The 210,313-nt window shown below is 38.9% G+C and overlaps 1 protein-coding gene and 1 pseudogene across 7 annotated transcripts; both read right to left on the reverse strand.

Moving 5' to 3' along the window:
- Window positions 1-3,513: 3,513 nt before the first annotated feature.
- ATP2C1 (ATPase secretory pathway Ca2+ transporting 1) lies at window positions 3,514-128,287 on the reverse strand. Of its 7 annotated transcripts, none has more exons than XM_037143908.2 (29): window positions 107,610-107,699; window positions 107,169-107,350; window positions 72,693-72,746; window positions 72,413-72,523; window positions 70,217-70,333; window positions 67,709-67,798; window positions 65,700-65,735; window positions 62,038-62,099; window positions 61,511-61,619; window positions 47,496-47,651; window positions 46,237-46,305; window positions 45,189-45,264; window positions 42,685-42,751; window positions 35,519-35,643; window positions 34,564-34,661; window positions 31,979-32,074; window positions 31,800-31,889; window positions 29,164-29,268; window positions 24,627-24,783; window positions 20,938-21,108; window positions 19,811-19,908; window positions 12,295-12,345; window positions 11,225-11,391; window positions 9,840-9,908; window positions 9,099-9,215; window positions 8,163-8,310; window positions 7,310-7,405; window positions 6,643-6,784; window positions 3,514-5,458 (listed from the first exon to the last, which is right to left on the reverse strand). In XM_037143908.2, the coding sequence occupies exons 3-29, from the start codon at window positions 72,693-72,695 to the stop codon at window positions 5,328-5,330; spliced, it is 2,757 nt and encodes a 918-aa protein (XP_036999803.1). In that variant the 5' UTR covers window positions 72,696-72,746; window positions 107,169-107,350; window positions 107,610-107,699; the 3' UTR covers window positions 3,514-5,327. The 7 variants fall into 7 exon arrangements, with proteins under 7 accessions (XP_036999803.1, XP_036999804.1, XP_036999800.1 ...); XM_037143909.2 differs by having other exon boundaries at window positions 107,169-107,235; window positions 107,610-107,692; XM_037143905.2 differs by lacking the exon at window positions 72,693-72,746.
- On the reverse strand, window positions 46,802-46,899 carry LOC119048429 (uncharacterized; annotated as a pseudogene).
- Window positions 128,288-210,313: the final 82,026 nt, after the last annotated feature.

Below are 210,313 nucleotides of genomic sequence, written 5' to 3' on the forward strand. Positions count from 1 at the left end.
CCTGACTTAGATATGAAAAGCAGCCCTGCCACGCCCATTGGCAATGGAGCCACCACAGCAATGAGGGCCTTTGCCAGGGTATTTGTCGATTTGGCTAGACTTGAGCAACAAGAGCCAGGAATGGCAAAGTCAGCTGCACACAGTGATCTGCACGCGGACACTAATACCTGGAGCACCTGTGCAAATACAGGGAGCTACACTCATGCGCACACAGAAACATCGGCATGATTAGATCAGAAAGGAATTTCTAAAGATCAAAACTAAATGGCTCAACACAACATAACATACAGTTGATATAGAATCGTTCACCCGAAACTTATATAATCTTATTAACCAGTGTCACCCCAATAAATTTAATTAAAATTAAAAAATTAGAAAACAACAATGACCACAAAAACTTAATGGTTCAAATATTTTTCACTTCCCTCACCAAATTTCACCAAATTTATTTTGAATCAAAAAAAGATCCAATTCCTAGATTTATCAATGAAGTGGCTTTGGACTTAAATTTTTAATACTTTCTAAAAAATCTACAATTTTATACCCAGACTTCTAGCTGCATTTATTCTAAATAGCATTTACAAGAAAGTATATAACACACACACACACACACACACACACACACACATATATATATCCTTACAGCAATCGGGTTAGGCCGCCCTGGTTGCCTCTTCAGCTGGTCTTTGAAAAACAAGTAAAAATTCTGATTCTGAAAACTGAGGCAGAAGAAAAAGGATTTCATGTTAAAGGAATAGTTTCCAAAAAGATTAGTAAGTGGATTGTGTTGGCATTTTGTGTGGATTATGAGGCTAAAAAGATCCAAGGAAGAATTATGAGTAAAACAGGAAAAAAAATCAAGTTTTCTACTCTCCTGCCATAACTTAATTGCTTGGAGCAAAGAACTATTTTCTAATGTTAATGCTATTCACTGTTGGGCTTCCACTGACAGCAAACTTCACTCCGAGCTATGCCATTCTTTGCTACATACATTCTCTCACCTTTAAGGAAGTGTCTTACTGCAAACATTGAAAGGCTGTATCACCAATTACTCTGATCAGTGTTCTCTCATCAGTGGCCTTAATAACAAATACAGCCTGAGAGCTCTGTAACAAAGGGGGATGAAATGTTCTTACCTATGTAATTGTTTGCTGATTCTTAAGTCAACTCTTCAAAGAAACAACTTTCAAAAAGTATCTTATTCTGTCAAAGCTGAGTTTGCATTCATTTATTGCTTTACTTGAACAAAGGGAGGGAGGCAGGGAGGGAGGGAGGGAGGGAGAAGGGAAGGAAAGAAGGAAGGCTTATAACACGAAATTACTTTCCTGCTACATTATAATTAGTCACTCATGGCTTAATTCATTCTGTTCTAGAAACCTATCCTATCTAACATGTCCCTCAACAAATCTCAAGGACACCACAGAATTCACATTTCCGATTCACCTGTGTCCCACTAAAGGCTGCTACACTTTGTTAACTCTAACAGCTCTGCTGTCCAAGCCAGAGAGCCAAACACTGGGCTATCATCCACGTTTTCCTTTACTGTCTCATCATGACAATGTTATTTCTTAGTAGATATTTATACCTTTCTCTCCATAGTGACTGCCACAGCTGAATTAGTCCCTCTACCCTTTAAGCTTCTAAATTCTCTGGTCAGTCTCCCTGTGTTTTATTTTGTTTTTTACTATCTAGTCTCTGTGCTTCCATCAGACAAATATCCAAACTCACATCTTGACATCCTGGACCATGCTACAAGTCAAGTGTCTTTCCCACTAGACCCCTATCTGTCCAACCCCTCACATTACAAATTTGCTGCCTTAACAGCCCCAGGCTTCTTGTGCTTTTTACCTGATCCATCCGGCCCTCACCAACACCTCTGCAGAGGCTTTGCCATTTGGTTGCCTCGTCCTGCTGCTTCTTGGCTAGAGTCCCAACTTGAGGCTTGATTCAGATGCCACTAGTTCTGGGAAATTTCTTTGACAACTTCCTCCAGTGAAGTTATTTCTCTCCTTTGGCTACTGTGGCATTTTGGGCAGCATTTAGCACTGTATTAGATGTATTTCACTTTGGTCTCCAGGGTTAGATTAAAGGCTTCCCAAAGACAAGAAATTACCTCTTGTTTCTTTATAAACCTAACCCCCTAGAATATTTGCAGACTATTATATCTACATTAACACTAAGGACTGATTAACCAATATCCAGTTTTTAACGATAACCAAGCCTAAAAATCAAAACTCCAAATGAAGTTGTCCAACAAGAGAGTCAAGGACACTTAACTGTCAGGATGGTATGTTTGTCCAGTCACAGACCAGTCAGTTAGGATTAACGTTTAGGCACAGCATGTTTTAGTATGCAAATCAGCTACTGTTCGGATTGCAGCTCAGTCTAAAAACACACTCAAACAGTTCTAAATGCCAGTGTCAAGGTAAACTGACAGTAAAATGCGTGCTGGATTCCCTTTAATGTTATGTGTATTTTTAAAATAAACGTGCACTCCCACCATTCATGAAGCAGCCTGGTAACAGTTACATCCCCCGCTGACCCTGCCTGTGAGCTCCTCAAGGGCAGCAGTGCCACCACCTCCCTGTCCCTAGCACACTCCAGCTACAGAAGAAATGACAACAATTCACACTTCTAAGCTTTTGGGTGAGTCACATGTGCAAGCAAAATGTTCATGAACTGCCAAGTGAAAAAGGCAGAAAGTAAGGTAAACTTAATTAAGGTTCTTAGATATTTGTTTGCTACCAATTCACTTCACTGAGAAACTATTGGAAGGATGGCCAACACTCACTCTATTTATGTCCTACATGAAAGAGATCAAAATTTAAAGAAAGACTACCAATGCAAAATAAGTATGAATGGCAAAAAAAATGCATTTTATCCTTGTGAGTGTGGTCACAGCTATTAAATAAAGCCTGTACTGGGGGGCGGGACCACGCAGGGAGGTTTTCTTAGGCTGCCTGGTTTCATACTGTTTCCTCTCTGGATCATGAAGCACTCAGTACAAGTGTGAGAGAACACACTCAGCCTTATTTCCTTGCAGCCGATTTTAATCATCTGTCTACCCAACTGGTGAATTATTTCAAGTGCCTTTACTTCCCTGATGTTCAATCATTTTGGAGCCAAATAACTTCATGAGGTAGTCTAACAGAAAAAAAAAAATCACGTTAATATTGTTAAGAACTCTAGCAAGTTCCAGGGCTAGCAAAGAGGTTAAAAAAAATAAAAATTTAGATACTAAAGCATTTAAATTTTTCATGCTAATGTGGATAATATACTATTGGAGATATATATACAAATATTCTGGTTTGCTGTTGTACTACGGAAAACTGAAACCTGGATATATGGTAGTCTATCTGTCTTGTGCATCTCCATTCTCTAAATTACTGATTCTATGTTCTGAATACCACTTAATTTCCATTATGTTCAACATCCTTATTATTTTAATGTTAACAAATCCTGCATGGAAGGTTATTAACTTATGAAATCATTTGGGGGGGGTCAAAAACCAAATGAACAAACAGGCATATTTATTTCATTTAAGGCATACTCTGAACCTACAATGCAAAAAGTAAAAGACTAACGTGCACTTATATGTATTTCACATCTTTGTAACAAAAAGAAAAATCATTACAGAGTTTAGGAGCACGACATCCTGTCACCACAGATAAAGCTGAGTAGACAATGGCCTCCATGTTCTAGCTCGTGAGATCTGACTATTGAGTCTTTTTTTTTGTTTTGACTATTGAGTCTTAAAGGGTAAAGTAGAATAAGTTGCAAACATATCATCTCCTTATACTCAACAGTTTCACTAACAAAGACTCCAAGTATAGATACTCTCCCTATCATTGATAGCATTTCAGTACTAACACTGGCAGTTCAATAATGGTAATAAAAACTACACAATGATTTATCCTGACAGTTTAAAAAATAGAGAATAATTATAAAATACAAAACTAGCTCACTTCAGGTGGAATTAAACATCAAATTTAAGACCCATTTCTGTTTCAGAAAGTTAACAGGAAAATGGATTTGCAATTTTGAATTTCTGGCCCAAATCTGCCATACCTTCTAAATAAATTACCTATACCTCATCAAATACCATAAAAACTGACAGCAATACAAGAGCGAAGCCATCTATCTCTCTAGTGTGCCCAGTGAAAAGAAAGAAGGCAAGGAACAAGCAGTGTAAGTAGGAGAAGCGACAGGCTCGGGGCTGGGCTGCGATGTAGGCCAGAGAGGCCGCAGATACACGGAGAGCAAGGCCAGCACAGCGTCTTCCACCCGTACCCTGGTTCTGACACGGCCTGTTTGGTCTCGGGGCTTTTTTACTCTCTAAGTATAGCACTCTATACTTCCTTAAAAAATGCTTAAAAAGATATTTAAAATAATAACATTCAGTTATTCAGGAGAGGTACTTGGATTTATATTTAGGGGATGACAAAATGATATCTGACAAAGTGTATATTTATATTTAACTCTGAAAGAAGGCATAGCATGTTAATAAAAGTTTTTATAACTTTCAGCCCAGTCTTAAATATTTCTGACTCTCTGACTGAGTGTGAATTGCAGACATGACTACCTAACTAGAAAGCCACTGGACAGCGCTGCACGAATTTTGCTAGACCAAAGATTCATAGCTGGGGGAGGAAAAAAGCAACCATTTATACTTACTAAGAAAAGCAAACATTTACTTCAAATTGCAGTATAGGCTTTTCAGTCACAAAAAGAAAGAAAAGAACAGTGATTTGACAGTGGTCACATCCTGTGCAAAAAACTTGAGATACAAAAATGGTAACACAACGTGTCTGAGCTGCTTACACTGCAGGAAAAAGGAAATACAGTAGCTGAATATGGCACCCCTGGGAAACATTTTCTAAATTGAACAGAATGCCTTTGAAATGATTAAATTTATTTGTGTATTAGTAAGAAAGCCCCATCACCATAAATAGTACAATATTTAAAAATTAAAAAAAATATTTATATCTATCTAAGATAGACAGTGTGTTTGTATTGTTAGACCTCTTTAAGTGGTTTAGGTTTTGCCTGTTTTTTTTTTAATTAAATAAATGCCCATATGCTTTTATAAAGTTCCCCTCAATCTCAAAAGCCAATTTAAATCAAGAAATTTGTTATCAAAGTTGCATAATTTCATTTGGGACTATCAGCACGTTAAAGTCTCCAATCAAGTCTTTAACATTAATGCTCATGTTTAGTCAATGAAAAGTTAAAAAGTTCTCAAATCTTCATTATCTTCTTGAATTTGCCCTTGTAAATGATCCTCAAACTGCAATTCCTAGTTTGCAAATAAAAGAATGCAATATGCATCATACTTCAAGAAAAGACGACGATGTTGAACTAACATGCTTCTGAATCTTTTCCCTGCTCCTTTCGACCTTCTTTATAATTTCTGCCACTATGCAGACTGACGAGGTGAGAGCCAAAAGAAAGAGCAGATCTGCAAGAGAAAACAAATTGGGTTTTATAGTTCTTTGAAACATATAGCTGCAAAGCTTAACAGCTTACATCTAACATTTTACCACAGCTTTTAAAAGACATTGCTTTACAACCATTCCATAAGGTAGATAATCAGCCCCAGTATAAAAGCAAGGAAGTCAGGCTCAGAGTGATGAAGTGACTTATCCACAGTCACACAGCTATGAACAGAACCCAAGTCCGCTGACCACTGTTCCCTGAACCACAGATAACCTGATAACTATAACTTTTAACAGCAATAAAAGCAAAAGCTTCCTACAGATCATACAACCTTTTAAAAAAAGGCTGTTCAGGCAGTGGTTAACTAATTATCCAGAAGAACATCATCTTTAAAGGCCGTGTCTTCACAACGGTGTTCATACTAACTCATTCTTTACTGCTTGAAAAACTAGTTAAAACTCCTCTTTTTTTAAAGAGTAAGAGATGTGAATGTGAAATTAAAATATTAACTTTAAACTAGTTCACTTTTAAGGTAGATTTATAACAAAAAATCCACTGAGGCTGCATCACTCATTTCATAAATATCTAAATTAGCTTAAAAAAATAATTTAAAGTAGCATTACCACAAAATACACCAGTCCTCACACTTACATAGAAAAATTAAATTTTAGATGTACAATACTATAATATTTAATGCACAATATGCACAAGAATAATGCCTATCTTCTACATAATCATAATAAAATATCCTACTTTTAGGATCAAGCTATTATTTGATTAAAATAAGAATTACAAATTGGCAAGTAACAACAGTAAAATATTAAGTTATTTAAATTATAACTTTATAGAAAAGCAATTTGGTTTCCAGTGAGCTTAAAACTAGTTTTTTCTCCACAGAAGACTGAAAAACTATAAACTATATTAACTCTGTAACAAGTTTTGATTTGCTCTATTTCAAAGTAACCAAATGTGATTTTGATCATTAATAACCTATAAAAATTAGAAAAGAAATAATAAACCCAGAGTCAGGACAGTGACTCCCCTAAACTTCTCCCAGTGAAAAAACAGAGCACACTCCTTTTTCAGATCAAGTCAGCAACTCTTCTTGTTTCAATTTCTAAAAGGAAATTTTTATCAGAACCAACACACTAGAAAATACTTACAATTCATCTAAAATATATAAATTATAAAGAACATTTGCTTTACCCAGTATACTGAGGCTCTCAGTCTGAAACACCTTCTGAAGTGGAGGAAAATAAATGACTAATAACTGTCCCATGATGGATCCGAGAACTGCGTAGCAAAACATTTTGTTACTGCAGAGTCCAATCTCAAACACAGATTTGGTCTGTTGGCAGAGGAGAATTCAATTATTACTCCCTCGTCACAGAAACAACTGCCTTATTATTACAGTCACCTCTAATTTTTAATAAGCTGGATGGAATTCTACAATGGCAGTTAAAATGTCCTAAGCTTTGACATGCTGACAGAAGTAACAAGAAAAGATTAATACACAAAACAAATTGTTCTTCTACTTCTAATAAGAGACTAATACCTCCTTAACAGAACCAATGAGGTCTGCCCTATGCTTGGATAATGTTAACCTGAAAATATCCAGATAACAAGAGGACTGAAAGAATAAAGATCAGGTAATAACACCTGTGATTTACAGTGATTTTCTGGTCAAAGTTAAGGCTTTTCTTTCCAAATGCTCCATCCCTATTATGACATGTGTCTGTAGGCACATATCTGTAGGAAAGCTGTATCTGAGGCTGTAGTCTATGGCTACCAAACCAAGGAAAGCTACAAACCCATAATCCTCGCCTGCTTCCAATTAGAAAGTGCTCTAACCTGAGTGAACCAATCAGCATACCTGGGATCTGGAACTCAGTGCATTGAACATGTCGAAAAACACAAAGCATGTGAAGGTCATTGTTGTGTCTCGGGGTGTTATCACATTGTCTCGCAGCTGACAAGAGGAAAAATGAATGTCAGTGACTGAATTTAATGGGCAAATACAGCATGCTTTTAAATGGCTAATATTTCCTTTCCATTCAGATAAACTGCCTTTAGTCTTGTGACATAAAGACGTAAGCTGCCTAAATCCCCTGTATGACATTTAAATAAGTCTCCTAATGAAGAGCTGCAGTCACCACAAAGTAGTCTTCTCACCAGCCGTGTAACAGACACCAAAACAACTTACACTGTGATGACGATAAAGTATCTACATTAAAGACTTAGATTTTCTAACATCTCCCCAAATCTTCATATATTTTTATTGTATCTGATAATCTTTGCAGATTTAAATTTGTCTAAAAAATGAGTCTGAAATTCCAATAATCCACAAAGACTAAAATCAAACTACGTTTAAAAGGTTTTATTATCACCCTGACTGGTGTGGCTCACTGGGCATCATTCCACAAAGCAAAGGGTCACCAGTTCAATTCCCAGTCGGGGCACATGCCAGGACTATGGGCCAAGTCCCTGGTTTGGGGTGAGCAAAACACAACCGATCAATGTTTCTCTCCCCCAAACTGATGTTTCTCTCCCTCCCTTCCCCTCACTCTAAAAATAAATAAATCATTTTAAAGAAATAAAAATGTTTTTGCTATCAAATTTTTCAAAGAGCTCTCCTAACTTTCCAGCCTTCCATGTAACACACGAAAAGAACTGAGTCCTATCATACAAAATACATGTTAAGAAAACAACTTATCCAGAGACTATACCTCCCTCCAGAAGACAAACAAAGTCCCACAAACAATGATTATTGATGAAACAAGTATTTTAAGTATAAGGTTTTTAGTCAAAATGCTGTCCTTCCAGTTGCGTGGAGGTTTACGAATGACATCTTTATCCACTGGTTCTACTCCAAGGCTTCAAAACAAAAAGAAAAGTGAATTACTTTAAAGTTTTAAGGTTTTAGATTTGTTACTTTCAAGTCTGATTAACCTCAGTTATCCAGAAAAACTAAATGCTTTCTTATAAAGACAAAGAGTTGAATTACAAAAGAAACCTTGGCTATGGTTACTCAAAAATAATCACAAATTTTACCACTTTCTTCCTTTACCCTTATCTATTTAGCATAGTTTAATAGATTAAGAGTCCAATTTCAAAAAGTTGTCCAATCTCATTTACTTATATGGCCTGAAATACACAACCTACCAACTGGGCTTTGAAATATCTTTCATGCAAGCAGGTTTCAACTTGGAGGATTTGTTGTAATGGTCACTGACAAGTATTACTCAACTACTCTTTATACTGGGAAGTGGTATCTATGGCCCCATTATTACAAAAGAAAAAACCTAGACGCTTAGGTCCTTTAATACTTTCCCTAAGTCTCTAAAATTGATAGCAAAGTCTAGTTAATAGCACTAAACGCACAGATTCCCCCACTACCCCCCATTATTAGAAACCGAAAGATGACTTCCTCAGGGCAGGGACTGCCCTCATCTGTTCTCAGAGGAAGGCCTGGCACTGAACACAGAGTGAAGGCTCAGATCCACAAGGGATGGGTGAGCACCCAAGAAAATAAATGACATGCACACATCACACAAGTTGATGCAAAAATTTCTAATGCTACCTATGAATCAAGTTTTAAAACTCAATAATCAGGATATCGTAACATCCTTATCTTTCTAGTTCATGCATCAAAAAACTCTTACCTTTGAGCTGGAGGCCCATCCATGATGATATTGATCCACAAAATCTGCATAGCATTGAGAGGATTGGGAAAGTTCATTAACGTAGCCAATGAGATTAAAGTTAATGCTGCTATACTCCTGTTGAAAAAAGCCATTAAAAAAAATCTGTCAGCTTAGTACAATTCTACTAATTTAAGGTATCACTTTTTTAGCATTTAAAAATCTCATGTTACTACCATGCTCTTAAAGGAACCCTGTATTTCCAATAACATTGTTAAACCAGGGGCTAACTCTTCCAATCCACAGCATTTTAATAAAGAATCTTCAAGATGTTTACATAACAATAATAAACAGAGGAAGAGTCTTTCAATTGAGTTCAAGTAGCTGTTGCTATATAATAATTAACAATTTCGACAATATTTTGGTCACTTTGACTACAGAAAAGCCCTTTTACTTTTGGAAAAATATACCATGAGGAAACACCAAGAAAAAATAACTGACACGCCTCAGTTATTTCAGGAGCCATTAAACCACAAAGGCTTCTATATTTGGATGGTAATACAGATACCTAAGATTCACATTATGAACCTATTAACCACACCATTACACCATTGTTAATTTTTGAATTGATTTTCATTTTGGAAAATATATGGAACAACCCACAGAAAGAGAATCCAGAAGCTTCTAGGCATTCTGCATGAATTATAATATTCATGTAATTTATCTATAAGACTCATGGTGACAAACTTCTTACAGACTTACGTGCTCAGCTGGAATCTAACAAAATTTTTAATGTTATTATAAATTCCTTTACCCTCTTCAATTGCAGACCTGAAATTTTTAAAAAGTGGACAAATATTATTACACAAAAATGAAGATAGCTGTACTAAAACACTAATTTTGAAAACAAATTTCCAATTGATGTAATACATACATGGCTAAAAGAATCTATTATTTTCTTCACATAATTAATATCACAAAAAATATGGAAACATTATTCCAGCAAGAATTAAAGTCTGATAATAAGCCCCACCTCAACTAATTTCACTTATAGTATTAACAATTATTATTCATAAAAAGATATTTCAACATTAAAATCACATATGGTCTTTCTATATAAGATACAATACTACACACTTATAATACTAAAATAATAATCTTCATTAACCCTAGTTTATTTTTCTTAAACACTCAAGATCCATGCACGGGGATTAAATTAATGTATGTCAGGAAATAAATGGCAATGAGATATATAAGAATTACAGAACTTAAACTATTTTTGCTCCTATACACAATTAGATGTAGTAAAATCATATTGTAGTAAATTATCTCATTCATGTGGTTGAATCTAGGAAAATAGGTGTTTTTAAAACAACTTCCCCTTTCTTCCAAGATTTTTATACAATTCTGAGAATGGAAGGAAAATATCTTACATCCTTACAAGAGCTTAGCAATTCTGAGTCCTGCGTCCCCACATGCTTCACTCCCGGCCACAGTGGGTTAAAGCAGCACCATGGGCATATGAATGGCATGCGTCACTGAAACGACTAAGACTCAGGTTGGCAGATAGGCGATTATCAAAAAACCAGGATTCAGGGGACTCCCACTGAACACTGTGGGAAAACTGACACCACCGTGTATTACATAAGAATCTTAAATCAATGAGAAACTGCGGATGAACAAAGTTACAATAACTTAGTAAGTTATGCCACTGACGACATGAACAATTACTGACATAAGGAAATAGGTACGATGAGAACTTGATTCTTTTTAGTATTTATTATATGGACATGCACATGCTATTTCTGATGGCCTGAATTTAACTAGAATAAAGATCCCACAAAGGCTCACTGCTGCACCACCACACTTAAGGCCAGAAAAATGTGACTCCTGACTGGCACTCTGTGAATATTTCTTAATGAACGGCCCTGCCATTTAGTATGTCCTTTCCATTCCACACAGAGTAATTTTCTCTAAAACTACAGGCTACCCCATGAAATAAGATTAACTGACCTAGTAAAATAGTTTAATTCATCCAATGCTTAAATATCATTTACTCTTTCCCACCCGAATTGCCTGGGGATGAGGTGGAAGAAAGACTGGGAGACGGTTCTCTGATACACAGTGAATACTGAAATAAAACTTACATTATTGTTTGGAAATCATCATCCACCAGGATCATGTCGGCTGCCTCTTTGCAAACATCTGTGCCAGTCTGACCCATCGCGACTCCGATGTCTGCAGCCTTCAGAGCAACGGCATCATTTACTCCATCTCCAGTCATGGCTACAACTGATCCATTCTTCTGTAAAGACTACAGGGGAGCAGGGAAGAAGAGGGCTTAGGGAGAAATTCTGATGAAAATGTTGTTTCGACAGAGATAAAGTGATAAACAAACCCTCTAATCTATAATTAAGATTAGAAATGATATAGACCATCAAGTTTTCAGTAAATTTCAGTATACTGAGGTCTTAGGACAAAGCTTTAAAAAGTGTCTTTTAATATTCCCAGTGTTTGAGAAGTGGATGTCTGAAGTCGACATCCAGTTATGCAGTGCCCCTCAGGGGCAGTCTTGCCTTCTAGAGGACATCTCGCAATGTCTGCCGACCTTTCTGACCGCCATGACTTGAGGGATGCTACTGACATCTAGAGGGTAGAGGTCAGGGAGGTTCCTAAGCATCCTACAATACACAGTACAGCCCCTCATGACAAAGAATTATTCAGTCCAAAATGTCAACAGTGCTAAGGTTAAGACACCCTGAACTAATACAACACGAGGCTATGGTGATTAATAATTTTAGTCCATTAATTAATGGATACTATGTCGGTTGTGTTGTGTGTGTGTATATATGTCTAATATATAAAAATATATACATATTCATATATATTACTCTGGCCTTTTAACTACTGTTTACATTATAACATTTTTTTCTTGATGTATTTGTTCAGTTTCTAAGTAACCATTGCTGCTCACACTGGGATGATCTGATGATGGACCCCTGTCAGAACAGACTTGTACACTGTTCACGTGTTTCCAGTGGGTGGTATTTGTAGGCATCTCATTCAAGTTTTCTTTTACACCTTCCTCATGTGACTGCCCCACAGTACTTCTGACTTTAATGCTCTATCTAATATCCCTAGTAAGGCAAACATAATGAAAGACAAGAAGGAGCACTTTGGATATAAAGATTAAACAGTCTGATTCTTAGAGACCCACCTTAATAATTTTCATCTTGTGCCTTGGACTAGCTCTGTAAAATACTGCCACCTGTTAAAATAAAAGACACATCAAAAATCTTCAACTTTAAGAAATACTGGAATAACCCATATGCTTACAGCTAATAATCTTTTTAAATTATGAATTTAAATTATATGTCATTTGCCACAGAGATCAAGCTTAAGCAATATGTCATGTTTGTTGAGACACTCCTCTGACACAGTTATTTCAAACTTTACCAAAGGTACCACAGAAAATACACAATCTCTGAAGAGGAAACAGCCTTACTCTTGAAATGCTGCGGACACAGAGAAAGGGAAAAAACTCTTGCATCCGTTTCCTCACGACAGACAACTGAAATGGCCACTTCCCTTTGTTCTGTCTCAGCAGAGAGAAAGAACAGCGGCTTCTCTGTACCTACAAAGCACCCCCATCTTTTCCTTAAGTGTCAAGTGTCTGATCATACTTTTATTTAGGCTAATTCATTAGGATCTCTTCCACTATATCTCCAACTGCTTATATGATCTTATCTCTCCAAACCAAGCATTCGATCCCTTTTTCTGCCCCCATCTCCTGTCTTCTGAAACATTTTCCCTGTGCCCCAAAGTCAGTCATCAGTAACCAACAAATATCTCCTATGTCCTCCCTGTTTCCACATTGCTTTAACCTGGTTTTTCTGCAAAACATGGGCCATCCCTAGAGTCCTCTCCAGCAGTACAACCAGGAGAGCCTAGAGGGAGACAGGTGCCCGCCATCCTCCCTTCTTTTTCATCAAACCTCAGTTCTGAACACCACAGGAGACTACCCCTCCCTGTAACTGCAAGCATCCACTGCTCCAGAGAGGTCACTCCCCAGTGTTTCAGAGACCTGAACATCTGCCTACTGTCCCTCTCTCCAACAACACTTCTAAGCCATGGCGATTTGAATAGCCACATAGTACACCATTCTCTTTCCTACTCTCCTAGAGGGTTCATCCATACTACTTTTCTCTCCTTGCACTTTCAACTGATCCTTTTCTCCAACCTCACTCTCAGCTGAAAACCTTGTTTCCCATTTCAAAGAAAAAATCAGACGAGAACTGTCATAATTCCCACCATGCGGTATCTGTCTCCAGGCACCATCCTTTCTTTCTCTCCTTTTACTAATGCAAAGCTGAACGCTCACTTACGTGTTCTGCACGTGGTACATAATGTAACAGGGTGCAGCCAGGGAACCCCTAAATAGGGATTTATAATGGGGTACAGAACTCGGGGTGTCTAGGAAATAATAAAAAATATATAGGATGTCTTTGCCCCAACAAGTCTGAACTTGGGGATGGGATGCATAGAGCAAGGCCATTAAGAGTTGTTTGGCTTTGGAAAGAAGGGGGACCCACGTGGTTTGGGGGCTCCCTTTGCCACACAGCTTAGGAAGCTGGAAAGCAAGATGTAGCAGTGATGCAGAGCTCTATCTTAGCAGTTCAGAGGAGTGCAGGAGAGATGCTGCGGGAAGGGAAGGGTGAAAGGACTCTTGCTGGTGGCCATGAGAAGGTGCCGACCCATGGCACCTTCCCCTAGTGTTTCAGAGTCCTGAAACACTAGGGGAATGTTTCCACATAACTAGTTGGGGAAATTTAATCCAAAACTAACTGGATTATGAACTGGAGATCCTGGCGGCAACACAGCTGATGGTGCTGGGAACTGAAGAAGGCCTGCCAGCCAAGCGTGGATTACTGGGAAGAACTGGGGGTTACCTGAGACACAGACTTCTGTTTCCTTTCCCAAGATATGGTAGCCTGGACTGGGCAAAGGTGGGGAGGAAGGACTGTGTGTGTTTATGGGTGTTTTAAGGGACTTTGGGGCAAAGACATCCTATATATTTTTTATTATTTCCTAGACACCCCGAGTTCTGTACCCCATTACAAATCTGGGATTTTAATGAAGACATTAAGTCATTACTCTTAAGTCTGTATTACTTTTGAATAAATAATTCCTTTCCTTTTCACCAATCTCTGACACTGAGAGCTGTAATTCCCTGGAGGCAGGCAAGGCGACCTGGTAAAGAGGTACCCGGGGAGAAAAGGAGGATCATTTGGTAATAGTATATCGTCCCCTTGGTAACAATAACATATCGGTATATGGGTCCACTCGGTAACAATAACACTACACAAAAATCTCTGGTTAAAGCATGAGGATGAACAGGTTAATCCTTTTAGTTGAGTAAAAATACTGAAACTTAATACATAAAATTATGACCTAAAGAAATTAGGTATTTAAAAAACGCTAGAGCCCTGGCTGTTGTAGCTCAGTGGATTGAGCGCAAGGCGAACCAAACAACTGTGGTTCGGTTCCCAGTCAGGGCACATGCCTGGATTGCAGGCCAGTTCCCAGCAGGGGACACACGAGAGGCAACCATACATTGACATTTCTCTCCCTCTCTCCTTCCCTTCCCCCCTAAAGATAAATAAAATCTTTAAAAAAACACACTAGAAATGAGTAAAAACTAAACTGCATTACTATGTCACAGAGCTAGGATTAAACTTGAAGGTAACTGAATTTCACCTACTAATGATCATTTCACACTTACATCTGTTTCTTTACCCAGAAAAAGGGAATACACTGGTTAGAGGGAAGCACTGAGTAAAATCTCTACAGTTTGGGAGCACACGGCAGGAAGGTAGTATATGGTAAAAGGACAGCGGGAAAGAAGTAGAACTTTGTCAGAAAAGGAGAGAGTTTAGGGAATAACATGGGAGGAAAAGATAAAAATCATTAAAGGAAGAGGGAAAAGGCTATGCATTTTCAGAAGTGACTTGTAAAAGGATTCTCTCTTCCCGCGAGTACTTATTTTTCAGTGTCATATTTGTGGTCAGTACTCAACAGCTCTTTTGATCAACATTAACAGACAAGTTGCACTGGGAAAGAAAATTTTAAAACAGAAAGGAGGAAAATATTAGACAGCTTAATTTTAAGAAGCATTCCCAGCATTAAAATAAACCTGCCAAAGGTCCCCAAATCTTCCAGGACCTGTAAAAAGTTACCTGATGCATTGAAGAAAAAATAGGTGACTAAAGTAAGTATTTACAACCTACCAGAAATTAAACAGCACACAAACTGGGATTATATTACAGGGACTTGGTTAGTAGGTTTGACAGAAATACAAATGCAGGTACTGCTATAAAAAACAAACAAAAAAAGAGGATGTTCCCAAATGTGGAAACTGTCGAACAAACTGCAAGAAATCATAAACAAAAACAATGAGAACTCCCAGACTGAGCTTATAAAAAATTAAGCAAAATTCAGTTTTTATAATACTTTTTAACTGGCTCCAGGTCAAAAGGACACGGCAATGTTAAGAGATTTGAAATGTGTGGTTAAACTATGGAAAGGAAAAACTGAAAAGAATTTTAATAAGGAACAGAAATTAATAGGATTGAGTACATGTGGAAATACCTCAGTGAGCTGACAATTTAGAAGAAAGGTTTTGTCCTTAACACTAATAAATGAAAAGCTATTTTTCAAACCAACCTGAAATAAAAGCATATAAGACCAAGAACACATGTTGGCTTTAAGAGAGTTACATAAACGCCAGTGGGAGGGGGGAGGAGTTAGGGTGAGGGGTGAGAACATGGGGGAGGGAGAGGCAGGGAGCCCAGCTAAGCTCAAAGGACTAAAAAAATTAATTAACAGTATTTCAAGAAAAAAAAGACTTAGGTATTCAGAAGGCATGAAATACCTGAAAGAAAGCCCTGGTATTTATGAAATTTCTCTTTGGAATGGGACAACAGGAAGCAATTCAATGAATGAATTTCCCACTAGGCTTATGATTTTTATTTTAATTTTTTTTAGTTTCTTGGGAACAGTGTCACGGAATCTACCATAATTCATTAATGCACAAAAACTCTTTCAAAAAGACCAATGATTCGATCTGTCCAGGCTAATGATGTAAACTGTAATTTGCTTCTTCCTTGTCTACCTATCTTTAGGTCGGTTTTCAGATCATTAGTATTTGTTACCAGAGCCAGAGAGTGAACTGAAGAAAGCAAATTAAAATTAGAATTAAAATAACAAAATAAAATAATAAAATAAAATAAAATTTTAATCTGTTAGTGTCACTACTTGTTAATATTTCTGGGAAAAGATCTAGAAGAAGGGCTGAACAAAGGTCAAATGAGAAAAATGTTTAACTGACTGCAGATTTCACATATATTTATTAATGTATACTCTGTCCCAGTACTCCCAGGGAACCTAATACAAGATTTATTCTTTCAGAAACAAATGTCAAAAGAAACCATCAGGATAAGACACAAAAAAGTCCCGTTCAGATACAAAAACACTACTCCACTAACCCTAAAAGCAAACACCCAAGCTTACTCCCATAGGCTCTGAAAACACAATTCATGAGTGTCTAGAGCTTTAAAAAGAAAGCATGGAACAGCAAATAGTGCATTTCTAATAGTGACTGTAACCAAAATCTAACTGCAGGTGAGGCTGGAGGTGTAGGGACTTAATGCTACTGTATGAAATGCAGTTTGTGGAAATAGAAACTAAAACCTTTTCAGAGGGCAATTCATCAAAACGTGTTAAGACCTTTACAAATGTGTTGCACATTGGTCTTATCACTTCACACACAGGAATTTACAGAAATAATCAGAGTCGGACGTAAAGTCTTACACACAATGTTTATGACCCAGTAAGCAACAGAGGATGAACTCTAGATTCACACTGGACTGGATTCACACTCAGGACTGGACTGGATTCACACTCAGGACTGGACCTGAGCTCCAGTCCCAACGCCAAAACCACCCCAACACCAATACCAGCCCCTCATCAGCCCTGAGACTTCAGTTAAGTCTCCCAAGTTCTCTGTGCCTCAATTTCCTCATCAGCAAAAACAAAGCTGCCTGTCTTTTATAAGGTGGCTATAAGGAGTAAATAGATAATGTATGTAATACGTGAACTGCCTGACACAGGGTAAATGGTTGCTACTATTATTATCCTTAAAAGGTATTATTTACAGTAACAAAATAGAAATTGAAGCTCAAATTTAAAAAAAAAATGATTATATAACCATCTATTTCCCATGTGTTTGCACACACACAGTATACCCAAGCAGAACACTGTGCAGCCATTAAGAAACATGTTTTATAATAATACCTAAGATTTCAGGAATGGGAAAGTTCTCACATTTTGTTTAACAATGTTCAGGCTTATAACACTATAAAATACCAACCAGACTTCGTTAAACTCACAAACAACAGAGGTTTTGTTAAACATCTGACAGAGAAATATGGGTTAATTCATTTATTATCTTGGGTGCTCTGTGGGTTCATAACTTCTGAGTATCTGAATTGTATTATAGGTAGTTTGCTCTGTAACTCTTACTTTTCTAGGCCTTTCAGTTTTTCCACAATGAACATATAACTACTAATGAATAAATTTTCTAATCAGAAAATAGTATTATCAAAAGACAAGCTTTAAGTTAAGATGTGGAAATAATTTAAGAAAACAGTGTTCTAAATATATAGCTTGCAGTTGTGAGTGTAAAAGAGAAGGTAGCACATTTTAGTACTGTCAGTGGGTAGCTATGTAATGTCTAATAAAATAAATATGAGATAATAAGACCTTATTTTAAAGGACATACACATATATATGCATAAACAAAAAAGTAACAATGAGGATGAGAAATTCAAACTTTCAACAACCTGGATGCAAAAACGCTCCCTACATCTTATGGGGCCTGTCCTGTGGGACCTGTGTACCCACAAACCAGGCTTTGTAAAGCCCCCACAAAACAGCCCAACATAATAAGTTAATCTCACACCAGGGAACCTGGTTCTAAAGAAACTACTGTGCTATAAATAATTTGTTAGAAAAGCATCACAATGAAAGGTAAAAAGACAGTTCAATGGAGAATTTACCTTTTCAACAAACAGTGATGGAATAAATAAGCATCCCTATGCAAAAAAAAAAAAAGAAAAAAGAAAGAAAAAAAGGACCATAACTAATTTCTCACAGTATGAGAGAAATTAATTGAAAATGCATCACAGACCTTAATGTAAGAACTAAAAGTATAAGACTTCTAGAAGAAAACACAGAAAAAAAAAATGTGTGATTTGGAATTAGGCAGAGTTTTTGATAAGGCATTAAAAAATGACCCATAAGAGAAAACAGTGATAAACTGGACTACATCAAAACTTAAAACTTCTGCTCTTTGAAATACAGCATTAAGAGAAGCCACAGACCAGGAAAAAATACTTGAAATCAAGTGTTCTCACAAAGGACACTCGAAATTCAGTAAGAACATAAACACAATTTTTAAATAATAGGCAGGGCAGACACTTCACTAAAGACGATATATAATGGCAAAAAGGAAAACAAGCACATGAAAAGATACTCAACATCACTACTTATAAGGAAAATGCAAATTAAACCCACAATAAGATATCACTATATACCTAACAGAATGAGTGGGAGAATTGACATCCTATGTGTTGGTGAAGATGCAGAGCAATGAGGATTTTCAAACATTACTGATAGAGTTGCAAAACAATAAAGCAACACTGTAATCAACTTGGTAGTTTCTTACAAAGATAAACATACATTAACCATATTGCCCAGTAGCAGCAACTCTTAGGTATTTTTACTCAAAATAAATAAAAATTTATATTTGCACAAAAACTTACACACACGTTTACAGTAGCTTACTCATAATCTGCAAAAATGGGAAATAATTCAAATATCCTTGAAGTGGTGAAAAAGTAACAATACCCATACAGTGAATACTACTCAGCAAACAGAAAAAGAACTGCTAATACACATACACACAACCAACACAGCTAAATCTGAAATGCAAGTGCTAATAAGTGAAAGAAACAGATTCAAGGCTTCTTACTACACAGTTCCATTTTTAGTGCATTCTGAAAACAACAAAACTATAGGAACAGAAAACCATCCAGTAGGTGCCTCATTCTGGGAGTAGAGGGAGGAGCTGCTTACAAAAAGGCACAAGAGAATCTGGGGTCTAATGAAACTGTTCTATATCTTGATTTTGGTGGCAATTACAAGATCAAACATCAAAACTTAGAATAGTACATTAAAAAGGACGAATTTTACTGTATGTAAATGGTATTTCAATTTTTTTTTAAAGTATTACATATTCATCTACAATTAAAATAGAACAAAAGGTTAAGAAGTATAAAGTAATGGTCTTTCTCTCCATTCTGTAATTGATAAATACAATACAACCAACAACCATTGCTAATCTATAGTGCTCTCCTCTGGTGAAATCTGGTTCTTGCTAACATTAATAAACTTGCAATGACAGTCATAATGATCACATCACAAATACTCACAACAATAAGTCCAGTTGCAATGATAAGATTTCATTTTATGATTTGGACCAACAAATTTTGGTCCAAAATTGTGGTCATGTCCTAACTGCTCTCAAATAAATAGTTTCATTTTCATAGCAGCAGAAATGGTAACACTTAGTATGAGGCCTTTCATCTAAAAGGCTTTCGTTTATGAGTGAGTACCTTCGGGAGTATTTGTGAAAGCTGCTGGACATCCATTGCATCTAGTTCTTCTCCTGAGACTGACTGAGAAGTTTTTGAATACAATCCCAGGCGACTAGCTAAAGTGAAATGGAAGAAAAAACATAATTTAAAAAATTGGTTTTGTTTGACAGGATAGTCAACATAATGCTCAGTTGATAAAACTTGTCATCCACTCATTTTTAAGTATAAAATACCTCTATATCAAGGGACTGCAAGACAAACTACTAGTAAGACAAACCTATCTGAATTTCAAACATATAGGGTTTTCTGTTTCACTCTTTTATTTTGTTTAAACTGAAGAGTAAATAAAGAGTTTTCACAACTTAATCCCTCATTAAACCTAAACACTGGAACAGGACCAATGAGGTTCTGTGCAGCGGCTCAACTGCAGTGAAGAGCAAAGAGCATTTTAAGTATCCAAAGTCAAATAAAATGATAGCTGATGTGGTAATCGTGTAGTTCCATGTACATGAAAATAAACGTTGCAAGTTTTTCAAAGTATAATCTTCCCAACCATGTTAACTTTTCTAGTAACATTCTTCTTTAATAACATAAAGTGTGAAACTCCCATCCCAACCTCTCTCCATATTAATAAAATCAGAAATAATGAACTTTTAGCAAACTGCTTAAATTTATCAGTATGAAGTATAGTGTACAGGCTCTGAGAGATTAACTTTCATGTTCATTTTTAACCCTTTTACTTTTTAAGGTAATTATAAATGGCATTCAAACTACTCAGACATACATACGGTGAGAAAAATAAACATAGCTATTTTCTTTCAAAATAGGTACAACTCTGCTTTGAAAATATAAAGTTAAAAGGAAAAAAGTAATTTTCATGTTTCTTTTCACACTCATGATCTAGTGCTTTTTATTCATCAGGATAGTGGATTATGAGGTTAAAAAACAGTATTACTTTTTAAACTAAACTAAGTTTTGTCTCACAATTTTATACAGAGCATGAGTACACAAAATAATCAATTTCAATTATATTCATAATCTCAGTATTATGTAAACTCATTTCATGTCTAATGGCTCACTAAACCATGCACTGCAGCAATTAAAAAAACAAAAACTATCAAAAACAAAAGGAAGCAGCCTAATACCGATTGCAACTGCAGTCTCCTGTGAGTCTCCAGTAATCATTTTTATCGAAACTCCTGACGCAATGAGTGTTGTAACAGCTTCTTTCACACCAGTTCTAGGAGGATCAATGATTCCGACCAGGCCAAGAAATGTCAGTTGTCCCAGTTCAGGACCAGAAGCCAACGCAAGAACTTAGGAAATAATAATAAAAACCAAAAGAGAAAATGTGAATCACAAAAACTTTAAAATTTACTTGACAAAAGCTAAAGACAGTAACACTTCTCAAATAAATCACTTAAAATTATGTCATTGTGGTTATTACATAATCTTTAAAAACCAAAATTATTATGTGGTAAGACATCATAGTTGAATGGTTATAGATACAGGGTTGCTTTAAAATATTAAAAATTTAAAGGAATAAGACATAACCATTAAGAGAAGGCAAATGAGAAATGAATAAAGAATGTTTTCATATAGTAACTATATGCAGCTCCTTTCAACATAAACTACTGGCTCTTTAGAAAATACAATTAATTATTTGGAAAAACTATAGGTGTATTGAGCTTTAAAGTCAATTTTAAACAAGACACCGTTGAAAGTGGCTTTTACTAATGTTATCTTCAGCTTTCCAGTTTATAGGTCTGTTTAACAAGCCAATAGCTTGAAGAGAAGGCTATATCAATTAATTAGATACAGCATGTAACAATTTCATATACCAAGGAGGTAAAGTTAACTTTAAAGTGATTACAAAACCACTAACATACACAATAGTCTGCACTTCTTCATCCTTTCCATAACACTAACAAGTATTTATTTGCAACTCTGGTAATGTAAGAGTATAAATGACACCACCCTACCATTATTTTTTTTAACTTTTCATTTTGTTGGGTGTATATATATATATTTTTTTCATTGTTGTCCCAAACCTTACCATTATTTACAGTTAGCTTTTGTCATCCTTGGGCACTTAAGAGATAGTACAAAGTACTATTCATTGCCAAATATCACTTAGTTTGCTCTCAGAATTCTGGAACCTCTTGTAACTAACTACCTTATTAGCCAAAGGGATGTGTCTCTACCTAGCATACTATTAGACTGAAGAACTTATCAAAGAAAACACACACACACAAAAAAAAACACACCAACTAAACATACGCATCCCTTGGAGAAACTAAAAAGTCCCAGTGAGGTCACAGGAAATATCCATTCTAATTCAAGCAGAATACATGGATGATTAGATATATTTGGAAAACCTAGGTTAGAATCAAAAACTTCCCTTTTTCCAGTGTTGAGAGTCATATATGCAGTCCTTCCAGAAAGTACCCAGCCACGTACTATGAAGAGAGACATTTATTGAAGAGGATACAAGATACAAGAAACCATCTATAGGACAAGGACATCTCAGTCCCCTTCAAATTAGGCACCTTGGGACCTCACACAGTTCTCTCCCAAATGCAGCCTGATACCAGAAGCTGTGGAGCACATTTTGCCACGACATACTCCATGCCAAGATCCTGTGTGAAAATCTCAGACACAGCAGTTTTTGGAATCTCCAGATCAGCTTCTGGTTCTCACACTGTCAGTCATCGATCTTTGTTGATTGCAGCCCATACACGTTCAACATTCTCAGCTGTTCTGCTTGTTGCAGGCCTTCCAGAATGTGGATCACTTTCCACAGATTCTCGATCATCTTTGAAGTGTTTGTGCCACACTTTTATTTGCACTGAACTCATTGCATCATCCCCGAAATCCTTCTGAATCATCCAAATAGTTTCCGTGGAGAAATGTTCAAGCTTAATTCAAACTTTAATGCAGATTTGTTGTTATACTCACTCACTTTGAATGTGATGGCCACAGTACACACACTCACTCAATGGCATCTATCACCCCCACTGAGTAGTGCAGTGACGTCATCACTGTTCACGCATACACATCTCAGTCCACTGTCCTTGGCTGCCAGGTTACACTGATGTGGCACAAACCATTCTTGTTACATTAACAATGGCTGGACTTTTGCCAGACGGACCTTGTACCTAACTATTATGTACAGTAGATGGGCCACACATCTACATCAACAGTTAGGTATATGACTTCACCTTGACAGTCCCTGCTGTTTTGGGATAGAGGCAGATAGTAACAGAAAAGGACAATACCAGTTTGTGTCAGCAAATCCTAACAAACGGTGATCAGCACTTGAACTCTCAATGGAGGGGTGGTATTAGCCTAGAGGTTACTATCCTATATTTATTTGCTTGCTTCTTTAGAACAAATGCAGATCTACTGCTACTGTTTGGGACATGGTTAAGAACTGTTTATACTTTTTTCATGCGGAGGGTCTCTAACTAAAACATAAAGACAAACATATTGTTTTTCAAGTAATTTCAAAATTTCAAACCATATGTACTTTAAAAATCTTTTTATAAGATGCAACACTAAGTACATATCAAATTAAATTTAGAGTCTTTCTCTTCTTCATTACAGTAATTTCAGAGGGAAAAGGAAAATGGAGCACAAGCAGAGGAAGTAGGAATCATAAGAAGAGACAAATGACCAGAACGTTTTCCAAAGCCCTGTGAAACAAAGACTCTCCTCTACCAACTCTGGTCTATTGCACAATATTCTAACGCCAAACCACACATACGCAAACCTCCACATTCCTCTAGATGAAAAGAGAATTTTTAAAAATATATCATGAAATCCCTACTCTAGAAATTAAGGAAAACAAGAAGCACATGCTAGACCTTTAGGATTTCTTCAAGGTCTCTATATCCAAGCCAACTCTGAAACCCTCTTGCTGTGTGTGAGCTAAGAATAACAAAACTGTGCCCTCAAGTAAAGCCACAAAATACCTCTCTAAACCTGTTAATCAGAAAGTCTATAAATCTATACAAATGTTTTATACAGAGAGAAAGCCCTTGCTTAAGTGAACCATGAGTAGGAAGCTTTTTTACATAACTTGCTCCCCATCCCAGGAATTGTAGTGCTTGGCTTCCATTTTGTAAAAAGTTATAAAATTAAGCCAACTCTTCCAGTTTCCTTGAGAGAGACCACATAAGAGAGAGAGAGAGTGTGTGTGCACGTGTGTGTATCCCATAAGCCAGATGACTATTCAGAAGGTAAAAACCAAGTACGGCCCCAAACCCGGACTCTTGGATCCTACACATGACGCCCCTAAGAGAAGCGGCCTGATGTGTGTGCACAGCAGACCCTCTCGCTCTGTCAGTCACGTTTGGTCAGGAACAGAAACAGCAGCAGGATCTGGGCATTCCTTTACCTCTGGTAAATGCCAAGGGAAGGAAACAGATGAGGAATAAGTAAGCAATCACCTGAGCTTAAATGCCAAGTTAGAGGCTTAAGACTTGAATATTTTAGAAAGTATTTTAGATCTATTAACAAATAAGACAAAGTAATGAAATAAGGAAGGAAGGAGTGGCATCATTTGACCTCCATCTCCCTTCTTGTAAGATAAACAATTTGTCATCTTCACAGAGATCACCGCAGGTCTCTAAGAACTAGAGATTGCATATACTGCTATATTCCAATTTTTCCAGGTTTTAGGTGCCAGTTAAAACATAACACTTCAGAAATAGTGGGGTTCTACAAAGCCTGGACCAAAGCTGGACAGCTCAGATGTGAAGCATGAATTCATCTGCAGTTAACGGACAGCATTACCTTTCCAACCTTGGGGACTAGGCTGAAGCAACCTTACCTCTGAGCCCTGCTGAGCCCATTTGTGCCTTCTCTTGTTGGTACAGATCTCTCTGCTGCTGGGTGAGTGTCAAAGTCTGCCCTTTGCTGTGGTACGTAGTACAATACTTAATCACCTGTTCATAAGCACCCTTCATAAAACAAATCTCTGGTCCATCCTAAGAAAAAGCATAGCAAATAAGTTCAAATTAATTTCAACTTGTACATATCTGCCATTGGAATCCAAAAGCCAGTGGCATTCATTTCTCATAATCCTCAGGGAAGTTACTCAAGACTAATGCTTGGAGTGGCACTTGAACTCTGAAGATTAAAAGCTCCTATCTGGGGATTTTCTGCATCCTGCATCAAAAAAGGCATCTACTCTCTACCCTCACACCCACACACTGAAGACAGTGCTACACTACACCCCAGATGGAGCACTCTGAGATTTGAAGAGAAGCTCACAACTTAATAGGAAAGAGATCTAATTACATCAGCCCAAGCAATGGTTCAGGCCTTCTATTGGCTGTTATTATATGTATGTATGTATGTGTATGTGTGTGTGTGTGTGTGTATGATTCCATTTAATTCTCACAACCACCTTATAATTGATTCTTATCAGATTTCCTATTTTTTATCATAGTAAAGTAATATACAAAATATTACAATGAAAAACCACAGTCCCCTGCCCAAACCTTCTCACCTCTAGTCATACCCCCAAAAGGCAAGCCAATTTTAAACTTTATATACGTACACATGTTTCCCTTGGTATTTATCTCCATGTTTTTAAATATGTTGTACTGTTACTCTTTTGCTTATCAATTTTATACACTGTCTGTTGTGAAAGGTGACAGTCTGACCACCCCACTACCTATTCCTCCTCTCCATACCATTATAATATAATTAAAGCAAAATTTGTCAGTACTCTGTCTACTTTACGACTCCTCACTGTTGGATGAAGTGCTAGTCACTAGAACAGTTCATACACATCCCAGTTCTCCATGTGGCCCATAGTAGGAATGTGTTTCCTTGTCCCCAACCTCCCACTTGGAAGTCAGGTGTGACTTTTTTGCCCAATAAATATGGGCAGTACTTGTGTCATTTCCAAATGGAAATTTAGGAACCAGAGCATAACATGTTCTTCCTCTACCTCTTATTACAGTGTATGATCACACTGAGACGGAGCTCCCATCTGCCTGAGTCCCCAGATAACTAGTGAGCAGATATTAGAGGGTAGGGAGGCAGCAGGAAGGCATGATGATGTTTTCATGGTGTATATAAATCAAATATATTTATTTTCCTGTTTAAGCTTCATCTTTTAGAAAATTAGTAACTGCCCCCTTTTTTATTTGCTTGGTTTTCTTTATCCTTATTATTCTGGAATTCTTCCACATAATTATAAGCCCTGCTAAATGACACTTTTCACCTGATCGAGTGAGCAGGTAAACTATTACTCCCAAAGTATTACTGAAGATCCTCCTTGGGTCGCATTCTCTGCCCTTCTCTAACCTGGTTGCTAGGCCTGCTGCACGACTGGCATACTTGAACTTCCCCTCCCCTCTATCCTGGAGATTCTTTCCACCCCTGTCCTGGTTAGAACTCACTGTGTGCTATGTCTTCCTTTTCTTTAGTTTATTGTCTCACCCTGGGCTCACATATCCATCAATAACTTTCCAAGAAAAGATGTGTGGCATATCCATTTTATTCCATCCCCACATTTTTTATTCATTTAGGAACAAATTTCCTCTCAATTTGAATGCTTTCTTCATCTTCCAGCCTCCACTATCCAATGTTGTCATTTGAAGTCCAAAGAAGCAACTTAAATTCCTAAACCTTTATATATGTGATCTCCCCCTCGCCTGGCCTCCCACCCACCCCAAAACCTCTGGAAGCATTTAGAATTCACACTAAGAACCTCAAATTTGATTGATTTTTTTTTCCCCCCAGAATCAGGAGGAGAGGCTTCCAAGATGTGATTTTTTGCCTGACCCATGAGGTGGACCTGGGCCAGAAAGGGGAGATTGCTTTCTCCAAACCCCACTTAGAGACATACTGACCATAACCAATGTTCGTTCTGACATAAACCAGGAACCTTCCCTCCACCTCCCACTGCGTGCTAGTTGCTGTAACAACGGGCTGTTGCGCTGGCCTGGGCAAGCACGCAAAATAATTTCTTGTACCTGGAGGCACTCACATGCTAGTACCCACAACTATCCTCTCCTTTACCCTATATAATTCTTTGGCACCTGTCATTTTGTCTTCCAGCTGCCCAAGACATTCCTATGTAAGATTCCCTTTAAAAACTCCATTAATTATGAGACTGTAATGACCAGTCTCCTTCTTAGGTCTTTCACAGCCCTCAGCCTACGAAGGGAAGATTTTCAGCCTCAGGATGTTCTCCTGCGTGTACAATCTCCTCCCTAACTGACGGACAATTTTATTCAAAGCCCTTCCTTTGAAAAATTTTCTTGTGCTATTTGTTAAAATCTTTCCATTTTCTGTACTTTCTTCCTGTTACCACTATCAGATGAATGTTGGATCTCCTATATTTATATTCTAATTTTTGTACCTTATCCTTTATTTTGTTCACCTCTTTGACTTTTTGTTCTATTTTCTGATAGATTCCTTGACTTTATTTGAAAGACTTTCTATTTAAAGCATTTTGTTGTCATTTTTATGGTCTTGGGAAATTTACTTAAGCATCTGGCATTATCTTTGATTCTCTAAGACCTCTTTCTCTGCTGGTTTGGTCTGTGTCTTTTAAAATGAAGACTTTCCCCAAAAATCTAGCAGTCCCAGACCGCCCACTTACATTTATGACTGAATTGATGAAAGGTCTAAAAACTCTGAGGGCACTGAATGGCAGTTTACCAACCTGAGGCTGTAGGCTGACTAGATAAAGCCCAAGATTAGATAAATTCCACCAATGAACAGAGTTTAGTTAGGATTACTCTGCAGTGTTGGAATCCCACCTCCCGATTTAGAATGGAGATGCCTGCAGGCATTCTAGGGAAGTACAGTTGGGGCCTGGGGGCTTGCCCTTCAGGACAATCAATGGCTACCCCTTAATCTCTCCTTTTCCACAATCTTAAACCAATTTCATTCTACCGCCTAGTCTTGTCCCCTAGATGAGATTTCTGATATTCTACTGGGTTAAAGGTATAACCTCAAAATATAGAAATGGTACCTGGAGGAGTTCTACTGGTTCCTTACTCAGAATTTCAATCTGATCTCATTTTTAGCCTTACACCTTAGTCTCTGCCTTCAAAGATACCTGGTCACCCTGAGTCTTTCCTATACTTCCTCATTTTACATTTGTATCTTTTATCCATTGGTTGTTGTTTATGCAGATTCCAGAAAAAGAATAGAGAGAAATGTATATTGTCAAGTTCAAATGAAAGTCCTCTAAAGACAAACTATTTGAGAGCCACTAAGGTTGTTTTTAAAGTGATAACTTTCCCTTATCTGTGCCAGGCTGACCTCGTGTAGATCCTGAGTCAAATCAGTGGGTTTGGGTTTTATTAGTTACCCTGGTTGATTCTGTTTTGTAAAAAAAACTTTGTATGGGAAGAATGACCACACAGATTCATATCCTGCCACTTTCACAACTGGGATGATTTAAAGTACAACTTTCAGTGTATAACTTGGATGAGGCTAGATTAAAAACCACTGAAGTCAAATCATTACACTGCATGAGCCACAGCATCTTGAAGTACAGTGTGACAGTCTGCAAAATGTTAAAAAAGAGATCTTCCAAATAAACTCACATATGTATTCTTGCTATATAACTGATGGCCAAGGGACATCATCTGAAAATTTTATTATTCAGATGCAATTTTTGAAAGTTTCATGTTACAAGGTGTAATTGGTTTCAAAATATTTGCTTACAGGTGAAAATACTAACTAACTATTAATTCCTAAAAAAGAAATGTAAAAATAACAAATACATATTTTTTGAGGGCAAAGTAAGTTTAAGCATCAAGTTGTAAAAAGCAACTATGAATGATGTGACTGTACATTGGAGATAACTAAGAACTCTTATTACACTTTGTAAAAATTGTAAAAATTTCTAAAGCACCCAAACACAAAGTAGTAGTGGCCTGAAATATCAGTGCATGTCATTTTACCACTTTGCAAGCTGGATCAACTAATATGAAATATACACATGTAATACACAAAGCAATGTGATTTTGTTGGTTTTGAAGATAAGACATTCTTTCAGTGAAAAGAACACAGACAATAGTCAGCAGAAACCTGTAATAATCTGTCATCAAGGACGAAATACAGGTTGAAAGAATCTGTCACAAACTCCAAGAAACTGAGATCAGGCTCCACCTCATTTAAGTTGTTTGCTCACACAGCATAATTGGATATATCTATGCATGAAGTCAAAGAGAATGTGAGAATAACAAGGGATGAATCTACTATGAATTATGCACACTTTAAAGCAATAGATCTTTGTTATGCTCAATGACTGTATAACTCCAAAGGTGGACAGACAATAAATGAAAATAGTCACCTATGTTAACACGATTAGTATTCTTTAAATGGAAGGATACCTGCTGTGTTCGGTGTACACACTTAACAGCCATCCACTTTTGCTCAGAGCTAAAAGGATATTCAGCTTTTCTGATATAGTCCTGTTGAAGTCCATCAAGACCCATCTATATGGCACAAAAAGAGAGTTAACTCACCAACATGTGACTATTTCTTCCTTTAACAAAAAACAAGGGTCAGAACTTACAGCTAGGCTAGGTCAAGATACCCTGGATTATTTTTCAAATAACAGCAACAGAACAGCCATACCCTATCTATATATACCACCTATCTCTGAATAGCAGCATACATATTCACCATGAAAGTCTGGGTGTTTAGATACACTCTGAGGCGTGCTACCTGGGCTACGTACACACTAAGTTTTCAACTCAGATTATATTAAAACCTCTCCTGACTCAAATTCTGAACAGAAGCAGGATACAACTAGACAAAGCTACCCAACACGTACTGAGTATTTACTTTTATAGTGAATAGAAATTTAAATTCAATTCGTTTCTTAGGGATTCAGCTTTAACTTGGCTGTTGCTACCATTCTACTCCCTCACACTCTCACCCTACCACTAGATACTCTGATTACCACAAATGTCATGTAGCTATTCACCCTCCCAATATACCCTGTTGCATTTTCCTCCGAATATTCAAAAACTTTTTTTCCTTTTTTTAAAAAGATTTTATTTATTTATCTTTAGAGGGGAAGGTAAGGAGAGAGGGAGAGAAATATCAATGCATGGTTGCCTCTCGTGTGTCCCCTGCTGGGAACTGGCCTGCAGCCCAGGCATGTGCCCTGACTGGGAATCAAACTGTGATCCTCTGGTTTGCTGGTTTGCACTCAATCCACTGAGCTACACCAGCCAGGGTTCAAAAATACTTTTTATACTACTCAAAAATCTAGTTCATTACTTTTGTTGACTTCTTGTTGTTGACTGAAACATGTTGAGACTCTTCTTCCTTGTTTTCAAAGGTCCTCCAGAAACTAACCACACAGTCTATTTAGCAGTCCTCTGGGCTATGCAAACTCCTTCCACTTTATCCACGTTGATCAATTCAAAAGCCACTATCCATTCTAGGCTTATGTATTCCCTTATGTTCTTATTACTACTCTTTCCCTGGTTTGCCTACTATCAAAACCCTTCCTATCACCCTGACTGGTGTGACTCAGCTGTGTGTGTGTCACCCGCAAAGCAAAAGGTCGCCTATTCAATCTCAGGTAAGGGCACATGCCTGGGTTGCGGGCCTGATGCCCTGTTGGGACATGTGCAAGAGGCAGCCAGCTGGTGTTTCTCTCTCACATAGATGTTTCTCTTCCTCTTTCTCCCTCCCTTTCCCTCTGTCTAAAAATAAATAAAGTCTTTTAAAAAATAAAAATAAAATAATAAACCCTTTATATCCTTCAAAGCCCAGATCCCAACTCTGAATTTGCACTCTTCTTATGTGTAGCTCAGTGTTTAAGACTTAACTCTCTACTACCTTGGTCTGCCTTGTTAGAGTCCTACCTAAAATGTGAAGCCCCCACACATAAAAAAATGGGTTTCACATTCCTTATCTCTCAAAGAGATTAAGTTAAATTTAACAGAGTAAATCCTGTCAACATATTCAACTTTTGAATATCCTGTTATATATAATACAGTAATACTTATGAACAAATTCAACTTTTGAATAACTTTTAAAAAGCTGCACTATGTATGCTATTTTAGCTAAACAAAGAATAAATGATAAAATGTCCCTGTCTGTTAAGAAAACATATTCTAAAAATATCCATTTTATTTTTTAAATTAAGTGTTATAATAACCAACACTTCTATATTGGATCTCAATGCAAGCAACTTCATTTAGAGGCACGTTCTGTTTCACAAAAGTCTAAAAGTTTTCTAAGACTTCTAAGAGAAGTAAGAATTTTAGCTTTGCCTGGTGTGGCTCAGCAGATTGAGCGCTGGCCTAAGAACTAAAAGGTCACCAGTTCGATTCCCAGACAGGGCACAAGCCTGGGTTGCCGGCCAGGGGGCAAGTGAGAGGCAACCCATAAATATTATTATCTACCTCTCTTTCTTTCTCCCTTCCACTCCCTCTAAAAGGTAGGAGTTTTATTTTTGTTTGGGAGTGACAGATCAGACTTTCAGGTTTCTTATCTAATCAAATGTAGGACTTAGGAGAATGGATCAGCTGAAACACATAAAGGGGTTACTGAGAAGAGCACTCCACCTCCCTAACACAAATCCTAACTCTAGACTCATTTTAATAAATTGATAATGAAGAAAAATAGAAGACTGAAAAAAGAAAAGCTGGTTTCTCAGGATGTCCTTAATATCTTCACATGGAAATAATAGAATGTTGCCTTTTACTCATTTGAAAGTATTTATCAGCAATAACACACATAACATTTTTCATACAAGACTCTAATGATTATGGAAGACAGAAACATTTGTTCTTTCATTACTGGTCATCACTTTGTTTCTTGCATATAAGAGATAAAGTGACACTGAAAAAGCTTTGTGCTCTATATTTCCAGGAAGACTAAAACTGATTCCCAAAAGGCAGCAAAAACAACATACCGAAAACCAGTAAAACTGAAACTGATGGACTCACACTCTCTTGTTAAGGGTGATGTTGTGTATGCTGAAGAAGAAAGATTAGGCACATACCTTCATTGCCAGAGCAATTAAGGCTCCTTCTGTTGGCTTTCCCATTAGAGTGTTGTTTCTAATCACAGCGTCATTGCACACACAGCCCGCCTAAGAGAAATACACATAAACTGTGAACTCCTCACTGTGTCCTAAGTCATTATGAAGAATGGTACCTTCTCAGATAATAAAGCACTTACCTCAACAATCCTGCTAACAGCTGAGTTATAAAATCCATGAACGACATCACCATCAACAATTACTTCTCCAAATGGATTGTAGCCAACTCCAGTAACCTAAGAAATAAAGTAGGGCTAATAACATAACCAATAAATAGTGACAATACTTATGAAAACCAAAATCTATGATGAGTTGTATTCATTTCATTTTATGTATCATGACACTGCTAGCATGAATATGTAGGCAGTGAAATTTGTGTAAGAGAATATTTAATAGTTAAAGAAATATAAATTCTAATTTTTACCATAGTGATAAAACTTTAATTATACTGGTAATTAATTATAGTTAATAATTACAATAGTGTATAGTATATCACAAGTAGAAATAATATAATTATTAACATAATATAATCTTTTGTTTTCTACCTACTATATAATATACTGTATAATATACCTACTATATATAATATACCTACTTTATAATATACTATAGAATACCTATAAACCATGAAAATTTCTATACATAAGTGAGCTTAAATTTATAAAACATTATGTTAATATAATACAATATGCAAAAAGTCCAAATCCACTGCCACGTCTAACATTCATGACAAGCCTGTAATACAGACAAAAGCAGAATTGTTTTTGCAAATATGCAGGCTCGGAGACAGTAAGTGATTTATCCCAGCAATTACAAGCTACTTTAACAGCATATTGCAAACCAGTCTTAATAATCAGAGGTTGAGACAAGCCAGATACTTATCCCATATGGCTAGAACAAACCAAGCCAAACAAAAATTAAATTTACAATAAAAATAAGACAATTAAGAGAGAAATTAACAAATGGTTAATGCCTTACATTTACAAGGTCTGTCCAGAAAGTATCCATCCATGGAATGTGAAAAATAGAGACATTTACTGAAGAAGATCCAAGATAAAAGAAACACTGTATAGAGGACAATGACACCTCAGTCCCCTTCAAAGCAGGAATCTTGGAATCTCATACAGTTCTCCCAGTGTCTCTTCCACTGTTCAAAACATTCTGCAAAATCGTTTTTTGGCATTGCCATGAACTGCCTCATCATGTATTTTCCTGAATCTCATCTATGGTCTGAAATCTCTTCCCTTTCAAAGGTGATTTTAGTTTTGGGAAAAGCCAAACGTCACAGGGTGCCAAATATGATTTTTGGGGGGCTGAGTCACCTGGGCAATTTGATGTTTCGCCAAAATCCTCTGCATAAGACGCGATGCCTGAAAGGGCATGTTGTCGTGACAAAGCTGCCGATCACCAGCTGCACATGGTTGCAGCCTTTCGCCTCCTATTACATCTCTCAACCAATGAAGAACATTGAGGTAGTGCTCCTTATTGTTTAGCCTAGAGGGGCGTACTTGCGTCAGATAACACCTTCCCAATCAAAAACACAGTCAACACGGTCTTGATCTTTTTCTGACTTTACCACACCTTCTTTGGGTGTGGAGATCCAGGCAATTTCCATTGAGACAACTGGGTCTTCGTTTCCAGGTCATAGCCATAGACCCGTGATTCATCTCCTGTTATGACCCAGAGGAAATCTGGTTCATTGGCAACAGTTTGATTCAAATTATTAGCAATGGTAGCACGATGTTTCTTCTGCTCTGGTAGCAGAAGCTGGGGAACAAATGTTACCGCAACAGGTTTCATGCCAAGATCCCGTGTCAAAATCTCAGACAGGGTAGTTTTTGGAATTCCCAGATTGGCTTCTAGTTCTCACACTGTCAGCTGTGGATCTTTGCTGATTGTAGCCCAGACACACTGAACATTCTCAGAATGTGGATCACTTTCAACAGATTCTTGACCATCTGTGAAGCATTTGTGCCATGTTTTTATTCATGCTGCCCTCATTGCATTGTCCCCAAAAGCTTTTTAAATCATCCAAATAGTTCCCCCAGAGGAATGTTCAGGTTTAATGCAAATTTTGATGCAGTTTCATTGCTCTGCTCACTCACTTTGAACGCAACAGCCACAGAGTATACGTGCTCCCTCTGTGGTGTCTACTACCCCCACTGACTGGTAGGTGAACGGCATTGTTCATGCACGCACATTCCAGTTCACTCTCCTTGGCTGCAAGGTTACACCAATCTCACACAAACCAATCTCGTTATATTACCAATGGCTGGACTTTTTCCAGACAGACCTTCGTAAAATTATGGGCTTGCCTTGCCCTGGCTCAGTTGGTTGGAATGCTGTCCCATGCACCAAAAGGCTAAGGGTCTGGATCAGGGCACCTACTCAGGTTGCAGGTAAAATTCCCTGACATGGGAGGCACCTCACAGATCCATATTTTTCTCTCTCACATTGATGTTTCTCCCTCTCCTTTCCCCTTACTTTTCTCTCTCTAAAAATAAATAAAATCTTAGAAAAAGAAAAAAGTATCAAGCAGAATTCAAAGTTAGGACTGTATAACTGGAGTAAAACAAGACTTGGTAGAATCACTGTGGAAAGAGAAAGCTCTGCTGCTAACTAATGTTATAGTCATTTTAAAGGTAAGTCTCGGGAATAGTTAATAATGTTAAACACCAAGTGTCTTAACAAAGAAATACTGCTGTTAAATCAATCTATAGAGTACCTCAGCATGCAAACCATCTGAAGTAAATATGTGAGTAACAGTCATTTCATTCTTCGTCAGCGTTCCAGTTTTATCTGAGCAAATGACATTACAGCAGCCTAAAGAATAAATCATTATATGTCACTAAAAGTCAGTGAAAAATACAAGTTCACACTGAAAACAAATCAGATTGTCCTGTAGAAGCCTGCCTTGCTTCTCTAAATTTTATACAAATCAAGCTCACTGATAATTTTAAATTGCTGACTCTCATAATGTTTGCTTTATCATAAGGTAGTTTATGCAATTAAAATTAAAAATTAGATATGCATACATGCTGGCTTTTTCTTACTTATTTACAATTGATCTCTTCAAAGCAACTTGATATTAGCTTTATATAATACATTTCTAGAAAGTTTTAAGGGTGCCTAAGTATAAATCCATATAAATTTTTTAATCAGTATTTTAAGGTATTTTACTTTCTCAATAATAAAATGCAAATGAAAAACTAAATCCAACAATTTTGGATTCCTAAATTTAAAAAAATTAAGTTTCATAGCATACATAGTTAACGTAATTTTTGTATCACATATGAAGTTTTATTATAGCAATGTAACTATTGTATATTTATCATTCTTATCAGCAAATTCTACTTACGTATGACATTTCAGGATCTATAATTATCAATTATCTTTCTTGAGTTGTCAAAAGAATTCTATTAAAGTTTCATTTGTTATATAGACTTTTTAAACATTTTAAGAATTAGAACACTCCGTGATACAAAAAGAGTTCTCTGAGTCCCCTGTCCAGAATGGTATGCATTTTTAATTACCTTTTTTGGTTGTTAAAATCAGAGTCACATTGCCACAAGCCAAACATCACTAAGCAAAATTATTAAGACAAAAATTATAAGATTCAAAGATAATTCACTATTAGCGTAACACATCTTTGTATAAGTAGGCTCTTTCCACAGGCTTACCCAGAGTTTCAACTATAGGCAGTTTTTTCACAATGGCCCTTTTCTTCACCATTCGCATAACACCAAGGGCCAGAGTCACTGTGACCACAATGGGAAGACCTTCAGGAATTGCTGCTACAGCCAAACTGCAACCAATGTATTGAAGTTTAAGTTACATGGTAACCACAGCAATAATTTCAACTGTTACTTAAAATAGCAGTTAAAAATAACTGCAAAATTAATACCATCAACACCAAAAGTGGCGTGACAAGGAAGGGGAAGTTAACATGCACTGGACATCTACTAACTTTCAGGTTAAGCAGTAAATAATATAGGTTCTGACATCAAAGTGCTTAGTTGTACTGCTAGCTCCACTGATTTTTACCTGTGTGACCCTGAACTATTATTACTCCATCTCTGCAGTTTAAGTTTCCTCATCTACAGAGACAGATGACAGTAACAGATGTTCAGACAAAACCTGTACATGAATGCTCACAGCAGCACTATACACAACAGCCAGAAAGCTTGGAAACAGGCCAAACACCCATCAACTGATAAATGGGAAATTGTGGTATAGCCATACAATGAAATATTGCTCATCCACACAATGAAGTATTATGCAGTCATAAAAAGGAATGAAGTACTGATATATACTCAAAATGGATGAACCCTGAAAACCTTTAGAATTGATTTCTTCAAAGCTACTCAGTATTAGCTTTATATAATAAATTTACATAATACATTTTCTAGAATATTTTAAGGGTATCTAAATATCAACCCATATAGCTGTTAATCAGTATTTTACTTCCTCAATAATAAAATGCAAATGAGAAATTCAACAAATTGGATTCATAAATTTATAAAAGTTTCATAGCATACATAAGGGGTACTGGATGGAAGGTGAAGGGATTAGCCAAAGAACAAATATGCATAAACCACAGACACGGACATTAGTGTGATGATGGCCATGGAGCGTGGAGGGGGAGAAGGGTTGGTGGAGCTGGCCAAAGGGAGGAAAATGAGAATGTCTGTAATAGTGCCAACAATATTAAAAAAAACAAAAACATGACATTAAATCAAAGAATGCAGACACACAAAAGGACACGACTCTATTTATATGAAATATCAAGAAATCAGCAAACCACAGAGCCACAGACGAGTTCAGTGGTTGCCAAGAACTAGAGAGACAGAAGAAGGAGGACTGATTGCTCAATGAACGCAGGCTTTTCTTTGGGTGTGATGAAAAAGTTCTGACACTAGACAGTGGTGATGGTTATAAATCTGAATATAGTTAACTGCATTGTATGTAATTTTTAAATAGTACATTTTAGGGTATGTGTATTTTATCATAAAAAACGGATTATTTCATTGTTTCCCTTGTGACATAAAAGAGAATTAAATTTATATTCTTATCCCATTTCAAGTATTATCTCTTGACTCCACTATAGATAAGGGCATAAACATTTCTATTCTTCATTCTAACAATGTTCCCCTCATGTTTCTACTTCCCAATTTCTATACATACTTTTTTTGCATGATCTAACTTCATATTATTAGCATTCTGTTCTATGATATATTTAACTTTTTCAGGTTTATTTATAGGTTGATTCTAAAATTGAAAGCCAATACATAACATTTATGATATTACTGCCTAAACAGAGTTCATTAAAGAGTCAAGAAATATGTGCTATCATTAATACTTCCTTCTCACTTCTGAACTACTCTAAGTTCAAAGACAACCTTATGCTTTCATTAACCCTCACTGTATCAGGAACACCAGGCATCATCGTTTACAATCTAGATCCAATGGACCTTGTCATGCTTTTATAGTTAAGCCATTTTATAGTTGATTGCAGAGGAATAAAGTGAACTTAAAATTTTCACTTGTATTTTAACTATGCCCCTCAATTTCAAAGTATATATGTATCTGAAGTGAGAAATCTCCTTTGGATGCCACTAATTGCTCATTAGCTGTCATGAATGACCCTGGAAAGTATCCTTATAAGTAGTGATTTCAAAATCAAAAATATTTCTAACAGGTGATAGGCTTATCAATCAACTGTTTCCTCTGTTTGCATTTATTTCTTCAAATGCAACACTTCTGAAAATGCCGATGGTTCATAACTTTGTTGAAGAGAGGTAGTCATCTTCTTTGTAACATTAACTGCTAAACATTTTCATTTTTACATTTATAAACACTAACTACAATGGTGAATCAAATGAAGTATTTTATTTCTATTTCTTTTTTATTGCCTTTACATTCATACCAGCCTTGAACATTCCTCCCAAATGTTGGTAAATAAATATAAAAGATGAAAGGATACTGTCATACATCCTTATCCTTTTAGCAAAAAGGGGTGGTCCGGGTTCTTGCTGGAAAACACTGCATGATGAATTCCTTGTTGTATAATGACTAACAGGAAGAGAATAGCTGTCCTTACTTTTTTTCTTAAAAATAAACTATTCACTCATTAGTTCAGAAGTTTGAGAAGATCTAGATTAGCTACACCTAAGGACTCAGTGTTGAAATTTCACTTTATATGGTTCAATTTCAACCTCATCATTAGAGCCTACAGTTGTTGTCTCCATGCATTTATCTTCTGGTTTATTTAATAATTGTGAAAATAATCCTGTCAATTATGCTTTGCAATTATGGTAAGAAAATAAAATATGCTGAATTCTTAACTTTGTTTAATAAATGGGGAAAAAAGTACAAAAGACTGTATCTTTGGGCTCCTTTTATACTGTCTTACAGATGATGTAATACTTTGGACATCATAATAAGCAAATCAAAGGATAACAGACTATCCTTTATTTATTATTACATCAACTTATAAGCAATCCCATCATTATTCTGCTTGCTTATTAATGTTTCACTCATTTTTAGCACAGCTGGAAATAACTTAAAATAATTGCTAGGATAAAGAAATAACAGAATGTTTTAAGACATAGGTAAAATATGGCCACTAAAATCCTATATATATAACACATCTCAGATGTATGAACCTATATGGTAATTGCAAAATAGACTTTTATTCAATTAAAATTTTTTAAAATGTTTGTGTTTTGGAAGAACTGGAGTAAAAATAGCAATCACTATTTGCCAACTCACAAATATTTAAAACTGCTCAAAAAATACATCCAGGAAGTTCCAAATGAGTCAAGTAGATAATATGCCAACAGTTAATATTTCAAATTCATGCCCTATTTTAAATTTAATTTGTATTTACACCAAGGCTTTTTTAATACAGACTTAAGCCAAGATTTTCAAATTCAATTTCTGCCACTTTGGAAAAAAAAGGACTCCTTCACCATATCACAATTATCTTTTAACTTCTTATTCATCCTATGTATTCCTTGTAATCCATTCATTTTTGCTGCTCCACTGACTTTTGTTCTAATTCTTGAATTATTACTTCCTACATTTATTTTCCTTAGAGGCCAAGGTGAGCTCCACTCTTACTTGCATCATTATTTCCATTTCTTCCACCCTTGTTTTGCTTGAATTCATGCAAGGATAAGCATGGGATAAATTTTCTAATTACCTATCTGTTTGTAAAGAACTGTACTGATACTTTAGCCAGGCTTTGGTTTATGGACTTAAAATCATCTGCTCCCATACTAACATAGTACTGCCCCTAAATCTTCTAATATAATCCAATGTTGCTATGGATGAAGGATTAATAAAATCCTTTTCCTCTTCTGTAGTTGACTAAATCTCTAACTCTGTTCCCCCAGTAATCCAATAAAGGTCGAATGTCAATTATAATGCTAGAGCAACACTGCTTATGATAAAGGGATCTCCTGATTGATGAACTGTCTATAGACTCGAAGAACTATAACTATTTTACAGGAAGCCATAGCTTTGGGATTCCTGAGTGTAGTGACACATGACTAATAAGACATGTTTCTTGCAGGCACCCTAGAAAGTGTAAGTTTCCAGAGATGCTGGCTCCTGCAGAAAATGAAGCATTTTAGCCCTAGGTAGTTCACTGCACTCACAGGTCATCTCAACTCCCTGTACTGAAGATGAACTGCTGCATAAACTGTTGCAAGGGCTCTCTCAGCAGAGGGATGCCTGAGGCTGCCCTGCTGCATTCAGGGCACAGGTACCAGATGAGACCTATGACAGTCTGTGAGTTGAAATGTTTAGCTGAACCTGAAAACACCTCATGATGGGAACTGCAGTTGCTAATTAGAAGTCCAATACTCATCTAGTTAGCCTTCCTTTGTAGATGACTTTATTTTTCTTTAGTTTCACAAGGATGTATCTAGGTTGGAGTTTTCTTAATCCTGCTTGGCGATCGGAGAACCCATTCAAAGTGTAAAGATTCATGTCTCACTTCAGATTGAGAAAATATTAATGTATTATTTCTTATATAATTTCTTCTTACCCCTTTTTGAAACTCCTATTAGATATGATAGTTGCTGAATTATTCTCTTTGACACTTGTATCATTCTCTGTTTTGAACTTTTTACTCTATTTTTTAGGAGACCTCGTCAACTGTACATTATAGCCCTTAAATTAAAATTTTAATTTCAGCAATCGTAATCTTAATTTCTAAAACCCCTTTTCTTTTGTTCTATATTGTTTTCTACAGCAATCTATCACGAATGCAGTTTCTACATAAATCTGTGAAAATAAAAATGCTGTTTACTTTTTATTGTTTTCTTGAATTTTTTCATTTTTTTCCTACTAAAATTGATTATTCAGTTTCTATATTGTGGTCTTTCTCTTTGCATGCTGCTAGCTTTTGGTTTCACTGATCCTGAAACTATTTACATAGAAAAATGCTGTAATGGAGGACTTCTGGCCAAGATGGAGGCATAGGTATAGATACTAGGCCTCCTCACACAACCAAAAGGACAACAACAAATGTAAGAACAAAAACCAACCAGAACTGCCAGAAAATCAAACTGTATGGAAGTCTGACAACCAGAGAGTTAAAGAAGAAACATTCATCCAGACTAGTAGAAGGGATAGAGATGGACAGCCAGGCTGGGAGGACTCAGCAAGGGAGCAGCTAGAGAACCTGGGTGGGCAAGGCAGCAGCTTGCAGACTGGGCATCCCATATTTGGTGTGGATAAACCAGAAGGAACAACCAGGGAGCGAGAGAGACTGCACACAACGCAGGGTGCCAGCGAGGGGAAATAGAGCCTCAAAACCTCTAACTGAAAATACCTGTGGGGGTTGATGCCGCAGCAGGAGAAACTCCCAGCCTCACAGGATGGTTTATTGGAGAAACCCGCAGGGTCCTAGAACGTAGACAAGCCTACCCACCACGGAATCAGCACCAGAAGGGCCCAATTTGATTGTGGATAGTGGGGGAAGTGACTGAAAACCAGCCTACAGCCAAGGAAATGGCAGTGCTCCCTCTTGAGCCCCTCCCCCACATACAGCATCACAAGCCAGCAATGTGGGTTGCCCCAACCTGGTGAACACCTAAGGCTCTACTCCTTATTACATAACAGGCATGCTAAGACAAAAAAAAAAAAAAAAATTGCCCAAATGAAAAAACAGATCAGAGTTCCAGAAAAAATACAACTAAGCAATGAGGAGATAGCCAGACTATCAGATCACAGTTCAAAACACTGGCTATCAGGATGCTCCAAGGATTCACTGGGTACTTCAACAGCATAAAAAAGACCCAGGCAGCAATGAAGGTTGCATCATGTGAAATAAAGAAAAATCTATAGGGAACCAACAAAAATGGGAAAGAAACCAGGACTCAAATTTAACAGTTTGGAGCAGAAGGAAGAAAGAAACATTCTACCACAACAAAATGAAGAAACAAGAATTCAAAAACAAAAAAATGAGGAGAGGCTTAGAAACCTCCAGGACATCTTTAAATGTTCCAACATCCAAATCATAGGGGTGCCAGTAGGAGAAGAGGAAGAACAAGAAATTGAAAACTTATTTGAGAAAATAATGAAGGACAACTTCCCCAATCTGGCAGAAAAAAAAAAAAGATACACTTCCAGGAAGCTCAGAGACTCCCAAAGAAGTTGGACCCAAGGAAGAACACACCAAGGCACATCAGAATTACCTTACCTAAGATTAAAGATAAGGAGAGAATCTTAAAAACAGCAAGAGAAAAGGAGAGAGTTACCTACAAAGGAGTTCCCACTAGACTATCAGCTGATTTCTCAAAAGAAACCTTACAGGTAAGAAGAGGCTGGAAAGAAGTATTCCAAGTCATGAAAGGCAAAGACCTACAACCAAGACTGCTCTATTCAGCAAAGCTATCATTTAGAAAAGAAGGGCAGATAAAGTGCTTCCCAGATAAGATCAAGTTAAAGGAGTTCACCATCACCAAACCCTTATTATATGAAATGTTAAAGGGACTTATCTAAGAAAATGATAACAGTAAAATGACAACAAACTCACAGCTATTAACAACTGAACTCCTACCCACTCCCCCCGCCAAAAAAAGCAAACAAGTGGAATAGGAACAGAATCACAGAAATGGAGATCACATGGAAGGTTATCAGTGGGGGAGTGGGACACAGAGGGGTGAGAGGTACAGAGAATAAGTAACGTAAATGGTAGATAGAAAACAGACAGGGGGAGGTGAGAGGGGAGGGGATTTCGGGGGAAAAGGGAAAGAGTTTACAAGAAAAGTATAAAGGACACATGGACAAAAACTAAGGCGGGTGGAAATGGGAGGGAGGTGGGGATCACTATGGGGGTGGGCTGGGATGGGAGTAAAAGACAGAAATCTGTACTTGAACAACCATTAAAATAAATACATTTTTTAAAAAGAAAAAGAAAGAAAAGAATAGTATAGGAAATGTAAAGTCAAAGAACTTATATGTATGACACATGGACATGAAGTAAAGGGAGGAAATGCGGGTGGGAGTAGGTGGTATGCAGGGCAGAGGGGAATAAAGAGGGGAGAAACGGGACGACTGTAATAGCATAATCAAGAAAATATATTTTCAAAAGTGCAGTAATGGGTTGATAATACCAGATACCTAGTATGGGTTTTCTCCACTGTCATATATGTTGGTTTTAATTTTCATAGAGTTCATTTCAATATATGAATTCTGAACTATTTTAGTAGAGATATTATACCCTATGTACTCATATAAAACCTTAACAATGGAATATAAACTATGCCTATCAGAGAATTGAACACATCAAGAGACTTCCATTTATTTTTTTTAAAAAAGCATTAGAACTCACCTCACACTAATAGTAAACATTTCCAGGATATCTTTTCCTAGTAGCCAGCCAACCAGCATGATGATACCTGGAACAGAATCAAACAGTTATTTTTATTTTTTACATAAAATGACTTAGGCATAGTAGTGATAGAATAACCAGCTGAGGGGCAGCAAAATATTCCTTAATTTTGAAGAAAAAGTGTACCAGGAAATGACTACCAGATTTTGGAAAAAACCATTACACAAGAGAGAGTCAAGTTAATGCTGCGATGCGCACATGTGCACACACACACACACACACACACACACACACACATTTTACCTTCTGTTGCCACTGCTGCTACCCATCCCTTCAAACAGTATCTGAGAGCTCCCACATGAGAAAACAACACCAGTACTTTCATACAATAGGGAGAAAAAAGGCCACGTAAGACATGTAAGTCTTACATTTATTATCAGCTTTACAAAAATAAACCCTGGAACTTTACTTCTCATAACTCAATATCCAGACATTACACATTTTGTACTACAAAGAATTACTTAGGGCTTGGCTCAAAGAGGGATCGATCTTACCTAAGACATCTAAAACTGCATTAATATTTAAAAATTACTACTTTTATAGCATTTAAAAATAAAAAAGCCAACTAACATAAATGAAACAACTGATTCTATATTCTCTGCTTTAACCTTTGTCTTTGAAAAACAAGGGTGCACAGGGTACACTACTGGTTTTATGAGGAAAAAACAATATAATCAGTTTTAATAAAGTGACTTCAAGATTGGACTCTAGATCAATATAAACATTTAAACAAGTTGCTTCATCTTTCTGTAACTACAAAACAATGATATAGGTCATGACCTTCTAAGATCCTATCCCAAATACTTTCCTAACAAAAGAAATTATATTCCATGTATTAATACCATGGGTCAGCAAACTACAATCTATGGGACTCCTGCATGTTTTTTATAAGTAAAGTTTATTGGCATAGCTACATCCATTTGTTTTGTATCGGCTATGGTTGCTTTTGTGCTGATGGCAGAGCTGAGTATTCCCAACACAGACTCGATGGACCTAAGCCTATGGACCTAAAAAATATTTACTATCTGCCACTCTTCCAAGAGAAGTCTACTTACTAATCCCTGATTTTGATCTTGACTCTTACCCTAATTCCATATACTATCTTAAAAAGAAAAATGTCTAATGTTATTATATTAAAACCAAGTAATCATAAAGTTAAAAAGACTTTTCTCCCTAAGTGTGAAGTTGCTTCACGATACCACATTAATATAAACTGGAAGATTTAATTCGCTAAATGCTTTTCAATTATCAAATTTACTATAAATCTTCTCAGTAGCAGTAATCAAATGAAGGAATCTTTGAGAACATAAGCAGTTAAACAAGAGGAACAAAATACCTTCCTACTCTCTATGTTTATGATGAAGGCAGATGGAGTAATACTAATATTTAAGAAACTCACTGAATACATACAGTAGAAATGCTGCTTTAAAAATTCATTATTAATTTAAAACATTAAGCTAGCAAGAATGATTAAAATAATTATCATGTAAGAATTAAAGGAGAAATTTCAAAACTAATACAATTGTTTAATAGATTAGCAGGTAACAAAACTGCACCAAAACACATTTAACAAAGTGTTCGGTTACTCTAATAATGAATTCTGAAATAAAATAAAGAGAAGTCTTTTATTCACCTGGTAAGTTAATGATAACACTATAAATACCAGGGGAACATTTTGTAAAGTATATGATTGTCTAACCACTATGATATAAACCCAAAACTAATATAAAATATTATTAAATGTAAACTGTAATTTTAAAATGTTAAAAAATAAACATCTAAAAAAAAGTTAATGATAACCAAGATGGCAAGGATGCTAAGAAAGAGACACTTTTTCCCTGCTGATGAAGGGTAATATTTGGCAATACAAAACAAAAGCCTTTAAAAACATGACAAAAATTTTAGAATTACATGGATACTATCTGACCCAATAATTTTACTTTTAAGAATTTATCCTAACAAAATGAGAGGTGTTTACAATAAATATCTGCACTACAGAATCAGACATTATTAAAACTCAAAAAACCTAGAGAAATATCTAATAGAAGTCTGATGTATGTTTTAGATGAGCATCTACTTAATGGCAAGATGTTTATGATAGGATATGCGAAATAAAAAAGAAAAGCAGTCCATAAAACAATATAATCACATTTTGTTGCAGATAAAAAATAACATGTCTATAGATAGGCCCTTTTATTATACGAATTAAACAGAGTTCTGATTTATCTTTGTAGAAAAGAACAGCTGAAGATTAGTTTTCTAACTTTAAAAAAAGCAGTAATAAAGCCAAAATTGAGTTCATTAATTAAATAAATGTATGTATGTATGTATGTATGTATGTATGTATATATGCATGTAAATTCCCTCCTTTATACTTAAAACCAACCAAACAAAAAAACAATCTAAGTAAATATATGAGATATACATACTCACTCTTCTCTTACCTATTATACCGAAGGAGTAAAAGGAAAGTTGTTTTCCTAAGAGGTCCATGCTCTTCTGCAGAGGGGTTTTTGGCGCCTTGACAAATTAGAGAAGACTGTCACCATGATTAACTAAATTTAGTAAGATATACTAGGTGCCAGGGACTATGCTAAGTGCTTGACAGACCCATGCCGGTGCTTAACACATCCATGGCACACACAACTCTCTGTTAAGGTACATATTAGCCCCTTCACTGAGGAAACTGAGGCTTACACTTTAAAAAATCTGTTTATCTGAAAAGGTCCATGCTTTCTATGCCTCACTTTGAGAAAAAAACCTGTTCTGATCAGTTTCTCCAGGACTTCATTACCATCAGCTGCCCCTCACTTTTCCCATCTTTCTCCTTTCAGTATCCACAAACAGGTATATAACCCAAGTCCTTTTATCCTGTTGGCTCTCTGGTCTGCTAACACCCTTCCCTAAGGTCTCTTCACAGGCAGACTTCTTAGAATGGTTTATACACTGCATGATGTATACTGAGTTCAGCAGGTCATCTGAGAATCTAGGAGATTTAGGGGAAATAATGATATTTATAGGATGCAACTTCTTCTTTATATATAAGAAAATAAATGAGAAAATAATCTTCAAAAATCCTTAAATAAGAGTATCTTCTAGATTATTTTACTTTGTAATCTTTTTCCCCATTACTTAGAATTATACAAAGTTGGGAATTTTGGTAGAAAACATGTTCTGAGGAACAAATATACTATTTAATAATCTTTAAAATTAACAAAATAAATCTAATATTTCTAAAAGAATTAGCCCTATAAATAAGCTATAAGTATTTGTATCCCATAAAAAATCAGTATCAAAATGTTTTAGAATATTAACAATGCCAATTCAAGCCCTTCCAATTAGACTTTCCAATGCTTTTAAGCATAAACAACTGAGTGATATTCTGAATAAAATTTTTTTGTCAGTAGCACATAATCTACCAATATTCTCTTTTACTCTACTGCAAGAAAGAATGTCAGATTTGAAATTAATGCAAATTAACAAAGTACTCACTTCTTCTGCTTGCATCATTTTAAAAACCTCTCCAAATTCAGAATTTTCTCCTGTTCCAATGACAATACCCTAAAAGGAAAAACAGGAAAATATATTTATATTCAGATGGGATCAACCTTCTCCATTTAAAAAAACACAAAACTCTGCCCTGGCTGGTGTAGCTCTGTGGATTGAGTGCCAGTCTGCAAACTAAAAGGTCACTAATTTAATTCCTTGTCAGGGCACATGCTTGGCTTGCAGGCCAGGTCCCCAGCTGGGGGTGAGGAAGAGGCAACCAATTGATGTTTCTCTCATACACAGATACTCCCCCCAGCTGGGGGTGAGGAAGAGGCAACCAATTGATGTTTCTCTCATACACAGATACTCCTCTCCCTCTTTCTGCCTCCCCTCTCTCTAAAAATAAATAAATAAAATCTTTTTTTAAAAAAGAAAATAAAATGCTATCAAAAAAAGGGGGGGAAAAAAAAACCTCTTCATTCCATTTCTCCAAAGCCTTGCCTATAATTAAGTTATCTGACATACTTTTATCAAGTTTCACTTAGTAAAGTTACACTTTTTTCCCTTTCAAAATATGGAACGCTTCATAAATTTCATGTTATCCTCCCACAGGGTCCATGCTAATCTTCTCTGTATAATTTTAATTTCTATTATACAAGTATGTGCTGTCAAAGCAAGCACAAGTTTATTTACACTTTGTTGTTACTAAAGATCATTAGTACTTAGATCTTGTGATACAAACCTTAAAAACAAACATTTCATTAAATTCACTTTTGACTCAATTCGGAAGTCCAGTTTTTGTTTATATTAGTATTTCTGAAAAATGAATCTTATACTCATTAGAGACATTTAATGTAGAGTATCTTTGTCCCCAAAATACTACTTATTGCTGTCTTTTATATATGTGAAATATTAGAATGCAGAAACAAAATATTTGTATCAATCACATATGAATGATATGTAGTCAGAATATTACAGCCAGAACCATATGACTAATTTCAAACTTAGTAATGAACATATTCATAAGCCACTATTTCTATAAAAAAAAATGAAAGAAAACAGGTATTGAGAATTATGCCTTTAAAGGATACATTATCCGGTAAATGGCAGAACTGCAGACAAATATACAGTAGAGAAATAGCTTCTTCTCAGCTTTACCAATACTTGCCAAGGATTAAGTCTCCATAAAATTAGCAAAAAAGAACTGAGAAAAATGGCTGAAAACAAAGGATCTGCTATTTTCAGAACAACAGACAAAATACCTTTGCTTTGCCACATCTGACCAGTGTTCCCATGAAGGCAATGTTACTTCTTGATGCAAGGTCTCCATTAGTTGCAGCCAGTTGAGGGGCTGTCACCTTGGAACAAGGTGTTGTTTCTCCTGTCAAGCTGGACTCATCAATGGAAAGGTCCACAGCCTTGGGGAATGTAAAGCATTTCATTACATTCAAATATGAAGACTCTCTGTGCTACATTTAACATCAACCGAGTTTTGTAACCATCATTTCTTCCTTAAACATCCCCTTGCTATTAATTAACAAAATCTTTTACTCTAAAACAGAAGACCAGAGCAAGCACAACCATATTTAAAAATGAAGTTAAGTCAACAAAATGTGACATGCAAAGTAGAATGCTGTGCCATGAGACGAGACTACCCTAAATCTGAAAATACGACTAGAGAAAAGGAGACCCTAATTGAAACTTAATCTTTCTCTACAGAAAACTTGACTCTCATGATAAAATATTATTTCCTAATTTTGCCATGCCCTAAAATTCTAAAAATGTGTATAGCAAATTAAAACCAACCATAATGGAAAGGGAAATATGAATAAAAGGTATACAAGGTACTGAGAAAGATATCATTACATCATTTGGGGCTCAATTTTCATAAAGTTCTTCCTGTTATACATCCCTATATTGATCTCAAATGTACATTAGCAAGAATCCAAAATGTATATAAACGTAGAAAATTGAACTGTACGGAAGTCCGACAACCATTCAATCAGACCGATAAGAGGAGCGAGTCAGCAACCTACAGAGAAGGATCACCACAGGAAAAGGCAGTGGCTGCCAGAGCCGGGAGCCCAGGCGGTACAGGGCTGACTGCAGTCACACATTCGAACACAGATAAACTAGGCAAAAAACAGGCAGTGAGATAGACTGCGCAACCCAGGGCTCCAGCACCTGGAAATAAAGCCTAAAAGCACCAACTAGAAAGGTGCTGGGAGAAACTCCTAGTCTCAAAGGATAATTCGCAGGAGAGACCCACAGGGCCCTAGAATGTACAGAAGCCCACCCACCTGGGAACCAGCATCAGAAGGGCCCAATTTGCTTGCGGGAAGCAGCAGAGACCGAAATCCGAGCAAGAGCAAGCGCCATTGCTCCCTCTCTGACCCTGCCCCCATATACAGCGTCACAACCCAGCCACTGGGTTGTACCTCCCTGGTGAACACCTAAGGCTCTGCCACTCACCTATAACACCTGACCAAAAAATTATGGCTCAAACAGAAGAACAGATCAAAGCCTCAGAGCCAATACTTTTAAGCGACCAAGAGATAGCCAACCTATGAGATGCACAGTTCAAAACACTGGTGATCAAGATGATCACAGAACTGGTTGAGTTTGGTCACAAATCAGAGGAAAAAATGAAATTACACTAAGTGAAAAGAAGCAAAATGCACAGGGAAACAATAGTGATGGAAAGAAAATTGGGACTCAAATCAATGGAGTGGACCAGGAAGAAGAAAGAAACAACCAAACAGGAAAGAATGAAGAAACAAGAATTCAAAAAAATGAGGAGAGGCCTAGGAACCTCCAGGACATCTTTAAACACTCCAATATCCGAATTATAGGGGTACCAGAAGGAGAAGAGGAACAGCAACAAGTGAAAAACTTACGCGAACAAATAATAAAGGAGAACTTCCCCAATCTGGCAAAGGAAATAGACTTCCAGGAAGTCCAGGAAGCTCAGAGAGTCCCAAAGAAGGTGGACCCAAAGAGGAACACACCAAGGCACATCATCATTACATTAGCCAAGATTCAAATGAAGGAGAGAATTCTAGAAGCAGCAAGAGCTAAGGGGACAGTCGCCTCCAAAGGAGTTCCCATCAGACTGTCAGCTGATTTCTCAAAAGACACCTTCCAAGCAAGAAGGGGCTGGAAAGAAGTATTCCAAGTCAGGAAAGGCAAGGACCTACATCCAAGATTGCTCTATCCAGCAAAGCTTTCATTTAGAATGGAAGGACAGATAAAGTGCTTCTCAGATAAGATTAAATTCAAGGAGTTTATCATCACCAAGCCCTTATTATATGAAATGGTAAAGGGACTTATCTAAGAAAAAGAAGATAAAAAGGCTGAACAGTGAAAGGACAGCTAACTCAGTTATTAAGAACCACACCTAAAACGAAAGCAAACTAAGCAGACACCTAAAACAGGAAGGGAGCCACAAAAACGGAGATCACATGGAGGGTTAGCAACAGGGCAGGGGTGGGAGAAGGTACAGAGAATAAGCAGTATAAATAGTGGGGAGGAAATAGGGGGAGGGCAAGAGTAGTGTGGGAAATGTAGAAGCTAAAGAACTATGACACATAGATATGAACTAAAGGTGGGGAACATGGGCGGGGAGGGGGTGTGCAAGTTGGAGGGGAATAATGGGGGGGAAATGGGACAACTGTAATGGCATAATCAATAAAATATATTATAAAATGCATATGTTACAAATTTTAAATACATAAATGTATATAAGCGATTCCATGTAGACCATGAATATCATATTATCTTCCAACTCTGCACAGAGTTGAATTCTGATAGTTTCACCCCTAATACAACTAAGTATTCACCTACCCAAGCAGGCAAAGAAAAAAATCACCATTTTATGTGGAAAACAATGCAGATGTGGCCTGGCCCTGTTTCTCAAAGTGTGGCCCAGAGAACAAGAGATTCAAGTATGTTAATAGGCATGTGCAATATGATGCATTATTGACAGACAGGGTATTTACAGGCCCTCTAGCTAATTCTGATGCACATTCCAGTTTGCAAATCAATTCAGTAGTGTCTTTCAAATGTCTTTGATCCATTTTACTCCAGAATCTCTTATTCAAGGGTCCTTGGGACACTCTTTGGGAAACTAAGACCTAGCTCACGAGTTTACTCATTTCACAGGTTCACTCACTCACCCAACAAACATTTACTGACTACCCTAACTGTGGACGAAGTACTGGGCCAGATCATGGAAAGGAAAGAAGGAAATGAACCTAGAGCAATTAAATGATTGTGCAGTCTTACCAGGATTATAAGTTAACCTGGTGTTCTCAATCAGGCCTCTTGACTGACGACAGTTCATACTACATACAAAGTACTCTCAACTTTAAATCACATTTTTCTTTTTCTTTGTTGGTGGAGTAGAGGAAAGAGAATCTCATCTTTTTAAATGGGTCATTTTTTATTAGCATAAATACCTTAAACTCTCATGGAAAATAATTATTTAAATTGGTTCATGGATTCCTTCTCTCCATCTATACAATAAAAATATGTTTTAATTCAATCAATGCTAATGATTTCACGTAACAAATATTTATTAATGCTTACAATGAGCCAGGCCCCTGTACTCTCATCTCACACAGTGGCAAACAGCAGTGAAGAAAACAAAGTTCCTGCTCTCTCCTATTATTCTAATGGGAAAAATGACTTGAAAAATAAACAAACAAGAGTTTATAATACAATGCCTGGCAGTGGGGTAAAACAACAAGATAAGGATGAAGAGTGTGACATTCTAGACAGAAGAGACAACATCTTTCAAAAGTACATATCCCTTTTGCAGAGCCCTGATTTAGCTTAGCGCCCCAAGGCTGGGCCATAATTAAGGAAAAAGGATTCTAGACAAAGGGAGCAAAGAAGGTGGGGGCAGGAACACGCTTGGTGTGTTCTTGTGCTAGGTAGATATATAACTTTGCAAATATAATAATTTATATTAGATCACAAAATGTTTAAATGTTGAGAGTGAAAATAAATTATATAACTCCAAAGAGAGCCAACTGTACTAACATTTCCTTTAAATTCAGTGCCATGCAAATGTGATGGATTTTAGTATTAAAACAGGCTTATAAAAAGTATACCTTAAATCATACATCGACAGTCGTTTATTTTAAAAGGTTTCCCATTTTATATAATAGGTATGCGAAAATGAGCCAGGTACACTGGGTTCATTACACAGCTACAGATTAAACAGAAAAATAGCTGCCATGTTCAAAGGCAATGAAATTTTTCTTTACTAAAGGAACATATTTATTTGACTTTTCTTTCCAAATTAATTTTAGGACTGTGTAACTTTACACACTGACACATTTATTAACAAAATAAGGGGGAAAGTCAGGTCTTTCTTAAAAGATGATTCTAGTACTGAAACAGTCATCTGATGGCTCACTGCTTACCACCTGGTAAGTATCATGCTACATACCTATGCTAAGTTATCTGCTAACAATTATTTAGCTACTAACAACTCCAATAAGGCAAGTACTATCATTATTATCCCTATTTTATACACACTTTAAAAGGTTAAGTAACTCAACATCATATAGATAGTAAACTTTGGAGATGAAACTCAAATGTTGACAAATTAGGTCCAGTTCATCTCAATTACTTAGCAGATTAATTTGCAAATTATTTCTCCTCCCCAGTTGTATAATTACTTGTAAGAGAAGTTGTTAAGCAAAGATACATTTTTTGTCAATTACAAAAGTCAACAAAGCTTATTTAATCAGTAATCTCCTCTTTAATGCTCTTTATAAAAATCAGAACTGTATGTTAATATTCTAAGCTCATAATTAGAAAAGTGACCTGCTAATATTTAAAAGCAAACAAAACTTGTATACATCTACAGAACTCCTTCTCTGAGAAGGGTAAAATTTATCCTTTCCCACTGAATACTTTCTACTTTAAATGTAAATCTTTTTTTTAAAGATTTTATTTATTTATCTTTGGAGGGGAAGGGAAGGAGAGAGAGAGAGAGAGACAGAGAGGTTGCCTCTCATGCATCCCCTGCTGGGAACTGGCCTGCAACCCAGGTATGTGCCCTGGCTGGGAATCGAACTGTGGCTGTTTGGTTCACAGGCCAGCGCTCAATCCACTGAGCTACACCAGCCAGAGCTAAATTTAAATCTTAAATATGAATAAATACTAACATTAGGTGGTTGTCTAAAGGGACAAGGAGTATAAAAATACTACGACTTGTTAAAAAGAGGAAATGCATGCCTTCTTTGGCTCTGTCAGTCACCCAGCTCACCCATCTCAGCCTTGCAGTGTGAGAACCATTTAAGACAGTAAAAATTTTTGTTCAGATCAGGTTTTTCTGCAGAAAAAAGGTATATTTTTAGCAAAAAAGCAATCAATCTTGTATAGTGTACAAATTGACAGGGAGGAAAAAGAGGCTTTGGACCCTTACCATTTTTCTATACAATTATAAATTCATAAAACTGAAATTATCAAGATTATCAAAACAATTTGTCTAAATCATACAATCAACATAGCAAACTGCACAGATCTTAACCACCTTCTGAACGAGAATATTATTCTAAGTTATAAGTTATTCTCTTATGATGACTGCAAGAATTTTCACAGGAAGCAGGTTTGAGGAAGTGAGGGAAAGGAAGACATTTCAAAGAAGAGTAGTATTTAATAAGTTAGGCAGCCTATTACAGTTTAACAAGTTCACAATTTAATCTGAGAAGGTATTACAGTCATTCATTCACTGCATTCCTGAGAGAAAGGTAGGATAAAATGAAATCAAAGAACCAGCCAGCTTCATGCCCTCCAGCCAAAAGTTTAAACATTAAACCTTCAGAAGAGCTGTTAATGAATAGGAAAACTGATAATGTTTCACTTTCTCTTCATTTTTCCTTTAGTACCCCTTGTGTGAATAAGATACTGAGATGGCCAAAAAGTTCCCTTGGTTTTTTTCCATAAGATGGCGCTGGTATTGCTTAGTTCCCTTCATTAGAAACAATTTTGGTGGATTGTATTGTGACAGCTGTCATATCAGCACGCACTTAAAAAACAATAAAAACTGGTGAACTTTTATGTAGCCATTTAAATACTGAAGATGGAAGAAAATACAGAACATTTTCAGCATATTATGCTTTATTATTTCAAGAAAGGTAAATACATAACTGAGATGCAAAAAAAGATTTGTGCCCTGTATGCAGAAGGTGCTGTAAACAATGACATGTGTCAAAAGTGGTTTGCAAAGTTTCATACTGGAGATTTCTCGCTGGACAATGCATTCTCCACAGTCCAGTAGATCAGCTGAATTTGTCAGAAATCAAATCGAGTCATAAATTGAGAGCAATCAAGGTTACACTGTGTGGGAGAGAGCTGAGATACTTAAAATATCCAAATCAATGAAGTTATTGGTGGAAATAAAAATGTATCTTTTATGTTACGGAAAAAACTAAACAAACTTTTTGACCAACACAATACAGTGCACTTTAAAGGTCAGAATATAAATAAGAATGTAGATGTACATATAATCCACAACCTGAATATTTAACACATACAGAATAAAAACGGTTGACAAAATTCAGAGGATTATTCCTATGAAAATTAGACAGAAAGTAAAGATCAAAGTCACAAATGTTTCCTAAAAAACCAAAGTGATTGATTTTAACTGTAGTTAACATGGAACAATTCACAGCTACAAATAAGCTCTCAAACTAAAGAACACCTTGGCATACCGTATGCTGCAAGTCATCACCTCTCTACTCTAGAATTAAATATAAATCCAAAAAATTTCCCCCCAAAAAACACCTTCCAAAATATTTATCTCTGGCTGACTGATTATGATAAAATTTCCTACTTCTGCCCTCAAAAATAAGATCCCTCATATTATTTATTTAAGTGAACAAATAGGTAATTAAAAATTATTCATGAGCTCTAGCTTATTAACAATCAAAGTCAACCAAATGCTACAAACTACTGAAAAGGCTACATGAAATGAATTTCACCCCATGATAAACGCTTGCATAAATTACTAACTTTCTGACTTAAGTACACAGATTCAACCTAATCAGGCCACCAGTAATTCAAAGGCCAGAACTCAATTATCAATGATTTCTAAGATATTTCACTAAGACTATTAAAAGAAACCAAATTTCAAAACAGGATTTATTTTTGTGACAGTTCTTTTCTACCAACATGAAATGAGACTCTCAAAACAAAGGCACTAATTAAGTCTTACTTCTAACCCACCGGTAGTCTTTTTAAATTCAAGTGACTTAATGAGAAAAAAGTTCTTTTTCTTCAGCATTTTAAACATGAATAGCATTCCTCATCTCACACTGCTTTTAACCACTGAAACATAAAAATCAGACAACAAAACACTAAGTACAGCTCAAGATCATACTATGTAAGAGAACAAGTACACCCAGTGCTTTGAGATTGGAATGGCTGTCTGGGCTGTGCAATAGTAACACTGTTACAGTAACATGCATCAAGTGCAAGCAATTACATCGAACAGCTTTAGTGAACAAGAATGTTCCTAAATTCCACAAATATACGATACATCCTCAACATTCTGCTCAATTTCTTTCAGCAGCTAATTTAAAATCTCTACTTTCTAAGTTGTTCTTTTTTACAAGTCTGTGCATAAGTTTAATAATTCAGAAGCTTTTAAAAGCAAAGTTTCAGTGATAAATCACAGTAAGAGGAGGAGCAACATACTCTAAATCAATTTATTAAATTTACCTACCAAAAGAATATGTTGCCGTTCATACAAAACTTACAACTCAGGAAAAACATCAAAGAAAACAGTGGAGTAGAGCACTCGAAGAATCGGTCCTTCCACTAAAACTATCAAAAACTGGCAAGAACTGACAGAATCAACTCTCAAGTCTAAAACATAAAGTTACTGCCCTGGCTGGGTGACTTGGTTGGAATATTGTCCTGTACACTAGGAGCAAAGTTTTGGTATTCTATTGAAGTAATGTTAGTATCAATTCGAAATGCACTGTTCTAAATTTAGGATGTTACCTACAATCCCTATCGTAACCACTAAGAAAATAAGTAAACAATAGACAGACAAGGGAAATGAGTAGGTAATCAAAGTACACTTAAAAAAAAAACTCAAAAATGAGGAAAAGTGGAAGAAGTGAGCATAAAAACATAACACAAAAGATAACAGCAAAATGGCAGAAAAAAGTCTTTCACTATCAGTAATGACTTTAAATGTAAATGAATTCATAATTGTGTGACACAGCCATACAATGGAATATTGCCTAGCAATAAAAAGCAATATATACTGATACATGCTACACCATGAAGGAACCTTAAAACATATTAATTGAAAGAAGCCAGACACGAAGATTCCTAAAAGGCAGGCGTTTTCTTTCAGGAGTGATGAGAACGTTCTACAGTTAGACTGTGGTTAGGGCTACACAACTCTATACATACTGAAAACCACTGAATGGCACATTTTCAATGTTTGAACTGTTTGGAATACGATTATTTCAATAAAGCTTTTCTAAAAAAGTTATTTTTATATGCAGTGGATGGACTAGCACTATGGCATGAACTAAGAGCTAATTAAAAACACAAAATCTCAGCCCCACCCAAGACTTACCCCAATAAAACCCAGATGACTTCTATGTACATTATAAGTTAGCATGCACTGCCCTAGGGTAATTCTATCACATTAAGAAAACTGACACCTCAAAATATTCAGTGACTTGTTACACTCACATGGTCAATTCACTTCATAAGCACACGTTTTATACTTTGAATCACATGTATTTGCAAATTGGTGTCTCCCAGCAGAAAGAGCACAAACTGTCTTTTTCTTTTTCACTTGCTACTCCTAATGTGTTATACACAGTACTCAAATTATTTATTAATGGCTAAAATGACTTCATAACAGACCAAATTCTGAAGACAGATAATATATTTTGCCTACTTAGCTTCATTACCAAAATAAGTACATTTAAAATATTACAATATGCTTATATTCTAGCAATGTTTGAAGACTCTTTTTTGAAAAATGTTAACAAACCAAATCACAATCTAAGTTTGCCAGAATATTACGTTTTTCACTGAGGGAATGGAAAATGTATTTTGTAACTAATGTATAAATGTATTATGTAACTAAGTGGTTACATAATACTCTGACATTGCTCCACTAATGGAGTTAACCCACTTAGAGGAAGTTTCTTGCTAGTGGTTCTTTAATAGGAGTTTGCAAGAATGCGAGCCTTACAGAAAAGGACATGGTGGCTAAGCGCAGTTGTATTTCTCCAGTTTGTAGGCAGCCAGAGTAGACCTGTGTTCATTCGACTCATTACCTTTGATTTTTACTTGTCCTGGGAGCTAAGAAACAGGAAGGAGCGAGCCTAAAGACACCGAAAGCACTGAGAGTCATACTACCGTCCCTAACGAAGTAGAGAGATGCATGAGATAAGAGAACTCACTATTCTAAGTCCAGACTTCTGAGTTGCCCCAGTAGAACTTAACTCCTAGAAGTGTTATCTTTCTGCCCAGACTTCAATGGTCTGATAATCTAGTGCCATAACAATAATTAATGCAGTTGGGGCAAAAGTAGATTTATAGTTGTTTATATGAAAAATAATATCAATAAATACTAACACAAGAATAAACTGTGTTTCACATATTCACAATTATAAGCCTACATCTGCCCCACCCTTTATGTGGCTCTCAGCCACATAAGTGGTAGTTCTCTAAAAAAAAGTCTGATACATTCAGAAAATCATATAAAATTATTTTTTTAAAAGAAGGCAATTGTACCCAGTGTCTAGATATTAAAGACAGTTTCAAAGAATGATATGGGCTAACAACACAAAGCACATGAGCCACAGAAAGAAATGTCAATGGAATTAATCATTCAGAATTTCAAGTGAAAGAAATTCTTGCTACATTTCAAACAATGTTTTGAGCTTAGAAAGTTACAACTCAGAAAGTTACAGACAAAAGAAACCTCCTTTTCCTCTCTTACATTGTTTTCTCTTATAAAGAATTCTTTGTTCAAATATTAGTATAGACTTTAGCCAGAACAATATAGAAAATACACTGTTTCCAAAAAGGCAAAATGTAGAGTTATAGAGATATGCATAGTCCATAATACTGCCTCATCTAAAGTCACTGTCTGACCAATCCACTGGCTACCACCAATTAATGGACCAGGGGTGCCTTTTCTCAAATACTGTTAAACATTAAACTTAAAACCCTCAGGAAAAAAGTGAGAAACATGCTCATAGCTCAAAATCCCTAAGTTTCATTCTCCCAACTCTAAGGCTTCTAAGCTGTTAAGATCACTTCTACCAACACATTATGGGCACATTCTCTGGCTCTGAAAATGTGACTCGGGCAAAAAATTAAAACAAAAACCAGAATTCCTCAAGTTACCAACATTAGTATTTTTTAAATGTCTACAAATGACAGTCTCAGCCTGTTATGTGCCCCCCTAAAGTTCATGTTGAAGTCCTACTCTACAAAGGGAAGGTAATTGGAGAAGAGGCTTTGGGAAGTAATTAGGGTTAGATGAAGTCATGTGGGTGAGGCCCTCATAATGCAATGAGTGGCCTTATAAGAAAAGGGAGAGATCACTCTCTGTGCGGTATAAAGACACAGCAAGAAGGCTGCAAGGCTGTTGGGAACCACTCTGCCTGGTTTCAGGAGTTGTAACTGCCCCCCCATGGCTAAGGCTGAGTGAGCGACCTCCAGAATATGAGCCACTAAGGAGACAAAGCTTGTCTCTGCTTCATCCCCAGCCTCTAATGCTTGGTTGGTTAGTCTATGACAGGTACGACCCCTCAGAGGGGGGCAACCTAAGCCAGACACAGTCACTTGGGAGGCCATCATGGAAGGACTTGGGGGGCTGCAAAAAAGAGGGAGTGATGGACCCTCACCCCCCAGCTATTCTGACAGAGCCCAAGTCCCCATTTCCGTCTGGGAGAAGTGCTTCCTGGTTCTAATCCACTTAAGCCTAAAACCTATGATGGGGGAGGCAGTGCAGCCCCTTGCCAGCTAGAGCAGGATCCAGGGTGATCGGGCATAAGAAAGAATTCCTAAAGTCCTGTGAAGCCCGCTTTGCTAAGAGTGCTTTCATTCATATGATAAGGGTCCGAGCAGGAAATGAGTATGTCTCCCAAAGTTTTCACAACCCCCTTACCTGACAGACACTGACTCAGACTAAGCCCTCAGATTTCTTTGAAATGTTATCTACTGTTTGATCCTTGCCGCCCTGTACTCCTGTGTATTACAACCCAATAAAAGCTGTTGAGGAAGGGGCTCTTGGCTTTTCTCCTCTGAGAGACTGGCCACCTCTCCTCCCTAGACAGATCATGTCTTGGTAATTTCACTTTTATCCATGGAGGACGGGGGCACTTTGCAGACAAAGTTGCCCCACACAAGCCAATAAGAGAGTCCTCACCAGAAACTGAATTCTGTCAGTCCCTGACTGTGGACTTCCCAGCCTCAGAACTACAGGAAATAAATGCCCGTTGTTTAAGCCACCCAGTGTATGCTACTTTATTATAGCAGCCTGTGCTGACTTAAGTCACAACCTATTAAAAGATAATGCGTTCAAGTCACCGAATATGGTGACAAAATGCTACTGAAGGCCCAGGCAAGATTTATAGTCAATATCTGAACCACTGAAATTAATGACAGGAACCCTAGAATTGCAACATGACAATGCTAAAATAGCAACCGTGGCCTTGGGTCAAGTGCACAAGATAAGAACTATATATACACTTTGTGAGGGATTAACACATCCCTGGGATTATACAATCCCAAGATGAATTGAGGAGTTTTGTTGTTTCCTTTAAATCCTAATACTTTGTTTCATGCAGGAACTTCAAATGACCAGCTGGCCTTACAAAACTGTCCAAAGATCACACCTCAGCCAAATTCAGCAAACAACACTCCAATAAGCCAATTTAATTCCAAAAAAAATCTGTGTATAGTAGAGAAATTGACTTTATAAGCCTTATTATGTGTTAAGTCAGTACATCTAAATCTAGAAGAAGCAGGAGATTTTCTCTAATCTTTTAGTAAAGTTATCTCCATCTACTGGGAAAGTAGTTACAACAGCCTGCTTGTGGTACCAGGTAGAAGGTAAAATAAATGGGGCCAAAAAGGGATAGAGGGAATCAAAGATGTTCAACTATATATGTATAAGTGGAAAAATCCAAATAGCACTGCCAAGCCAAACATAAGTTGATGAAGTGTCTGAAAAGTTAATACAGAGGGAAAAACAATCAAAACTAATAAATTATTTCATATGCTAACAAAACATATGCTTTAATATTTTTAGCATCAAACTTTAAAAGGTCAAAATTCCCTGTTACTGAATTTATGGTAAATCTTTAATACATAATTGCTCAGTGGATAAAATACATATTAATCTGAAAAGTTTTCTCCCATTTGCACATGAACTTGGAGATAATTAGTTCACAGATCAATTAACCCTTATTTAAATGAAAACTCTGAAATACTTTACCATTCCAAATGGTGCTTTTAAGTTTCTATGTCATTATACTGTTCAAATTGTTCGAATAATGAGAAACACCCACTGAGGAGGTCTGTTTCTGAACTGGAGGAGAAGCATTCCTGCGTAAAGGATGACGTGAGCTCCATGAATTTAAGTTAGGGAAGGGAAGGTGATCTGTACTAAGTGACAATCCCTATCAAGTCTAAGGAAGAACAATCCAAGGTCTTGTCATGAACTAAATATTAAGATGGAGGCAGGGAGGGGAAAAATGAATGAAAGATACAATAGAAAGACCTACCAAGGGGAGAAAAAAAGTAAAATAAAATTAATAACATTCCCTGCCTGACATCTAAGGATAAATTTTAAGTATTTGTAAAAAAGACCATTATTTCAAGGTTAAATGAAGTTTATTATACTTCAAAAGGTTCTTCAGGTTTCCCATAACCTCTGTATAAAACACTCATATTTTGGGATATAGTAAGTTTTCACAGACTGATAGCTCTATAGGTGTTAAGAAACAGCCGATTAATTCCTATAATAGATGGTACTGGCATGCTAATGGGCTGTGAGGGCCTCCTAAACTAGCTTTCCAACTCCATTTTCCATCCCTTTAATCTATTCTACATGCTGTGGCCACATTAAGGGTAATATCATTTGCCAGCTGCCTATGATCCTCAAAGCTAATTCCTAGCCAATAAAATCTGAAATGGAGTTCTGTATCCATGGCCCTCCTGAATCTGATTCCACCATATATTTTCTATCCTGAACATATTCCAAGACCAGCCCCGTATTATACACTGGAACACATTACAGTGATCTGAATAATGTTCCTTCCTTGTCTTCTCCATCTCTGTCCAGTCCCACCCTTCAATTATTGCCATTAAAGCCATGTTTCTGAGGCATTCTCTGATTCTGCTCAAATCACAAGTAACCACTCCATTTTCTAAATTTTTATAGTGCATTCTTAGTACTTTTCTTACTCAACAAGTTCTATCTAATTTTATGGTGAGAGATTTGTGTACACAAATAGTATACTCACTGATTATAAAAATTCTATATATGTCACCTTTTAAATCAGAAAACCAAATGTTCAGATTAGCTATGTGTTAATCCTTAAAACTGCTAATGGTCTATTATTTAATCTCCATCCAAGTATATTCACTTCTCACGAATCATAAAATCTATGGTCTAAGTATCTGTGTCTCCCCCTCCCTCGTATGCTGAAATCCTAACTCTGAACATGAAGGTATTAGGAAGTGAGATCTGTCCTGGCTGGTGTGGCTCAGTGGATTGAGTGCCAGCCTGTGAACCAAGGGTTGTCAGTTCGATTCCCAGTCAGGGCATATGCCTGGGTTGAGGGCTAGGTCCCCAACAGCAGGTGCGTGAAAGGCAACCACACACTGACAATGCTCTCCTTCTCTTCTCCCTCCCTACCCCTCTCTCCAAAAATAAATAAATAAAATCTTTTTAAAAAAAGGAAGTGAGACCTTCTAGAGGTACTTAGCCATAATAGACATAAGGTTAGTCACAAGGGTGGTACTCTCGTCAATAGGATTAGCATTCTTATAAAAGAGACCCACAGAGTTCCTTAGCTGCTTCCACCAGGTGAGGACCCAGTGAGAAGGATTCATCTGTGAATGAGGAAGAGGGCCCTCAATAGACTTCAACCACAGTGTGACCGTAATCTTGAACTTTCCAGCTTCCAGAACTGTGAGAAACTGATGATAAGCAATCCAGTCTGTGGAATTTTGGAGCAGCACAAACAGACTAAGACAACGAACTTACCTCAAACAAGCGCAAGTCAGCAGGAACTCTGTCCCCAACGGAAAGGCAAACTGTATCACCTGGAACCAAGTCTCGTGCAAGTGTATGTTCCAATTTCCCTTCACGCACACTGTGACGTGAAACAGAAACAACCAGGGCTCAAAAAAGAAAGTCATGCCACTATTTAAAAAAACGATTTCCAGTGGGTGCGCCTAAGGAGATAAACCACCTGGTCTATTTGTGCAGCACTGTCCCCACAACAGTGCTCAACACATGGTTACACACACACACACACACACACACACACACACACACACACACACAAATACATCTGTTGAACAAGCCCATGCCTTAACAATATAAAAATCAGAACTTTAAAGTATTCGTAGTACAACTTGCTACACCGAACAGGGCATGAAGTTGTTTAATGTCAGACTGATGACTTCCACCTTATGTCTAACAAGTTTGAGGCCACCATGTACCCGCCCACTAGCACATTCGGTTTCTATTGTTAAGAGCAGACATCCCTATCAGAGACAGGAACATACCAATGGCATTCTGGTGGCATAAGTTTATTCAGTTCTTCAAGAGACTTTTCTGAACGATATTCCTATGCAAAAAAAGCAGAACAAAATATTAAAATCAACATTTATAAAGAAATGTAAATATATTCCTAAGAACATATTCCGTATCAAACTTAGTTAAATACTGATCTCAATCATTATTTTAAAATTTCCCAATTCTAGACCTGACCAATGTGGCTCAGTGGGTTGGGATTCCCACAAACCACAAGGTCTCCCATTTAATTTCCAATCAGGGCACATGCCTGGGTTGCAGGCCAGGTCCCCGGTTGGGGGCACAAAAGAGGCAGCTGTTCCATGTCTCTCACACATTAATGTTTCTCTCCCTCTCTTTCTCCCTCCCTTCCCATCTCTAAAAAATGAGCAAATAAAATCTTTTTTTTAATTTCCTAATTTTTATCTTTTCCTTTATGTGCAATTACATTCTGTATATGCAAGCTTGCCCCTTATAAAATGTTACAGTGACCAAACAATTTTGTTTATTAAATAGTCCCCATTTTATATTTTAATATTCAGTGTGCAAACCCAAAGTCAAGTTATTTATCAGAAAATGAAAACTGATTAGTGTGTCCAAAGAGTATACAATTTTCAGTTATTATAAATTAAGTTCACTGAGACTTAATTTTTCTTCTAGTGTTCAATGATCAAAGTTGTCAAAGACATTTAACCACAAGCAACATCTGATTTGAGGATTTAAATCCTTGCTAACTGAAGAGGTTTATGGAGTAAGTTTGCCTGAAAAGAACATACCTTAAAGAAGGAGTAAGATGTGGCCTGCCCTACCTTGACAGACGCCTCTCGTATCACCCTGAATTATGCGTAAGTGGAAATTCGCAGAAGCCCCAACTGGAATACTATTTAGTACATATTTCCATGGGTAGTCTTGCTTCATACAGCAACACTATTTCTGTCTCATGACTGCACTAAGCACACCAATTTTGTTTGTTTTTTTTTAAGATTTTAGTTTTTTTTTTTAAATTTTTAGAGAAAGGGGGGGATGGGGATGGAAGGGAGAAAGCAAAGGAGAAAAACATTGATTGATTGCCTCCTGTTATGTGCCCCAACAGGGGACGGAATCCAGGACATGTGCCCTGACGGGGAATTGAACCAGTGACCTTCTATTTTGTGGGACGACATCCAACCAACTGAGCCATACCAGTCAGTGTCAATCAGATGAAAAGGGAAAAGGAGCAGAGGGAGTGAAAGGTGGGGGGTGTTTTAAAATGACTGCAGTGTTAGTACTAATCAGAATTTCATATCCATCACAAACTTTTTCAAATAAAAAATGCAAAGTTGTATAAGAATAACTTAGAACTAAATCAGTCTTCACCTGGGCAAGAGGAACAAATGTAACAGTGAGGTAAATCTATAAATATAAAAATTACAAGACATCCCGCCCCAAGGATGTTAAAGAATTTGGAAGTATTACCTAAAAATTCCACAAAAGGCTAGAAAACACTCACCAATCTTAGATCCTAGAAATAAATGACATAAAAGCTGCCCAATCTTTACCTCCCTCTTCAGATTTCTTAGCCTTTATTTCCTAAAACTATAAAGATACCTCCATTATCAAAATGACCATTTAACATAACACACCACCAAAAACCTGATAACCATCTTTAATAGAATGCCTAAAAGTTATCATTTTAAATTTATTGTAAGGTGGTATCAGTATATGACTATATAAAAACAATTAGCTATTTTATGGCTATGAGGGTGCATAATGGGATGGGGAATTACATTAAAAAGAGATAGGGAAAAAAGGATAGATATAAATGTAAAGTAAATATAAAAAGTACTTCCCCCCTAAAACACAGGTAAAACACAAATACTAAATAATGATAAAGCATTACAAATTTCTGGTTTTTATAGTTTTTTGACAAAGCACTATGATAAATTCAAGTGACGATACATAGGATCTTTTTTAGAAAGTGTTTTTAATTGCTGTCTACAGAATTTTTGTTGGTTTCATAGGTACCCTAGGAGAAAGACTCACATCTGTACAAGAAACCAGATCAATCTGAAACTGGAGTCTTCATAAATGTGTTGATTCTTTGTGTTTTCCATCAACTGACCTATCATAAAGATATTGAGTAGATGGTTTCAGCTGCTGCATTTAAAGTGAAAGTAAAGGTACTTTTACACTACCTTTGTGTAAACTTCCACATCAACTATGTTAAAATGCAATTTTAGCCCTAGCTGGACTGAAATACCAGTGGGAACAAAAGGGTCACCAGTTCAATGCCCGGTGGGGGAACAATCCTGCGTTGCAGGCCAGGTCCCCAGTAGGTGTGTGCAAGAGGCAACTACACAATGGGTTTCTCTCCCTCTCTCTCCCACCCTTCCCCCTCTCTAAAAATAAATAAATAAAATTTCATTGTAATTGTACGTTTGTTTGGTTTATTTTGAGGGTAGGAGCTCTCTATTTACCAAAACAACAAGCTACTAAGGTATTCCATACACAGTGATAATGTTGCAAGGATCCTTTAATGAAGAAAGTCACTCCATATATCTACAGCATTATTAAAAATACGAAAGGGTTCCAGTTACTGATCCAGTGGGTCTTACCACCCACATGGCTGAATAAACAGCTGCCTTGAGTGACAGCCTGGACACACTCTGCCAGCCTAACAAGGCCCACCAGCCCCAGGGCAAGTTTTTTCTATTTTAAGCAAGAAGATTCCCTAGAAACAGGATCCCTGACAGCACTGAGGGAGCTCACGACCTTGCTACAGGCAATCTGATTCTAACTGGTTTCTCTACTCTGGGTTTCTATAAAGCTAATAAACGTATTAAATTAGATATTACTATAGAATATCTAATATAAATATTAGATATCTAATATTTGGGTATCTAACATAAATACCCAAGAAATAAGTCATGTGAAAACAACCAAAATTACTTAAAGTACAGTCTTAAGACTCAAAACAACTTCAGGATCATATATATATATTACATTTTTCCCTCAACTAGAATAATCCTCGCTTATATTCTTATTAACCATGCTTTAGAACATTGAGTTAATAAAATGAAACTTGTTAACACTGTTCTCAGAAGAAATCATATTTAAATAAACATAAAACTAAGCCTATGTTTTTATTCCTGTCTATAACAGTCAATAAAAATCCTGACATTATCTCCACATTATCCAAATTAATTTTTAAAAAGAGTTTCTTTTCACATGTTTATTTCACTGTTCCAATGTCTATGCTACGTAAGGAGTTTGATCCAGATCAGAACATCCTGTCTATGGAAGAATGAGAAATTTAAACTCTGGCTGAATTTTTTAATTGGAAAAAAATGTTTAAATCCTACTGATAGATATATACATATATATCTATTACTGTGCTTTTTGTTTCCATCTTCTTCAGTTATCTGTAACACCATCAAATAAGAAACTAGATTTTCTTTCAAGCTACTACCTAAATCAAAGCAGTCAAGTTAGTCCCACAAACTTTTCCCTGGGGAGTTGTTTGTTTCTGAAATTATTTCATAAATAAATAATAAATTGTTCTGACCAACATTATCATCCCCTAGTAACTACAGATTCTGCCATAAGTTACCTTAGTTTTTTTAAGCAATTAATTAAAACATCAATTTCATGTTGGAAAAACAGGCTACCTACTTACCTGAACAAAGGCAACTGTAACAACGATAAGTATTGCCTAAACAAAACAAAAAAAATCCTTTTAAATCACACATTATAACTTCAGAAATAACTGTTAGTTGTATTTTATTTTCCCACCTCTATCTGCAGTCCAAAGACATGTGACGCTAAGTACTGAGATCATCTGGGGAAGAAATCACAACTTTGCCCTGCTCTGTGGAGAAGACACCGCCTCCCCCAAGTCAGGCTTCTCAAACTTTTTGATCTCAGGGTCCCTTAATGCTCTAAAAAACTGAGAACTAGCTTTCATTTATGTAGGTAATATCTCTTGAAACCTGCCATATTAAATACTTTTTCAATTACTGTTTTCATTTCTACTTATTAATTCATCTAAAAATAATAAACCCTTTACATGTTAACACATAACATTTTTAATGAAAAAATATATTCCCCCTCAAAAATAAAAACTGTGAGAAAAGTAAGTTTTCAACTTTTCTATCTTTAATGCCCATCTTAAGAGAAAGCTATATTCTCATATCTGCTTCCGCATTTAATCTACGGTGCTATGTTGATTAGGCCAAAGTATATAAAGGAAATCCAGCTTCGCACAGATATTATTGGAAAAAAGAAAAAGGCTTAAAAGCCTTTCCAGAGGATCGTGGATAGTATTCTTTGCTACTACACCAAAATTGGATAAGTGTTAGCAACTTAAAAGTACTGCGCAGTGTAGAATATAAAACTTTATCAATGAACTTTTCATATACTGTTATATTAAAAATTGTGTCTCATGCTCTGGCCATTTACAAAACACTGATTCACCTGGTTATTCAAATCTTCCAAATGCTAACACATTTCGTAATAGTAAAAAAAAAAAAATCACATTCATTGAACTCACTACTGATCTCATTAGAATAAAGTCTTAAATACTGGGAAGCTATCTAACATAAAGTAATGCATAAAAATTTTGCAAAATTCTATCACTTGAAAGCTTGAATTTTATCACTGGCAATAAATTTTTAACAGTTGTTTTTCTTGAAGTGAAAGGCTCATTTTACTCACTTTTTCAAAAAAAGTACTTGTTCGTCTAGTCTTAATAACTAGTTTGTTAGTCATTCTTTCAAATGAAAGGCTGGTTCATCTCACCGCAATCACCCTTCCTCAAGACAACCACTATACTTGAGTACATAAAAGTTCTTTATGCATACTTTCCATTTACACAGAATACTAAAAAGGTATCAAGATTTAATAAAATCCCTCCTGTTTTATCAAAACATTTCTAAGAGAAGTAAGAAAAGAAAACCATAAGTAAGTACTAATACAGTTTGTTGGTCTTGAGTCAAGCCAAGGCTCTGTTTTACCCGCTGTTGCTTTTGTACCACTGATGCAAGTATCTACAGTGAAAAGACTGAGATCACCTGGGGAAGGTGATTTCAAATGATGTTTTAGCATCATGAAAATAGTTTGACCTCACATGTTCCCTGAAAGGGTCTCAGAGACTACTGGGAGTCCACAGGCAAGGGTTCAAAAATTGCACCTCTACATTAATTTCAACTGTGTTCTCAAGCACAACATACTTGCTTTAATCAATGGTTGTACTTGCTATAAATTTTTATACTACAATGAAACAAGGGGCAAGGGAAAAAAAAAGAGGAGAAAACTTTCAATGAAAGAATAACCTAGCTGGAAAGAGTAAAATCTTACATAGTAAATGTAATATGCACTGTTAAATAATACTTTTACTTTCACAAACATGAGGCTTTAGTTCACAGTTAGTCAAAATGTAGTCTCAATTGGAAAGTAAAACAAATAGAAAATTATTATATTACCAAATTGTTAAATAATTCTCACATGTGCCAATCACTGACCCTTGAACACTCTGAGATTACAACTAAAAGCAAGTTGGATATTAACCCCAAAAAAAGACCTAAAAAAACATTAAGGCATTTCTTAATTCATTTTCCAAAATAAAAGCCAATCCTAATGTATATTGTTAACCCACAGTGTGAAATATGAATATATATATTTCCTTACCACAGTGATACTGACAGCATCATCAAATTGATGCATTAAAACACTGATGACTGCAGAAGCCAGAAGCAGCATAATAAGGGGATTTTTAAACTGAAAGTGAAAACAAACAGCAATTCAACAGTTTTGTATGAATGACAGTTGGGTTCCATCACTGCAAAAGCTTGAAAAAAGAAAAACAATTGTGGCATGATTAGAAATTACAAGTCTATATGTAGCTTATTTACCTCTCCAATTAACAAAAAATTTACACTTAACTACATTTAAATTACCACTTTATAACATCACCCTTGCAGATAAAAAGAAAATTAAATATCAATACTTAAACTAAGAAGTTATCAATTTCTTATAGTGCACATGTATTTCAGTATATTAATAATATATATAACTGTTTTAGATTTCCACTGAAGCTAGAATAAGTGGGAAATAATGTTTAAGCTAAAGATTTACGTGAAACACTGGGTCGAACACCTAAATTATTAGCTTAAAACATTCCTATACTAAGGAAAAATTAGTGCAGATTACAACTCGGTGGTAGACCCACAGACCACAGGAATAACCACCTGGGGCAGCAAAGAACAGAAAGATCCCCTCCACAGAAGCAGCCTTTTCCTAAGGCTGCTTTTCCTAATATTCACTCAGGCAGGACCAATAGTATATAAAGAACAGTCCTACATACCCAACTCAATCAAGCAGCATTTAAATGACTAAGCACCAAAGCCACTCCACTTTTTTTTTTTTTAGTGGGACATCCTATTCCTTAAACATCAGAACTCTGTTGCCAGAAGAATCTCTTCCTCTGATGCAGTGGTGCCAATTGCAGTCAAAGCTGCCAAGTACTAGGCTATGAAGAACCCATCCCAGCAGAGAGCCCCAGCCCCGGGATACCACCACTCTGAGGTGAGATGTCACAATCTCCCACTCGCTTTAGGGTTCCATTCCCTAGTACAGTGGTTCAAACCTTGCTTCGTATCAGAATCACTTCTAACCAAATGCGCAGGTTCACACCAGAGCAATTAAATCAGAATCTCTGGGCATAGGGCCCAGGCTTCAGCATTTTTAGAGCACTCCCCAAGTTACTTTAGTGCAAAGAGGACTACAAATCACTGCTCCTGCAAAATAAAACTACAACTGAAACGTGGTGCAGAGCTGACAAACCACACATTTGACTGAATCAGAGTCCCAGTTTGAATCCAGCTCTTGCCATGTGTGTGTGATTTTTAATCTCATTAAGCCCCACAGGTTCTTCATCCAGTAAAATATTACCTTACACCAAAGACTGTGGTAGGATCAACTAAGAATGTATATTAAAACACTGTGTAAACCATAAAACCCTCTTCAGGGTTAGATGTTATCACCACACATTGAGGACAAGGCCCATGGTGTTTTTCCATTTCTCCCTAAAAAAGCTGTGCCATAGTACTAAGGACACAACTTGCGGGCCCCAGACAAATGTTTGCAAAATAAACCGTGTTATCTGTAGAGAAGCAGATCAACCAATGCTTTATGATTCACAAGTAATATTTACTATCAATTGTTGATTGTACTTAACTACATTATAGGCACAGTTTCATTTCATTCTCACAGCAATCCCACGATGCAAGTACTCTAGCTTTGAAAGAGCATCAAGAAAGTAAAACACTAACTCATACTGCCTAGGGTTAAGTTGAATCATTGTAGTTTATAAATCCGGAGTAAACTTCCTGAAGCTCTAGGTAATGTTGAAATGTCAGAATACAAATATGCACATAAAAATATTCCATAAAAACAAAACAAACACACACAAGGTTCTTTTAATGTCTAAAACTTCAGTACTTCTACTTTGAACAAATCCTTTGCATAGATAATACCGGAAAATTTGGGCTCATTAACAGACAAGGCCCTTTAGAAAAGTTAAGCACAGATCCTTGTTAAAATGAATGAATGAATGAATGAATGAATGAATGAATGAAAAAGAACCTGCAGGTTAAAAGGCATCAGAAATTTTCTTTACGAAAAAGAAATCTGTCTGGCAAAACAACCCTACAATTTGAAAATTGGCAATAGGATTTAGAACTTTTTACACTAACATAACTTCTTGTCAAGATAAGAAAAAATCCTATAGTCTTGCTGAAAAGATTAAGCTACTGAGAAAATGTTATTAAAAATAATTATCATCTATTGATAATTATTATACTATCTCCTATGATTATTATCCCCATTTATAAACAAGGCTCAGAGGATAATAAAATCATACAGATACTACAAATAAAGGAGAAATATGTACCCAGGTGCTCTGGATTCAACTACTATTAACAGTATGACCTCTGTGTGATATGTCTATAAATCCTGAAAGACTTGTGTACTAAAAGTTATAGAAATTTCAACCTAAGAGTATACTGTAACAAATGAAAAAATTTAGGTAAAAAACATTTTTAAAGATTATTTCCTTTCACAAATAACTTAACAAAAGTAACTACACTGACAAAAATACATGTGGATTACACAACAGAGGAAGAAGTAATATCTCACCTGAGAAATGTATTTCTTCCATAGTGGCTCATCTTCACTGATGTCAAACTCGTTCCAGCCGTGGAAGGCTCGCCTATGACTTACTTCACATTTGTTTAGACCATTCTGAAGATCCGCCTATTAGAATTTACATATAAAAGTTACTGAAAAGGCTGGCAGAGAACGAAAGAAGAAAAACACAAACGAGTACTTACTATATGATCACATTTATAGGAACTTCTACAACAATGAGAGCTAATATGAGGACAGAAAGCACATCAATGGTTGCCTGGGGCCAAAAGGATTAACTGCAAAGGATTAACATAAGGGAGTTTTGGGGAATGATGAAAATTTTCTATATCTTAATTGCAGTGGTGGTTACATTTGTCAAAATGCAAACTGTACACAAAATATGGATATGGTCTACCTTACATAAACTATACTTGGTTAAAATCGGTTTTTTTAAATGTAAGCAATAAGAGTCTAATTAACAAAACAAAACAAAAATGGTTTCCTGTTGGGGGAAAAAGGAAGAATAGAAACCAGCCACTCTCACAGAAAGAAAAACATCAGTATATTCTAACTATCTTTTCTTTGTTTTTATTGTTGTTTTGTTTTCTAAAATTAGTTTCTCCAAAAGAACATTAAATGGGCTAGAACAACCTTCCTTGTTCTCTAAAGCCTATCAAAACTTTTAAGATGGTATTTATTACCTTTTCCTCTTGGACAGTATTATACGGGGCAGTATTTTGCCCTGTATAATGGACTCCCATGTATAATGAGCACCCATGTTTTCAGCCCAAACTTTCAGGGGAAAAAATCTTTCTTTTTAATTTTTTAATTCAAGTATTTATTTATTTATTTATTTGTTTAATTTATATTCAGATACGTATTTTTTGTATTATAAACAAAATTTAGCATTTATTTTTGAACATGTTATGGTACAAGAAATTTTATTTAACAAATAATTACAAAACACAAAAACAGATACAAGGTATTTCAGGTACTACCCATTTATAATGTGTACCCTTACTTCTCAAAAATCTGGGCAAAAGACTGCATTACACATGACAAAATACTGTACATAATTAACACAGGCAGAAAAATCTCTGGTTCCTAAATTACTCAAAATGATGAAGTTAAGAAGAACTGGTTATCAGGATATTTTATGTTCTAAGAATACCACCTACATTCTTTAGCCACTCTCTCTCATAATTCATTATTATAACTATCATTAAAGAATGAAGTTAGCCTTCATCAGTGTAACTTGGTTGCGCACTGCTCCACACAGCAAAAGGCCACTGGTTTAATTTCCAGTCGGGGCACCTGTCTGTCGGTTTGTGGGTTTGGTCCCCGCTCGAGATGCTCAAGGGGACAGCCAACTGATCTCTCACATCCCTGTTTCTCTCCTTCGTTCTCCCTCCCTCTCCCTCTCTCTAAAAGTAAATAAAATCTTTAAAAAAAAAAAGAATGAAATTACCCACACCCCTAAAATAATTAGTTTCTCTGGCCAAAGTTTTATAATACACTCTGATAATGAAGTCTTGCAACACTTAAATAGATTTAAAATAAGTGGTTTTAAAAGTATAAATAGAACAATCAAAAAAGAAAACACCTCAAATAAAGGATAGGCAATATTTTTAATGTCATCATTAAAGTATGTGAATTGCTAAGGAAAAACAAAAAATATTTTCTTCATGTTTCATTAGATTGTGCTTTTCAAAATTAGAAAAAGATTAAAGGTTTTTGCAGTCCTGAACTTGTACTTAACTTTTACTTTAGAAAACACATTAAAGATAAACTCCTAATTCTTATTTATGTTAAAGGCGAAAGATTTATGCAATCTGAAGAGAAACCAGAGTATCTATTTATGTTAATAGTTAATTATTTTCTTAATTCAACTAACCCTTACATAGCACTAAGAGTCCTGGTAATGCTGATGATCTAGAGTGGTATGTTCAATCAGATAGTGATTAGCCACATGCAGCTAAATCTCAGTAAATAAAAATTAAGTAAAATTAAATTCAGTCCCTCCCCTAAACAAGCCACACTTCAATTATTCAATAATCATGTCTAACTAGTGACGACTATAATGGAGAGCACAGAAGAGAGTAGTACTTCTGTCCTCAAAGAAATTCTATTGGACAGCACTTATCTAGGGTCAAAGCGACTGACCTTGCTTACTATCTACTCCTTCCTTTCCCCTCAAGCACTTACTTGGAGAATGCTTACAACTTCGCTGACTGGTAGTTCACTTGCTTTCTTTGATGTCAATACAGGAATCATTGTCTCATTTTCACCGTTAGGAATTTTTTGAAAACGTGCAACCTAAAAAATTAAACCAAAGGAAAATATTTGCATATACCAAACATTTTTATGCAGTCTAGAATCAATAAAAATTCAAACATCCACAGCAACTTATTTTCCACAATTAGAAAACAAGTATTTTCAGACTAAAAATGAGTATCTAGTACTAATAAGATAATTTTATACTAACCATGTGCTGATTTTTCCAGAAAGCACATTTCAAAAATTAGGCCACCAGTACCAGCTAGAACACAAAATAATTTTCACATTAAATTAAAAAGATGCTATTTCTACACCAGTGTCATGAGTAAAAAGTAAAACAGATGTCCTGTCTGGCAGACCCTAATGATTGCATATAGTCATAATTCTCTAAACTTATTATGTTTAACACAAAGGACAAGGAACAGCTAAACTTTTGCCACTTTATCACCCCTGTTGGTCAGCTTATTTCTTAACTGTCCAGAAAAGATACCTAGCTACTCTAATGAAGCACCAAAAGAGCAAGTCAGATTTAAAGACCCAAACAAGAGGAAATGCAAACAGCAAAAGAGACCAAACAAGCAGAGGATGCACAGGTTAGTGAAGGGACTGTGAACAAGCAGAGCAAGTCACAGAGATGATGGTAACCACAGTACCTACATATGCAGCTTCCTAAGTACATAGCTAGCAAAAATTTGTTTAACACACTTCTAGAAATAAATGCCAAACCCACACTTGTCTTGGATCCTGAGTTGAGTTCTTTACCAATAAAAAAAAAAAGTTTTGAGTAAGTAGGAGAAAGAAAGACAAAAAGTTCACCACTGAAACTTCCAAAGAAGAAAACACCAGTTGTCACACATCCACTGATTAAAATAGTACTGCAACTGAAGTGACCATCTCACTGCAGAGACACAAGTCTTCAAGTTTTCAGGTGAAACGTTTTCAATCTTGGATAATCAACATGTTAAAGATAAAATAGTCCCCTAAAATTTTTTAAGGCAACATTTCTTTAAGACAACAAATGAGATCAAAGAAGAATAACTTTTAAAGTTTCTATTATTAAAATGTCATTTTGGAGGCCTGTGTCCATGAAAAATTTTTTGCACCTATTCCATAAAATGATAAAGAGCTGTGGAAAAAAGGATCTTCACAGTGTGACCAAGTTCAGAAGCAATTAAATACTACATTTTTAATCTCATTTATTAAAAAGGCATTGTTACATGTAAGAAGCACCTTAAAAGAAAAGAGCAGAATATTTTTCCATTCTTAATGGCAAGATATTAGTGACTACAAATTCTGAGGAAACTACAAACAGGCTGAAATCTTGAAATTATTTTATAATAATTTAGAAATTTAAAACCTCTTTTAAGAGAAACATTGGAAATTTCATTAAAAGCTGTAAAGATGTTTTAGAGTCACTGAATGCCCTTTTTTCAATCCCATCAAACCGAGTAGGACAGCAGAAAGCTACATGAACCATCCCTCAATTAAACATTGGAGAAAATTTCCCCCAAATGACTCGACTCTTAAAGCAATGACATGGTTATCTTATCTTGTGAGATCAGAAACAAAAGTAAGAAGGATCAATATGTTGACTTTGCCAGCAGTGGCAATGTAACTAAAAAAAAAATCTCTTGAAAATCTTTTATTTCTAAGATTCCTGTACCTCAAGTTTCTTCATATTATAAAATGGGAACAAAAAGAACCTTAAATTAGTATCAGGATTACATCCATTAATATAGCATTTGAACCACTAGTAATAAGCTCTCAAATAGCTATTTTTTACCCAAACTATTTAATATTTATACGTACATTTCAATAGTACAAGGATCTCAACACAAACTAAATTACTAATCAGAGATTAGTGAAGCTTGCCCTGGCTGGGTGGCACAGTTGGTTAGAGTGTGATCCAGATATACCAAGGTTGTGGGCTAGATCCCCAGTCAGGGAACATAAAGAATCAACCAATGTATTCATTTTTTAAAAAATCAGTATTTCTCTACCTCCCTCCCTCCTTCTCTGAAATCAGTTTAAAAAAGATTAGTAAAGCTACAGGTGCAAGAATTTTTCTATTAAAGTATACTTCTCTTTTCACTAATAGTTAGAAATTGCCATGTCTAGTATCCAAGTCACAAAACAAGAGCCTTATTCATAAAACCTTTTGGAAGTAATCCTCCAGTAGTTGGTGCATAGATAGGGTCTATGTTGGAGCATATTTTATATAAAGTCCCTCAGGAACAGTTTATGGGCTTAAAAACAGCTGAAAAAAAATTCAAGAGAATTAGATTACTTCATTTAATAAAAAATAAGATACCGAAGGGGCATGATGATAACTCTCTAAATACAGAAAGAGCTGCCATATGAAGGAAGGCAACACCAAAACCAAAAGGTGAACTTGTAAGAGACCATCTTCTGAAGTTAGAATGAAGAGTGCTGCATGTGTCTGGCAAAAGCACGTATTTCAAGGAGAATATATGTTACTAAACATATATCTGGGATAAATGTTACTAAAAAGTTAAGATGAAGACTGAGACCTGACCACTGGACTCTGGAATGAAACAGAGTCAAGAGCTGAGGGGGGTCTTTTTGTGTTTGTTTTTTAAGATGGAAGAAATAACAGCATGTTTGTAAATTGATCAGAATGATTAGAATGTAGAGGAAAAACTGATAATGCAGATGGGAAATGGAACAACTGATCGAGTGACATTTTTGACTCAATGAAAAGGAATGAAACCTGGAGAATTTGTAGAAGGGCTAGCCTTAGATAAGGGAATGGAAAATTCATACAAAATTACAGGTAGGAAGGCAGAGTAACACAGGATGCAGGCAGGCTGGTAGCTGTGGTGAAGGGAGAAATGGAAATACTGTTCTGAGAATTATTTGGATTGAAGAAATCAAGAGGGCATAAAAACCAAAACTAGGCCAAGTAAGTATGTGCGCCTCCTACCAGGCCCTACAGATCATACTACAGAATTTTGTCTTAATCCTAAGAGCAAAAGAAAGACCTTGAACTGTGGTCATGTAAAAAAGAAAAGAAAGAAAAGAAAAGAAAAGAAAAGAAAAGAAAAGAAAAGAAAAGAAAAGAAAAGAAAAGAAAAGAAAAGAAAAGAAAAGAAAAGAAAAAAGAAAAGAAAGGAAAAGGAGAAAAGAAAGGAAAAGAAAGGAAGGAAAAGACAAAACAGGCAGAAGTTGGAAAATAACAAACATGAAGGGTAAGACTGGTGAGACTACACCAGTTTGGACACTATCATGTGAGTCTAAACAAAAGATCAATGTAGTTTGTACAAGGGTGGTAGGGAACAGGAATATAAGCAGGGGTAAAAATGGCAGGACATGATAATAAACTAGATGCATATATCAAGAATTACACTAGATTTCTAGCTTTCTTATATGCTAAATAATAATTCTATTCACCATGGTAAAAAATATTGGAAGACGCTTTTCAATAAATGGTGCTGGGATAACTGGATGCCACACAAAAAGAATAAAGCTGGACCCTTCCCTCACACTATATATAAAAATTGATTCAAATCTAACTATAAGAGCTTACGCTATATAAAACTCGTAGAAGAAAACACTGAGCTTAATTAAATCTTCTTGACCACCATTCCCTAAACATGGCACTAAAAGTGTAAGAAACAAACAAAAAAAGTCTGAACATTGTCAAAATTTAAAATTCTTGTGCTACAAAGGACACCAGAAAGTGAAAAAGACAACCCACAGAATGGGAGAAAATATTTGCAAGTCATTTACCTGATAAAGGGCTTGTATCTATAAACCCTTACAATCCAATAATAAAAAGACAAATAACCCAATGAAAAATGAGTAAAATTTCTGAATATATATTTTTACAAATATACACAAATAACCAATAAGCACACTAGAAGATGCCCCAAATCATTAGCCATAGGGAATACCACTTCACTTCTGGGACACCAGTTCAATGGGATACCACTTCACTAGCACTAGGATGGCCAAACTTAGAAAGACAGACAGTAACAAGTTACCCAGCATGTAGAGAAACAAACACTGTTACACTGCCGAAGGAACTATCAAAAGGCACAGCTGATAATGGGAAAATTTGGCAACTAGTTTATATTATTATTATTATGCTTTCATGCAAACATTTAATTTTCTCTGATTAAATGAGTGTTTTCAGATGAAAAACAATCTTTGAATGACTTAGTAATGCTTCAATTTTGAGAATTATAAAAGATCACATAAGTTTAGTTGAAAGCAGTCATCTTAATCATCTGAAAGTAAACCATCTAAAGATATGCTATGTCTTTCTCATGTTATTACCAAAGTCCATTGTCTATGGTCCCAGGTTTCAAGCACTAGGTATATTTGCTAATCTCCTACCTAAACTTAAAAAAACCCTGGGGTTAACCGTATCTTCTTTTCTTCATAGTTGCTTTACGTTTATTTCAAATAATGGCATTTATTACATGTAATTCATACAACCAATTAGCAACTATTAAAGAATAGACCATACATACAACCACCAAGTTCATAGGTCTATATACAATAGACCTGCAGAGATAAACAATTCAGTTTGGAGAGCCAAGTCATACCAAAACCACACATACTAAAAGTTGCTGCAACACAAATTACCAACAATAATAATTAAGTCTGAAAACTCAGAGTTTGAAAAGACTGTTCAAACCTTCAGTATTCTGGGAAAACTCTCCTGAGCTAAGCCATGAAGAATTGCTGGCAGAGAATGGCTAAGACACACCCAAGAAGTACTCCAAACACGGCAATGGGAATCTAATGTGTGTGTGACTAGGCCAATCTAGTTAGAATGAAATAACTGTTTCATTATGCATCTGACCTCTACTAAATGACCCAGACCTAACCAAATAAGACAAGCTTAGAATTTTTCATTGGATGCATTTAAAACTAATTAGAAACAAGTGTAAAAAAAAAAAAAAAAGAAAAGAAAAGAAGTGGTTTATCCAGCCCTCCACAGTATGGGACTACCTGGAAAAGCTAGAGTTGAGCCTCCAAATTCATGCCATGTCCTTTGAGCCAGTGTATTTGTACCTGGAAAGTGAGACTTCCAGGTTCTTTTATCCTATGCCTCTGAATAAACACAGAAGACTTACTAGAATAAACATGGACAAACTTAAACTGAGGCTACTGAGCAGACTGGCTTCTTGCAGTCCTGAGGAATCGGTCACACCCATCAACTAGACTAGACTCACCTACTTATCAAGAACAAGCAATAGATAAGTTGCTCTGAGCCTCAGAGGATTTCTGAGGCGAATCAAGACTTAATCATTTGTGTTTTCCAAAGTCTGAGCAGCTGACTTATCAAACCTTAGCTGTGAAAAACATGGTTCTCGCTTCTTGAGGATGACTGGTGTTGAGCATGGGCTAAAGCAAGACATATTTCCTCTACATTTTTCCACTTCTTCTAATTCCCACTCTTTGAGATATCCTCATATACAGTAACTCTAAGAGGCATAGATGTACTCATTTATTCAGAGTATATACCTTAAATAACAAGTGTGCATCAACCAAGATTTCAAATTTTTTAAATTCTGTATTTGTAAGGCAGTCCTCCTCTAATGCAAAAGTGGGTTAGGAGATGAATGGTTGGGCATTCTATGGGTATTTTAGTGAAGCCTTAAGGGTGCCCTAATAACCGGACTCTGAAGCTTCAGACAATGGGATGCTGGCAACAAAAGACCATGTCCTTCTCTGCAAGTGGTTAAGTATGTGTATGACCTGGTGCTTTTTGCAGAGGAGCATGAACTAAAGTCATAATTAGTTTTGCCATATCAACTAGGAACAATAATACCAGAAACAAATGTTACTAAACTACAGGTTTACAAGTCTTTACGAAAATATACATATGTATATTTATTTATTTAGTTACACTTACAAATATAAAAATGCACATAAATATAAAATACAGATTTATATAAATTTATACTTATATTTATATGAATATAAAATATATATTTATAGAAATATACACACATATATATATATAGCTCTTTCAGTAAATTCGTTGAATATTGAACACTTAAAATTTTTTAAAAATTGCAGAAACTTTCAGCTCTTTAAGATATACAAATAATTCAGTTAAAAATGGGTCCTATATACATCAGGTCTCATCGCAGACCTACTAAATCCAAATTTGGGTTTTACCAAGATTCCCAGGTGATTCACTGACATTTTCTTGTCTAAGCACTGTTACACATTAGTTTCCAATTCTTGTACAAATTAAAATTACTACGAGGCTGCTGTGAATTAAATGGTATTTCCCCTTCCCCAAATTCATGTTGAAGCCCTAAACACTAATGTAACAGTATTCAGATATGAGGCCTTTGTGAAGGATTTACTATCCTTTAAGAGACACCAGAGACCCTGCACACTCTCTCCATCATGTGAGAGCACAGCAAAAAGATGAGCCTCTGCAAGCCAGGAAGACAGCCCTCACCAGGAACCAAATTGGCCAGTACCTTGATCTTGAAGACTCCCCAGGCCTTCAAAATTGTGAGAAAAAGATGTCTGTTGTTTAAGCCACCCAGTCTACTATATTCTGTTATAGCAGCAAAAGCAAACTAAGACAAGGATCTTTTTTGTTTCAATCCAAGTGTCCAAGCACCATCCCTAGAGAGTGTGAATCATTAGGTCTGAGGTAGAACAAAAAATGTATTTTTAGTGGCTCCTAGGGTAGGTCAAATGTGCAGCAAAAGTTCATAATCACTGACCTAGAAAATGGGGCTAAAAGGTATGGTTAGAGTAAATGCAAACTAGAGTATTTTACTTTTAAAAGGTAAATACTTTCTAAAAGGAGCTACTGTCATAGGTTTATAAACTATCCCTAGGGAAAAATCAGTTTTGCAAATTCTGTCACTTCATGAAGCACATGGACAGAAATTTGATTTTAAAACACCAATCAGCAAAGGTAGCCCAAATTACCCACCAGAAGTCAAGCCATAAGAAAAAAATAAAATACTTCATCTCTGCAGAGTTCAGGAGTGTTAGATAAGGGTTATTAAAAGTTTTCAGGTCAACTCAACAATAAATGTTCTCCAAGTTTCACTTGCAAGTAATCAGAAGGACACCTAATGTCCCCCCAAATTTGGCAATGATAGGTGTTAAACTCGAAAAACCCAGGCACCTCTCCGCAGTTGTTTTAATAGCTAAAGCATGTGAAAGTTGGGTTATCCTGGGAGCTCTGAAAACCCAGCCATACAATGCCATTACATAAATGTGAGGAGGCACTTACAGGCAGAAGAAAATAGTAATAACAGTGACACAGTAGTTTCGATGAGACAATACTGATGACAGCAGTTCCAAATGAGAATGGATCATAATGACTTACAGAAATCAAACAAACCCACTCAATTTAAGAAACAACTGCTTGTTGATTAAAGCCAAAAGTAAATGACACAAAATAAATCCACCTAAATGTGATTGTAATTACCAACACAGAGAAGCTTACATGCATAAAAACACACTCTAGGTAGAAGGGAGAATGTGCACTTTGGGCACCTATCTTCAAGCCATATTTTGTAGAACGGACCATGACGCTACTATTAGGAGAAGTGAATTTCTGTCCCAAAGATGACCAAATGACTCCATGTTCCTTTAATTAATCTGGCTGAGAACAAGACGACCAGGGTTTTTCTGTAGTGCTCTCTAAGTGCATTTACATCTATCTACACTGTCCGGGTTCAGCTGGGAGAGGTAACAGTACAGTAGTGCAGCAGCCCTCTCACCCAACATCCCCTTCAGAGCGGAGAAGACAAGACCAGGTCCCAGGTCCCGCTCCAACTCCAAATACAACAGCTCTGCCTTTTAAATGTATTTTATGTTTTGGCTTCAGGAAAACACACACACACACAACTGGTATTTAAACAAAGAATTTTACATCTTTAAAAGGGAGGAGAAGATAGAAAATCCTCCAGTACAGTGGTTCTCAAACTTACTAGTGAGCATCAGAATCACCTGAAGGGTTTGTTAAAACACAGGTTACTAGGCCCCTAGTAAATCAGCATGTCTGGGGTGGGTTCTAGAAAGTGCATTTCTAACCAGTTCTCAAGAACTAGTTAGAACTTATTGATGCTGCTCTTCCAGGGACCACACTTTGAGAATCACTGCTCTAGTCAAGGTCAGACCGGACTAAATCCCAATTTATAATCCCAATTCTATGTCTTGCCATCTGTATAACCTGGAACAAGTTACTTAACTTCTCTGAGTCTAGTTCCTCAGCAGAAAACTGAAATAATACCTACTTAGATTTCAACAAGAACTACAAAAACACCACTTATAAGTGTGTGGCACAGTGCCCAGCATATGGTGGGTTTTCAAATACCGGCTCTCTTCCCCTGAGGTAACACTAATTGTATAACACTTATGCATTTGCCTCACCCTGACTCTACATCTTCACAAGGGTATGACCTGGTTTTTGTCATCTTGATACCCTCTGCAAAGTTCCTAATAATATTCAGCATCGAAAGTACTATTAGTCTATCTTGTACAAGGGCTAGGCAAGTCCGTGTCTTTCACCTTTGAAAAAACTACGATCAAGGTTTCCAATCACCTGACACTGTATTTTACTGGCAAATGTAGTGGCCATGCAAGAAGGTCTATCTGTCCCTCATGAAGCTCTCCAAGGATCAGACTGCTGACACAGAACACAGCAGAAGCTGGCAAGTGTGCCAAAGTCAGCAGGTCTCATCAGTTTAGGATCACTGTTCAGTCAGACCAATGAAAAAATGGTGGCATGGGAAGGAAAGGCCCTGTAAAAACATTCTTATGAAATACTGTATTACCCAAGGACTAGGTTTACAATCAATAAAGTCCAAATTGAAGCACCAAACATACTAGGGTGACATAAGTAACTAAGTATTCAGAAACATCCACAAACGTCTCCTCCCCTACAGTGTGCACGTCCCTAGTCCCTATTTTTTCTACCAGCTAAATCAGAAAAACACATCAACACAAAAATTCAGTCTGATCATCTCAAACTTTGTCTTCACAATCAGCTGAGACTGAGGTGATTAAAAATAGAGTTGTTATTAGGTATGCTTGGCAAAAAAAAGTTGAAGCTGAATCTCACCAGTGGTGACTTGGTCTAGAGCAACAGTCCTCAACTTTTAAATGTTCTCACAGCCAGAAATCCAGACCAATTGCATCAGAATCCCAAGGATAAGGCCTTTGAAATCTCCTAAAGTGATAATGTACAGCCAACACTCTTAACCTACCCATCAATTTATAAGAAATAGAGAAGCCCATTAAATTGCTTCAAAAGAATACATTCGGCAATTTCCAGGCTGTGGGGAATTCTACAGGACAACCAACCTGATTTTGTCAACAAATAAAACTACAAGAAAAAGAAAGAGGAGACATTTTTCAACTAAGAGCTATTTAAAAAATAAGTCAATGAGGAGGAAGAACAATGTTGTCTGTCCCACTACTGGTGATGTTAATTTTGATCACAGTGACCTAAGTGGTATTGAAGATTTTTCCCACTATCAAGTTACTAGTTTTCCCTTTATATGTAATAAGTATCTTGTAAGAAAATATTTTGAGGCTATGTAAAATATCATATACCTTACACTTTTGCTCACTTTATTTTAAACACCTGACTGAAACAATAACTACAGTAGTTGCCAAATGATGATTTTTTTCTAATACCGTCTATTCCACCTACATTTATTCATTTGAATCCTCTTATTTATTTTGTTGCTGAAATTGTCCCAGTTTTAGCCAGTGGAGAGAGAGCCTTGAATGGGCTGCTTGCTACGTCCTTTTAACATGTTCTCATCGATTTTTGAGCAATTCCTTAATTCCTGGCACCACAAGCTGTTCCAAGCCTATCTTCTTCTCTTCCCCACCCCGGGATTCAAATTAGCTGTTTCTCCAGAGAACCTTGGTTCCTTTTATTGACAAATACTATTCAGAAGTGTCATGGCTTCAAGGCCTTCACAACAGACTATATATACATACACACAAACACCTATCTACCTATATTTTTATCTATACATATGCTAAAAATATTGAGCGCATACTGAAGCTGCCAATTCAGACCTAACTCTTCAGGACAGTCCTTTCCCTTTCCCTATCTTTAACTCTTTCTTCTTACAGTCAAAAACCTGGCTTTCATTATCACCATTATATACACTTATTTGCTCAAATCTAGAATACAGAGTAGTTTTGGAGTTCTAACCATACCAATCTGGGGAAAAAATTACTAACACAATATTTGTGTAGGGGTGTGTTTTGGGGGTTTTTTGCCTTCAGTATTAGGCTTATTTATAGTTCTTTTTGTCAACAGCCTTAGATTACATAGTCAAAATCCTGTATTCCAACCTTACTTCAGTTAGTTCTCCCCAGGCCTACCCTTCATTTCCCATGCTTACCTGCTTAATAAATTCATGCTTACCAGAATACTATATACTTTCTTACAATAAAATAAAAGTAAATAAGTAAAGAATATTACAAGAATCCTACCAACCTTTCCTTTCTACCTATCTCATTCATTATACATTCAATAATGTTTTACATGGTGGTAAGTGGACCTTTTTCCTCAGCCATTCAGTCAGTGTAACTCTGGTGTTCATGTTGGCAGGTCTCTGCCACCCTTCTGGCAATTTCTTTATCCCACTGGATAGAATTCTTGGTTCTTCCCCTCAACCCTTTCTTTGGCAAATATAGTTCATTTCTAATCCTATTATGATACACAGAAGTAAAGGACGAATCACTGACATTTTTCAACTTTACTTGCCATATTACCTCCAACTTCAAAGAATTCTAATTCCACGCTTCAAGAACAAAGCCCTTCTTCAAGTACTCTGTAAGGTAAATGTATACTTTCTTCTCCAACAGCACAATTTAAAAAAATCAATCACACATTCTCTTGTCAAATTTCATTCATCTGATCCCAAGTTTTAGAGTATTTAAAATGTCCAGGTCAAATAAAAGTGGAAGTGTTTCATTCAAATGTTCAGCACAGAATACTCTTTAAGTAAGATTCAGAAACAGACTCTGGCATTCATTACCAGCTGCTGTCTTTTGAATGCAATTGTAAAGCATCTGTAATCCAACTGAGATACAAGTCTTACATGAAATGAACAAATCAATTCAAAGGAGCTCACATTTAAAATCTACTGTCAAAAAAAAATGGCCCCTTTACTCAATGGTCAGATTTATTTTTTGTAGAATCCACTGCTCAATACTTTTTTTTTCTGTTAACCAATGACCTAAGTTGCTTCCAAGAACACAATCAGGGAAATGAATTTTTGATCAGTAACCACTAACAAAGACCATGTTTAGAAAAATCAACCCCCAACAGGAATAAGAAGCACAGGCAAGAAAACACCACTTTTGTATATGGACAATAAAAAGATAAAGAGAACTGAGGAGTCAAGTTACACAGAAAGCTAAGACATCAGAAATTCAGACAGTCCCCCACTTCACCAGTCAGGCAACTTGAATTCTGCCTGCACTGGTACCAGCTGTTTCCCTTCCAGGCCAAAAGAAACTGGTACTGCAGTACCATACAGCTAGTTTTGATAAACAGTAACAATGGTTTTGACAAACAACAACAAAATAAAAATAGAAATCTAAGCTTTAATTAGGCGTTAACTCTATTAAACAATCACATTCTGATTCTGCCCCCCCAAGGAAGCCATGTGTCCTACCTCACTTGAAATACTCACAACATATGAATATCTCTAAAAGGAAATATTATTGGAGTCCATAAGATTCTATTACATATAGTTTACTTGACACAAACAAGTTTGCTTTAGATGCCCTAATAATGTTGCCTTTGCAAAAAAAGGACGATCTATCCTCTATTACTAATTAGTAAGATATATAACCAATCTATTTGTTCAGGTAGATAACTAAATAAAAAGTCCTAAAATAAACCGCTGTAAGTGGCCTATGTGGGCGAAGAAGTCTCTCTCTCTCAGTCCGATTACCTGCAATGACTACAGCCCATCTCTACAGACAAGAGGAAGCAGGTCCAGCCTTGCACGCTCCGCTCCGTATTCTACAAAGTTTTCAGGCCTCATTCATTCTGAGTCTTTTTGTAACATCTCTCTCACAACTCTGAACTACTCACCCCCTAGAACCCCACTTAGCTACCACAGCTCCTCCAAATATGTCTTCTTCTCTCCACTACACTGTAAATTCAATGGCTCCAAGAACTGTAAGTTACACAAACCTGCACTGGCCATGCCTGGCACACATTTGGTTCTCAAAAACTATTAAAAGGAAAAATGAATACATTAAGACTTCTTCCATAACGGTTTCAACTAAAACTATATGCCTAAACAAAACTGTACATTCCTATAATTAAGAATTAATTAACCCCAAGAAGTTCATACTTTTAAACCTTTTCTTTCTTCATTTATACTGGGGGCGAGTGGGATGGGGGGGCAAATGTTGTTATACAAAGTGGCTAACGAAGTCAAAGAGATTCAGTGATCCAACTGCTTTCACTTAAATGCTAATGCTCTATTTGCTCTGCATTACAAATAACTGCAGAATAGTTGGACAGTTCTTGTATTTGTTTAGGAATAACTGGGCTTCTTTCTATAAAAATACATGTTCCCATGCGAAAAATATGCCCTGAGAGAAGTGAGAAGTGAAAGGGCAATCAAAAGTCTCTTAGGCAACTTCCCCATTCCTCAGCACCTATTTATATAACAAATAATTTATATAATGTCATCAGTAGCTCACATGTATATTTTTTTAGTTTATTTTAATTGCTGTTCAAGTACAGTTTTGTCTGTTATTCCCATCTCAGCCCACCCCCCTAGCCCTCCCCACCTCCCTCCCACTTCCACCCTGCCCCTAGTTTTTGTCCATGTGTCCTTCATACCTGTTCCTATAAACCCTTCCCCTTTTCCCTTGAAATTCACTCCCCTCTCCCCTCTGGTCACTGTGAGCCCGTTCTCTATTTCAGTGTCTTTAGTTATATTCTACTTGTTTGTTTGTTTTGTTGTTTAGGTTCCTGTCAAAGGTATTTGTCTTTCACTGCCTGGTTTGTTTCACTTTGCATAATGCTTTCCAGTTCCATTCATGCTGTCACAAAGGGTATGACCTCCTCCTTTCTTTCTGTTGCATAGAATTCCAGTGTATAAATGTAGTATAAAACTATGAATAGATCATAATTTTTTTATCTATTCATTTACTGATAGGCACCTAAGTTGCTCTCAACACTGGGGTGAATAGGTTCTTTTGAATTTGTTTCAGGGTAGCAGTGGAATTGCTGGGTCAAAAGGCAGATCCATTTTTAGTTTTCTGAGAAAATTCCATACTGTTTTCCATAGTGGTTTTACCAGTCTGCAATCCACCAACAGTGCACAAGGGTTCCCTTTTCTCCACAACCTCTCCAGCACTTGTTGTTTGTTGCTTTGTTTATGATGGCCATTCTCACCAGTGTAAAGTGGTATCTCATTGTGGTTTTAATTTGCATCTCTCTGATAGCTAGCGATATTGAGCATTTTTTCATGTGTCTCTGGATCCTCTGTATGTCCTCCTTGGAAAAGTGTCTCTTCAAGTCCTTTGGCCATTTTTTAATGGGGTCTTTTGTCTTCTTAGACTGGAGTCATGTAAGTTCTTTATATATTTTGGAGATCAAACCCTTGTCTGAGGTATCATTGGCAAATATGTTTTCCTATACAGTTGGTTCTCTTTTTATTTTAATATTGTTTTCTTTAGATGTACTGAAGCTTTTTATTTTGATGAGATCCCATTTGTTTATTCTTTCCTTTATGTCCCTTGTTCTAGGGGACATATCAGTAAAAATGTTGCTGCGTGAAATATCTGCGATTTTCCTGCCTATGTTCTCCTCCAGGATTTTAATGGTATCACAGCTTATACTTAAATCTTTTATCTACCTTGAATTTATTTTTGTGTATGGTATAAGTTGGTGCTTGAGTTTCTTTTTTTTTTTTTGCATGTATCTGTCCAGTTCTCCCAACACCATTTGTTGAAGAGACTATCTTTACTCCATTTTATGTTGCTGTCCCCTTTGTCAAATATTAATTGATTGCAGAGACTTGGGTTTAATTCTGGGCTCTCTGTTCTGTTCCACTGGTCCATCACATGTATATTTTTAATTCCTTGCTTCAACCTTCAATTCTTTTATTAAGGTATAATCAAAGACACTGCAAAAGAATACTGCTGAACCCAAAGTGTCCACAAGCAATATGGCATGAATTGGTAATCTGAATGAATTTTTAATTGTTAACTATAGGGTTTTAACCCTGAAGTGTAAAGAACAAAAATTTCTAGCTATGTAACTTTCACATGATGCCCTCCTTTAAAAAAATGAATTATTTGCCTTAAAGGATATGCAAGAAGTATAATGTTTTTTGTAATTCTGAAGCTTTGAGTTTCAAAAAAATGTCTAAAACTCCTGATTCAGTATACTGTACTTCAATAATAACTAGTAATAGTAAGAAGAAGAGATTTACACTTTTCACCTTGTTAACTGCCAGTGGTGATGCTAAGGGCTTTACTTCCATTACTTCATTCAATCTTTGAAAAACTCCTTGAAAGGACATTATTATTTTCCTATTTTATAGATGAGGAAATTAAATGCTGAAGAAGTAATTTGTCCAAGGTAAAAAGAAACCAACAAAATTAGTAAGTGGTATAACCAGAAACTGAACCAATGTCTAATTCTAAAGCCCTCTTTCTTAATGATTATACTATATTTAAATTGATCAGCTAATCTACAATTTTTAAAGTAAATCAAGTTTAGCCCCAGCTCAGTGGATTGAGCGCCTGCTGCAAACCAAAGGGTGGCTGGTTCAATTCCCAAACAGGTAATATGCCTGGGTTGGAAGGTCCCCAGCAGGGGGCATGCAAGAGGCAACCACACACTGTTATTTCTCTCCCTCTCTTTCTCCTTCCCTTCCCCTCTCTAAAAATAAATTTTAAAAATCTTTAAAAGAAAATAAAGTAAATGAAGTTCAGAGGACTAATTTTACTATGATGACACTAGATTTAAAAACCTAAGAACAGGGTTCTAGGAAAATGCTGGCATAGGAAACACCAGGAATCTATCTCCCAATATAGATAGACAACATCTACACTGGCAGAATCTCTCTATTTTGCATCTCTGGAGTCTATGAAAGGCTTGCAGCTTCCAGGAGAAGGATTAGGGGATCAACTGCAATTAATTTCAGTCAATTTCAGCTCTTAGCATAAGAGCACCTATTCCCCACCCCCGCCCTGACACCCACCCCTCACACACACCCTCGCCCTCCAACCATCTCCCATGGCAGGCAACTGTACACATGTTCCTGGAGCAGCTGGCACACAGCATATGGAAGTCAAGAGGGGCAAGCAAAAAGCACCGCATCCTCCAAATATAGGGATCACTGAATGCTGCTTCTGATCATAGAGGTACATATAAAAAACAGGGCATCCATTGTTGCTACATCTCCCCCAACTGCTACAAACTCCTCCCCCTCCAGATGTAGTGACTTCCAGAAGATTTAAAAAGCCAACAACCATTTTTCCCCCTATTCATTTTTTTGTTTCCCCTTTTGAGAACCAGACACTAAAGATAAGAACATTTAAAAGCGATCAAACATATGGGGAAATTAAAAAGTCACTATGCATGCCAGGAAACCACAGTCTCAGAAATGATCTAAGACCTTAAGTTGACAGCTCAAGCTGATGCCATGTGCAGAAATAGTCTACAATAATTTTTTTTTAAAAAGGCAAATACCAACAAAGGGGTAGAATCTGATTTCCAGAGTTACTATATTATGAGATTCAAATGTCCACTTTTCAACAACAGCAACAAAAAAAGTCACAGGGCACACAACAAAGGAGGAAAATATGGCCCTTTCAAAGGAAAAAAGTAAACCCCTTAAAAAGACATGATGGTAGATCCATTAGACAAAGACTTTAAAATAATGGCCTTAAAGAACTAAAGGAAGATGTGGAGAAAGTAAAATAAAAAAAAAGACATATGAACAAAATGGATATTATCAATCAAAAAATACAAAATCTAAAAAGAAACCCCCCAAAAATATGGAGCTGAAAAGCACAATAACTGAAATAAAAAATTCAGTAAGGGGATTCAAAGGATGATTCAAGTGGGCAGAAGGAGAATCAGCAATCTTCCAGGTATGACAGTGGATACTTAGAATCTGAGAAACAGAAAAAAAAAGACTGAAGAAAAGTGAACAGAACAAAGGGACTTGCTGGGCACCAACAACCTGTACGACATACACATTATGGGTGTCCCAGAAAAAGATAAGAGAAAGAAAGAGGCAGAGAGAATATCTAAAGACACAATGACCAAAAAATCCCCAAATTTGATGAAACGCAAATATAAACACCAAAAATGTCAAACAAATGCCAACAGAATGAACTCAGAGAGACATACACTACAATGCCTAATAATCAAAAGGCAAATCCAAAGAGAGATTTTGAAACCACCAAGACAGAAGTGACTTAACTGCATACTGAGGATCAACAACAAAGACAACTGTCACATTTCTCACTAGAAACTGTAAAGGCCAGAGGGCAATGGATTGATACATTTGCAGTACTTAAAGAAAAATAAATCAACCAAAAATCCTATGTCTAGAAGAAAACTGTCTTTCAAAAGTGAGAGAAATTAAGACACTCCCATATAAACAACACCTGAGAAAGTTCATTACCACTATACCTGTTCTGCAAGAAATGCTGAAGAAAGCCCTTCAGACTGAAATAAAACAACACTAGACAATGACCTGAAGCCATATGGAGAAGAAAACATTTCAGTAAAGGGAATTATAAAAGCTAGTAACTTTTATTGTAACTTATTATTGTTAACTCTAGTTTGCAATTCCATTTTTTGTTTTCTATATGATTTAAGAGACTAATACATCTTTTCAAAGCAACTGAGCCTACAAGTTGTATTACTGTAACTTTGGTTTGTAACTCTATGTTTTGCTTTCTAGATGATTTAAGAGACTAACGTATTTTTAATATGTTTTTGGATACACAATGTACAAAAATGTAATTTTGGGACATCAGAAACTGAAAGGGGTAAGAGTAGACAGGTAAAGGAGCAGTTTATGTATGTTACTGAAGTCAAACTGGTATAAATCCAAATTTAGGATGTTGTAACTTTAGGATGTTAAATGCATTCTTCATGATAACCACAAAGAAAATAGCTATGAAATACACACAAAAGGCAATTAAATGCTCACTATAAAAAATAATAAACCGAAAAAAAAACAGGCAGTAATGCAGGAAATCAGAAACAAAAAAAGCTATACGATATATAGAAACCAAATAGAAAAATAAAAGAAGTCCCTCGGTCAAAATGGAAGGAAATTTTGAAATATACTATAATAGGGATGAACTTAGAGGACATTATATAAGTGAAATAAACCAGTCACAAAAAACACTGTATGATTCCACTTACATGTACCTAGACTAGGCAAATCCATAGAGACAGAAAGTCTACTAGAGGTTTCCAGGGGCTGGAAGGAGGGGGAATGGAAAGTTAAGTGCTTAATGGGTACAAAATTTCAGTGTGGAGAGATGCGAATGTTTTGGAAATAGACAGTGGTGATGGTTCACAAAACTTGAATGTACTTAATGTCACTGTATACTTTAAAAAGATTAAAACAGCCATCTTGTTAAATATATTTTACAACTTCTAAAAATAATGTAATGTAATAACGTATATTACATTACATATTAATAATGTAATATACCAAAAGTCATTAAATCGTACACTTTAAATGGGTGAATTATATAATATCTGATTTATAGCTCAGTAAAGCTGTTTTTTTTTAAAGAAATCTAAGAACAAACTTTCTTAACCAAAAGCAACGGTGGTGCAAAGAATGTTCTCACTTTCCTCACTCACCATACACACCCAAAAAAACTTGGATACAGCAGGTGTTTTTTTGAAAATTGTGAAAAAAAGAAAACAGTGTGTCTAAGAATTTCTCACAAGGTTAGAATACTAAGACTGGTCAATCTTCTAAGGTCAACAAACAGTTTATAAATTCTGTCACATTAAATGAAGACACATGGGCTAAAATTAGTATATTTCTTGCTAGGCGAACCAACATTATTAATAACTCAGTACAACTAACTATGTGTGCTACTAAGCTCTACCCTGTTTCATATTTTATGTACAACTCTACCTAAACAGCATACTCATCCAAGATGACACCCACTCAGAGTTGGAGGGGAGCAGCCACCTTCCATCCTAACTCAATTAAGCTTATCAGGCTGAATCAGTAAGTAGAGGCAACACAGCACCCACCACCTTTGCATTTACAAAAGCATACAGTACACACTTAATAGAGATAAACACAAAAACCAAAACTCAAGAACCAACTACAAAAATACGAAATGTTACAACTCTAGAATAACACCCATGTGTAAGCTGAACTCATAAACCATTTAAAGAGCTGTAAAATTATTTCCAGCATAACCATCCTGCATTATGAGAAGTAAAGCTTTTAGACCAAGGACTAATGACTCCACAGTACTACACAATCCAATCATACCTTGAGGGTTCTATATTCAGTTTAAAGCACCATCAGGATCTATGGCAAAGTGGTGACATTTCTGGAAATGAGGTCTTAAGAGGACTGGTAGAATAAATTAGGAATATTTGGCCTACAGAATTACAAAGGATAGTGCATGATCACTAATTGGACTTCAATAAAAAGTTTCTAGATAAATAAAGGACATGACAGGTACCTTCAAGTATTTTAAGGACTATTATATGAAACACGACATTCTGCCAAGATTAAGACCAGAACTAATGTCAACAGGCACAAGTATAAAGTCTCGAATTACCAAAACTTTTCAGCAGATAATACTGGTGATTTTTATATAGGTTAGGAATTTGGTCCCCTCAAACTCTTAAGATCACAGGAATGGTTTCATAAAGTGCAGGGAGAAACCAGGAGCTCCTATCTAAAACAGAGATTTTCAACCTTTCTCATCATCTATGACACACACAAACTAATTACTAAAATTCTGCAGCACACCAAAAACATATATTTTTTGCCAATCCTGACAAAGAAAATAAGTATAATTTTGATTAATTCACACCAGACAGCTACTTTTGTGCAGGCTGTTGTGTTTTTCTTATTTGACAATCTAAGGCAAGAGGTCAGTGCCCCAGACTAAATAGTCAGGTATTGCATATTTTTAAATTCTTGTGGTATACCCATTGAAAATTGCTGGCCTATGTTATTAAGGTTTCTAACAATGAATTAGTAACTTGTGTTAAGGGAGATATTGTGAAAAGGTTAACCTTCCACACTGAAACTCTAAGTTATAATACATGGACAAAAAAAACAGTGGCCCAATCAAGCTCCAAAGTAGACCAGCATTTAAATAGTCCTCATTTGAAAAATTAAAAACTATCTCAATCACAAATCATGTTCACAATCACAATCAAAAATCTTATTTTTCTCCCATACTTATAATACCTGGGGATGAAACAAGATTTTAAATGCTATTAAATATTTGTATCCAAGAGCTAATTCTAATCTATTTTCAGCAGAGCAATACAACAACAAAAATGCATTTACATCTGGAGACCAACAGGAATCAAACATAAAATAATCAACCTAACAAAAATAAAAATAAAATCTCTTAAAGAACAGTGTAATTTTTAAAATTACTAAGTCATTTAATAACTTTGTTTTTGAAAAATAAAAATCTGTCCACTGTTTTTAAACAGCAAGTATCAAGAAAGGGTTTAGTGTAATAAGTCATCCCCTCAACCCTACTGCCCAGAAGCAACCTCTGCTAACTGATTTCTGTGTATCCTTCCAGTCAGAATGGCTGGTATATGCAGGTATGTTAGAAGTTTTTTTTCTTTTAAACTACATAGGTAACCACATGGCTACAACTTGCTTTTTTCACTCAATATGTCTTGGATCTCCTACTATGTCACTACACATACTGATCTGCCTCCTTTTTTTAATAGCCCACTGAACATTTCATTATATGGCAGTACTTATATTTAACTAATCATCTCAATGAGAGATGCTTGGGTTATTATCTTTTGCGATTATAAATGCTGCTGTAGTGAACACCCTTGAACAAATCTTTTTGTAGGCTTGTACAAGTACAGGTATAAGATATATTCTAGGATGCAGAACTGTTGGGTATTTGTATTTTTTTACTCACAGCTATTACTAAATTGTTCTCCAAAGGGATTATATCAAATAAACTCCCCAAAACTGCCAGGAGCTACTATTTTCCCTGCAACACAGCCCAAGCTAAGCATCACCATTTTTTAAACCCTTGCCAGTTTGTTAAGTGTGAAATGGTCATTTTAATTTACATTTTTTTCACTACTGAGGTTGAGCACATTTTCATCTTTTGCCCATCTTTTGCCCATCTACAACTATGTGCAATGAACACCACTGTACAAACTTCTCTGTACACTTGTGCAAATAAAGGTATAGGATACATTCCCATCAAGTATCCAGAATATAGAAACAATCTTACAACTAAATAAAAAGTAACTAAATTACAAAAAAGGGAAAAAGCTTTTAAATAAAAATCTCTCCAAACACATGCAAATATCCAATAAGCATATAAAAAGGTGCTTGATGTCATTAGCCATTAGAGAAATACAAATCAAAACCCAACATATCATGTCATATCCCCAAGAGAACAATTTCTAAAAGCCCTGGAAAATAACAAGTGTTGGAGAAGGTGTGGAGAAATTAATTGGAACTCTCAAACACTGCTGATGGAAATGAAAAACAGTGCAACCTCTGTGGGGGGAACATATAACCCAGCACCTCCGCTCCTCAGTGTACACCTAAAAAAACTGAAAACACACATTCACACAAAAACCGGTACATGAATGTTCACACCAGTATTATCCATACAGCCAAAAAGTAGAAACCAAACATGCATCAAATGATGATGGGTAAACAAAATGTGGTATATTAATACAATGGAATATTATTTAACCAAAAAAAAGATACATGCCATCATGTGGCTGACCATTGAAAACAAGCTAAAGTGAAAGAAGTCAGACACAAAAGGTCACATATTGTATGATTCCATTTACATGAAATAGTCAGAGTAGGCAAAACCACAGAGACAAACAATAGTTGCCAAGAGCTGGAGAAAGGAAAGAACGGGAAGTGATTGCTAACTGGTAAAGGGTTTCTTTTGTAGGTATAGACATGTTATGGAATCATTAGATCAATGCACGTAACCTTGTGAAATAGTAAACAGTACAGTAAAAACAACTTAATTGTGCACTTTAAAAGGCAAATTTTATGATATGTAAATTATATCTAAAGTAAAGATTAAAATCTGCAAAACTATTTAACTCATGATTTACCTCAGCAATAAGGGAATTAGTATTCAGTCTGTAAGTGACTTTGAGTCTAAAACGATGCAACCATTACAAAGAATATTTAGTCAGAGATTGATTTCAAGCACTTATACGTATAGGACCACAGACGGAATCAATTCCCAAGTGTAGAAGATATAGAATGAGAGCTGTAACCAAGGAACCAAGGAAGTTAAACCCAAGGGAATGCCAGAGCACAGCTCCTTTCAAATGAACTATCAGCCAAAGCAATTCCATCTGTACCTAACTTACAGCAAATCCAATCCTCTCAAAAAACAGATCTTCATTACAGATAAATACGGGAGGAAAAAATTTACTATTTACCTCAATAAGGGTTTAAGAAGTTAAAATTAAACAGGATGTGGAAAGAACCTAAATTAGAATACAAACAGCTAATAAATGAACCTAATTTTTTTACAAATAAGTAACAACCATATAGAAGTAGGAGGAAAATATTACCTAAGTAACTTTGGAAAACAGATTATGACTGTACTTCAAAGCTCAAAATAAATATTGTACTCTAGTTTTAAAAAAGTGTTTCTCACAGGGGAATAGGTTAGCAATTCTGAAACTACTTTTGTGTGTGTTCTAGGATTGAACAAGTAAGTAAACATCTTGTGAATGAGAACAAGGTTTCTCATCTTTGGAGCAGGAAGTAACAAGGAAAGGAAAAAGGATAAGGGAGAAAAAAAGACTGGAATAAACCCCGAGGTGTGGGACTGAAACTGGCAACATCAGTATGAACTCATGGTTTTTTATTTATAATATACAGATGGATGGATAAGAAATTTTAAATATATGTATATGCATGTTACAGCATGTTAACTTAGTCAGTTATTTAGTAACAAAGGAAGGGAACAAATGGAATCAAACAGTAAGCCTGATTAACCTTGAAGCAACAGCTTCACAGACTCTCCAGGGGAACAGCTGCATTTTTGGTCAAAGGGACGTTAATCCCCAAATAGGAAAGACTGTCTTTCCAATCTCCTCAAGGTGCAACCGGCCATTCCCCCAGATTAAAAGGGTAGGGATAAATAGTGAGGGGAAAATTCCTTTGATGGGCACATACACAGCAGAAGCCAAGATGGCGCAGGGAAAATCCTTCTACTAAACTCATGTGCAGTGGAAGCCAGATGAAAAAGCAAACTATGAGGCATGAACAGTAGGAGCCAAAATGGTTACCATAAAGGAGAGGAGTCTAAACTAGGAAAAAGACCAGATAGAATAAGGGCCTGAAACCCCAGGAGATCCAGGAAAGGAATTGGATAGGGGAAGGCACCAGCACAGCCCCAGGAATATTCAGGAGAGAGACTGCATAGTATGAAACCAAGCTTACCCCTTCCCAAACCCAAGGAAATACAAAGTTTAACAAAGGCCAGAGGCAGATGCCTTCTCTCGCTTCAGCAGCCGCACAGGTGGAAGCGCAGCACCTATCACAAGCTGGATGAGAACTAAGACTATGTTGGACTACTGGAGCCTCAGATGCCAGGCTAATGGCATGGCAGCTCTGAGCTTTGGCCCTCCTCCTAGGCTTGGTGGAGCAACTGTGACCCTGAAGCTCCAGAGCCTGGGTTTCTTCTCCAGTGAAACAAAACCGAGCCACCCGGTCATGGGTGAGACACCACCTAAGCCCTTCCTTTGCTGTCGCTCCAATAAATCTTGCCACTATACCTCAAACACTCCTATGCATGTATCCCTGAAATGCATTTGCTGTGATAGCATAGAAGAATCCTATTTCCTCCAGCAACATTTTTATTACTATACATACATTTGCTAGCTCTAGCTACTGAGAGGACCTAGAAACAATGACATCCCGACAGTACTGAGCACACCTGTCATACAGATCTTGGTTTCTAGGTACCATTCTCCAATAAAATGAACCAGCCTCTTTTTGAGAAATGGTTGGTTCTATGTCTGATGCAAACATGAAAAATACAACAAGCTTCTGAAACATCTTGTGGTAATAGAAAGTAAATTAGTATTCACAAAATGATAGGAACATTGTAGAAAGGACACAAGAACAAATTTGAAAGCATTCTCAATAACCAAAGTGGAAAAAGTCTGAGCAACAAAGTATTACGATTTTAACCCATACAGTAAAATACCCACAAATCCATGTAAATAAATAATTGAACAATTAATGAACAGAGGGAAAAGGGCAGTTCTTCCTTAACAGTAGAACTCCAATTAATAAATACAGAAGGAATATCAGAAACAAAATCATCATTAAGCTAAAGCCACAGTAGTTCTTGCTGTCAGCCAGAACCAGTAGAGGCAAAAACTGGCTTGTGAGGAGACACAGGATGTTTGTAATTTCAGAGTACCACCCCACAAGAGGAATGTATCAATTACAAAAGAATTATTATATTACAAAAGACAGTTTATGTTTATTATTAATTACAAAGGAAAAAACAGGCAGACACCACCTTAACCAGTGATTACAGTTAACATAACCAGTTATAAGACATACTAATAATGGGTAAATAAATATCAGGCAAATCCAATTGACAGACATTCTAGAAAAATAACTGACCAGTACTCTTCAAAAGTTTCAAGATTTTAAAAAAGGCCTGGGGAACTTAACAGATGGGAAGAGAATAAAAAGATATGATAACTAAATACAAAGTGGAATGTCACACTGGATCCTAGACCAGAAAAAAGACAGATTATAAATGTGAATTTCTTGGTTCTATTTACACTATGGCTGTAAGATTTTAACACTGGGGAAGTCTTTATACTAACTTTGCACCTTGATATAAATCTAAAATTATTTAAATTAAAAAGTTTAAAAGATTTTAGAATAACCTCTAAAAGTACACCATTTTTCTATAATTCAAAGGAAGTTAAACAATTAATTGTTAAACACTTTAAGAACTGTTAAACAATTACACCTAAAAAGAATTTGACGTTTTTGATCAAGTTAAAAGGTGGACATAATACTCCATTTACTGATAGATCAATTTGTATAAATTTTTCCAAGTGCTGACAACAATGTGGTACAAGAATGAAGGGAGAAGGTATCATATGATATACATATTTTTTAAATTTGTCCATTTTATCATAAATTAAACATGCAGCTACTGTTTTTTAAAGACTTCAGCTAGCAACCACTATTTTACTAGAGTAAAAAAACATTAATTAGAATAAAAAAATGTTAAGACTGTGGTCCTCCTTTGTTAACGATATGATACTTTCCCTGAAATTATGGACTAGCCAGTGATTCAACTGTAGAAACAGATGATAGATTTCTTTATTCCTTCTCCTGGTTCCTCTACCATATGCCAATAGCATTCATTTCATAAAGCAGTTAGTAATTAAGTGCTTAATTTTACTGGCTACAGCAAACAAAATCCATATGAAATTAAAGACGTGGCTGTGGCATCCTTCACAACCTACTTAACTGACCTTTAGGTATAAAGGTATAAACCCTTAAAAGTAATATGTAGTTGGATATTATAAGCCACCAACTTTGAATCCTACAGGTTTAGTTGAATGAGAACCTCTTTGCTATCACAAAATATATTGTATTATCACATATATTACTTCCATTTTAAGTGGTTCTCCTCAAAAGTTACTTAATTTTTCTAACCAACTATTTTATTACACCTAAATAATCTTAGTTTAATGTGGACAATAGGAAGTTACTTCTAAATTCCAAGCTATTAATAAAAGAAATACTAGTAAGGGTCCAATAGAAATAGTTCACTAAACTCAGGCACCTTTACCCTATTAATTGCATGTTATAGACGGAGAAATTAAAGTATAGGGAGACTGAACTGTTTTTTTCCCCCCTAAAAGGAAAAAGACAGCAGAAAAGGACTCCTTAAAAATAATAATGCGACTTCCGCCAAGATGGAGGCATAGGTGGATGTGCCGTGCCTTCTCACACAACCAAGTTTAGAGACAACTAAATATTAACAATAGAAAACACAGCCAGAACACAGAAAATTGAACTTTTCGGAAGTCTGTTAACAACAAATTCTTCAGCCTGACCGATAAGGGGCGAAACCAGCAGGTGGTGGAGCGGGGTTGCACAGGAAAACTCGGTTGGACGGACTCAGGCACGCGGAATCCAGGCGCAGGGTTGGACCTAGTGAGCGACCAAGCTAGCGACCAAGCGAGCGACCAAGCAAGCAACCGCGGGGGAAACAGCGAGAGAGCAGGGCTGCGGGTTGACTGTGGTCGCGCATTTGTGCGCGGATAGACAAGCGAGGGAGTGGGCAATTGGACCGGAACCCAGCGGGTTCCCACAGCAAGGGGCAGGGAGGGCGCCGTCATTTCCCTACTCTGACCCCACCTCCACATACAGCGTCATAACCCAGCGACTCTGAGTGGCCCGGCCCAGGTGAACCACCTAAGGCGCTGCTCCTCACCCAGCGGCACCAAACAGCAGAAGGGGTCGCCATTTCCCCACTCTGACCACACCCCCACATACAGTGTCACAACCCAGCGACCTGGGAGTCCAAGGCGCCTCTCCTCGTACTTAACGGGCGCGAACAAACCAAAAATGGCTCAAGATCTCAAAGCCCCAGAGCCTATAAATCTAAGTGATGAAGAAATAGCAAAACCCTCAGACACACAGTTTAAAACACTGGTGATCAGGATCCTCACAGAACTGGTTGATTATACCCACAAATTAGACAAATATATGAAGGCAAAACTAATTGAAATGAATGGAATTGTACAGGACACCAATAGCAATGAAAAGGAAACTGGGACTCGAATCAATGGAGTGGACCAGAAGGAGAAAAAAAATGACCAAACAGAAAAGAGTCAAGAAGCAAGAATTCAAAAAAATGAGGAGAGGCTTAGGAACCTCCAGGACATCTTTAAACGCACCAATATCCGAATTATAGGGGTACCAGAGGGGGGAAAGGCACAGCCACCAGGGGAAAACTTCTTTGAACAAATAATAAAGGAGAACTTCCCCAATCTGGCAAAGGAAATAGACTTCCAGGAAATCCAGGAAGCTCAGAGAGTACCAAAGAAGTTGGACCCAAGAAGGAACACACCAAGGCACATCATCATTACATTAGCCAAAATTAAAATGAAGGAGAGAATCCTAGAAGCAGCAAGAGCTAAGGGGACAGTCACCTACAAAGGAGTCCCCATCAGACTGTCAGCGGATTTCTCAAAAGAGACCTTACAGGCAAGAAGGGGCTGGAAAGACGTATTCCAAGTCATGAAGTCCAAAGACCTACAACCAAGACTGCTCTATCCAGCAAAACTTTCATTTAGAATGGAAAGACAGATAAAGTGCTTCTCAGATAAGATCAAATTCAAGGAGTTCATCATCACCAAGCCCTTATTATATGAAATGTTAAAGGGACTTACCTAAGAAAAAGAAGATAAAAAAGTTGAACAGTGAAAGGACAACAAACTCACAGTTATTAACAACCACACCTAAAACAAAAGCAAACTAAGAGGACAGCTAGATCAGGAGCAGAACCATAGAAATGAAGATCACATGGAGGGTTAGAAACAGGGGAGTGGGAGAAGGAGAAGGGGGGAGAAGGTACAGAAAATAAGTAGCATAGACAGCAGATAGAAAATAGAAGGGGGGGGCAAGAATAGCATGGGAAATATAGAATCTAAAGGTTCTTGAGACACATGGTCATAAACTAAAGGGGGGGTAATGGTGGGGATGGGGGGGTAGGGTGGAGGGGAATGAAGGGGGGAATAGAACAACTATAACAGCATAATCAATAAAAAAATTTTAAAAAATAATAATAATAATGCCACACAACTATGTACATATAAGTAGACATTAAACACAGTAAGGTTATGACTAGAATGCATTTCCAAGAGAATGGTCCCTAGTATTAGCATTGAAAATACATGTGTCCTGTCCCTAACATAAATGAGAGAGCTAGTGGTATGTCCACACTTTACAAAGGCAAGTAAAAATAGACTAGACATGCAAAAGAAAGCCACTTAATGAAAAGCCTAATCAATAACTCTGATGAAGAGTGCTGGCTTCAGACAGGAGTCTACTTGAAATTTTGTAAATGAATAAGGGCATTACATTCGAGAGGTCTGGAATTTTCAAAAACAACTCAGAACACTTTAGGTCTTAATTTCAAAAACAGTAAAATTGCGTTCAAAAATTTTGAGAGCAAGTAATATTTTGAGTTTATCCTCACTGATTAGTAGGTAAAACTTTTAATCCAGATTTCAACATTTTTTCCCAACTGCTGTTTATAAATCATGAAATACTCAAAACCTAAACCAAAGTACAGTCAAAATCAAAATTTGATCAAACCACCAGACAAGCATTAAGATTATAAAACCTAAACTATTATAGGTTTCCTGGGCATCCCATATGGGCATCTCATGTCTCAGAAAAATATGTAAAGCCCTGAAATTAGAACTTAAGAGACCAATGGCAAAAATAATTTTCCCAACGTAAGGAGAATTAGCATTTCCTGAGCAGCTCTTTCATGTCAGCTCTTTCATCTTCCCAATTTAATCCTGACCAAGCCTGAAGTAGAGTCATCATCATCCCTTAACAGTGAGGAAAACAGACTTAAAGGAGTTAACTTCCTTGCCTTTGATTAGACCAGTGCTTCTTAATCTCCCAACACCGACATTTGGGGCCAGATAATTCTTTGTTGGGGGGAGGGGGCACTGTCTTGTGTATTACAGGATATTTACCAACATTCCTGGCTTCTCCCCACTGGATGGCAGCAGCATCTGCCCTAGTTGTGTAGAATCGAAACATCTCTAGACACTGCCAATGTCCCCTGGAAGGCAAAATCGCCCCCAGCTGAGAACCACTGAGTTAAAGTGAGAAGCCAGCATTTTCACTCAATAGACCAGCTACATGCCAGACTCTATTCAAGCTGAACTAGGGACAAATGAGGGTCTTCACCATGACAAGCATTAAGACAGGCACGCCCGGAGAGTCTGACCTTCAATACACTTCCCTTAGCCAGCCCCAACATCAGCTAACTCCTCCACCAGGTCAGTGGCACCTTCACTCATCCCCTTATGCTGGTTTAATAGTATGTAGTCATTTCAGACTCAACCTTCCCCCCTCCACTCTGCTTCACTCCCTGTATCTAGTTACTGCCCAAGTTCTGCTGGTTTTTCCTAGGAGTAAAATGTCTCTCTAATCCATCCCTACTCTCCATTCTCTTCATTCTAATATCAATGTAAACCCAATTCTCCTTTTTTCTACCAACAGAAGAAACTAATCTCACATGGCCCCTAAAATGAATTAAGAGTACATACATCAAGATATACTAACTGAACTACCAACCTCTAGGGTTGGGGGCTGGCAGACCTCAAAGAGTGGTCTGTAAAAACCACATCCTTCTTATGGAGTGGGAAGGAAACTGCAACTTCCTATCTGATTTCAGACACTTTCACAGCCAGATGTTAACTCTCAGTAAATAATAGCCCTGACAAGCATCAAGAAAAGGACGTAGCAGAGATTAGTTTAAAGTGGTTTGTATGCCCTTTCTGGCACCAGTACCATGAACCACTTTCGCCATGACAAGGGAATGCAAAATGGATTGAAGTGAGGTAAGATTCCCACAGAAAGCTTGAACCAACTAGTATTTCCACCCCACCTGTGAACAAACCAAGATGAAGGCAAATAAAGCAAACATTCCACTAGGGAAAACTCTAGAAGAGATGGTCAAACAAAATCTAGTCACAAAAGCACATATCTCAAACTTTCAATACATATAAGTATACAGTACCAAAGGCTTATTAGTATTGAAAAACAAAGGATGATTTAGGTGAGAGGAAATCCAAGTTCTGTTTTAAAGTTGATCTCTCCCTTAAGCACAGAATAGAACTTGTATTAATGGTAATTACCATTTATACACTTAAATTAATTACGCTTTCTTAGGAAATGCCTTATCTTTTTTGACTCTAAGATGCCAGGAAAAGTAACTTTAAATCCAGTATTTCAAATTCACGACCTAGTCAAATGTTTTAATTTATACAGTTTTCAAAAACAATGTTCAAGGAAAGTATAATGAGTGATATCCTAAATATTTCTGCTTTGGTTATTATTTGAGTTTTCCTGTAAAGGGCTGAGCATCAAACAAAAGTACTGAGTGGCAAATACGTTTAGTCTCAGGGCCCTACCGCTACTCCGAGTTTATTGGGTTATTCCTTTTAAGCATATAAATAAATAAATTAGAATAATTTCTACAAAGATGCATTAATGTCTCCAAGTTTTCTAAAATAATAAAACATATGTCATGCTAAATTGCTGTATCTCCTCTTCGGAGGCACAAGTTTAGGTCAGCACTTCCATGCAATGATCAAAAGCCAAGTCAAAAGGCTTTACTTAAGCAAAGAATTATGATTACCTAATTCCAGTTCACACAATTCCAATTCGCACATTCTTTAACATCTGATAGATTAAGGTATTAAATAATTCCATTATATTAAATAACTGCAACTCACATATTCTAATATCTGAAGCAGAAATATACCTTGAATTTGATGCCCAATTACAGCAATTTAAAGGTGATGCTTTTGACCCCTGTTATTACTGTCCTTCTCTGTTTACAACTTAAGGAAGCCTTGTAACATTTCACTCAATTTTTTTCTAAATACATATATCAAATAAGCCTAGCCTAAATGAATCTAATTCAACACAATCTGAGTAATTTCCTTGTAATTCTACAATGTATGCCCTTGTCAACAGTCACATAAAGAAAGCCCTGAAGATGGAAGACATGAACAAATACACATAAATATCAGCCATATAAATTCAAAAGGAAATGCATCAATTTAGCCTGACATATATTTTTCCCAAGAAATAATTTCCTGTAGGAAATAACAGCACTAATCTAAACTCACCCAACCAAATTTTACTTTATTGCCTTTCACCAACAGTTGTCTGTATGAAAATGGTAAAGATTATGTTGTCAAAACTGATGTCTGAAATCTTCATTAAGAAAATTTGCCTTTTAACAAAGTAAATACAAGTGGACCCCCTAAACCAACCCTTAAAAGATCTACAAGCTGTTATATGTAACCACAGTGTAATTTAAAATTCACCTGAAATAATTTTACCATAAAACTATGCTGTTCTTTCAAGTTTTAAGGCAAAATTTAACCTTGTCAAACAGATTGTAGTTAACCAAGATCTCAAAAGAAAATCAGCCTTGAGCCCCAAGGGGTGTGTTCCCTAAGAGACCATTTTGATTGATACTGCTTCAGTTAATAGAATGGAATTTTGCTGACATTAAATGGAGGATAAAAACATTAAGGCAGACCAAGTATTTTGAATTCAATAGTCAGAAGGCTACTGCACACAAATAATCTCTGCAGCATCCTTCCTTTGTGTTTAATTACTACATTTATACAATGCTGCCACATACAATCTTTTGATTTCAACTTTCCTAGAACGTGATTAAGAATACTATTTTGCTGACAAACGGCAAATAAATACAATTACATTTTTCCATACCTAAAAATATAAAATACTGTCATAACCTGGTTTCCTATTCCTACTTGAAGAAATACAATTAAGATGGTTTCTCATCCAGTTTTTTCCTTATACTTCTTCCAACTACCCTAACACATTCCTGAGACATTCCTAAATTATTAATAATTTTAATTTGAATTCAGTAACTATTTTAAAAAGTAAAGTATAAATAAACATACTATCATTTTTAAATGCTGGCCAAAGAAATTGGGGGAATTTATTCTAGACCTATTAGCTCTGCCTATAACCTTAAATCAAGCATGTCCTGAAATCTTGAAGATCATTACATATTTACCCATTAGTAAGAGAAACATTAATGGCTATTATTAGTTGCATGTATATTAATTTTATACTGGTCTTTCTATGGGAGAGACCAATTTATTCCAACAGAAAAGTCCATTACCAGAAGAGAGAAACTATTTGCAAAATTATCCAGCTAAAAATATTTTTTCTAATAAGCCATCCTTTTACACACAACTTTTTTATCAGGAAAAAAAATGGCCTTTGCTTGAATACCTCAGATTCCTAAGTGGTATCTGTTTATATTCATGATAAACATGCAAAAAGGAGTTCCAAAGGATGTGGATAAAATCCTAACCCACAAAGGGATGTCTAGGACCAGTCCCAGAATTCCAGGAAATTAACACTTCAAATGCTTCCAGGGACTGGCAGGAAGTACTATATTCATGAAGCATCCTGGAGGCTAAGGCTAAAAATCTGTCAACCTTTGCTGATCAAGTCATGGGAAAGAGGTCCAGAAGATCCAAAACGGAAGTGCCAGAGAAAATTTATGTGAAAAAAGGATCCACATAAATGCCATTCCCTCCAGCAACACAGACATGGCAAATTACCTAAGAACTTTCATGCTCCTGGGAGCCACTATCAATTCTACCTAACCAGAGTGTGACTTACCTACAAACCTACTGGAGGATTCTGCTTCTGAGGAACAACAGCACTCACTCACGCACGCGTTCTGTGTGCCAACCATGTTTTGGGCACCTCGAATACCAGGCTTCATTTATTACTCACACCAACCCTCCCAGAGGGCAGTATTCCCTTTACAGACGGAAAACCAATAGAAGCTGAGAAAGCTCAGAAGCTTGGTAACTCATCACATTTTTAGGATAGAAAAAAATAACTTGTCAGGAATCAAATCTAAGCCTGTCTCTTTCTACATCGGCCCCCTTGGTAGACCTCCAGCTTTCTCTATGGGCTTTAAGCCACTGCACTATAGAAAATTCTGTACTTAATTACACCCAGTTCCTAACTAACAGTGACAACTTCATGGAGAGCATTTTGGCCACTACTGTTTCCCTACTAGCATTCAGCTGTCATAACAGCAACATTAATGACTGGTGGTGTATTAGTATGCAAACAGTGGGCTAGGCTATTTACAGTTAACATTTATTGAGGCCTTAATATATGCCCCACACTAATAGATGCTTACAAAAACCTCAAAAAGTAGGTTTGATCAATATCCTGATCTTATAGATGAAGAAACTGAAGCACAAAAAGCTTTAATAATTTACAAAAGGCTAAATTATGTTAAGTGGGGATCCAGCATCCATATCAGGATGCCTGACTCCACAGCACATGTTCTTTAACACTAGCCTCCTTCTCCTCCAAAGGAAATTTATAGTTTCTCATTTAACCCTCTTAACTATGTAAGCCAAGTATTATAATTCCCAATTTATAGATAAGAAAACAGCCCTGGCCACTGTGCCTCAGTTGGTTGGAGTTTCATCCCATAGTCTGAAAGGTCGTGGATTCGATTCCTGGCCAGGGCACATATGCAGGTTGCAGGTTCAATATCAGGTCAGGGCTCGTACAATCACTGTACAAGCCAATCACTATACAGCCAATCACTGTTTCTCTCTCAGATCAATGTCTGTTCTCTCTGCTCGAGCTCACTCTCTCTCAAAGCAATGAAAAAAATGTCCCCAGGTGAGGCTAAAAAAAAACTAGATAAGAAAACAGATTCAGAAAGGTGAAGTCACACAACTTCTGGTGGTAAAGGCATGATTTGAATCTATTTTTGTTTCACATCCCTAAGATGCTAATATACCATGTCAAATGAGGACACTAACTATATAAAAAGGTAAGTGATAGTAATACTTACCTTTCAAAATGGTCAATTGCTTTTGAAAATTTCTACACTACATAGTTCTTCTTTAAAATGTTTAAGTGTGAAGAGAAAAATGTTATGGTAATGAGACTGACAAAAATGGCCAAAAAATAATCAAGAGATTATTAGACAGAAAACTCCCACAAGTGTTTGAAAATCTTATAATCTTTATTATGAGGCCAAATCACTCTTACTTGGCCAGAAAGTAGAGGCCCAGTCAGCCACACGGATACACCACGCTCCCATTCACAGCCACTCCCTCCCACCTCAATAGACATATAATATGAGAGTCAGCTTTATTAGTCACGCTCCTTTTCCTAAGAGATCAAGCAATAAATGCAACATCTAAGAATCCACCTACTTTAGGCCACTCTCTTCAATCTGTACCATTTTGAAAGCAGCTTAAGTTTTAGATATTAAGATGTAATTACTAGGAAACAGTCATATGAAAGAATGCACTTAATATTCTTTGTCTCCTGTGCAGAAAGGACTTGCCTTTCTTAAATCTAGAAACTAAAAGAGAAAGAGGAAAAGACCTCAGAAAAGTGATTCTTCCATACCACCAGACAATCTCACTGCTTTCAAATGCCATTTCTAAAGACCGGATTAGACAGTGTAATTCCTCTGCAGTCACACACACTAGTATCTCAGAAAACGTCTTCCACCAATTATCCATCCAAAGTAGAACTCAGCAATTTCCCATATAACCCAGGGGTCTCAGACGGGAAAACAGATTACTACATATAAGAAACATCTATTTTAAAATCACTAGTCCTACTTAGGACAATCAGCCTTACATTCTTGTCAAGGAAAAGACAAATTAGAAAGCAGCTCGTGAGCTCTACTGCAGCACTTTTTACCAGATACTGTATAGATTTTTAAAACCAAAAGATACAAGAAGACAAATTGTAATTTGTAATTATCTTTTATAGCATCTTGCAGACCTGAAGGAAGAAAAAACAGTAACAACACACACAAGTCAGAAGTCAGTCCAAAGAACAACTGTGGTTGTTTCAGGAAGGTAAAAAAAATCATTTCTTCAGAGTCTTCAACGCTTTTAAAAAATAATCAGTGCTGTGTATGAAAAGCGCTAAACGTTTAAATGAGGCCGAAGTAATTAAGTAACACGTGAATGATAATCCACTGTGTCCAAAGTGTACAGTGAACAAACAGGTTCCACTGTCAACCTCCTAAATGATGTTTCAAAATGGGGAGGAACTTCAAAAGGAAATTACCTCATAGTATTTCGTTAATTCATAATTTCTTGCGTGTGTATGTACTGAAAAAAGTTTAGTTTTTCCTAAAAGCTACATTTCATTTTTTTTAAAAAAAAGACCTTTTCTTTCTTATAAACGAACCCAGTCACATACCGTATCAAGGCTTGATATGCAAATATACAGAGATGCAGCCTTTCTCTTCCCTCCCCATTTCCACTGTCTTTCTAGTAATTACTTTCAAATAGCGGCTAAGATAAGCATAGGTGCAATCTGAAATGAAAACTTCCCTGCCGTTCTCTAAACTAAAAGGTTTGTCAGGTTAGCAGAATCAAGCTCAGTCATCTCACAGAACCTTATTTTCCGAAATACCCTATGTTACCAAAATAAAATCTAGAGATCCTAAGAAAGCAATTATATGGACACTTCACAATTAAACGAAAAAAATTAAGTCAGGAAAATAAAAAGGAAAGGAAAGAAAGACAACTTAAGAGCAAACCACCACACCCTCAACTCCGCGTTGCAACCCGTCTGCCAGGGGCCTTTACCTTCATTTTCCATTGAAACTGCACTTGGTTGGTGGCTACAAAGTCTTTAGTGTCAGCCTCGGCCACACTGGGAATAGAGAGAGGAGGAAGACAAGGAAGAGAAGCCCCCGGAATCCCAGGCTGTCACCCCCGCTCCCGGCCACGCGTCCCACGGCTGCTCCCACCACCCCAAGCAGCAGCATCTGCAAGAGAAACCAGGAGAAGCGGCGCTGACGAGTGAGAGGGCGAGGAGGGAGCCCCAGACCCCGCGCCCGACCCCGCGCCCACCCGCTCGGTCGCCCGCATCACCGCCAACTCTAGCTGGCAGGGCGGCGCCCAAAGACACCCCACCCAACCAAGGTATCCCCGGACGCCCCGTCCCTCAGGATCTGGAAGTTTCTGGAAATGGGTAATAGTGGTTCACTCAAAAGCCCCAGATCCTCCGGGCAGCGGGAGACTCACCCGCGGGGCTCGCCGGGGCGCCCCGCGCGCCTCCGGCAAAGAGGAACGGCTCGCCGATCGGAGGCGCAAGGCGAGAGCCCGATCCCGGCGTGAGGAAATAACGACGGGAGGGAGAGAGAGCGGGCGGACGGGGAGGGGAAGGAAAGAGGAGGTGAGGGGCCCGTCACGGTCGGCCCAGCCCGCTCAGCCCGGCGGAGCTGATCTGCTCCCGCCTCCGCCTCCTGCGCTCTGCCCCTCCCCGCCGCCAGCCGCCCGGCACCCCGGCGCGCCCCGCACTCCCGGGCCCACAGCGGACCGAGCTTTGTCGCTACTACTTCCGCTGCGAGAGGCGCGCGCGCACGCGCACTCGCCGGCCTTGGCGGAGACGGCGGAAGTGAAGACCTGGACACCATCCCTGAGTGGGCTCTGGTTGGGTGCCCAGTGGTCTGGTGGAAGTGCACGCGGTCCCTGTGGCAGCTGCTCGCGGGCCCGCGGGGATGGTCTGCCCGTTTCTACGTACCCACCGGGCACTAGGGTCGGAGACCCGCCCGCTCCTCCGCTCCAGCCGCGCACTCATAGGAGGCAACCGCGGGGTCGGGACCGGCGGGCAGGCACAGCCATGGTCGCTGTCCTCGAGGTGTTTGCCCTCCACAAGGCGACTGGGGAAATCCCTCCCTTTGGGGTAGCGGTTACCGTCTCAGTAGGTGACTCGGGGACGGCCTAGGGAAGGGGCGAGTGGTCAGAAGCACTAGTGCTGTTTACTGGGACCTCGCACCCTCACTTTGCAGAACCCTGTTAGGGCTGCTTCGCTCTAACTGCGGGAGCAGGTCGTCGCGGGGCGACTTCCCAAACTTCTATCCTGATTTGAGGTCTGCTTCGTTGTCTCTGTAATAGAGGGCAGAGTTCAGCCTCAAAGAGCTTACGGGAGGATTCAGTCTTTTTCATTGACTTAAAATGTGAGGAACCCCAGAGATTGGAACAATTTATAAACCCAGCGTCCAGAGATAGAAGCTGAACAATGGGCATTGCCTGCAACCACTGGCTATTTCTTTTGCCGCTTGAATCTTTTACGTACTCAGCACCTGACCCAGACTCCCAATAAGTGATTTTTGGAGAACGTTGATTTTTAATAAACCTTGGGAAGCCTGACACAGGAAACGTAGAACCGAAGTCCTCTCGTATCCACAGCCACTAGAGGGCAGGGTTTGCCGCGCCCTCCTAAGAACTTAAGAGACCACTGAAGACAAAGCTCTCCCTTACGTGCTAGAAGTAGTTTTCTCCGTCAACCCTTAAAACCCATTAAAAATTTTGGCTTTTATCTCAATCCCTGTAACACATTCCAGTGTGCATGCTGACCATATGTTCAACAACCCAAATAAACAGGTGGCCTAGGTTGCCTCTTGTCCTATGTTCTGTCCCAAGTAAGTGGTACTAGTCTAGGATAAATTCTGACCCTGGCTGGTATAGCTCGGTGAATTGAGCGTCAGCTTGCGAGCCGAAAAATTCTGGACAACTTTCTAAATTTATTTTAGGAGGCATTGAGATTTTATTCAGCGAGGTCACTTTTAAATTTTCAAAAGTGAAACTAAAAATTACAATGCAGTAGATTTCTAGTCTTATTGGGTAAAACAGATAGTAAATCAAGGCAGGGAGGGGGAGGAAGATATGTCTCACCCATTAACTCAGCAAACCTAAACCTGGTCCAATAAGATTGCCAAGTGTTCCTAACATCACAAGCAAAACTATGATAGCACAGGAGGAGAGGAGTCTTTGAAGTTCTATACGTATCTTTACACTAGTTGGGAAAGACAGCCTTTGAAACTATTAATCCCGAGGTTCTGGAAGGGAGAGGAGGAGGGGTACCTAGAAACCGGCTAAAGCATAAAAACTCTTAACCCCTGATGTTCAAAGCACTCAGATTAGCTAGGTGTCCACTTGCAGCTTTGGGCTCAAACTTATTAACAACTTTATGTCCTTGACACCTGGGCCATTTGGACTACTGGGTGCCTGCCTGTGGTTTTGTGCTTAAGTGTATTTCATATATAAACACCTCATTTCCATTATACATGCTGCCTTACACCTGACTTCTTTTGGGAGCAAGGTGAGAACTGAGGTGTGTGAGACCCCTGACTCTGCCTCTCTAGTCAGTCTAAAGGATTACTCTCTGACTCACCTTGGCCTTGCAAAATTTTTGTCTACTTGGTGCTATTATAAGCCTATGATTTTGTACAGTGAATGTACTATTACTTGCTCAATATTGTAATCAATTTTTAATTATTAGTTACTATACTCATTGAACGGCATCATATTAAAGACAAAGCATCTAAAGTAGGAATTGTACATAATATAGATATTACTTGATATTAGCATGATCTTACAAAATAGAGGGTAATTTCACTGTACAGAATTTGCTTCTGGATTGCTTTAGTTAGCTCAAACATTGTATATAAGACAACTCATCAGAATTATCTGTTCCACCCTGCAACACACCAGCATTAACACTGAATTCATAATTAACTGCCCCAAAGCGATAGATTATCACTCTACCACTGATACCTAAAATACCTTACCCTGGAATTTTACTTTTTGATTGCCTAACTTGTGAAAGCCATTGTTCCTATGGCTAAGCCAAAAAAAAAAAAAAGAAACAATAAAACCAGCTTTATGCAAGAGAACGGTTACATACTTTATTCTTAATTCCCTGTCAATCACCTCTCAAATTGCTAGGCCTGGGAGCTGTGAAAACCTTAAAAGATAGCTGATTCAACCACCTAGCTGATCCTTGAGCCTTATCAACGTATCTCTAAAGACTGATCCTCTATTCTATGCCTGTAAATCTCCTCCACCAAGCTAACCAACATCAGCAGCACCAACTTTGAATTCCTATGTATATAAAAAATAGAGTGTCCTAACGTTATTCAAACCAGAGCAATGGGGAATGCTTGGTCCACAAGCCAGAAATTCTCTCCTTTCATCATTGCCTCCTCTTACCAGCTAACCTACGAGACTTCCGTGTAGCAATTTCCACCTTCTCATCTCATGGAGAAACATTCGTGTACTATATTACACGTACATACAAATGTGTATGTACATACATGTGAGATTTTTATTTTTAGATACAGACATAATTACCCTTCTTTTCCTCCAAAGATTGTTGTAAGGCTCTGATAGTGAATACATTATATATTGAAAGCACTATTAAAGTATAAGATTATCATATAGGGAAACAAGCAAAGGCATGGCCTGCTTTTGAGCATAGCTAGAATGAGATTGATGGCAATGAAATATATTTGTTCAAGATGCATCTTAATTCTTTATAAATCGGTGCTTTAAAAAATCTCTTCTACTCTCATCCTGAATATTTAGCCTACAAAAGTAAATGTATTTGATGCCAAAAAAAAGGTCATATATGAGCAAAAGGGGCAATTTGTCAAGCATCTCTGCTTGGGGGAAATATTACAAATAGGGAAGATTGAAGAAGAAAGAAAATGATATTCTAATTTTATACTGTGCCTTACACAAAGGATATGAAGCATCTTGTCTTTATATCAAATTTGATAGCCACAATTTTTTATAAATGGATGATACAGGAATATGTGGCCCTTTAGGATTTGAATATTAACTTGGAAAAGATTAGCTTTATATCTTTTCACAGTGTCTTATTTTAAAGCTATTTTAACATTGTTTTAAGAATTAAAGGTTAATAGTTAAGGAATTTTGCCTCGCTGCTGGAAAAGAAGTCATTTTTTAAAGCCAGATACTTTAAAAGCATGTAAAGACATAACACTTTACTTTTATAAGCTAACCTATACCAACAGAACAAAAGAAGTATTTTTCTTATAAAAGACATGCTAAGAGTCAAGTTTTGGGAGATACAGTCTTATTGAAAGAAGTGTCATGTGAAATGAATGTCTAACAACCAGCTGTCAGAATTGCTGTAAATTTGCTTGGTTCTATGTCTTAACAGTGTTGGTGGACTAAAAATTGGAAGCAAAAAAAAAAAAAAAAAAAACCACCTGGGCTGAAAAATGAGATACCCGTGTTTTGTTGGTTTTAACACACATTAATACCCAAATACTTGACAAATATTTATCAGCCCACAAAATTCCATGCCTTCAACACCTGCTAGCATTCTAAACATTAAATATTTGATGAAATGAAGGAGAAAAAATTAGAGAATTTGAAGTGTACTCTTTTAATATTTATTTTTAAAGAAGTTCATTTCAAGTATGACTCGGTTCCCCCATTCAGTGGGTTCTCGGCCTGTAATGATATTTGGGATCTCTGGTGTGGAGTCCCAGACCAGTCCCAGAGTGGAGATGAGGGTATGTGGGGGTGCTGATGAGGCTAAGAAAGGGAAGGAAGAAGAGCAAAGTGAATGTGAGTCTCATGTCCAAGAGTCAACTCTGGACTTCATTATTTCCATGGAAAATAGACATAGTATATTCTATATTACATTCCAAGATTTGTTTTGAGATAAGCATATTTCTGTTTAAAAGATATTGTCTAGTTTTAAAGCTAGCATAATTCATCTCTGGCTCCAAAACATTTTGTCTGTACTAAAGATGTAATATAAACCTATGAAATAAATTAATAATCTGGAAAATGGCCATCATAAATATGTATCTGGTGTTGAATGAATACACATAATCCCACCTTTGACTTTGCTACTTGCTTCCTATGGTAAAACTAAAACATGAGCTTCTACTTTCCTGTAAAGCAAAGGAAAATTGAGAAAATTTCAAAGGTTTAAAGTTAATTCACATCTCCAAACCACAAAGGAGTTAGTTAGCTAGGACAACTTGATCTGAACAGGAATAAGCACTAATCATTTCAAGAAGTGTTAAATATTGAACACTGCCCAGAGCAGACGAAATTTCACACCCAGATTATAAACCCAGGTAACCATTTGAAATTAAAAGGTAATGTTGAGGTGGCTGCTTCCATGCACGTAGGAAATTTTTGCTAAGCTTATGCTTTGGATTTTAATGGCATATGTATTAATGCCTGACAAAATCAAAAGCACTGTCATTGTCAGCACAGTTATCAGTTATTACCTTAGGGACCAAAGAATCTACTCTTCTTGGACAAGACAGCTGGGAGACTAGGTAGAAGCAACAGGATTTAGAATAGCCAAGTAAATTAAACTGCCATTGGCCAGTGTCTTCTACTAACTTTGAAATCCTTGCTGATGGATTAGTTGATAGTAGTTGAAACTATTGAATAGATTCCATATCGTGTTTCCAGCCCCCCTGCTGTGTTTGCAGTAATAGCCCAGGCCTCCTCCCTCCATGTAAATGTTTTCTCAATATCACATCAGAAATATTTTCCTTCTCTCTTTACTCGGCTGCAGACTGGGGTCTAATAGAGTTTTGGAAATGGTTGCATTTCTTCAGACCTCCAAAATAGTACATTTTTCATTGGTTTCTACCCCACCATCTTCTAGAAGTCAAATATTTTTTGCAAAGCTTTCATGGTTGCCTGCATTGTCCCATGTCCGTCCTTCCAGGCCCCCCTGTGGACATCATCTCTCTCTACCCTGCTTCCTACTGTGAGAACAAATGAGAAAAGAAAAAGTACAAAAAATATTACTGTGGTAATAAATTGGAGATTCCCAGCACAGAAATTGCTTTACAAGGGTCCTGAAGCTTCCCCCTGGACAGTCATGCAAACAGACCACACTCCATTGGGCATACTACCATAAATGGGGGACCCACACCAAAGACGGTTTAGGTGACAGAGAGAGGGGAATCACAATTTGGCAAGACAGTTTGCCAGACAAATGATTGAGAAGAGGAATTACAAACTCGTAGGAAAGAGTTTTCGCAACACAAGCAAGTTGTTAAAACTTTAAGTTAGACCTTCATCGCTACGAATATAGATCAGGTGGAAAATTAAATTAGCATTTACAGTATTCCTTCAGGCAACTTTATTTTTGCTTTCTTGCTTTCAAAAGTCATTGTTTAGATAGTCTAGTTCATAAGACATAAGAAGTAATTTAATGTGCAAAATATATTTGGGGGATTAGGAAATGAGGATTCTGGAAAGAAAGAAAGATAGCTTTCCATAGACCAGAAACAAATAAACTGAAATGCAAATTTGGGGCTTGAACTGACCCAACCATTCCCCAGCTGAATGCAAAACTGTTCTCTAAGAAACTGCTACATCAACTACCAGGAATATTGATGTTCTAAGTGAACAGTGTCTCACTCTACAATGTTTAACAGGAAGCTGACTTATTTTCCTAAGAGGAAAATAAGAACTGTTATATTCCAAACGATAAAGTACATTCAGTAGTGAACATTACCAATGATCTTCAAATATTCATTCTGCTCCAGAATCATTAGTTTAAGTTAGTGTTTCTCAAAGTGTGGCCCTCACTACTAGCCGCATCATCATCACTTGAGAATGTACTAGAAATGCAGATTCTTAGATTCCCACCCAGACCTACCAAGTCAAATTCTAAGGGCTGCACTCAGCAACCTGTGATTTAATAAGACTTCCCCATAATTCTGAATGCTTGAAAGCGCTGCAGCCACCTTATTACCTTCTGCTCCCTTCCTCCTCCGGGACCAGCCAATACTGAGTGACAAAGGAGTGATCGGGAGAGGAAGCCACGCCCTTCAATACATAATTACGTTAACAGTTCAACCAGTCCTGGAGCCTGTCCTATCACATTACTTGCAGATAAAGGCATCCTAATTGATAGAGTTTTTAATTCAAAAAAATACTTTAGATAAATAGATGAAAGTGTTGTTTGATACTTGGCTGCTCCTATAAAACTTAAAATAATTCACTGTAATATGACATTCAAATGATAAAACATTAAATAAGATACCTAAAATGCTAAAGGCAATGTTAATTAATGGGAAGTTACAGAGTTAAAATGTGTCAAAAAGACTGAACACAAGGGAGTCTTTTTTAAAGTGATTCCTTATTAGCATCTAAAGTAAAAAAAAAAAACTGGCTGTTTTCAGATGCTACTTTGACAAGTTTTTCTTAATACCAATTAATAGTATTTTTAAATTATGTAACTGCAATCTGTTCTTGAAAACTAGTAAGATTTTAGAATTTTTCCTCTCTTAGGTAGTTGTGTGCTCTCGAACCAAGTTTTTTCTTGTTTAATACTTCAACTAATGACTACTTGGTGATATATTCTACCATGAAATTGCTAAAACAAAATTCAGTTTACATTTTCCTAAAATATGACATGTTCATTTTTCTCAACAAACTTGATGAAAATATTTATTGTTTTGAGATTTGCACATCAACTTCTATTTGCTGAGAGCAGTTAAAAATCTATGGCACTGAAAACTTCTACGTGTATTCTTACATGGTTTAAATGATTAAATTGCTCATTTTAACCTTAGAAATGTAAAGATGCCAACACTGCACATTTGATTCGAGACTTTAAATTACTTTTAGGAAAATGAGAATCAATTTTCACTAAACAGCCACCAAAACTACACATTTGTTTTGGGCTTTTTAGTTGACAAAACACTTCCATCTACATAATTAAATTTAATCCTCACAATCCAATGAGATGAGCCGAGTAGATCTTGTTAATTGCTTTTTATAGCTGGCAAAGCTGAGACACCAGTGAAGCTCCTTGCCCAACAATTTCTCACTATCCCATGTCAAAGTCAGGAGTCAAATATCCATACTGGCTTTTAATGCCTTAAATGCTTCCAGAATGACTCGAGTAAAAATATGTAAGAAGCTGCCCTGTTTATTAAATTACCTTTTATAGTTTATCATTTTGTTTTATTACATTCTTGCATCTTTCAACTCAGTGGGAGCACCCGGTAACCTTGGTAGGCACTAATTACTAAGCCTGGGATATTGGCCCAATCATCACTCATCTGATGTCATTCAAGAATGTATTAATAAGGACTTGATTGTTAAACATCTTTGGTCATTGTCTACATCTATTCACTGGTTCTTATTTAACCTTTGGACACCATCACCAGGGAAATCACGTTCCAAGCAAAAGCTTTTTCAGAAGCTTTTGAAACCCAAGGGATTTATCTTCTCAGAATTGAAAATTATCGCTAAAATGGGAGTGTAATCTTATGAGTAAATAACCACAGGCAGGCATTTTTGAAGAGATTATTCAATAGGTAATTGAGATAAGCTCATTAACATGTGTTATTGAAAAATCAACAGAATACATTTTAAACATGTGTTCTAGGGAACTAGAAGCCACTAAACAGTATTAGGAATACTGATTTCATCATTCCAAGTGGTAAATTTATTTTTTGTTGTGAGTCTTTAAAATTACATTTACATATTAACCAGAGTATGGACAAGGAAAAGATTGAGTTTTGTTTTTAATGCTAAGAATTTAAAATACCTTTATAGTATGGAAAGCATAACAACCTTTACAACTTTTTTATATTTCATAATTTAAATCAATAATTAAATTTTTCTGTTGTCATATCGGTTTAATTGATTAAAAAATTACAAAAGAAGGAACTAGAGACATAAGAAACTATTTTAGATTATATTCTTATAGCAAAGGCATTGTTTAACAATTTCTTGCGTTGCTAAGCATTGTGTAATGCTACCAGGCATGGGGCGTTGTGATTGAACATGATCACCTATTTCACTCATACATGGGATATAGTGCTGAAAGCAACAAATGAACAGACAAGGCAAATCAACAAACACAGATCCAGACAACAGCATGGTAGTTACCAGAGGGAAAGTGAGGTGAGGGGGATACAAGGTGGGGGGAGGGAGTCAAATATGTAGTGATGGAAGGAGACGTAGCTTTGGGTGGTGAGAACACAATGCAATATAGAGGTGATGTGGTACAGAATTGTTCACTTGACACATATGATTTTATTAACCAACATCACCGCAACAAATTTAATCATTTTTAAAAAGGAACATGTAAAGCTGTGAATTTTTATCACTATCCATCCCCTAGCTTTACCAGAGACTCTCCATCTTGTGAATGGCATGACTGCTGTTCTTGAGAGGGAATGGCACTCCCTCTCAGTCTTGAACTTGTCAGCTCTGAATTTGAAACTATGCTTCGTCAAATGATCTACATCAGTGAATCTCACACTGGTCCCTACCGCCAGGGAACTTTTTTTAAATGGCAGGTCTGGGGCTGCACTTCAAATCTATTAAACTAGCTACTCTGGGAATAGGGCCCTGTATTCTGTACAGACGTACGTCAATTCATTGCGCTTTACTTTAGTGTGCTTCATAGATATTTTGTGTGATCGAAGGCAAGACCTTCCCCCAACAAAAGAGGATTACAACTTGCTTTATTGCGGTCTGGAAACAAACCCACAATTATCTCCAAGGTATACTGGTAGTTTAGCCCTTTCAGGCGATTCCAGTGCATGTTGTAATTTGAGCACCACTTTACAAGAAACATAAAACTTTGATCTAAAAATATTTCTAATAGTCCTTAATTCTGAAGAACAGAATGAGAGTGTATATAGTGAGGGACAAAAATGGCTTTACAGTTGTTCATGTGGAAAATAATATAATAATTAATAAATAATACAAGAATAAACTCTGTTTCTAATACTCACAACTGTAAACTTACTTTCGCCCCACCCTCTATTAGCATTTGAAATCTCCGGCATTCTTAAATCAAATAGGGCTTTGAACTTCTTTGAGTAAATACCTGTTGGCCTAAAACCAGTTATTTCAAAAGACCAGGGAAAAGAGCATTAGAACCATAAAGAGATCTTATTTCTCCCCTCCTAAGTAACTCCAAGCATCACATCGGCACAGCCATGGCACGGAAGAGAACAAACGTTAGAGGGCAAAGCAGTGGCCATGGCGTTTTACAGTTGTGTTCCCAGCTATGAAGTCAGTCTTTGTTTTCTTATTCCAGGTCAGGACCTTGGAACAATGCTTCTTTGAGCAGGTGTATCAGGCTTTTGCAGCACCAGGTAGATGAAAGAAGGGGGAGAGCTTCATAAATACAAAATGCCATTCTCCTGAAACAGTGTGTTCTTAAGAGAAATAATTTCATCTCTAAAAAACAACTCCCCCCCCCAAAAAAAGGCTGTGTGAAATTTCATAAGCTACAAAAAAATTTAAGTGTATTATATAGAAATTATATGTTGGGGACAGAGCAAAAGGTAGTTTGCCAACACTCGTGAAATGGGGTTTAACACTATTCGATCACTTTAAACAATTTGATTATAAACTATGCACTCACTACATAAGACCAAAATGCTTCTATAATTTGCTTTATTTGTCTGATGTATTTACAGACCATAGTCAAGTTTAGTGGCAAATATTATAATAGGATTAATGATATAGGACACAATTGTAAGAACTGTTTATAAGGACAGTTATGTGTAAAAACAGGAAGAGGAATAAGAAGAGTGAAGACATTCTAAGAAGAGTGCATACATGAGAAAGCTAACTATTTGAATGCATTAGTAAAGTTCAACAAAGAAATGCAACACAAAGGTGATTTTATCCAGAGACAATTTACAGTAACTATGTTATAATTGCAAATAACAGATGAGTTTGCAAAAGCTTGATTGCATCTTAATGAATTCATAAAGACATGCCTTAGTGCTGCTATAATTTTTCTACTGTGTAGCTTTTAACAGCAATAATAGACTCCTTCTCTGTGAGCTAACTGGCTTGCTTGGAAGGACAGTAAATGATGTATTTAATATTAATTAGAGTCATTCAGGAGTTTTGAGAACTGTTGTATTAGCAAGTAATCCCACTGCAAATAGTAAGTCTTTTGCAAATATGAAGGGGGGTGGGGCACCTTTCCATTTGGCGGTACTAGAACCTCTTCATCTCCATAGTGCTATTTCCTAGTGAATGAAATGCACAGAAAGAACACTCTCTACTTCCTTCAATGAGGTCCTATTCTGAGCTCAAGTTGCTCAGGACCTCATACACTATTACTTCGGAAGCCACTCAGTGGCGTGGGCTCTCACATAATACAGTGTAACACCATTTTATTGTCATTGTTATACCTTTTCTCCAGAGCTGGATTTTCTTGGAAACCAATAAAGTTTCAGTTTCAGGGCCCCTCATTCACAGAGGCCCTTGTTAAGGTCCTGAAAGAGACTCCAATGCTCTCCCAGTCTTCACTTTGGTAAAATTTGCAAAATATATTTGAACAATTGATTTTAGAGTACTCATTTTGCTGACTTTTCCTCCTTTTACATCTCTCCTATCAGGTAGCATCGGAGCAACCACAGGCAAATTTTGGATCTGGCTTAAAAAAAGTGGAGATGTGGATACATTTAGAATTTTGTTTAGATTTAGTGGGGGTTATAAATGTAGCTTGTAGTCGTGTGTGTGTGGTTAAGTTATCGCTAGCAGTCCTAGTAGAGAAGGACGTCCAGGAATACTCCTACTGTGTAGTGTACTGAATCACAGGGCCTGAAATCTTTAAATAAATGTGTCCACTGATGCCTAGTATCTGAAGTATGTGGGTGGTAAAGGAAGAAGAGAGCCAGAAGCTAGTCTATGAAACTTCTTGACTCTAAAAAACATATACACATATAAACTAACTTACGCTGGAAGAGTGTCTGAGTTATCTTTCAGTTACCTCTTTAGAGGATATTAACAAATCACTGTCCTGTGATAGTGATTAGAGGCTGTAATACAAAAATGTAGAAACAAAACACCTTAGGGTACATCAGTTAACTAGTAAAAACACTTGTTTTTCTAGATTTTGTGATATTTGTTGTATTTGTCACCCCAATTTGTAACTTGTGATTTCTTATATCATTGTGAATGAATATTCACGTTGTATCTAATTTAATATTTACAATTTCATCTTCTTTTTCTTACAAGAAGTTCCCCAAAATCGAATAACCATGAAAGCTCTCAGAAAGATTCATCTCCACCTAAAAGGATTTAAGGTGTCTTTCTTGCACAGTAGCTATGGTGATTTTATTTCTAACCCTTTTATTTTCAATAAATGAAAGAAAATCTAATATGGAGGAAGGAAGGAAGAAAAGAAATGAGGGAAAGAAGGGAAGAAAAGTATTCTGTTTACGGGAGGTGTCTCAGCATGAGGCAGTGAATCAGGCCTTGGAGTGGGACAGGCAAGCCTGGAGTTAAACTCTACTGCCATCAGTTCTGAGCTACATGCCAAGTTCTCTGACCTCTTTAAACTCAGCTCTTTCATCCACAAAGTGGGGGATAATACCACCAATTTCGTAAGGCTATTAGGAAGATTAAATGACAACACGTGTAAAGGACCTTGCCAAGTGCCTAGCGCAGATAAGGCATTTAATAAAAATGTAAAATCCCTTATTCTTGAATGCATAATCCAAATTGTGTTTCTTGAAATAGTCTCACTAATACGCTGCCTTTAGGATGAAGAAGAAAGAAGTAATTCCAGCCTTTTCCTGTGCTCTTCACAGTAAATTATGAGCAGTGCAGCAGATGTGGAAAGTTCACTTCTTTTTCTGTTAAGGCATGGAATTAGCTGTACCAGATGAGAAAATATGTCATCTTCCATTCTGAACAAAAGTTGGCAAAGAAAATATTGCCAACAGACTAAGAAGTGGAATAGGATGGGAATTGGGAATCTGCATAAAAAGCCACACTGCAGTTCAACAAAAAAAGGGGTTCTGTATTTGAGTTAATAGGCTGATTTAAGAGCAAAGGTTTAGGTGTTCATCCACTTACTGGCTCTTAGGTTTCCAAGGCATCCGAGTACAGTAGATTAGGAAAGTTTAGAAGCAGATAACAGGATTAGAAATAGCTCAGAAATCAACTCAGGGTTCAGGTGTCTCCCAGGCATATCGAACACTTATTTCACAGCTGTGATAATATGGACAAGAAGGCTGGAACGCCTTCTGAATGGACCATGATAAGCAGCAAATTGTCCACATTAAATGCAGGAAAAAAAGAGTCAAAGGCAAAAGAGGGTGGATGGATTTTTTAATGTAGTTAAAATGCCACAAAATAACCTGAAATTTCTCAGCATCCTACTCATCAGTGACTGCATAGGTACACTCAGTTGTTTATCCTTATGTGTACCAGCAGTTCAGTGTCGGATCAGGCTCTGGAAAGTTGGTTACTGGTGCGTAAGCTTCTCACCCGAGGTGTTCTCAGGATGTAGCTTTATTTCCTGAATCTACAAAGACATTTGAATCTGTCTTCTCTGGCATTAGATTCCAGAACAACATGCTCAGATTGTGGAGTATTTACCACTAGCCAAATAAATCAAATGAATTCTAACTGATGCACCTGAGCCCTCTCTTTGTTCCTAAGGTGTCTTAATTGCCCAGCTTTGAATTGCCTGCTGCACTAGAATCTTGGGGTTGGAAGGAGCCAGACAATTCACTCAGTCTTCTCTCCCATGATGCAGAAACCACTGCTGCAAAAACCCCCCAACAGGGGGTCCCGTGCTCTGCCCTCTGCAGAAGGTGGCCCATTCCTTTTCCTCTCATTTGTAGAGAGTCCCTCCTTGTTGTTGTATCACTGCCTCTCTCTGTGTTCTGCCTATTAATTATAGTTATTTCCTCTGGAACATTCCAAATGCACTTCCATGTCTCTCCTACAGATTAGCCCCATGGGTTTTATGAAACACCTACACACAACACTTACACAGAGACAATCATGTCTTAAGTCTCTTCCTCACTGAGCCTAACATCCAGGATCCTTTCGAGCCCTGCTGTCTCTGGGTTGCATTCATTAGCTCCCTAGTCCCCCCAATACACACACTCCCTTCTCCCACTTCTCCTGGTTTCCCTGGTGATTTCTGGCCAAGACCTTCGTTTTGACTGTCCCCTCACTATCCTCCTTGAGTTAATATCTATGCTTCCTTCAATCTTAAGTCAATACTAAGTCCCTTAGGGCAGCCTTTTCTGACTTTCCCACCTTAGTCCTGTCTCCCATCATACACTTTGAAGGCACCTTGTGACTCTCCTGTGCTATACCTACCTGAGTAGCAATTTTGCATCTATATATGGGGCTGTTAGAGTCCCAGTCTGTCCGACATGGCTACCCAAGCACTGTTGGATGGGAAGCACCGACTTTGTGCAAGTTTGTGGGACTGGTTCTCATGGGGTTGGGCCGGGGGAAGAGTAGCCCCCTGTGAGCCAATTTCATGTGGCTTTTTTTAGAGACTTTATAAAATGGATAAATTTGGTATACTCTCAAGATACAACCACTCACTTACTTTAAAGAGCTAAAAACACTTAGCATTTCTTAAGACAAGCTAGAATGAAATTTTAATCATTTTACCTAGAGAGAAAAGCCTAATTCAGCAATTCAAACCCTTATGTAATGTTCTAAATATCAACATAGTTTTTTTTTGGAGGGGGGACTAGTGTAGGGGAAGTCCTTAATTTTTACATTTTCATTCACAGAAGGTGTATAAGAGCCAAAATGAAAAACTAAGTTTCTAAGCTTCAAATTAAATTCAAAGATTCATTTAACAACCCAACTTTGAGGTTAGCATTCCATTAAGAAACAAAGCAAAAAACCAAAAATTTAATGATTCTGCCCTGGCAGGTACGGTTCAGTTGGTTGGACATCATTCCACAAACCAAAAGGTCAGGGGTTCAATTTCTGGTCAGGGCACATGCCTAGGCTGTGGTTCCGTCACCACTTGGGGAGTGTACAAAAGGCACCCCATCAATGTTTCTCTCTCATAGCGATGTTCCTCACCCTCTCTTCCTCCCTCCCTTCCCCTCTCTCTAAAATCAATAAACATGTCCTCAGATGAGGACTAAAGAAAAATCCAGTGATCCTGCTTGAACTAGAAAGCTTTTTCTAAACCATTGAAGAGAAATTTTAGAAGAGCCTCCAAAACAAAATTTAAATCTAATCCTTAATTAAAATATAGCTACTGTATGGGCTCCCTGCCCCCCCAAAACACTCTCCTCATTTTAAGCAAATTAAACAGAGCAAGCCTGGAGCCAGAAATACCCACTAAGACAGCCGTGTGTGGGGTTTCGCCTCATATTATAAACACTTGAATATGGTGCCTTGTGCTCATTGAGACTGTAAGCATCTCAGAGTGGCTACACTACATCTAACTCATTTTTACATCCTTGCTACCTGTAAAAATACTCCACACACAATATCTAGGGGGAAAAGTCCTTAATAATCGATGAAATTAAGAAATTTCACAAAACGAGATGGCAGGTGACAGACTCTTTTCTGTACGTTCAGTTTGTCCAGGCCAATATTTGTGCCCATTTTTATGTAAGGACATCAATGGTAGCATGATTGCATATTCAGACAATAAGAATACAGAAAGATAGTAAAAAAATTATGTAGATAAATTTTGTTGGAAGTATTACACCAGTTCAATGGTCTAACGCGAAAAGTATACATAAAGCTATTGTAAATGCTTCCTGTCACCAAAGATTACTCTCCTCATTTTAAGCAGATTCACTGTTAAACCGGCAAGACATGCCAGGTCAGCTCTTAGCCGCCTTTCTATTCAGGACAGCAAGGCATCACCAGCACAGCTCATCCCACATTCTCGTCCATTAAATTAGTCCCTCTTCAGAGGAGATTCAAATTGATGAGGCTACCGCAGAGCAGTAGAAGCTGAAGGACAAGAGCTCCAAATAGCAGGCTCTTCTCCACCTCAGTCTTTCATCAAGGAGGTTTGCTGAAACTCCCTGTTCATTACTGACAAGTCGATCTTCGGGCATCACCTACCCTACCCCCTGGACTCAGCCTGGAGAGGCCTTTTCTCTTTGCCTGGCAGTTGTACTGCTAAGACTCACAACACACATGGGAAAGAACATTGAACTGGGAGTCCAGCAGGCCAAATTCTAAACCCAGTGCTGATACAAATGAGGTGTGTGACCTTGGCAAATCCCTTAACTCCTAACAGTAGTTCTACACCCACAGAATAAAGGACTCCATACAGTTTCCCCTAGATCTCACCAACCTCTGCTTATTAAAGACGACAACCCAATTTTCACCATCTCTCGCCCTCACCTACATAACAGCATCTCAGCCCCTGGGCTCTCTAACCCCCATATTCACTCATTCAGTCATATGAATTTGTCACCTAGTTTGTGCCTTATTTATGTTTGGCACTGGGGCTAAATTGGAAAAGGAAAATAATCATGTTCCCTGAATTGGGGTAAAATAAGATTTTTATGTAAAGAAGAAAATTCTGGCTGCTATGAGGAACTTGGATTGTAGCGTAAGAAGAGTGAACACAAATGTGAATGCTACTAAAATGGTCCCAGCAAGAAAGGGTGGTGTAGCAGTGTTGATAGATGAAGATGGAGGATTCAGTAACTATTTTAAAAGTAGAATTGCCTAGGCTTGTTAAGAGATTGCAAAAGGGAGGCGAGAGAGAAAAGGGTGGTGCTAAGGAGGCTGGCTCCAGAGGGTAGGTTAGGCGATGCCTGAAAATCATCTTGCCAACAAATCAACAAATAAACTCCCAGGTTTCCTGTTTGAGCTTGTGTGTCAATCCGTGGACCTGAAGAGGAGAGGTCTGGAGGTCAGAGTCCTCTTTGAACACGTTCAGTCTACCACGTCCACAAGACATTCAGGTGGAGATGTCAAATAGACGATGGATATATAAGGCTAATGTGCACTGTGGGTAAATATTAGGGAGTTGTCAGCAAATGGGTGGTGTTCGACTGAGGGAAAGAGAGCAGGTTGTCCTGTATGAGCTCACATACTGTCTGCTCTTACCCTTGGGCACTGGCAGTCACGAGTGATGTCTACATCAACAATGCTGACCCCTAAGATTAGCATTCCTCGGGGGTCGGTAGTGTACTCATTCTCTGTAGGCCACATTGGGCTAACACCAGGCTACAGTCTGCCCAGAAGTGCCCACCCACACTCAGTGTCCTACTTGGTCACCTGAGCCACAGGGAAGGCTGTTGGGACTCTGGTATACAAGAGAACATTGCCTGCAAGTCCCGTTTGTTCCCCACAAGGTCATACATCAACATCTGATCAAAAGAAAATAGCTACAATCATAAACCCTTATGAAAGTGTTCAGAGCACCTGCCCAAACTCATCTGAGAACCCATGTAGGTTTGGCTCCCCCCAACCACCACCACCACCAAAACCCCATTTGAATAATACTGTTCAAACCTGTTCACCATCAAATTGCCCCAACCTTCAGCATCTTCATGTAATTAATGACCTTCATCTTCTTCTATATAATTAGAGACTTGGCTTTGTGAAAATCCTGCTATAATAGGGTATAGGGATGCAAAGGAGAAATGTGTTCTCATTCTGACAAATAGCCTGCCCACCTATTGATTAACACCTTACAATAAGAACGACAACAAAAACTACCAAACCCACCAACTCCCAGGTCAAACCTTCATGTCTGTATGACATCAAGTGCAAGGGGGAAGAACATTAAGGAGAAACTTTAAACAAAAAGGCATCTGCGGACAAGCTTAGTATAATAATGACCTTGACTGAGAAGTGTGGGAACCCTTCAGGTCCAGGCAAGAAATGGATAGAGATGAAAAACAAGGTGCTCCGTAAGCAAACTGCCTGTGGTATAGGCAGTCTCTCCTGTACCAGCCTGTGTCCCAAGGTGGGCCTGAGGGGACAAAGAACAAGATGTATCACCCAACATCATGTCTCTATAGTTTGCATTTTTGTGAATATGTAACCCAATGGCTTACTGGGTGCCATAAGCAAGGGGCCTTATTAGAAGCAGACAGTATCTTAGAAAGGAGGGGCTATGCTTCACTCTTCCCAGCAGAACTGGAGAAAGATTTTTCATGAGCCCACTGAACCTGAGACTTGAAGGATGTGTAGGAGGTCTCCAGGTGGGCAAGATGTAAGTATAGAAAGGAAATCTAGGCTAGAGGGAGGAGTGTATCTAAATGCACACAGGTGGAGAAGCAGGTGGTGTGTCTGGGATCATATTCTCTGAGTGTGTGGGACACATCGTGGTGGGAGTGAAAGGTGCTAGATGAATTGGGGGAAGATTTTAAGTGACATGCAGACACTACACTAAATAACAATGAGTTCCTTGGAACTGAGAAAAGTTGTCTACCTTTTAATTCCCTTCTGTTCTTGCCCAGGAGAATTTCTCAGTTGGCTACTAGGATGCTAATCTCTTAATAGCTTCCCTCTTAACAATATAGAGCAGGTTTCAGACTTAAAGCTTTCACAGCTAATGGTATCTACTGATAATTTAACATCAGTGTGCTTTTATTATATTTATGCTCCTCTTCTATGTATGGCAAATGGCAGTGGTGTCCCATTTAGAGTGGCGATACGAAATTTTCTTTCTAAATAAATTGAAGTTTTAAAAGTGAGTGATTTAAATGCAAATATAGAAAAATATTAAGGAATACATAAACACATGTAGGTAGTAAACCCTTATGAGAAGAATTATGACAGCAGTATGTGACCACTGAAGTGTTGGAAACACTCTGTACAAAAGAAAAGTTAGCAGTTTGCTGTGTTGCTCCCACCGGATTATTCAGAGACCAAGTGTGGATACATCACATTGAAAGCCAGGCCAACAGGATTTCCCATCTTCTTTCAGTACTTTCTAGCTCAGTGGCCTTGAGCAAGAGCTCTAAGTCTCACTTCCCTCATCTTCATAATGAGGATCCATCTTACAGGATGGTAAGAACTAGAGACAACCAATATACAGGTCCTGAAATTATAGGCAGTATTAACCTCCTTGATAACTTTCCAACCAGCTTTCCAAGGTTAGCCATGATTGACTATGACCTAATTTCTCTAATTTTGTGAGACATTATGTCTGCAGAGCTGTAATTGGTTTCAGAAAAGAATATGTCACTTTTCTTTATTTCCCCATTAGCTTAGGAAGTTAAGAAATGAGTGCAATGCTCATAGCTATTTCTAGGTCACCTCAAATGATTGACTCAGTCCAAGTCAGAGGACCCCTGTTCAATTCAAATGTTCTGAATGCATTTTGCAACATTTAAAAAATAAACTTTAAAAAGTAAACTGTATGAGCAGTGTAGCCACATCTCCACAAACTTACAATACTGACAAAAGGCTGGGGGGAATCACTTAATCCACAACCCACAGTTGAAGCCCCATTCTTTCAGCTACCTCCCCCCATTACTCACTCCCCTCCTCTCCCCATAATGAGTCCTGCAGAAGTCTGTGGGTGTGGACTTCATGAGTGTGGCAGACAACTCATGGCACCACTACCTGGTCCTCTGGCTTTCCACTTCAAACTCAAGCACATGCCGAGACTCGGAAACCAAGACATTTCCATGTAATCATGACGCCTTGACTAAGAAAGACAGAAAATGGCTACTACACGTAGCCCCCTTAGTGAGCACAGTCTGAATTACTAGCTCAAGCAACATTATTAAAGCACAGAAGGAGGGCAGTTTCCTCTCGAACGGTACTAATGGTTTTGATTTTCCAAATTATGCATCTACTTTTGGGGGAAACCTGTCATTAGAGGATTTTCTATCTGCTGCCTTTTGCTTTCACTTCTGGAAGTGTTTTAATAAGTAGGTCATCTCATCCAAATACAGGACACTGCTTAAATCTCCCACACAGTTGGGCAGTTCTAGTGACAAGCACAATGCCCAAGCAATTTGTGACTCTTGTCTTCGGTGTGGCTACACATTTGTCCTCTGCCATTGCCATGTTTCTTTCTGAATGAAACCACCAGGTTTAATGAATCAGATATAGCGATTCTTCTGATAATTCGTGATAATTCAGAAAAGCAATCATTAGAAATGCCTTTTTCATGATTGTAAGTGATAAACTGATATAAACTCAAAACAATTAAATGCATGATTTTAAACAAGAAGCAAAATTTAAAAATAAACAAAAAGTGATCATTTTAACAGGTTTTTAAAATATTTATACTCCCACATGCTAGAGCCTACTAATAGAAACTCTAACTTTTGATTGGTTAAAAAGACTGAAATCAGCAGGCAGTGCCCCATCCCCTACCCTACACACACACACACATGCACACACACACGCACACAAAGAGTAATTACTTCTGAATGACCTTCTCAGCTCATAAGTGATCTGCTTAAAGCTATCATACTTACAGTCTACACAATGATTTTGTTTTTCAAGTCCTGGTGATAGTAACATAGCCATAAATATATACAAGACAACGTATTTCTAGGGCCTGATAACTTCCCCTCGTAGAGACAATAATAGTTTTCAAAATTGCATTTGAGGTCCTAGAAAAATTATCGAGGAATCCACAATTTAACTGATACAGTAGTTTACTCTAGCTAGCTATTCAATAATCCAAATGTTCCAAGTTCAAATAAATCCTCACAGCCTGCTTGCTCCCAATTGCCAAGTCTGAACAGCCCCAAGAAGAAGCCGACCTGTGCCTATAAACTGGTAAACTAGCAGAAACTCAACCACCAAGTGATGTAAAAGCAACACCCAAGAGCAAACAACCGTTAACTTTAAAGATAATATAAACAAAAGGATACCTGTTCTTCTGTTTTTTGGTTTCTCAGCATCGACATATATTTTCTAATTGCATGGAGAGGATATTTTTTGAAATAAGATAATCTAGACTGAGACAACAGATTATCCATGGTGAAGAAGGCAAAAAGGTCCTTGTGTGCCCCTCCCTATCAGCCACCATATGAAATCCAGAAGCTTCACAATTTCTCAGATGCCTAAAGATTTGCTTGTAGCACAGCCACTTTCCCTGCAAACAAAACAGATGTTGTTGCTGCTTCTTTTTGCTAGAGCTCGGGGTGAAACCAGACAGCCAAGTGTGAACTCCATCTAAAAGCGTCCAGAAATGCAATGCCCAAAGGGCGTAGGAGCCAGAAGGAATTTAGGGGCTGGTCCACAGAATGCAAATTGCTTAGTGGTAGTGATGCAACTGCCCTATTTCTAGCAACAGCGTTTGGTTGCAAGCTATGTTAATATTAGCTAGCTGGTGACTTTCCACACCCACGGACTCACAGGAGGTTTAATCTTAATTCTCCTGACAGCTTTTCCAGCTCTTAAAGAGAACGTGGCATGTGGTTTTCCCTGTTTCCTTCTAGATTTCCTATCATCGTGAGCACACAGACAACCCTCAGCTGCGTCTCAGCTCTAAAGTGTTGATTCATTCAGTCTTGAGAAGCCTTTTTTTTTTTTAACGGGACTTCTAAAAAAATTAACAATTACCTCACCCTTCATTGTTATCAAGGAGTTCAGTGTCAGCACTTGAAACGTTTGGTTTACAGTGTCATGCATTATGCAACAAGCCCAGTAACACAATACTTCGTGTTAATTGAACAATACTGCAAGCAGATTCTGTCCTGAGTTAAAAGCCTTCTCTCCCTGAATCCTTATCTCAAATCCACAGGCTGATTCCAGGAACATTAAGTTTCCCCTGGCTTTAGTCTGAGTGTAGGGAGGGAAAAAATGTTCTACATTTACTTTCTGACTATTTTAAAAGGATTCATGCTTTAAGAATAAAAGAACATGATGAGAGGTCTGTGGTCTTAGAGGACATGAAATCATACAATTCGAAAGTTTAATAGTTTTTCAATGCTCTATAGATGTCACAGTGTTTCTGAACAAAGTCCTCATGTAGGTTTTGCCGTTTTATTATCCTTTTTAACTCTGCAGCAGCTGATTCATTTGGTGGAAACGTCGGGCCATTTCCTAGAGGGGCTGTCCCGTAGAGTCGTGGCCGGATATCAGCTGAAAATCATGAGACTCAGAGATGTGCTTTTAAGAGGAAAGAGAGAGCTGTTCCTTCCCCTTTCCAAGAGCACACTGCAGGCTGGAGTTAAGGGGGTAGGCAGAGCTGGGAACGCATGTTGCAGCCCAAGCCATGCCCCTGGGTGACCTCCCTGACACTCCTGGCTGGGCCAGCTCCCTTCAGGGAACACACACTTGATGGCCCTAATGTGGGCTGTGCGGCCAGCAGCCCAGGCCATCTGTCAGGCTGGCATCGGGCCCACTTGCAAGGTGATCTCACCAGGGTGAGGCTGGCAATTCCAAGAAGTCATTTACATGCTGCTGCTGGGACAGGCTCCTTGAAGGAGGAAGCCCTGCCCTCCTGTCCCCTCTCCAGATGCACCAATTCTTGCCTACGGAGCCTCTTGCAGCCCTCAGCATGCTAGAGACAGCACACTCTAACGAGGGCCAGAGAGAAGCACCGGCTTGTGAGTGACCAGAATGCTAAGGCCACAGTGTTACGAGCTCCCTGCCAGCTCACAGCCTAGAAAAACAAGGAGCTTAGAAATCTGGACTCTGGCCAGCTAGGGGCCCTGGAAAGCGGGATGCCTCTCAGGGTATCGGGAGCAGGCAAAGGTGTCATCGTACACAGCCTCGAGGAATCCACCAGCTGCCCTCTTGCTTCTCTTGACTAAAAATACCTAAACCTTCCTACATGCCTCCCACTGTAGCCAGGAGCCAGCAGCCTGCCAAATACCCCCAGCATGGCCGGCGATCAAAGCCTTTCCCCAAAGGACAAACACAAAGCAGACTTGATTTCAAATGGCTGCCTCATGATCACCCTGTCCTGGATTGAGGAGTGTGATGAAAAGACATGGGAGGGAGACAAAACAAAAACCCAAACCCCAAGACTCTGTCCCGACTGGGAAGAACATGGGAAGAAAAGTCGGTGAAACAAATGCAACGAAAGTTCCCTTAGACTTTTAATTGATAAGAAATAATCATCATGTCTAGTATTTATTGGGCTCTGGGCCAGGCATTGTGCTAAATTCTTCATAGGTATTTTCTCATGTTATCCCACGACACCCTATGGGAAGACTCAGACTCAGAGAGGGTAAACCACCTGCCACAGTCACACAGTTACCAGGCAGAAGAGAAGGGATTTCAACCAGACACAGGCTGACCCACATCTCAGTTCCCACTTAGTCTCTTAGCCCACAGCCAGAAATGGATTCCTGAGCAACTCTCAACAGGTTAGCCTGAGGAAGGAAAAGCACACAGTTGCCTTGGTAAAGAGAAGTACAAATGTAGACTGCTAGGAATTTACAGAGTAACGTGATTGAACAGAAGTCAAGCGCATCCTTGTAAAAAATCATACGACTTCCTATCCTGGGTTCTTTCTAAATAAGGCTAATATTCACTACTTACCTCCTAAAATTTTCTTTATGAAAGTATTCTAGTGAAAACAGGTTATAATCATAGATACAGGTTTTCTGTTTCCCAAACTTCAAAAATTACTATCATCTCAGTTTCTGTTTGATACAGGTTTACAGTGGTTCATTTCTCTCAATAGTCAATACAAACACGATGCGAGTTTTTACCCACCCTGTTTCTCAGGTGTGAGCACAGGCCCTTTGTGTCCAACAGTATGGGCTTCTCTGCCGTCTCAGTCTGAAGGAGTGCCGGTTTGATGGCTACTTTGACTCAGTTGCCTTGGTGAAAGACAGCTGACCAGACTCCTGGTGGCTACGAAGTATGTCTGCAAGGACCAGAAGAGCCCAAAGTATCTGCTTCTTGTGATAAGAGTTCTACCCTGCAAAGTAGCAATAAAGAGTGGAAGTGATTACCTTTGTACAATACACTCCTACCCCTTGTCCTCTATTCAACAGAAAAATAAGGAACAGAAACCACAAAACCAATAAAGTCACAGATGGAGGCTGCAGTCTCTCTGGGAAAGGATATTTGTGCATTCTCTTTGATTTCTGAAAATTACCTCCTCTCTCACAAACAGCTGCAAATATGAGGAATCCCAATTTCTTCACCCAAAGAACAACATAAAGAGGTCAAACCAAAGCTGGAAAAAATAGTGATAAGGGGATGAAAGGAGAGATATTTTACAGCCTTCTCCTTTTGAAATGTTGGGCAAGATGGGGTGAAAATGTGGGTTTTTGAAGCCATCTAGCACTGTATATGGCACATAGCATCTCATGAATGCATGCCAAAACACACTTGTTAAACAAGAATGGCAAAGAGATAAAAACGGAGCCCAGATTCAGGAAACAAAAAACAGAATGACTCTCCAGAATCCCTTTGAGTTGACGGGGGTTTCTAAGCGGCATCAGGACAGAACTAAAACCCCACTAACCCCCCATTCTTTCTCCTTCCAGTCAGTGCTCAGAGTTTCCATCAGGAAAATGACTCCATTCTCTGGGAATTAATCCAGCCCAGCTATAAAGTGAAGGGCAGGCAGTTAGAATGATGGAGAAGCAGCGCCCAGAAAACAAAAACCATTTTTTATTATGAATTCCACTGAGAAATCACTCATCCCACTAGGTCTGTGGATACTGGCCCAGTCTCTTGCTACCCCGAAGGGCAGTTTTAAATGAGATCAAAAGAGGGGGGAAGGGAGGGCTTCGCCATTGCTCTTAAGGACAAGTTCACACAGCACCGACACTGCACATTTTTGCGTGATTAAAGCACTTGTTTACTTCATAAGACAACATTTTCTAGGTGCCCCCACCATGTAGGTAGTAATTATCTCACATCTGCATATGGTGCAATTTTCCTTCCCAAAAATCCATGTTCAAAATCCTCCTAGGTTCCCATTACAGCCATAATTCAACAACTTTGATGTTTCAAATTGCTCTATGAGCTATGCAACCTTTATGCCTTCTGCTCTCTGGTTTCAAGCACTGACTTCCCAAATTTAACAGTAACTCTGCACCCACGGGACACTCATCCTCCACTTAGGAAAAAATGTTTTGCATTTTTTTAATGCAAAACATTTTTTTGCATAATTTAGGCCAACCTTGAACATGTGTCAGAATCACCTGGAAGGCTTGCTAAAGTGCAGCTTGCTGGCCCCAGCCTCCGAATTTCTGATTCAGTAGGTCTGGGGTGAGAAGCGAGATTTCAGTTGTGCAACAACTTTCCTGGTGGTGCTGGGGCTGCTGAGCTGGGGACCTCACTTTGTGGATCACTGGTTTGGGCGCTGTCAGGCAGGAGTTGGACTGTAGAGGATTTCTCAGATAGCATTTGGGATACAGGAGCATATGGAGAGCTTCCAGGCGACCCACATCTAAAGTGCTTTCCCCCAAAACTTCTGTTGTTCTCTGTCAACCTATTTTCTTGCAGCCACTCTTCCAGGAGGGAGTTCCTGCCGCTATCAAGCTTCAAACGGGCCTCCCCCCAGGTTCTGACTTAGTGATATCTGGCCAAGATATCAGATTGCTCTCAAGCTCTGTGTGGCTCAGGGCCTCTTATTAAGTTGCAGGCACTATCGGTGTCCTTACTTCAAAGGGAAATCAACCCTTTCTTTAAGCCCAAAGCCAGAAACCATAGCCAGCTCTACCCAACCATCCCTCCCTCCCTCTTCTGCCTCTAGCTCCTTGTTCCTTTCCCAACGGGGAAGGAGGAATCTCAAGCCTGGAACAGGGAGCCCCCTCAGGGAACACCAAGAATCTCCAAAATCACAGCCTTCCCCAAACTTATCTTGAAGCACAGTCTGCCTGTCTGTGCCTTGACTGCAACTGTGGGATTGATTGCCCATTCGATCTCTCTCCTTCACCCAGTCTTGCATGTCCACTCCGGATTTAACTGCAAACTATTCCTTTAATGGAAACATAAGACGCCCCTGGGAAAACTTGCTGTTTCTGGGGGGTTTGGGGACGAGTCTGTGGAGCTGTGTTGCCTTCTCCTCAGGACCGGATTTCCTCCCTCTTAGCAGCCATATCTTGCTCTTTCTGAGAGGACTAACACTAGCCCCCCAAAAGAAAGGGGTATTTTCTTTTTAAAGATTTTACTTCTTTTCAGAGAGAGGGGAAGGGAGGAAAAAAGAACGGGAGAGAAAGATTAATGTGCGAGAGAAACCCCTATCTGTTGCCTCTTGAATGTCCCCAACGAGGACCTGCCCCGCAACCCAGCCACATGCCCTGACTGGGAATTGAACCAGCGACCTCCTGCTTTGTGGCACCATGCCCAGCCCACTGAGCCACACCAGCGAGGGTAAGAGGTATTTTCTTTTAAGGAGAGGAGAGCAGTGGTTTAGCCTCAAGGGAACTTGCAAATTGGTGGTCGTGCTACCTGTAATTCTGTATGAAAACTAATAAGATGGTTTTAGAAAGAAGGAGGATATATTTTTTCTTAAGTAAAATAGCTTGTCCTAACTAGGAAGATGGAGGGTGGGGGAGGGTGGAGCGAGTTGGTATGCTTCTCTCTAACACCTGGTGCTTTGAAAATTAAGGCTCTATCTGAAAGCAGACGTATGAATGGCTAGACCTCTCTTGACAGGGATACGGGTAAACCCTATCCCTGCCCTGGGGATAAAGAAGTGACCCAACCTCCCTTTCCATTTCTCTGACTCCACTGCCTGGGTGAAAGTTAAGTGGCCAGGGGCCATGGTACCACGGAGGATCCTCAAATACTTGTCTTGGGTTCTGGTGAAAAGGCCCGGGACCGAGTCAGTTATCTGAGTAACACCCAATTCTCACTCCCACATGCGATGAAAACTACTGTTGGGAGTGAGGGTGGGCGAACCTGGTAGGGGCAGCTGCTAAAGTTCTCTGAAAGGATGTTGCTGTGCATGCAACATGGCATAGACAGACAGCTTGTCACGGTGAGATTTAGAAGGTCACGTTCTTCCATACTATCATCCCTGACTTTTTAAAATACCAAGTGCGATTACTCTATACATCAAAACCATCGATGTCTTCCCTCAGTTGGATCACCAAAGAGCATCGGTGTAGGACTTGTAGGTGTAACCTAGACTATGCATCATTATTAATAGGTGGCGAGTTTGTCTTTATTGGTAACGTGTTAGTATCAAAGTAGGAAGTGTATGGGGTTGTTTGTTTGTTTGTTTGTTTGTTTTTGCAAGACGGGTTAGGTGTTTGGAGCCTTGCTAGTCCTGTGGTCCCCAGGCCAGCAGCATTAGCATCACCCAGTTCTGGGTACTCATTAGAAATACAGAATCTCAGGCCCCACCCTAGATCTCTTGAATCAGAATTTGCATTTTGACAAGATCTCCAGATGATTTATATGCACATAAAAGTTTGAGAGCCACCTCCTAGGAATAAACGCGGGACTCCTATAAACTCTCACTGCACCCCTAACACAGCTTACCACTTTCCCTTACAAGAGTGGCTGTTTCTTGTCTGTGGACCCTTGGCTGGAAACATCTTCACTACCCTTTTCAGGGCAGTAATGAATGAATGGTAATGAACGGTAATGAATGAATGACTGGTTATACATGTAGTATAGCATTTGAGCATGCGCTACCTTGAGTTTTCCCAGATCTTGTTGGCCTCTCAGCCCAGACTGCTTATAATACCAGTACCAGCTCCCATGTCGCTGGTTCATGTCCTCACCTGTCCATGTAGGACAGCCTCCTGCTGCGAACTGCCTCCCAGCTATCTCTAAGAGCTTTTGCCTGCATCGCTCATGTAGCTTCAAGCCAATCCTGGCCAGCTGCCAGGAAGTGTCCACTCTCCCCTTCCCTGTACCTGTTCTGGTTCCCTGCCCCTGTTCATCTGTCACTGCTATTGTCACCTAGTATATCACTGTGTTATTACAAGTGAGGCTTTGTGGTTCTTGAGGTCCGAAGCATCTTCCAGGCTCGTAGCTCATTTAACTTGCTGTTCTCTGCCCCTTCACATTTTGGTCACGAGCTACCCTCCCTGGGGCACTTTTCATATGTTCTTGGGAGGCTCTGGAACTGCCACTTCTGGGACCCCCTTTCCATCGTGCCCTGCCCTGCTGTCTTCAGTACAACAGAGCCCTTACCTACGATGGGTCCCTTGCCTTACCTACTGTCCTTCTGGGCAGGTCCCTTTTACAGTGACCCCAGGACAGTATTCCTGTCTTAGTTTCCATGCCTGGGCCCTGGAATCAAATACATTTGATATGCCAGGGGGAAAAGGAACAAAATTACTCACTAGACACAGCCCTTAACTTTGCTGCCATGGATTGCTTCTTTTCTCAGGTGTAAATCATATTGACCTTTCCAAGTGCTTCCATAGAAGTCTGAAGTGGGGTTCACACTCCACGCCGTTCTCCCACATTGGGGCACGGGACCATCAGCACCTTCGGTTTCACCCCAACAAAACACTTTCCGTAAAGTCATTGCCTTGTTTTTCCACTTGCTTGATTTTTGTTTTCGATTGACAAGGACTCTCTCCTTGACCAAACTTGAGTCAACTCCTCTGAATCTTCTCTTTGACTCCGTGTAGCCCCAGCCTTGCCCGTTTTGTCCAGTTTTAGTCAGAATCCTGCTGGGTCAGTTTAGCTTAAATCTGCTACTCTTGATACCTCATCACCCTGTCCTGGCTTCAGCAAGAATCCTGTTGAGTTGGTCTAGCAAGAATTCCCTGGCCTCGATGTTTCCTCGCAGTCACTTCCCATCCACTGACCCAGTCTTGCTCCTCGACCATAAATCTCCATTGTCCTTGGTGTATTTGGAGTTGAGCCCAATCTCTCTCCCCTCCCCCACTGCAAAATCTCCATTGCAGTCATTCCTCTTGAATAAAGTCTTCTTTACAGTGTCTTTAACAAGTCACATGTGGGCAAGAGGTTCAAGAGAGTTGTAAAAATGTTTTGGGGTAAAGCCTTTGAAACTTTTTGTATGATTCTAGTATCGTGCTTCTTGATCTTTCATGTGTATATAAATCACTTGGTCTATTGGGAATAGAGCCCAAAATTCTGCATTTCTGACCAGTTCACGGGGATGTTGATGTTTCATGTGCCCCCTACCATGTAGATTAGCAAGAGTCCAGCACCTCTTGTGGAATATATCTGAGCCTCAGTTAAAACTTCGGTTTTTAATGTCCTGATGTGTGTTTCGTCCACAACATTCATCATAGTTTGCTATTGTTCTTCTCATTTGTTTTATTCTTTTTTGTTTCCTCCATTGAAACATGAGTTCTGTGAGGACAGGAACTACATCTTTCTTGGTCATCGTTTTATTTCTAACACATGGCACAAATAGTAACAAAATTTGGAAGCCAGGGCACAGAAAAACAAGTGATACCTGACTTAGCAGAACAAACGAGCTGAAGCCTAAAGCTGAGAAAAAAAACCAGTTTACACTGCAGAATTCCCCAAAGGCTCAGGAATTGGCAGGCCAAGTCCCTCTGGGAGTCGGGGGCGGGGGGTGGTGGTGGGTAGAAACAGGAAGGATGGTTGAAAATCTATTAAGAAGCATTTGGACCAGGTCCCTCCCCATTCCACTGAGGAGTGGACTGAAGTTTCTTGCACAAGAAGCTTGAAGTTTACCTTCACTCCTGTTCATTTGGTTCTTTGGCTGAGTGCCCCTCCTTTAAATAATTAACTGTTATTTGAAAGGACACATCAATGAAGCCCATTCCTCCCTGTGTGTGGCTGCCTCGATTTTCATTCTTTAGGCCTCAGCTTAAATAATAACCTCTGTAGAGAAGGTTCCGTACTACTCTATCTAGAATAGGTCCCCCCTCTTATTCTTCGCACTAGCCGAGTTCTCTCTGGTGCAACTGGTTTGTTGAACCCAGGGAACTCCTAGGGCGATGTAAAAGGAAGCATTATTTTTGACCCCTACCGTTTCGAAGTGTGCCCCGTGCAATATGTGTCTATGTGTTTCTGCCTGTGTTTGTCCCGTGCACCCTCCTCTAGACAGGAGTAAACTTTGGGGCAGTTCCAATGACACTTTTAGTTGTTCAAAGGGATTAGAAAATTCTACAGAAACCTGAAGTCCTAAATACAGACTCGGAAAATAAAGGTAGTCATCCTGCCATACCCGGAAGTCTTCTCCCTTCCCTCCGGCTGAGCCTTGCCCTCTGGCAGGAGAAGAGAGGGGAGGGGTCCTCTTATTCTCTCCATCGGTCCAGCATTCCTCCTCCTCCCTAGCTTGCTAACTTGAGGTTTCCAAACCTGCCATGGTAAAGGCAGGGGTAGGGAGAGAGGGAATAAGGATAGAAAGTTCTTCCTTGGATGGTGCTGCTGTAGGATGGTCTCGTTCTCTCTGGACTTGGCAGTTGTTTAGAGCATCCTCTTTCCCTTGGAAGTTCGTTCATCTCTGGCTTAGATTTACCCTCTCCACTCCAGGCTTCCTGCCACCCTGTAATGCACTTAAAGTCTGTCAGTGTTTTGGCTTCTGGGTTTTCTGACTTGCTTAGGAAGACTTCACTCACACTGAAGTTATAAGAATCTTTCTACAGCTAATGCACTTTATTTTTACATTTAGACATTTAATACCATTTAAATTTTATTTTTATGTATGGTATGTGGTAGAAACCTACTGTATTTTCTCACAAATGAGTAGGCAACTTTCCTGACCCCATTTATTCTTTCTCCACAGAATTATAATTTCACATTTATCATACATCCAGTACTAGTATATGTTTGTGTCCTAGTTTGCTAAATAGGACACAAACACTAATAATAAAATATCACAGACTGGGTGTCTTAAACAACAGAAATGCATTTCCTCACAGTCCTGGAGGCTAGAATCCAGGACCTGGGTGTCAATGGCATTGGTTTATTTTGAAGCCTCTCTCTTCGGCTGGTAGATGGCCATCTTTGGCCTGGTCTTGATATGGTCTTTTTCCAGGATGCCAGTGCTATTGCATCAGGGCCTGCCCTAATGATCTCATTACAGCTTCACTACCGATTTAAAGACCTCATCTCCAAATACATTCTGAAGGATGGGGTTAGGGCTTCAATATATGAATTTGGAGGAGGGGCACAAATATAACCCATAACAACTTGGATCTGTTTTAAGAATTTTTCCATTCCTGTGTTATCACAGCTACAAACTTAGAAGTACTTAGAAGAGAGTCTATTATTTAGAAATTAACTTTTCTTACTAGTTCAGGTGTTACATTCTTTGGAAAACTTTTCCCCAACCTCTTCTTTCTCCCAGAAACAAATACCTCCCATGTATTTTATTTGAACCTCTATTATAACAATATCCCCTTTATAAAGGGGTGTCAACATCAAGCTTCAAATTAGATCACAAGCCCATAGGGCTCAAATAATTAATTTTTTAAAGTTATTAATTATTCATATTTGGCATTATTAACAGCGGTTTGCTAATGACTTCATTACACACTGTTCAGCAAGTTTCACTCCCAGCAAATAGGAGTGAGGCTCAAATGCAGTTAAGTCACCTGCCTGAGGGCACAGAGCATGTTGATTGGTGACTTACAATTTCACCCCAGCTCTTTTTAACTCTGAATCTCATACTTTTAACCAGTAGAAAGTACTGCCTCTTTAGATATTTTGTATTCCCCTCCAACTCCAAGCAGAAGGCCTGATGCACAGTAGGTACCTAATACATGTGCTTACAAAGTGAACTAAGCTGAAAGGCATACCAATCAGCTTTTATGTTGCCAGCCTTTCTATTTAAAGCCCTGTGACTGGAGAGCTATTTTAGGTCTGCATTATTGTGGCTGAAGTAACAGATATGTGTTCCCCGCCTGGGATACATAGCGCCCGTGTTTCCAAGTGATGACTGTCACCTTTTCCTTCCTACGCTCTCCTGGTCTTCGACATAATTCGTGGGCTCCAATCAAGCTCCACTGTAGCTGTCTACTTGATGCTACCATTTCTCAGCATGTCTGTATAATGCCATGAAAAACTTCATTTAGAGAGCATAAATAAAACTGTGTAAAAGAGAGTAGCACATAGACTGTTAACAAATGCTACTTCTCGATTGTCGCTGGAGACTTTATGCAGTGGTTTGCTTACGAACAGTGTACTGTATCATCATGTGTATGATTTGGTGGGTATCTTAGTCTGCTTGGGTACTGTAACAAAATACCACATACTCATATTTTTTGGGACTATAAAATGCACTTTCCCCAAAATTTGGGAGGAAATGGGGTGCATCTTATAGTCTGAATGTAGCTTGCCTGGCTCACTGTGGGGAGGAGGTGGTGGTGGAGTGAGGTCACAGGTTATTAAATATTTTACCACATTTTTTTGCTTCAATTTTTTTTCTATTTTCTTCCTCTAAAAACCTAGCTGCATCTTATGATCCAATTCATCTTATAGTCCTAAAAATATGGTACTAGGTGGCTTAAACAACATAAATTTATTTTCTCATAGTTCTGGAGGCTGAGAAATCCAAGGTCAAGGTGCCGGGAAAATTGGCTCTTCCTGGCTTGCAGACAGCCACCTTCTCACTACATCCTCGTATGGCCTTTCCTTGGTGGATAGGTGCAAAGACAGAAATTAGAAATGCTCTGATGTCTCTTCTTAAGGGGACAGTAGTCCTATTGGATTAGTGCCCTACTCTTAGGACCTCATTGAACCCCAGTACTTCCTTAGAGGTCCTTTCCTGAGCTTAGGGTTTCAGCATATGAATTTTGGGGGACACAAACATTCGGCCCATAACAGTGGGTCAAGTTGACTCAAGATGGAAATAGAGGATAGGCCTTTGAAGATCTTAGCACATTTGGGGGCTCAATAATTATAACTAGAATAATACTTCTTTGTAACTAAATTGTTTCATCTTTCCTGTACATGAAGATTCACATCTCTATAAAAATTTGAGCAATATAGCCTACTCAGAATGTGTTTATAAATGCTTGAGTTTCCTAGATGAAAGATCTCTGTTATTTAATGATGTAAAACATTTCATCGGAATAATAAAGTCTCCATTACATTCTATCTTCAATAACAAAATGTAATTTTCACCCTAATCCACAGTTTCTTTATTTAAGATTTATATGCATTTTTTAAATTATTTCCTTCACCTATACCAAACAATCTCTTTTCTTCCTTAATATTACTTTTCAGACACATATAACTCTATCTCCCCAGTGGTCTTTGTTTAGAGTTATAAATTTTTTACTGCTACAGATTTCCTTTTAGCTCTTTATGATTTCTCTCACTTCAAGGTCCTATCTAGATCCGACGCCCTATGATTCTGAGACGCTCCATGATGAAAGCAATGTTTTAAAAATCTGGGCTTGTCAAGTTCAAAAAAATGTAAGGTCTCAGAGGCAGGCAGAGCAACCGAAGTGCTGTTATTGAGAATGTTCTGTAGAATCACAAACACAGCTCCACATGGTAGTGTGTGTTGAGTCCCCTTACTTCATGTTGCCGTAAATTCATAAATAAATGGTTTTCTAAGAGCGTGTCAAGGTTTTTCTCCTTCCTAAGAATTTTCCCTCAAGTTTCTTTGATGCCTGTTCCTCTCCCTCAGTGGCAGGTGCTCAACTCTCAACTTCCATCTGCGTTGTTTCTTACAATGTGGTCCGCATCAGAAGCTTACCAATTCTGTTTTCCAAAGAGGCAGCCTTGTAACAGCTGCCTGCACTTGGCGACTTAGTACTGTCATGGCTGCTATATCTCTCCAGTCTGTGGCTGGGTTTCTGATTATTGGTGAAGGCAGAGGTAATTCCTAAGACTGCCATTTGAAATTTAATATGTACCAAACTGGCTATAACATCTGAATGAAGAATTTCATTTTACTAATCTCAAGCATGTAAGAGATAAAATAACCCACACATTAAAAAAAATTTTATAGGACAATAGCTTCCAGAATTGTCTGCTCAAATGAAATCCCATGACCTAGCCCTAGTCTGTACCTAGTCCATGACCTAGCACAGCCAGCCTGTGCCCACTCCTCAGAGATCTGGGTCCCAGGCTCTTTCCCCACTTAGCACTAAGAATCTTTGGTGGGGCCAGACTTTTTGCATTTGCATGCATGTGATTAAAATTCAGGTCATTTTATTTGGATATTAAAGGTAAGAATGTGACAAGAAGGCTGGAGGACTTGGGGATATAATTCAGATTATGTGTTCATGACCCCCAAACCTCTATCTGTATACCAGACATCTTTCCCAGGTTTAAATGGTGAGCCTGTATGTACCTCAAACTCAGAATGTCTAAAATTAAATTACTGTCTTCCTTCTTTGCTCCATGAATTTTGACACTATCTACCAGTTTCCTGCAAGAACTATATTTTACCTTCACAAACAGTCTTCAAGCACTGTCAATTTACTTCCTAAGTGTCTCCTATTTTTCATCTCTACTTCACAACCCTATTGCAAATCCACCAAATTCACTGGATTACTGTAAAACCCTCCTAACTTGTCTCTTTGCTTCCTGGCTCTTTCCCTTGTAATTGAATTTTTCTACAGTGTGCATAGCTTTAAAAAGATAATAAAAATTATGATTTTCAGAGCACAGTCCCAGATCTGTCCAGCGAGGCTGAAAACACTCTCCTACCACTCCGAATGATTTAAGGCTCCTCTTCTTATCACTGGTTGTGAGGAACTAGATGATGTGTCTTGGTGGTGGTGTTTATTTCACGTTTCTCGTGCTTACTGCTCATTCCGTCTGGATCTGTGGGTTTATAGTTTCTGTAGTTTAGAAATTTGGGGGCCATTATTTTTTTAAACATGTCTTCTCCCCCTGGCCCCTTCCAGAGGCTTCAATTACATGTACATTAGGCTGCGTAAAGCTGTCTCGCGGCACATTGATTCTTTTTTTTTCTTTCTTTTTTTCTTCCTGGGCTTTACTTTGTGTATCTTCTCCTGCTTTGCCTTTGATTCTCTATGCTCTTCTTTTTCCATGGCTAATCTGTTAACCCCAACCAGTGTATTTTTCATCTCAGTCATTATAGTTTTTTTTTGCTAGGAGTTCTAGTTGGATTTTTATACTTTCCAAATCTCTACTTAACATTTTGAACCTACAGAATGCTGTTCTGATAGCTGTGTTAATGTTCTCAGCTTCTAAATTTAGCAATCTATGTCAATTCTCAGTTAGTTTCAATTCATTGATTATTCTCCTAATTATGCATTATGTTTTCCTACTTCTTTGTCTGCCAATCTGTGTTTGAATGCCAGACATTGTAAAATTTACCTCGATGGATACTGGATATTTTTGTATTCCCATAAATATTTTGGAGCTTTATTCCAGAATGTTAAGGTACTTGGGTGTAGTCTGACCTTTTGGGGGTCTTGCTTTTATGACTTATTAAGCAAGCACATAGCAGTGTTCATCTAGAACTATTTATTTCCTGCTACTGAGGCAAGAGCTTCCTGAGTTTTCTATGCATTGCCCTGAGACTTGTGAGTTTTTCTCATTTAGCTTGTGAACAAATACTACTTCTGGCCCTGTATGCACACAGGGGACTGTTCTCTAATTATTTTTAGATACTTTTTCCCCAGCCTCTAATAGTTTGCAGATCATGCACGGACAGATCAATACTCAGCTGAATGCTCAAAATAGACCTTAAAGATTTCTGGGATCTTTTCAGGGAGTATACTATGTCACAAAGCAGTTGCAAAGATCAAACATATATATTTGAGTCCAATACATATTTGCCTCTAACTTAGAGCCCGACACATAACTGGAGCTCAATAAACATTTAAACTTGTTACCCTGTTAGCTCAGTGAACAGGAAAAGCCAAATATGTTTCTCTCCCTCTCTCCTTCCCCCACTTCCCCTCTAAAGATAAATAAATAATAAAATATTTAAAAAAAATAAAATAAAATAAAACTTGGTTTAGATCTTTGGATGCAAGTCATCTTTAGTGCACATGTCTCATTTGTTTGACTACCCAATAATTATAACTTCTAATAAAGCAGAATTTGCTATTGTAGAAACTAAAAATGCCAGACCAATTTTTTTAGCATTCTTGCTGCTCAGATGAAAGCCCATGACCTAGCCCTAGTCCATACCTAGTCCATGACCAATACCCATACTTGATCTCTATTTTAAAGAAGAAGCAGTCCTGGCTGATGTGGCTCAGTGGACTGAGGGCTGGCCTGCGAACCGAAAGCTTGCCAGTTCAATTCCCAGTCAGGGCATATGCCCTGGTTGTGGGCCAGGTCCCCAGTTGGGGGCGTGTGAGAGGCAGCTGATTAATGTTTTTCTCACACATCAACATTTCTCTCCCTTGCTTTCTCCCTCTTTCCCCCCTCTCTAAAATAAGTAAAATTTTTTTTAAAAAAAGAATCACGTTCAAGGAAGATGCAGAGACTACACCGAGTTCATTCAAGGGACAAGAAGTAACACCAGCCATGAGAGTAGATGCACCAGTTTTTGGAGGCAACATTCCCAGTGGCAATAGTAACAATGGCCAAGCCGATGGCCATTTGGTACCCAGCAGTGTAACAGTGGGGGTTTCACTAGGACTCTTCTGCAGCGAGATGTTTGGGCTCATTTTTTGTTATGTAGTCTATTAGCCTGGTTGTCCAGTGTTTCTAGAGATGCTCTATGGCATCCAATGTTCTTTAACATTTTTTATTACTGAAATATATGTGTATACATAAGTATATGGGTGTGTGTGTAGAGGGGTGAGCAAAGGTATGTTTACAGTTGTGAGTACACAAAACGGTTGATTCTTACATTATTATTTACTTATGTAAACCTACTGCATTAATTACTGTTAGCCTACTTTGCTCACCCCTGTATATGTATAGGTGTGTATATTTACCACTTAAGTGATACATTTTTACAAACTAAATTTTCGTGAAACTGAATATGTTTATAACCGGTGCCCAGATCGTCAAAGAGAATATTACCAATATCCCAGAAGCTTCCTTATTCCCCCTCCAATTATTACCCTCTGCCATCCAACTATACAGGCATAATCACAACTCCTAACATCATAGGTTAGTTATGCCTGCTTTTGTGAAACTTTATGCAAATCTCATCACATCATACATTGTTTGTGTGTTTATGAGATCTTTATAATTTTGTGTACTTGTAGCTTGCCTATTTTTCTTGGAAGAGTAAAGCATCCCATTTAATAAATACACTCTAATGTATTTAGTCATTTGTGTCAGAGGGTCTCTAAGACCACCCTCAGGTTCAGCGATTTGGTACAAAAACTCACAGAACTCAGAAAAGCTGTCACACGGTTAAAGTTCATTACAATTCGAGGATACAGATTGAAACCAGCATTGGGAAAAGGTGCCCAGGGCTGAGTCCAGAGGAAACTGGACACCAGTTCCTAGTTGTCCTCTCCCAGTGGAATTGCATGGACAGTGCTTCATTTTTCCAGCATGGACGTGTGGCAATATGTGCCAAGTGTTGCCAATCAGGGAAGTTCACCCAAGCCTTAGTGTCCACAGTTTTTTTTTTCTTCCTTTCTCTCCCCTCCCTTTTTTTCTGTGGTCAGTCATGTGGGTACTACATGTGCCCCCACAAATAACCTCAGCTACTCAGTCTCCACCCCCTCAGAGATCAAACTGATACATCATAGCCTAAAGGCTCAGACACACAAAAACAAGTGTTCACATCAATCACATTATTAGCTTAAACTAACCGCCATAGCTTTAGGGGAAAAAGGATATTCTTTTCAGGCAGGATAATCCAAGGGCTCAGAGATCTCCTCCCTGGAGCCATGCCCAGGACCAGTCCTGAATGTTCAGACTTGCACAGTTCACCCTTTTTGCACACCAGACGGGCATTTGGGGGGTTAACACTTTTTGTTAATATGAAGAGTATTTCTATGAATATTCTTTTACATTTTTTGTGAATATCTGGGTGCATTTCTATTGGGTGGTTTCTTAGTTGTAAAATGGTAGGTCCTAGGACATGCACTGGTCAGTGCTCAGACACGAAGCCAAATTGGTTTCCAAAGTGACTGTACCAATTTACATGCCCAGCGTCAGTGTACAGAAGTTTTCAATATCCTTTTTTAAAGACACAGTTTTGTTGAAGTACAACTGACATGCAATAAAATACATATTAAATTTCATATTGATACATTTTGACATGTATATACATTTATAAAATCACCACCAGAAGCAAGATAGTGAAACTTCACCCCTAAAAGTTTCCTTGTATTCCCAATATTCTCCTAATTAATTTGTTTTCAGTTTAAGTCAGACAGTCAATTTCTGTTGTTTATAACTAAGACTTCCTAGTTGATATAATGCCATCTTGCATTTATCTTGCATGTGCACCCAGCTTGGTCCTTCTGCATTTCTTTTCACTTAAATAAAGTCTTGCTGAGCATCTATGGTGTACGCTGGACACACAGACTCTGATCTTTGCCTATGGAAGTTAGTTAGGCTCCAGATTACAGCTTTATCCTCAAGACTCTTGGAAATTCCACGCATCTCTTTAACCCTGTTCATTGCACACTATTCTTCCTGAACCATCCTGTAGCCCCCACTCCCAGTCCTTCCGGGTTGGCCCAGAACCAAACTCTCCTAGGCCCAACTCCAACACAGGGCTTCTCAGATGGTAAAAGAAAGGGCCTCTCAGCTCTTCATCAAGCTGCATAAACCAGTGATATGAGTTGAATTGTGTGTCCCTCAAAAGATATGTTGGAGTCCTAATTCCTAGTATCTCAGAATGTGACCTTATTTGAGGTAAGGTCGTTATAGAGGTAATCAAGTTAAAATACTATCACAAAGGGTGGGCCCCGATCCAGTATAATGAGTGTTCTTATAAAAAAGGGAAATTTGAACACAAATACCAACAAATAGAAGGAAGATGATTCCAAGAGACACAGGGAAAAGAGGGCCATATGCAAGCCAGTGAGAGAGTCCTGGGACAGACCCTTTCCTCAATGCCGTCAGGAGGAGTCAGCTCTGCTGCTGCCTTGAGTTGGGGCTTCTAACCTTTAGAACTGTGAGACAGTACGCTTCTGTTTCAGCTGCTCAGTGTGTGCTGTTCGTGATGGCCGCCCTAGCGAAGTACCGTAATACAACCGGGCAGGACGCGTCAGCCATTCACCATCATTTTCAGATCATGTGATGTACAACAGAGGGTCAGAGGGCAGTGGCTGTTCTTCAGGAAACACTGCTTGTTATAAAAATTGAGGTTGGGAGAGAAGAATTTGGGAAGAGCAAACAAACCCAGATTATTTGATTTGGGCCACTCATGAGACCCTGAACACGACCCGGCTGAATCGTGAAGCTCTATAATCCTCTGTATTTTTTTTTTTTCTCAAATTGAAAAGCATGACTCATTTTGCAACAGCCATCTGTGTGAGCACATGGACTCCTTTATTGCCACTAAGATCTGTTCCAGTCTGAGGGGGCGAAACGGGGATGTTTTTCTCCCAGTCCTTTTCATGGGAACATTTCCAAAACCAGAAGATTAATGGAATTTCAATAAAGGCAGGTACAGCGTGCCTTAAAAAAAAGTTCCTGAAATATTCTCATCACCTTAAATCAGGTCATCTGCCAGGTTACCTTCAAAGAATCTGACTTCCATCTGAGTCCCTGTGAGGACTGGATTTTGCTTTACTTGTAAATTGTTGTGAAATTCCAGAACTCCTCTTTGCTTTCAGGGTCAAACTTTTGATTAAAGAGGAAGAAGCAGGGAGAAAGAGAAGGACATGGACAGACGGCACACCGGAAATCCTAAATGTATTCAGGGCAAGTGATTTGTTGCCCTTCCCCTGAACTGGCAGTAAAGAATATACCAAATGTGTCCCTAAGGAACTTCTTTTCTATTTCAGGTCCTCTCTTAGGCTACTTTCACCCTTCGATCTTCACTTCTTTTTTGGTCTTTAGGTATGAACTTGAATCTATTTCAGCAAAGCTGCACAAGCAGCCCATTTGGTTGAGCCCCGAAAGGTCAGTTTCCGAGCACTGTGTGGGAGTGAGCATCGAGCCCTCCCCTCAGGACCATGTTCTGCTCCCCTTAACAGATACTTAGGTTTGCTGGACGTCAAAGACCCCTTGCCACATCGCTGGCCCAGCCCCCTCTGCTTCCACGGATTAGCATCACTGCTCTGTCTATGCGCATTGCTTTTTCTTCTTTTAAAATTGAGATAAAAGTCACATAAAATAAAAATCACCATTTTAGCATTTTTAAGGTACACAGTTTAGTGGTTTTTAGCAGATTCACAATGCTGTGCTCCCCCCAGCATTAGCTAATTCCAGAACATTTTCAACAACCCCAAAAGAAAACTTGCACCCATTTCCTGTCACCTCCTGATCCTGCCATCCCCCCTCGCCACCCTGACAGCCACTAATCTACTCTCTGTTGCTGTGGACTTGCCTCTTCTGGACACTTCATGCGAATGGACTCAGACAGTGCAGGGACATTGTCTCTCCCTTCTGTCACTTAGCAGGTTTTCAAGGTTTATCCAGAATGTATCATGTGTGAGTTTTTTTCTTTTTATTGCCAAATAATATTCTCTTGTATGAATGTACCACATTTTGTTTATCCATTCATCAGTTCATGGACGTTGGACTATTTCCATTTTTTGGCTATCGTGAATAACACTGCTTTGAACATTCATGTACAAGTCTTTGTGCAGATATTTGTTTTCAACTCCCCTGGTCATACATATGCCAGGGACCGGAATTGCTGGATTGTACCCTAACTCCGGGTCTAATTCTTTGAGAAACTGTCCAGTGTTCTACGGAGTCTTTTTATGAAGGAGAAGAAATTAAGGCTGATTTCAGACACATTGCTTTTGAGAGACAGATGAACTGGCAGAGTTCACGAAGTCGAAGATACAAGAAGGGTATCTAGGTGAGATACCAAGGTAGAAAATTTCAATGTGGCCATCATCTACATGCAGTGATTGTTACAGCTGCAGGGGAGAGGTGGTCTCTGGGGGGTGATGACACGTAGAAAAAAGGGAATATGAGGGGCCTGGGATAGGCCAAGCCCTGTCTAGGACTGTGCTTTCTGTGTGCCGCCAATGTAATCATCACAAGACAATTAATTAAGTGGATGCTACCATTAGTCCTATTTTATAGATGGGACAACTGAGGCTCACTGAGGTTAAATGTATAGACTGGTTCATGGAGCTTATATGCTGTAGCTGAGACAGGATATAAATGCTAGTAACGACCACAGATACAAGCTGAAAATATCTTAGGAATTAGAGGTAGATTTTTAAAAAATAGAGTACCATTAAGTGCAGCAGGATGGTATAAGTGCCACATAGTGTTCTGGACTAAAAGAGGGCTTTTGTTTGTTTGTTTTGTTTTGGGAGAACATTGTCAACTGTGCCAAGAGGTCAAGTAAACACAAAACATATGTGTAACAGTATCGGATTATCCAATTTCTGACCCACTATATGCCTCAGGATATTCGCTGTTCAGACTTTTACTGCTATGCTCTGAGTTACGCGCTGCTGCCCTGCGTGTGTTTTCCTCTGCAGAGAACCGGGACCCCGCTGAGTCTCTACTGCAGACAGTAAGTGCATTTCAGCAGGAGTGAGGAAAACCCATTATTTACAGTGAAAAGTTTTACGACAACTGGAATTTCAAAGCAAAATGAGATTTTCTCACATCAAACTACAAAGTAAAAGTTCAAGAACATAAGACTAAATAACTCTGGGTACTAGAAAGAAAAAGAACACTATTGCACTATTGCAGCTTTGACATAAAACCATATTTTATAGGTAATGAGGCAGTACTCTCACCTTTCCTCAGTATTTTATGTCTTCAGCATTTTTTTTGTCTCTAGACAGTGATGGGTGGACCTGAAATTAAGTGCCATCATTTCAGGGCACTGAAGCGTGACCACATAATGTGACATCCAGAAATCTCAGGCACTTACAGCCAGTCAAGGCTTTTTAATTTTTTTATTGTCAATCTCGGTCTTTCCCTACTTCAGACTGCTGCTTTACTTGACACTTTAGGATGCTTTCAAGGAGATAAAACAAGGTTGGAGCTGAATCCATGCAAAGCCAGTCATGAAGCTTTTGTATGGAAGCTTTCCGTAAAAAGATTGGAAACAAATTTTTTTTTGAGAAAAACAAGGTAAAATAGGTCTATATTACTCACAAGCAGTGGATGAATTTATTCTAGTTAGTTGATCATTTTGCTTTCTGCCCAGATAAGACCAGACTTTAGTTTTCAGAGAAAGGATTCTGCTTACATGTGCACTTTCAAGTGAAGAGAGGAGTGAAGCTTCCTGGGTCCAATTGGCTTGGTCGCTGCTGCTGCTGGCTTTGCATGTACTGACACCTGAGAAAATGGGTCCCACAAAGGTATAAGAGAGCATTGGAGGAGGGCAGTCATTGCTCCTGGGGGCCCATGGCCATCAGGTATCCCTACTCAACCTTAACTCCTGGGAGAAATATACATCCTTTCAAAAGATCTTAATATTGAGTACTTACTGGGCAGTTATTTACTGCGTCGAATGCCTCCCACAATTTACGTTCCCTGGCATTCACAACCTTGTACAATCCTCTCCCCCTGAGTGAAAATGAAACCTATGATTTACTTCTAGCCAACAGAATATAGTAGAGATAATGAGCTGTCACTCTCATGATTATGTTATATAAGCCTCCATCTTGCTAGCAGACTTGCTGCTCTAAACACTCTCCTTGATGTCTGGCTTGATAGAGGTGATGGCCACACTGGCAAGCCCATGTGGCAAGGACCTGCAGGCAGCCTATAGGAGTTGAGGCTGTCCTCTGGTAAACAGCCATTGAGAAGTCAGGGCTCCCTGCCCGAACAACCACAAGTAAATGAATTCTGCTGACATCTGATTGGAGGTGGATTCTTCCCCACACAAGCCTCTAGAGGAGACCACAGCCTCACTCATTGCCTTGAAAGCAGCCTTGTGAGGTCCTGAGCAGAGGACCTGCCTGGGCTCCTGACCTACAGAAACTGAGAGATAAGAAATGTATTGATGTGTTGCATTAAGCAATTTGTTATGCAACAACAGAAAACTAACACAATCACATATTTTTTCTGTCTTTATTATTTTTTATTTTTCAGTTACAGTTGTCCCCATTTTCCCCTAGGTTGCTCTCCCCTGCCCCATCCAACCTCTGCTCACAAAGACACTCATCACCCCATTGTTCTTGTCCGTGGATCCTTTATACATGTTCCCCTTCTTTCTCCACCCCCACTGTTATCCCCCTCTCCACTCCCCCGCCCCAGTCACTGTTTTTTCTTTATTTCCATGTCTCCGGGTTTTGTGGATTTTTTTTTTTTTGCTTGATTGTTTTGTTGATTAGGTTCCACTTATAGGTGAGATCTTATGTTATTTGTCTTTCACTGCCTGGCTTATTTCACTTAGCACAATGCTCTCCAGTTCTATCCATGCTGTTGTGAAGGGTAGGAGTTCCTTCTTTCTTTCTGCTGTGTAGTATTCCATTGTGTAAATGTACCAGTTTTTTGATCCACTCATTTCCTAATGGGCACTTAGGCTATTTCCAGCACCTGGATATTGTATAAAACGCTGCTAAGAATATAAGGGTGCATAGGTTCTTCTGAATTGATGTTTCAGGATTCTTAGGGTATAATCCCACAATCACATATTTTATCTACTGATCCAAAAGCTTAATTGTAAGTTTAATTAACAAGCTTATTCTTTTTTTAGTAGCTTTTTTTTATTAATTATGCCATTACAGTTGTTCTATTCCCCCCCTTATTCCCCTCCACCCTTCCCCCCCATCCCCACCATTATCCCCCCTTTAGTTTATGACCATGTGTCTCAAGTCCTTTAGATTCTGTATTTCCCCTACTATTCTTGCCCCTCCCATCTATTTTCTATCTACTGTCTATGCTACTTATTTTCTGTACCTTCTCCCCCCTTCTCCTCCTCCCACTCCCCTGTTGCTAACGCTCCTTGAGATCTTCATTTCTATGTTTCCACTCCTGATCTAGCTGTCCTTTTAGTTTGCTTTTGTTTTAGGTGTGGTTGTTAATGACTGTGAGTTTGCTGTCCTTTCACTGTTCATGTTTTTTTAACTTCTTTTTCTTAGATAAGTCCCTTTAACATTTCATATAATAAGGGCTTGGTGATGATGAACTCCTTGAATTTGATCTTATCTGAGAAGCACTTTATCTGTCCTTCCATTCTAAGTGAAAGTTTTGCTGGATAGAGCAATCTTGGTTGCAGGTCTTTGGATTTCATGACTTGGAATACCTCTTTCCAGCCCCTTCTTGCCTGTAAGGTCTCTTTTGAGAAATCCGCTGACAGTCTGATGGGGACTCCTTTGTAGGTGACTGTCCCCTTAGCTCTTGCTGCTTCTAGGATTCTCTCCTTCATTTTAATCTTGGCTAATGTAATTATGATGTGCCTTGGTGTGTTTCTTCTTGGGTCCAACTTCTTTGGGACTCTCTGAGCTTCCTGGACTTCCTGGAAGTCTATTTCCTTTGCCAGATTTAGGGAATTCTCCTTTATTATTTATTCAAATAAGTTTTCCACTTGTTGCTGTTCCTCTTCTCCTTCTGGTACCCCTATAATTCGGATATTGGAGCGTTTAAAGATGTCCTGGAGGTTCCTAAGCCTCTCCTCATTTTTTTGAATTCTTGCTTCTTCACTCTTTTCTGTATGGCCATTATTTGCTTTCTTCTGGTCCACTCCATTGATTTGAGTCCCAGTTTCCTTTTCATCGCTATTGTTTCCTGTGCAATTCCATTCATTTCAATTAGTTCCACTTTCATATGTTTCTCTAATTTGTGGCTATAATCAACCAGTTCTGTGAGGATCCTGATCACCAGTGTTTTAAACTGTGCGTCTGAGGGTTTTGCTATTTCTTCATCGCTTAGATTTATAGGCTCTGGGGCTTTGAGATCTTCTTGAGCCATTTTTGGTCTGTTCGCACTCATTAAGTGTGAGGAGCGGAGCCTTAGACTCCCAGGTCGCAGGTTTGTGACACTGTATGTGGGGGCGTGGTCAGAGCGGGGAAATGGCGGCCCCCTTTGCTGTTTTGCACCTCTGGGTGAGGAGCAGCGCCTTAGGTGGTTGACCAGGGCCGGGCCACTCAGAGTCACTGGGTTATGACGCTGTATGTGGAGGTGGGGTCAGAGCGGGGAAATGGCGGTACCCTCTGCTGCCACTGGGGGCCTGCTGGGTCCCTTCTAATCGCCCACTCCCTCGCTTGTCTATCCACATACAAATGTGCGACCACAGTCAACCCGCAGCCCTGCTCCCTCGCTGTTTCCCTGCGGTCCCTTGCTGAGTTGCCCACCAGGTCCAACCCTGTACCTGGATTCCGCGCGCCTGAGTCCGTCTGACCGAGTTTTCCTGTGTAACCCCGCTCCGCCAGCTGCTGGTTTCGGCCCTCTTACAGGTCAGGCTGAAGAATTTGTTGTTATCAGACTTCCGAAAAGTTCAATTTTCTGTGTTCTGGCTGTGTTTCTGTTGCTAATATTTAATTGTCTCTAAACTTGGTTGTGGGAGAAAGCATGACGTCTCCACCTATGCCTCCATCTTGGCGGAAGTTCCAACAAGCTTATTCTTAAATAACACTTAATGAGACCAATGGTTGACTGCTTTGAGTAAGTACCATGGAGTTTCAGAATGTACAAGCAGATTCTGTCAGTTTTTTCCCTATAACTTATTAATAGTCATAAAAAGGCTAAAGCGGTGGAACATTGTCCTATTCTGAGTATGAAAAGGGTATTTGCATCCAACTGAACTGAAAGGGGGTGCTGTAGGAAAAGGGAACCTGCACACAGGAACCTTCCCAGGTGGCCATTCCCTAACATGTGCACCGCTTGTGTGGATTACTGCTTAGCGGCTAGTCAAATGAACTGCTTCTATTTGGTTACCTCAAAAGAATTTAGGAAGGAAGAAGGCCTAGAATCAAGGTTGAGCGAGCCAATCTAATAGTGGTTATGTCCTGTGGGAAGCAGAGTATGTAAATTTGGGCAGCAGAGACAATGGTTAATACAGGACCTTCCCAGAGGGGTTAGTGTTTACCCTTCATCTGGTCTGCAGTCACCTTTTCACTCGTTCTTTTCAGTCTGTGATCTGTTCGATCTGTTCTCTAAGGCTTCATTAGTTTTGACATTAACATTTGACATTCTGAACATTTTGACATATCTTCAAACTCATAATTGTTTGATTAAGTAAATAATTCATCAGAACTATGTAGCTAGGTATGATTCTTTGAGTGATTGCTGAGTAATTGCACATTCAGACTACTGTAACATCCTTATAAACACTGCATTCAAGATGGGAGACACATTTTGACTTTCATTTTACTCATAAAAATTTCAAAGTTCAGTTTTTAAAGATTAAGTAGAGAATCAATTACCTTATGAATGCTCAGGAACTCATTCCATCATATCTGTCACCGACCAGTGCCTACCGATGTGATTTTCATTGCATTTGCATGCCCGGGCATGTGCTGTCCAAAATCACGTGAAACCACTTTGGGAGAAATTGTGCCTACATTTCTGATAGAGAAGCGACCGGCCAGGAGAGAGAATCAATCATGCTTTCAAGATTGCTGCTAATAAATAGACTTTTAAAATAAATGTTCAACCCCCTACCACAGAAACTTCTTGGTATTCGAGAAGATTCAAGATGGGGTATCTGCTTTCTGCTCCATAAGAAGGGACTGAAAAGGCCCCAGCTATGACATTTAGCAAAAAAAACAAAACAAAAACAAAAAACAAAACCCTATGGTATTATCAATGGGAAAACTAACCTATAGTCAGTCCAGCATGTGTTAGCTACCGGAACCACTGTGGAAAGTTTCTATGGCCCTTTGTTTCTAGTCCAGAATCTTCTTTGCAATTTACCTCAATGGCACCATTCAGCTCTAAGTCCACAAATAAATGCATTTTAGCCAGAATCCCCTATATTAGCCAGATTGTTTCTGCTGCCAAAATTCACGTCCTTTACATTCTTCAGGAGGATGGGACCTCAATAGCTTTTAGGATTGCTCACCCAAACTTGATTCCAAACTTTTTTCTTTTCCTGCCTTTTTGGGTGAGAGCTGGAGTTCATCTATTTTGTTATTGTATTATTATTATTGTTGTTGTTGTTGCATTTCACATCTACAACCAACCAATTTCTCACTCCTTTGCCACATCTTGTCTCACCCTCTTTACCCCCAAGAATTTACCTCTCTTCTGGATACACATGGTCACCTCTGCTCTTCCATGTTAGAATGATGGCCTCACTGGCTCCCTTCATGAGAGAGAACTTTGATCACAAGCCATACAGTGACTAATGCTCCATCTTTCCACCTGTACTGAGTTAGGTGATAGCCAAATTTTTCTCTTTTCCAACAAAGAGAAAAACAAGATTAGAGTTCAGCACTTGGGCTATTATTTCATAAGGAGTTCAGTGCTTCAGCAAAATTGCTTGATCTTTATCATCTCAATTCAATTTTCAGGATGCAGTGCAGAGAAAAAAATATGTTCAAGTTATCGTCCTCCTTGTACAAGAGCATCCAACAAGAGCCCCCTCCTCTTAATTCCCAGAGGAGATCAGCAGCCACTACTGAATGCCATCAAAAATATCGAGATGAGTCCCTTCAGTTTCCAGACTTGATGGCTTTGTGCTTTTTCAGTCACAGAGAATTGTCCTGACTTTCCTTCTTCGGGTAGCTTTCTGCAGGGCCATGAGAATAGCTTTTGCTTTGATTACCCAGTGATTTACAGCCCTTCTCATTTGCTTCCCATATCTCGTTTTTCCAGAGTATGGGGAGCTCTTCTCTCATCCTGTTGCCTCAAAGCAATTTTCCTTATCATCTTCCCGAAGCCCAAGGCCCATCCTCTTTATGTATTTTTGATTCTCCTGAAAAATAATTGTCTGATTTGTTTCTCCCTTCCCTTCTTCCTTTGTTTCTTTCCTTTTCTCTGCTCTTCTCTTTTTTCTCTCTTTCTTCATAGCATAAGGGCAGACTTTTTATAAACACACAATATTCTAATTTTAATACTGATTCTTTAATAGAGAAAGAAAATAGTATTTTCTTAAAGTCATATTTGCCTGGTTAGGCATGTGCAATTGTTCTTGTGAATTTCAGAGCTTTGTGCTGGGAGTGACCTCAGTATACCTGGTATGTCTGAAAAATAGTATGCCCGCATTCTGATATAGAGACATTTGGTAGAGCTTCTCCCAGAAGCAAAGCTGAAACAAAGATTGAGTGAGTGCACATAGTCTTTTTGGGACGTTAGGAGATGAGAAGAGTGTGTATGTGCGCACGCGCGCATGTGTGTATGTGTGTGTGTAGTAATAGAAGGAAGAGAAGGCTTTCTATAAGGGGCCCACTTAAGGCAGCTACCATAATATGCAACTGAAAGTTAGTTCTGCGGCAACATTTTGGAACATGGTGTCACACACATACTTCATTATGATGCTTATCAAGGGGCAAGGAGGCTAGAGTATTCGTATTCTATACCTGATGTTCATGCCTGTTGAGTTATTGGTGAAGGGATGCCCAGGCACTTGGAGCCCGCCTTGCCTGTAAACAAAACAGGTTCGAGCGGCCCAAGGGCAGCCCTCTGACAGAGTTGCAGGATCCGGCTGCTGGAAAGCAGGCTGGCATTCACAGATGTGAGGAGATGTGAAGGGGGCACCAGTGTATCTGCTATCGGGGACCAAAGGGAAGAGCTTGGAGGACTCAGTGTATCCCACCACCTACCTGACAAACGACTGATTTGAAAGGCACGGTGGTGGCAGACTATGTTGCGGCCCAAAAGTTCTCTGCCAACTAGAGGCTCAGGTTCGTGGAGGATCAGTACAGGAGACATTTGTCATTCCTGCTCCCCAGCCCTCCAAATCTTTCCTATTTTATATCATTGACTTGGTCAGATGCTCTCATTCCAGAGGCCAAACAGGCTGAATGAAGTTTTCTTTCCTTGTTTTCTTGTACCCAGGCAACAAGCAGATGACCTGGCCTCAGCCATTCCGAGTTTCCTGCCTGGGACTTTTCCTCTTCGGTTTGGGCTGTTGTAACAAAGAACTATAGGCTGTGTGGTTTATAGACAATCCATTTTTATGTTTTCACAGTTATGCGAGGCTGAAAGTTCGAGATTAGTGTGCAAACATGGTTGGGTTCTGGCGAGAAACCTTCCTCCGGGTTGCAGACAGCTGCCTTCCTGTTTTGTCCTCACGTGGTGGAAAGATAGCTTTTATAAGGGCATGAGTCCCATTTATGAGGCTCCGCCCCCATGAACCAATCACCTCCCAAAGGCCTAACCCCACTAACATGGTCACAATGGGGGTCAGGTCAGGATTTCGACATATGAATTTGGGAGGAGGACATGGACATTCAGTTCATTGCAGATGTCTAATCTTCTGGGAGTAAGGCGGCGATGCGGGAACTGTGGGAAATCGTTCCCAGTGGTGCTGTTGGGATGGAGGCAGCGGAGCAGCCAGCGTAACCTGGATCCCCGCCCCTACCCCAGGGAAGCCCCTACCCCGGCTCCTCTGCTTTGTACATGTTCCTCCAACAAATTCATTTTCTGTTTCACCCAGCAGGGGTTGGCTTCTACTGCCTGCGACCAAGAACAACTGATTTTTAGAGAAGGATCAAAGTCTGAATGCACTCAATGCCCTGCATTCTGCCCAGTTCTTTTCTAGGATCTTAGAGAACAGGCTGAGAGAAATAAAGGCAATAAACAACTGTTCAGCCTCTAAAAAACCTGCAATCTACTTGAACAAATCTGAAGGAAACTCATGTGAAAAAACTGAAATACACATATTAATAGTATCTCATTCTACACAGGTTATCTCTTCTACTCAATTGTCTTTTATATACCTGGGATCACTTATCCTTAATTACCCTGCATGGGAGGCACTATTTCCTGGTTTTTCTAGAGGAAGAACCTGAAGCCAGAGGAGTTAAGTAGTATTCCCAGAATGCTACAGTCAGGACATGACAAAATGGGAACTCGGCTGCCATTGTGTCCACTCCGACCTGTGCCCTTCACCTTAGAGTTCTGTTTAGGAATATCTTGCACAGGGGCAAAGGGCTACAGCGAGGATTAGCACACTGCGGCTCAAATCCAGGCAACCAATTCTTTTTGTAAATAATGTTTGCTAGGGACACAGCCACACCCACTTGCTTTTGTATCATCTATGGCTGCTCTCCAGCTACAACAGCAGAGTTGAGTAGTTGAAAACAGACCACACAGTCTGCAAGCCTCAAATATTTAAGATCTGTTCCTTTATAGAGAAAGTTTGCTAACCCCTGGCTTAGGACATAGTTATAAACAATTTAGCTTGACAGAATTAAGCTTCTGAGATCCACCTGGTGTCATCTGATTAGTACTCTCCATGACTACATGATAAAACAAAATCTAAGTACAAATAGTCATAACAACAACAGCTGTCCTTAGTGAGGAATCTCTATGCTCAGGCTCTGTGATAAATGCTTTATCGACGTACCACATTTTGCCATGTATAATGCGCACCCATGTTTTTGGCCCAAACTTGCAGGAAAAAAGTCTTTCATTTTAATTTTGTAATTCAATTTTTCATATGTACATTTAAATACTTGTATTTGTATTATGCAGGAATTTGAGCATTTTTTAACATATCATAGTATAAGAAGTTTTATGTAACAAATAATTACAAAACTCAGGAACAGATACAAGGTATTTCAGGTACTACTCATGTATGATGCACATCCTTATTTTTCCCTCAAAAATTTGGGCAAAAAAGTGTGTATTATACACAGCAAAATATGGTACTTTAACTAACCTGATTCCAGGTCCAGAGAAGTTAAGTAAACTTGTATAGGGGTAGAGAGGTGGTAAGCGGCAGAGCCAGATTTATCTCACATGTCTGTGTCCAGGGTCAGAGCTCATAACCCCCGCCCTTGACTGCCCTTCTAATGCGTCATGAAGAGTGAAAACTGGGGGGAAAACAAACCATTTTCTCAGGCTCTGTGCAGGCAGATGATAACCAAGGGCCACCTCAAAAAGCTGGTGCACATCAGACAGTGGCTGTCAGGTTACCAAGAACAGGAAGACTTGGTTGTGATAAGACTTCTACTTCCCAAGTTGTTGAGGCTCCACTGATGATTACCAGTGTCACTTTCGATTTCCTCAATGAAACATGTTGACAAACCACTCAAGATAGCATTGCTAGTCCCACATCCATTAACATTCAGCTTTTAGGAGCTTCTGGATTATGTAGGAAGACAAACCTCCCAAGACTTTACAACTTCAATGGTAAGATAGAGCATACCTGCCCTTCCCAGACAAGCTCAGTGAGGCAGTGGGTTTTGAATCCTCCTAAAGAGGGTTTAAAATAGGTCCATCTTGACTTGGAATGTCATTTACACAGTGCCCTGCTTTAGTGAGAGATTCCAAGTGGTTGATGAGGTGGTACCAAAGTTCTACCTCGTTCCCTTGGCTTTAACCCTCTCCTGTTCCCTGTAGGTAGATCACTCGTAAGAAAATTCAATCTTACTTAACTCTAATACTTGACACCCAAATATCAGACAGCCAAGAATATAATAAGCAGCCTCAAAGTCCCTGCTGTAACCTGAACATACTGGAGCTTGGCATTGGGTGCCCTCAGATTTTTTTAAATGTATGGTTTATGCTGTTACAGTTGTACCAATTTTTCCTACTTTGCTCCCCTCCCCAGAGCCCACCCCTCACTCCCACAGTTAATCCTCACACTGTTGTCCATGTCCATGAGTCATGCATATATGTTCTTTGTCTAATCCCTTCACCTTCTTTCAACCATTCCCCATAACCCCTTTCCCCTCTTACAGCTATCAACCTGTTCCTTGTTCTTCTGGTTTTGTTTTGCTCACTAGTTTATTTTGTCCCTTAGATTCTAGTTATGAGTGCAATCATACAGTAATTGTCTCTCATTGCCTGGCTTATTTCACTTAGCATAATAATCTCCAGTTCCATCCATGCTGTCATGAAGGGTAGGAGCTCTTTCTTTCTTCTGCATAGTATTCTACTGCGTAAAAGTACCACAGTTTTGGTTTTTTTTTTATACAGTCATCTACTAACGGGCGCTTAGGCTGTTTCCAAGTTTTGGCTGTCATGGATAATGCCGCTATGAACATAGAGGTGCATATATACTTCCCAATTGGTGTTTTGGAATTCTTTGGATATAGTATCAGAAGTGGAATTGCTGGGTCAAAAGGCAGTCCCATTTTTAACTTTTTGAGGACATTCCATACTGCACCATACTGTGGGTGGGAACACTGCACCTGTCTACATTCCCACCAACAGTGCCCTAGGGTTCCCTTTTTACCACATCCTCACAGCATTTGTTGTTTGGTTGCCGTCAGATTTTAGAATCCCAGTCCTGAAAATGAAATGTTGGTGTTAGTCTCGGAGTTTAACTTATGGCCACTAGTCTGGGCACTCACAAAGGCAGGGAGACTCTCCCCCTCCTCTTGGCACCGTCTGTGCCTAGCACACTACTGGGCACAGAGTACGTGATCCAAAAAAGATTTAGCAGGCTGCTGTATCAGCCTCAGGGGCAGTGAATCAGGGCAGTTGGCTGTGTTTCTCTTCGCTTCTGCACGATTTTCCCTGGGCCCCTGCGTTTCAGGGGCTTTAGCTCCTAAAGCCCAGACTGGTGCTCTGGGTCTTGTTTTCCTGCCTCAGCCTGGCCACAGCTCACAAAATTGCCTGCCTACAGGATTTCCCAGTGTCACCCATTTGGAATTTAGATTCAGTGACTCACCCATCAAATAGGATTCAACCCTTTCCTTCTAGATCTTGATTTCGGACCATTGGCTGTCAGGTGTGCTGGCCATGCCTGGCCTTTTGCCCCACTTCCATGGTTGGCCCCAGGAGTCAGACCACTGCTTCCCCTGCCCATCCATGTGATATGTCTAGTAGGGCCATAGGATCCCCAAATAATAAGATTATTAATGATACAATAGAACAGCTTCCATTTTAGCCAGAGCCATTATTTCATTTGATGATCAAATCTATCTATAAGCAGGTTTTATTATCCACATTTTATAGGTGAGGAAACTGAGATTTGTGGGGTGTGTGTGTGGGGGGGTCTTATTCCAGATCATTATATTAACTTTTTACTGCTGCATGACAAATTTCTACAAACTTAGTGCCTTAAAACAACACACATGTATTGCCTAAAAGTTCCATGAGGGGAATCTGGGCACGGCTTGGTTATGTCTTCTACTCGGGGTCTCACAAGGTTGTGATCAAAATGTCAGATGGGCTACATTCTTATCTGGATGCTCAACCAGGGAAAAATCCACTTGCCAAGCATCCTTTCAGGTTGTTGGCAAAATTCATTTCTTTGCAACTGCATGGCTGAGAGCCCGACTTCATACTGGCCGTCAGCTAAAGGCTCTTTAGCTCCTGCAGGCTGCCTGTAGTTACTAGCTACATGACCTTTTCTATAAGCAGTTCTCATGACTGTTTTTTCACAGCCAGAGGGAGAATATCTCACTCCAGTCTACTGAAAGGGAGTGGTGCAGAAAGGAAGGTAAGTATGGGAGTGACAAACTACCAGGTTTACTGAAGATTCCACTTGCCCTCGGGTGGGGCGGGGGAGAGAATTGTACAAGGGTGTTGTTACCGAACAAGAGGTCCGAGGGAGGGGTAATACAATATTTGGCCCACCTAGGGATGCCCAAAACTGCTATACAACAGGGGCCCCTCCCAAGAACAAAATACTAAAATCTACTGGGCTCTTCTGTCCGCCGCCAATTGGAAAGACATCTCTCAATGCCAGAGATTTGTGAAAAGGAAACAAAATGTTTATTTAATGCTATTCAGGCCTAATGCCTCCACTAAAATATTAAAGTCCTTTAGGTTGTGCACCTACACCCACACAGCGCTCCCTTCTCCCACTGTCCCAACTCCGGGTACCGTAAATCAGGAAAAGAGCACACATCCCTTTTTCAGGCCGCTAGCACCACCAGCTGTGTCGCTGAGCAGGATCTCTCTCTAGTTAATCCAAAGTACTATGGTACCCTCTCATGGTCCACTGGCAAGAGTCCTTTGTACCCAGTTCCAGTCAAAGTCACTCCTGCTTTTCCAGGCCACTCGGCCAAAGGGAGTGTTATACCCAGCTAGGAAAATTACAGCTAGGGCATTACCCAACCCTAAATCTGCAGTTCCTGGGACAGGGTAATGAACAAACATCAGGGAACAATTGGGTTTAAAATTCTAGCCAAATAAGGTAACTAACCCGGCCCGCCAGCAGCAGCACCCACCAATCAGGGACCCTCGCCGTTTTTAAATAAGCCAATAGCTAACCGCCACCTCTGCTTCTGTATGCCTTTGCTTGCTTGCTAGAAAATATAAATACCCAGTAGTCTGTAAGCCAGGCGCAACTTCCATTTTGTAGCTCTGAGTAGCTACGTGACTCCAGTCACAGTTGGGGAAGTTCGCCCCTGCGCAGGAAAAATCTTTGGCCATTAAAATTTTTATCAATTCGGTTCCGGACTCCGAGAGTGTGTATTTACCCCCCGATCATCTACAACAGGAGCACCCCAAAGCCGCGTGGGCCTCTTCTACCAAAGCTGCAGGGGTCCGCACTCCAACAAAAGCATGTGGCTTTCTTCTTCACCTGGCTGCAGGGATCTCCATTCTGGCAAAGCTGCATGGTTTTCCCTTTCACCTGGGAAAGAGGGGATCTGCACCCTGCCAAAACCACATGGCTCCCTCTTTACCTGGCCAAGAGGGGATCCTTACTCTGCTGAAATCACGCAGCTCTCCCTGTCATCTGGCTGCAGGGGTCTGCACTCTGGCCAAAACTGCATGGTTCTCTCTCCTCTTCACCTCGGCCAGAGAGGATCTTAACAGCTGAGACCATGTGGCTCACTTCCTTCACCTCAGCAAGAGGGGATCTTAACAGCAGAGACCATGTGGCTTGCTTCCTTCACCTCAGCAAGAGGGGATCTTAACAGCAGAGACCATGTGGCTCACTCTCCTCAATGGCTGCCGCGTCTTCGTTTGCAATCTCTGCACCCATCCTCCTTTGCGGCCCTATTTCCGACTCCTCCTACAATCAGTTACACCTGCCAGGACTCTCATACCCTCCCAGCTTTACTGGGCTGCCATCATTAGTCTGGGCAGGTATCATCCCATGTCCTGGAGCCAATCAATTCCAAGCTCTCACGCAGGCGCTGTAACTCCGGGGATCTGCCCCTAGTTACATCTTGGGTAGAAGCCACTCCTTTCTTCCTGGCTCAGAGCATGGTCACAGCTATTTAACATATCTATGAAACCAGTTAAAGGTTATAGATATGTTAAATGGCCATTCTAGAGGTTAGCTGCAAAACTATTGCTATGCAAAACAGTTCTCAATGGCCCTGCTCCATAGTCCCTTCCCCTGGGGGGTGGGGGCGGTGAGGACATCTTATATGTCTCTCCAATATTCCTATACACTTTGAATTCTGGACACCATTCCAAATCTTTTTTTGCCCCCCCCCCCCCCCCCCGCACCCTGTATCAGTGTGACTCATTGCCAATCACCCTAGGGAGTATTTGCGGTAGTTACATAGTAGCTGCGAAATGGCAGATTGGGGATCATAGCCAGGCCACACTGCCTCCCTGCAGCCCAGGTTTCCCATCTGCCACTGTTGCCACATGGAATTTGAGTCTTAAAACATAAGGATCGGAAACACTGTTGACACAGCCCTTAAGGTCATGCTCACAGCTCTTTACAATCAAGTCCTTCCAGTTTTTCAATGCAAACCCTCTTGAAGAGGATATAAAACAGGCCTGCTTGTTTGGAAACGCCATTCACACAGCACTCAGTCTTGTCGGGAGATTCCAGGTGGTTTACGGCAGCAGAACGGCCAGCAGTGCCCTCCCTCGGAGCACACACGGGCAGCTACACTATGTAAACTCAATACTATATTACACCGAGCTGAACTCTAGTTCTCCCGAGCACTAATTCAAACAAAGACTTAAACATACAAAGAAGAAAAAGACCTAATGCTGTTTTTCAGTTTAAATCAATTCAGAAATATTTATATCTGGCTAGCACTTAAGGTCCTTTCTCAATGAAATGCGAAGGAGATAGAGCAGAGCTATAGCCTCCATGAAGAACATTGTCAATGCATTGACACTTTTCTGTCACAGTGTCACAACATCCTTTTATTTCTGGGGAGAGAGACCCTGTCTCTCATCCCACGGGACAACCTTATCACAGAGGTTGCCGTATATCTGTGGATGTGCCTGACTTCTCGGCCCTCCTTTAATTTTCCAAGCAGTGAAACTGTGCGATCTGATGTGGTGAAGAGATTCCACAGAGGGCTTTTTCTCTTATTTATTAGTTTGTGATGAAAAACAACTCTGCAGACACTTGTGTGCTTCTCCTGAGTCTGAGATCAATTCTATGTTCAGTCAAACTCATAAAAAAAGAGAAAGCTCAAGGAGACAATAGCAGCAATACAAGCTGGTCTTGATAGAGAATCGAGATTGCTTTAGTAGGCATACTAAAGATTTTTATCACAAGTAACTTAGGCAGGCCAAATACAATTTTTTTAATATGCCAGCACATTATTCAGTGCCTCCATCAGTCACAACGGAATAATGCCACAGCAGTGAGAGCATGGGGAAGGCGAGGAATTTGGCTGAGCCGAATTTATTAAAGGGCTGGAGAAGCAGATAATAGCAGTGTATGCAAAGCTCAAGTCTTAACACATGCTGTGTCTTTAAGAGAGGACGAGAAATTTGTGATTTATCATCCATACTTTTAAACATCCATACTACCAACAAAAACGCATTGCTTTTTGAATTGCTTTTGTATTGGGGAAAATATTTAAGCAGGTTAAACCAAGGAAATAAATCGCTAAATAACGTACGGTACTTTACAAAACTAGAAACTCATTTGATTGAGTTCCGTGAAAGAAGGGGGATTAGAGGCTGGCCAGCCGGAGGTTGCTGTGACCCTGACTTTGTGCCCTTCCTTGATGACACAGACCAGAGTGGGAAAATACAGGCGTTACTTCGGCAAGTGGTTCCTCCCCTCTTAGGAGGTTCCTTGTTTTCTGAGCTCACTGGAGTCACGGAGGGCTTGATTACTTCGCTGGGGGGCGGGGGGCAGGAAGGGTCCAGGTGTGGAGATACGTAGACCGAGGTGTGGCTGAGCACGGGGTGAGGGACCGGTGGAGGTGAAACCACCCTCTATCCTCACTCCACCTCTCCCCAGACCAACACTGGGAAAAAGTTGGAGAGAGAGAAAAGGTGAGATTGCTAATTACTTCATCCCTCAGGGTACCTTCTGATAGAATGGAAAACTAAATTAAAGGAATGAAATCCTATCAATATCCCACATAAGTCTGGAGGAAGGAGATTCCAAAGCATGGCCTACATCTCAACAGGAACCGAAACGCTAGAATCCCCTTGGCATTGCCCTCCAGCGGCAACATGGCCGCTGCAGTTCCAGGCAACGCATCCCAATGGGGCGTGGGGTGGAGGTAGCGGGGAGGGATGCAGAGAAACAGTAAGAAGGGCGAGTCTCATGTGATCATGAGGAGCTGAAACACGGAGCAGAAATAGGAATGGAATATCTGGTTTCCCGTGGAGGGAGTATGGGTGCGATTTAAAGGGGAGGAGGGGAAGGGGGAGTGGTGTATAAATTCTGGTGAAATGCTCTGCTCTCTCCCTGATAGACCATTGTTTGGAAGAAGAAAAAGAAAAGCCAATCACATGCAATTTCTTTCCAATTCAAAAATCTGGATGTATAAAAAACTTGGCGCAAGGCCAGCCGAGGGCCAGGCAGAGCGGACAGGATTGCAGTTAAGATGCGTCATCAGAGCAGCGTGTAAATGCTGTACAATGGCTCGATTCAAACAGTTTAAAATGTAAAATGGATTGAACTCCCATTAACTTGGCTTTTAGTAGAACCAAGAATTTCAATCTGAAAAGGCTTACAGTTTAATTCCACTCCGTGGTACGTGTCAGTTTCTCTTCCCCTGACGTTTATTCTCTTTTTCCTTGTGAGAGCAGGGCCATACTGCTCAGCCTCGTTTTTTCTTCCCGTCTCATTTTAGGCCTCAACTTTTATCTGTCTGCTTCAGTGTGTATGCTGGCTCATTTGTCATGGAAACAAATTATTTCAATATGAATACAAAGTTGTTAGACCACGCCCCAGGAACATTGGTTGTTATTAGGAAGAGAATTCTAGCTTGCAGCTGTGGCCTGCATGCTTTTAAAAATCCTAACATATTTACACATCAGAACTGACAGGCACAGGTGTCCAGAGATGAGCTTTCAAAGGGATGGCACAGCATGATGAGTGATAGCGAAGACTCTGGGCCCAGACTGCCTGGGTTTGACTCTTAGCTCTGCTACATATTCCTTGTGTGACTTTGGAAGCTATGAAATTATAAGGCCTTGTTTCCTCATCTCTAACATGAGAATGATGTTATTAGCTATTTCGTAGCAATTTTGTAAATATTTAATGGGCTAATATCCCCGGAATCTGACTAGTTACCATCTATGTTACTACCTACCAATGGTGTCTGAGTTGCCATCATCTCCTTATGGATTCCAGCCACCTAACTAGCCTCTGTCTCTACCTCATGCCATGGTCTTATTTCCCAACACATCAGATTGACTTATAATTTTATCATGTAAATCAAACTTAATGTCACTCTTCTGCTCTCCACCCTGCTCTCCACCCTATCAAGGCTCCCCCTCAATAGTATCAATAATTATTGTTGATCAAGAATTCTTTATCTGCATCACAGTTGTTTCCTCCCTGGAACACAGTGGATCAGGTGACATCTCCACAGCTTGCAGATCCCCTGGAGGCAAAGGTTGAATTGCTTGTTGACCTCCCAAAGACACATGATCATGCATTCCAGTTCCTGGAATAACAGCTTTCCACAGGCACGAATCACTGAAGACTATTAACTACAAAGCTAAGATCTTTAACTCTTGAGTTCCCTTATCAATTCTTGCCATCCTAGTGGGTGTAAAGTCTTGTCTTGTTGTGGTTTTGAATTGCATTTCCCTAATGACCAATGGTGTTGAACCTCTTTATCATGGGCTTGTGGGCCATATATATTCCTTCTGTGGATAGATGTCTATTCTAATTCTTTGATCATTGTTAATTGTGTGGTTTGTTATTGAACATATGAGTTCTTCATACATCCCAGATAAAAGTCTCTTACTAGATATGTGGTTATCAGATACATGATTTGCAAATATTTTCTTCTACTGTGCATTATATTTATTGTTCACTGTGTGCTTTTACTAAAATATTAACTCCACAAGACCAGACATCTTCTTCTGTTTTGTTCACGGTTGTGTCCCGAGTGCCCAGAACAGTGCCTGGCACATATCAGTGGTTCAATAAATAGTTGTTGAATGAATATATTAGTGTAAAGTGCTTAGCACAGTGCATTTGAAGTAGCAACAACCACATGAGCTGACATTGTTGTTTTTCCTGCACGGACAGTACAATTCAGTAGCTCCGCAATCATCCCGTCAGCCAGCCCCATAGACCCATGCCCAGCAGGCTCCAGCTGCTGCTTTTTCCTTATGCCTTTGGGAGCTTTTGTTTAATCGTTTATGAAATAGAGAAAATATCTCAGTATTTACTTCCTAGGTGATACGAAAGTGAAATGAAATGGAGTATGTGATATGAACTAGGTAGACATTTATTCCTCTCTCACATAATAGTCTAGGAAAACCAGTCTTTCTGCCTCATGAGGTGGCCCAGGCATCATACTTCTTCCAGCTTGTTCTTTCTCCACCTTCTACATAACAGTTAGCTACTGCTACATAACAAGCTACCCCAAAACTTATGGCTTAAAGCAACTTTTTTTTTGCTCATGGCAATTTAATTTGGTTTGTGCTAGGTGAGTGGTTCTTCTCCAGATACCCTCTGGATCACTCGAGCAGTCGTAGTCATCTGGTGGCTGGATGATCTGAGGGCGCCTACTCACTTGCTGGCTGTCAAGTAGGCCTGTCTCTCCACATAACCCCTCATTGTCAAGGAGGCTAACCCAGGCATCTTTTCATGGTAGTCACAGGGTTCCAAAAAAGAAAAAGAAGAGACTACATGCATCTTGAGACCTAGGCTTGGGACTCTGTTAATGTCACTTTTACACCATTCTATTTTTCAGTTGAAGGGGTGGAGAAAGAGACTTCTCCTCTGATGGGAGGAGCACCAATGGGATGTATGTGTGTGTGTGTGTGTGTGTGTGTGTGTGTGTGTATGTGTGTGTGTACATATGGGGAGAGAGAGAGAGAGAAGGAAAGGGAGAGAGAGAGGAGAGGGGCTGGTGGCTATTGCAGAGTACTGTACTCCCTCCTCTGTGTGGTTGAAGCTATCTTTTGAGTATCACACTTGCACTTTTGATATCTCACATCTGATCACCAGAAGAGAGTCATGTGGCTATAGTAAGCTACCCTAGACCTACTGAATCAGTAACCCTGGGGGTGGGACCCTAAAATGTGTATTTTAACCAGGGGCACAGGTGATTCTGATGTACCCCTAAGTCTGAGAACCCCTGCTCTGTTGAATATTCTGGTACTGAGTCCAAATTCCTCCTTCAAGACCAATGTACCTTTTCTCAAATGCAGACAATCTTGGCTGCTGACATAGCTGTGTTTCTCCCTGGGATTTTCCTTCAGCTTCAGGGAGCTGCCTTGCCCAAAGTTATACTCTTTACCAGCATATAGTCCATGGCCAACGACTGGCTGATGGAGGGATACAAAGGCCCAATATCCTGTCTCAAATTAGGACAACTCTGAACAGCTTTCCCACCTCCAGAAGTTACATGGATAAGATGTGACCAAGTTCTACTTCTTTTTTTAAAGGTTTTATATATATATTTGTTTATTTATTTATTTTACAGAGAGTGGAAGGGAGAGAGAAAGGGAGAGAAACATCAATGTGTGGTTGCCCCTCATGCACCCTCTACTGGGGACCTGGCCTGCAAATCAGGTATGTGCCCTGACTGGGACTCAAACTGGCAACTCTTTGGTTCCCAGGCCTGTACTCAATCCACTGAACTACACCAGCCAGGGAGACTTCTTTACTCCCTTGTAGGTATAGCTCTTAAAAGCACCTCTAATATACCTTTTACACACAACTCTCCATCTCCAGAGCTTATTTCCAGGGAACTAACTGAAGACATATTTGAAATAACATAAACACAAGGATTTCAATCTTCCTCTAAACATAGCAGGAGAAGATTGAAAACAATTTAAATGCCCACAGGAGAGAACTGGTTAAGTAAACTATGTAGGATGTGAAGAGAAATACTGAGTGACATGGAAAGATCTCTGAAAACAGTAATAATAATAATAATAATAAGTAATAAATATGTAGCACTTACTATGTATGGCTACTATTCTAAGGTCTTTATGCATAGATGCTGTTGATGTGCCCAAGTGAAGGAGATTAGAGAACAGATCAAGGAAGAGTCTCCCAGGTAACTGAAATGGCATATTTGAGGGTCCAGAGGCAAGAAAGGACACGGAATGTTATATATATATATATATATATATATATATATATATATATATATATGAAGCATATACACTGGGTGAAAAAACAACCAGAGATAAGGCTGGAAAGTTGAGACAGAAGTGGCAGGAAGAGGTAGCGTGACTGGAGCCCAGGGGCTAGGTAGGTGTTGTTCTGATCCCTGCAGGATGTAACTGTGCTTCGAATTAGGACAATGGGAACAAATTCATGACACCAGTAACACCAGTTACAAATTCATGAAATAAAGTCAGTTCAGTCTGGTAACTTGGATCAGATGTGGGAGAAGGAAGAAAGCAAACCTGGTTGCTTTATAATTATATATTAGTGATGTGGATAGTGTCAGAAATTGTGTTTGAACCTATTGAAATGGAGGTCCCTACTGGACATCCAAGTGGGAATGTGAAGTAGGCAGTGAAATACATATATGAGTTTTGAATTCAATCCAAACTGGAGGTTGAATGAGCAGTGTATGCCGCTTATTTAAAAGCATGAGACAAAATTAGTATTGGTAGAGAAGGCTTCCCTTCTGACCAGTCTGAGGACTGATCAGATCTGTAATACATATATATGAATAAGTGGAACTATGTGAGATACTACCTCTAAGAGGTGGGGGAGAAGCAGTGCAGCAAAGATGATTAAGTAGGAGTGTGGAAAATATGAGAATATGAGAAGAGTGCCCTAGGAATTCAAAGAAGAGAATATTTAAAAGAGACCAGTTGCTGCAGAGAATTGAAAGCTGTTCCCTTTGGCTGGACATCTAGGAGGTCACTCGTGACCTCAACAAGAGCAGTTTGGATAATGGAGACTAGGCTGTAATGGATTGAATAGTAAAAGTAGAAAGGGAAGTTATAAAATTAGGAAGGAATGGAGGAAGGAAGGAAAGACAAGTAGGGTGTGTACGGAATGAAGTCATTTAGGAAGAAAAATGCAGTGTTCAATAACAAATTTCTCATCTAAAATAATTTCTATTTAGATCACAACTGTATGACTTTGAACAAGTTATTAACTTCTACTTCATGCAGTAGCTGTTGAGTATTAAATACTTTGGCTGAGTAGGTCTGGTGCATACTAAGTGATCAAAAATGGAAATTCTCAAAATAAAATAGAAGGTATCACTATTATTTTTAGAATCATGTGATTATCATGAAACACCACACTCGTACGACGGGAAGTGAGCCTGAACTGGAAATAGATTTTTTAAAATCTCATTAGTACCAAAACCACATAGACAAATTAAATAAAGATTAAAGAAGAGCCATGGGGGTGAGAATTCATGTCCTTATTACCTGTTGTTATTTGTCATCCTAATTACCATCAATATAGCTTAACAGGTAGCCTGGTATCTTAGGGAATCAGGGTGACTGCTTATCTGACTGGAAGTGAAATAAATGTTCACTCCTGGGAGGTGTTATTTCTTTCGGCTCCAAAGAACCAGCTGGTGCTATGAAAACAGTTAATTGGATTTTTCCACCTCCCTCAGAAAAAGCTTCTGAAAGACCTCATTCTCTTTTCAGATGGGAACATTTTATTCACACAAGTTTCATTGTAGTATCCATCTATTCACGTCTTTAAGAAGAGTTGGTCCCTCATCCAGTGGGTCCCCATATGCTTTTTTGACCAGAATGAATATGAATGATTATTGAAGGATTTTGCTTGTTGAGAGGGATGGGAAATGCTTTTTTTCCTAAGAAGAAATAACTCTTAAGGTAATTAATGGTTCTCTGAATTATAGATCTTACTCAGAAAAATTACAGTTCTAGGACTGTCCCTACATTGTGCTGTTCAGGACAATAACACACGGCTGTTCAGCACTTGAAATATGGCTCATGCAACTGAGGAACAAGACTTTTTATTTTATTTAACATTTATCAGTTCAAATTTTAAAATGGCACTTCAATTATTGGAAAATATTTAAGTAAGTTTTGAACAATTTGAGTATGGAAATCTAGCTTTTTAAACTATAAGTATATGTAATATAAATACAGATCAAGTATTTTTGATGAAAATTTGGCATCTGAAGTGAGATATACTGTAGGTGTAAAGTATACAGCAGGGTTTGAAGACTTATTGTGAGAAAACTATATACTAGCTCATTAATAATATTCCATATTCATTACATGTTGAAATAATATTTTGGATATAGGGGGTTAAATAAAATATATTTTAAAAATGAACATCACCTGTTTCATTGTAATTTTATAAGGTTGCTATTGGAAATACTTAAATTACATATATAGCTTGTATTATATTTTTATATATACATTGGAAATGTCATTGAACTCTATCAAAACTGTTGCAGGGTATATGGAATCGGGTTGGCTGTAATTTTGTTTCAAGATAGTGGACTCTAAATTAAAATTATTATGCTAATCTTGAAACCTTTTTTGTGGTGACTGTCTGAATCAGGCACATTAAAAAAAATTGTAGTGGAATATTTGGAAATTTGTCTTATTTTTTCAGTTTCTTAATTTATGTATAAAAGTACAGAGAAAGTTTTATGCAATATGAAACTCATGACAGTTTCCTTTATAATCAGAAAAATTGAAAATAATTTGTACAATAGAAAAATGGTCAAGTAAATCATAAAACATTCTTAATTGAATACCATGAATTTATGAAAAATACTTACCATGCTGACAGCAATATGTAAAATATTTATCATCCATTGTGAAATGGATAAAGCAGTATGTAAATTTGTATTTGTATTAAACTTAGAGCAAATTTCAAATTATAGCTATGGATAGACAGGAACTGGAAAGGGACATAAAAAAGAAAAATAGTTGCCCTGGCTGGTGTAGCTCAGTGGATTGAGCGCGGGCCTGCAAACCAGAGGACTGCGGTTCGATTCCCAGTCAGGGCACCTGCCTGGGTTGCAGGCCAGTTCCCAGTGGGGGACACACAAGAGGCAACCATACATTGACATTTCTCTCCCTCTCTCCTTCCCTTCCCCTCCCCTCTAAAGATAAATAAATAAATAATTTTAAAAAACAGTTGATTTGTTCAACTAGTGGAAATGTGTGTGTGTGTTTGCTTCATGAAAGGGAGACATTGTTCTGTATAATTATATAATAAGCAGAATTGTTATATTATTAACATTACAGCTTATATGTTTATATAGTAAATAAGCATATAGTAGATCAGAAAAATGTCTTAGAGTGAATAAAAATATTTAAAAATTTTTTAGTAATTGAAAACATTCCCAGTAACTCATATTACTTGGACCAAATTAACTGGATTTCTTCACATAATATGGGATAAGCTTCTTTTCCTTCTAAACTGCACCAAAATCAAATGTCCTTCTCAGGGTCACATTACCCAGGCAGACTTCCACTTACTAAATATCATTCTGTTGAGGTTCTAGGACAAAGATAATCAAAGACACATTTGGAAATGCAGTGCTTTGATTGTTAGAAGATAGGCAGGGTTGAGATGATCAGAAACCCTTGCAAATGTGTGAAGAACAGCTTTCTACCCAGGAGCAAGAAAAAGAATGTCACCAAGAAGATAATCCTGGGCTAATGTGGAGTGACAGCACCGTGACGCTTCTCTCTCTCTCTTCCTCGCTGGATTTTTCACTTCTCTTGTTCCAGTTCACGCTGACAATGATGTGCAGCCTAATTACTTTTTTGGGCACGGCTTTAATTGAGGCCCTTTATCCCTTACACTCAGCATTACATAATTGTTTGCATTTTTTTTGCTTGTTAACTCTTTCCCATAACCGCTTTAGTCAGTGAATTTCTGCTGACTTTGAATGCAAAAGGTATTCCTTTACTTATACTTTCAAATCTCAGTAACCTTGTCTAAAATCGTTCATCAGCAAGACTTGAAGTAGGGTAATAAAATGTTATTGGCATACATAAGTCATTAATCATTTCTGTATTATAAGGCATTTGACCCATAGCATTTCGCAAACCTGGCTTCAGAGAATGAAGTGATTGGAGGAACACAATTGGATGCTGAAGGATAGTTTGTTTTAATGGATTCAGCTTTGAATAATTTTCAAGTGACAAGCTTATAAGTGCTGACATTTATTCTTTTCTTATATTAAATAATGTGCAGGAATAATTCTTGTTTACCAGTTATTCTCCACATCATTCAAGCGAGACTATTAGTGCTGTAGAAGCAGTTTGGCTAAATGAAGAAAGAGTCGGCCTTAGAATCAGAAATCCTGGGATCTAATTCAGTCCCTGCTGTGTCAGGCTTTAGGGCAAGTTGCTTAACCTCTTTGAACTTACAGTTTCCTCATCTTTAAAATACGGGTGATATCACATATTTCTCTGCATTGTTATGAGCACTAAATTGGCCAAAGTATGAAAACCACATAGACTCTACTGGCACATAATTGGCTCTCAATTAAGGACAGCATTAGCAAGCACTGGGCCCCACTGACATCTAAAATACTGGGGAGTATGCAGAGAAGAGGCCCAAAAATTCTGGAGTAGGAAAATGGGTAATTTTCAAGCAAATTTTTAAAATAATAAGGAATTCAAATTATTATTAAATTATTAAAAACAATAAGGAATTGATGTATGACAATTAGTGGCATTAGGTAGTAGCCCTCTTCAAAATATGAAGGAAGGTTATGGGGGGAAAAGGCTGTTGATGTCTTTCCAGCTCCGATCTGAAAAAAAGAAAAATAAGTTAGCTTCAGTTCCAACAAATGAGTTAGCCTCAGCAAGATGACTCTTGTTTTAACTGTGAAACATGCGACTTAATTCTAGGAGAGATTTCAAATTACCCTGGGTGGAAAGGAGTGGTTGCCTACCCAATGTCCACTTCCTCTTTGTCTTGCTTTACAATACCCAGAGTCTCCTTCGCTTTTGCATCCTTCCTTCACACAGACCAAGAGTTTGGGGGAGGGAAGCCCCCTGCTCCCGTAGGTCTAGGGGTGGATTCGGAATTGGCTTGTGTTAATGAACACATCCATCATCCAAGTAAGTGGTCGTGGGAGTTAAGATGTTCAATCAGAGTGAATTTCAGAACTCCTGCATGAATTGCTGGGAAATAAGTTCTCTTTCTTCATAAAGGCCCATGCAATGCTGAAATGTGAAGCCTGGAACTGTGGCAACCACTTCAGAATTATGACAGAAGCCAGCCTAAGGGAGGAAGAATGGAGAGAGACCAGAGGAAACTAGGACTCGGATGACATTGCAGAGCTGGTCAATCAAACTGACAGTAGCCCACCTGACCTTTGGACTTTCCAGGTACAGGAGCCCAAGTCCATTCTATTATTCAAGTGTTTTTTTTCTCTACTGCAACAGAGAGAGTAATAACAGACCCTGCAACCATCCATTCTGAAGTTCTATCTTATGTTCAAGTATATTTGTATTTCTTTTCTCCTAAATGGGCTGCAGACATTATCAGGAATAGCGGTCATGACTTCTGTGTATTTTGGATCTCCCACCACACCCGAGACCTTGCCTTTTGTGCAGCAGACCCTTTGGAAATGTTTGATGACTGAAGGCCGCGACTGACTGTCTTATCTGCAGATCATATTGTCTCTGATGAGTCTCAGTGGGCGCACAGATTGGTTTTCAGGTTATCTCCAACTCCTCTTCCCTTACGGGCTATCACTGTCATTATCTTTCAGACTGGGAAAATAGTTTCAGCAAATGAGTTTGCTACCTTTCATTTAGCTTTCTGCCACTCAGGTGCTAAGCCAGAGCCTAGATTGTCAGGCAGGGGAAAAAAAATAAAAGGTTGTAGGGGAATTCTAACACCATCATAGCAGCCATCGCTCATTTTGAAGATGTACTTAATATCTCTAAAGTAAAACTCCCAGAACTCTTGGAAAATTAATATTTTAATTCAGCTCTGTGCATGGCTTGCTCTTGCAATATTACTTATAATGGAAAAACTGAACCGTTAACTAATTCTCCTTCAAATAGCTGGTGGTGTTAGTATTTGAAATATGTCTGCGCTAGGAAAGATTACATGCGAGGTAAATGTGATTATCGAGGTTCATGGCCTGCCATGGGCTTCAGAAATTGGTGTTGGGTGAATGTCAAATCCTCATCCTCTGTGTGATCCCATAATTCCCTGCTGTTCCCACATGTCTGAGCATCCCTGTCATCTCTTCCAACTAGTCTTATTGCTTGCTTTCTCTCCTCTCAAATGAAAGCTAGTGACCAAGAGCTCTTGTAATTAATTTATGTACACACGTAATAATAATTTAGCCAACTCTTTTCATTTCTCTGAACCCACATTGGCATAACAAAAACTGTCTCCATCACTTCCCATTGAAAAAACACAATTTAAATCACGGTTGAATCCTCTTCCCTGACTAATTCTAGGCAGGAGATTGTAGAACTCAGGACAAGTTACAGAAAATGTAACTGGTTTGTAGGACTCCTGGTATGAACAGAATGGAAGTTCTCTGTGTTTGCACAGGCCAAACAAAGAGCAAGGGCTGTCAAAGAGCAGGCTTATTTCCAAGTTTCTGACCTTTTAAGGACTTGCAAAAATGGGAATGTGCCCTCAGCGTAGTGAGGATTCAAGGCCACAGGAAGAGAAAATGAAACTATGCAATTAAGACAGTAATTTTTCATCACAGTGTTCCCACTCCCTTTCTGAAGCCGTCCAACAGCCTTCAGTAAGATACTAAATTAATTATGCTCTTAAGCTTTTCTCCTAGCTCCCATTTGTAATGGCCTGGCCCCTCCCTCCTCCCATACAATTGCAGCCTCCGTCCTAAATTAACTGTTGACACTTACATATGTTTCTGGCCACGTGCATGTACTAACTCAATCCTCCTAATAACTTTATGAAGTAGAAACCATTATTAGCCCCTATCCCCAGATGGGGAAACTGATCCACAGAAAAGTATTTGTCCAAAAGAACACACCTAGCAAGTGGCAGGCCCAGGATTGGAACCCAGGCAGACTAGATCTAGGGGTAGATACTTTTCACCACTGTTTTCCACAAGTTTACAGCTGACCCCAGGTTCTGAGATCAAACTGAGCGACAAATAGGAAAAATGATAAGGTTAGATTAGCAACTAATCTGCAGCTCAGACTTGATCCGATTTGCCTTGGACCTCAGTTTCCATGACTAAGTCAGTATCTCATTATCACCGCTTGCTCTTCCGAGGCATAGTCCATGCCCAGCATGGCTAATTCTTTGGAACTAATGTCTTGGATAGTTAATGTCTCCAGGACCAGATGCTGGAGCTTGCTAAGTAAGTACTGTTTGCCTCATTACCAGCTTGTGGACTCTTCTGCTTGCTTCTGCCTATTATTCGTCACAAGACCTTTCTGTGCCTGACTTGGCCCAGTCTTTGCCCAATTTTTTAGTTATCTGACTTTGCCACGGCTGGCAGAACAGCTCTCTGGACTTCCTTCATTACTTATATCACATTACATTACATGCATTGCATTACAGGACTTCCTACCCATTACAGGGATATCGTAAGGATTGCATAAGATCATGCATTCGAAAGCACTTTCAAAATTATATTACACTAAACAAATGTTAGGCATTATTAGTACAAAGAACACTATAGAGTCTTTAAAATATGAAAAGAGTAAGTGGTTTTTACGGTGCAACATAAACCAGCCCAATAATTAGTCCTTCTGTTCCCATCCTGTAAGCTTCATAGCAGATGCTGGTATATGGAGCAGAAAGAAGCGAATGCTTTAGGAAACCTAAGAGGTTAACACAGTCATACATACGCCTTCGAGACGCAGGTCTGTGGAGTCTCTCCACGTATTTTCAGATTCTTCAGCAGCCTCTTCAAACCTGTGCTTTCACACTGGACTGGAAATACAACTTTTTCTTAGACTAAGCCAAAGACTGCAAACTGGTGCTTTACTGGCTAAATTTGGTTCTCTGATATACTTTGCTTGACAGAAAAAAATAATTTTTTTTAAAAAAAATTGCATGCGAATTCATTTAAACGGTATTTGTAGGTTGAGTTCTCTCAGCAGCAGTCTTGAGCCAAGGATTTGGTTAGGAGTGATTTATGAAAACAGTGTTTCTAACAGAAATTGGTAAAGGGGTCTCGAAGCAGGATAAAGCAGGGGAAAAGCCAAGGAAGGATGTGATTTCAGGTGACATCCCAGACTCGGCCTGATCCCAAGGGGAGCCACTAGAGCCTAACTGATACCTCAGAGGTTATTCCGCCCATATAAGGAGGCGGGCTTTCCTACCCCTGCTCCATTGGCTGCGGAGGGCCAGGCGGAGGGGAGGGCAGAGTCTCTAGGCACTCCCCCGTCCTTATCAGAGATGAACTCTGGGGCCCAAGAACAAGACTCTGATGGTCACAGGGGTGAAACACGAGCAGCAAAGCATGAGGAGCTGGAAAATGGGTGCACAGAGCTAGTAAGAGAGAGCTGAGGGCTCCTGTGGGGGTACCCACAGATGTGGTGCGTGCTCCCTGGTTTGCCACAGTCTGACCATTCCCAGTGCTCGCCCTTGGCTACCGGAAGCTCCAGGGTTTCTATAACAGAGGGACTGGGCATGACACTCTTGTGAGAAGGGGTTTGCTGGGGCTGAAGCCCTGTCTTGAGGCTGTGGCACTTTGACACAAGGTGAAAAAACAACAGTTGTCCCTATCTGAGAATGGGGGATGTAACGGAGGTGGTAGAAGTTGTTATTAAAGTCCTGCCTTCCTGAGACCCTCCCCATCCCTCACTGTCTTCACCACCGTATTTAGCCACTGCACTTATTTGGTCTGACCCCAAAGGCATTTCAGTTTGGTGCTGTATAACTTGTGTGGTAGAGGATTAATGGCGTCCTGGGATGTCAGATCTGAAGAGATTTAGAGTTTCGGAGCTCTCTGATAACATCACAGATTGAAGAAGGAGGCGCCAAGGGGTCGTGACCCTCGTAATGTCACAGAGTTAGTCGTAGAAGAGGATGTGGTACACCTGCGTCTCTGGGTTCCTGTGGGGTTGCTGAGTCTGCAGACCAGCTTCTACACCTGGATTACTAAGCTGACTCTACAGAGAAATCAAGCTGGATGAATTTATTAGATTGTGGAGCGCAAGGTAAATGTTTAAGTCTGTTAGTAACCTCAAGAAATATCTTCTGCTGAAACTGATGAGTTTTAAGGGGTAGCAGCTACAGGTTATTACTCAGAAAATAGAGGACATTAAACCTAATTCTCTCTGATGCCTTTCTAATATCTCCTAAATGTGTTTTATATCCTTAACGTTTTCCAGAAACGCATCTCTTAAAGGTCTTGCTTGATTTTTGTCCACTAGAGATGATAACTGTGGTAGCTCAGGAAATTGGCTTATATTTCACATTTGAAAAATGTAAATGACTTTACAACTGTAACCTTCTGAACTACTTCAAGTATTAGCTTGTTGGGGATGTATTTCTAGAAACATGGATATGCCAATTCCATGAGATAACACCCAAAATCACATTTAGCACTGTGGTTGTCATAAAGAAAGCAGCTAATAAAAATTTTAAGCAATAGCAAAAATTATGTAAAAAACTGCATACTTTTGACTTAGGTTGGGGGAATATTTTGAGATGCCTTTCATTTGAATATTTCCAACAACTACCTGGGAAGCAGGAAATGTGACCTGGGTGATGATTGAGACAATTCCTAAAAGGAAATCGAGGGAGGTCAGCCTGAATAATGGACATTCTTAGAAACTGACCTGGAACAATGGAGACTGGGATGATGAGCTAGAAGACAAATCTGTGGGTTGAAATTTGAGGTCCCAGGTGGGCTGAGGCTGGAGTTGGGGCAGACACAGTGGGAACCTGGGAAGGCACTGCAGGGGATCGGAGAAGGAGAGGCAGAATAGAGACCACAGGTGGAGATTTGGGGACTCAATTCCAGGTGTGTTGTAGCCTGGGGTACCCATCCTGCTCTCGGGAGAGGGCTAGAAGCAGCAGGCTCTACCAGGGGTGTTCAACCTTTCGGCATCTCTGCACCACACTGGAAGAAGAGTTGTCTTGGTCTACACATTAAATACACTGCAACACGTAATCACAAAAATACTCATAATGTTTTAAGCAAATTTGCAATTTTGTGTTGGGATACATTCACAGCCATCCTGGGCTGCATGCGACCCGTGGGCTACAGGTTGGACACCCCTGTGACTGAATGATTGAGGATCACAGACACTGAAAGCCTGAAAGTCAAGTGCAGCCTGCAAACCCCGCAGTTATTCTGGACAGCTAACAATTAGCTTGATGTTAAAAGCTCTCTCATTTATCTATATTCACAATGGACATCAGATGGAGTCATTTGATTTGTATCAAGCTCTTTGACAAATGACAGTGGGTGTGATTTATTTGGCTCTTAAACAATGCAAGTACAATCCAGATGTATGGGCTTCATTTCTTCTGCTTTCAGAAGGTGGTATCCTTTTAGCTATAGGAACAAGTGGAAGGTTCCATGCTACCACAGTGGCCCCCAGATCCTGGGTCTTTCCTTCTGTTCTGTTAGCTACCCTACTCCTTCTGCACACAGTGCTGGTGTTTCTGAGGTCCATGCACATGATGGGCTGAGCCAGCGTGGGGATGAAGTGGTTCAAACCTCCCTTTCTTGCCCCACGGATCATTCAGTTATCCTAAGATCATCACATCAGACCAAGCAGGTAGAGAGGCAAACTTTATGGCAGGTTAAGCATTTCAGCACAAGTGTATAAGGAAGGAAGGAAGGTGAAGGGTCAACTTCTCCCACCCCTGGATGAGTGGGAAATGGTAAGGAGTGGCTTCCTTTTTGCAATTCTCTGTATGAGGTACAGACAGACAACTTCCTTTTGTTAAGAAACTTATTATCCTAAGTCCAGACATACCTCACAAACACAGATATTCTCTTTTCAGGCTGGAATAAAAAACAAAAAGCAACTCTTTCTGAGGAAGGAAATATTCCATCGGTTAGCACAGCCTTGTCCAGCCCTTGGTGTTGGCAAGCTCCATCGATTGTGTATGTTTGATTTCTATTCTTCTCCGTTCCTCCACATACAATACAGAAAATACATTAGTCTTCTAATGGCTAATTTGTTTTTATAACATAAAGTGCTCTGGATTAGGTTGACTTATCTTGGTTTAGCAATAAGGAGAGATTTTAATTCTTCTTTGCCTCTGCAATACCCTAATGCAAAAAAATATTTTCTAAGTGTTACTTGTGATGACAATGAGTAAGGGAAACTGAGCGAGGTCTTTTTTCAGTAATCATGCCTCTCATTTTGCTACTGCTAGTCTTTACCTGGAGAGCACTGGTTCTGGACTGAATTGCAATGAGATGGAGATGTTCCAAGCCCTCCTTGTGCTCTATCCTTGCTGCCGCCCAGCCTCAGAGGTGGAGGAGGCCGCTTTCTTAGAAGATTCCAAATGGTGCTCTTCCTCTCCAGCAAAACCTGCTCTTGATTATCTGTAATAGAATTAATAAGAGCTCAAAGTTCCTTTCCAAGTCTATGGTTAGAATAGAGCTTACCAACTAAAACTCCCGCTGGAGCAGACAAATGATTAAATGAGAAAAGTAGGGAGGCAGGCAGCTCCTGTTCAAGTCCAGACACCTGTGGAAATGAATCAGTACGACCTGGTATTGCCAAGTCTTTCAGTTTTTCTTGAAAAGCTGAGAGGCCCTGGCTGGGTGCATCAATGGGTTGGAGTGTTGTCCCACATACCAAAAGGTTGCAGGTTTGATCCCTAGTCAGGGCACACACCTGGGTTGTGGATTCGATCCCTAGTCAGGGTGCGTACAGGAGGCAACTGATCGATGTTTTCTCTTTCCTCGGTGTTTTTCTCTCTCTGTCCCCTTTCCTTTCCCTCTAAAATCAGTAAACGTATTCTCAGCAAAGGGTTTTGATAAAAGGCAGGAAAGCTTGATTTTATGTGAATTACAGTAATGTATATAACATGATACCATTTAGGTAAATAAGAATACAAGCACGGAATCCCACATCAGACTATCTACCCAAGAGAAATGAGCAAATACATTCACTTAAAAAATCATGTACAACAATGTTCACGGCAGCTTTATTTTTAAAAGCCAAAAATAAGAAACAAGCCAATGCCTCTTATTGAATTCTGGCCTCCTAACTCGTTACCAAAATCACCTGTTGATAAGACAAGCTGAATCAAGAACTACCTTGACAAAGCCTACTTTTATAAGTGCCTCCAATTGCAAAGGGCAAAGTCAGGGTATTTATGAAATTCTGAAGTTATCCTAACAGTCTTTTAGTGTAAGGGAGTGGGTCTTGGTTCAGAATGGGCAAGGGTAACAACACTTTGGGGTTGAGGGTCACAACAAGGTGAGGCAAGGATTTAAGGAGAGCAGGAGTGTAAATGATCTTTTTATAATTTCTGTCGAAGAGTCTCTGTCGGGAAGTTCCCAGAGTGAAGGGAAAAGTGGTTTGCAACTCTTATCTTCCTGGACAAGAGTTTCCTAAAATAGTAAAATTATACTGATGATGCCCGTGGAAGAGCAAAGTCGTGTTATTGTAGGAAGCAAGCTGTGTGAAAGTAGATAGCTTGGCTTCTCACCTTCAACAAGAGAATGGATAAATTGTGGTATATGTATACAATGAATACTACTGAGCAATAAAAAATGAATAAACAACACACAATAGCATGGGTGAATTTTGCAGGCATAATGATGAATGAAAGAAGGCAGATGGCAGAAGAGAGCATAGAAAAAGTCCAAGAAAAGGCAGAACTAATCTACAGAGATAGAAGTCAGACTAGCGGTTATCTCTGAAGGTGAGAAGCAGCTGAGACTTGTGGGGTTACTTGGAAGGGGGCGTGAAGAAGCTTTACAGGGTGTTGGGAGTACGTTGCATCTGGGCAGTGATTACTGCAGATACATTCAATAGGTAGTCATTGAGCTTTATACCTAAGATTCGTATTCTTGATGCATTTTAATGCCTATGTCTTACATCAGTTAAAAGACACCCAAATCCATTCCAAGTCAAAGATATGTATGATACATACTAAAATGGTTGTTCATGGTGGAGATGGAGAGGATGGGAGTGAAATATGGGGATGAAGGAAAAGTATGAAAACAAGCAAAAAAGGAACCTTGCAAAAATCAAAGGTGACAATGTCTCATGAGCTATAGTAACATAATGAATCACTCGCCTGTCTGCTTTTCAAATTTCAAATTATGCATATTTAAAATATAATGTCTTTAAATATTTTATTTATTTATTTTTAGAGAGAGGAGAAGGGAGGGAGAAAGATAGAGAGAGAAGCATCAGTGTGTGGTTGCCTCTTGCATGCCCCCTACTGGGGACCTGGCCTGCAACCCAGGCATGTGCCCTGACTGGGAATCAAACCAGCAACCCTTTGGTTCACAGGCTGGCTCTCAATCCACTGAACCACACCATCCAGGGCATAAAATACATTTTTTTTAAAAAGTTAAAACCAACTATGAGGCATACATATGCCAAATATTTTAACTCTTCAGTGAGGTAAGGAGCAAGATGTTACAATGAGTTCAAAGGACAGTTTAAACAGCACCCTTATAGGGGATAAAGAACTCTGAAATGAATTTTCAAATAGATGCAAAATGGGTCTATCTATCCACCTATGCAATAGTCAATTGTATCTCTTTGGTCACAATTAATTTGTATTTCTCTGGACAGGAATCCTTTCTATTATCAGTTTTCTACAACCAGTAGAATTGTAACAAAGACTAATGATAGTTAAAGAAAGGGTTAACTTGGATGGGTGGCGAGAGAGTAACCACCACGCAGTCCTTTATGTTTCCTGTACACATACATTCAGGAAAAGTGCACACACAACATAAATTTAACACTTGACGTATGCGCAGGCCTATTTTAACCCATGAACCCAAGTTTTCAAGTGCCAGTTCTGAATGTTAAAATATTCAGGTACAAAGTGACCTGAAAAGTCATATATCTTAAAAATGCCTCAAGATACAGAAACAGCACTTTCTTGTAGATTCTTGGCCACCCATCAGCAGGGGGGGATACATTTCATAGCAGCCTGTTCTTCCAAATGTCTTACCCCACCTCAGCCACTGATCTTCATGCTGGTGAGGCTGGATAAGCAAAATAGAACCAGGGGCATGGATATACATGGGACAGACTGGCAGGTCTCAGAGGGGAAGGTAGTGGGGGAGACTGGGTAAAGAAGGTGAAGGGATTAGCCAAAGACTATGTATGCACGGCCTGCGGACATGGAAAATAGTGCGATGAAGGCCAGGGGCGAGGGGTGCACGGGCTGGGTGGAGGTGGGTAACGGGGTGCAGAACAGGGACATCTGCAATAGTGTCAACAATAAAAAAGAAAAAAGAGGCAACCTGTTCTTCCAAACATCCAGAAATTAACCCACTTTAGCCACCTATTTTCATGCTGGTCCAGATTTTGAAATCTGGTTTTAGTGGATAATTAAAAAAAAAAATCTTGCATGACAGGAGCTCATGTGGATTTCTGATAGAATACCACGATGTCATTTTCATGGTCCTTTGTCTTGTCAGGTTTCTTTCTCAGGCAGCAGGAGAAGATGAAGCCTCGTTCTTGGTCGTGAGCCAGGAGGAAAGGCAGAGAGCTCTCCATTTCACAAAAGGAACAAAGCTTCATTTACAGTGCACACTGCGCATGATAGAATTTCACGAGTCAGTCAATAGGATAATTAAGTAGTGTAGGTCAAGGACTGGAAACAGCTGTTCAACCTCCTGAAAAATCCATTAGACAAAAGCTTGAGAAACATTCCTTAAAAGCTGCAATAGTTAATCATTTGTGCATTCGTGCTTTTTTGCTGCTAAACAATGATGAGAAAATAATAAAGCCCAAATTCTCAGCAATGTAACTTTGTCAAAAAAAAATCAACTCCAAGACACAGTAATCTTGTTTTTTTCTTTTTTTCTCCATTGTGTGAATTCCCTGCGCTGTTCTTTGCTCCTGCAGTTCCCTCTCCCTGGGCTGGCTTCTCTCCTCTTCGAAATCCTTGTTCTAGGAATACTCATCCTCTCTGGGTAACTTACCATGTTAAATTGTTTTCTCCATCCTAAACGCTGAATCCTTCTAGCACTTGTCATACATAGTCTCTCCTAGCCATTTAAAAAAGATCAGCTTTATTAAACTGTAGTTAACCTATAATACAACACATCCATATTAAATGTAAGTTAGATAGATGGTGTTGGCAAATATTTACACCACTCTAACCACCACTGTTGTGACAAGGAATATTTCCATCATGTCAGAAAGTTTCTTCACGCCCTTTGCAGGTAATTCCCTTCCCCCACTGCCACTTTGGTCCTCCCCCCACCCAGGCAACTGCCGCTCTTCTTTATGTCACCGTATGTGAGTTTGGCCTGTCTAGAGTTTCCTATAAATGGAATCATATAGTGTCTGCTCCAGAGTCCAGCTTATTTGACTCAGCACAGTGCTCTTGAGATTGATCTATGTTGGTGTGTGTATCAGTATTTGATAGCTGAGATGTATTACATTGTACAAATATAACACAATTAGTTGATCTGTTCAACCGTTCTTGGAGATTTGAGCTGTTTGCAGTGATTTACTACTGTCAATAAAGCTAGTGTGAAAACTTCAGGCCCTGGCTCATGTGGCTCAGTGGATTGAGTGCTGGCCTGAGAAACCTAAGGGTAGCTGGTTCATTTCCCAGTCAGGGCACATGCCTGGGCTGCAGGCCAGGGTCCCAGTGTGGGGGCGTGTGAGAGAAACAACACACTGATATTTCTCTCCCTCTTTTTCTCCTTCCCTTCTCTTTTCTCTACAACTAAATAAATAAAATCTTAAAAAAAAAAGAAAGGAAAAGTGTCAGGCCTTGATTAATGTGGCTCAGTTGGCTGGGCCTTGTTCTGCAAAGCATAAGGTCTCTGGTTCGATTCTCAGTCAGGGCACATGGTTGCAGGTTCGGCCCCTGGTTAAGGCACACATAGGAGAGGCAACTGATTGGTGTTTCTCTCTCACATCAATGTTTCTCCCCCTTTTTCTCCCTTCGTTCCCCTCTCTCTCTGAAAAAAAAGTCAGTCTTTGCATACACATATTTCATTTCTCTTTGCTATACGTACACATACAATTGTATAATAAATATATGTTTAACTTTAAAGAAAACTACTGAACTCTTTTCAAAGTGGTTGTACCATTTTACATTCCCACTAGCTGTGTATGAGATCTTCAGTTCTTCCATATCTTCACCAGCACTTCCTATAGTCAGACCTTTTTATTTTTTGCTACTCTAATGCAAGTGTGGTAATATCTTATTGTGGTCTTAATTTGTATTTGCCCGAATGCTTTCTTATGCATGTATTTTTTTTTTGCAGGAGGGGGGTGGCGTGGGGGGTGCACTGGAGCTCAAGCACTCTTCTAATTTGTAGTTTGAGGCTTTTTCTCTATTCCTCACACTAGTTGTTCCTCCTCATTATTGTTGTGCATTTGCTTTGAAGTTCTGTCCCCAGATTGTCACGGACTGGCTCCTTCTTTTCTGTGAGCTCTCATTTCAAATGTCACCTCCCCAGAGAAACCTTTAATTACTCTTCATTACCTTCCCCTGTTTGGTTGTGTTCAGAACACTTTTTATAACTATTCTGAAATTATTTATGTATTTGTTTACTTTCATAGCATCTGTCTGTCTCCACTAAACTCCAGAAGAACAGGGTCTTTGTTTGGTTTGTGGTCAACCAGGACAATGAAATAGTATGGATCAAGGACTAGATACAGCCATCCAAACTCCTGAATATCCATTATTCGAAAGCCTGGGGAACATTATTTAGAAGCTGCAATATTAGATTCTTGGTGCATATTTAAAAGTGCTTTGTCGCTGCTATTAGGATAGTGAGCGGAACACAGGAAGTGCTCAGTAGGTATTTGCTGAATAAAGAGCAGTGTAGATTTCACAAAGTGTTCTCAGAAGAGTCTCACTTGAATCATTCATTTATTCAATGCGCATTTAATGAAAGCTGTGAAAATAGAGCAAGCATCATGAGGATATAAAGATGAACAGTTATTCCCACTCTCAAGTTGCTTATGATCTTCTGGTAATGATCAGCATTGCTGAATTTAACAAATAAAGATAGAGGAGCCCAGTTGAATTTGAAATTCAGATGAACAACAAATTGAAATTTTTAGTATAACTATGTCCTACATGTTACATGGGATATACTTCTACTAAAGAAAGTTTGTCTTTTTGTCTGAAATTCCAATTGAACCAGACATCTTGTGTTTTCTCTGGCAACCCTGGGTGGAGACAGACCCTCACAGAAGTTACAACGTGGTATTGGACTTGCAGTCACGGAAGCCAAGACACAGATCAGGGAAAGCAGATGGACTAATTCTGTTGGACAAATTGGGAAAAACTTACAAAGCAGACATTTGCATTGGAACCCAATAAATAAGAATTTGTCAATGGAATTAGAGAAAAATGGTGGGAGAGAGAATGAGCCCAGGATAGAGTTGTGGAAAGGTTGGGTGGGTTTGGAAAATATTATGACTTAGTGCCATAGAGGTTTCAGTGCCCAAGAATTTTGGGGAGATAAAATAGCTGGAGTGGGAAGAAGCTGGAGGGCAGGTGGGGTCAGGTTATGAGGGACCCTATGCCTAAGCTAAGAAGGGGGTTATTCTCCTCCAGACCAGCATTTGCCAGACTCCTCCTATTTCTGCCTTTAAAAGAGAAATTCTGTAATGTTTTCAGGAAGATATATCATCTTACAAATCCTTTTTGGATTTACTTTTTAAAATAATTTTATGGTGTATTATAGTTAAATGTATTGAAGAAAAAATATACAACCATTTTATTATAAAGTTTATTTTAAATACCTCTTAATGTCAGTAATATATGGAAACAATATATGACTATTCCCTAATTAACAATGAATTCATGCTGTTTAATTTACTTTTAACTCTGGTTTATTAACTCTGTGATAAATTGGGATATGGAATATTATATTGTGTCTGACTTTGAGGCAAAATATATACTAAATTGTGGAAATGAAATTTAATTTTCTTCCATGGCATAAAAAAGAATACAAGTTCTTTTCCTAACTTGATGTTGGCATTTCTGCATTTTGGCAGATTAAGATATTGATGGGCTTCTATCTCTCTTTTTATGTTTTGCTTTTTAAAAAAGATTTTACTTATTTATTTTTAGAGAGAGGGGAAAGAAGGGGGAAGTAGAAGGGGAGAAACGTCAACCAGTTGCCTCTTGTGCTTCCCCAACGGGTGACCTGGCCCGCACCCAGGCGTGTGCCCTGACTGGCAGGGTGACTTTTTTTGTTTTCAGTATGAACCCAATCCACTGAGCTACACCGGTCAGGGCATATTTTGCTTTTTAGGGACATGATGGGAGATGAGGTTTCAGACTTCTCTTGATAAGTAACACGTGGCCGGTATTCATGGCACTTACATCCAGCAGACTAAATTACATTCCAGCTCAATGGAATATAATTGCCACTGCATTCCTTCCTGTTAACACTGTTTTCATAATTACTAGATGTGCTCTCAAAGCTTTAGGTAAGAGCCATGCAATTTACAGATGTATTGAAGTTCCACTTGATGCAAATTAATTGATTATTATTTTTTCCTCCTCCTCATTTTATCTTTCAGTGTTTACTGTGTTGAACCCGTGGTCCACAGAACTTAATGAGTGATTATAAGGCTAACGTCCCGCAACCAACATTCATGTCAGAAGAGACTTCCTGCCACCTCCTGTTCCACTCTGAACTCACCCCTCCCTCAAGAGTAAACACCATCTTGAATTTATGACATTTGCTTCCTTATTTTTTTTCTGTGTTGTTTCATAACCCAAAGGCGCTAACTCCAAACTCTGTAATTTACTGCTGCCTCTTTTTTAGAAGTTTTCCTTTAGAGTCTCTCAATTTACAGATTTCCTCTTCATCTCCCTTTTTTTTCCTTGTGATTATTTGTTGTAGAAACATGATTTCTCCCGTATCGCCCACGGCCTGGATTTGCTGATCGTATCCCCCTTTTAACACCCTTCTCTATCCTTTGAATTCTGTAAAGCAGAGTGTGGATCCTGAGCCTGCTCAGAGTCAGAATTGATTTTTTTTAAGATTTTAGTCCATAGGTGGTAGTACGTTTGTCACCAGGGGGCACACAATGTCAGATGATCCCCCTTTTTGTCCCTTGAGCTGCTAGGGATGCCTAACGTTCAGATGATTTAACTCTTTCAGGGCTGCAAAATGGCAATAGTTGCATCCTCGCTTTTCTTCTTCCCTTAATTGTTGGAAGTTTTTTATAAAGAGAAACTATGCCTCATATATTATTTAGTTATGTAGTGATATAGTTCATATAGGGAATGCCGAATAAATAGTTCTTTCTTTTTATTTACCAATTTTCAAAACAAATAGCATCTTCAAGGTGAGCAACTAGCTGTGGGTGTGTGCATCTCTGTGTGTGTGTGTGTGTGAGTGTGTGAGTGAGAGAGAGAGAAGATGAGCTCATGGATTTAAATACTATTTGATGTTTGTAGACCTCCTTCACACATCTATTACCCTTATTCGCACTAAAATTGAACAACTCTTCAATGTGACTTCCAAGGCTGCAGAAAACAAAACTTTAAAGTCTTTTTCACAACAAGATTGTTCAGAGAAGACCATGAAGGAGATAAGAATTTTATACCCAAAGGGTTTGGCGTGGCTCACTTTAGGAATTTTATTTTGTAGTCAGTGCATACAATATTTTAGTGAAAACTGAATTTTGCTGTAATGTCATTCATCTCGTGCCTGCGTGGGTGGCAAGATTTACCAAAGGCAAGCGATAGTAGAATGTGAATCACAGAAAGTCCACCTGACTTTAAGAGAAATAAAAGGTCGTCTGACAGGTCCAAACTATCTTTCTTGCTGGGAAACGACCACGGCTGGCCTTGAAGAGGAACTGCCCTCCATTCAGGTGATGCACAGCCGGGCTTTGACAGGAACTCACGGCCCCTGGAGCACAGGAGCTGCCCGCATCCATCTATGTTCTCCAGCCTCTTTGTCCTTAATTGCAGCCTCTCTTACTAGACTCGATGTTTAGCTCTGTTGAAACTAGAGTGTTTGTTTTTATACTAGAATCTTTTAAACATTAATAACTTCTCAATAGCGACTATCTAGAATTCAAAATTTTAAATTTTCTCATGTATGTTTCAAACTATTTTTAAAAGGAAAGAAAATGTTAAACCTAAGTTCCCACTTATTCTTTACACTGGTCCTATTTATCTCCTTCATTGCAGAGGCAACCCCTGTGCCAATGCTGGTGTATATCCTTCCTGTGCATACTGTTATGCTTATGCTTAAGTGTATATATCTATGAAAAATATTTAGAATTGTGTGTTCTCAAAGTTTATAGAAATGGTATTATACCATATGGCACTTCATCCACTAACCTGCTTTTCTCATTGAAACATTTTGTTTTTAGAATCTAAACATGTTGATATATCAAGTTCATTGACTTCACTGTGACATAGTATCTCATCATTTAAGCATATATGAATTTCCCTGACCAGCAAGGCTCAGTTGGTTGGGCATTGTCCCACAAGCCAAAAGGTCACTGGTTCAATTCCCATGCAGGGCGCATGCCCAGGTTGCAGGCTCCGTGCTGTTTCTGGTCACAGCGATTGCAAAAGGCAACCAGTCCACGTTTCTCACTTGCATCAATGTTTTTCTCCCTTTCCGTCTCCCTCCTTTCCTTTCTAAAATTAAAAAAATAAAATAAAAATGAAACATTAAATGTAGATGAATTCATCCATTCTCTTATTAATATACATGTGTTCTAATTTTTTCTTAGCAAACACAACGCTTCCAATCGCACCCTTGAATATGCATGTGGGAGAGTTTCTCTGGGGAGGCACGTGGCAGCGGAATTTCTGGGGCGCCGAGGATCAGGCATCTTCGGCTTCATTAGATGCTGTGGAATTGCTCTCTGAGGTGGTTGTGTTCATTTACAAGCCCACCAGCAGGGGCTGACAGTTTCTCCTTCCCCATGCTCGGTGTCATTAGACTTTAAAAGTTTTGCCAATCTGACTGGTAGAAAATGGTACCTCATTGATGTTTTTAGTTGTCTGGTTACTAATGAAGTGGGTATCTTTTTTTATATTTATAGGCCATTCTTTTATTTTCTTGTGCGAGTTGTAGGGCAGTGCTCTTCAAATTGTCGGGGTGACGCCTGTGACTGGGACAGGAGGTACTTCCACATGGGCGGTGCTCACTCCCTCCTCCCCAATTTGTACCTTTCCCTTAAATCGATGGGTCTCCTCACTCTCCCACACATTGTGTGTGTCAGGTATCTGAGAGAATGATCTAAGGCAGGTGAACTAGGATAAACATGAAAAATAAGAAAATAAGCTCTAGGTTAAAAATAAAAAGCAGGATAACAGAGACACTGGAATCTACATGGGCTTAAGCATTATACAGCATTATACTATACTCTCACTGCCTCTTTCGTCCATCACAGTGAGAAGACCACTAGTGCCGTGTTTAACTGAAGACCTAGCAAGGGGATCACAGAAATTAGATTTTAGGTTTTGCCCTCAAACTTGGTACCTCTGCTTTTTGGGGGTCTCCACCTCTCTCTTCACAGTCGTTGAAGGGATGTCTTTGTCAGCGGGAGGTTTGGGTGGATGAACAGATCTTGCTGAGGTAGCCTCTATGTGGGTCAGCAGGGTCTCTGCAATTAGGTACGAGGCTGATTTATGGTTCTGTCACTTACTAGCTTTGCCAACTTGGAAAAGTTTCTGAACTATCCTAGATTTATCAAGATAATGACAGTTCCTCCTTCATAGGGTTGTAGTGATGATTTATGGAGGCAAGATATGTCAGTACTAAGAATAGTACTTAGGACACAGTTAAATTCTCAATGTCGATGGCAATTAATTCTCTCAAAAAAATAACACAGAAATAAGAGTGAACTATGTAAATCCAACATTCTTGTCTGGAGCAGAAGACTCTAAACGTTCATGTGATATTCCTAGATGTGATATTTTCCATGAGTGATAAACATACCAGTCACTAGGGTGATTTAAATGGAAAAAATTCAACTGCTAATAGAATTTCAGCCTTGTGCTGGAGAAAAAAATGACTATATTATGAAAGCATTCATTTATTAATTTATCATACATTTATTGAAGACTTAACATGTATCATAAATGCCCTCTACAAGACACTGGGAAAATTAGAACGTTACAAGATTCTTAATATCTGCCATTAAGAATTTGAGTCAAGGGCCCTGGCTGGTGTGGCTCAGTGGACTGCATGCTGGCCTGGGAACCAAAGCGTCACTGGTTCGATTCCCCATTAGGGCACATGCCTGGATTACAGGCCAAGTCCCCACATGGGGGTGTGCAAGAGGCAACCACACATTGATATTTCTCTCCCTGCCTTTCCGTCTCCCTTTCTCTCTGTCTAAAAATAAATACATTCTTTAAAAAATCTTCAGTAAGGGGAAATAGCCACATAAACAAAGTAATTCAACAAATTTTTCAAGGGTCCAGTGGGAGCACAAAGTGGGGAGGTGTGAATTTTATATAAGCATGTCAGGCAAGCCTCCACAGGGAAGCAAGTAATGAGGAAGGGGACCTCCTCCATGTCTTTCAAATCCCAACAGGTAAGTTGCTGCTGGGTGGAGCTGGTGAAGAACTCTGTGGTGAAGGATGGTATTGGTCGGAGAGGCCTGGGAACAGAGTCAGGCGAGGAGGTGCCTGAACCAGGGAGTCTGGGGATTCGTTGCCAGACTAGAGAAGCCGGGTAGTCATTGGTAGGATCCGAAGTGACGATCAGGAATACAAAAGCATGGTCAAGTTCAAGGCAGGGAGAAGGCCTGTCTGAAAATAATCAGTGGAGCTGGAGGAACAAGAAACAAGAAGAAACAAGAGGCTTGTTGTTCTGCTCTAGCTGGGGGTTCAGGCCCGTTCCATCAGCAAGCCTCCATGGCTGTGCGGAGTCCAGCCTTGGGGACGTGTGAAGTTATTTCAAGGAACCCTGCCAGGTTCAACAGATGCCGCCTAATTTGCCACCGCCTGAGCCTGGTTTTCTGGTTATTTTTCCTTTTATTCTAGTTCATGTGGGTACTCATGTCCTTAGCACGGTTTTTGCTGATGTGTCCTAATTTTTTTTTAAATCCTGCTTTAAAGTGTCTCATTTCCACTGAGCCATATTCAGGCAGTAAAACAGGTGACTATCTGTATTATGGGAAACATGTCTTATGAAAATTGTGTTTGGTGGGTTAGATATAAAATTACGCCCTCCTATTTAAGGGATTTATGAGAGAGTCCAGGAGCAGGTGGCTAACCTGTGATGATTCCAGGTGGAGGACGACCTGAAAAAGAAAGTTGCTTGATGTCCCAGCTACTGGATTAATGCACCAAATCTAAATGCTGAAAGCATGTCCAGGACCAATATCTATCACCCAATCAGTGCCAGGACAGTGGCTGACTTGGCGAATAACCCACATCAGATGCTTTGCCTTTCTACTTGTCCTATTAATATGCTCTCTATAGATTAATGACTGTGAACTGTGACGAGAATTCGGGCCAGATCAAGAATGATTTATCATTCGCTCCAGGAATGGCCGGCTTACTGGCAGGGCAGTGTCACTTCTGTAATTTTGCCAAAGTTCACAACTCGGGGGGAGATAATTAAACCCAGGCATGAAGCTCAGAAGTCTTTGAAAGCTTCCTGTAAGGTTGCCTTCTGCTTCAGGATTTGAGGCTGAATGCAAAGGTCGTCTTCTCAAAAATCAGAGACCATCTGAGTCAGCACATTTAAAATACTATTTACTAATAACCCCCAGACAGCTTTCTTATCATTAATTCAAAGAATACCTGTCTGTCTCCCTTCACATCTTCTTAATAAATTATTTTTGCCCCAAGATGAAGATATCGTCTGTCACTCAGCCAAGTCCTTACCCACACCCTGGGTACACAGTAATAGAAGAACACAGATGGATGTTAATTGCTGCCGTAAGTGAACTTAGCCTTCCTGGATGTGAGAAAAGTAGCTTCTTTGTGGTTTAGGTCTTTCCTGAAATCCATAGTCAGACAGAGTACAAAGCTACCCTGAATCTAAGGTATTAAGCTGGGCAGGAAGAACCTAGCTCACACACTAAGCATGGTCTTAAAGTTCTATAGCCTCAATTTCCTACCCGCCGTGGAAAAGCTTAGGAGGGAGAAGGGAGGCCGTCCTGACTTGTCTAAGTTCCCATGACCTAACAGATAAAGCCAAGGGTGTGTGTGTGGAGGGGCAATGGAAGGACGGGCTGTGGCACTCAGTGTAACTGAATGAAACCACAACACAGCAGAGCAGGGCCTAAGTAAATGTCAGGAGCAGATGTGTAAGCGGGCATTATGGGCAAATCTCAAAATATGCTGTTGCCAGTGCGTGCTTCCCTTCATCCTCTGTGGGGCAATGCACTGGTAGGTCAGACCCGCTTAAGGGAACAGCCTGGCAGGTGTTTCCTCTGACTCCCTCTGGTCACTGAGCTTTCTATGGTCTGCTATATTCTGCTTCCAAAGTGCAGGGCAGAAGTCCATGATTATTCTTTCAGCCACACCCTTCCTAGTGAGCCAAGCACCAGATCAAGCTGTGAGATCCTCGGGAGCCCACCACAGCTTCTCAATCTTGCTTCACTGGGGCTGGACGCTGGGCTGTGAGGCAGGGAATAGGATCTCTGTGGCCAGCAGAGAACAGTGAAATTTTGGTGGAGGCGCATGGAAGAGGGGTGCTGGAAGGCAGGTAATGGAGCAGACCTTTTTTGTCGCCCCCAAAGTGTTCCTAGCAGAGGTCCTCTGGTCTTTGGCATAGGTGGGGGGATTAGCAATGGGAGGGGGATTACGTGGCAGCTGCCACTTTTTCCTCTATGCCTGCTGACATGTTCTTCAGCATTCAGGTCTTCTTGAACTGTAGGTGTCTCCTATTTGTTATGGAAGGTGACATTCTAGGTAGAGGTTGCGGCAAATTGTATCAAATGTGGTAACTAGATTAGCCTTTAACTCTAAGAGAGCTGTCTCCTCAGCTGTAGAAATGGGGCAATCCGAACCCAAATTTTGTGCATTATTAGGTAAATGGCTTAAAAAGGGTGGGAAGTGGGAAGGCAGATGGAATTTTTTGAGCTCTTCGAGTAGTATCCAACACAATGAAAACATAAAGAAGTTATTAGAGTTGGAGATTGTGTGGCTGGCTCTTCCTTGGAAAGGGATGATGTCTTTGGTGATCAAAGAGGCAGGAGCTGATACGCACAATGGAGGAGAATAATGGTGGGTAGGGGACATATCCTTTTTTTAAACAATCACAAGTAGAAGTGTCCTGTTCACAGGGAAGGTAGTCTGAAATAAAGTCCATTGCTAGAATGCCCCCATTTAGATGTAGAACTCAGAAATGATATATCAGATTCTTTTATTACCTTTGCCTACACCTGAATCCCAAAGTCTTTGGTGGTAGTGTTAAGGTTTCGAATGGTGTCATCTAGGGTAGTTCCTGAATGAGTCTTTCAGGTCATGAAACAGATTGAATCATCCTACTAGATTAGAGGCCTTTGAAGCCCTTGACCCTGAGTCTCTTTGTGTACCTCTGGTGCGTTGATAGAAGCTACTGCATCTTCTGGGTCAGCTAAAAACCAGGGTTGTAGGGCCAAATATGTTGTACACCAACAAGTTTCCAGGGCCTGGTGGCTTCCCATTAGTATTGGTTTTAAGATATTTATTTATTTGTTTGTTCGTTTGTTAGTTTGCTTGCTTATTTATTTATTTATTTTAGCGAGTGGGGAAGGGAGGGAGAAAGACAGGGAGAGAAACATCGATGCACAAGAGAAAGATCGCTGCCTCTCACACGTCCCCAGCGAGGGACCTGGCCCACAACCTAGGCATGTGCCCCGACCCGGAATCAACCTCTGGGTTTGCGGGATGACACCCAACCCACTGAGCCACACCAGTCAAGGCATTATCATTCACTTTAGATTGACCTTTCTGCCTGGTCGGGCCGGAGCTGGGCAAAGAGGTCACAGCCATTTCATCTCACACTTTCCTGGGTTTATTTCCTGGTCTGGCCCCATAGTGGTCCGGTTGTCATCAATGAATGCTCAGATCAGGGAGCTTTGTGATGCCAGAATTGACAAAGACATGCGATTGCCATCTACGTCCTGTGAAAATCATCAGAATCGCCTGGAGATGTTTTTAAGTTACAGCATTCGAAGCCTTTAGAACTTGTTCTATAGAAACAAAAATTAGCCTCCCTCAGGTGGCTCTTATTATCAGCCAGCATTAGGAACCACTACATCCAACATATTTGGATCCAGAATATTGAGCAGAATCCTGTCTTCAGCAAAGTATTGTTCTTGCTAAACTGGTCAAGGTTGTTGGTACCCTAGATGTCTAGCTATATGGAGGCAAAGCTCGCCAGAAGGGCAGGGATCAAAGGGTCATTACATAAGTTGAAGTTGCTGTCATATTTAATATAGTACATCAGGCTTCTTATTCTTCTTGTTGCTTATGGAGGACCTTGTTTTCTGGAGAACACCCTAGTAATGAGAACTTGGCCTTGGCATCCACCAGAGCACATTTGTGAGGCAAGTAGGCAGGAGGACAGCTCCTCAACTTCCTGCTCTGATGATATTTCTTAGTCATCCTCATGAGCCTGGCATTTCAACGGTCTATCCTGGTTTAGATATGGAGGTGATTACTTGCCATTCTTAGTTTCATAGGACTATATTATCATTTATACCCAAGGTCAGAATACCACAAGGTACAGGGAATCCTTGATCCATGTCCTTCTTGGCTATTGAACTGGCCAGGTGGGAGTTTAATAGAGAAGTAGGGAGATGGAAAAGCGTATGGTGAGTTCATGGAAGCAAAAGAAATAATGGTGGTGGTGAAGATGTTTGTGATGGTGGTGGTGATGTTGGCCATGCTGGGAATGGTGGTCATCTTACTGACGCTGTAAGACGTGTCAGCTGTGATGCAGGAATGATGGTAACAATCTAGGCAGGTGCCCCAGATGGCACCTACTGCCTGGGCCTGCCTTTTACTTGATCTTTTTCATGTAATGGATGGTGGTGAGTCGGCTACTTTCAAAAGGCTGAGAACAGAGCGAACAATATATAAATCAGTTTCATAAATTAAACAGTTCCTGTTTGACTCACACTCTAATTTCAGAGGCATTAATTTTTTATTTCTGTGTGAACTTTCATTGTCAGTGATGGACCATTTTAGCCATATTTGCCTCAGTAAAGGAACCACTAAATGGCTACTGGAACTCATCTATAAGAAATCACTTTGTAATGAGTAATTGGCATATGTGACAATCTATTAAATATTTCTGTTTTTCATCAGATAATTTTTTTACACTAATGGAAATGCACTGTACCCTCCCTGAGGTGACATGGCTCCAGCAGAATAATACTTAAAAGCATTAAAAAACAAGTTATCTACATATTCCATTTTTCCTTTGGGATGTTGATAAAATATTCAGTTAGGGAGTAAAAATAAATAGCAAAAATGTGATAATGATATTCTAAACATTAAAATAAAAAATAACATTTTGTAGCAACATGAAAAAATTTCTCTCTGAAGTTTAAAAGCGCTGAAGATAGGGTATTAGAAAAACAGGATGCTTACTAAAGAGAATAAGTAATTTCATTCAAATTCCATTAAAAATATGTTCTACCACAAACACCCCAATGCAATTTTCAATAAGATAAAATGAATCAGCCCTGGCTGGTGTAGCTCAGTGGATTGAGCACGGGCCTGCGAACCAGACAATCGCGGTTCGATTCCCAGTCAGGGCACATGCCAGGGTTGCAGGCAGGTTCCCTGCAGGCCAGTTCCCAGCAGGGGACACACAAAAGGCAACCATACATTGATGTTTCTCTCCCTCTCTCCTTCCCTTCCCCTCTAAAGATAAATAAATAAAATCTTTAAAAAAAAACTGAGTGACTGGAAAGTCCTTATATTAAAAAAAAAAAAGATAAAATGAATCAATAAACTTATGAACAACTCAGTCTATTAACTAAGATTATTTTACTTATGTTCCATGTTAGTATTTGTATTTTCATTATCATCATCATTCTAATTTTTTTATTGACCAGTATTATATGCTCGGCACTCTGCTGGGCATTTCACACATAGCTCCCCTTTAAAGCTCTCAGCAATCCCGCATGGTATTTGTAATTCTCTCCATTTTACAGATGGAAAAAAACAACAACTCTGAAACTCAGAGATTTTTAAGCATTTCATCCAAGAACATATAGCCAGTAAATGGTAAAGACAAGGACAAATTCAAGATCTGATTAAGACCAAGATTAAGTTCCTAGCTGTTATATGATTCTTGTCTACAAGCATACACAATTTTTACACAGTATTTAAATTCTAATTTTTTTCTCACTTAACATTATCTCACCTATATTTCCCATGTTTGCTACACAATCTTAATTCAACAATATGGGACATTGGCCATGATCCTTCACTGGGATGCACTGCCCTCTAGTGGAATTATGTTGATAAAGAGCTTTTCACCTTCCCCCCCAACCCCAGTGGAAAGCAGTTTTCTATTATGCAACTATTGTTACTATTTTATCTCAAATATGATAAAATGTTAAGAGGCCTTTTTTCTTGTCTCATTTAATGTAGAGAGATATAGTTATTTTCCATTTTTGAGTGGTGTGGTGTGTGAAAAAATAGAGTGAACCCCAGGTTAGCTCAGAAATGCACTTCAAAGAATGATACAAGAATTCATTGTTGTTGGTGGTGTTGTAATCAACATGGCTGCTTTGTTCTCTGAGGTAACAGGATATTTCTGGCAGCTTCCTTAAAATTACATTTAAAAGCTTGGGGGTACATCAAATTGTGTTAGGACCAGCACTAAGAGACAAAGGAGACTCTTTTGGGATCCATAAAGAATTTGGAAATACATTTAAAACATGGGAAATTCAAACAGATCAAGATTTGTTTTTCCTCTGAGCTCACATTAATTGCTCGGTTTTAAATATTTTTCTAATAAGTCTCTCACTTTGCTGTTGTTAAAGAGCATTGTTGTATTCAAATGCACAACTAGATAACCTTGGTTTCATTAGGGAGAAATTTGGTTAATGTTGGATTGTTTTAGAGAAAGCAAATAGTTTTTTTTAAAGTGAATTAGCCATTATTTCTGCTATTGTTCATCAAAAAAGAAGACCTGAGCAAAATTGCTGATGCTATCACATGAAAAAAAGCTGACTGGTGGATCGTAATTGCTTTGTGTGTAGCCAGTGGGACGCACTGTGGAGAGGAGGGGAAACCTGTCCGTTTCATCTTTATTAGAGAGCTGGCTCGTAATTAGATGGCTTTTATGCTTAGTGAATTACAGATATGAAATAGGAGAAGCAGCCATGACTGGTGTAGCTCAGTGCGTTGGACATCTTCCTGCAGACCAGAAAGTCGCCAGTTCAATTCCTGGTCAGGGCGCAGGCCTGGGTTGCAGGCCAGGTCCCCGGGTGGGGGGCGTGTGAGAGGCAACTAGTCCCTGTTTCAGTGGCACGTACATGTTTCTTTGCCTTTCCTTCTCCCTCCCTGTCTCTAAAAATAAATTAAATCTCTTAAAACAAAACAAAACCAGCAACAAAAATGGGCTTTGGAACTTGGGAACTGCCCCACCCAATATAAGGTGGCAGATATGACACTGTGTCACTGAGGCTAGATGATAAAGGCAATACAGCCTCCCCTCGCGCTCTCTCTCTCTCTGGATACCTTTGGGCCCTCTCCACTGTGGCGTGGGGAGCCCGGGCCCTGTGGAGAGGCTGTGCATGGGTGTTGGCCCAGCTAGGCCACTGCCACAGCCTCACCCAACACCAGACACGTGAATAAGAGAGCTGTCAGATGGTCTCAACCCCCAGCCTTCAAGTCTTCAGCTGCGGCCCCAGACATTGTAGAGCAGAGCCAAGATGTCCCTGTCCGAACTCCAGATCCACAGAAACCATAACCACAGTGCCTTTAAAAAATCTGAAGCCATTGTGTTTTGAGGTCATTTCTTACACTGCAATAGATAACTAAAACATGTAGAACAAATCAGATCCCTCCCCCGGAATATATAACATATAAATAAATAATAAAGAAAGCCTAATATTACTTGGTTAGGATTAAGATTAGCCTAAACTACTGCTGTGACCCTGTTCTTTTCCACAACCCACAGACATTCCAAGAAGAAAGGAATCTCAGTCTTTCCGAGTTCTGTTAAAAGCAAAACAATCAAAACAACCAGACCTAACCAGACTCTTCGTTAGTCTGCCATCTTTATCTCTAGTTCACAAAAACATCATCATATTGATTTATGATATGGCAAACACTGTCAAACTGAATCAATTAACATTTCAGGGAGATTTTTATTCCTACAAGCGAACCACATTCAGCTCCTGGAAACACGTGAACTAAAGGCCATGGGTTTAGTTTTATTTTTCAAGCCACATGGGCATATCCACCTGCTACAAATAAGAGACCTGTAAAGGTCAGACTATAATATAAAAGTCATCTCTGGTATAATTGCAAACTCTGAACAGTGATATCCCTTGGAATTAAGTGACTTTAAAGTTTTAGAGCAAGATAAATTAGTTAACTTTTTGTAGTACTTTTTCAGTTAAGAAAGATTTTTCGGTTTCAAGTAACAGAAAATCCAACCAATAATGACCTAAATAAGTGCTTATTTTTCTCCTGTAATAAGAAATTTGGAGATTCAGGCTGTTGACATTGGTTCAGAGGTTGATCATTATTAGGTATTAGGCCACCATTTCTGTGATTCTCTTTACCTTTCCTTATGCCTCTTGAACTGTGGTCACACTATGGCTGCTGTAGCTCTGGACTTTGCATCTGTGATCAAGGCTTGAAGAAGGTGAAAAGGAAAGAGGTGCTGCTGTTACAGAACTGACCTAACGGGGGTATATGATAACCTGTTACTAAAAGGACGCCCTACTAGGTTTGCTCTGCCTACTACCATAGGAAAGACATTTCTCAATGCCAGAGATTTGTGAAAAGGAAAGGAAATATTTATTTAAAAACTATACAGACTTAGAGTAGTGACTTAATGTCTTCATTAAAATGCTAAAGTCTTTTAGAGTACCCACAGATGCACACAGTCCTTCATTCTCCCTCTGCCCTGGTCTGGGTACCATATTTCAGGAAAGAAGTAGAAGTCTGTGATTCAGGCTCCCAGCACCATCAGCTGTGTCACCGCCACAATCTCCAGTCAATCCAAAGCCATGTGGCACCTTCTCATGGCCCACCAGCAGGAGTCCTTTCATCCCTTTTCTTCCAGGCAAAGTCTCTCCTGCTTCCTAAGCCACATGGTCCTCACTCTCACCAAAGCTGCAGGGGTTTTCTCCTTGCATGGCTGCCAAGTCTGGGTTTAAATCCCTGTACTGACCTTTCTCTGCACCCCCATTTCTGACTTCTCCCACAATCAGTTACACCTGCCAGCATTTCTGTATTCTTTCAGTTTTATTGGGCTGCCGTCATAAGTCTGGGCAGGTGTGGCCCCATATCATGGAGCCAATCTTCTCTATGCACTCACGCTGGTGCTGTAACTCAGGGGACCTGCACCCAGTTACATCTTGGGTGGAAGTCACTTCCATCCCCCTGGCTCAAAGCATGACTACAGCTATTTAACATATCTATGAAACCAGTTAAAGGTTACAGATATGTTAAATGACCATTCCAGAGGTTAGATGCGAAGCTGTTGCTATGCAAAACAACGACCAATGGCCCTGCTCCATGTGTCCCCTCCCCCAACTCACACCTGTGGGGGGGAAGGAGAGAGGACATCCTATATATCTTTCTAATATTTCCTGGACACCTTGCGTTCTACACCCCATTCCAAATCCCTATTTGGGGCCCGCCTCTTGGCTGCACCTTGTTACAGTACTAGCAGATTTCTCCTTGTATCTTATTGGAAAAATATCCCAAGTGTGTGTGTGTGTGTGTGTGTCCACAAACAGATGAATGAATAAAGAAGATGTGGTATATATACACAATGGAATGTTATTCACCATTAAGAAGAAGAGAGTCTTATCATTAGGGACAACATGGATGGGCCTTGAGGGCATTGTGCTAAGTGAAGTAAGTCAGAGAAAGACAAATACTGTGCGCTGTCACTTAGAGATGGAATCTGAAAGAGGATTTGGCTTTCATACCCTGTGTGGTAGAGGCAGACAAGGGAGAAGTTGATTAGAATGAGATGTTCAAAGACTGAAATTGCATTGTCTGAAATAACTATAAAAATGACAATTTATCATGGTCAAATATTCATAAAATTGTTGCCCAATAGAATGCATAGATATAGAGGGCCTACTGGTGTGGACTGTGGCCAGCAGGGTCTGTGTATTGTGGCTGCGACAAACAAATTCACATGGACTACAGAAGTCCTGTGGAGAAAAAGGGATGGCGTGGCTGCCCTCTAAGTGATAAAGGGCCTGACCCCTGCCTAGACAGGCTTTTATTGCTTTTCTGGGTATATTACATTGAGGATGGTCCCCATTCACTACGCATAGGTTTGCTTTAGGTGATTACCTTTTACAGATAACAAAGGAAAGAATGTTGCTAATTACTTCCAAGAGAAGGATATTTCAGATCAAAGGGAAAAGTGATTGAACTGGTTACATTCCATACTTGGGAGGTTTAGCACAGCCTTTAGGAAGTTAAAGATACTTTGCTGCCTCAATTCAGGGTGAGGGAGTTTTAGCAAAAAGCAAGCCTCAAAACAGCCTAGGTACAATGCAGGCCTGATTCCCCATGGGAAAGCCGATCTGTGGGTTTGGCTCCTGTGTGCCGCCTCGCTCTCTGCCAGTTTTCTGAATCAGGGGCTGGACTACATTCACCATGCCACATGGAACAGTTCCCTATAGCCTACTATACACTTAAACTCACCCATATGATTATAACCTATATACATACACATCTCAGGTTCCAAAACTGTGAATTTTTCATTGGTCAATCAGTATATACAGTATAATCCCATTTTTTGATGAAAATAAACATGAGAAACAGACTTCAAAATGATGTAGAATAGTTACATATTAAAATATTAATGGAATTATGCATCTTCCCCCTTTATATTTTCTCACTTTTCCGCAATAAAATGTATGAACTGTGAAAAGAAGAAAAAACAGTAGTACATAGAATTAGTATTCAAAATGTTTAATTTTTAAAAAGATAAATCAATGAGAGATAATATCTGTTTAGATTGGTGTCTAGTCTTTCCAATTGATACAGACACTTGAACATTTGATAGGTTTCAAAATCCTAATATATGGTAATATTATCTCATTTAATCCAAACAATTATGTGTTAAAGTTGCTACAGAAAAAGCTTCATTTCCCATGTATTTGCTATATAATGCCCAAATTTACAATGTTAAACACGAAAGTAACAATTACACACTCACTAATGAACACCAGCAAACCTCAGCCAGTCAGACATTGTTCTCTACTCAAAAACAACAAATATTCTAGTCTAATCCATGTCTTTGTGTTTTTCATTGATTATTTTTGACTGACTGAAGAATATGATCTCTGTGCCTCTATCTATTCATCTGAAAAATGGAGATGTAATTGTATTTACTTCATGGAATTAATGAGCAGTTTAAGTCAATACGTATCTGGCACACTTTGAGCCATATACCTAAAAGTAATAGCTTTTAAAATCATTACATGCTTGAGTATAAAGGCTGAATAAATACTGCATATATGAGCTCAGGGGATTTTTAAGGGTTTGAAAGAAAAAATAGCACTATCAGCATAGTGATAATATTTAAAGCCACAGGACTGGAAAAAGTCACCTAGATGGGAGTTTTGATCAAGTATCTGGAGAAAACAGAAGATGCTATAAGCACATTAGTGAACTGGTCCCAAGCATCAGGAACCTTATTTGACGAACCATTGACCTAACTCTACAGAAAAACTTGGCTCTTGATGCTTACTTAAGATGTTAACAAATGTCTTTTCTGTAACAAGTCAAAGGAAAAAATCTCATTTTGAAGTTGGCCTGGGGTAAAAGTTTTGTTTCCATATGAATTAGCTTATTTTCCTTTACTGGACAATGGCAACTATGTGAACCATAAATTTTACCTCTTGGGATTAGTTGCCATGACTTAAAGCTAAATTCAAAATTGATCTCAAGTCTCTAATTCACCAATTTCGAGTACTATTTCACTGCTTGTTTTAATGGATACTTATTGTTTCCATATTTTGTGGTCTGATTTAATTTTGTAAAGTCACTCCAAATGCTTTGTGAAAGAGAATTGGTGGAAAAACAGTGGCAGAGTAGAGGAATGACTTTGACAAATGGCTTCTGTCTACCATTTCCCTCCCTGGAGCTGGCACCACTCACTGCCCTGCTCAGCCCCTTGCACCGGCTTCCCTTTGTTCCTAACCCATCAGACTTCTCCCCACCACCAGGCCCTCACATCCCGTCTTTCCACTGCTCAGGACATACCTTACCCTACTCTTCGTGTAGCCGAAACCTGCTCATCTGTAAGTCCCAGACTAAATGCCAGCAGTTCGGGACAGTCTTGCTCCTCTCTACATATTTTTACAGAACCTGAAATTTTTCCCCCATGGCACTTATTATTAAAAGTTTTGATTTTTTTTTTTTTTTGGACAACCATCATCTTCTTTTAAAAACTTTCTTTAGCCCTGGCTGGTGTAGCTCAGTGGATTGAGCACAGGCCTGTGAACCACAGGATCGCAGTTCGATTCCCAGTCAGGGCATATGCCTAAGTTGCAGGCCAATTCCCAGCAGGGGACTCACGAGAGGCAACCATACATTGATATTTCTCTCCTTCTCTCCTCCTCTTCCTCTCTAAAGATAAATAAATAAAATCTTTAAAAAAAAAACCACTTTCTTTAGCCATGGTTGGTGTAGCTCAGTGGATTGAGCACAGGCTGTGAACCAAAGGGTCGCTAGTTCAATTCCCAGTCAGTGCACATGCCTGGGTTGCTGGCCAGGTCCCCAGTCAGAGCCATGTGAGAGGCAACCACACATTGATGTTTCTTTCCCTCTTTCTCCTTCCCTTCCCCTCTCCCTAAGAATAAATAAAATCCTTTAAAAAGAACTTTCTTTAGGTTTGTGTTCCTATTTATTTAAGAACAAAGTCTCCATCAGTATTCACATTGGAAGGTAACTGGAGTCCAGCTCTCTCTCTCCTTTGTTTATAGTCCCTTAGGGTGTAAGGGTCAAACAGCTACAGGTCAGGTAAATCAGGTGTTTTTAAATAAGACCCTGCTAAGTGATAGCAGAATGAAACAAATACCAACTTAAAAAACATTTTTGCTATTTCTTTCTCTCTGAAATAGTCAGTCCATATTCGAATTTCCCCAGTTGTGCATGAAAAGCCTTTTATAGCTATTTCCAATTCTGGGTCAGGTTGAGGTTCACACATTACATGTGATTTTTGTGTCTCTTTAGAGTTTTTTATTCTAAAAAAGTCTCTCCGTGGTTTTCAGGGTATTGACTGTGTAGAATCCAGGTTAATGTTCCATTTTCTGGATTTGCCACATTGCTTCCTGATTCCTCTCTTTTGTTTTTTTTATAAGCTGGAAGTTAGGTCTAGAGCAAGGCTATCTAATAAAAATATATAGCATAAGCCACATATGTAGTTTAAAATAGTCTAGTAGCCACATTTAAAAATGTAGAAAGAAACAGATTAAATTAATTTAAAATAGATATTTAGCCCTGACCAGTTAGTTCAGCTGGTTAGAGTGTCATCCTGAAACACCAAGGTCGTGGGTTTGATCCCTGGTCAGGGCCGAATGTGATTTCAAGTCCTTAACAGTTAAGAAGTAAGTGTTGCATTTATACAATCCTAAAATTATTTTTGCCCTTTGACGACAAGCTTGAGGCTGATGTGGCCCCCGGTGAAAATGAGTTTGACACCTCTGGTCTAATCTGTTACATTGAACAGTGAGGTCTAGAGCCTTGATTAGATTCAAGTTCAACCCTTTTGGTAAGAAAGCTGCAGGGGCAATATAGTGCCCTTCCCATTACATGATATAAGGAACCTCTAATACCTGTGTCCTGACATATGTGATGTGAAGTTTGATCACTTGGATAAAGGTTTGCTGCCAGAATTTTCCACAATAAGAGGTTACTTTTTCCCCTTTCTAATGTGGAAAATAATTTATAGGTGTTCTTTGGCACCGTGGCTCCATCTTGTTGCCCCTCAATGTTTTGCTCGATGATCCTTGGGGGAAACAATTATGATGCTGCTAGTTACAAAATAGTAATTTTCTATAATTCCTTTTACATCATTAGTTAGCAGTTTTCTGCAAAAAGAAAAAATGCCGTATTTACTATTAACTGTGTTGTTTACATCAGGGATTCTCTTCACTCCTTTTCCTTAGGATGTAAGGACAGCAGAGAGTCCATGCGGACGCCTCCCAGGAGTGGAAGTGCCCTGGCGCAGTAAGCAGCCCAGGAGAGGTACGGAATAAGCAGAGATCAGGAAGACGAATGTATTTTTTAACGTAAGGCTAGCTACAGTAGCAAATAAATGTCAGTGTTTCACTGGCTTCAAACATAAGACTTTACTTTTGCTCATGCAAAAGTCCTCCGTGGGTGCTCCTGTTTGACAGGCGGTCTTTCTCCAGGCTGTGTGATTCAAGGACACGGGCTCCTACCGCCTTGTGGCTCTGGCCCTAACCAAGGCCTTGAAGTCCCTGCATCTAACCTGAAGGGAAAGAAAGAGTTCAATAGGCTATTCACCTCTTCACTGCCTTCACCTGGAAATAAAACACATAATCTCCACTTGTACCTCATAGTGAGAGTTTGTCAGAGGTCTCCACTTATACGCAAGGTGGGGGGTGGGGCTGGGAAATGTAGTTCCTGGAGCACACCTACTTTCCAGAAACACCTGTTTTCTGTAAAGGGGACAGTTAACTGCTTCTCAGCCTTCTGGCTAAGATCAAGTGTAAAGGGGACAGTTAGCCATCACTACTATGGTGCAGCCGAGAGACCATTTGTTGGCCAAGGATGAAAGAGGGCTGGCTGCTGCTTCTTTCTACCCCACCAGTGGCAAGCAAATTTTATTTTATTTTTTACTCTGCATAGGAATAGGTAAAAGTCCTTTAAAGTGTCCATGAACAGCTATAATTGCTACTTCAAAACAGAAAAAGGAAGGAAGGAAAACAAAGAAATAAAGAGAGAAAGAAAGAAAAAAGACCACAGAGGTGAGTATAGGAGGCATAGAAAAATATTTCATGAGTTGTTTCACAAAACGTAGTTGTGGGGAAAATAGATACAGGGAAATGCAGGAGTAATCTAAAGTGAGACAGATTTGTTACATTTCTACACCATCAGTTTTCCATGGGAGAGCTGTTTAAAGCATCTACTGGTACATACATGATATTCAGAGTCTGAAATGTAAACATAATCTTAAAATATTATCTGCTAAATAACTGCGTGTATACTAATTCTTATATATTTCAGACATCCGTTGTCCTGGGATCTTGGCCTTAATAGTCACACACCTGACAAGGTCACATCTATGGATTTAACAAATATTTATTAAATGTCTACCAAATGTCAGATACTGAACTAGGTGTTGAAGATACCTTGGTGAATAAGAATTACACAATCACTGCCCTCATTACGTTTATGGTTTGGTGGGAAAACAGACATTAAGCTAATAGTTACCCTTCCTTCCCAAATCGAATAATTTCAGTGATAATAAGTGCTATGGAGAAAAAGTTTAGGGTTTATGAGATTATAATTGGAAGGGGAGGCTCCAGGGCAGATGCTGAAGTTTTGGCACTTAATCTGGGAGCAGGAAGATGAACAGGTTTGGCTACATAGAGAGTAGGAAAAAAAAGTCTTTGAAGCAGTGAAAAGAGTAAATTTGAAGGCCTAGTGGTGGGGAAAAGTTTTTCAGACAAAGACCAGTGTGTGGGGCCTGGGAGGGACAGTGAGTGAAGCCGCCTAAGGTGGGTGGGGGGAGGGCAGGGGTCAAATCACACAGGGTCTTGTAGGTCAAGCTAAGGATTTTTAACTTTAGCCTAAAAATAAGGGGGGGAAATCTGGAAAGATGTAAGCACAGGTGTCTCATGATTATAGTTGTATTTTTAAAAAGAGTAGTAGTAGCTGAGAGTTGGCCAAACAGTCTGTATATATTTTTTCTATTAAATAAAAGACGCATTTTTCATGTTCACTAATAACTTTATTGATTTGGATATTTTGAGTATGTTGCCTATCTTTTGCATGGACCAATGTTGATTGTTCTCAATTAATGTCTCAATTTGCTATCAACTTCAATGTTTCTAACCCTGACTGTGCAGCATCATCCAGCGAGAAATCTCCAGCATGAAACTTGGCAAACTACTTTTGACACATTTGATGAGTCACAGCATTTTCTCCATACACTGCACAATTTTTTTTTGCATTTCAGTTGTGTTTTTAACCTTTCTTGAAATAATAAAAGCATAATATCCCAAAAATGTTGCACATTTTCCTCCATCTTCAATATTAAAATGGCTACACAAAAATTCATCAGTTTTGATGGGGTTTTTTTTTGCATGCTGATATGACAGCTGTCACAATACAGTCTAACAAAACTGTTTTGAATTAAATTAAAGACAACTTAACTCTACTAGTGCTATCTTACAGAAAACATACAAACAAATTTTTTTGCCAACCCAATATTTTACAATGATTAAAGCAGTACTGGGACTTCCATTCAAGATGGAGGTATAGGTAGACACACTGTGTCTCCTCGCACAACCAGAAGAAGGACAACAAATTTAAAAACAAAAAAACAACCAGAACTGCCAGAAAATCAAATTGTATGGAAGTCCAATAACCGGGGTGGGGGGTTAAAGAAGAAACATTCATCCAAACCGGTAGGAGGGGCGGAGATGGGCAGCCAGGCGGAGAGGACTGGCAGCAGGGTGGCAGCTGGCAGACCTGGCAAGGTGGTGGCTTGTGGACTGGACAGTCCCACATTCGTGTGCGCAGATAAACCAGGAGGAACAACTGGGGAGTGAGACAGACCGTGCAACTCAGGCTCTCAGCAAGGTAAATAAAGCCTCAAACCTCTGACTGAAAATACCCGTGGGGGTTGAGGCGGCAGTGGGAGAAACTCCCAGCTTCACAGGAGAGTTTGTTGGAGAGACCCGCAGGGTCCTAGAATGTACACAAGCCAACCTACATGAGAATCAGCACCAGAGGGGCCCACTTTGCTTGTGGGTAAAACCAGCAGAGAGCAGAGCAAGTGGCACTGTTCCCTTTTAGACCCCTACCCCACATACAGCATCACAATGCAGGGATGTACGTGGGTTGCCTTGCCCTGGTGAACACCTAAGGCTCCACCACTTATACATAACAGGCGTGCCAAGACACACACAAAAAATAGCCCAAATGAAACAACAGATCAAAGCTCCAGGAAAAATGCAACTAAGCACTGAAGAGATAGCCAAACTGTCAGATGCACAGTTGAAAGCACTGGTGATCAGGATGCTCCAGGAACTCACTGGGTACTTCAACAGCATAAAAAAGACCCAGGCATCAATGAAGGTTACATCATGTGAAATAAAAAAATATATACAGGGAATCAACAGTGATGAGAAGGAGACTAGGACTCAAATCAACAGTTTGGAGCAGAAGGAAGAAAGAAACATTCCACCAGAACAGAATGAAAAAACAACAATTCAAAAAAATGAGGACTGGCTTAGGAACCTCCAGAACATCTTTAAACATTCCAACATCTGGATGATAGCCGTGCCAGAAGGAGAAGAGGAAGACCAAAAAGTTGAAAACTTATTTGAAAAAATAATGGAGAACTTCCCCAATATGGCAAAGAAAATAGACTCTAAGGAAGTCCAGGAAGCTCAGAGAGTTTCAAAGAAGTTGGACCCAAAGAGGAACACCCCGAGGCACATCATAATTACATTTCCTGAGATTAAAGATAAGAAATCTTAAAAGCAGCAAGAGAAAAGGAGTTACCTATAAAGAAATTCCCATTAGACTATCAGCTGATTTCTCAAAACAAACAAACGAACCCAAAAAGAATCTTGCTGGCAAGAAGGGGCTGGAAAGAAGCATTCCAAGTCATGAAAGGTAAGGACTTACATCCAAGATAACTTTATACAGCACAGTTATAATTTATAATAGAAGGGCAGATTAAGTGCTTCCCAGATAAGGTCACTTTAAAGGAGTTCATCATCACCCAGCCCTTATTGTATAAAATGTTAAAGGGACTTATTTAAGAAAAAGGAGATGAAAAATATGAACAGTAAAATGAAAACAAACTCACAGCTATTAACAACTGAACCTAAAAAACAAAAGCAAAAACAAACTAAGCAAACAACTAGAATGGGAACAGAATCACAAAAATGGAGACCACATGAAGGGTTATCAGTGGGGGAACAAGAGGGGGGGAAAAAGGGGAAAAGGTACAGAGAATAAGTAGTGTAAATGGTAGGTAGAAAATAGGGGGGCCTTAAGAATAGTATAGGAAATGTGGAAGCCAAATAACTTATATGTATGACCCATGGACATGAACTAAAGAGGGGAATGCAGGTGGGAAGGGGTGTGCAGGGCAGAGGGGAATAAAGGGGGGGAATGGGACAACTGTAATAACATAATCAATAAAATATATTAAAAATAAATAAAAGCTGAGCATGTAAAGGAAAGCTACAGCAAATATTTAAGGTCAGTAAACTATAAAATAAAATAAAGCAGTACTGGCAGATAAATTGCAATTCAATACACAGAAGAGAAAATCCAACATGGGGCCCAAATATATATACAGGAAATTTGTATATGGTGACTATGATATTTCAAATAAGTGGGGAGGAAAGAGTAGATTACTTCATATTTTTGATACTTGAGTATGCTTCCAGAGAAAAAATAAAGTTGGAATTTTAAGGACATAAAATGATGTCATAAGAGACCTAGAAGTTATAGGAGAAGTATAATATAATTATACTGGTTGCGGAATGTTTTTTCTGAGTAGGTTTCAAAATCTAGATATCCTAGCAGTGATCTAAGCCCTGGAGAGAGGGAAGTGGATGGCTTCAAGGCATATTTCGGAGCTGTAATCAGCAGGAGACCGTGATTATTGAAGGGGGCAGGTGAAAGAGGGAGAGAGTAAAAAGATATCAAGGATGGATTAATAACTTTCACCCATTGTAGTTTGGGGAATCCAGGGGCTGCTGGTGCTGCCTACAGAGATGGGGGAAAAGGGAGGAGGGGACGTTGCAGGGATGGTTAAAAAATTCCAGCTTTCAATGAAAACACTTTAAGCTTTAAAGGACGTGAACAAGGAAGTGAAAAGACAATACAGAGAAAAACTATTTGCAAATCTGATAAGGGATTGTATTCCCTCAGCATATGTAAAGAACTCTTAAAACTCAATAATAAAAAGACAACCCAATTAAAAAAGAGGCAAAAAATTTGAATAGACATTTCTCCAGGGCAGATATATGAATGGCCAATAAGCACATGAAAAGATATTCAACATCATTAGTCATTAGGGAAATGCAAATAAAAACCACAATGAACTACTACTTTATATCCACTAGAATGGCTATAATCAAAAGGATAGATAAGAAATTTCAGTGGGGATGTGGGGAAATTGGAACCTTCGTACGTTACTGGTAGGAATGTTCAATGGTACAGCACTTAGGAGAACAGCCTGGTAATTTTTCGATATGTTAAGCATAGAGTTACCATATGACTCCACAACTCCACTCCTGCGTGTTTACCCAAGATAAAAGAAAACATATGGCCTCAAAAATCCGTATACACACACATTTATAGCAGCAGCACTTATAGTAACCAAAATGTGGAAACAACCCCAAAGTCCATCAACTAAATGCATAATGAATGTCGGATATTTATACAAGAGAATTTTTGGCAATAAAAAGAAACGAAGAACTGATACAAGCTACAACAGAGGTAAACCTCAAAAAACATGAAGTGAAAGAAAGAAATCAGTTATAAAGGTCACATTGTATATAAAAATAGAGCGCGCATATTGTGTACCATATTTATGAAATATAGGTAAGTCTGTAGA

Source organism: Artibeus jamaicensis, unplaced genomic scaffold (assembly GCF_021234435.1).
Source record: "Artibeus jamaicensis isolate MK-2021 breed Jamaican fruit bat unplaced genomic scaffold, CSHL_Jam_final contig_519, whole genome shotgun sequence".
Lineage (NCBI taxonomy): Eukaryota > Metazoa > Chordata > Mammalia > Chiroptera > Phyllostomidae > Artibeus > Artibeus jamaicensis.

Excerpts from the sequence above, each read along its gene's own strand:
- ATP2C1 (XM_037143904.2), bottom strand. The coding sequence starts at position 128,074 with ATGGATAATCTGTTGTCTCAGTCTAGATTATCTTATTTCAAAAAATAT. Across the intron at positions 34,662-35,518 it reads GCCTATAGTTGAAACTCTGG|GCTGCTGTAATGTCATTTGC; the intron begins GTAAGCCTGTGG and ends TTTATTCTTTAG. Across the intron at positions 9,909-11,224 it reads GATGATTTCCAAACAATAAT|GTCTGCAATTGAAGAGGGTA; the intron begins GTAAGTTTTATT and ends TAAAAATTTCAG.